Raw genomic sequence first — 288,358 nt, 5'->3', positions numbered from 1 at the left:
TCAAGTTTGTTAACCTCCGCCATCTTCGAAGATGGATGGAGGTTACTGTTTTCACCCCTTTCTGTTTGTTTGTTACTTACGAAATCTAAAGATTTCGTAAGTATATTGATGCCTTCCGTTTCTGTTTGTTTGTTTGTTTGTTTGTAGGCACGATAACTCGAGAACGGAAGAAGCTACCAATGTCAAATTACACCACGTGATTCAGGAGGCTGATGGCTAGTGCTGATTAGATTTTGGTCAAAATCGGTCAAAGGTCAAGGCCACAGTGAGGTCAAACATCCAAAAAATGATAACTCAAGAACGGAAGAAGCTTCCAATGTCAAATTACACCACGTGATTCAGGAGGGTGGTGTCTCGTGCTGATTAGATTTTGCGACCTTCCCTAGAGACAGCTTTTATGAGACAAGGTCAGAGGTCAAGTTGACGATTTCGTAAGGACCAGTCTATGACTGCTTGTTTGTTTGTTTGTTTGTTTGTGAACAGTATGACGGAAAAACTCCTCGATGGATTTCGACGAAACTTGGTTGGGGGGGGGGGGGTTAGGTATGGTCCAAGGATCATGCCATTAAATTTTGGACTTGGTCCCCCAAAAAAAAATTGTTGAATTTTTTTTTTTTAGCATTTCTACATGTTTTAAGTGACTTCCACCCTCCCAAAAAATTGCTACCCCCCCAAAAAAGGGAATTTTTTTTTTGCATTTCTACATGTTTTAAGTAATTTCCAACCCCCCTAAAAAATTTAGAGAAATTTTTTTTTTTTGCATTTCTACATGTTTTAAGTGATTTCCAACCGCCCCCCCCAAAAAATTGTTGGAGAAAATTTTTTTTTTGTATTTCTTTATGTTTTAAGTGATTTCCAACCCCCCCCCAAAATAATTGTTCGAGAAAAAAGAAATTTTTGCAACTTTTTTTTCAACAAAATTTAGATTTCTTTTTTTTGCATTTCTACATGTTTTAAGTGATTTCCAACCCCCCTCCCCCCAAAAAAAAAATGTTGGAGAAAAGAACTATAACTCTGTCAGCACTGTTGACATCATATTTCATGAATAAGATATAAGGTTCACTTGAGTGACCCAGCAGTATTGGCGGCAGAGGTTTTGAACTCTCCCGAGTGCTCCCCCTCTAGTTTTTACGCTGATTTCATCAAAGTATGGATAATCCGAGGAGTGCAAAATCCCATATAGCCTATATGACGTTATATTGTTCCTGGAATGTTCCAGAGGAAGTTTTGCACCAAATAATCCTTGACCTTTGACCTTCAAAGGTCACAAAGGTTAAATTTTCAAAGTTTTTGGAATCGAACCGGGTTTTCCACCTTCTTTGACGAACTAACTCCAATAAGCTATCGCACGTATCCTGTTTCCTTTCCACAACATTGTTTTGTGACCTTTAAAGGTTTTGCAAAGGTCAAATTTTGAAAGTTGTTGAACGAAACCGGGTTTTCGACACTTTGTTTTCGACTTTGATGGAAGGCCACGATAATTAATTATAACTTGGTCAAAAATTATCACTTTGTCTCATCCTTGACTTCTGAAACAATCTGCATTGTCAAATACCGATCGTGAACCATCGTCGTCTTCAAACTTGTTTTATAGTTCGGTTATTTCAATCTCCAGATCTCCTCCACTTGCGGCCACAGTGTCTTTCAGCGCTTGCGCCCTCGTCTCGCGGCCGGAGTATATGAGGAAAGGTCCTCACGTGCTTGGTTCGACTTCCTAGAATTGGTCTGAATTCCAACACATCGTCGTTTCTCCAGCAAGAGGGGAACAGACAGGCGTAGAGGGGGCGGGGTTTTCCCTGCTCGACCATAACCCCACCCAGAAAGGGCGGATCCATGGAGGTCCCTGTCCAATCAGGACGATCAGTGCGTCAGCCCCGCCCCACTCAGAGCCTCAGAGTGTGAGTGTTTGCAGAGTTGTCGAGTTCGGAGGGTTCATAATTCAGAGTTGGGAGTTCTTTGGAGGGAGCAGTTCTTGGAAGGCAGTTTGGGTTGGTTTTGTTGCTTCAATTTTTTATTTGTGCAGAGATCTCAGGATCGGAGTGGAATTTGCATCGCATTCACATACGTAACGAAGATTCAGTGTGTTTTAAAATGAGTGGAACTTTTAATGGAACCAACTTGCTTCCCGTTCTCTTCTTGGTTTAATGGAACCAACCAACACCAATGGAACCATAAGGTGTACAATTGTTTTCTCTTTTCTTTCCTTCAGGGATTTCAAGGAAAAACTGGGTCACCTGGTCCTCCAGGAGTCATTGGATCTCAGGTAAAGACAAGAGCAAGTTCATCAATAATATATTTTCCTGGAAGCCTTCATGCCACAGACAGTGATGGAATGATTTATTTCCCGTTGATAGACGATGATATATGAGTGTGTTCTGTGTGATTTCACAATTGGTGAATCTTCGAGATATTGGATGCAGCACTCACAACATCCTTCTGAGGACATGGGAAGTCTGCTTCCTTTCACCCTTCACTTGTATTATTGTCCTTTTATCCACAAGAGTGGAAGAATTAATGAGTGGCAGGAATCGAATCCTTGGTGTGTGTGTGTGTGTGTGTGTGTGTGTGTGTGTGTGTGTGTGTGTGTGTGTGTGTGTGTGTGTGTATGTGTGTGTGTGTGTGTGTGTGTGTGTGTTTGTTTACACAGTTGTTTCGATGTATGTGTGCACATTAAATGTGTGTAAATTTACAACTGTGTGTGTGCGGGTCATTGTGTACGCATGTGTATAATTGTTGGAGTGAAGTGTTGAAGTGACAATATAATTGGACTTGATCACAGGTGTTATTTGTGATCAGTGTTATCATTATGTTAATTAAATGACAGTTTTAGAGTTGTAATTGTATTTTTTGTAAGTTTTGTTTTTTTCTCATTGCTTTTCTGAGGGTTCAACAGGCCAGACTGGACCCATGGGAGAGCGGGGTCACCCTGGCCCTCCTGGCCCACCGGGTGAGCTGGGACTGCCAGGTTCAGATGGAAAAGAAGGCATGAAGGTCGGAAATCACAGTTTTATGTTTATACTGCAATACAATTTTGAGTTAAAGCAACAACAACCAACAACAACAACCAACAACAACAACAACAAACTAGGGGTTGGGAGTAATTTGGGTGTTGAAATGTGTTTCGATAAACAGTATGAGTAAAGGTGATAACTAGATTTTGCAATTTCAGATTGATAGTTGAGGGTATAAACTGAATTTTAATCTCACTCTCCAGGGATTGATGTTTTATTAAATTATTTTACACAGGTGTTTAAACTCTGACACAAATTCAGGTAAATTGGTCTCAATGTAAAGTGATGAGAACACACTTGTTCGATAAGAAAAGTATAATTCCTGGATGCTGTCCTTCGAATAACCCAAGTGGTTTTTAATGACCTTTGTTGAACCTTTCACCTCCGAAATCATCGTTTTTAATCTTACCGTTCATATTGACCCCCAGGATATCCATGGTAATCGTCATGGCCAATGAAATTTAGAGTTTATAATCTGTCCCTCACCTCTTGATCTCTCAAAATCTTGGAGTTACTCAGTGAGGACGAGAATATGGAATACCCACACTGTTGATGAGAGTGGAAAAATCACGACAACACTCTCAATGTCAAACTTCCAGGGTTATCGTATCCATAGACTCATGAATTACCCACCACAAGTGTGTGGATCAGGTGGTTCATTCTCATCACACCAAGCTCCTCGACGCACATTCGTGGAGCACCCAAAACCCCCACATTAACACGTCATCAACTTGGGGGAAAAACACAAGCTATGGTAAAGCAAGCTCAAGACACAGCTGCTTCTTCTACTGTCTGTGTAGCATCATTGGCTGGGGGTACAGCTGTGCAACTGATGCAATACCCTCTGCTGATTCTATCAGGAATTTTTAATTTGTACATGGTGCCAGCGATAGCTCGCCTACTCTTCAAAAAGGACACCGTGGGATCTTTAACGTCCACCAACTAATCCCAGGAGATGGGACGTGTATGTTTACGTCCAACAAAGCGACGGAACACACATTTATGAATCACCCTGCCTGTGAAACACTGGGATGACAGTTTAAAGCTGGGTTTGGATTCAAAGCTAGGCTGGACAGCTTAAAAGTGAGTGTACCAACCTGTGGGCCATTCTGCCAGCCCAAGACACCCACTGTCCCCTTTTAAAAACTTAACCAAACAGGTGTGGTAATCTTAATCCTGAATAAGCAGCACTTTATGGATGGAAAGAAGTAAATTAATATCGAGGTCTCATAATAATTAGCATTCTCAGGTCTCACACTCAGAGGTCTCAGGACTTATTTGTCTCGAAAAACAAATCATGAAAATCACAATGACTAAATTATGTTTTCCTTCCATCTCATCTGTTATGCGGTCGATGAAAGACTTCCCTGGAAAGAAATCACATCATATATATACCAGAGTTCATGACTGGGAAGTTTATCATTGAGCCGGGATAAAATAGTAGGATCAATATGTCACATGACCCCCAAAAAATTACAAGAAAACGTTTTATGGAATATTTTTGTTTTATTTGGTCTTCAGAACAACATATTAAAAGTTACCAAAAATGGACGACCACAAAGGGTCTAAATATGGCGTCAGTAAAAATAACTAAATGGACGATTGACATCCAAACAAAAACTGATTAAAATACTCTAAAATACCAAAAGTGTTACACAGTCTACCCTCGAGAAATTAGTTTTGATCTGTTGAGCGTATGTTCCAACGTTCCTTCCACCGAATATTTAGTCTTCATTTTCATCATCTGAAACTGGCTCAGTAACCACATAACCACAGCTGCCTTCTTGGCAAGGTCCGCAAGCTCTGGTCCATTCAAGGCCATGTTTGTTACAGCCACATTTCAGTATGCTGCATCCTGTAGTGCAGTTGCAATGGATCATTTTGAGCAGAATGTCTGGTGCAGGGCTCTTATGCATCATGAGTGGAATATTTTTGTCCTCTTGCACATCCAAGCCCCATTCAGTAGGGTTCATGCCGTCTTCCTTGCCCATCCAAACCATGACTTGTAGGTACGTCTGCCGAGAGTGAATGTTTGTGACCGAGGTTGTTGGACGCAGTCTTTTGGTTGTCACGAAGGTCTCTGCGGCCACTTTCATGCAAAGGAACTTGTAGCGTAATGATGCCAAAGAGTCAGATTGGGTTCCGATAAACAAGGACACCATTGCCTTGCAACCAGTGGTTTCAACAGTAAATTGATCTGCCATTGGTGTGCAAAAGACCTGTGAACAGGCACGCAAGACAGATTCACCCTTGATGACTTTTTGGAAAACCGATTTCTTCCCCATCCCAAAGATTCTCAAAGTAGTGTCACATCCAGAGAAAGTATGTGCAAACAATAGATCAGAGCAGACATCATCACCAAGTAACTGTTTCAGAATTTCGATTTTGTTAACATTTGGTTTCCCCTTGTCTGACCTGAAGTACAGGTACTTGCAGTTCTTAGAAGTTGCATGATACAGCAGCAATACCAGCAGATCCGTGTCTTCTCCGATCAGGGTTGTTGCGTTGGAGGATGTCATTGTGACGGATGCTTTCAGGATGTCCAAGTCTGCATCTCCTTCAGCTTGGATGACATGACAGCTTTTCTGCCGCAAGTGTTCAGAGATCAAGTGTATGAGGTCCTGTTTGTTCATAACATTTGAGAGGAAATCTTCCTTTCTCCCAACGAATGTTGTTGTATCCGATATGTTGACCTTTTTCTAAACCAGAGCTCGACTTTGTCGCTGATTCGTATTGTCCTTTGTTCTTGGTCCTCCATCATATCGATCAAAGACAACGGTGGCATTGCCGGACAGGTCTGATGTGAAAGATGCGTCGGCATCGGCAATTGAGCTGGAGGTGCTGCCTTCGGTCCATTTCAGTCGATGTAGAAGTGAACCACCATCTAGAACATAGCGATCAGTCTCTGGAATGGACTGAATAACTGCATCTTCTGATGAAGTAACTTGCCATTGTATGGCGTCCAGAAGTTGTGCTTTTTCTGGATTCTGCACACGATTCTTTGCTTCAAACAAGGATGGAGGATATGGGGAAAGTTCACATTTCATTCCCTCATCTAGGCACAGATTTTCCTGCTGAGAACCTCTGAAATAGAGAGAATAGAAATAGAGAGAAATAGAAAGTCAGAGAACAAGGAACCTCTGAAATAACAGTGCTGGATCAATGGCTCAATCCTCGTTGATCTTTTTTGGCCTGGGCTGATGTTAGTGTCCTCACTGTAGTGTTTCATTTGTTCGAATCCGAGAAGACAGATTGCAGCAATGCCAACCCTCCCGATTTCATCGGGAGGCTTCCGAAAATTCACCCAAACTCCCGCCCTTACGATCACTATCCTTATCCTCCCGAAATTTTGATATTTTTGCACTGTTCACTAATCAGAATGTACTAGTATGAGAATTGAATGAAAAGCATCGTCTGCTACGTATAGCATGTGGTAACTCCATAACGTTCGCTGCTACCAAATTGTACGTAAAAAATTGCAAATTCAAATGAGGAGCAGCGAAACATTGGGTCTGGATCTCGCTTATGCGATCATGCACTGAGATTTAGTGCATGCGGTATGTGTGCAATACAGTGCATGCGGTATGTATGCACAGTGTATATGCATGCGATACGCTCACTGCATGCAGCTGGGCCCCGTACCAGCCCGGCGGTCGCGACCACCGTGCGGTGTTTAATTTAACAGCCGCTACAGTTCTACGAGTCGCGCTGCAGCTGTGGAACATCGACTTCGAAGTTACCGATGCTTCAAGCCCTCGATGTTGATTACGAAATGGCAGAAAAGAAGCTTACGAAGACCAAGAAATGGTCTCAGAAGTACAAGACCGAATACAGTCTCCAATACCCGTGTATTCGAAAGTCTGAAAGAGGAATTCATCATGCGTATTGTACAGTATGCAGCGTTGATATTTCAGTTGAGCACGGAGGTCGCGATGATATTCGGAAGCACGTTGGAAGCAAACGGCACACAGACATTGCAAAGGAGAGATCTTCGAGCACGAGTACCGGTACACTTCTGAATTATTTCACCAAACAAGGGACAAGCGAGGAAGAGGATGTTACCCGAGCGGAACTTCTCTTTAGTGGAATTATTGTGGAACATAACTTGCCCATATCAGTCTCAGATCATGCTGGACCTCTATTTCAAAAGATGTTTCCAGATTCAAAAGTTGCTTCAAAGTATGGATGTGCAAGAACAAAAACTTGCAAGATGTGCAAGATGTGCAAGAACAAAAAAAAAAAAAAAAACAAGAACAAAAAGCAAGAAAGAAAAAAAAAAGAAAAAAAAAAAAGAACAAGAAAAAAGAACACTGGTCAACAATTTTTTACTTTCTGAATGTTGTCTAGATTTCTACAAGTGAATTAGGGTATTCTGGCACTGCTGAATCAGGAAATGGCATCCGTTTCTCTCCATCAGGTCAGGTTTTTGTGCTAAGTTGATTTGAAAAAATCAGATCTTGTGACAAAATCAATTACATTTTTGTGGCATTATCAGCTGATTTTTGTCAACACATATCATCCTAAACATGTTTTTAAGAAAAAAAAATGTTTTGCCAACAACATTTATTGATTACATGATAGAAACATCGATTACTGTCATCTGAATGGTGGGCATTGATAAAGGTAAGTACAAGAAATTGCATGTTGCGTCACCACTGTTCAAACTTCAGGGCTTGAACTTCCGTTTCTTCGAACTCCTGGAATGTTCAGCGGCAGGGAGGTCTCTCTTCAGATTCCAACAGTAGTCAGCCATCATGACTGCGTCCCAGCGACCCTGATACCTGGTCTCCATCTCCTTCATGTCCTGATGGAATCTCTCCCCCTGCTCGTCACTCATTGAACCCAGGTTCTCAGGAAACCGGTTCATATGTGAAAATAGGTAGTGCATCTTGATGCTCATGTTGCAGCCCAGGTTTCTGAAAGCAGTCAGCATGTTGTTGACAAGTTCTGCGTAGTTTCTGGCCTTATTGTTGCCAAGAAAGTTCTTCACCACCAAAACAAATGTCTTCCACGCTTCCAGTTCCACTTCGTTCATTGAGTTTTTGAACTCTGGATCTCTGATGAGCTGACGGATCTGAGAACCATCAAAGATGCCAACTTTCAACTTCTCCATGGTCAATCCTGGAAAAGCCTGGCACAAGTAAGTGAAGCAGTCACCATCTTTGTCCAGAGCCTTGGTGAACTGCTTGATTAAGCCGAGCTTGATATGCAGCGGTGGGAAGAGTATTCTGTCTCTGTCCACCAGAGGGTCGTTGATGACGTTCCTTTCTTTGCATGGCACCAATTCCTCCCGCACAGGCCAGTCCTTCTTCGTGTAATGCTGAGCACGGTCCCTACTATCCCACATGCACAGAAAACATGGGTACTTGGTGAAGCCAGACTGTTGTCCCAACAAAAGTTCACCATCTTCAGGTCAACACAAATAAACCACTTATGCTGATCATAACCAATTTTCTCCAGCACGTACTTCACCGCTTCATACTTCTCCTTCAGTGTAGTCGAGTGAGCGATGGGTACAGAGGCAAACTGGTTGCCGTTGTGTAGCAGAACACATTTCAGTGATCGCTTGCTGCTGTCAATGAACAGTCTCCAATCTTTGGGTTCGTACTGTGGCACTCCAAGCTTGAGCAGAAGCGCATGTCATAAATTGGCGCATGTAGGTATTGTACATTCTTCAGAGTTCGTTATTTCAAGAAATACAACTTTTTTGTATCACATTATTACAAAATCTGCCCCATTAACTTTAGTTTTGATCCACGAACTTTATGCTTTGCCTCACCAATTTTTGGAAGATTTTGAGGTTTTATGACTTCAAACTGATCCCTTTTCGACATAATCACCTAGAACTATCGTACCTGAATACTTCTTGTCATTAAAATAATTATTTCCAATTAAAACAATTATTTGACATGACATTTTACCCCCACCAACTTCTTCTAAAATGCTCCACACATGCGTACATGTGAACAAAAATGTAAAAAACGACATGTGGCCATATCTCAAAAACTTGACCTGATTGAACAAAACTAATGTGAGTTTTGGATTCAGCGCATCAGATTCGTCCTAAATCAGCTTAAAAAATGCAGACAACAAATTTGTTGTTGACCAGTGTAATTGGTGAGTTGTCAAATGTTACTGCTTCATCTATTGCCGATATTGCTAGACTAGCTCCATTTAGCCTAGCTACAGACGGTAGCAATGACAGTGGTGAGGCCCAGCTATATCCTGTCCTGATTTCGTACTATGACAACAGTGCTGGGATTGTGAAGCAAGGTTTGCTAAGTTTGCCTGCGTGCAAACAAGATTCCACTGGAGAAAACATTTTCAAACTGCTTGATCATGAGTTCAGTGACAGGAAAATTCCGTGGGGAAATTGTGTTTCCTTTTGTGCTGATAATGCCTCTGTCATGGTGGGCAAGCACAAAGGAGTCGCTGCTTATATCCACAAACAAAATCCAGAGTGCTACATCATGGGATGCCCTTGCCATATGATGCACAATACGGCCAAGAAGGCGGCTCAGGCCTTACCCATTGAATTAGATGACTTTCTCATCGATATTTACTACTACTTGGACAAAAGTAGTAAACGCGTCAAAGGAGTGAAAGCACTGCAAGAACTCTGTGATGCCCCGACACACAAGATTCTGAAGCATGTCGCAACAAGGTGGCTGTCCCTTGGTCAGTGCCTAGACAGGCTGATTGAACAGTGGGAGCCACTTCGCCTCTTCTTCAAAGAAGAAGTACGAAGAAAAATGCAACCAACTGTAGCCAAGACTCTAACAACGAGCAAGAAGGACGGCACTGTATCTACTGCCAGTACTGGCACTGCAGGATCAAGCACTAGTGGAGCAGCATTCACCACTACCACTGCAGTATCTGCTGCGAAGAAGACAGCAGGGACAGCACCAAAACCAATGCTGAGAGCAGGTAGCATCACCGGCCCTTCATCACGTTCATCTACAAAGCAGATCCCTTCAGAGTCGAGAAAGACTGTGATAGTCCCATCTACAGGCAAAGAAGGACCCAAGTTAAGTTCTGCTTTTGCCAAATCACTTGACAGAAGCTCAGCAAAACCTTCGAATCAGAGGTCTTCTTCCTTGGCTGCACCTACCTCAAGCTCTCTCCTCAAACGTAAAATTGGATCTGGTACTACGAGTCTGACCTCTTCTGCTGGCAGTAAACGCAAGTGTGATCTCCCTGCGGCTAAGTGTACTACGAGTTCTACAACTAAAAGCGCATCTTCCTCAAACACTGTGCAGGAATCTAGAGAAAAACGTGTCAACAGGATGTTCTTGTCTCCACAAACAAAACTCTATTGTTTCTTCCTTCGATATGCTAACAAGCTTTTTGAGAAGGGGAATCTTCTGCTCCAAAGAGACGAACCCTGTATTCATCTCCTGATCTTGGTCTTCTGGTCTTCTGAATTGAATGGTCTTCTGAAAGATATCTTCGTACGGTTTTTGAAACCATCGGTGTCATCGGTTGCTCTGGTAAATGTACCCTTCTCTGACAGAAATCATCAGAAGAATGATGAGGACCTCATGATTGGGAACGATGCCAAACTGTATATAAGGGAACAAAGGAGTCTCAAGAAATCCACCTTCACTCTGAGTGAGTCAGACATCCAAGGTTTCTTCAGTGCAGTTCGCTCATATTATGTGAAAGCCTGCAATTACATCTTCAAAACCTGGCCGCTAGGTGATGAATTAGCCAAGCATGCTCAGGTGCTGGATGTTAAGCTACACCAAGAAGTGGGGTTTGACTGTGTGGAGTTTTTCATCAAGAAATTCCCCTGTCTGTTCAGTGGCGGTGATAGTGACATAGACAGTCTTGAGAGTGAATTCGCTCACTACCAGGCAGACGCCTCCATAGCTACAATTGCTACTGAGACAGTGAGAGTGGATGAGCAGTGGCATCGGATTTCACAGCTCACAGATCCCTGCACTGGTGCCAAGAAGTATCCTAATTTGAGCAAAGTGATGAAGGGAATCTTGGTCATTCCTCATTCGAACGCATCATGTGAGCGGGCACTCAGTCTTGTACGGAAGAATCATACTGAATTTCGTCCCAATTTGAGTGTCAAAACCCTGGAAGCTCTCTTAATTGAAAAACTAGCTCATAGCACCCCTTGCTACCAGAGAGAATACAGCAAAGACATAATCAGAAGGGCTAAAAGAGCCACACAGCTGTCACTCAGCAAAGCTGCCATGGAAAAAGCAAGCAGCAGTAGTACCAGCCAGTAAGGTCAGAAAAATATTGCTTCTTTTGTGCTTTTTGTTAATCTTTGATTGTCCCCTAACTTACTAATATTAACATACATGTAACATTAAAAAGTGCACAATTTTCCCCTTTTTTTGTTCAAAAAGTGGGAATTCTTAACATGTTAAATGCTCCAAAATAGGGCTCAGAGGGCACTAGAGAGCGTCTAGAACCCCAGAGCTTCCAGGGCCCTAAGGCGGGCCATGGACCCCGGCGCAAGGGTCGAGCGCTCCGCGCTCGAGATGTGCGCTTGGCGCACATAATTTGGTGTCGGTTGAAAATCCTCCCTAATTCTGATTTCCAAAAGTTGGCATCTCTGTAAGTTTCCTTCTGTCCACATGTTTAATGGCTTGGTGTTGGCTTCATGGTTAAGACTGTTGGCTCAGGATTGTGTGGTGTTGAGTTCAAGCTCCTGTCACACCATTGAATCAACACCAGGTACTGTCATCCTTCCATAGCTGGTAAAATGAGCATCATCATGCCGGTATCAGGGTCACCGCATCAGCAGCACAGCTGTGCCCACAGAGAATGATGCAGCCAAGCAGCCACAGTCTCTGCAGTCAAATATATTAAATAACAAGTTTAAAATGTTGTTTTTATTGTCAGCAACAATCTTTGAAGCATTTTGGAACATTTAGTGCATTGGCTCGTGTCGAAGAGGAACACAGTGTCATCGTGATCAATAATGAAGATGTTTTGATTGCATTTTAAAATATTCGAACCAATCAATGTGAGTATAACTAAACCCTTGTGATAAAATGTTTGTTTTCAGGAAACCATTGTATCTCTCTTATTTTTAAACAGCGAAGCCGATTCAAAGTTTGGGTTCGTCCTTCCTTCCATCCTTCTGTCAAAAATGAGGAAGAACCTTTCTAACGCACCGTGTTTAATTGTCATTGGGTTCCAAAGGGTCATTCCAGAAGGTTCCAAAGGGTAGTCCGAACTGGTTTAGTTCGTTTCTTGGCTTTGCCTATTTTATATAAAAAAAAAAATGACAAACTGAACCTGCTTCCTTCATCCCTCGGGTGCGATGTTGAATGTATTAATTTATTTATGTATTTATTTTTTTTTTAGATCATCATGCGAGTGAAGCTTGCTTGCTGTGGGTTCCTGGAAAATGTTATTCTCGCTCAGAAGTTTTTTGTATTGTACAAGCTTTGTGAAGAACAACTTACAAAACAGGTCTGTTGTTTTTATTTATTTATTTATTTATTTATTTATTTATTTTACTGTGTGTTCACAATGACATTTCATAAATGTTTGAAGGCGAATTGTATTGTAATTTGACCCGGGATCATTTATAATTGTAATTTTGTATTTTGGTAATGAACTGCATTGTATCATAAAGTGCAAAATTTAAATTACAATGAATCACATGGCATATTGATAAATTAACTGTGTTTGTTATTATGTCGCATATCTCATGGAATTCATTGTTTGCTCTTCCTTTCAAATCTCAAGCAATTGAGATTGTTATCCACATGATGTGTAAGCATTTGCAAGATGTTGCATACTGTGCTTGTAAATGTCAACAGCACACCACTTGTGTGCACTCAACACTATACTTTCACTCGTGTGACACATTCCTTGATTACAGTCCAATTATGTTTGAAATCGGCATTATTATTCTCTTAATATAATAACATAATTATGGGCTTTTTGAAAAAGCCATTTTTCCAAGCTTCCATGGCAAGCAATGACTTTTTGTTTTTGTTTTGTGTTTCAATCAATTGTTGAATTGCCTGCACATTCTCATATTTTAGCCTCTTGTGAGTGTGAGGTCTCAGGGTCCACGAAAGTAAATTCAACTTTATCGCTGATGAAATTGAGATGCAGTTTGAGGAACAATGGCACATGAAATATGTTATCACAGGAATACCTGTGAGAGGTTGAAAGTTTGAGGATGATTATAAAGTTTGAACAAACGTTTGGTGCATTGCTTGTGACGAACGCTGCTGTTAACCAGTACTTGTATTGTGCAAGCTGTGGGGAACACTGCAGATTAAAAAAAAACAATCTATTGAAACACTGCAAATGTTAACACTTGTACCATGTCATTCATAGACCCCATAAAAATATCCATAACTGGAAGGGCAATCGGTAGAGCGAGTAACTGCCACGCAATGCCTGATTCACTGGAACACATCAGGCCCCCATAAATTTTTGATATATTACGCGACATTGAGAACACGGTCGGACCCCACTATTCGTCGGGGAGAGGTTCCTGGAAAATGCTGCGCATCCGCGAACAGCGAGGCATTGTTTCAATGGAAAAAGGGGGGATAGGTTCCCGGTGGTTCTTGAACCTCAAAAAAATACCGCGAATGTCGTAGCCACGAATGTCAACAATGCAAATGTGGCGCGTTGTTTCAATGGGGGAAAAGGGGGATAGGTTTCCGAGTCATGAAAAATGCCGCGAATGGCGAAGCCGTAATTGTCGCACATTGATTCATCGGAAAAAGGCAGATGGGTTCCTGGCGGTTCCTGATTTATTGGGGAAACTTTTACAAGTTTAAAATCTTTTCGACTTCGAATGCACATGATTACAGTTTCATAGAAAATGCTTACAATTATTTTTTTTAAGCACCAGGTACCATTTCCAATGTTTATTGAAGGAATGTGATTAACAATTCATGAAAATGGATTTACCATCCGAACCGTAAAAGTAAAATAAATGAAAAAAACAAGAGCAAATACCGTTTAAAATTTTAATTTGCACAAACAAACAACTTTTGATGTTGTTTGTGGTGAGGATGTTGTCACGAAGGGATTCTCTTGCATTGGCAGTGATATTCATGTCTGCGCTGGCTGTGAGCCAAGGGTCGTTAGATGTCTGGGTCGGGCCTGGGGAGTCATAGATTCACTGGATCATGGAGTGTGGCGATGTCGGTGCCTGTGCAGGTGGACGAAAGTCTCAGTCTTCAGTTCCTTGGTGCTTCCAGACTTGCTCTACAGATGAGACTTGGACTCTGACTCAGGATCTGAGACAGAGACTTCATTACTTTGGTTCCAGGTCTCTTCGGGGAATCCTAGGCTATCGCTGGTCAGACTTTGTGTCCAACGAGCGGTTGCTGAGAGAGACTCAAATGAGATTTGTTACCTACATCGTCTGTGAGTTTGAGCTGTGGCTGAATGGTCATGTGGCTCGTTTTCCTTACGTTGGTCATGTTCACCAGATTCTCACAGCGAGGGAGCCTCGTGAGTGGAGGAGCTCAATGGGCCGACCATGTGCCTCGTGCTTGCGGCAGATTGATCAGCATCTCAAGGAGATAAGGATGAGCCAGGCATCTGCCTGGAGGATGGCCAGACAGAGGCCCCTGGAATCCGGCGGAAAGTGGACGCAGCGCCGCACCGCTCCGGCACCTGTTCCCACACCTGACCTGCCCTGACCTGACTATACTGTGCTGTATGTACACACAGCTTGCTTGCAGCGAGCATGGCTGGTGGAAGACATGTTTTGGAACTGTGAGCGAGGCTTGTGGAATTATTTCTTTTTCTCCTGTGAAAAACCGCGAATACGCGAAGCACAGGGCTGTGAATGTCGAAGCATGTCGCAGTTTATTAACCATGAATATGGGGGGTCCACGAAGAGTGAATCATGGGTTCCAACAGTACATCGCTCTTTGCCCTATCTTTCAATGGTGAAGAATCACTCTCAATTCTGCTTTCTCTGACATCAACTCATCCTGGGAATTCGTTCAAAGAAATTTGCTCTCTCTCTCAGGCACAGATTTATCCAATCTCGTCTTCAGTTGTCCGACCCTTCCTCCCACCCATGGTACACTGAAGCTTGTGGTGAGGCTGTTTTCCTGAAACAACTTTCCTTCGCCTCATGGAAGGCAAATCCGACTGAAGGCAATCTCAATTCCTTCCACAAAGCTCGGCACAAGTGTGTGTCTACCCTGAGGAGAGCCAGAAAACATCTTTCTAACATCAAGGATGAACTTTCAAACCTCACGCTGGGCCAATCTTGCTGAAATTTTGCAGCAACGTTCCTTTCCGGACTGATCACAGGAATTGCAAAGCTCGTTCTGGTCACATGACTTTCAGTTGGTCTCAATGGTTGACTTAGTAAATTTATTCAAAAATCTTCTCCAGATGCACCAGTCAGAATGATTCCAAATTTAGGTTCAAACATTAGGCCAGGGCCCAGCTAAGCGACAGGTCCAGTGGTCCTGTGTTTTGAATGGAATTTTATATTTCGAACAATTGAATTCCATTGAATTTTATATAAAGTTGGTACAGAATCCCTTCCCGAGTGCGCATGCACACAGAGGAGTGAGGCAATTGTTTTACTCTACCTCTCAGGAAGTCAAACTATATTAAAAAATCATTCCGAACAGGAAACCTATTGCTTTGAGGGATGTTACAAAGGACACAAACAACGGGCACGAATAACTAATTTAACATGTTAAATATGGTGATGTAAAAGATGGTGGATCAATGGCTTTAAACTTCCAAAAAAAAGTTTTTTCTTTTCTTTCTTCAGGCTTTGAAACATTAATTTTATATCAATTGAATTATACACCTGAACGCGGAAGAACGCAAATCTCCACATTGGCACTTCCAAAAAATATCAGTTCAGTAATTGGGCAAAATGTAATGCCATTGTATGCCATCTCGACCAATCAAATTTGCCGCTCACCCTCTCATTGTTGGGCTACATCGAGATTCAGACAAAATCACAGCTCGTGGAAAATATTGATTGCGCTCAGAAACGCGAAGCAAGAATCGAAAAGACCCTTCCTATGTCCTTTTTCTCAAGACCGTGTTGGGTAAATGATGTTCTTTTGTGCCGTCCGTGTTTGGATTGATCGAATTAGTTTGGATTTGCTTCTTTGCTTTTATGCTTAATTTTTATGCTTCTTCTTGTCTATCTTGTTAAAATAAATAAATAAATAAATGTTCCATTTTAAGCGAGACTCTTGTTCTGTTTATTTTGCAGGTGCACTACGATTTTGGCCTGCGGAACATCTTGTCTGTGTTGCGTACACTTGGTTCCCAGAAGCGAGCTCGTCCAAAGGACAGCGAGTCCACCATCGTGATGCGGGTCTTATGAGACATGAATCTTTCAAAACTGGTTTGAAAGAGTTCGACGATAGAACATGAAAACTCAACAAACCAACGACAGATTGCCATGAAACAAATGGACAAGCAGAACACAGCCAAACTTTTACTGTTAGCATTGCAGGCTAGAGGAAAGGGTTGAGGATGCACATCCACACAAGTAGGTTGTTGTAGGTTGTTTTCTTCACAAAGTGACCACCGGTTCCACTGTTGGATCAGCTTTCCAGGTATAAAAGGTAAGTTGTTTGTTCGCTCTTGTTTCAATATATCAAGGATGCAATGCCAGGCATCAGAGCTGGAGGCACGGCGTGACACATTGATGGAGAAGATCGTGTCCTTGAGAATTGAGTCCCAGCCATTCTCTGCCTTCAGATGATAAATCTTTGGACAATCTTTGAGAGACAGTAGATTGCATGTTTACCTTGTTGAAGTGTTAGATATGACAACACATTGGTGGATTTGGTCAAAGATGGTCAATGATGTAGATACTGAGGAACAGATGAGCAGAAGGAAGGTCAGAAGGGAAGTTTTGACAAAATTATGTCCACCAGGGAATACGATCTGTTTGGCGAGATGTGAGTTGTTGAGCAAAAAAATATATATATATCAAATCAATTATTCAATCTTGTTGGATTATTTATTTACCTTCAACACCCTCACGAGTAATTAATGAACTTGCTACTGGCCAACTGGCTTGGTGATGGTTGAGATTTCTCCAGAGTCGGAAGAGATAGCTCAGAGGGGACAGCAAGGGAGTTTGCTGTTTCACATTCTCAATAGTCATCAACATTAGAGGAGCAGTCGGCCACAAATCGAAAGAAGAGGTGATTATAGAGAGGGAAAAGAGTAAGAAGTATGGATTAATGAAACGTCACACACATGCAGTGGAACATATAGTATGTTTCAAGAGAGAGGGAGAGGGTCTTATCAGAAGGGGTGTAAATGGAAGAAGGGAGAATGTCAGGGAGAAGAGAGATACTGGTGGAGCTGAAACATTAATGATAGGTTATTAGCCATCAGGTTTTAATAGTCAAGCTAATAATAGTGAAATAGTTAATAGTCAATAATCAAAAAGTGTGTTTCACACCTGTGAAGATGGGTGCTTCGCAGGTTCGGGATTGTATAAAAAAAGTGTACTTTCAGCTTCAATGAGATATTCAGCTGGGGACTTGTTTGCTCGCATTGATTGCGGAAGAATGTTAAAAAAATGAAACTCCACAACGTCTTTTGTTGAAGAGTTTGTGAGTTATCACCGATATCAGGGCCAAATTCCTGCCTTAGCTGCCATGAGGAAAGCAATGGCAAACCCCACAGTGAAACATTGTCAAGAAACTGCTTCAACATCATGGACCGACCCTTAAGCAGCGAACTGGATGGATGATGATGAAAAGGTTAGGTTCGGTATGGGAGCATGCGCCGGAGCAGCTCGGTGATGCGTCCACTTTCCGTCGGTACTCCAGGGGCCTCCATCTGGCCATCCCCCAGGCAGATGCCTGGCCCAACCCCATCTCCTTGAACTGCTGATCAACATGCTGCAACCACAAGGCACGTGGTCATCCCGTTGGCCTTCTTCACTCACGAGGCTCCTGCTTCGCAGGATCAACGTCAGGAAAACGAGCCGCATGTCCATACAGCTGCAGCTGACACTCACAGACTATCCAGGTAACAAATCTCATTTGAGTCTCTCTCAGCAACCGCTCGTTGGACACAAAGTCTGACCAGCGATAGCCAAGGATTCTCCGAACAGACCTGGTTCCGAAGGAGTTGTCTTCGTCTCGGATCCTTTGTCAGAGTCCAAGTCTCACATCCGTAGAGCAAGACTGGAAGCACCAAGGACCTCAAGACTTGGACTTTCGCCTTCCTGCATCGGAATCAACAGTTCCACACCCCATGATCCAGTGAATCCATGACTCCCCAGGCCCGACCAGTTTTCTATTGACCTATGGCTTACAATCTGTGGAGACATGAATATCACTGCCATGGTAAGTGAATCTCTCCGTGACCTCAACATCCTCACCACAAACAGGCACAGATAAGATATCAGCATCCAAGATGTCTATGAAAGCCTGGATCTTCGTTTTGATCCAGGAAACCCGTAGTCCCAGCGGCTCCGATTCCTGATCCAGGCCTTGAAGGCCCCTTCAGGAACATCCGGTGTTTCCGCAAGGATGACTGCATCATCTGCGAAATCAAGGTCAGAGATCTTGACATTCCCAAGCAACGAACCGCAGCCTGATCTCACTGGCTTCTTCCCCAAAATTTGGTTTGTGAACAAAAAGGTGTGGACAGATTTAGTTATAGCGCTTGAGTACGTGTTAAGGATGAAATAATTAGATCTTGGTGGAGATCCGAATCCGGATCTGGATCCAAGAATTTTTAAAGTGATTTTTCACCATTGAGTGATGGAGCAAAAACAATATACAGCACAATATCTCAAAAGAAAGGTATTCGGACAGATTGGGACGAAACCTGGTGGATGAGTTGGTTTAGTTCAGGTACGAATGCAGATCCGACCTATCAGTGGGATACGAAAAGTGAACGAACCAGCCTTGGGGAGCTATGTGCTCCACCGAGTGCCCTTCTCGTGTTCTTTTTATTTCATTTCAACACAACCTCGTGTTTAGGATAATGCAGGCAACATGAGACTGGCTCGAATTTCTAAAACACAGCTTTTGCTTGGCTCTCAGGTGGATGAAGATGAACAACTCTTCTTGAGTCTCATCAATGACCTATTTCCAAGCATACAGCTGGACAACAGCACTTACCAAGAGTTGCAAGCAGCGGTCACCAATCAAATAGAGCGAGCAGGCATTGTCAACCATCCTCCCTGGAACCTGAAACTCGTTCAGGTAACACAGCTTGCACATGTGAATACATTTCATGGTTTGATAAAACTCTGCTCACCTTTTTTTGTCAGTCAGTAGGTGGTGATTGGATACTTGCTTTGTTTGGAATTTATTTTGTTACCATAACTGAAAGTTATGCCTGAAGGGGTCTAAAGGATCTTAAAACGTCTAAAAAGGGTCTAAAGGCCAAAAAGGTCTAAATGGTATTAAATGGTCTGAAAGTTGTGAAGGTCTAAAGGGTAGAAAGTAATTGAAGAGTCTTTGGGATTATAAAGGGTCGAAAGGGTTCATCAGGTTCTATTGGGTCTTAATTGTCTTTGGTGTCTTTAAGGGTCTACGGGTTCGAAAGGGTCAAAGAGGTCTGAAAGGTCCTGAAGGTTCTTAAAGGGGTTAACCCTATGCAGCCATTTACCCTTTTTTTATTTTTTTTGAAAACGTCACAATCATGAATAATAAACCTGCGACCATAAATGGTAAAAAGGTGCAAATTGTGAATTAAAATACCTGGGCACTGTTATTGATAACAAGCGAACTTTTGATGAAAATACCAATTATGTGAATAATAAATTAATGTAAACATTGGACCTTCTCAGGAAGTTGAATTCATTTGGTGTTCGGTCACACGTAATGCGAATGTTAACTCATTCCTTGCTGATCAGAGTTTTGTCATTTAAGTTGGTTTCCTGGTATAATTATTATCTATGATACGGTGGACACAGGAACATGAAGGTCTCTGGAGATGGACTTGTGGCCTTGACATTGTCCATGTTTGACTACAATCTTGTGTCTGACCTCCTCAGACAATTCTCCGGTTTTCTTTCTTTTCTCCATGCTCTATCATAGAGGGACACACAGTGACACAAAACAGCAGAATGACTCCTTTTCTCCACTCAAACTGCTTGAATGAGTGATTTTTATTATTATTTTGCAGGCACCTGCAACTCAGCACAGGTGAGTTCAATTCCAAAGTAAAGGGGAATCACCTGCTTGAAATCAAATAATTTCGAACTCCGAAAAGATGCCAAAAATATTGTCCGGACCATTTTAGGATTTCTTTGTGGAATGAACTAAGATTTACTAATTTTTTCAGCTTTTTTATACGCCCGATATATATATATATATATATATATATATATATATATATATATATATATATATATATATATATATATATATATATATATATATCGGGGCGTATTATGTGATACCGGTCGTCCGTCCGTCTGTCTGTCTGTCCGTCCATCCATTCCTGTCCGCACTCTAACTCCCAAAGTTTTCAACTTTCACGTTTCATATTTGGTACATAGGTACAGACTGTGGAGACGGTGTGTCGCGACATTCGTTCGTCATCTAAAGTGGTTGCCATGGCAACCAGGTTGCTGTTTTCCATGCAGCAGCACAATTCTGCATATACCTTCTTGTTTGGGCGTACATTGTGCTCACTTGAGCTCTTGTTTGTTTTGTTCCACTGCAAACCAAAGAAATACATATGTGGAAACCAAAAGATTTTTTTTAATTTCAACAATTTTCTGGAAGAAATGGAGCATTATTTGAAAAAAGTGCAAGGGTGTCAATACTTTTGGCTTCGACAGTGCATTGCCAATGGGAAGTGCACAGTCCCTTTTCAAAATTTTCACCTTTTGTTGCCTTGCATCCTGGAATTAAATTCCATTAAATCAGACTTTTCCCACCTTTATTTACACATCTTAACCCACACCTTCTAAGAGAAAAATAAATTCCAAAAATTTCAGAAAATTTTGAATAACAACAAAACTAGAATATCTCGGTTGGATAAGTGTCCACCCCCCCCCCCCCGCCTGAGTTAATATTTGGTGGAAGCACCTTTGACAGCAATAACAGGTGTGAGTCTATTGGGATAGGTCACCACCAACTTTGCACACCTTGAATGGGAAATATTCGCCCATTCTTCTGCACAAAACTGTTCAAGCTCAGTGAAGTTGTGAGGGGAGCGTCGATGGACAGCAATCTCCAAGTCATGCCACAGATTTTCCATTTGATTTAGATCAGGGCTCTGACTGGGCAACTCAAGGACACTTCTCTCTTTGTTCCTTAACCACTCCAGTGTAGCTTTAGCTGTGTGCTTCGGGTCGTTGTCGTGCTGAAAGGTGAACTTCCGTCCCAATTTCAGCTTCCTTGCAGAGGGCAGAAGGTTTTCCTCGAGGATTTTTCTGTATTTTGCTCCATCCATTTTCCCTTCTATCTTGACAAATGCCCCAATCCCTGCTGATGTGAAACATTCCCATAACGTGATGCTGCCACCACCGTGCTTCACAGGAGGGATGGTGTTCTTTGGGTGAGGTGCTGTGCTGGGTTGCGCCAAACGTAACGTTTTGCATTTTGGCCAAAAAGTTCCATCTTCGTTTCGTCAGACCACAAAACGTTTTGCGACATGGCTTAAGAATCTCCAGAGTGGTTTTTGGCACGTCTTAAACAGGACTCAAGGTGGGTATTTTTGAGTAATGGCTTCCTTCTTGTCACCCGACCATACAGGTCACATTTGTTGAGTGCTTGGGATATTGTTGTCACATGCCCACAGTGCCAGTCTTTGCCATAAAAGCCTGTAGCTCTTTCAAAGTTGCCATTGGCCTCTTGGGATGATGCCTGTGTTCCAGGCAGAGCCCAGTACTGCATGCAACGACATGTGTACAGCATTTCCACCAGCCTTGAGAAGTTCAGCATGGATGCAACAGATCCCAAGAGCTTGACACCATTTCAACCGGTTCACCACAGCCTGTGTTTCCACAAACGAAGGTTGATCACAGTTGATTGCATGGTCAGCAGTGGGGATAGAAACACCCCTGACATCCAACTCAACATCTGGTGGTACAGCCCCTCAAAGTAACCGGTCCAGTGGGCCTTCACTTAAAACTCCTCTGTCAAGAGCCCACCACCCTCCACTCCAACTACAGCATACCAAAGGGTGGGCTTGGAGGAATGCAATGCGCAAATTCCCCCGAAAAGCAGGATGAGAATCACCAGACCACAGCTGATGCTCTCACCCCTCACAGATTCCTCGCACATAGGCCTCCTTGTCCACCCTTGGCGCACGTACAGTTTTTGCCTCGACTCCCTGAACAGCTCAGCTCTGCCATTCAGCCTGGCCCTGTGACTCTGGTCAATGGTATCCAGTGTAACTTGAGACACAAAATTATTCTTCGCCCAACGGTGAGTTCCAAGACATCCACCGGAAACATCAAGGAAGGTGGTCTTGAAAGCACACTACAACTCTTCAGGAGTCTCTAAAGTGTTCAAACCCCTCAAATCCCCACTCAGCCTGTTTTCAAATTCCTCAGCTACCATCTCATTCTTCAGTTTGCCAACATTCAGCCAAGGCTGGGATGTTACCATTCTCCTGGATTGAAGCTGAAACTGCAGTTGCGACCACAAGCTTGTTGTCGGTGTTGAGGAACTGAGCACTCTGGTAGACCCTGCAGTTCTGGATCATCCTCCAGCGACCATCACCGAGCATGTGGTCAATCTCCTTTTCCACACCACCAGCCGTGGAATACCAAGTCCAGCAATGAGCCTGTGGGCGCTGAAACCACCAGACCAGAAGAGTATCTCACCTGGGGCATTGATCAACCACAGACTTGAGAATGGCATGGAATGCGTCCCTCATGGTGAGATCACTCGCCTCATTCGAAGCAGAGACAGAGACCAGGCAACTGACACCCAAGGAGAGACAAATCCTTCATCCCATAATATGCTCGTTGACCGGCATTACCTCAATTATCATTGGAATCAGCTCATTGGACACAGCCAAAGAAACTCCAGACCAATAGTAGGTGTAACCACCCGCCATGATCTCGCCGCAATCCGGTCTCCGAACCTCATAGAGTGCTGCAATAGCGATGTTCAAATGCTTGAGCAGAGATGATAACAGAGACATGTGATCATCCTCTCTTCGGGATAGGACATTGCAGGCACCCACCTGAAGGGACAGCCTCAGGTTAACCCAAGGAGATCGCCGCCTGGTGGATGACACTTCAGCACCACCCCGACACACAGCACCACAATCTGACCCGGGAATGTTTCCCGGGTGGTTTTCCTCCATTCATCAAAGAGTGTGGGTGTCGAAGGCTTTGCCCTAATCCCATCATCCGGTGCTGCCCTGTGGAGGTAAAAAAAAAAGTAACCCAACTGCAGGAGGACGTCCGCAGAGTTGGGCACGAGATATGGATGGCCGTTGGCTCACAAGGTCAGGCTTTGGTCAGGTCAGGTCAGGCTTTGCCTGCTACTGGTACCATGTAAGCCAGTACTACCTGTATCATGGTGGAGTGGTCCGGGGACTAAACCGGCTCCTGCACTGGACTTGTCCAGTGAGGGTGGGTAGCTAGACACCCAGCAGGATTAAAAACAAGATCTGACAAAGGGAAAGATGAGCTTCTCTGTGAGCCAACGGCCATCTAGCAAATGGTCCCTAAGGCGGTCCACCGCTGTTTTCAGCGACGTTCCGGCAACTCCTGTGACGCTGTTGCTGCCAAACTGTCGCGGCATTTGCTGTTCCTTTGGATCCATCTTCAGTGTGGAGAGGGAGGACCTTCTACTTGGGCAACAGTTGGTTCTCCATATTATCTTGCCCTGGCTTGCACCCTGGAGAGGACACTCCAGCTTCGCCTCACAGCGTCGAAACAACACGGGAAGCAGCAGGTTACCGGTGATAAGCCACAGTGCTCGATTGGTGTAGAGCGTGGTGCCAGGAGTTGCTTCTGATGGTGGGAGAGATATTCGGATCTCACTGGACAGCTACCACCCGCCTTAAGCTGGGCAGCCCCCAGCCAGTTAGGTGTTGTCCCGCCACAGTCTGTCTCCCTCATTGGGTGCATGGGGATTAGGATAACACCAACAAGCAGACTGTAACCATCGCACCAGGCAACAAAGTAAAGAAATTAAATAAACGGATGAGACCAGTTTTCAAACTCGGATGTTGGAACGTCCGAACAATGACACCAGGACTCGCTGTGGACCTTCAAGACATCAGCGATGCGAGAAAGACAGCCGTCATCAATGATGAGCTGCAGAGATTACAGGTGGACATAGTTGCTCTGCAAGAAACACGTCCAGCTGGATCAGGCACACTCGAGGAGAAAGATTACACTTTCTTCTGGCAAGGAAAGAGTGCAGAGGAGCGCAGAGAACATGGAGTAGGATTTGCAGTCAGGAACTCCTTGTTGAAAATGGTTGAACCAGGTGACAAGGGGTCGGAACGCCGACTAACTCTCCGACTCCAAACCTCTGACAGTCCAGTCACCCTTATCAGTGCCTATGCTCCTACTCTGACATCCACACCTGAGGCAAAGGACGAGTTCTACACCAACCTCAGTGACATCATCAATAATATTCCCAGTAATAAACACCTCGTCCTTTTTGGTGACTTCAACGCCAGAGTGGGTGCCGCCCATGACTCTTGGCCTTCTTGCCTGGGACACTTTGGAGTTGGCAAGATCAATGAGAATGGGCAGTGCCTGTTAGAGCTTTGCTCCTATCACGGCCTCTGCCTGACCAACTCTTACTTCCAGACGAAGCCGCAACACAAAGTATCATGGAGACATCCACGCTCAAAGCATTGGCACCAGCTGGACGTGGTCATTGTCAGACGTACAAGCCTCAAGTTTGTGCTCCTCACTCACACATTCCATGGTGCAGATTGCGACACCGACCATTCACTAGTGTGCAGCAACATCAGGCTACACCCAAGGAAGATCCATCGCACCAAACAAGTGGGGAAGCCACGCATCGATACCGCCAAGATGCAGTATACAGAAAAAGTTGAGTTTGCCAAGTTCCTTGAAGATACCCTGTCTGTAGACCAACTGCCCAACTCTGCCTCTGAGAAATGGGACTACCTCCGGGAGACAATTCAGAAAACAGCCTTCGCAATCTTTGGGAGAAAGACCTCTAAGAACTGCGACTGGTTTGAAGCCAATTCCAGTGAGATGACTCCCGTCATCGAAGAGAAGCGTGCTGCTCTTGCTGAATACAAGTGCTCACCAAGTGAGAAGTCCCTCCAAGCACTCAGAGCCACCAGGAGCAAAGTGCAGCAGACAGCGAGAAGATGTGCCAATGAATACTGGAAGCAGGTCAGCGACGACATCCAGACTGCAGCTGTAACAGGCAACATCAGAGGGATGTATGAGGGGATCAAGAAAGCTCTAGGTCCAACTCAGAGCAAAACAGCCCCCCTCAAATCGTCCAGCGGGGAAGTGATCACCGACAAAGGCAAGCAGGCGGAGAGATGGGTAGAGTACTACCCAGAGCTATATTCCAGAGAGAACGTCGTTGTCACTTCAGCCCTTGACGCCATCGAACCTCTGCCCATCATGGAGGAGCTAGATGCCGAACCAACACTGGAGGAACTCCGTAAGGCTATTGACAGCATGGCCTGTGGCAAAGCACCTGGCAACGATGGCATCCTGCCGGATCTGATCAAGAGCTGCAAAAACACCTTCTTGCAGCCACTGTATGACGTCCTTCGCCAGTGCTGGAGAGAAGGAGCCATACCGCAAGACGTGAGAGATCCCAAGACTGTCACCCTGTATAGGAACAAGGGTGACAGAAGTGACTGCAACAACTATAGGGGCATTTCCCTCCTCAAACTCAACACCCGAGTCGTGCTTGTGCACCTTCAGAAACTAGCTGAGCGGGTCTACCCTGAGTCCCAGTGCGGCTTCCGAGCAGAACGCTCAACAGTGGACATGATCTTCTTCCTCCATCAACTACAGAAGTGCTGTGAACAGCAGAAGCCCCTATATGTTACCTTCATAGACCTCACTAAAGCTGTTTGCTCTGGTAAGCAGGGATGGGCTTTTTAACATCGTTTTGAAAATCGGATGCCCCCCGAAACTACATAGCATGATCAGGTCATTCCACGATGACATGAAGGCAACCATCCAGTATGAGGGCAGCATGTCCGAGCCCTTTGACATCAAGAGTGGTGTGAAACAAGGCTGTGTCCTCGCGCCCACCCTCTTTGGCGTGTTTTTCTCTCTGCTCTTGAAGCATGCATTTGGGACCTCAACCGAAGGAGTGTACCGACACACTAGATCAGATGAACGACTGTTAAATCCCGCAAGACTGAGAGCGAAGACCAAGGTACGCGAGGCCCTTATCAGAGACATGCTCTTCGCTGATGATGCTGCAGTCACCTCACACTCTGAACAACAACTCCAGTGTCTCATGGACAGATTCTCTCAAGCCTGCAAAGACTTCGGTCTCACCATCAGCCTGAAAAAGACCAATGTGCTGGGCCAAAATGTGGATACTCCCCCTGTTATCACCATCGACAGCTATGAACGAGACGTTGTCCACCAGTTCACCTATCTGGGGTCTACCATTGCGCTGGCTCGGCCACGTGTGCCGGATGGAGGACGGCCGCATCCCGAAGGATATCCTTTATGGCGAGCTCGCCTCTGGCAAGCGATCTGTTGGCCGTCCCCAGATGTGCTACAAGGATGTCTGCAAGGGCGAGATGAAAGCTCTGAATATCAACACTGAGAGCTGGGAGGACATAGCAGCTGACCGCAGCAGATGGCGCAGCGTGCTCCAAAGACAACTCAAGGCAGGAGAGGAAAAGATCCAGAACCTGGCTGAAGAAAAGAGAGCCAGACGGAAGGCGCGCTCCTGTGGAGACAACCTGTGCGACCACCCACACCTGCAGAGACTGCCACTCCCGAATCGGACTGATCAGCCACGGCCGATGCTGTTTCAGCCATGATGTCACCACGGCCTCAAACGACAACTTGGGCGCATCATCATCCATGGTCGACATCGACCGACGGAGGCCTACGACTGACTCAACAAGGAGCTACTCTGCCCTTTGACAGGTTTTGTTTTTAATCCTGCTTGGGTGTCCATATTATACACCCTTCTCACCAGAAAACCTGGTGAAGGAAATGGTTTAGTCGTCGACAACCCGACCATGAAACAGGTTAGTTTTGGTTTCCATGATACCTGTGACAGTTCACAGATCTGATCTGGCCTTACCTGACAGATCTGATCTGAAGGTACCATATCAGGGCTGGCCATAATAGCAGTGAGTCATCATTGTGGAGTGTTTAGCTAACGATGGTGTTTTTGTTCCGAATGAATGTGCGAGGTGAGACTAAGCGCTCTCCAAATGCCGTTTTACTTTTGTACGGTAATTGTTTAGTCTGTCTGCGTGTCTGTCAATCCGACAAAATTTAAAATCTTTCCAAATAGGAAAACTTACCGTTTTAGTGACGTCATGATGGACACAAGCAACAGGCATGAACAACGTATTTAACGTGTTAAATATTTTGTTGTGAAAGACACTGCGTCAACGGTGGTAAACTTCCAAAAACAAAAGTTTTTTTTTTTCCTCCAGCCTTTAAAAAACTTTTTATTTCATGTGAATTATCTACTTGAGCACTGGAGAACACAAATCACCTTGTTGGCGTTTCGAAAAACTGTCAGTTTAGCAGTATTTGGGCAAAATATTACACCATTTTACTCCATCGCCCTCTCAGTGTTGCCGACTATCGAGAATCAGACAAAATCCCGGCTCATAGGAAGTATCGATTGTGCTCAGAAACGCAAAGCAAAAAATTAAAAATACCTTTCCCATGTCCCTATTCCTCCAGACGGCACAGGGTAAGGTGTTCTACGTCCTCTCATTTTATATGATGTCTTTCTTTTCTTGTGTTCTCTCTCATGCACCATCTCGTTTTTTTTTTAATCACATCTTTCCCGCTGTTCCATCGTTTAGCTGTACGAGACAGCAAAGGTGCGACACGGCTTGATGATGTTGGGTCCGAGTGGATCCGGTAAGACGTCTGTGATACATACGTTGATGAAAGCTATGACGGAGAATGGAAGTCCACACCGTGAGATGAGAATGAACCCGAAGGCCATCACAGCACCACAAATGTTTGGTCGTCTAGACACAGCCACGAATGACTGGACCGACGGCATTTTCTCCACACTCTGGAGAAAGACCCTCAAATCGAAAAAGGGTAAGATTTGTGAAGGAATTTTCTTTGATTTGGGAGAGTATTTATGAATCGTTGATTATAGTTAATAGATTCCGGTGCATATTGAAAGTATTGACGTATTTCCTAATTTGTATGGGTCCACAGAATTCCATCTTGCTTATGAATCAGAACTCCCGATTCTGCTTTTTGACATGTTGACAAGTTTAGATTTTGTTTAGTGTTGGATGGTAATAAGTCTGGATGGGAGGGGAGTGGTTATATTGGAGTTGGTGGGGAAAATATATTTTGTGCCATGCTTCGTAATCCCACCCCTGTCGCCAAAATACTTTCACTGTGCCACGTGTACATGTGGATTTTGTCATGTTGACAAGTTTAGATTTTGTTTAATGCTGGATGGTAATAAGTCTGGATGGGAGGGGAGTGGTCATATTGTAGTTGGTGGGGAAAATATATTTTGTGCCATGCTTCGTAATCCCACTCCTGTCGCCAAACTACTTTCACTGTGCCACGTGTACATGTGGATTTTGTCATGTTGACGAGTTTAGATTTTGTTTAGTGCTGGATGGTAATAAGTCTGGATGGGAGGGAGTGGTCATATTGGAGTTGGTGGGGAAAATATATTTTGTGCCATGCTTCGTAATCCCACTCCTGTCGCCAAACTACTTTCACTGTGCCACGTGTACATGTGTATTTTGTCATGTTGACAAGTTTAGATTTTGTTTAGTGTTGGATGCTAATATAAATAAATCTGGATTGGAGGGGGTCAGGGGAGTGGTCATATTGGGGTTGATGGGGCAAATATATTTTGTGCCATGCTTCGTAATCCCACCCCTGTCGCCAAAATACTTTCACTGTGCCACGTGTACATGTGGATTTTGTCATGTTGATAAGTTTAGATTTTGTTTGGTGCTGGATGGTAATAAGTCTGGATGGGAGGGAGTGGTCATATTGGAGTTGGTGGGGAAAATATATTTTGTGCCATGCTTCGTAATCCCACTCCTGTCGCCAAACTACTTTCACTGTGCCACGTGTACATGTGGATTTTGTCATGTTGACAAGTTTAGATTTTGTTTAGTGTTGGATGGTAATAAATCTGGATGGGAGGGGGTCAGGGGAGTGGTCATATTGGGGTTGGTAGGGCAAATATATATTTGTGCCATGCTTCGTAATCCCACCCCTGTCGCCAAAATACTTTCACTGTGCCACGTGTTTCATGTGGAAATTGGAAGTTGTCTCTACCCCTCGGGGGAGGGCGGTTGTGCCCATGAGCTGGCACTGAGAACCTCCAGCACACATGAAACAAAGAATTGTGGAGATTGGCCCAGCCGTGCGGGCAAAAATCATCGGTGGGCTCTCCACCCTCACGGGGTTGAGGCAGGGAGAGGGGGGATTTTATGCCCATGAACTGACTCAGGTACCTCCAGCATGTATGCAAGTTTTTTTGAAGATTGGCCGAGCCATGTATTTTTCCACAAATGTGCAGATAATTGCCTTATTTTATACAGTCGGCTATCCTTGTATCCTGCTATTACATTCCCTCTGGGTACCCATCTATTCCAGTTAAAACGATCCAACATTTCTGCTGCCGCGACAAGCCTTTCCAGGAAGACGATTCCACGCGTTAACTGCACTCCGCGTGAAAGACCAGTTGCCTTAATGTCGTCATAACTCTCCTCTTCTCATTCTCGAGCTATGATACCTCGTCCTATCACTATTTGTTCTGCTGAACAACGTTCCCGCACTTATTTTGGCCATACACTTCATGATCTCATATGTCTCCTTCAGACACTCCTCATAGCTTCGTCCAGTTAAGCCGAGAATCAATTTAGCTCTCCTGACAGCTGCCTGGCACTGTGCTGTCTGATTACTCCCTATATCTACAACCACCACCAGATCCTTCTCCTGCGTCACCCACTCCAATGCCACTCCCTGCCTTTTGTTGTCCCTGTTTTCATTGTTCTTGCAGTGGCTCATTAATTTTTCTTTACTCATTAATTCATTAATTATTTTTCAATTTGCCAATATCTGCAATAAAGCAAACCCGTGAACTCCAGTAGCCAATCAGTCGCATCCTTCCAGAGAGCCAGTCAAGGCAGGGGGTGCTGGAAGGCCAAAGCAAACGAGAGCTCGTCATCACGACATGTTCGAAGCTCACGCGCCTTTACTTCCAAGCATTTTCTCATCCCTGTTCATGAGTCACTCAACACGTCAATATTTAAAAGTGACTTTTGTTCGACATTACCAAGACTATTGAGTGAAGTGGATTTCGTTTGTTTGGCTGAACAACCACGACGACAACGGACGAGTCTCTTCTGCTTTCCATCTTCGAGGCCATTTTAAAGCTGCAGCGGTTCAACACCAAATAGATCCTTCCTTCTTCAGCAGCCGCTGGAGAGACGACGAAGGAGAAATCAGCCGGACTTGATTTCCAACATGTCATTGCGTTTTCAATGTGAGTGAGATTTATTTTGTTCTGTTTTTAGCATCATCATCATATCCAGCATACTGAAAGGAGTGATCACAATTGGTGACCCCGACGTGATCAAGATCTGACAAACGTGATGTGATTCGACCTGACTGATGCATTACATATTCCGTCATGTCGAATGAAAGTCCTCCTCCAGTCGCAGCTGTGAACTTGAAACTACCTCCATTTTGGGAAAATGACCCCACCACATGGTTCGCTCAAGTCGATGCACAGTTTCTCACCCAAGGAACCACAGCACAGGATTCCAAATTTCCATACGTCTTGGCTTCTCTTCATCCAGAGAAAGCACAAGAGGTGCGGAGCATTGTCATTGAGCCACCCACCGAAAGGCCTTATGGCTCCGTCAGGGCAGATCCGCATCATTACAAAAACGCTTGCATCAACTTCTTTATTCGGAGGAGCTGGGGGGATTGTAAGTCTTCTCAATTTCTCCGAAGGATGTGACAATTGTTCGGTGATAATAATCTAGACCAAGTGGATAAAATACCCAAGCAGCTTTTTCTCCAACGATTGCCAATCAATGCTCAGCATATCCTTGGTTTCAACGAGCGATTCAGTGAATACTGAGCAACTCGCTGATATAGCTGATAAGATCATCCAAGTCGCTCCCCCACCCATTTCCTCCATCGGTGCGGTCACATCCCAGTTTGACTGTGACGTATCCTCACCAGCCACGTCCGACGTGCAACGGCTTAGAACCCAAACGGACCAGCTAACCGCCCAAGCGCAGGCTCGTTCATGTCATCTTAAGGAGGAGCGTGGTCATCGATGGACCCACAGCAACAAGCAGGAGACCGACACACAACAATGTCATCGTCCTGGTGTCAGGATTTGTTCAGAAGAAGATGTCTCGTCACCACGGGTTACCACACCCTCCTCATGGAGGAACACCGTACCAGACTGTTAACCTGCACCACACCTGCAAGATTTTACGTCTCGATTCCGGGGAGAGCAAGTTTTCTCCAAGCTTGACTTCGTGAGGATGTGTCATCAGATTCCAGCGGAGCCGACTGATGTACACAAGACAGCCATGACCACTCCTTTTGGCCTTTTCGAGTTTGTGCGCATGCCCTTTGGGTTATGCAATGTAGCACAAACTTTTCAGCCCTTCGTCGATAAGGTCATCCGGGGTTCACCTTTCGTTTGTGCTTTCATTGATGACCTGCTCATGGCCAGCGAGACGATGAAGGAGCATGGACAGCATTTGCAGTTCGTATTATGGGGTCGTCATAAATCCTGCCAAATGTCAGTCTGGTGTGTCCTCATTACAGTTTTTGGGCCACTTGATCGACGAGCATGGCATTCATCCACCGGCTGACAAGGTCAAGGTGATCCAGGATTATTTGCAGCCATCATCAGTGCGCAAGCTATGGGAGTTCCTGGGCATGGTGAATTTTTACAGGAGATTCGTCCCAAACTGTGCAGACACCTTTCATCCACGAACTGGCCTCCTGACGCGACGTGGGAAGGAGCCAAAAAGACTTCTTGTTTGGTCCGACGAATGTGCTGCTGCTTTTACCGCAGTGAGGTCTTCGCAAGCAGAGGCGACAATGCTTGTCCATCCTGAGTCAGACGCACCGCGATGTATCATGGTGGATGTGTTCGATGTGACATCGGCGGTGGAAGGGTTCCAACAGCATGTGGAAGGGAAGTGGGAGCCCATTTCCTTGTTTTCCAAAATGTTGCAGCCAGCAGAGACAAGGTGCAGCATCTTTAGTCGCGAGTTGCTGGCGGTGTACCTCGCAATCCTCAGTTTTCATCACGCGCTTGAGGGTCAGCAGGTTTGTGTTTGCACTGACCACAAGCCATTATCGCATACTTTCCAGGCAAAACGTGATCCCTGGTGTCAGGGCAACTCAGCACCTCGTGACTCAACATTTTGTCTGGTGTGCCATGAACCGTGACGTGAGAAATTGGTCCAGACCCTGTTTGCAAGGTCACTTGAGACCAGGGGGTACCAAGACGTCCTGCTTTAATGCAACCCTAATTTGATCGGACACCGGACCCTGAACCACGACGTTTATTATTATTATTCAATTGGATTCAGAATAGGATTAAAATGAATTAAATTCAAATCAGACGGAACACCAAATCGGGACATCACTGGAGTAATCGGAAGGAACCCGAACAAGCAAAAAGCAAAGATGAACCTGGATAGGATTCTCATTTTACCTGCTGCTCCTCTTCCCTCAAACCCATCCAGGTACAAGCAAGTTCGATTTTTTTCCAAAAAAGATATAAAAATAAACCAATGTCACCCACAGGGTGACCCGTATCTTGCCAAAAGGTGACCACGTGTGACTTCTTTAAGGTCACACTGAGGTGAACAGAGCTGCTATCCACCAGGAGCGACTCCTTGAGGAATATCTGCCGACGAGAGATTCCGATGAGAATCGTTCTACAGAGTAACCATGAAAAATATGCGTTTGCCTCATAACGTCACCAAATGACGTCATAATGTCTCAAGCTTGACATATCCAGAAAGCACTCATCGAGGTGTTCAATTTGAGGTATTACACGATATGGTTCCTAAAACTTGAAAATTTGACCTTGGGGTCAAATATGTTTGACCTCAGGCGCTAATCATGAAGGTCAAGGCCAATCGCCACCAAAAATTAATCAGCTGAGCGCCAGACCATGAACTATATTCCCATGAAGTTTGAAGACGATCCAATCAAAATAACTCAAAAAATAAGGGTTTCGTCGACTCCCCTGATTTGCGATAAAGTGACCTTGACCTTTGACCTTGACCTTCAAAATTTTATGCGCTGAAAGGGACCTCTACAGGCCTCTGATATGCGAAGTTACAAAAATTTCCAATGATAACTGTGCTCTGCAGAGTGATTTATACGTGATTACAGACCAAAAAAAAAAAAAAACACATGAAGGTCAAGGCCAGTCGCCACCAAAAATCAATCAGCTGAGCGCCAGACCATGAACTATATTCCCATGAAGTTTGAAGACGATCCGATCAAAATTACTCAAAAAATAAGGGTTTCGTCGACTCCCCTGATTTGCGCCAAAGTGACCTTGACCTTTGACCTTGACCTTCAAAATTTTATGCGCTGAAAGGGACCTCTATAGGCCTCTGATATGCAAAGTTACAAAAATTTCCAATGACAACTGTGCTCTGCAGAGTGATTTATACATGATTATAGACCAAAAAAACAAAAAAAAACACATGAAGGTCAAGGCCAATCGCCACCAAAAAATAATCAGCTGAGCGCCAGACCATGAACTATATTCCCATGAAGTTTGAAGACGATCCGATCAAAATTACTCAAAAAATAAGGGTTTCGTCGACTCCCCTGATTTGCGACAAAGTGACCTTGACCTTTGACCTTGACCTTCAAAATTTTATGCGCTGAAAGGGACCTCTATAGGCCTCTGATATGCGAAGTTACAAAAATTTTCAATGACAACTGTGCTCTGCAGAGTGATTTATATGTGATTATAGACCAAAAAAACAAAAAAAACACATGAAGGTCAAGGCCAATCGCCACCAAAAAATAATCAGCTGAGCGCCAGACCATGAACTATATTCCCATGAAGTTTGAAGACGATCCGATCAAAATTACTCAAAAAATAAGGGTTTCGTCGACTCCCCTGATTTGCGCCAAAGTGACCTTGACCTTTGACCTTGCTTGACCTTCAAAATTGTATGCGCTGAAAGGGACCTCCATAGGCCTCTGATATGCGAAGTTACAAAAATTTCCAATGATAACTGTGCTCTGCAGAATTTTTTATACGTTATTACAGACAAAAAAAAAATACAAGCTGACTAACATATCTTGCAAAAACTTCGTTTTGGCAAGATAATAACTACAGATCAATAAATATTAAATAATGCTGGCTGCCAGCCCATGCGTCCGTTGAGGTTGAAATTTAAAACCTGTATTCCCCAAAACTGCTCGATCATAATTGTGACGTTTCACATCGATCGATGAAGCAGTGAAAGAGAAAGAATTTTTAAAGAATTTTTCTCAATCCAAGTTTCGCCTCTAATCTGTTCAGCAGTTTCAGAGAATATTTTTTGAAGTTTTTTTTGTTTGTTTGTTTTTTTTAGCAATATGGCTGCCGAAGCATCTGACCGATGATGTCGTCATTTTTTTTTCTGTGGACCAATTTATCCCTCGATGACCCTCATTCATATTTCCATTCCACGTATGCGACTACGACGTCATAACGAAGGCACCTATGACGTCATAAACAAAAAAATCACTTATTCCCCCAAGTTGAGTGCTTGCCACGTGTAAAGTTTCAATTTTTTTTCCTTGTTGCGGTTTCGGAGATTCAGAGGTCCAAAGGTTTTCCTTTTTTTCTAACATGACTGCCGCACCATGTGACGTATGACGTCATAATTATCATTCCATCATTCTGCATCCTGTCGTGAAAATTTCCTGTCGATTCGACAAGCCGTTGCAGAGAAAAACACGTTCTGTGGACACAAACAAACAAACAAACAAACAGACAGATACACGAATCCAAATGGAATCCCCTTTCCTGCGGCGAGGGTAACAAATCACGAGCTCATATCATCGGGAAGTTTGAAGAACGGACTGCAAGATTTCAAAATTTTGGATGAGTTGATCAGTAAGTTCTCCAACTGTTTGGTTGTGCAGAGGCACACCCCTTTCTTTCAGTTTGAAAGTTTTTTTTTAGTTGTTTCATTCTACATTCCTTACCTGGCTGGCATGAAATATGTCCAGACCTCCCCGATTGAGCAATATATGGTGGATGATGTAATTTCAAAAATCCCTTATTGAAGTCAAACCAACAGGTCTTGTCTCTGGATCCTTTCTGAAATAATGGTGTTACATTTGCTTCTCTCCAATCCTCTGGTACCTGTCCGAACTCCAATGAGCTGTTGAAGATATCGGCTAACTTCACACTTGTCTGCTCTGCCACCTCCTTGAATATTATTTGAGGCATATTATTTCGCCCTGGATCTTTATCGTCTTTAAGCTCACCTCGTTTCTTATTCACATCCTCCTTTTGGTATTTGGATCTCCTCCGAAAACCCTTGCTCATCGACATGATCGATACATCCAGCTATTAGCAATTCCACTGACCTCTTGTGCAAATGATTCGCTTCCCAGTGAACTCATGGCCTTCTGCAGGTTGTCCTTCAAATGACGTGGCTACCCGTCCACGAGTTGCACAAGCTGCCCTCTTTCCACACATCAAATCAATGGGGGGGGGGGTCTGCCCCCCTGCCTGCCAATGTTTCCAACAAAGCAACAGGCCTGACCCAATCATTGCATTCTTAACCAACATTTTTTTTACTGTGGACTTGGCGATATTTGCGAACCCATCACGACTCCGTCGTCCCATTTGGCTCCAAGTACTTCGTTACCTCCATCGCCGACGGTGGAATGAGGTCATGCGTTCAGCCCTCTCTATCTGTTTGTTTGTTTGTGTGCAGGATATCTCAAAAACCTTGTGGACGGATTCAAATGAAATTTGGTGGACAGGTTCGGTTTGTGACGAGGACGAATTGATGAGGTTTTGGTGAATGTGTAGAATTGTTCAAAACAACTGACCTCCATATCAACCAGCAATATTTCCTCCGAAAATACAGAACCTTGAGTCGAGGGATTCACAATCCATCAGATTGCCTTCTCATCTTGGAAGGCAAGGCCGAGTGTGAACATCGTTTTGGGTCCTTCCACAAGCCTTGCTTCGGAAAGCCACAGTGGAATGTTCTGGCTTCCTGAAAACATTTTATACAAGAATTCTCGAGTGTCAGTAATTTCTGCATGCTGACTTGAGATTTTTTACAAGGGACTGTTTTCTCACCATCGTTTTGGAATTTGTCGACATTACTCAGATTTTGCAAGGCATCCTCTCCCCATGCTTGCAAATAGTTGGTTGTACTCTTAACTCTTTTAAAAATTAATAAAGACCCTAAACTTCTTATATAAGGCCAGGACAGTTTATCTGAACATTTGTACGGTGATCTCAGTCTCATGGAGGGGCTTGGACATCCAGTACATAATGTGGAGGATAAAGACATGAAGAATCAATTCTGAGCTCCTCACCACATGCAAAGCTTTCTTCTGCAGCCTGATGGAGTATTTCTCTCCCGTCTGGGCTGGTGCTCCTGCCTCTCACCTTTCTCAGCTTCATGATGTGGTAACCAAAGCATTTCGGATCATCGGTATCTCGGCATCGTCTCCTCTGCTCTGTCTGTGATCCCCCCCCTTCCCCCCATATTTCTGCAGGGCGATCAAGATCTGCCAACAACCCCCTTCTGGTGAAACTACCAAAATCACGAATCACTGCTCACCTTCACTCTTTCATTCCTCTTTTCCCCGCCTTTGGAACAAACTCCCACACTCTCTTCAATCCCACTCTTCCCTCCAAGTCTTCAAAACAGCCAATTCATCACCACCTCTTACCTTCCCCATCCAAAACCACGATCTTTTATACCCCCATTAATCCACCCCAAACCCACCTCCTTCAAATTCCCTGCCAATTTCTCTACACTTATGATCTAGTCGTACGTATTGATGTGAAAAAGTATGTATACGTGTTTTAAACACATCGATGTTTGTAAAAAACAAACTTTGTTTGAAGCAAACCAATTACTTTTGATGTCACTTCTGTACTTTCTCAGGCTTGGTTGAAAACACGCAACCTTAAAGAAGCCGACATTCTTTTTTCATTTTATGACGAGGTGTTTGAAGAAGCATTTACCTTCATGAACCTTGAACTTCATCCAAAAATGCAACTTTTAGAATGCAATTACATCACTCAGGTAATGATGCTCCATTGTTTTGTTTGTTTGTTTTTCTTGTGATTAAAAAGCTCTATTTAGAAGAGACTTCCTTTGTGTTTATAACTCTTCGTACACTTTCCCTTTTGCATTTTTGTTTTTGCAGCCCTACATGTATCCGTCAAACCATTTCAAACAATTCATTTATTTCTATTATATTATATTAATTATATTAATAAAAAAATTGTTTTTATTAATAAAAGAAAAGGGCCTAATAAAACGAATAATGAGTCGTTTGAGTATTAACAGTGAAATTCCGATCCCATTTCAGTCAACAGATCTTTTGGAGGGGCTTCTTCCAAAGAAAAATGACCCGATGGATTTTGAGGCATCGCACATCGAGCGGCTCTTCGTGTTCGCGCTGATGTGGAGTTTGGGAGCGTTGCTCGAGAGAGATGACCGGGCCAAACTGGAAAGATTCCTGCGAACGCACAAAAGAAAGCTTGACCTGCCAAGCATTCCGTCCGAAAGCCAAGACACTATTTTTGAGTTTTTGGTCAACCAGAATGGTAGGTTGATGTTCAGGTGTATGCTTTGATGAAGTTTGCCATATTTGAGGATGGTTTGTAAGTTCACAGACAAATGCCCTGTTTTTTTTTCTTGCATTCACAAATCATGGTCATCCACATCCTCATCATCACGTACAAATGGAAATTGCATTGCTGTAAAGTTATTTAATCACATCAACCACTCTTGAGTCAAAGAGAGACGATAAACAAGAAAATACGTGGAAAGAAAAAAAAAATGAACTCAATTGCTTTTAATTTATCTTTTTTTAATTTGTGGATAACTTTATACAAGCTATGTCAGGTTTTTTTATTTGTTTTACAGTATGTTGTATTTATCATGGTTCTTTTTAAGCTTTCATCTTTCCTGGTGAAAGGTTTAACAGGACCCCTTGTCGTGTTCACAGTTTAGTGTGTGCTGTGTGGACTCACAACAAAAACAAAAATATTCTCCAATTTCAAGAGGAATTTTTTTTTCTTTTTAATGGCAGGTACCTGGGAACATTGGAACTCCAGAATTCAAGAGTATGTATATCTCTCTGACTTCATTCCCGAGTATTCTTCTATTCTTGTGCCAAATGTAGACAATGTAAGGACCAACTTCCTTATTGGCACAATTGCAAAACAATCGAAGGTAAGTGGTTTTTTTTAATTGCAGTCCTTTTTCAGAAAAGGCATTCGATGTATCGGACTGATTTTTATAGCGATACAGGAGCTGGCAAAAAATATTCGCCCCCCACCAACAGGTCCTCATTTCGATGAATTATACAGAAACAATTTTTACAAATAAACCTTTTTGATTCACAACAGAAAAGACCAAACTAAATACTCATAGTTGAAGGAGGTTATATGCAAGGAAGAGCTCCAAAACACATGTACGAATCAAAATTTAATGGTTGCAAAAGTCTTCAGCCTCTGAGGTCAATACTTGCTGAAAGCAACTTTTGCAGCAATGACTGCAAATATTTTTATGATTATTTCATTTTTTACACGTATTACCACTGCTTGTATTTTATTTTATCTGTCTATAATTCCAGCAATCTCTGTCTGTTTGTCTGATTGAAACTTGCCAGGAATATTGACGGGGCCCAGCAGATGTGCCTTTTCAAGGTTTGATGTCAATCGGACGAGCGGTTCCCAAGTTACGGCCATTTATCTGTCAACCAATGACAAGATACGGTGCTTTGACGTCACGAATGACGTCACAATTAGTGTTTAATTAATTAATTTTTTTGCACGATTGACAGTCCAATATGATTGAAACTTGCCAGGGATATTGCTGGGGACCCGCGGATGTGCCTTTTTGAGGTTTGATATGAATCGGACGAGCGGTTCCCAAGTTCGGCCATTTATCTGTCGACCAATGACAGGACAAGGTGCTATGACGTCACGAATGACGTCACAATTAATGTTTATTTCTTTACTTATTATTTTTATTTTTTTACAGAGATTTACATTTACAGAGAGAGGGGCGAGAGAGGAGGGGGGAAGAGAGGGGGCGAGAGAGGGGCCATCACAATGCAAGAGAGTGGGAAAGAGGAGGAGGCGAGAGAGGGGGACGGGAGAGGGGGCGAGAGATGAGGGGGGAGAGAGGGGGTCAAGAGAGGAGGCGAGAGAGGGCTGCACGTACTGGCACTCACATCCGGGCATGCACCTATGGGCCCGTACTGGCATATATAATTCTCTTTATTCATTCCAATAATTGCTTTTTCTTCTCTTTCATCTCTATATTCCGATCTTCATGATCTGTCTCTCCAAGGATAAGTGAATTCTTGCAGAAATTTTTTTGTAAAGCTCACTTGGCTTCACCTGCCTGGGTTTGAGGGTTGTGGCATAGCGGTTGAAACCAAAGTCCGATCCAGCAGGTTCCTCCTGATGACTCCATCTTTGCTCTTCTTCGGGTTCCTTCTTGGTCTTCCGTTTCATCCTGAGTCTTTTTGAATGGGTCTCCACCAGTTTTGCACTGTGAGATGATGAAAACTTTGCCCATTCTTCACGTGAAAATTGCTCTCGTTCTGCAAAGTTTGATGGGGATCGTCAATGGACATTATATATATATATATATATATATATATATATATATATATATATATATATATATATATATATTTTTTTTTATTTTTTTTTTTTTATTTTTATTTTTTATATATATATACAGTGCCTCGAGAAAGTCTACACCCCCTTTCAAATTTTTCACCTTTTGTTGCCTTGAGGCCTGAAATAAAATTGCATTAAATCAGACTTTTTTCCATCTTTATTTTCACATCGGAACCCACAACTTCGAAGTGAAAAACAGCTTCTATATATTTTTTAAAAATTAATTAAAAATACAAAACTAGAATATCTTGGTTGGATAAGTGTCCATCCCCCTTATAATAGCAATGATAAATGAGCTCAGATGTAACCAATCACCTTCAAAATCACACACCAAGTTAATTGACCTCCACCTGTGCAAAATTCCAGTGATTCTGATTATTTCAGAATATAATCAGCTGTTCCTGAAGGTTTCCTTTAGCTGGGTAGAGCATTTCACAGCAAAGACTCAACCATGAGCACCAGGATGACGGAGCACTAGCCGCTCACTCAGAATGATGCAGCACAAACCGCTCGCTCACGATGACGTGACGCGGCAAAAGCGTCCGCAGTGAGTGAACGGTTCGCTCAGAATGACAAAGTTCAGTTGTCGTTATTCTTCTTGTTGTTGGTGGTGGTGTTGAATTAAATCCACTCTTTAGCGAAAACGCGTTATCAGAACACGCTCTACCTTGCAGTAACTGCTAACTGCAAATTCTGATCAGGACACAAACTGGACCGCCATCGAACATAGGGTGCTTGGCAAGCACTCCAATTAGATGTTTGATGAGGAAGGCTGGCTTGGCAAGTGATTGCTCTGTCTGAAATAGAAAAAAAATGAACACTTTTTAAGCAGTCGGAACTGCTGCTAAGTTCTGGAGCCGAAATTTTGTAATTCAGCTTAGTTTAAGAGATTCTCAAGGTTATGGCATGTGCGGAAATGAAATACAGCTGCAAACATTGGTGTCTCCGAGCGTTTATAAGCATAACAATGTGCCCAGCGATTCATAGCTATCATGAACAGGCATTCGATAACATGAGTGAGGAAAGTGAAGAAAAAAAATACGATATCGTTGTGAAATCGTCGTGCCCTGTTCCAAGTCAAGGCGTGGTTGAGCAGGACAAAAAATATGGTGGTTTCAGACCCAAGCAAGGTAACCCAGGATGCACCTTAAGACCACAGAGAGCAGGATGGCTGAGGATGGCACCTGGTAAAGGATATAATTAATTATGGTCGTTAATTATCTTCAAAAGGAGTGTTTTAATTCACCCAAACACCCAATTTTCACTCAGGCACTTCCTTGGAGTGACCATGGTGTGCATACAAAGTTTCAGGCTGCTAGGTTTCATGGTTTTGGAGTTATGGAGGAGACACACTGATATACATTGACATTTATTAGTGTTGAATGTATGTATGTATGTATATATATATATATATATATATATATATATATATATATATATATATATATATATATATATATATATATATTCACTGCGTTTGGCCAACGTGTAAGGGAACTCTCTGCTGGATCTACCCTTCTGTCTGGAACTGGACCTCGCTCGCTCGTGCTTGTTCTGCATGCACAAGCCAAGGAGCTTCCAAAGAAGTCAGCTATAAAGTGGTGGAGAAGCACCGTTCAGGAGAGGGTTCTCAGAAGATTTCAAAGTCACCCATAATCCCTTTGAGTGTGGTGAAATCCATCTTTAAGAAGTGGAAGACATATCACACCACCCAGACTCCACCAAGACCAGGTCGACCAACAAAACTCTGCAGCCGGGCAAGCAGGAAACGAGTTTGGGATGTCGCTGTAAATCCAACGATGACTTTGAAAGATCTGCAAGGCTCTATGTCTGAGATGGGGATTAGTGTTCATCAATCAACAATATGCCGTTCTCTTCACAAAGCTGGCCTCTTGACAGGAAGCAAGAAATAAGCCATTACAGAAAAAGACACATCTAAAAGCTTGTGTGAAGTTTGTGCAAAAACATCTTATTGATAATGCAGCCATGTGGAGAAAGGTTTTGCGGTCAAACTTGAACGTTTTGGTCTAAATTCAAAGCGTTGCATCTGACGCAAGCCTCACACTGCGCATAACAAAGTCAACACTATCCCTAATGTCAAGCATGTTGGTGGCAGCATCATGTTTTGGGGCTGCTTTTCCTCCGCAGGGATGGGCAAGCTTGTCAGGATATAAGTGACAATGGACAATGTGCAAAGTCCAGGAGAATCCTTGATTACAACTGGCTTGAGTCAGCCGTGAATCTGAAACTGAGAAGGAGATTCACATTTCAGCAGGACAATGATCCGAAGCACAAAACAATCACCGGAGTGGCTGTGTGAGAAGGAAATTAATGTTCTTGAGTGGCCCAGTCAAAGTCCTGACTTGAACCAAATTGAACATCAATGGTGAGATTTGAAGATTGCAGTCCATCGATGATCCCCATCAAACTTGGTTGAACCAGAGACATTTTCACCTGAAGAATGGGCAAATAATTCACCAGCTCACTGTGAAAAGTTGGTGGATGCCGATACCCAAAAAGACTCATAGCTGTCATTGCTGCAAAAGGTGCTTCCACCAAATACTGACCTCAGGGGCTACTGAACACTTTTACAACCAGTAAATGTTGATTTTCACATGTTTTTTGCAGGTATTCGTGACGTGTACAGTCGTAACCTCCTTCAACTGGAATGTTTAGTTTGATATTTTCAGTTATGAATCCAAAAAGTTAATTTTGGAAAATAGTTTCTCCAGTGTTTGTTGTGGTGGTCTTGCTTGTTTGTTGGTGGACATGTTATATTTTCGGTAAGATGTGAATGATTTAACGTGTTATCATATTATAGAATGCATGATGGGAGTTGTAACTATGTGATAACACATTAAATCCTCCAGCGAGTAGAGTATGATTGGTGATGTTGCATTGATGGGTTGACTGACTACCTGGACGCAACTGAGGTTGCGGATCTGCTGATGTCGGTAATCTACTGATGTGGATCCATGACCAAGGCTGTGGATCCGCCGTTTGGAGAGGTTCTGTGCTGAAAGCATTGAAACCTTGAGGAAGAGCGTTGCCAACCTGATGATCCACGCAGTCAGTGACGCAGAGAGGGAACATCCACGGACTTCGGCTCCACGCTGATGAGGCTTGCTGACCCTCATCAGCGTGGAGCGGAAGCTCATCCCCCAGAGTTAACTGGTCAAATTCACAAGCATAATCTGGGTTAGCCAATTAAAAATTTGCCAGACATCTCACTGACTTGCTAATTAATTTTTTCTTGTCCTGGTACATTTGTTTCTGTTCGTGCAGGCTGTACTACTCATCGGAGAGCAAGGCACTGGGAAGACAGTCATGATGAGAGCTTACACGGCAAAGTACAATCTTGAAACACACTTGTCAGAAAGTTTTAACTTCTCCTCTGCATCGGAGCCAATGATGTTCCAGGTGTTTCTTTCAATTTATTTTTATATAAACTAGCAGATCACCCGCCCGGTGAACCATCTTGTTCCAAGCATGTAACACATTCTTCTGACACATGCCTTTTTGTGTAGGTTAAAAAAAAACAACCCATGAAGTTATGTACATGAAACAAAAAGATACCTACTGCTTATAATTCAAAACACTTCACTGCACTGGAAAACGTGGCGACAGGAACACCGTTCTGTTTGGAATACCCTCCACACCTGGAGGCGGTGCTACAAGATACACATTTACATGGACAATTTGCGTCCTCACCCTCCCCCAAGACCACCGGAAAAGATAAAAACACCCCTATACATTAATTGGGGTCACACTGATCATGTGCAGCAAGTATGGATGGAATTGGTCCACAACAGTCGGAGGAGTAGCGCGACAAACACCGGTGTGTGAATTATATAGAAAGGTGATCACAAATTATAGTTTCGTAAGGTGAATCACAAATACACACAAACACAGGTGATCAAGAAAGAATGATCACCTGTCTCACATCGGTATCGCAGCACTCTCTGAGGTTCGGAGACCGGATAGTGGCAAGATCATGGCGGGTGGTTACACCGAGTATTGGATTGGTCGCTCTGATTGTGACCATGCCCAAAGAGTTGCTGGAGCTGTGTCCAATAAGCTGACTCCAATGATGATTGAGGTAACACCGGTCAACGAGCGTACCCTGGATTTGTCACTCCTTGGGTGTTGTTACCCTGGTCTCTGTATTTGCTACGAATGAGGCGAGTCACCTCACCGTGAAGGACGCATTCTGTGTCACGCTCGGGTCTGTGGTTGATCACCCCAGGCATGAGACATGTGTTGGTCCCCATGGGTCTGGAACTGTTCAACAGAATAGCACGAAGTTCCTTGACTTTGCAAGAAGTCATGGACTGAGGATGGCTGGTTCATGGTTTCCGCGCCCACAGGCTCATCGCTGGACTTGGTATTCCAATGCTGGTGATGTGGAATTGGAGATTGACTATGTGGTCATTGATGGTCGCTGGAGGATGATCCAGAACTGCAGGGTCCACCGGAGTGCTCAGTTCCTCAAGACCGACCACAGGCTTGTGGTAGCAACACTGAAGTTGCAGCTAAAATCCGAGAGAATGGTACCGTCCCAGCCTTGGCTGGATGTTGGCAAGTTCAAGGAGGAGAGGGTCGCTGAGGAGCTTGCGAACAGGCTGAGGGGATTTTGGGGGTCTGGGTGCTTTGAGAGATCCTGAAGAGTTGTGGATTGCCTTCAAGACCACCGTCCTGGATGTTGCTGGTGGATGTCTTGGAACTCACCGAAGGGCAAAGAAGAATTTTGTCTCTCAAGGGATACCGGATACCATTGACCAGAGTCGCAGGGCCAGGCTGAATGGCAGAGCTGAGCTGTTCAGGGAGTTGAGGCGTTTTGGGTATTTGAGGGTCTTTCAGGTCTTCGGGGTGTTTTAGATCTTTGGGGTCTTTAAGGGTCTTCGGGGTACATTGGGTTTTTTGAGTATTATCAGTATCTTGGGTCTTGGGGATATTTTCAGTCTTTTCGGGCCTTCGAGTCTTTTGGGTCTTTGAGGTATTTTGCGCTCTTTGGGGTCATTTAGGTCCTCATGATCGTTTGGGCGTTTCGGGTCCTCTTGGGTGGGGGGGGGGTCTGTTGGGTCCTCTGGGTACTTTAGGTTAAGTATTTCAGGTTACAATTGTGGGTGACGTCAGGTCAGATATACAAGCATACATCCGTACATACATAATCACATACGATACACTTGCCAGGCTTGGGTTCCTCAGGTCCTGAGTTCAAATCCCACTCGGCTGTTAAATTAATACCAGGTGGGGTTGACTCAACCTGTCATCCTTCCGAGGTCGGCAAAATGAGTACCAGCTCACTGGAATGATTGAGCCATTCGAGTATCCTGTGTCGGAGTGGTGAGCCATCCAGGATTGTGCCCAAGAGCCCAGGAGACTGCTGCGGCAACAACAACGTTCTGCACAGAGTGTGGTCCCAATGGAATGGAATACACTTGCTCCATTATATATGGATATACAATCAATTTGATCTTGTGGAGTCATAAATGAACCCAACTTTAAAAGCCTCGTTATCATCATTTACCTGTGATACCTTGAAGCGTTATATTTTATTCTAAATCTGCTTCTTATGAACCGCTTTCAACTTTATGGGCTTTATGGGCACAACATATGGACCAGCAGGTGGGCGCAGAATGACTGTTTTCATCGATGACATTAACATGCCATTCATCAATGCCTGGGGAGACCAGGTAAGCTTCTTTGATCTTTTATCTCATTTCTTCAGCCAAATATATAGAATGCTTTTTTTTACGATTGCACATTGAAAAAAAGCCAAATTGCTTGTGTGGTGTGCAGCAGGTACTCTGATGCTTGGCATACTCTTGCCAACATGATAGATGATATCATATTTCGAAGTTTGACAACCTCTCTTGACAGCCTGCTGACATTTGGCAGGATTTACAAAGATTTGTTTATCCCCAGAAATGAAATGCAACTGAACTTTTCCTGCTGTACTTTTAACTGCTGGACAATTACCTTCCTCGTGTTTACCCATTTGTCAAAGGCACAGACATGTCACGATGAAATAGAACATATTTCATTTATCCATGACACACTATACCGTACACCAGCCTCGGTACTGGGCATTGCCTGGTGCTGTTCATTTTTAATAAATCCTGTTGTTAAAAATCCTGTTGTTAAAAATCTGGTGTTAAAAATTCTGGTGTTAAAAATTCTGTTGCCATTTTTAAGAAATCAATTTTTTTTTTCTATTTTTTTGTTGTGTGAGCCGAAAACACTTCCCTCCACCCAGTAAGGAATGGGGTCGGTGATCATTTAATATTACCTTTCACACAACTACAAAGACTTAGGCATGATTGAGTAGTTAAAAAAAAATCCAATTGGCCGAACACACTCCCAGGCACTCACTGAGGAACCTCTGAAAGTATGACGAACCCAATGGTACGTGACTTTAGCGCCAACCTGTACTTTTTCCCACCTGCGTAACCAATCCTCATGCTCTTCCCTCCACTTATCCACTGCTGCAGCTGACCACAACCTTGACCATGAACTTGGATAAAGAGTTTTCGCAAAATTCTCACAAACCCAGCCGATCAAAACTCAGGACAGGGTGAAAAAATTTTGCATTAATGAAATTGTATTTTCATCTGAATTGTTCGATCAGAATAATTTTCAACCTTTTAACTGAGAATCACTCTTAATTGAATTATCTCTTTTTTATGTTTTTTTTTTATAATACAGACTTACTGATCAATCATCAATCAGCCTGGATTTGAAATGATCCACATTTGAAGATGTTATCCACACCTTTGTTTTTTACCTTTCAGATAACGAACGAGATCGTTCATCAAATGATGGAAATGCATGGAATGTACAGCCTGGGCAAACCTGGGGAATTTCTGACGATTGAAGATGTGCAGTTTGTAGCTGCCATGATTCATCCCGGTGGTGGCAGGAATGACATTCCGCAACGTCTAAAGAGACAATTCTGTGTCTTTAATTCTACCTTACCATCAAATGCATCAATTGACAAGATATTTGGCAACGAGTTTGGTGAAAGTTTGATTTTTCTTTTTCCATGAGAAAAAAAAAAACATTAAGTAATAATTTATTTGATAATTTACTTTGCGATATTCCAGAGTTAGAATTGAGGCTGAAGTGTCACAAGTGGTGTCACATTAAATCTGAACCCCATTAAATAGCTGTGTATTTTGAGTTTGTGGCCACATCATATGTTGAACACGTTGGGAGCGAGATGGATACTCAGTTGAGCGCGTACCTCCGCCACGTAATGCCTGATCCACGAGAACATATCGGGCCCAATACATTTTTTTGAAATATCATGCTATACATCGTTTCTGACCACATCTCTCAATTGTGAAGAATCACTTTGGAAATTAAATAATTCTCGTATCCAGATCCTCTGTGATCCGATTGACATGAAATATTTACCATAGGTGTGACTGCTCATGTAGAACGTTTTAATGATAATTATGACTTCAAAGGTCACGTGGTGTGGCAGCCAAGTTGTAAAAAAAGGAAAAACTTTGGATCTCTGTATCTCCGAAACCACTTCATGGGGGGAAAAAAATTGAAACTTCGGACATGTTTGTGCCCCTGGCGTCATTTGTGTTTATTAACCTCAATTATCACCTGTAATTGCCTGAAATTATTCATATTCCCATCATCTCATTTGAATATAACCTCATGATTATTTGTGCAAAAATTTCCTTCTAATTTCCTTGTGACAATCGTACCGGTCGGCGACCAATCAATTGGATCTTTGTCAGTTGGGGTCTGTGACTTGTGAGTGGCGTTGCAGTGATCACATCAACAGCGGGACGTTTTTGTAACTTGTATTTCAAATAAACAGATACAAAGTCGAACAAGAATGAGAGCAATCAGAGATTGCAGACCCTCGCCAGGACTTGTTTTGTTTTTTTTTTGCTGCGGTATAACTGTATCGGGCAGAGCTTGGATCAGAATTGCAATTGGAGAACCAAAGTTGAGCAACAAACAAAGATCCAAGAACGTGTTTGATCATCAGCACAATCACATACATTGCAACCAAGTTAATTTTCTTGAAATATGAAGTTAATTTTCACACGGAAAGTTGCCTTGTCAGGAATATTCAAAAAAATATATCAGTTCGGTGAAGGACAAACCAAACAGATTTAAAATAGAGTTCATATTGCAGATGTTAGTGTGTTTTTAACTTCGTTCAATTTGTTGTGATGATGTGCAAAAACAGGTACACAAGTTGTTGATTGGATATTGTGCTGCATTGACAACCTTCCTCTTGTCAGGAATCATTGGATGTGGTTACTTTGATCCATGTCGAGGTTTCAATCCTGACCTGAAGAATCACGTGATGAAGCTGGTCTCTGCAACGCGTATCCTGTGGCAGTGGACTAAGGTATATATCACCGCATGGCTCTCTCACCCCTCTCCCTCTCTCACCCCCTCTCCGTCTTTCACCCCTCTCTCTCTCTCGCACCCCCATGCCACCCCTCTCCCTCTCTCCCTCTCCAACTCCCCTCCGTCCTCTCTCCATCCTTTCTCTCCCTCCTCCCTCACTCCTCCTTCCCTCTTCTCCCCCTCCTATCTCGCTCCTCTCCCTCTTCATAATGTGATCTCATCAAAGTTGGCCGACTGGTATGCTGGTGGCCATTTTAGTTGTACATAACCATGGGCTAGCCCTTTAACCCCATCCAGCAAAATTACTAAAACAACGGGGGCTTTGACATTTTATGTCTTTTTTACTTATTTTTTTTTATTGAAAAGATTTGTCTTCTACCTTAATTAACATAAATATTTCCTGCAGGTGAAGATGCTCCCAACACCTTCGAATTTTCATTACATCTTCAATCTGCGGGACCTTTCACGCGTCTGGCAAGGCATGCTGTCCATTCATTCAAAGGAATGTCAATCAAACGCCGTACTCCTTGCTCTATTCAAGAATGAATGCTTTCGAGTCATTGCAGACCGGTGGGTTCATCTGCCGTCCATCTACATTAGATGAGTCAGAATACACTGTGTGGTTGAAAGCATGCATTTGAAGATTATATATGTTGTTTGGTCTTGTATTGAGCAAGAAAAATGAAACAACGACAATGGCACTCAGTGGAGAACATACCTCCACCAGGCTGAACAGTTTACATTTTGCCTTCCACCCATAGGCTGGATCTGTGTCCGGACCTGAACCAAACTCTAATTGGCTCGTTCTTGTCACCTAACCAACTCATCCACCTGGTTTTGTCATGGCTTGGCCCAAACTCTTTGAAATATCAGGCGATATATCGTTTTTTGGCCACATCTCTCTCACTGGTGAAGAATCACTTGTAAAATTAAAAAATAAATCTGTAATCCGGATTCAGATCTTCACCAAAATCGAATCAATTCGTCCTTGTCACACACCCAACCTGCCCACCAGATTTCATCCAAATCTGTCCGAAACTTTCTGAGATATCCTGCACACAAACAGACAAACAAACAGGCAGACAGGTGGGAAAACATACAACCTCCTTCCACCTTCAGCGGTGGAAGTAACAAGGCACGAACAACACAAAAAAGATATTGATTTTTGGAGATTTGGTCTTGATGTGAATTACATACAGGACGTGAGGATACACTTGCAAATCTCATTGTGCGGACTGTAGACCATTAAATGTTCAATGTTTTCCATCCCATCGTTTTATTGGACATGGTATGGCCAAAATAACAGATGGGACACGTTTGAAATGGAAACGTCTTTTAATTATACCAGCAGATACCCATCTACAACGGGTATGGGGGACAGGACGAATCACAACACTCGGTTACGGTCGTTTCTTTGGATGTTTTACACCACATTCAACAGCTCAGTTCATATTGGTGGTGTGTCTGGGTGCCCATGGTACGTTTGAGACCGGTCCCTTCAGATTGTTGGCCTTGACACATATTTCCAGATGAGTAACTCGAAGCATTTCACATTTTCATCCTTTCTATGTTACCTCCATCAACACATTAACAACATGGCAGGATAAAAGTCGAAAATGCTGAGTTGAACAAACGTCCTGAACTCACGGACTTAGTTAAGTAAAGCACGTCGTCCGGGACCCAGCCGTCAGTTTGCAGCCCAACGCTGCTGATTGTGACGTCATCGATTCCCTCTTTAAAAATTATATCTATATTCCATTTTTTGAATCCGCTATCACCTGCGTAAATAAATGGAACACATAATGTGAAGATTTCGGAAGTATGAACAGAATATGTTCAGAGAAAAGTGTGTTTGAAGTTCCAGGCTTACGCCCATTATATATTCTACGAACGATGTTAACATACGATACTAACAAATACCACCCGTCGCTTCGCCGACAGGAATACCATCTTCTGATCAGATATCACGTTCTACATATGCAATTATGACGTCATAACGAAAGCACGTATGACGTCATCAAAACATTACACTTATTCCGCATGAGGAGGACTTTCCGTGTGACAAGTTTCAATTTTTTTCCGTTTGTGCGGTTTCGGAGATGCAGAGGTCCAAAGTTTTTTTCCCCCGTTTTTCCAACATGGCTGCCACACCACGTGACCTATGACGTCATTTTTACGATTTTCACATCTACATGAGTAGTCGCACATATGGTGAAAATTTCTTCTCAATCCGTCAAGCGGTTGCGGAGACGGTCAGACAGACAAACGCACCCAAACGCATTACCCTCTCCTTCAACGAGGGTAACAAAAACAAGGACAAATGTGTCCAAGAGCAGCGTCCTCAAGGTTTTGTCGGCTAAAAAACAAAAAAAAAAAAAAAAAAACAACAACTTCCGATATTTCGTCACGTGCCTTGATTAAGCCAATAGCGAGACCCGTCATAGTGTATTTACGTATTTACGATATATCTTGCTTTTACGAAATAAATAATGTATTTACGAAATTACAATACGATAAATGGAATAATCTTTAAATAGTAACGTGAACTTTTCGAAACTTTAAAGCAAATGTCCGAATATATTTGAAAGTTCATGATAGACGCTCTCAAAAGGCACCCTCAATGCGAGGATGTGTACATGTGCTTAGTATTTAAGGAGATCCAGATCCTGTATATACAAGATCCGAGTTCTAGAGATAAAGGTTTTGTCTTCACAAGAAGAAGAACAAGAAGAAGAAGAAGAAGAAGAAGAAGAAGAAGAAGAAGAAGAAGAAGAAGAAGAAGAAGAAGAAGAAGAAGAAGAAGAAGAAGAAAAAGAAGAACAAGAAGAAGAAGAAGAAGAAGAAGAAGAAGAAGAAGAAGAAAAAGAAGAAGAAGAAGAAGAAGAAGAAGAAGAAGAAGAAGAAGAAGAAGAAGAAGAAGAAGAAGAAGAACAACAACAACAACAACAACAACAACAACAACGCCGAGAGCTCTCTATGAGCAGCGTTCGCTACGCGAGACGCTGCGAAAAACTGTAATTCCCTTCCATTGTCATGGAATTGTTCCACCCTGATATCTGTCCTATCTTTTTGCCACACCTGTATAATCTTCTTCCACTTTTCCCACCCACTTAGTTTTACAAATGCAGAAGATAAGAAACGGTTTGAGAAGTCGGTCACACGAGTGGTCCAGGAGCACGTTGACCCTGAACTGGCACAACAGTTGCACCCTGAGCCGTATTTTGTCGACTTTTTGCATGATGCACCAGAGGCCACAGGTGAAGAAGATGACGATGCTTGCCTGGTTGCTCCCAAGATATATGAACAGGTACTGCACCTTCATTTAGTTGAGATGTCATTCTCTGTAATTGATCGCAATGACTATGATATGTCATGCTGTCTGTTTCTCTATCACATTCCCAAAGCACCCCACAAGTAAAGGAAGACATATTACAGATTTCATGAAGAAACTTAACAGATGTAATGTTTAAAATTTTGGAATTCACCTCCTTGTATTTTAAAATACAGCACTGCATCAGGTCAGGTAAGGTGTGGGAGCACGCGCCGGTGCAGCGCATCACTTCGTCCACTTTCCAGCGGTATTCCAGGGGCCTCCGTCTGGCCATCCCCCAGGCAGATGCCTGACCCATCCCCATCTCCTTGAGATGCCGATCAACCTGCTGCAACCACGAGGCACGTGGTCGGCCCATTGGCCTCCTCCACTCACGAGACTCCCTCGCTGAGAGAATCTGGTGAGCAGGATCAGCGTCAGGAAAACGAGCCACATGTCCGTACAGCCGCAGCTGATGATCACGGACCATGCAGGTAACAAATCTCATCCGAGTCTCTCTCAGCAACCGCTCGTTGAACACAAAGTCTGACCAGCGATAGCCAAGGATTCTCCGAAGAGACCTGGTACCAAAGGAATTAAGTCTCAATCTCAGATCCCTGGTCAGAGTCCAAGTCTCTCATCCATAGAACAAGACTGGAAGCACCAAGGACCTGAAGACTCGGACTTTCGTCCTCCTGCAGAGGTACCGGCAGCGCCATACCCCATGATCCAATGAATCCGTGACTCCCCAGGCCAAACCCAGCTGTCTGTTGACCTCTGGCTCAGAGCCAGCAGAGACATGGATATCACTGCCAAGGTAAGGAAATCTCTCCGTGACCTCAACATCCTCCCCACAAATAGGTACACACAGGAAAGTAGTGTCCAACATGTCATTGAAAGCCCTGATCTTAGTTTTGACTCAGAAAACCCAGATTCCTCGCGGCTCCGACTCCTCATTCAGCATCTTGAGGGTCCCCACAAGGACATATACAGTCTCCGCAAAGATGACTGCATCATCTGTGACATCAAGGTCAGAGATCTTGACATTCCCAAACGACGGGTTTGGAGGAACGCAATGCACGAATTCCCCTGTAGGCAGGACGAGAATCACTTTTTCATGACGAGACGTATTTTTCATGAATCAGCAGGACGAGACGAGTCTCATCCTCCTCCAAAGTTTTCACATTTTGATGCCACCTGAGCTTATTTCATGATGCTTTCAAATGAACCTCAATATGTAGTCTTCACAAACCACTCCAAAGTGATAAAACCAAAAAAGAAATGCAGATAAAATGTGAATAAGTTTGATTATCAGAGAAAATCAGATGATTCTCAGTTGCATAATTAATCAACCCTTTTGCGAATTAACCCGACATCACTTCAGAAGCAAATTATTTGTTTGAAAGATTACAAAATAAGTGTCATTGGTTTCACCTGGATGTAATCAGTGGTTAATCTTCAGAATTAAGCTCCCACACTTATCTGAGGAGTTTTAAGGTGCATCTCACTTGGTTGACCAACAAAGGCAAACCTGAAGACCAAACAACTTTCCAAAGAAGTCAGACATAAAGTGGTGGAGAAGCACTGTTCAGGAGAGGGTTATCAGAAGATTTCAGAGAAACTCAATATCTCTTTTAGTGCGACGAAATCCATCATTAAGAAGTGGAAGACGTATCACACCACCCACAATCTACCAGATCAGGTCGCCCATCCAAAATCAGCAGCCGGGCAAGCAGGAAACTGGTTTGCGATGGCACTGGAAATCTAACGATGAGTTTGAAAGATCTGCAAGGCTCTATGTAAGAGATGGGGGGGGGGGGTCAGTGTTCATCAATCAACAACATCTCGTTCTCTTCACAAAGCTTGCCTCGATGGACTTGTGGCAAGAAAGAAGCCATTCCTGAAAAAAGATGCATCCAAAACTCACGTTGAGTTTGCAAAAACAATCATCTCAATGATACTGCAGAAATGTGGAGACAGGTTTTGTGGTCATACCAGACAAAAATTGAAAATTTTGGTCTAAATTCAAAGTGTTCCGTCTGGCGCAAGTCGAACACTGCACATCACCCAGTCAACACCATCCCTCCTGTCACGCATGATGGTGGCGGCATCATGTTATGGGGCTGTTTGCATCACCAGAGACTGGCAAGCTTGTCAGGACAGAGGGGACAATGGACGGTGCAAAGTGCAAGAGAATCCTTGATGAAAACCTGCTTGAGTCGGTCAAGAATCTGAAATCGGAGATTCATATTTCAGCAGGACAAGCACAAAGCTGAAGCCACACTGGAGTGGCTTAAAAAGGAGAAAATAAATGTTCTTGAGTGGCCCAGTGAAAGTCCTGACTTGAGCCAAAGTGAACATTTATGGCGAGTCTTGAAGATTGCAGTCCATCGACAATCCCCATCAAACGTGACAGAACTGGAGCAATTTTTGATGTGAAGAATGGAGAAAGGTTTCACCATCTCACTGTGCAAAGTTTCCAGAAGAGACCTCCCCAAAAAAGACTCAAAGCACTCATTGCAGCAAAATGTGCTTCCACCAAGTACTGACTTCAGGGGCTGAATCCTGCTGCAACCGGTGAATCTTGATTTCATTTGGTGTTTTTGAAGCTATTCCTGACATGTCCTCCTTCAAATACAACAGTGTTTGGTTTGATCTCTTCAGTTATGAATATAAAAGTTAGTTGTTTCTCCCTAATTTGTAATTCATCCATATATGGCATTATTGGTTGGGGGTGAATACCTTTGCAGGCCGCTGTATGCATCGTTGCACAAGTCATAAAAATGTGGTTCTGAAAAGACCAAGAATGCAAAAACGCCAAAACTTTTTAAATGCTTTTGTTTCAAAGAAAAATGTAAATGTTTGCCATGAAAACAGAGAAGACGATGGTGCTGGAGATTTGAGGAGCAATAATTTGTTGGTGTCTGAAAGGTTGATCTGAAGGAGAATTTCTTATTTTAATACCTGGTGTTTGACTGATTTGATTCAAAAAAATCCATCCATCCATCCATCGATCCATCCATCCATTGATCCATCCATTGATCCATCCATCGATCTATCCATCTAGCCATTGGAGAAGAGGAAGGATTTAATGTCTGAAGCGATGATGGATTCCATAACCTTGCTGATGGTTGGGAGAAGGCTGATTGGTCTGTAGTTGCAGGGATGTGTTTTGCACCTTTTTTATACAGGGCAGTAATGTTTGCAGATTTCCAAGCAGAGGGCAGATGACCTTGAGCAAATGAGAGGGTGAATAAAACAAAGAAAGGGTGAGCAAGAGCAGAGGAGCAGGTTTTTAGGACACGTGGGCTGATGCCGTCTGGACCGGTTACAGAATCTGAGTCGAGGTTTGAAAGCAAGCTCTCCACCTTGTCAGGAGAAAAGGACGCAGAGTCCAGGGACAGTTGGGTGCGACTGGGTAAGGTGGGTAGAGAAAGTGATGGGTTTTGGACACAAGATTTTGTTGCAAACACCGAGTTTAGGCATTCAGCCTTTTCATTATGCGGTATCAGCAGTGCGGCCATTTGAGGTAAGGGAGGGGATGGAGGAGGAACATACACCAGTAACAGATTTGATTAGACCCCACCAGGATTTTGAGGAGGGAGAGAGGTTTGAGAGTTCAGTCTTGAGATTCAAAAGATGTTTTCTGGCTCTCCTGAGGGTAGACACACACTTGGCCTGAGCTTAATAGAAGGAACTGAGATACTGAGATATGGAAGGAACTCATTTGGGTTTGCTTTCCTTGAGGCAGAGGCAAGTTGTTTTCCCTTCGGTATGTGCTTTTGCAAGAAAGATCGTGACAGTGAGACCCAGGAGTTTGAGTGACTGAATTTCCCAAAGAGGATTTTTAAGAAAGTAGATTGGGGTGGGGGGGGGTTGTTGCCAGGTGGCTCTTTCGGAGAAAGATGGGTGAGAGTGTGAGATTTGGCTGGATGAAAGACATATTCCAAGTGTTTGATCCACTTGTGATGCAGCTTGCCTGCTGAGTGCTGAGGGATGACGGGTGTCATGGCAGAGGGTTGAGTCATCAGCAAATCGATAAAGGGTATTTCCCAGTCATAAAAATCATGATTGAAGATTATAGAAAGGACTTGGCTGAAGACACTGCTGTGGAGCACTCCAGTCGGTAAGCCATGTGTGGAGTTGGCCTTGGATGCCATCGGCAGAGAGGATGGAGAGCAATGTGGGATGTCAGACAATCAAAAGCACGAGATATGTCCAGAGAGACGACACCGATCTCATGTCTGACATTGAGGCCTTCCATCCATTGTTGGGCGAGTAGAAGCAGCGTCAACACGGCAGAGTGACCTGGTCTGAATCCAAAAACGGTGATCCGAGATGAAGCTGTTTGAGAAAAGGAAGGATTTCATATCAAATGCAATGAGGGATTGCATGACCTTGCTGATGAGTGGAAGTAAAGGTGGATAAGTCTGCAGGTAAGAGGATCAGTTTTGCACCTTTTTATGTAATGCGGTGATGGCTCATTTCCATTCGGATCGAAGATGACCGAGGGCAAACAATCGGGTAAAAGGAGCAGGGAGAGGATTCACAAGAGCAGCGGAGCAGGTTTTTCGTACGTGTGGACTGATGCCATCCAGTCGAGGGTTGATAGAAACCTCTCTACCTTCTCAGGTGCAAAATATACAGAGTCCAGGAGCAGTTGGAAACGACTGTGGATGGTGGCTACAGGCAGTGAGCAGTTGGGAACTCAAGATTTGGAAGCGATTACTCAAATTGAGGAATTCGGTCTTATCGCCAGTGGAGTCAGAGGTGGTGCCATTTGAAGTGAAGGGATGGATGGAAGGAGAACATACACCAGATACCGACGCTAAAAGCCACCGCCATGTTTTATTAGAGGAGGGAGACAAGTTTGAATGTTCAATGTTGAGGTGGGACAGATGCTGTTTTACCGCTCTTCATGAGAGTGGACACACATTGGTTGCAGGCTTTTTGGAATGCACTGAGATTGCCTTCCGTCGGATTTTCCTTCCACGAAGAGAAGGCAAGTTGTTTCAGAGCAACTGCCTGGTGTTGCCTTCATGGTTAAAGTTGCTGGCTTGAGATCTTAGGGTCTTGATGAAGATGAGATGGGATGAATCTGTGCGAACGGATAGAGAGCAGGATTCTGTGGAACAATTCCCAGGGTGAGTTGATATCAAGGGCAGTAGAAATGGGAGACCAGTCCAGAAGAGGGATGGCCACTTGCGGTCCGTGCCAACCTGCTTGAGTGAAAAGCCAGACTCGTCAGCATTGAGGCAGCTCTTGGAGAATAGCCAGAGAGATGTCGTCTCTTCCAAGGATATTGTCAGATGATTCGATTGGAGCAGAAGAAAAGCAGGAGACATTTGTGTGGGAAGTTTGTCATCCCCCAAGTCCAGTGGTTGTTTCTCTTCCGGCCCGAGTGTGAAATCCCAGTCGTTCGCCGCGAGTGGTTCACATTCTCTGCTTTCTTTCGGGAAACTTTCAGACCGTATTTGTGGAGGAACTCGGTTAAAGAAGCAATATTTACCATTTCTTAACTGAGTTTCTTTTTTTGTGATATATCTTGATAATGTTCGTCTGGTTCAACTTTATTCTCCTAATTTAAATCTTCGATGATTTTCTTCCCAAACTCACATACAGAAGCAGTTCCTGCTTTCATACCTTTCCTCTTGACCAACGAGGTTGTTTGTTTCCTGTTTTTTTTTACATGTCGTGACAGATTCCAAGTTTTGAAGAATTGAACACAAAATTGCAGCAATATCAAGATATGCACAATGAACTTGTCCACGGCTCAGTGCTCGACTTGGTGTTCTTCGAAGATGCGATGACACATCTCATTAAGGTACGGATGAGGTGACATTGTGATGGGAAAACATTTTAATACAAGAAAAAGAGACATCATTAGAACTTCCACTTTATAACTGCCGGCGGTGATGAGCAGGTACCAAGACGTCCAGCTTTGAGCGGAAACCTGACCCTGACCCATGACATTTGTTATTATTCAAGTGAATTTGTAATGGGATTAAAATAAATTCAATTCGAATCAAATGGAAGACCAAATGGGAACTGTCCTGCATTGGAGTCATCAGAAGGAAACCGAACAAACAAAAAGTAAAGATGACGTCATCAGGAGGAACCTGGATGGGATTCGGGTTTCAGATGCTACTCCTTCACCCTCAAACACATCCAAGCGCAGCCAAGTGAGCCTTTTTCAAAATAAATAAATATATAAAACAACCCAGGTTCAAAGAATTAAATAATTCTGGCTGCCAGACCGTGTGACTTATCAATTATTCGTACATACCCTGGTATCGCCACGGCTTGGGGAACATTGGTGTGAAGTTTCCCCTTGATCTGTCCTGCGGTTTTGGAGAAGATCTTTTTGTGGGTTTTGGGGAAATCCTATAATATGGTTGCCAAATGATGTGACCTATGACGTCATATGTGTCAAAGTTTTGTTCCTCATGCAATGGCGGTGACACCTGCGCAATTTCATGTGTATTCATTTCAAAGTAAATAAAAATAGGACCGCACATCTTGAAGCTCACCTGGATCAGGAGTAACAGTCACTCAAACTCCCCGCATATTCCCTTCGACCCTGAATTGTTTTTTTTAATGCCGTGAACAAACTTTGGGACATCACGGGACCAAAGTACCGTGATGTAGGGTATTTCCTTTTTGTGTAATTGTGTGTGCAGATTCGGAGAAGAGAGCAAATACCTATATTGGAGACCCCCCCACAGACCACCCCCTCCCACAGACCCCCCTAAACCCTGATTTTTAAAAACTTTGGTACATCACGGGTGATGAAGGTTGTGGTCAGGTTTCATTGAGATTGTGTGTGTAGTTTCGGAATAGGAAACAAATACCTATTTTGGAGGGTCAACCCACTGCCTCCCCCTCCCACCCCACTCCCCCCCACTCCCCCACTGGTAGACCCCTTTAATGAATGCAGATTTTGATGTGGTCAATACCCTTTGGTACAGTTCCTATAGAAAGTCTCCATCCCCTTACAAAATTTTCACCTATTGTTGCCCGATAGCCTGAAATTAAATTACATTAAATCAGACATTTTCCACCATTATTTACACATCGTGACCCACAACTTCCACGTGAAATACAAATTCTACAAATTTAAAAAAATTTGTTAATAATACAAAACAAGAATTTCTCGGTTGAATAAGTGTGCTCTCCTCTTGTAATAACAAATGTAAATGAGCTCAGGTGTAACCAATCACGTTCAAAATCACCCACCAAGTTAATTAGCCTTCACCTGTGTTAAACTGCAGTGATTCTGATTATTTCAGAATAAAATCAGCTGTTCCTGGAGGTTTCCTCTCCTGGGTCGGTTAGGGTTTCACAGTGCATTTCACAGCAAAGACTCAACCATGAGCACCAAAGAGCTTTCAAAAGACCTCTGGGATGAAGTTGTTGAAAGGCACAGATCAGGAGATGGGTATAAAAAATATTTCAAAGTCCTTGAATATCCCTTGGAGCACAGTCAAGATAATCATTAAGAAGTGGAATGTGTATGGTACCACCAAGACCTTGCCTATATCAGGCCGTCCCTCCAAACTGTATGACCAAGCAAGGAGGAGACAGATCTGAGAGGTCACCAAGAGGCCAAAGACAACTTTGAAAGAGCTACATACCTTTATGTCAAAGACTTCACTGCGTGCATATGACAACATTATCCCAAGCACTCCACCCACAAGTCTGGCCTGTACGATAGGGTGGCAAGAATGAAGCGATTACTCAACAAAACACACCTTGAGTCCCGTTTGAGGGATGCAAAAACCACCCTGGAGATTCTTAAGCCATGTGGAAAAACGTTTTGTGGTCTGACGAAATCAAGATGGAACTTTTTTGTCAAAATGCAAAACGTTATGTTTGGCGCAAACCCAACACATCACATCATTCAAAGAATCCATCCCAACTGTGAAGCATGGTGGGGACAGCATCATGTTATGGAGATACTTCTGATCAGCAGGGACTGGAACACTTGTCAGGATAGAAGGGAAAAATGGAGCAAGATACAAAAAAATACATCATGAGTACATCATGATGACCGTACATTATGAGTGGTGAAGCTTGTGGTCCAGTTTCATCAAAATGGTGTGTGTAGTTTCAGAGAAGAGAGCAAATACCTATTTTGGGGGGGTCAAAAAGATTCCTGTAGACCGCTTTAATGAGCGCAGATTTTGATGTGGTTGATACACTTTGGTACGTCATGGGTGATGAAGGTTGTGGCCAAGTTTCATCAAAATCGTGTTTGTGGATCAAACTATAATGACCGAAGTGTTTACGGATTGACACCAACTCACTCACCTCCGGACGCTGCTCGATCGTATTAGCTCACCGGACTAAAAATGAAAAGTCTCGGTGAGCGAACAATGAAAGTAGGTGCAGGTTTACCTGGTAAGAGTTCAGTTTCAATGAACAGTATGCAGGTCATCTTGGGCCAAGTTGACTCTTCCTGCATTGTGCCCTGTTTTTACCCCCTGAATCATACTCGTAAACATTTAATTCTGTCAATAAAGATAAAATTATTTGGATTTTTGTTTCTGTCCCTCGTCCCCAAGATCTCACGAATCATCTGGACATCCCCGGGAAACGCCCTTCTTGTTGGGGTTGGCGGATCTGGCAAGCAGAGCTTGACACGACTTGCTTCCTTTATTGCTGGCAATGAGATATTTCAGATCGTATTGACAAGGTACGCACACCTTGGTGTTTATCTTTCCTACGTTTTGAAACTCACGGAACATTTTTGGGTTTTTTTTCTCCAATGAGAATTGGGAATTATCAACTCAGCTACAATGCAGCAATGTTTGACTTCAACTGGGTTACAAGACTTGTTTTCACAACACCAGCTGATGTAAATTACTGTATCATTATGGCTGTGTGACAGAGACTGTATCATTATGGCTGTGTGACAGAGACTGTATCATTATGGCTGTGTGACAGAGACTGTATCATTATGGCTGTGTGACAGAGACTGTATCATTATGGCTGTGTGACAGAGACTGTATCATTATGGCTGTGTGACAGAGACTGTATCATTATGGCCGTGTGACAGAGACTGTATCATTATGGCTGTGTGACAGAGACTGTATCATTATGGCCGTGTGACAGAGACTGTATCATTATGGCTGTGTGACAGAGACTGTATCATTATGGCTGTGTGACAGAGACTGTATCATTATGGCTGTGTGACAGAGACTGTATCATTATGGCTGTGTGACAGAGACTGTATCATTATGGCTGTGTGACAGAGACTGTATCATTATGGCTGTGTGACAGAGACTGTATCATTATGGCTGTGTGACAAACACTGTCATGGCCAAACATATTGTCACCCCTTGTGCATTTTTTTTTCAAATAATTCACAATTTTCTCCAAAAATAAGTTTAAATTGACAAAAGTATTTTGTCTCCACAATTCTTTATTTCACTGTTAATATTACAGAAGCTTTGTTTTTGATTCAGAACTTAATAAATCCTTTTAAATCAGAAAATAAAAATATGGCATTTACAAAATTATTTAAACCCTCGACTTACTGTTTGGTATCACACCCTTTGGACAAAATCACTGCAGCCAAGCAATTCCTGTAGCCATGAATGAGGGTCCTACTCCTCTCTGCTGGCAGGATGACCCACTCTTCTTGTACAAACCGCTCCAGTTCTCCCAGATTTGAAGGGGACCTTCTCCCAACTGCAATTTTCAGATCTCCCCACAGGTGTTCAATGGGATTTAGATCTGGACTCATTGCTGTCCACTTCAGAACAGTCAGGCACTTTGTGTTGAACCATTCCTGGGAGCTTTTTGAAGTGTGTTTGGGGTCGTTGTCCTGCTGCAAGACCCATGACCTTCCACGGAGACCCAGCTTTCTGACACTGGGTTGAACATTGCACTCCAAAATTCCTTGGTAATCGAACCAGCGGCAGCACACAAACCCAAAACATCGCTGAACCGCCTCCATGGTTGATTGTAGGGAAGGTGTTCTTTTCTTTGAAGAGTTCATTTTGTTTTCTGTAAACATAGAGATGATGTGCTTCACCACAAAGCTCTAATTTGGACTCATCTGTCCACAGGACATTCGCCTAGAAGGATTTTGGTTTGTTCAGGTGTGTTTTGACGAACTCCAGTCGGGCTTTCTTCTGGCGCTCTCTCTCACAAGTGGGGTCCTCCTGGGTCTCCTACCATAGAACCCCCTTTCATTGAGTTATTCCTTGTGTCTGAAGGTCAGCTTGAATCTGTTTGGCAGTTGATCGAGGTGCTTTCTCCACCATTCGAATAATCCTTCACTGAAATCTTCGATCAAGTTTTCTCTTGTGGCCACGTCCAGGGAGGTTGGCTCCAGTGCCATGGGCCTCAAACTTCCTGATAACATTGTATACATTGGACACAGGAACATCATGGTCTCTGGAGATGGACTTGTAGCCTTGAGATTGTCCATGCTTGGACACAATCTTGTGTCTGACCTCCTTAAATAATTCTCTGTTTTTCTTTCTTTTCTCTGTGCTCACACACAGTGACACAAAACATCAGAATGACTCCTTTTCTCCATTCAAACTGGTTGAATGAGTGATTTTTAAAAATATTATATTCACCTGCAGCTCACAACAGGTGAGTTCATTTCCAAAGTAAATGAGAATCACCTGCTTGAAATCTAATTATTTCAAACAACTCCTAAAATGTGCCAATAATGTCGTCCGGACCATTTTAGGATTTCTGTGCGGAATAATCGAGGATTTAGTCATTTTTTTTCAGATGTTTTTTGTTTTGTTCCACTGCAAACCAAATAAATACATCTGTGGACACCAAAAAGGTTCTTTAATTTCAACAGTTTTCTGGAACAAATGGTGCATTGTTTGTAAAAAGTGCACAAGGGTGCCAATATTTTTGGCCACGACAGTCGTGTGAAACTCTTTAATGTTGAAAACCTGTAAATGTCACTTTTTTTCGATTTATTAATGTTACCATTGCAAATGTTTACAGATTCTACAATGTTAGTAACCTGATGGACCATCTGAAATTGTTGTATCGGATTGCTGGTGGAGATGGAAAAGGAGTTACATTCGTCTTCACTGATAACGAAATCAAGGAGGAAGGCTTTCTGGAGTATATCAACAACATGTTGTCTTCTGGAGAGGTGCATGATTGTGGTTGTTTTTTGTTTTTTCTTCGTCATTGTCATAATCATCATCATTATCGTACGTTATTATCATCAACATTGCCATCTTTCCCATTTGATACGGCGTGAGCACCTCTGATTCCAACCTTGTAAATCCGGCATGGATAAAACAGCATGATAACATGTTATGCCTGGTGTCGGCTCAATGGTTCGGGTGGTGGGCTTGGGGTCTTAGGATCCTGAGTTGAAATCCCACTTGGCTGTTGAATTAATACCAGGTGGGGTTGACTCTGCCTGTTCATCCTTCCGAGGTTGGCAAAATGAGTGTCAGGTTTGCTGCTATCCTGTGTCGGAGTGGTGACCCATCCAGGACTCCACCCGATAGCCGAGGAGACTGCTTCGGCAGCACCAACGCTCTGCATAGAGTGTGGTCCCCATGGATGGATAAGATGTAACAATTATTTAAATATCCAGTGGATATTTACAAGTGTGAAGTCTTGTTGATGTGATCAAGAGACAAATGGGGCAAATCAAAAACAATGGGACAACAAAAAACCGACGCACCACAGGACGTGGAAAAATTCCAGAAAATGCTCATGTTTCATGGGGGTTTTGTGATGCTCAATTGTGGAAATGGGAGAGACAATGAGGGAGCTGTGGGAAACAGAGTTAAAATCTTGTGCAGAATATTTTGAAACATCGGACTCAGGAAGACAATTCCACATGGAAAAAAAATATATAAATACAGAGGGTTGTGAAAGATTGGACGTGGGCATTGAATTTAGACTTGGGAAGAATAACAAGGAAAGGCTTTTTGACTGAATGTGTGCAACCTGGAGAAGCAAGGGGTTGATAGAGGAATGAATGGGCAGGAGGTGAGAAATAATCAAGCTGATGTGAGATTCCATTGACATGGAAGGCCTTCGATTCCAGAGCCATGTCCTCAATGCCGGATCTGCTCACTGCAGATCTGGGTAAAACCACAAACTGGTCCACAACGTGGAACATGTCTTTCAATCCGGACAGATCTCACACTCTCACTATGTCTCTCCGAAAGGATCGTGTGGAAAACCCCCCCATCCACTTTCTCAACAATCCTCTGGACGAAGTCCTTTCTTTCAAGCTTTTGGGTCTCACTATCTGCCATGATCTTTCCTGGGAAAGCCACATCTCAAACCTCGCCTGCAAAGCCAGTCACCGACTAGGAATCCTCCATCGTGCAAAGTCCTTCCTCGGCCCACCTGAGCTCCTGACCACTCACAAAGCTTTAGCCCGCAGCCTGATGGAGTACTGCTCTCCCCTCTGGGCTGGTGCTCCTGCCTCCCACCTTTCTCGGATTCACGCTGTGGAAATCAAGGCATTTTGGATCATTGGCATCTCCCGCGATGAGGCTGAGTCTTTGGGCCTCTCACTCTCTCACCACAGGCAGGTCGGTGGTCTTTCTGTCTTGTACCGTCTCCTCTCCGGTCTCACCCCTCCCCCCCCTTGCTAGGTCTGCAATTTCTACCCACCATATTTCCGCAGGGCACTCAAGGTCCGCCAACAACCCCCTTCTGGTAAAACTACCAAAATCACGAATCACTGCTCACCTTCACTCTTTCATTCCTCTTTTTCCGCCTGTGGAATAAGCTTCCTCACTCTATTCAATCCCATTCTTCCCTCCAGGCCTTCAAAACAGCTTTTCACCACCACCTCTTATCATCCCCCATCCAAATCCTCGATCTTTTCTACCCCCGTTAGTCCACCCAAAACCCACCTCCTTCAAATTCCCTGCTTTCTCCTTCCTGAAAGTCCCTGTAATGTTCATCTTCTATTCCCCGTGTTCCCCTCCCATCCCTCTCCCTTCCACAGATCTCCTAATGTCTCTGTTCCCCATTGTTTTGTCCTTCCCACTCCCGCCCCTCTTGTCTCATGCCCCCCTTGCTGTGCATTGTGTGTTCGCTCTTATTCGAGCCTCAACAAGGTATACAAAAAAAGGCAATATCGCAAAGGTCCACAGTGGGGGGCTTCAGTGCAGAGAGAAAGTTCAAAATGTTCACCTTTTGTGAAACCACTCCAGTGTAGCTTCAGTGTAGCTTCCTTAACCACTCCAGTGTAGCTTCCTTAACCACTCCAGTGTAGCTTCCTTAACCACTCCAGTGTAGCTTCAGCTGTGTGCTTCAGGTCGTTCTCATGCTGAAAAGTGAACTTCCGTCCAAATTTCAGCTTCCTTGCAGAGGGCAGCAGGTTTTCCTCGAGGATTTTTCTGTATTTTGCTCCATTTCCCCTTCTTTCCTGACAAGTGCCCCAGTCCCTGCTGATGAGAACCATCCCCATAACGTGATGCTACCACCACCATGCTTCACAGTAGGGATGGTGTTCTTTGGATGATGTGATGTGTTGGGTTTGCGCCAAAATGTAACGTTTTGCATTTCCACCAAAACCTTCCATCTTGGTTTCGTCAGACAACAAAACTTTTTGTCACATGGCTTCAGAATCTCCGGAGTGGATTTTTTGCATTTCTCAAACGGGACTCAAGTTGGGTTTTTTTGAGTAATGGCTTCCTTCTTGCCACTGAACCTGACAGACCAGACTTGTGGAGTGCTTGGGATATTGTCACGTGCACACAGTGACCAGTCTTTGCCATAAAGGCACGTGGTAGCTCTTTCAAAGTTACCATTGGCCTCTCGGTGGCCTCTCTGATCAGTCTCCTCCTTGCTTGGTCATCCAGTTTGGATGGACGGCCTGACCTCGGCAAGGTCTTGGTGGTACCATACACATTCCACTTCTTAATGATTGTCTTGACTGTGCTTCAAAGGATATTCAAGGCCTTAAAAATATTTGAACGCCCATCCCCTGATCTGTGCCTTTCCACAACTTTATCCGGAAAGTCTTTTGAAAGCACCTTGGTGCTCGTGGTTGAGTCTTTTCTGTGAAATGCACCACCCAGCAGAGGAAACCTACAGGAACAGCTGATTACCTCTGCCACCGAAGGTGAAGGAGGTTATGTTTTTCACCCTCTTTCTGTCTGTTTGTTGTTGTTTTTTCTGAAATAGTCTGAATCACCACAATTTAACACAGCCGGAATCCAATTAACTTGGTGTGTGATTTTGAAGGTGATTGGCTACACCTGAGGGCTTTACAATTGCTGTTCTAAGGAGGGGCGAACACTTATCCAACCAAGATATTGTTGTGTGTCTGGCGGTTAAGGTTAAACCCCTGAGCCCAAATTGTGGTGACGGGCGGTTAACGCTGCCAGCCCAAATAGCTGAGCGGTTTTCCTTAGGAGGCGGACACGTTGATCCTCGGAGATTATGTCGGGAGGGGTAGGGCACGGCACTGGCGGAGCGACGGAGGCACGGGGAATTTTTTGTAATCGCGAATATCATTAATGTTTTAACGAGTCGGGCGCTCGGTAGAGCGCATACCTCTACCACTCAATGCCTGATCCAACAGAACATATCAACCCAACAAATTATTTAAATATCAGGTGATGTATCATTTCGTCCCATCTCTCAATGGTGAAGAATCACCTTCAAAATTCTCGTAGCCACATCTGGATCCAGATCTTCACCAAAATCTAATCCCTTCGTCCTTGTCACACACCTAACGTCCCCACCAAATTTCATCAGGATCCGTCCACAACGTTTTGAGATATCCTGCACACAAACAGACAGACAGACAGACAAGCATGAAAACAAAACCCCCTTCCACCTTTGGTGGCGGTGGTAACAATTATCTGTATAATTCCAGTAGTGTGTGTGTGTGTGTGTGTGTGTGTGTGTGTGTGTGTGTGTGTGTGTGTGTGTGTGTGTGTGTGTGTGTGTGTGTGTGTGTGTGTGTGTGTGTGTGTGTGTGTGTGTGTGTGTGTGTGTGTGTGTGTGTGACCGCTGTTTCTCGACAACCACTGGTCCGATCTAATTGAAACTTGCCAGGTTTTTGCTGGGGCCCTGAGTATGTGCCTTTTCAAGATTTGATATTAATCCGCCAAGTGGTTCCCAAGTTATGGCCATTTATTTACCAAACCAATGACAGGACACGTTGCTGCGAAGGCGTGGCCGTTGGGGAAGAGATCCTCAGCCACGTTCCCCATTACGGGTTAACGTACGCACTTCCGGATAGTGATGACACTGTATTCTAATAATTTCTCGATTTCTTTTGCGCATTTATAGATAAACACAATGCCCCAATCCAGTCGTCGTTTACGAGAGCGAAGGAACGGCCTGTGTGGTTGTTTGAAAGTTTTTTTGTTTGTTTTTTTTTCACGTACGGCCACGCATGGAAGGGCACGCAAGAGTGAAGGAACGGCCTGTGTGGTTGTTGTTTCTGGCACAAGGTTTGAAAGTTTTATTTATTTATTTTTGCACGTACGGCCACGCACGTACGGGCACGCACTAGTATGATTAAAGAAAGAAGAATGTCGATGTTCTCTTGCAAAATGATTGTCATCGTTATTATTCTTCCTGTTGTCATTATCTTTATGTTCTTTTTTTACAAAGATTTCAAATCTTTTTCCACGTGACGAACTCGATGAAATATGCCAAAATCTCATTCCTGTAATGAAGAAAGAACTACCCAGACAACCTCCAACTCAGGACAACCTGTACGACTACTTCATCTCAAGAGCGAAGAAAAACCTGCACGTTGTGTTGTGCTTCTCACCTGTGAGTTTCGCTGAACTACCTGGCTTTTTACATTTTATGTTGTACCTCGTTTTTGGTCTATTGTCTTTTTTAAAAAAAAATCAAATTTGAGTTTCCTTACAAGGAACTTCAACAAAGGAGGGGGTCATGAGGCTCATGAGGCCTGCACAATGGTTGCCAACCTTTTATTGTTTGTCCTAACATTGTTTATTTATCTGAAAACCTCTGAAAATGTTCTCGTCCAGAACGGTTCGACAGATCGAGGGGAAACCACAGAAATGTTCTGCAAGCCTTGGGTGTACAAGTTTGTGAAGGATTGATTACTTGATAGGTCACATGGTTCGGCAGCCATATTGGATTGAAGAAAATATTAAATAATGTTTTCTCTGGAACTGCTTAATCAATCGATGTGAAACTTCACAATTATGACCAAGAAGTGACGGGGGGTACATGTTATAAATTTTAACATGATTGGACACATGGTCTGGCAGCCAGAATTATTTAATATTTTTGATCTGGGTTTGTTTTTGTTTGTTTGTTTTTTTGAAAAGGCTCACTAGGCTGTGCCTGGATGGGTTTGAAGGTGGAGTAGTAGTGACTGAAATGTGAATCCTCTATCCAGGTCCCTCCTGATGACTTAATCTTTGCTTTTTGCTTGTTCGGGCTCCTTCTGATTACTCCAATGCAGTGCCGCACCTATTTGGTCTTCCATTTGATTTGAATTTAATTTATTTTAATCCCATTCTAAATTCAATTGAATGATAACATAAAACGTCATGGGTCAGAGTCAGGTGTCCGATCAAAGCGGGACATCTTGGGACCCGGGCATCACTGCCAGCAGTTTTAAGTGGCACTTCTAATGATGAGGCTCATAGAAGAGCAAGGTGGTGGAGGGAACAAATTGACAGCAGGCCAGTGGAGAAATTAATTATTAGAGATAATGAACAAATCGAAAATAAGAGAGGTCAGAGGGAAGGAAACTGCAAATTTCCAGTAAGAGGGTTGGGTTAGGAAAGGTTATTGGGGTATTAAAGATTGTGGGAAGAGTGGGATAGCACATTCCTGGAGGGAAGAGTGGGATAGCACAGCCTCTTGGATGTCGTTCAGCATATTCCACAATTGAGGAACAAAAGAGCTGAGGTGTGCAGTCAGCTTGGATTTTGAAAGTTTAATGAAGGGTTACCGGAAGAATCGGTACTTCCTGGAGTTAGTGGGGATGATCGGATGGCTGAGAAAGCAGAGGTAGCTCAAACAAGAGAGACCACCAACCTATAGAGATGGCAATCAATAGACATGGGCCACCAACATCCATGCAACATGAGAACAGCAGTCTATATTTTTTTTATTGTCTATTTGTCAACATCAGACAGTCAACATGTCTATTTTTTTTCACCTTTCTTGTTGACAGGAGTGATGTTTGCTGACATTCAGGCAGATGGGAGGCATCCGAAGGAGGACAGGCTGAATAGAGCAGAGAGGAGAGGCAAGAGCCACAGATCACGATTTGAGAACATGGGCACTGAGGCTCTCTGGGCCCATTGAGGAAGCAACGTCGAGACTGAACAGAAGGTTTTCTGCCTTCTTGGATGAGAATGCAAAATGCAGCAGACGGTGGTAGGAGGGGGGTAAGATTGGGACACAACGGGATGTGTTGGGTACACGGAATTTGGAGGCAAACAAAGAGTTCAGACATTCTGCCTCGTGTTGGACAGAATCTTCAGATATCCCATTTGGGGTAAAGAATCGAATGTTGAGGAAGCGCGCACGCGCGCACACACACACACACACACACACACACACACACACACACACACACACACACACACACACACACACACACACACACCAGAAAGGGACTCAACTCGGCAGCACCATGATTTTTTAGGACCAAGGAGACTGGTTGGAGAGTTCAACCTTGAGATTTGGAAGATGACGTTTCTCGCCTTGCGTCAGGTTGGACGCACACTTGTGGCGAGCCTCCCAGAGTGACCTAAAGTTACCCTCAGTCGGGTTTGCTCTCCATGTTGAAAAAAAGCATGCTGCCTGACCACAACTGCCTTCTTCCAGAATTCAGTGTGCCGGAGATTATAGGATGGATGGGATCTTCGGAGAGCCACAGATGAGATGACGTGAAGTAATGCATTGGAGAAAATTGGCTTTTGTAAAAGTATTCCTTGGCAGAATCGATATCAGATGCTGTGGCAGAGGGTAGATCGCAGTCTCTGCCAATTGGATTTTGCAAACAGCCATGTTCTGTGGCATTGAGGTTCCATCAATTGGGACCATACTCTGCGTGGAGCGTTGGTGCTGCTTAAGCAGTCTCCTTGGCTATGAGGGTACAATCCTGGACAGGTCACCACTCCGACACAGGATACCAGCAAGTTGGCACTCATTTTGCCACCCCACCTGGTGTTAATTCAACATTCCGAGGAGCCCAAGACCACCACCCTAACATATTGAGGTTGCTCACTTGTAATAGCCAGAAAGATATGGGTTTGGACAATAACACTGTCAGATAAGCAGAGGAAAAATAGGAGAGGTTGGACGGAAAGTTCTTCATAACCGGGTCCGGGAGGGAAGTTATTGCAGCTGCGGAAATCCGGGATGTGAAGTGCACCAGTTGTCAGGAACCCACAATCACACATCGCTGCAGATGAGTAACAACTGCGTTGGAACAGATCGTTCTGAGTTGATAAATGTAAGAGGAAATTGAGGTTTTTGGGTTTTCATCATCCGGTGGCCAGTACATCACACAGAGAAACTATGAGAGGATGCTGTGAATACAACGATGCAGCCAAAGGTATTTGAGAGGGCTGGAAGAGGATAGTGAAGACATTGGAGAATGAGGATTGGAGTTCTTGATATCCAGGTTGGGCAACACCATTTTCGGAACAAGCAGGGTCTGCAGGGGCAGCAGGAGTGAAGGAGGGGGTGGCAAGGTACGCGGTGGGGTGGGGAAGTGTGGGGAGCAGGGTGCACAGTGTAAACTGCAGGGCATGTGGTGGGGGCTGCAACAGATGTGATTTGGGCTATGGGGGATGTGGCAGGCATGGTGGGGGCAGCAGGTTTCACGGTGGGAGCTGCTGCGGATGTGGTGGTGGCTGTGGGGAATCAGGTGGAGTATGTGAGACGTGCTGGGGGGGGCGCTGTGAGCCCATTGGTCAATTCCTCCAAATTAACGAAGTAAATTCCTCCAAACCTCGGAATAAGCATTCCTCCTCTGTGCTTGGGAATTGACTGTTCATTCATGAACACAGCGCCCAGGTGCAATGTTCGAATCTTTTCTCAGTGCATTCTGTCACTGATGCAACGACCTTTTTTTGGTATGCCTTGTCGAGGCTCATATGAGAGCGAACACACAACGCACAGCAAGGGGGGCATGAGACAAGAGGGGAGGGAGTGGGAAGGACAAAACAGTGGGGAACAGAGACATTAGGAGATCTGTGGAAGGGAGAGGGATGGGGGCGGGGAACATGGGGAATACAAGATGGACATTACAGGGACTTTCAGGAAGGAAAGCAGACAATTTGAAGGAGGTGGGCTTGGGTGGATTAACGGGGGTAGAAAAGATCAAGGATTTCGATGGGGGATGATAAGAGGTGGTGGTGAGCAGCTGTTTTGAAGGCCTGGAGGGAAGAATGGGATTGAATAGAGTGAGGGAGTTTATTCCAAAGGTGGGAAAACAGAGGAATGAAAGAGTGAAGGTGAGCTCAGTGATTCGTGATTTTGGAAGTTTTACCAGAAGGGGGTTGTTGGCGGACCTTCAGCACCCTGCGGAAATATGGTGGGGACAAATCGCAGAGAGAGAGCAGGGGGGCGAGATCGGAGAGGAAATGGTAGAAGACAGAAAGACCACCGACCTGCCTGCGCTGTGAGAGTGAGAGGCCCGAAGACTCAGCCTCATGGCGGGAGATGCCAATGATCCTAAATGCCATGATTTCCACAGCGTGAAGCCGAGAAAGGTGTGAGGCAGGAGCACCAGCCCAGAGGGGAGAGCAGTTCTCCATCAGGCTGTGGACCAAAGCTTTGTTAGTGGTCAGGAGCTCAGGTGGGAGGACCTTGTCATTTAAAGCAGGAATTTTATAATCAAGCGATGTCTGAGCACATAATGGGCCACTGTTTTCAAAAGTTTCAAAAAGAAAGACTTAAAATTTTATTTTTTTGATATTCTGAGCACACAATGGTCACGATGTGAAGTTGGTGCATAAGATAACAACTTGTGCCATCCGAAGGAAGCACATCTTCCCTTCGCAGTTGATCAATTTAAAATCCTGTGATTTATATGTAAAATATGATTAATTGCAACATTTATTATCTCTCATTTCCACCTTGCTGAAGCTTTATTGCATTAAGTTAATCGACTGACCTGCTCTCGCCACCTTAGGTTGGAGAAAAGTTCCGCTCACGAGCTTTGAGATTCCCAGGACTTATTTCTGGTTGCACAGTGGACTGGTTCAGTCGGTGGCCAAGAGAGGCGCTGGTGGCCGTCGCCGACCATTTTTTGTCAGACTACTTCATCGTTTGCTCGCAAGATACAAAAGAACAACTCATCGAAACAACGGCCGAGTTTCACGATAAAGTTTCCCAAACATGTGAGGAATACTTCCAGAGGTAAGAATCTGTCTCGTGCCGCAAGTTTCATCCGTATGGAGAAAGGGCAATTGTGTGGCACGAACGACTACTTAATGTTTTCTTCCTTAGGTATCGCCGTCGCACACATGTCACACCTAAGTCTTACCTCGCCTTCATCAACAGCTACAAGACTGTGTACACAGAAAAATATTCACAAATCAATCACCTGGCAGATCATATGCTCATTGGTAGGTTTCATTCTCACTTCTGATAAAACACCAATAATTATTTTCCTTGATCATCGCCATAATCATAATTTAAGATTGTAAAGTGTAAGTTTTATGAGCCTGGTGTTGCTCAGTGGTTAAAGCGGTGGCTTGGGATCCTCGGGGTCCTGAGTTCGAGCCCCGCTGGCTGCTGAGTTCGCATCAGCGGGGTTGACTCAGCCTGTCATCCTTCCGAAGGTCGGCGAAATGAGCACCAGTATACTGGTAATTATCCCTGCAGGGTCGAAGGCGACTGAAGGGTTGGTGTCAGGAATGGTATCCGGCCATAAATAACATTGCCACAAGAAAGGGCACCATCATTGGAGCCACAAAAAAAGCTGACCCCTGCTCGGGGATAAAGGCTTTCAAATGATGTGATGTGAAGTGTAAGTTTGTGGAGCACCACTAACTGTAAGAGTAGCTGCATCACCTGTTCTGCATGTCATCACGGGTCAGCTTTAAGGATCCATATGATATGGCAGCATTCCCTAGAATGTGATGCGGAGCCATCACCTGCTTTAGCAGAAGACGTCAGTGGGTTGAGTTCAATCTTGTTCACGTCCAAAATGTCAAGCCCTGATGATGTGTGTGAATCCCACACCACAGACTTTCTGTTGAGCAGAATTTCTTGTCGACTGGGATTGGCAAAGCCATGGCGACATCACTTCCTGCTGCACCATTAATGGCTGCACCCACAACTATGCATGGCATATGCACTCTGTGTGTTGTTTACATTGTACTCGACTGTGTCTGACATGAAAGTCTGAGAAAGCCTGAAGCTTGTTGGGGGATTCGAGGCAGCGGCAAGCCACCCAAGTCGAACTGAACCCCTCCGAGAGATCAATGGGACACTGTGGCTGGAACAAATCATGAAGGATCTCACAATTGGGTGCGCGCTTCAGTCATGCTCGCTCACTCGTCTGCCGAGCAGTTTCACATTGCGACTCAACACGGTACGAGACGACACAGTGCAAGGGCTACCGCCATCGCTACTGCAATTGCCATCCATGCCAGCACCCCGAGTTCACTCAGACTGACCTTTCCATTTCTCATCTCGGCAGTGCAGCAATAACCCCAACCTTCCAGTGCCCCAAGGGGACACCATGGGGGGTTTTCCTTGATTGCTCACATGACAGATTGAGTGAGCCTGCGAGTTACAGACAGGGTGAGCAGCAGACGAGTTTATCTTATGTCGTGGTGAGGTGAACAGGGTGACATGCATCGGCATCTCGGTTTCAGCCCGATATTTTCTTGATCCTCACCGTTCGTCCATTCTGTTGTGCCACCGATACCAAGATCATCGTGCTTAAATGTTGCTTCCTGTATCTTTACATCTTGTGGTTAAGACAAAGTAGTTGTCTCCTCGGTTTGGGAGTATCTATAAGTCTGGAATTTAGGTTCCGTAATTCGTATAATTCCACTGGGAACCTGACTTCATCATCGAAGAAAGTTATTACCCTCACTGAAGGAGAGAGGAATGCATTTGGAAACTCTTTGGAACAATAGGAAAGCTGAATTCCTTTGTGTATCCGTTTGTTTGTTTGTCTGTCTGTTTGTTTGTTTGTCCGCACAGAACTTAAGTGTTTTTCTCCGCAACCGCTTGTAATATTGAGACGACATTTTCACCACAGGAGCAACTACTCATGTGGAATGTTTTAATGATAATTACGACATCATGGGTCACGTGATGTGGCAGCCATTTTGGAAAAAATAAATTTTGGACGTTTGTATCTTTACCGCATCACGGAAAAAAATTGAGACTTGGCACATGGCAAGTACACCTCATGAGGAGTAATTGTGATTTGTTATGACGTCATAATTTCAAATGTAGAACGCTCCGTCTGATCACCATGAAATTTTTGAAGGTCATTCATGAATATAATGGTCCACAGAAAAAAAAAATTGATGACGTCATCGGTCACGTGATTCAGCAGCCACATTGTTTGACCAAAAAAAAAAAAACCTTCAAAAATCTTAAAAGTTGCCTGAACAGATCAATGTGAAACTTTACACTTGTGCCCACCTGTCCATGAGGAACAAAAGGTTCACACATGTGATGCCATAGGTCACATGGTTTGGCAGCCATATTGGATTTACCCTGAAAGTGGTTCTGGAGAAAAACACTCACGTTCTGTGCGGACAAACAGACAGACAAATGAAAAAATCACTCATGGAGTGACAACTTGACGAAACAGAACAGCACTCTGGAGAGCACGTACCTCCGCCAGGCTGGATAGTTCACACTTTGTATGCCACTGATAGGTCAGATCTGAATCCAGACCTTAACCCAAATCGAATCGGCTTGTTCTTGTAACCTCACCAACTCATCCACCGAGTTTTGTAATAACTCGTCCACAACTTTTTGAGACATCATGCTATTACATAGTTTTTGGCCCCATCTCTCAATGGTGAAGAATCACTAGAAAGATCCTCAGATCCGGATCCACATTCGGATCTTCACCAAAGTTAATCGTTGCTGTCCTTGGCCGGTCCCCTTCACACACAAACAAAAATTCAGAAGGATTGCTTGAAAACTGTGGCCAAAAATCGTGTGACGAACAGACAAACACCGCAGACCAACAAACTTGGCAAAAAAAGTTTTCGCCAAGTTACGAACACACGGACCCAAATGCAATACCCTCTCCTTCGGTGGGGGTAATAAAGCTAAAAGTCATAAACTATTGGAGGATTAAAGGGAAGATTTCGGATTATCAAACTCTGCTGAATAAACCAAGCTTGACATTTGGATTGGCAATGATTGTCATTTTTTCACAATACACGAGCACTGAAATACTTCTCATCAAACCTTCAGTGGAAGGACAGGAATACTTATGGAGGAAGAGTTTTTATTTCAGTGAACGAATCAGTGAACGAAACAGAGCACGATGACTTAGACAAGGCTCAGAAAGAATCTGAAAGTTGTCTCTCATTTTAAAAGTTTGGAAGATCCAGGACCAGACACAGTTCCTGCAAGAATTATGAAAGAAACTGCTTCGTGGGTTTTTTCAGCCAAACTGCAGTTCAGATATTTCTTTATTCTTGATATTTTTGAAGAATTTGTGTCGTTGGACAATTTAATTTTTTTCTTCTTCAAATTATGTCAAATTGTTTGTGAATGACCGCTGTTTTGTGCTCAGTGTACGTTGCTGTGTTCAGTGCATGGTTAACACATGTATACTTATGGAACTTTTAGGAACTGGTTCTTGTTATACAACCCTTTGATTCCAGCACAGTGAAAACTTAAACTTACTTGCTCAATTTTAAAGAGCATGGGCACTCATAAATTGCAGTAACAACAACAAATATAATGTAAAATAATCGTTTACACTTCCACAGGGGGGGGGGGGGTCTGGGTGTTTCAGGGAATCCTGAAGAGTTGCGGAGTGTCTTCAAGACGAGCATCCTTGATGTTGCCTGTGGATGTCTTGGAACCCTTCATCAGACGAAGAAGAACTTTGTCTCCCAAAAGACACTGGATACCATTGACCAGATCGCAGGGCCAGGCTGAGGTCTAAAACTGTATGTTCGCTGAGGGCAGACAAAGAGGCCTAATGTGTTTCCACCTTCGTTTGTGGAAATGCAGGATGCAGTGAACCGGATGAAAGAGGATAAAGCTCCTGGGATCTGTGGCATCCATGCTGAACTTCTCAAAGCTGGTGGAAATGCTGAACTCGTGTCATGACATGCAGTTCTGTGCTCTGGAGCACAGACATCATCCCGACTGACTGGAAGAGGGGCCTTGTTGTCCCTCTCTGGAAAGGGAAGGGTGGCCACCAGGACTGCAACAACTACTGAGGGGTGACACTGCTCTCGGTGCTGGACAAGACCTTTGCTCGGATAATTCTTGATCGGGTGCGTCACAATCTACTTGACCACCAGGTCCCAGAACAGTCGGGATTTACACCAAAGAGGTCAACGATTGACCATATCCTTGCTGCAATTCGGGTCATCACCAAAGGCAGGTGAGAGTTTGAACAGGGGCTGCTTGCAGCCTGTGTTGTTCTCCGCAAGGCATTCGAGTCAGTGAATTGGGATGCCCTCGAGAGGATTCTGGGTGTTTGTGGGATGCCACTAAAACTGGTTAATCTGATGATCTGAACTGTACTTTGGTATTGAGAGTGCTGTGACATGTGGTGGTTCTATCCCTGACTTATTTCCAGTTGTTGCTGGAGTTTGTCAGGGGTGTGTACTGTCCCCCACACTTTTCAGCGCTTGTTTGGACTGGATTCTCGAGAGGATGTCGGAGAGATCAAGCTCCAGTGGGTGCATCATTTGGGATTGTCAGGATCTCTGATCTTGATTTCACAGATGATGCAGTCATCTTTGCTGAGACATTGGATATCCTGAAGGGCACTCGCCAGCTGCTGAATGAGGAGTCAGAGCCGCTGGTATTTTGGGTTTCCTGGGTCATAACTGGGATCCAGGCTTTCAATGACATGTCGGATGCTGCTATCTTGTCTGTACCTGTCTGTGGTGAGGATGTTGAGGTCACGGAGAGATTCATTTCCCATGGCAGTAATATTTAGGTCTCCAGATGTTGTGAGCCAGAGGTTGATAGACGTCTGTGTCGGGCCTGTGGAGTCATGGATTTACTGGATCATGGGGTGTGCCGCTGTCGGTATCTTTGCAGGAGGACTAGAGTCTGAGTCTTTAAATCCTTTGTGATTCCTTTCTTCCTTTACGGATGTGACTTGGACTCTGAACAAGGATCTGAGATGGAGACTTAACTCATGCGGTGCTGCGTCTCTTCGGAGAATCCTTGACTACTGCTGGTCAGACTGTGTCCAGTTACTGAGAGAGATTCAGACGAGATTTCTTACATGTATTGTCTGCGAGCGCCAGCTGCGGCTATGTGAACATGTGTCTCATTTTCCTGATGCTGATCCTGCTCACCAGATTCTCCCAGAAAGGGAGCCTTATGGGTGGAGAAGGCCAACGGACCGACCACGTGCCTCGCGGTTGCGGCAGGTCGATCGGCATCTGATGGAGATTGGGATGGGCCAGGCATCTCCCTGAGGGATGGCCAGACGAAGGCCCATAGAGTACCGGCGGCGCATGCTCCCTTACCTGACCTGACCTGCAGATCCCTCGACTCCACATGGATGACTCATGATATGCAAGTTTTGGGATGGTCTTCGTAAAAAAAACCTTTCCTGGGATGTGAAGACCAGTGTTCAAAGAGAGGCTCCATCTTTGCCTCACAATATATCTTGATGTTTTGACATATAAAATGTGAAATGTATGGCGAGTACGGTGGAAACAGGCATCTGTAACAATGTTTTTAATTGTTGATAAATTTTCTCTGCCACGCGCCGGCCTGAACAAGCTCTTCGAAGCAAGTGAGTCCATCACTCAGCTCTCCAAAGATCTGGCAGAAAAAGAAAAAGACCTTGCAGTCGCCTCAGAGAAAACAGATAAGGTAGTTCATTTGAGTTGACCGTCGTCGTGGTTGGGTTCAGTGAAATAGTTCAGATTGTTTTGTCGAATTCTCACGGATTGTTTTGTCGAATTCTCACGGATTGTTTTGTCGAATTCTCACGGATTGTTTTGTCGAATTCTCACAGATTGTTTTGTCGAATTCTTACAGATTGTTTTGTTGAATTCTCATGGATTGTTTTGTCGAATTCTCACGGATTGTTTTGTCGAATTCTCACGGATTTTTTGTCGAATTCTCACCGATTGTTTTGTTCTAATTCTCACGGATTTTTTGCCGAATTCTCACGGATTGTTTTGTCGAATTCTCACCGATTGTTTTGTCGAATTCTCACGGATTGTTTTGTCGAATTCTCACCGATTGTTTTGTTGAATTCTCACGGATTGTTTTGTCTAATTCTCACGGATTGTTTTGTCGAATTCTCACCGATTTTTTGCCGAATTCTCACGGATTATTTTGTCGAATTCTTACGGATTGTTTTGTTGAATTCTCACAGATTGTTTTGTCGAATTCTCACGGATTGTTTTGTCGAATTCTCACCGATTGTTTTGTCGAATTCTCACCGATTGTTTTGTCGAATTCTTACCGATTGTTTTGTCGAATTCTCACGGATTGTTTTGTCGAATTCTCACGGATTGTTTTGTCGAATTCTCACCGATTGTTTTGTCGAATTCTCACCGATTGTTTTGTCGAATTCTCACGGATGGTTTTGTCGAATTCTCACGGATTGTTTTGTTGAATTCTCACCGATTGTTTTGTCGAATTCTCACCGATTGTTTTGTCGAATTCTTACCGATTGTTTTGTCGAATTCTCACGGATTGTTTTGTCGAATTCTCACGGATTGTTTTGTCGAATTCTCACCGATTGTTTTGTCGAATTCTCACCGATTGTTTTGTCGAATTCTCACGGATGGTTTTGTCGAATTCTCACGGATTGTTTTGTCGAATTCTCACCGATTGTTTTGTCGAATTCTCACCGATTGTTTTGTCGAATTCTTACCGATTGTTTTGTCGAATTCTCACGGATTGTTTTGTCGAATTCTCACGGATTGTTTTGTCGAATTCTCACCGATTGTTTTGTCGAATTCTCACCGATTGTTTTGTCGAATTCTCACGGATGGTTTTGTCGAATTCTCACGGATTGTTTTGTTGTGTCGTCGAGTCTTTAAGGGTCTACAGGAGATACAGTCTTGTTTGTCTGCACAGAACTTTCATGTTTTTCTCCGTAACCGCTTTTTGGAATGAGACAAAATTTTCACCATTATTGCGACTACACATGTGGCATGTTGGAGCGATAATGATGACGTCATCGGTCACGTGGTGTGGTAGCCATGTTGGTGAAAATGGAAAAACTTTGGACGTATCTCTGAAACTGCACCAAGGGAAAAATTGAAACTGGGCACATAGCAAGTACTCCTCATGGGGAATGAGAGATTTTTTAAATTACGTCATAATTGCATATGAAGAACGTGACATCCAATCAGTATGAAATTTTTTGAGGTTCATCGAGGGATAAAATAGTTCACAAAAAAATTAAATGAGATGTAATCGGTCACGTGATTCGGCAGCCACATTGTATTTTTTTATGTAAACCTTCAAAAAATCTTCTTCTCTGAAATGGCTGAACAGATCGAGGCGAACCCTAACACATACGAATGACCACCTATCCATGAGGAACAAAAGGTTCACACATTTAACATCATAGGTCGCATGGTTTGGCAGCCATATTGGATTGACCCGAAACATATAAAAACCTTCTCCAGAACGGCTGGATAGATCGAGGGGAAAGTTCACATAAATGTTCCACAAGGCATGCCTGTTCAAGGTCGTCAAGGAATAATTAATAAGTCACATGGTTTGGCAACCATATTGTATCGAAGAAAATATTAAATAATGTTTTCTCTGGAACCGCTTCATGAATCGATGCGAAGCTTCAAAATTGTGATTGAGTCGTGATGGGAAATAGATGTTTTAAATTTCAACTTGATCGGACACATGCTCTCGCAGGCAGAATTATTTAATTTTTTGATGTGGATTTTTTTTTTGATTTTTTTTTTTTGAATAAGGTTCATTTGGCTGTTCCTGAATGGGTTTGAGGGTGGAGGAGTCGCCTCTGAAATGTGAATCCTATCCAGGTTCCTCCTGATTACTTCATCTTTGTTTTTTCCTTGTTGGGGTTCCTTCTGATGAATCCAATGCAGGAATGTACCTGTCTGGTCTTCCATTTGATTTGAATTGAATTTATTTTCATCCCATTCAAAATTCAATTGAATAATAATTAAAAACCTCATGGGTCAGGGTCAGGCATCCGATCAAACCGGGGTTGCATCAAAGCAGGGCATCTTGGTACCCGGTCATCACTACCAGCAGTTATAAAGTGGTAGTTCCAATTCTAGGTAGTTAGTAGTTCTAACCCTAACAATAAGCATTAATTTAATGTGATTTTTTTTTTGCAATGAATGAGTACAATGAAATGTATGTCGTATTTATTGATCGTTTGTTTCAATTGAATGTCTTCTTTTCAGGTTGTGGAGGAAGTGAGAGTTAGTGTACTCGCGGCAGAGAAGGTTAAGGATTTTGTATTAATTAAGAAAGAGAAGTCACAGGGGCTTCTGGATGCTGTTGCCACAGAAACAGGTGTGGCAAAGGAAAAGCTCAAAGCTGCCGAGCCAGCTCTTGAAGCAGCAAACCAGGCATTAAAGGTCTGTTTTATTTGATATATATATATATATATATATATATATATATATATATATATATATATATATATATATATATACATACATTTTATCTTGACTTCTGTTTGATATTTCTCCGAATTATCCAAGAGCCATATAAAACTGGAGCAGGCACAATTTCAAAATGTTCTCGGGATATGGGATGCATTTGCACCTGAGAGCAACAGATCTTTTGCTCGTAAACTCACCTTTATGCTTTCAATATACCATTAAGTTTAATGAAAATGATGTTTTGTTTTTTTCACAGTATCATCCAAAAGCTTGCTACTTGATGCAATTTTTAATTTCATAAAAATTGAGCATCATGGTGTCATCAAATTTTTTCTGCAAAGAAGGTACCAGCTCCAATGAAATCCACGAACAAATGGAGGCCGTGTCGAGCGTATTTGTGCCCGTATTCTAGAGCAGTCAATTGAGAAGCTGACTTGATCTCCATACAACTCCTTCCCACCTGCAAGGCCTTCATCCGCAGCTTGATGGAGTTCAGCTCTCCCCTCCAGGCTGGCTCACCTGCCTCACACCTTGCTCAACTTTATGCCGTGGGAATCAAGGTCTTTAAGATCATTGGAATCTCCCGTGATGAAGCGGAGTCTGCAGGCCTGTCACTTTCACATCGCAGATAGGTCGGTGGTCTCTCTGTGTTCCACCACCTTTCAGTTCTTGCGCCCTCCACTCTTTCCATGCTCTGTCCCCCAGATATTTGTCGGGTCCGCACCGTCTGCCATCAACCCTCCTCTGGTGAAACTCCCAAAATCCAGAATCTATGCATTCATTCCTCTTTTTGTCCTGCCTGTTGAAACAACTTCCAAAATCGACAATCGTGGATACCCTTTCACGATGTTTGGACCCCCTCCCCCAATGCAAGATGGGGCCCAAATCATCCCCACTCTTACCTGCTACCCAGATTTGTCATGGTAGTGCAGCCACGATCAGAGTGTCGATCGGTCCCCATGGATCTGCCCACTCCCTCTCATCTTCCAAAAGAAACCCTCATACACAAACACTCAAATCACCATCTGTCACACTCACAAACACATCACATATCCACACCAAACAGTTTTTTCCCCTCTTTGGGGAGTGACCTCCTTCTGGCAGTCCTCCCCCTTTCTCTTCCTTCTTGCCATAAATATAGAAACTAATGTGGGGCCACCACAATATGCATTTGCCCAACAGGTAAAACTCACATCATCAGCTTCAGGGCCAGAGGGGGATTCCGTCCACTGCACAAGGTGCGGCTGATATGGCTTCATCGGGTCTTGATCTAACGACACAAATACATGGATGTGCAGAGCAGTTTTCTGGTAAATCCAAGCTCAGACCCACACAACGATGCACCGAGACAAGTCCCAAATGAATTACCACCACTGTAATCTCTTCCACCCCAAACACCACCACCTTCATCACTTCCACCTCATACACCACCACCATCACTTCCATTCCATACACCACCACCACCACCGGAACAGAACCAATCAGCTGAACTCCCAAAATGCACACATAACCTTGGAATCCGTCAATACAACACAGATGGCCTTATCAACAAGGCCTTGCAACTTACACTCACAAACATTTTACATTCACAAACAACAAACCAAATTACACCAGAAAAACAAAACACCAACTACAGTGCCCTGCAAAAGTATTCACCCCCCTTCCAAAATTTTCACATTTTGATGCCACCTGAGCTTATTTCATGACGTTTTCCAATCAAACTTAATATGTGGAGTCTTCACAAACTACTCCAAAGTGATAAAACTGTAAAATTCAGAAAATGCAGATGAAAAAATGAAAAATGCAGATTAAAAAAATGAACAATGCTGACCTTTGTTGGAGTCAACAGCAGAAAACTACCAAAACGCACGATTTTCACGACAACAGACATCAGCAAAGCATTTGACACCATCCCACAACTCCGACTCAAGAACAAAATACGAAGCACAAACATGCATAACAACACCAAACGTTGGCTGGCCAACCACCAGTCATGCACACAGTCATTGGTAACTTTTAAAGGCGAGTCATCACGCACACGATAATTTCCGAACAGAGTCCCTCAAGTCTCATTCCTCTATTTAATATTTTCATGCACAACATTCCACAACCACCTGAGAACATACAAAGAGCCTCCTGAGCGAACTACATAACAATTACCTCGACCCATAGCAACATCAACACTGCCACAGCAGAACTTTAATCCTTCCTCAGCACCAAAAAAAAACAAAAAAAACCTGGCTCACCATCAACAGACTAAAAGTAGCCCCTTTCAAAATCAACAGTCACTCTTTTTAACAAATGAAACTAAGGAACAAAGTTCTGCATCACACTGAACAACATTCCTATTCCACACACACACAAACACCCCAAAAAATACTTGGCATTACTTATTTATTTATATATTTTGTATACACTGTCGAGGTTCAAATGAGGGTCAGCACACAGAATGTACAAGGGGAACAGGAGACAAGAGGGGTGGGAGAGGGAAGGAAAAAACAATGTGGAACAGAGACATGAGATCTGTGGAAGGGAGAGGGATGGGGCAGGATACACAGGGAAAACAAGATGGACACTCCAGGGACTTTCCAGGAAGGAAATGAGGGAATTTGAAGGAGGTGGGTTTGGGGTGGATTATCGGGGGAAGAAACAAATCCATGTCATTCTTAGTCACATCACAATATCAGGAAAACACAAACAGTACTCGAGATCAATCATTGACTTCACCAGCTCGTCATCTTGGGCCTCCAACCGAACAATGACACATCTCAACACCTGACAGACCATACAAAATACAGCCCTTTCCATCATCTCAGGTTGCGTTAACAACACCCATCAAGCACCAACACACAGAGGGGAAAATGTTTCAAGAAATCAAAGATCACTTGGACATGAGAGTCGTCTCGTTACTTGGAGCTTGAAGTGCCAACCCTAATCACCCATCTCACTCCATGTCAAACACCCACAGACCTTCCCGGGTCACTTTGCGGTCGTGTTTGTTATCGTGATACTGAGGTGTCTCCATCAGATGGTGGTCTCCTTGGGTTAACCCGAGGTGGTCCCTTCTGGTGGTTGCCTGGAATGTCCTCTCCCCTAATAGAGGATGATCACCTGTCTCTGTTATCATCTGAGCTCAAGCGTTTGAACATCGGTATTGCAGCTCTCTCTGAGGTATAGAGACCGGATTGCGGCGAGATCATGAGCCAGGCATCTGCCTCTGGGTGGCCAGATGGCGGCCCCTGGAGTACCGGCGGAAATTGGACACAGCGACGTGCTGATCCGGTGCACGCTCCCATATACCGAACCTCACCTGACCTCTTTGTGATACCATTTATGATGAGCCGGAGTACCCGGCATTGCCTGGGGGGGGGGGATAGGAATAAGAAAGGAGTAAATTGTGGTGCTTAACATATATATCACATTTAGACATCACATTTATTTTTGGACATATTTCACATTTCTTTATTGTTGTCGTAGTTATCAGCAAATAAGTTATTTGTCCGGCGGATAAAGCCCAGTCTCTCTGTCTCGATCTTGCAGTCGACATCGATCAGAAACTGCTGAAAGATTCGTCGCATCTGCAGTATGTGGTTGCCCTCTCTCACCATGATGTGGTAGCTGTGGTACTGCAGCTGTATGAGTTTTCGTCCATCCTCTCCAGTAGCAGTCCTAGCCACCAGATGGATGCTGCAGCCATCTGTTCCATATGTAAATACTAAGGGATGCTGGAGTGCATCATAAGATGCATGCAGCTCACTGATCCTTTTAAATGCCCCATCGCGAAGTCTGAGGGCAATGTCTCTGGGTTCTGTTGGCCCATTGTCCATGAGGATGGCGACTTCTGGTGCAGACTGGGCGTTGTAGCGGCGTGCGTGCTCTTCTTGCGGTCACTTGTTCTCTCTGATGATGATCTGGCACTCTTCAGAGTTGCCTCCTTCTGCAAGTACATCTCTTGCACTCTTGAGCTCACGGACCAGATGGTTATTCTCGTGAAACCACTTTGTGAGCATCTCAAGGATGTGTGGTTCCTGGCAGCCAGCTCCTTGGTGTGTGAGTCCAGGAAGTAGACCTGTAGAAACTTTGGCTGGCCTTCTTCAGGCGGGAGGAAGCTGAACAATGCGGTTGAACACTTGACCTTGGATCCGGATGCTCGGGTTCCAGCCTCGGACTTCAGCTTCCTTGTGCCCAGAAGATCGTCATCGCAAAGCTGCCATCATACGTCCGAATGTTGTCAAGGAAGTGCTTGCTGAGGGGATATTCATTCAGAAAGGGAGGAAGGGCAGGAGAGGGCTCAAGGACGACCAACAAAACCGTACGGGCACGCACCACTTCCGGATAGTGATGACTTCATGCATTCTAATAATTTCTCGATTTCTTATGCACATTTATAGATAAACACAATGCCCCAATCCAGTCTTAGTTGACGAGAGCGAAGGAACGGCCTGTGTGGTTGTTTCTGGCTCGCGGTTTGAAAGTTTTTTGTTTTTTTGGGGTTTGCACGTACGGGCACGGGCACGTACTTGTATATATATATATATATATATATATATATATATATATATATATATATATATATATATATATATATATATATATATATAATCATAATAATAATAATATGATCTTGATTTTTTTTCCACCATCAGTATTTAGTGTTGTTAAATTTATATTATATTTATCTCTGCGAAATATTTCCTTGTTGTTGATTCATCGGCACGGACCACATTCCATAATTTGTTGGTGTTTGGATTTTTGCCATCGTTGCAGACAATGAAACCATCAGATATTTCAACAGTGAGGAAGCTCGCCAAACCTCCACATTTGATTATGACTATCATGGACTGTGTGCTGATCCTTTTTCAAAACCCTCTGGACCCACCTACTCTGGATCCGGAGAGACAATGCTTGAAGCCCTCTTGGCAAGAAGCCCTCAAAGTAAGGATATCTTCTGAAAGTCACCACTTTTTCCACCACATACCTTGCTCCTTTAAATTTTTATTTGTCTTCACTCTACTTTCTATCATCTTATTTTTTTCCTGCTGACCTACACTCCTTTGATATTTTCTCATCTTTTCCAAATATTTTGTTTCATTTCACTTCAATTGTTATTCACATTACGTTCTTGAAAATGAATATTTTTCATACAAAATTGAGGCTTGTTGAAATGCAAGAAAAAATATTGGAAGGAGTAAACACTGACAGTGGATTTGGTGGGAGACATTTGAATGAAAACAACGAATATGAGGACACTCAGTGGAGCACATACATCCACCACACAACGCTCATCCTGCTGCAGAACATATTGGAGCCAAGGAAGTTTTGAAATGTCATGCTAGAAATCGTTATTGGGACCCATCTCTCAATGTTGAAGAATCACCTTAAAAATGATAAATCTCTCGTATCTGGATCTGCATCCGGATCTTCACCAAAATCGAATCAATTCCTCCTTGTCCCACACCCAACCTCAATACTAAGTTTCGCCCGAATACGTCCACAACTTTTTGAGGTTATGAGACGAAGGATTCGTCACTCATTGTGTGTCCTTTCCCGAGACTCTGAAAATGCTCCGACTGGGGCGAGTGGTCTCACCGTGGAGGAAGCATTTTATGCCACACTCGAGACTGTGATTGATCAGTGCCCCGGGCGAGATACTCATCTAGTCCCCCATTTCAATGCAAGGGGGAATCTTGGGAGAGCAAGTTTCTTTGAAAGAATTCCCAGGACGAGTTGATGTTGGAGAAAGTAGTGATGGGAGACCAGTCTGGAAGAGATGTCTACTTTGACAAGCATATGGTCAGTTGAACCAATTCTAGTGGAGGAAGAACAGATATTTTCAGGGAAATTTGTCAAAATCATTCTGAAGAGATGGAGTATTGTTGGTTGAAATCTGGGTCGGGAAGTTGATCGGTTGAGTCAGTCCAATGTGTTTTGATGAAGTGCATTGACAGGTGAGAGAGGTACCCACACCCAGCCAACTGGCATGATGACAATTGAAGTCACCACTTATGAGGAAGAGAGAGTTCGGATGAGAGGATAGAAGTTGGCCCATGTTTTCAGATGGTGAGGTGTAAATGGAGTCATCACTGTATGGTGGACGGTACAATACACATTCAAATATGAGGTGGGAGTGGAGGGGAAGCCGGAGCCAGAGGCATTCCTGGGGGTCTGGGGGAGTGAGGGCAGTGCATGGAGAGTGAGGAATAGAGTTTTTGATGAAGAGAGTAATTCCTCCACCAGGACGAGGCTCAGGACTGTCATACCAGAGGAGGGAGTAACCAGGGACATATATAAGGGAGTCAGAGACGTCAGGGGGGAGAGAGGGCAGGGGAAGGAGGCAGCTTTGTGAATGTGAGGATGGGGGCAACTTTGAGAAGGGTGGGTGAGAGGGGTGAATGGTGGGAGAAGGGTGAGGTGGGAGTTTTTGAGAAAGGTGAGAGGGAAGCTTGGAGGGGAAGAGTGTGATGGTTGTTTTGAGAGTGACGGGTGTTAGGGGTGAGTTGGCACTGAAGTTGGAATAAAAGGATGATTGATGGAAAACGAGCATTCATTGCAAATGGTGGTTTTTTTAAATATTTCGTTCAGAAATGCGATGAAACACATTTCCTGAGGGATGTAATGAAGTCTAATTAAGAAAATGGAGAGAAGAAACGCTGTCACAGTTGGATTTTTTTGAGACAAGGTATGAAGGAAAGGTCGAATTGAGAGCAGTCTGTTGAAATAGAAAAAGAGCGGTGAATCATGATACAGTAATGAGAACCACCCGTGTGAAAGAGGAAGAGGAAGCATTGAGACCGTTTTTGTTATTTTTATTATTTTTATTTTTTGATAAAAATTGCATAAGATTAGGAAAAGGAAAGGTTGAAGTGAAGTCCTGGAGGTGTATGGTGAATTTGGATCGGTAAATGCAAAAATAAACAATTCAAAAATTTGGCCTATGTCGGGTTGACCACGTGGCCTATGTGGACCTTTTGAACAATATTAACCTCAAAAATTCATTATTAACCTCAAACACCTTCGGGGGCTGAGGTCGTGAAGCGATATGAGTTGAGTGAAGGGGATAGGGGGAGGAAATGAAGGTGGTTAACATTAATATATTATCCAACAATGATATTGTCAGATCAATGAAAGCATAGGGGAGTCCACCTGTGCTGACTGTATGTAGTCAGCTCGACAATATACATTGGCTGATGATATGCAGCACTGCAGACACATTTTTCTGGAATTGGTTCCATAATTGTCCGCACACCTGATTCCATATAACGTGCAAATGCAATCAGTTTAATAATAAAACCATTTTAAATCATCAGCATACCTGCACACCTCCCGAACCACCTCCTTCCCCCCCAAAACCCCCCTCACACCTCTACCTCTTCAACACGTCATCAGAAGAAAAAAAATGTTTCATTCCAAGTGCAGTGTTATATTTATCCTGCAGGTGATGAGTGGTGGAGGTTTCTTGCAATCTCTCCAGACTTTTTCCAAAGATTCAATCAACGCAGAGACCGTGGATCTGCTGGGACCGTACTTCAATCAAGATGATTACACACTCGAAGAAGCCACAAAAGTCTGCAGCAATGTTACAGGCTTGCTTTCATGGACTAAGGCAACGGTGCTTTGTTATTGCATCAACAAAGAAGTTCTTCCTTTACAGGTAAACCATTGTACAAAATCTTGTCTTTTTATATTTCCATTGCAAAAAGTTTTATTTGTCTGAGCATTGTTGTGAAGCTCATGGAGGAGGTTGATGTACGAAGGACAAAGACAAAGGTAGATATCATTGTAATGTTGTGCTGATTTCATGGACACGAGTCGTCATCAGTTTGATGAGAACAACAGTAATAATTATAATCATTGACTGAACATTTCGGGATCATTTTTCTTCCACGAATGTTAACCAGACGAATACGTCTCGTGAAAAGTTTTGCGCAGGCCAACCTGTTAATACAACAGAATCGTCTTGACAAAGCTCAGATTGAGCTTGATGAGCTCGAAAAAAAATTACAACGAGAAACTCGCAGAGATGGACATTGTGAAGGACAAACTGAATGCTGCAAAGAAAGAGAAGCAGGTGAGATGCTTCCATTGCTGTGATCCGGATGTCATGACGTTGCGCCTTTGTGATCACGAGGTTCATCAAAAAGTTGTGTGAACCCCTTTGTGGGTTTGTAATTAAAAATTAACGATGATAAGGATGGTTTGTTGTATTTCTTGATGAAAATACCGATTCTGTGTGCTCACGAGTGATGCGGATGTAAACTAATTCCTTGCTGATTAGTGTTTTGTTAGTGTAGTTATCTAAATGTTGAGAATAAGTCAAGACTGAGAAAGGTCATTCCACTGGCATTTAAACTTGGTGAGCCTTCAACCAGCATGGAGTCTCTAAAGTTACAAGCATTGAACAAGGAAGACGATACATGAATGTACCGATGAAAGTCACTTCTTGAATGGACTCTTTGAAAAACTGCCATCAGGGAGACCCTTTTCATGCTCGACCGATGAAGAACATTTTCAAAAAGTTGTTTGTCCCAGGTACAATTCAAGTGTCAAATTCAAATTCTTCGACACTTTGATGTTTACTCCATCTTGCACATTTTTTTACCCTGTTTCAAGGAGCAAATGTGTAGTGTACAGGATCAGTCTTCTTCCAATGAGGTGTAAAGCCAGAGGCAGTACAGAAAGAGACCAGGGTGGTTGAACAGGGAAATATGGGATGCTATCAAGGATTAGTCGAAGCAATTCTCAGTTACAAAGTAAAATGACTTTGACTCGGACTTCAACTGGAACGGCACTCGGAAGAGCGCACACCTCCATCAGGTGAACAGTTTACGTTTTACATCCCCAATGATAGGCCGGATCTGCATCCAGACCCGAACCAAAATCGAATCAGCACGTTCCTGTCACCGACCCCACTCATCCACCAAGTTTTGTCATAACTCGTCTCCAACTTTTTGAGGTGTCGTTTTGGACCCCATCTCTCAATGGTAAAGAATCACTTGAAAAATAAATAAAAAAAATTCTCGTTTCCAGATCCGGATGTTCATAAAAATATTATTAATTCTTCCTTGCCATCCACCCAACCTGTCCACCAAGTTTTAGTTACTCGTGTTCATGGTAATAGAAAAGATCATGAGTAGTGATGCAGGATGACGTCATGAGATGGTGGTGTCCGAACTTGCTTTTGAAGCCCTCTCGGGAAAAAGTACATTCAACCTTCTCAGGAAGGCTGAACGACACTTTTCGCTTTTCAACAGGAGAAAAGATCACAAAAGATACTTTTCAACAGGAGAAAAGAGGAGTCCTGGAACATCGGGAGTGAACAGCAAGCCTGGGTTTTTGGAGAGGACCAAGGAAGGGGTTCCTGGAAGAATAGGTGCATCTTGGAGGAGATGAGGAGGGTCGGTGACCCGAGAAAGCAGAAGGAGCCAAACCAGAGGAGAGGTGGTAAAATTATAGGTTATGCGATGTTAGAGCAACAGCCATTGTGTTTTGGCTTCATCGCAAGAGAGTGCAATAAGGTAAAGAGCTTTAGATTCCACAGGTGTGGGTGTGTTGCTGGGGTACCACCGGTTGAGGAAAGCAGTTCAATTTTACGATGACCTTGAAAGGCTGAGATTAGCTCTGATTTTTCGAGAAATTGCTTGGAACAACAGAGGGTCCCCAGTCTGGGGCTGGCTTTGGAAAGCCAGCTTTGCTCTATGTTTGACCCAGGAGAGGTCTTCGCTGGTGATGAGGCCGAGTAGTTCAGGAGACCGACCCTCTTCGAGTGGCTGACGATGGTAATAGGTGAGTTCATTTGATGACCCTTTCGGATAAATCGGGTGAAACTATGAGATTCGACTGTACTAAAGGATTTGTTCCATTCATCACATGAGCATTTAATCATTTCCAGATCAGCAGAGAGTGACGCAACTGCTTTCTCTCTGTCAGTTAGGGTACTTTATGGGGTAAGTTTCAATACTCAATGTGGAGTCATGTGATCAAAGGAAAATAAGTTTTTCCAGAGCATCAGAGGTCATCTATGTTTATGAGGAACAAGTCGGCTCACTGCACTAATTTGGGGGGCGCACTGAAGTATGATGTAATCCTTTATCAAATATGATATCGGTATTTTATTTGGACGATGACGGATGTGATGATGGTGGCCATTGCTTTCAGGACCTGCTGGATGTTGCCGAAAGTTGTCGGAAGAAGATGCGGACTGCATCGGTACTGATTGATGGCCTTGGCGGAGAGAAGGTGCGATGGACGCAGCAAAGCAAGATTTACAAAGAACAGATAGAGAGGTAAGAAAAGCATGGAATGTCAAAATGAGATGTTTCTGCAAAATCAACTAAAAGTTACCTGCAGGTTAATTATGGCAAATATTCAAACTCGTTTCTAATCAAATCGACTCTGCAACTGATGAGGACGGAGTTGAAGTTGCGTTCAGGATTCAAAGTGCTCAACATTTTTCACAATAGACTGTTTTATTGAGTCGACTGTAAGAAGCATAATATACTTGGTCTTTGTGGTTGATACTTTAAAAATAACTAATTCACTTCATTGTCATGAACAAAGCTTTCTCATTGTGAAAATAAATAAATAAATAAATAAAATGTATAACCTCAGCATGGTCCGTGTGCTCGTGTAGGATAGATCATTTTGATGTGTGCAAGGGAATTTGTGTTTCGGATAAGTTGTCCTCTGCAGACTTCCGAGGACAACTTGAATGCAGCACATTCGCCTTTGGAAAGCTGTTCTTTGCTTTGTTGGTTAGTTTGGTTAAGGATGTCACGTGATCTGTCCTTCCTGTCCAAACCGATGAGGTGGAGTGACGAGACCCCCGAGAGGGTCAGTTTTACGAGGTCGCCACCAGCACGTCATTCATTATGCCGCTCCCTTCTCTCCCTCCTTCCGGCGGATGAGCAGGCTCAAGACCGTGACGTTACCATCGGTGTCGTAAACATCATCACCCGGGACCACAGCAATCCAGCTCTCCATTGGCAAGACGCCATCTCCGGCAAGACGCAGTGCCACTTTTGGCCAGAATGCTTCGGTGGCCTCCTTTGGGCTGCTGTCATAAAGACTATTCTTCAGTGTCCACACCAAGTCATGTTGAGAAGGGGGGACAGGAGGGTGGGGTGGGAGAAAATGAGAGGGTGGGAAGGAGAGAAGTGAATATCAGTGCCTCCTCAGTGTCATTCACTTTTTCCGAGAACGCTCCTTGGTTCCAGACTACTGTGGTTTTGCTGGGATCCCTGGTTGGTATCGACCTACTCTGCCCCTCTCTGTGTTGTTCCATTGAAGTGAATGAACTCCAAGAAAAGCCTCACCTGGTTATGTATGTGTGTGTGTCTGCATGTTATAAGTGTGGACCCACAGCGGATTTATGTTTTCTTTCATTGAAAGTCTTTATTTATTATCGTTGCCACTCATCGTGTTTTTTTTCCCGCCAATTCTGTCTGTTTGTGTCTTGTACCTGTGTCCTGTTCATTTGATAAACCCATATTACGTAACACTGTGCGAGCCTTATCTGCAATCCACCTCCCCCTTGTCGCTCATTTCAGAATAATTGGACATCACTAGTTGAATCATTTCATTAATTTTGGTGAATGATGTGGGCCCTCCAATATTTATAACCCTTAAATTGGCATTAAGCCTGCCATTCGCGGAAATCCGAGGAGAAGGAACCTCCGAATCCAAACATATAGCTTGGAGATCAGGAGAAAAGAACAGAGAGTCCAGGAAGAGCTGGGTGTCGATATTCCGAAGACCACACGTGATGTTGACCACTGCGTTCAACATGGAATTGATTTGTCCCATTGAGATTGTTCCCGTGGTGGATACTTGATGATTAACGAAGTACCGGAATCACCTGTCATCGGAGATGCTTAATTTCCCCGAATCATTCATGAACCAAGAAGTGGAATGATCCGTGTCTGGGGTCCATCAGTGAGATATAACATTGAAACTGTTCAGCCTGGCAGAGGTATGTTCTCTACCGAGTGCTGTTTAGTTTACTGATTTTATTTCAGAATGATGCACCAGAAAGCGACTGACAACTTGGAGGAGGGTGTCTACAATCGTTTTCAGCCATGGCAACCTCTTCAAACCTCAGACGACTACAGGCTTACACAAACACTACACAATTGCTCATCAGGAGTCCCTCTTTGCAGATGACTGTGCTCTGGTGGCTCATGCACAGTCTGATCTGTAGCACATGACGACCTACTTTTCTTATGCAGCACAACTGTTTGGGCTTATCCTTATCCTGAAGACAACTGAAGTCTTCAACCAGCGAGCTCCATGCCAAGTCTGTTCACCACCAAGGATAGCTATTGAGGGAACTGAGCTGAACGCCATCCAACAGTTCATTTACCTGGGTCATGTCATCTCGTCTGATGCCACAATCAATATGGAAATTCACAACAGGCTCTCTAAAGCCAGCAGTGCATTTTGGAGACTCTTTAAACGTGTCTGGATTAACAACAACCGACGAACGCAAACCAAAGTCGAGGTTTACAGAGCTGTTGCCATTCCTACCCTGCTTTATTGCACTGAGTCATGGGTCACATATCGCCGGCATGTGTGCCTCCTTGAGCTCTTCCATCAATGATGCCTCTTCCGCATTCTCAAAACAAAATGGATGCAACATCACCAGCATTGAGGCCATTCTGCTGCAGACTCTGCTGAGATGGACAGGCCATGTGGTCCGGATGAATGATAACCGCCTGCCCAAGGCTGCGACGGATGAGGAGTTGAGCACCAGAAAACGTGACAGAGGGGTTCCAGAGAAACGTTTCAAGGATTCGATAAAGAAGTCCCTCTCAATCTGCAATTTCAATCATCAACAATGGGAAACAGGCTGCAGACCATGCTGCCTGGCGACTTCATATCAAAAGTGCAACAAGCCATTTTGAAAACCAGTGAATGGTCAGCATCAAGGAGAAGAGGAGGAGAAGAAAAGACCAACCTCCACCCATCAACAATCAAACATATCGATGCAGACATCGCATGCAGTGGGGGCCTGTTTCTCAAGAATGGGTCTCGACAGCTCCCTTCAGGACCGACATCGTCGAACACCTTCCAAATAATTATCTTCATCTGGAAAGAACTGCCAACAAGCCAGCCACAATCAGTACCTCCCTCCCAGTGTGGATGTGGATTCCAAGTGGGATTTGAACTCAGGATCCGAAGATCCCAAGCCCAGCACCCGAACCATTAAAGCCAACACCAGGCAGGTTAAGCCATAAGTTATGTGATTGTCGTGATGTGTGTGGTTTTTTTAGGCTTGTCGGTGATGTCCTGTTGGCCACAGGGTTCCTTTCTTATTGTGGGCCATTCAACCAGGCGTTCCGCAATCTGCTTCTCAAGGACATATGGGAGCAAGAGTTGAGAAAGAGAAGAATTCCATTTACTGATGATATCAGTCTAATCACGATGCTCACTGACCAACCAACGGTAACTCCATGAAATGGGGTCGTGCTTATCTATCAATGATTTGGCTCATTATATGAGGGTCTCAATTCAGTGGCCACTTTGGATATAAGTGGAGTAATATTTTTACTTGTGGCATATGGATTGCTTAATTATTACAGGATTGTGAATAATATGAAACAACACGAATATATATTGTAAAAAATGTTTTTTTTTACAATCAATGGAGAAAACAGATCATTGATTGAGGTGACTTGTCAGGTCAAGCTCAAGTCAGAATAGATCTGTGACTTGCTGCAGGTACCATGTACACCTGTACTCACCTGTTTCATCTTGGTGAGGAGGGTGTATGGATATGGACACTGAGCAGGACGAAAAACAAAACCTGTCAAAGGGTGAAGGAGCTCCTTGTGAGCCAACGGCCATCCATATCTAGTGCCCAACTGTGTCTGCGGACGTCCTCCTGCAGTTAGATTACTTTTTTTTTAGGAGGTTGCTGGCAGGATTTGCACTCTGACCACCGTAAAACCCTTCATTCCGCAAAACCCATGAATTGCAAAGAAAACTGAAAACTCACTCCGTGTAAGTACCTCCTGCGCTGATGCCCTTCGCAGGGCAGCTCACCGGACGGTGGTCTCCTTGGGTTAACTTGGGGCGGTCCCTTTGATTGGATGCCTGGAATATCCCATCCCAAAGTGAAGATGATCACTTGTCTGTGTTATCATCTGAGCTTAAGCATTTGACCGTGGGTATTGCAGCACTCTCTGAGGTTCGGAGACCGGATTTCGGCGAGATCATGGCAGGTGGTTACACCCACAATTCGTCTGGTCGCTCTGATGGTTACCATGCCCATGGAGTTTCTGCAGCTGTGTCCAATAAGCTGACTCCAATGATAATTGCAGTAACACCGGTCAACGAGAGTATGATGAAATTTATGATCCATCACTCCTTGGGTGTCATTCCCCTGGTCTCTGCATCTGCTCCCACTGAGCCGAGTGATTTCACTCTGAAACTCTTGAGTCTGTGGTTGATGAGTACCCCAGGCGAGATACTCTTCCAGTCTTGGGGGATGTCATGCACCTACAGGCTCATTGCTGGATTTGGTATTCCAATGCTGGTGGTGTGGTGAAGGTGATTGACCACGTGCTCGTTGATCGTCGCTGGAGGATGATCCAGAACTGCCGGGTCTACTGGAGCGCTCAGTTCCTCAATAATGACCACAGGCTTGTTGTCGCAACTCTGAAGTTTCAGCTTAAATCCAAGAGAGTGGGACCATCCCAGCCTAGATGTTGGCAAGGTCAACGACATGAGGGTAGCTGAGGGGTTTGTGGACAGGTGGAGTGAGGACTTGGGGGGGGGTGGGGTGGGCGTCTGGGTGCTTTGGGGAATCCTGAAGAGTTGTAGAATGCTTTCAAGACCACCATCTGTGATGTTGCCGGGAGATGTCTTGGAACTCATCAAAGGGCGAAGAAGAATTTTGTCTCTCAAGGTACTCTGGATACCATTGACCAGAGTCGCAGGGCCAGGCTTAAGGGCAGAACTGAGCTGTTCGGGGAGCTGTGGCGTAAAACTGTATGTACGCTGAGGGTGAACAAGGAGGCGTACGTGCGGGGAATCTGTGAGGGGGTAGAGCATCACCTGTGGTCAAGTGATTCTCGTCCCGCTTCCAGGGGAATTTGTGCATTGCCTTCCTCAAAGCCCATCCTTCAGTGTACTACAGGTAGAGGGAGGATGGTGGGATCTTGACAGTGGAGTCCGAAGTGAAGACCCCCTGTGCCGGTTACTTTGAGCGGTTGTACCAGGCTGATCCCCCAGCTGTCGAGTTGGACGTCAAGGGTGTTACAATCCCTGCTGCTGACCCTCGAATCAACTGTGGTCCACCTTCCCTTGTGGAAACACGGGCTGCGGTGAAGCGGTTGAAATGGGGCAAAGCTCCTGGGATCTGTGGCATCCATGCCGAACTTCTCAAGGCTGGTGGAAATGCTGCACTCGTGTCGTTGCATGCAGTTTTGTGCTCTGCCTGGAACACAGGCATCATTTCAACTGACTGGAAGAGGGGCCTTGTTGTCCCTCTCTGGAAAGGGAAGGGTGATCGCCAAGACTGCAACAACTACCGAGGGGTGACGCTGCTCTCAGTGCCGGGCAAGGTCTTTGCTCGGATAATTCTCGATAGGGTTCGCCACCATCTGCTTGAGCACCAGCGTCCAGCGCAGTCAGGCTTTACACCAAAGAGGTCAACGATTGACCGTATCCTTGCACTTCGTGTCCTCACCGAACGCAGTCGAGAGTTTCGTCAGGGGCTGCTTGCAGCTTATGTTGATCTCTGTAAATTGCTTGATTCAGGAAAGCAGGATGTCATCTGCAGGATTCTTGATCTTCGTGAGGTGACACCAAAACTGATCGATCTGATGTCTGAACTCTACTCTGGTACTGAGAGTGCTGTGAAGTGTGGTGGTACCATCTCTGACTTATTTCCAGTTGTTACTGGAGTTCGTCATGGTTCTGTGGTGGCCCCCACACTTTTCAGCACTTGTATGGACCGGATTCTAGGGAGGATGTCGGAGAGATCAATCTGCGGTGCATCGTTTGGGAATGTCAACCTCTCTGACCTGATTTCGTAGATGATGCAGTCATCTTTGTGTAGTTTGGATATCCTTTTGGGGGCCCTCGTGGTGCTGAACGAGGAGTCGGAGCCGCTGGGATTACGGGTTTCCTGTGTAAAAACTAAGATTCAAGCTTTCAATGATATCTTGCGTGCTGTTATCTTATCTGTACGTGTTTTTGGTGAGGATGTTGAGGTCACAAGGAGATTTACTTCCCTTGGTGGTGATATTCATGTCTTTGCTGGTTGTGAACCAGAGGTCATCAGATGTCCTGGTCGGGCCTGTGGAGTCATGGATTCACTGGATCATGGGGTGTGCTGCTGTCGGTTCCTGTGCAGGAGATCGGAAATCCAAGTCTTCAGGTCTTTGGTGCTTCCAGTCATGCTCAACGGATGTGACACTTGGACTCTGACCAGGGATCTGAGACGAAGACTTTATTACTTTGGGAACAGATATCTTCGGAGAATCCTTGGTTATCGCTGGTCGGACTTTGTGCCCAACGAGCGGTTACTGAGAGAGACTCAAATGAGATTTGTTACCTGCATAGTCTGTGATCATCAGCTGCAGCTGTATGGACATGTGGCTCGTTTTCCTGATGCTGATCCTGCTCACCAGATTCTCTCAGTGAGGGAGTCTCGTGAGTGGAGGCCAATGGGCTGACCACGTGCCTCGTGGTTGCACCAGGTTGATTGGCATCTCAAGGAAATGGGGACGGGCCAGGCATCTGCCTGGGGGATGGCCAGACAGAGGCCGCTGGAGTTCCAGGGGAAAGTGTACGCAGCGACTCGCTGCTCCGGCCCATGCTCCCATTCCTGACCTGACCTGATTGAGGCATGTCAATTCCTGTGGGAAGAAGCAAGAAGCTGACGTTTCGGCTATAAGCCTTTTGAAGTAGCAAATTACACATTATCCTTCACGAACAAGACTCGTTTGTCTGTTTTGTTTGCCCTCGCCGAAGGATTCCGAGAGGGCATTGCATTTGGCTCCATTTGTTTGCTGCTTTGTCCTCACAGAACTTTCATGTTTTTTCTCTGCAACCGCTTGTCGGATTGAGACGAAATTTTTGCCATTGGTGCAACTCCTCATGTGGAATGTTTTACTAATAAGTTTTCTCTAACCTTCCCAATGCAGATAAATGAATGGAATTTACAAGGACTTCCAAGTGATGACCTTTCCATACAAAATGGCATAATTGTGGTGAAGGCATCAAGATTTCCACTCCTAATTGATCCACAGACACAAGGAAAGAATTGGATCAAGAAAAAGGAGGAGGCAAACAATCTGCAAGTACGCAATTGTGACACATTTGTTCGTTACCAGACCAACATTATATATTTACTTTTGGATGTATATACACATGTATATATGTCAGTGTGTGTGTGTGTGTGTGTGTGTGTGTGTGTGTGTGTGTGTGTGTGTGTGTGTGTGTGTGTGTGTGTGTGTGTGTGTGTGTGTGTGTGTGTGTGTGTGTCATTTTTACACCTTCAGTGTACCCATTCCATTTCAGAACGTTGCTAAAACCGACTTTGGAAAAACAATTTTCTATTTGGAATTAATTATCATTTTAAAAATCTCATTCATTATTTTATGCTTTGCTTTTTTTGTCTTTTCTGGGTTTTTTTTTGTCCTCTCATGAACAGGTGACAGCACTGAACCACAAGAACTTTCGCACCCACTTGGAGAACTGTTTGACTTTGGGGCGTCCCTTGCTTATCGAGGACATCAGAGAAGAGCTTGATCCAGCACCGGACAATGTCCTGGAAAAGAATTTTATCAAGTCGGGCTCCATCTATACGGTGGGCTGAAGTTTAATTTTGCAGTTTATGAATCAGCTTTAGATGTTTTGTTTTCTTAATGCAACCTTTTAGTGTTATCCCTCCTTTCACGAACCTGCTGCCCTTTTTGTTTCGCTACTCCATGAGCCGAGACTCTTGCATCGAAAAAAAAAAACCTGCTATTCTGCGCAGAACTGAAAAGCAGGAAAGAAGGAGGGGCGTGGGGGAAGGAAACTGAAACGATCAAGTTGAAATGGTTGAGTTACGAAAGGCGAATGGGGGTAATGGAGATCATGGTTGAGGATGGTGGATGGATGGTATGAGGTGGAGGTGCATTGCCTGCTTGAAGACCTGGAGGGAAGAGTGAGACAGAACAGCCCCTGGAATATGTTTCCATAGCTGGGAGAACCAAGGAATTAAAGATTTGAGGGATGCGCTGAGCTTGGATTTTGGAAATTTTAAGCAGGAGGGTGTTACTGGAAGAACACGTGCATCCTGGAGTTGCTGGGAGGGTCAGAGGACTGACAGAGCAGAGGGAGCAATATTGGAGCACAGACAGGAGAAAACAGAGACCATAAACCTTCCCTGTCACGTGAGAATAATACACCTTCTGCTTTGGCCGAATCCTGGGAGATTACAATAATTTTGAGAGCTTTAGATTCTGCAGAATCCAGAAAAGATGGATATGATGCTCGGGTGCAAGTCCACATGGAGAGACCAGTATTCCATTGACCTATGGAGAAAGGCCTTGGAGACTATGAATGGCTTTGATTTTCCAAGGAAAGACTTGGAGTGATGGAGGATGCCCCGTCTGCAGCTGAATTTTACGTGAACCCAACTCACTTCATGTCCTTGGTCGTCTCACCTCAAGTACCCAGGTCCTAACTGATGGGGGAGTGCTTTTTTAAAATGGCATCCCAAAACCAATGGCTTGTCACTCATTGTGCGATTGAATGAAATCGAATATGTATTCCGCCATTGGTGGAGCCAGTTTGTGCTCCGTCTGCGATATGTCCCCTCCAAATATTTCCCCCACATTTCGATATTTCCCCCCGTTAAAAAGAGCCTCCATGACTGTTAAAAGGTGCCATTGCAAAACGACCATTGAAAGGAGCTTTAAATGACCGCTCGGGCAAACGCTCCGGATTTCGCGCTGACCCATCTCAAGGTAAGGGACGATTCAAACATTTATTACGGAAATAACTACACTCAAGGACCGACATGTTGTGAGTGCACATATATCATTACAGTTTCTCAAAACCTCAACAACATATATTCTTATATATAGATATATATGTATATATAACAAAAACTACAGATGTTTCATAGTTACGATGAATGAGTGATTAGTGTTATGAAGTGTACAGAAGCTCGCAAAAAGCAAGAGCTGGACTTTCCACACGAGATGATGGTTCATTGCTATGATGGTTTAAAAGACTATTTACAGCCATTATTTTTTTTTTACCTTTTAAAAAACATGTCTGTGCATGATTCTTATAAAACAGTTTTTCTCGTAATGTTGTCGTGAAAAAAATATTGAATCAGATACAAAATTAAATAATAATTATACCCAAATGCTGTCCTTAAATGGGGGAAAAGAATGGCTGCTGTATTAATACACTTTTATCTTTGTAAATGATTACAGAAGAATGGTTGTCCCAATCACATCTTCATTGACATTCCATATAATGTTGTATTTCACACAATGCAGGTAAAAGTTGGGGACAAAGAGGTGGATGTCATGGCAGGTTTCAGACTGTACATTACGACAAAGCTGCCAAATCCAGAGTACACACCAGAGATCAGTGCAAAGACTTCCATTATCGATTTCACGGTCACAATGCAGGGTTTGGAAGACCAGCTCCTGGGTAGAGTCATCCTAAATGAGAAGAAGGTGATTTCTGGAACCCTTAAGACAATATTGAGGTTGTGTGTCTGTAAAAAGGTAAAAACTGAACTGAAATTTAATAATGAACTGTAAATTATTGGGTCTGATTTTTATCAATTCTGCATTTACATCTTTCTCACAAATACCCACCATTCGGCAGTAAATGCAACTTCATTGATGAACTTTGAAGGAGTCAAGTCTTCCACTTGTTAGACTCTTGTTGAGTGCACATTATTTAAATGTTTTACGATCAATCAGGTAACCACAAAGGCAAGAAATACCTGCCTCCAGAAAAAAAATAATTTCATGCATTGGTTACTTTATTTGAGGACTGTATTGCTGATGTAACACCCATTTTAAGGTTCTGGCAGGTATCTCTAAGTTGAGCATGGTGCTCGCAATCTCTCCATCCTTGCTTTTTATGAAAGACACAATAGGATATTTAACTCCCACAATCACATGCTGGCAGACAGTTGCCCTAGCTTTACTTCCCATCTCATAGAAGGCACACTCATTGATGCACAGTGCCCTGCCTGCCTGCCTGTGAAACTTCAGGGTGATTGATAGTTTGTTGTTAGATTGGGAGTAAAACATGGACTCGACCTCTCATAGTTTGCACGCTACTCCCTGAGCTGTATCCTGTAAGCCCAGATGTAGTAGTGTGAAGTTCAATGAAGTGCATTTACAGATTCATGGTGAATTTTTTAATTCCAGGATTTTCGTGAAAATTGTTGTGATCACCTCTAATAATTCTGAGTTGTTGAAATTAAACATGAGCTCACAAAAAAGACACTTGATACGATTTAGATTCTGAACATCCCAATGAAAATAACACAAGAAGCTCATGAACACTTAAAAGTGAGAGATTTATTTTTTTTTGACGTGTGGATTTTATATCTCTCCATGTTTTGAACTCCCCACATTTGTTCATCCTCGAGGAACTGGAGGCAGAGCGGGTTATGTTGATTGAAGATGTGATATCCAACAAAAGGAAGATTAACCAGCTGGAAGATAATCTCCTTTTTAAGCTCAGCAGCACCAAAGGTAAACTTTATATTGATTTGCTTCGTTCGTACTACTTTCTTGGTTCCGCCATTTGATTTGTCTCTTTTAAATAGTGTTCAGGAATGTTTACTTTGTCTTCATATGGCAAAGACACGTATTAACAATGGTGTATTTTACATGGATTCCCAGGACTGTAACCGACGATGCACAAAATCCGATGGAATGTGGGATTGCAACCTCGGCTCTCTGTATCCTGAACCACAAGTTCAAATGAGACACACGAACACACAAGTTTACTGTAGAACTTGCGATTGGCAGGAAATTTTTTTAGGAGTTAACTTGTTTTGTAAATTCTACCTTGGGTGTGTGTGTGTGTGTGTGTGTGTGTGTGTGTGTGTGTGTGTGTGTGTGTGTGTGTGTGTGTGTGTGTGTGTGTGTGTGTGTGTGTGTGTGTGTGTGTGTGTGTGTGTGTGTGTGTGTGTGTGTGTGTGTTGCAGACCCTCCACGAACCTTAGACCTGGAGAAAGAAGGGTGAGAGGGCGGCACGATGCCAGTAGTGAAAACTCGAAAGACTCCCTCCTACTTCCAATGTGTATTCAAAACGAACCTGTCATCTCGAACACTGTAGTTCAGCGAGTAAACAAATATGAGACCACGATGTCAATCCATGATGGTCCAGGTGTCAATGACACCTGGACCAGCAAAAGTTGGCACGATTTTGATGCCTTTAAGCCAGATGCAGATGTCGCTTTCCACACTATTTGCTAAACACAGGCAAAATTATCACAAAGCTTTGAGTGTTTAGAACATGTCGGTAAATAAATGAACAGACAATCATGTGAGGATGTGCAATATCATGTCCTCCACATAACGTCTGTGCAAGCTCCTTCGTTTAGTAACCTTCAAGAAATGTAACAAAAGATCCATTTCTCTTATCAAATTCATCCTCCTGAGCATGCTTTGTGAAAGTTACACTCATCTTTTAAAGTATTCATCTTGAGAGTCTGCTTCAAGCATTTTAGTGCAAGGATATCAGATGCCTGGTATTGGCTTAATGATTCGGGTAGTGAGCTTGGGATCCTTGGATCCTGAGTTCTAAATCCCACTTGGCTGTTGAATTAATACCAGGTAGGGTTCACTCTGCCTGTTATCCTTCTGAGGTTGGCAAAATGAGTGCCAGCTTGCTGGTTTCCTGTGTTGGAGTGGTTACCCATCCGGGATTGTGCCCAATATCCAAGGAGACTGCAAAGACAGCGCCAATGCTCTGCACAGAGTATGGTCCCGATGGATAGATGGATATCATGGTTTTTTGTTTTTTTTTTTGCACATTTTAAAACTTCAAGACAATTGAAATTTGAGAAGTTTGATTCAGTTACGGAACTTTATATTTTAGGCATGATGCCAGTTAATCCAGAGGCTGAGTTTCTTATTTTTTTTTTTTCTGCAGGTTCTCTTGTGGATGATGACTCTGATTGGGGTTTTGAAGACCACAAAGGCAACAGCAAGTGAAGTAACTGAGAAGCTGAACGTGGCTGCTAAAACAGAGATCAAGATAAACGAGGCCCGCGAGGAGTTTCGACCAGCCGCTACGCGTGGTAGCACCCTCTATTTCCTCATTACGGAGATGAATATGGTCAACGTGATGTACCAGACGTCTTTAGCGCAGTTCCTCAAAATTTTCGATTCGTCAATGGACAAGTAAGCAATTGTTATTACCTTTAACTTTTGATTTTCGTTCTTATACAACTGTGAGAGTGCGATGTTTGTTAACCTCCGCCATCGAAGATGGATGGAGGTTACTGTTTTCACTTCTTTCTGTTTGTTTGTTTGTTTGTTTGTTTGTGAACAGTATTCCGGAAAAACTCCTCGACGGATTTCGACGAAACTTGGTGGGGGGGTTAGGTATGGTCCAAGGATCATGCCATTAAATTTTGGACTTGGTCCCCGCCCCCTCCCCCAAAAAAAGTTAGAGAAAAATTTTTTTTTTGGATTTCTACATGTTTTAAGTGATTTCCAACTCCCCCCCCAAAAAAAATGGTTACCCCCCAAAAAAAAGGAATTTTTATTTGCATTTCTACATGTTTTAAGTGATTTCCAACCCCCGCCAAAAAAATTGTTACCCCCCCCCCAAAAAAAAAATTGTTGGAGAAAAAAAATTTTGCAACTTTTTTCAACAAAATTTCGATTTTTTTGGGCATTTCTACTTCTTTTAAGTGATTTCCAACTCCCCCCCCCCCAAAAAAAAAATTGTTGGAGAAAAAACTTTTTGCAACTTTTTTTCAACAAAATTTCGAATTTTTTTTTGCATTTATACATCTTTTAAGTGATTTCCAACCCCCCCCCCCAAAAAAAAACTGTTAGAGAAAAAATTTTATGCAAATTCTTTTTCAACAAAATTTAGATTTCTTTTTTTTTTTGCATTTCTGCATGTTTTAAGTGATTTCCAACCCCCCCCCCAAAAAAAAAAAATGGAGAAAAGAACTATAAATCTGTCAGCACTGTTGACATCATATTTAATGAATAAGATATAAGGTTCACTTGAGTGACCCAGCAGTATTGGCGGTGGAGGTTTTGCACTCTACCGAGTGCTCCCCCTCCGGTTATAGTTGTAGTAATCATTCATAGGGGATAATTATCAACTGACACAAAAAGGTCATTGAGCCTCGTGTTATGGAAAATGGCCACCCAACTTCCTTAATTGCCGGTTTTTTTAGTGTGTAATGTGTAGTTTGCCTGTCCATACATGTTTGAGTGAGTTATCTCTTATTTTACTTTCTGCATACGGTATGTGCTGCATTTTTCAGGAGTGTCGAGTTCCAAATCGACACAGGCATGTTCAGCTTCATGGCCTTTACCGACTTGGCAGCAGTGTTGCTTTTCCTTTGTTATACTTATTCATATTATACATACTGGAGAAGCTTGTGGGGGAATACATGCTTCCTCATGCATACCCTGGAGCACAACAACTACCACTTTTCGCTCATAAGAGGAAGGAGACACAATTGTCATTCTGCTCAAGTAATTTGTTGAAATACTGATTGCAGATAGTGAGCTCCAAGTACTCAAGAACAGCAACCAGAGAGAATAAAGAAAGCAGCTGCACTCTTCATTTTACACTTGCATGGGGGACCATCAACTTAGTGTGCACACACATGCCCCCTCAGTGCGTATCGCAACCATCATGAACTCGTCTTCTTCACTTCCTCAATCTCAATATCACCAACATCCTTTTCATGGATGAAAGGGTCGTGGGAATGGCGTTACTCGAACATGTGATTTAGCAAAGCTGTCCGATTGCCTGAGCAGAGCCAAGAGTCGACCAGACGATTCCTTCGGAAAAGCAAACTTTTAATAACGCGTTAACAATTCTGTGCAACATGAAAATTTCGGACATCTCCTGAGCTCTCCGTATTTTTTGCTGCAGATCTGAGAAATCTCCACTGCCTCCAAAGAGGAATTTGAATATCATGGAGTTTTTAACTTACGGAGTGTTCTCGTACACAGTACGCGGCTTGTATGAGACGCACAAATTCCTTTTCACTTTACTCTTGGCACTCAAGATTGACCTGCAACGAGGAACTATCAAGCACAATGAATTTGAAGTTTTTTATCAAAGGTATCATTTGTTTCGAATTCCTGGAATTCCAGCAACTTTACCCATTTTTTTTTTAATTTATCTCATTCAAAGAACTGCGGTGTTTCGTTAGGTGGTGCTGCACTGGATTTAAAGACCTGCACTCCGAAACCTTTCCGTTGGATCATCGATATGACTTGGCTGAACCTGGTGGAGATCTCCAAGCTGCCTCATTTTGGGAAAATCCTGAACCAGGTCTGTTCTTGCGCACAAGTACAGTTTTGAGAGTTTTTTCTTTTTTGTGCAAATATTTCGTGATGGCCAAGATTATATCATTCGGTCAAATGTAAAATGTGAACAGTATGTTGAACATGAGACGGTGGAAGGCAGTAAAACAAGTGAACAAATGACTGAGGTTAAAAAAGAGAGCTCGGATTTAAAATCAGAAAATAGTGGATTATAAATGAATGATAAACTTGTTGAGACAAATTATGTAGGGACCTTAAATTGAAAAATACAAAACTGTTTTTTTTTATTTTTTTGTTTTCATTGTCGAGGCTCGGATGAGAGCGAACACACAACGCACAACAAGGAGGACAGGAGACAAGAGGCGAGGGAGAGGGAAGGACAAAACAGTGGGGAACAGAGACATTAGGAGGTCTGTGGAAGGGAGAGGGATGGGGTGGGAAACATGGGGAATACAAGATGGACAAGCTTGAAAGAAAGGACTTCTTCAAGAGGATTGTTGAGAACGTAGGAGGGGGGGGGGGGTTCCAGACAGTCCTTTTGGAGAGACATAGGGTGTGAGATTTGATACGATTGAAAGACATATTTGATCAGCTTGTGATTTTATCCAGATCTGCAGAGTGTAGAATCTACTGCTTGCCGGTCTGAAGGATGACAGATGGTCCGGCAGAGGGTGAAGTCATCAGCAAAGAGATAAAGAGGATTTTCCAGAGAGTCGGAGAGATCATTGATGAAAACCAGAAAAAGAACAGGACCCAGAACGCTACCTTGAGGAACTCCAGCCTGGATAGGAAGAGGGGATGAGAGAACTCCATTTAGGTCCACACGTTGGCTGCGACAGGAGAGGAAGTCTGCGAGCCATGAGTGGAGATGGCCTTGGATACCATGGGAAGAGAGTTTGGTGAGCAGGGCAGGGTACCAGACAGTGTCAAAAGCACGTGATATTGTCAAGGGATATGGCTCTGATTTCATGTCTGACATTGAGGACCTCCATCCATTGTTGGGAGAGCAGAATCTGCATATCCAGGGAAGAGTGACCTGGTCTGAATCCAAATTGATGCTCAGAAATCAAGCCATTGGAGAAGAGAATGGATTTAATGTGTGAAGCGATGATGGATTCCATAACCTTGCTGATGATTCGGAGATGGCTGATTGGTCTGTGGTTGCAGGGATCTGTTTTTGCACCTTTTTATGCAGGACGATAATGTTTGCTGATTTCCAAGCAGGTGGCAGATGACTTTGAGGAAATGAGAGCGTGGGAGTGGAGGTGAAGCCGTAGCCAGAGGTATTCCTGGGGGAGTGAGGGCAGTGCGTGGAGAGGGAGGAATTGAGTGTTTGATGAAGAGAGCAACTCCTCCACCAGGACGAGGCTCAGGTCTGTCATGCCGGAGGAGGGAGTAACCAGGGAGAGATACTTGGGAGTCAGAGACTTCTTGAAGGAGGAAGGTTTCTCTTCATATCAACAGATTATGTCTGGTTTGTCAGTGGCAACCTGAATGGAAAGATCTGTCAGGTTTGAGCAAAGGCCCCGGATGTTAGAGGTCCACACTGTTAAGGAAGAGGGAGGGGAGGAGGTTTTGAGTGCAGTGGAGGGTAGGACCATGGAGGAGGGGGGTTGTTGAGTTAAGGAGAGTTATTGAAAGAGTTGAGGTACAATGGGGAGTAATACGAGAGGTGACACAGGGCAGTTGAAGATCGGAGGAGGTGGAGTGATGAGATGGAAGAGAGAGGGTGGGGGAAGGAGGCACCTTTGTGGATGTGAGGGAGTGCAACTTTGGGAAGAGGGGAGTGATTGAGGGGAGAAGGATGCGAGGGGAATGTTGAGGGAGAAGGGTGAGGGGGGATAGTTGGGGGAGACAGGTGAGGGGGGAGTTTTTGAGAAAGGTGAGAGGGAAGCTTGGAGGGGAAAGAGTGTCACTGTCATGAGAGCAGTCACTGTCAAGGTGCAGGAGGGCGATGGGAGAAGGGAAGGATGAGACTCGGAGGAGGTATGGTGAAGAAGGGGGCGGCGGGGGGAGGTACAAGATTTGAGGGGTTGGGAAAAGGGGGAGGTGTGCTGAGAGGAAGGAAGGAGCATGTTTGTGCTGATGAGTGTACTGCTTGAGAGAGTGATATTTCTGTTAATTTAGAATTGAGCCCACAGATGTTAGAACACCACACAGTTTGGGACAACAGAGAAGGAGCTGACACTGTCAAAGCAGAAGACGGTGAAAAGGTACCAAAAGCGGAGGTGAGATGGGAGGGATGAGGGGCAAGATGGGAGGGGTACGGAGAGGAGATAACATGTGAGGGGTTGGTAGGAGGTAGATTTAAGGAGGTGGGGTGAATTAGCCCTGAAGTTGAAAAAAAAGGATGATTGATGGAAACACGATCTCCACTTCCTCATGCAAATGCTTTTTAATTTTCCAGGTTCAGAGACGAATTCCCACTTCCAAACAGAAATATCTTTCACATCCAGCAAAGTACTGATCAATGGGAATTTCAACGTTCATGTTGATTCACCATCTAAACTCGAAGTAACTACTTCTCTGGACTTGTTTCCTCGGCCAGTGTCCAACAACATGGAACATGACCAACGCATCAAATGGACCGTACTTTGGATTTCGTGGTCATTCGGATTGGATGCTCCGACTTTCTCATCGACAACTCCACGGCACATGAGGCCCTCATGTCACATCATGACGTTGACTTGTCATGAACTTTCCAAAGTCAAACCCATCACGTTTCCTCTTCCATAAGGAACTTTCGAAGCATTGACGAGCATCATCTTTCAGTGTTGCTGAAATAAATTGTTGAATCTTTTCGTTTTCAGGGTGATCATGACTCTGCCTTTCAACGGCACAACAAAGAGATCGGTCAGATTCTTAATTTTGTAGCCCCGATCACTCTCAAGCAGAATGTCATATAGTACAATGAAGATGTTCGTCATGGTGAAAGGGACGGAGAGCTGAACGCAACAGTCACAGTTCGTGAATGCACAGAAACATTGAGCAATCCCATCCATTCCTACTTGATGAACAACATCATGAAAGTTTCACTGGATGTGGATGCAAGTAAAACCCAGACAAGTTGTTGTGGTGATCCAGAATCCATGGTTTTGAGCCATTGTGCTGTTTTTATATCGGCGATGGAAGACGAGGTGTTGAAAGTCATCCACAGATTAACAGGCAAATCTTGTTGACTTGATGCGATTCCCGGCAAGTTCAGGTCAGGTCAGGTCAGGTATGGGAGCAGCGCGTCGCTGCGTCCACTTTCCACCGGTACTCCAAGGGATTCCGTCTGTCCATCCCACAGGCACATGCCTGGACCATCCCCATCTCCTTGAGATACTGATCAACCTGCTGCAACCACGAGGCATGTGGTTGGCCCATTGTCCTCCTCCACTCACGAGGCCCCCTCGCGATGGACTATGCACGTAACAAATCTCATTTGAGTCTCTCTCAGCAACCACTCGTTGGACACAAAGTCCGACCAACGATAGCCAAGGATTCTCTGATAGAGCAAAGAGCAAAGTTCCAAGAAATCCAAGTTTCAAGAGTTCCAAGGCAACATCAAGGACGGTGATCTTGAAGGCACGCCACAACTCTTCAGGATTCCCCAAATCCATACTCAGCCTGTCCACAAACTCCTCAGCTCCCCTGTCATCCTTGAGCTTGCCAACATCCAGCCTCGGCGAGGTCGGTACCATTTTCCCAGATTTCAGCTGCAACTTCAGAGTTGCTACGACAAGCCTTTTTTTCTCTGCATAGACGAACGGGGCACTCCAGTCGACCCTGCAGTTCTGGACCTTCCTCCAGCCACCATCAATGAGCACATGGTCAATCTCCTTTGCCACACTACTAGCGTTAGAAAACCAAGTCCAGCCATGAGCCTGTGGGTGCTGGAACCTTATACCAACCACTCTCAGTCCATGACTTCTTGCAAAGTCAAGGAACTTAGTGCTATTCTGGTTCATAGTTCCTGACCCATGGGGACCAACACACACCTCATAACCATCCCTATCAGTTCCAGTCGATGCATTAAAATCCCCCAACATTAGAAGAGTATCTTACCTGGGACATTGATCAACCACAGACTCGTTTTCAGATTTGTTTGTGGGACGTTTTGCGGAATGAAGGTCTTTATGGTGGCCGGAGTTGAAATCCTGTCACCAACCTCCTAAAAAAAAAAGTGATAATAAAGGACCATTGAGCAAGACCATTGGTCATGAGGAGATCGAATTTTCTGGCAAGACTATTGAGAAAATGGCTGGCTCGTGTCTGACGGCTCACAGGAAGACAAACAATCTCAGGGATCCTTTTCAGTTTGGAAATAAGACAAACCATAATCCAGAAACTGGTCTCATCGAAATGAAAAACGACATCATGAGGGCTCTTGACTCAAACCTAATAACTCTGTTGGTGCCACTGGATCTCTCGGTGGCGTTTGATATGATCGGTCATGATATTTTTTTATATTTTTCCAATTGGTCAACCAGTGTCAATGTTGGCAGCAAAACATTACATGCCACTCATGCTGGTGAACTGGGTTACCATGGGGTTGTGTATCCGGACCACTTGGCTGCTTTGTGTGCATCCTGCCTGCATCAGCCGTAGCTCATCACCATCGTGTATCTAACCCACAAAACACTGATGATCCACAACTCCATCGATGGTTTCATCCCAAAATGTCTCGTGATCAAAATCGAGCAGTGAACACCTTGTGTGCGCATGTACACGACGCATCAACTCTCGGATGGCGCGCGATAGATTGTTAGCAAATGAAGAAAAAAGAATTCCTTTTGAGAGATTCCCACCGCAAGCTGAAGAGTGTTTCTCACCAAAGTGATGGTGAGGTTTCAATGCAATAATTTCACAAGGAAGAAAATTAATTGTCTGGAATTCCCGTCCACCTTGCTGTTTACAGCCTCGTATTCTCACGCTTAGACTGTTGTAATGGACTACTCACACCTGTTCCACATGGTCATCAACAGGTGACAGCAAAGCTTTCAGAGGTGGGCAGCTCGTCTTGTGCATGCGGTAAACTGCACACATGATTCCGTTAATTCAGCAAATACCATCCCAGCATGCTTCGGGTCACGTGTAAAAATGCTGAACAGGCCTGGTTGCCTGTAATTATGGCTACCATGGCTGCAAGAGGAGACCTCAGTGACTTTGAAAGAGGGGTGATTTTGGGGGGGCGTTTGGCAGGAGCTTCAGTGACAAAGACAGCTCAACTTGCTGATGTTTAACGAGCAATGGCGTCTAACTAAGGTCATGTCGGAAAGGAACTCCGAGGAAAAGACATCATCAGCAAAGGGCAACAGTGGGCCGAAGCGCGTACTCCAGGATCGTGATGTCCGTGCAGTAATTTGAAGTGGAAGGCAAAGCAGGTGAGCAATTGCAGATCAATTGACTGCGATTTTCAGCATCAGGAGTGAGCAGCCAGTTTCATCCAAAACGGTCCACCAAGAAATCCACAGAGTTGCACCATCGTCCCTTTGTTGCACAGAGATACCATTGTCGAGTTGCAGCGCACAGACCACTCATCACACCTGGCAATGCATGTTGGCGATTCCAGTGGTGCAAAGAGCACAGGCAATGGACTACCGAGCAGTGGAGAAATGCGACATGGTCAGATGAATCATCCTTCAACGTGTCCTCACCAAATGGACGAGTGCACGTGTGGCGCCAACCTAAAGAACTCGACAACCCTGAGTCCCTGAGTGCTTGGTTCCAACAGTGAAGGGTTCTGGTGGTTCTGTGATGTTGTGGGGAACATTTTCCTGGCATGGTTTGAGTGCCGTCATTTCCTGAGAAGGCAAGGTCAATGCCAATCGCTACTTTATGGTGCTGAGTGATCATCTTCACCCCATGTTGCAGTTGCAGCATTGAAACCATATGCTTTCCCCCCATCGACTTTCTCAACAATCCTCTTGAAGAATTCCTTTCATTCAAGTTTTTGGGCCTCACGATCTGCCATGATCTTTCCTGGGAAAGCCACATTTCCAAGCTGGCCTCCAGGGTGCTCAAGGTCCGCCAGCAACCCCCTTCTGGTAAAACTACCAAAACCAAGAATCACTGCTCACTTTCATTCTTTCATTGCTCCCTTTTCCCCACCTTTGGAACAAACTCCCACACTCTCTTCAATCCTACTCTTCCCTCCAGGTCTTTGAAACAGCTGTTCACCACCATCTCATATCATTCCCCCTACAAAACCAAGATCTTTTCTACCCCCGTTTATCCACCCCAAAACCCACCTCTTTCAAATTCTCTGCTTTCCTTCCTGAAAGTCCTTGTAGTGTCCATCTTGTTTACCCTGTGTTCCCCATCCCTCTCCCTTCCACAAATCTAATGTCTCTGTTCTCCTCTGTTTTGTGCTTCCCTCTCCCGCCAGTCTTGTCTCCTGCTCCCCTTGTTTTACGTTCTCTGTGTTTGCTCTTACACGAGCCTCGACATTGTATATTATGTGTATTAAAAAGAAAAATTCCTTCCTGCCGGGAGGGGAGTCTTCCCGAATGACATTGGCCCCGTCCACAGAGCACGTGTGGTCAGTCACCCAATGGTTTCATGAGCATGACACTCATGTTGTCCATAGGTCATGGCCTCCTCAATCACCAGATCTTAACCCAATCGAGCATTTTTTGGGATATTCTGAAACGATGCACAAGATAGCATTTTCCACCTCCATCAAACAGGTGTGAGTTGATTGACTCTCTCTCGTGGGAAGAATGGCGCCGCATCCCTTCTACAGAATTCCAGATGCTGGTGGACTTGATGCCACAGCACGTCGAGGCGTGGTGGTGGTCACACAGTGCCCCACCGTTAACATCCACCAACTAATGCTGGCAGACAGGACACCCAGTTTCACATCCTTCTGATAGACGACACACACATAGACGTCTCCCTGACTGCAAAACACAAGGGTGACAGTTTTAACTTGTCCAACATTCAAACCGAGGCGAGACAGCTCAGAGACATGTGCACATGCCTCCAGGCCCTAGATTCTTAACCCGGGGGTCGTTTGGGGGTTTTTCCGGGGGTCATGAATGGGTCATAAATAACATATCAATTTGTTGAGCCCATTTTTAGGAACCGAACAAAGGTACAAACCACGCACAGGATTTTGTTGCGACGCAATTTCAGCCATCCCATTGACTGAGTATTGGCAGACATGTTTTAATAAATCGGGTTGGTTTTTTTTTCTTTTCAATTTTTGTTTTGGGGGTCACGGTACTGCCGAAGAATGTCTGATGGGGTCGTGGGACCAAAAAGGTGAAGAAGTACTGCTCTCGGCTATCCTGACAGCCATTGTGCAATATACAAGTCTTCATCGAAAATAGTTGAGACATATTATGCTTTCTTATAATGTTGCAAAAGTAAACTTATTTCTGCAATACCTCTGCAATCCTGAACTACTCCAGGTAACCAAGAATGACAAAAGTTGGAAAGCCTGGTTTGAGACAGATGCTCCTGAAGAGGAACCGATACCTGATGGGTATTCAGACTCCCTTGACACCTTCCGAAAACTTATCCTTATCAGGTGCAACTTTTACAAATTCCTAAAATAATTGTATTAAAATAAACTTTACTTTTAATCTTGGCACATTTGGTACCCTTACCTGCATGCCTGCTCTTCATGCTGTCGAAATTAATCAACTATAACTGTGGAACTCCATGCTTGTTTGTAGTACATCTTGCTGTGTTTGACATTCTTCCTTAGATCATGGTGTCCTGATCGCACTCTTTTCCAAGCTCACAAGTACATTGCAAATTCTTTGGGAGAGAGGTATGCAGAGCCTGTTATTCTTAATCTGGAAAAGACTTGGGAAGAAAGTAACACCAAGACACCACTCATCTGCTTTCTTTCCATGGGATCTGATCCAACGACTCAGATTGAAGCCCTTGCCAAAATGATATTAACAGGGTAACTCAAAAATATCACAGGGCTTAATTTTTGTCTGACCATTGTTTTTTTTTTTTTTGAACGAATGTTTAGTGCTATTTTTAAAGCAATTGCATCATGACATGTTTAAGAACTTTTGTCACAATTAGGCCAAAGCCAAAGATGAGGGACATATTCTGTCTTTCTTTCTTTCTTTCTTTCTTTCTTTCTTTTTTTTCTACAAAATGGAGACTCATGGAAGATATTTCATGGATACAGCTATGTTTGTGTTCTCCTTTTTGTTGCAAAGTGGTGACATTTGTAGAATCTTGATCTCAACTTTTCCCAGGTCGTCTTCTCCTGTTTGAGATCTATAACTAAAAACGTAGGGACAATACCCCTGGATGTTCACCTGGTTGTGGCTGGGTAAGATAACCAGTGAACCACTGGAAGGCATCCATTACCCACAACATATGTGATGGAGAAGAAAGTAAATATGGATGGATTGTTTTTTTTTAATGCCATGAACAAACTTTGGTACATCACGGATGACAAAGGTTATGGTTAAGTTTCATCAAAATTGTGTGTGTAGTTTTGTATAAGAGAGCAAATACATATTTTGGGGGGCAATCCCCTGTAAGACCCCATTAGATGTCAATTTTTTTTAATGTCATGAACAAACTTTGGAACAGCGTAGATGTTGAAGGTTGTGGTGAAGTTTCAGAGAAATTGTGCGCATAGTTTCAGATGTGGCTAATGGATATACGAACACGAATGGATGACTTGAATAATTTTTGGCTTATTTTGTATATCACTTGTCCTGTACACAAACTCATGTGACCTCCAGTCTGTTCACTTAAGCAACTTCACTGTTCAGTTGTAATGGCTCGAGTTGACTTGGAGCTTCAACTCGATGATGATGGGAACGTGAACAAAAAAAATCTCACGCAATAAAATAAAATAAACCTGATTTTATTACCTTCTATTCAAAAAAATGATGCCGAAAGGTTCAATGGAAATGGCAATCAAGCCATTTTGGATGATGCCAATGGATGTACACATCCACAGGGTACCACCCTCATAGAAGCCTCCATCACAGAGACTTTGTGTCCATTGAAAGAGATTCACCAAATCGCTTGAAGCAGTTTCAACACTTCCCATTACTGTGGACTCAAGTTCTATTCGATCTGGTGAAAGAAAGAAAGAGCGTTCGTGAGTAATTATGTCCCTGTTTCCCAACTGTTGTTGTGATTCCCTCTATCTCGCCCCTGCTGTTCTCCTCCTCCCTTTGTTGTATGTTCTGTGTTATTTCTTATGTGATCCTTGACTAAGTATGCAACAACAAAAAATCTGGAACGACTATAAAACGGGAAAAACCCATCTTCGAGTAGTTGTCATGGACCACAACCGTGACTTTTCGGTGCAGATTCTGCTGGAACTCAAACCAAACGACGGACCCAGACGCAAGGCATTTGTCTTGGGAATGCTCAGTTGCGTCGAGGATGACGAAGATCACCTGAGAAAGGTCATGTTCACAGACGAAGCTTGCTTTCACGTATCGGGGTCGTTGCCGTGACATCAACCAGTCTCGTGGTCTGAAAACCCCCCCACGTTGTCATTGAACACAGATGTGATAGTCCAAAGGTCAATGTGTGGTGTGGCCTTCTCAATGACCTCTTGGTGGGTCTGTTTTTCTTTGCGGACGACACAGTGACCTCAACAATTTACATGAACATGTTGGAAGCATTCGCCTTCCCACAGATTGAAGACCTTCAACCCCGATTTGATTTTTCAACAGGACGGCGCTCCTCCTCCTCATTGGGCCTCAGTCCTTTGAGCCGCTCTGAATGAAAATTTTCCTTGTCGCTGGATTGGCCGAGACGGACCAACCACCTGGCCCCCACGATCACCAAACATAACCCCCCCTTGATGTTTTACAGGATCGTCACCAAGGTGGAAAACCTGCAGGATCGTCATTCCCGGATCACAGCTGCGTGAATGAAAGGACTTCCTCCAGAGGATTGTTTTCTCAACAATCCCCTGGAACAAGTCCTTTCTGTGTCATTTCAACCAAAGGGTGTTGATAGATCATCTGTGGTCCTCAATATATTAACCACCAAAGTTTTCCAGGTCTTTATGGAGCACCCTGTCCAAACATTTCTTTTGTCCAAATGTATTTGTAATATTTGTGATGTTATGTTTGTTTGTAATTTATTTGTGACATTAAGAGGTCCAGGTGGTCTCAAAGCCTGGTGTTGGCTTCGCGGTTAGGTTGGCTGGCTTGGGATGTTAGGGTCATGAGTTAGAATTAACACCAGGTGGGGTTGACTCAACCCGTTGTCCTTCTGAACTTGGTGTAATGACAACTGGTGTACATCATCTGCAGAGCTTTTTGGCCTCAGACACGTGATTAAAAATGCTCTTGGACCATTACATTCTTCTTTCAGTTTGTATGACTCGAAGTTTGTTGTGTTGCAGAATGCAAAGCCATCTCGATGGGACAAGGCCAAGAGGTACATGCTCGAAGACTCCTCCAAATCTCAATGCAGGAGGTAAAATTGAAAAGTCCGAATTCCCTGACTTGGAGCCCTCAACGCAGGAGGAGGCTATTCAGCCAATCAAAGCCTGCGCTCGTGTTGCCCACCTCGAGTTTGCATAGGCACCTGTGAAAATGCAAACACACTTTGCATCTGTGCTCCCTTTTTAAATGCTCAGAGTCAAATAAGGAAGCAGCATGCGCCATTTTAAAAGTTTTTCGCATGACTCGGTTTGACCTGACCTGACTTTTATGAGACTTTATAAACTCTGGATGGAATGAACAGAACGTTGTCTTGCTCCAACAAAGGGTTAACGCCTGAAACATCAGCTTCTCCTTGCTTCCCAGGGTGGTGAGCATTCTTCGATCAAAGTTTTGTTGGTTCCATTCGTTGTTGCACCTGTCCACTTTTGTAAAACTACAGTGAACTTCACGATGAAGACGAGTTTTCTATTCTTCAATGAAAACTCCAATTTTTCTGGAATCTAAATTGGCAACGAACCAAGTTTTAATGGAGACCTCGATTTTATATCCACCTCCAGTCATTGATCTGTAGAGTTGTGAACAATGCCGTGCCAGGTGCATCACATTAATTCCACTCATGTCAATGTTCTCTTTTTGGTTGGTCTGCTGGTGTTCCCACCTGAACCCCTGATTCGCGATGCAGGTAACCCAGGTTAAAATCCCATGTGCCGTGTGTTTGGCCATTGTCTATGAATGTCCTCAGTTTCTTTGCAGACAATTGAACCCGCACGAGTGAGGGCGATGCTCACCACAGACCTTGCAAGGCAGTTGCTTTTTCATGTCAAAGTAAAAACTGATGTCGACTAATATATTTGGCTGGAATGTGGAATATGTACAAACTCGTGCATGAGCCTCTAACTTCATTGTAAAAAAATATTTTAAAAACCCATTCATATTTAGCTCATAGAAGTAAAATAATATCTCCAACCACATATGGAAACAGTCACTGATTCATGATTCTGTACATCTACCCATAGGGTGGATGGGTGCTACTGCAGAATTGTCATCTTGGGCTGGATTTCATGGACGAGCTGTCGAACACCATAAACATATGTGATAGCTCCCACAAGAAGAATCACCACCGAGGCTCACCCCAAGTTGGATCACCACCGAGGCTCACCCCAAGTTGGATCACCACCGAGGCTCACCCCAAGTTGGATCACCACCGAGGCTCACCCCAAGTTCTCCATTACCCTCTTGCGGGTGTGTCGCGCGTGCATCTTCGGTTGTCGAGTTTATCAGTGCGTGCTCTTTCTGTGTTTTATAAGTTGCATTGACAGAGTTAAATATGTAAGCACATTTCAAAATGTTGTCAGGGGAATGATAAAGTTTCCTCATGTGGATCATCTATTTTTTTTTTTAACAAAAAAACATATTTTGACACCCTGAACTCACTCCCTTCCACAATGCTATATAACAGTTGACCACAAAAAAGCAGCACCCATACAATCCTTCCCCAGACTTGTCTTCACCAAATGAGCACTTTCCTAACCTTCCATCTCTTTCATCGTCCTTCTGCCCTCTCTCCTTATTTCCTATCCCCCCACTGTGCGCATAAGGTCAACCTTTGTTGCAAAATTATATTTGTAGTAACTTTTAATATCATGCTAAACAATGATCTTCCCCTTTCGTTATTTTTTTTAAAAGAGATTTGAGGGTTTGCAAATCTGTCTTTCAGTCTTCTATCAAGTTTACCAATGAACCTCCTCAAGGAATGAAGGCTGGCTTGAAGCGAACCTTTGCTGGCATCAGTCAAGACCAACTTGAAGTCAGCAATCTGTCCGTGTGGAAGCCTTTGCTCTATGCTCTTGCCTTCTTGCACACCACTGTGCAGGTACTTTACTACCATACTACAGTTGTATGAGCCTGATCATTGCCCCCTTCAGCACAATTCCCAAAGTTATCTCATGTAACCCATTACAGTTGATATTGATTCAACCATTTGTTGATTTTGTACCGTGAATGAGAAATAGTGTCAAAGTTATCCGTACCCATTCCTGAGTGTGTTTCCTTGCACTGGCCATGTTTCGAGGTGCGGTGCAAGACCTACTGGCTCAACTCGTGTGCCCAACTGGACTTAGGCACGGTTCAACAAAGATTCCTGATCAAACCGCAACATTTTGATGCCTAATTTAACCATAAGTTGACATATTGTTTACAACGAATGTGCATTATGTCCAAGTGAGAGGAATTTAATCCTTTGTTTTATCACCTGCATTGTCTCCAATTAATTTAATTTATATACCTTCAAACCTCTTGAGACGTTCATTGAAATTGAATGATCGAGAATGTTGATTTAAATTGAAAATATTGAGAGATTGTGATGACAGGCGAGGGTGGTGGGTCCAGAAGGTGAGCCCAGGCAGCGCTGCTGATTGATGACCCGAGTGTCCCAAACTGATCAAGATGGCACTGGCTCTGCCATCAGATCTTTGATTCTATCTCTTGGCCTTCAGTCCAAATGAGCAACGAAGTTGTAAACCGGTGTCCTTCAAGACTCGGAAGCAGTTCATTCAGTCTTTCTCACCGACATCTTGATACGAATCACTTCCACTTGATTTTTCAATCTCCAGGTGTTTGACATTGGTTATACCATCTATACTTTCATCATCCCACACGCCAAAAGTATACTGATTCCGAAAAGGTGATGGTTCCAAACTTATAGATATTCTCTCTCTTCATCTGATAGCCCTTGGATTTTCTCATTTCTCACTTTGTACGTCCCCCTTTGGCTGTGACTTTCCAGGAGCGACGCAAGTTTGGGCCGTTAGGCTGGAACATCCCTTGTGAATTCAACTCTGCAGACTTTACCGCCAGTATGCAGTTTATTATCAACCATCTGGATGACTGCGGTTCCAAAAAGGTACGAGGTTTTTTTTTTGCCATCAGGATAGAATAACAGAGGTGAAAGATTTTTTTTTTCCCCTCCATAAGTCTTCAACAACATTTATTTAGTTAAAGCAGATATTTGCAAAGAAAAAAAAAAATTTAATATTTCGATTGAAAATATAACTCTGTAAATATGTCAACAAAATCACAAGATTATCTCATAATAATCTGGCCATTGGTCACAAAATCCTATTATAAGCTTTTTCATTGTTCTGTCATTTTGAGGCTGAATTGTCACGTGCCCCATGGGTTGTGCAGCTTGCGTAGATGTGGTAACGCTGATCAGATCATTCGTCTGGACCTCGATCTTGTAACCAGGAGGCGAGAAGGTTTTTGAAAACCCATCATCAAGTCGGGATGTCCCATGAACAAGTTTGAGACACGACTGATGATGCCCGCAGTATCAATACTCTGTGACTTGAATTCCTCCATCATACCCAGAAGGTCACCGTGGACCTGTACTGGGGTTTTGCTTGCAAATCACCGCTCCACCCGATGCAAGTCGGACAATGCATCTTCAACCTCGGAACGCTGGACTTGTCGCCCTTCCAAGAGTCCATTGTTTTCCTTTATTTCTTCCCTTTGTTCATCAATTTCACTTTCCATTCCATTAATTTGTTGATTCTTTCCGTTCTTCCTTCATTTGTTCATCAATTTCGCCCTCCATTCCACCAATCTGTCCTCCTGATGCCAAATTTCTTTCTCCGTTTTCCACATTTTACTCCGTTCATCAAAATTCCCCATTGTTAAGGTGCAGCAAGTCCAATTTAACTTCGTACGAGTCAGTCAGCCCAAACATGGTCTCAACAGGAATATTAACATCAACTTTGAGGTGAACAGAAACTTTTGGTCCTGTCTCCTCTCCCTTTATGGTATTGTCCCAAGTATCCCGTTGCTATGGTGATGCCTCATCCATCCTTTCCCCCATTTAATTGTGGCCTTTCCCACCACCCTGGCGTTTACAAAGTTCCAATTCCTCTTCTCCAGTTGCATTCTGGCATCCACACAGGCGCGATAGCCCTCCAGGTCCTCATCCTCTTCGTCAACTCTTTTGTTTGTTGACCCAATTTCTTCTTTCAACTTTTCTCTCTTTCCTTGAACCTTTTTCATCATTTCTTCGTCTCTCGCCTTACATTCCTTCTTTACGCCGCCCAATTCTTCCTTTGTTTCCTCCTGCCCTTTCTTTGATTCCTTCATTCCCTGTCCGAGTCTGGCTACTTCTCGCTTAACCGCTGCTATTTTGTTTGTTTGTCGCTTCTTCCTTATCCGTCTCCATCGCGGTCCAAACTCCTTCCACATTCCCCTTCACCCCATTTATTTCCTCACGTCCTGTCTTGATCTCATCTGCCATCTTCCGGTCCATCTTTTTCATCTCGTCCTTCACCTCCGCCAGCCCGACGTCCAGGCTTTGCTGCCCCACCTTTACCTTTTCCAGCTCCGCCCCCAGCTCCCATTGACCCGCTTTCATTTCCTCCCTGATTGCATGGCCCATCACTCACATATTCCCATCCATTTTTTGTTGGACTTTAATTGGAACGGGTGTGTGTGTGTGTGTGTGTGTGTGTGTGTGTGTGTGTGTGTGTGTGTGTGTGTGTGTGTGTGTGTGTGTGTGTGTGTGTGTGTGTGTGTGTGTGTGTGTGTGTGTGTGTGTGTGTGTGTGTGTGTGTGACAGAATGTATCATGGATAACTATCCACTACATGCTTGGTGAGGTACAATATGGTGGCAGAGTCACCGATGACTATGATCGACGCTTGCTCAATTGTTTGACCAGGGTGAGTGTCTCACTGGAAACTTCACAACATAATTACATAACATAAAATGATTTAATGTAGTTGGAGAACATGTTTCGAAGATGCTCGACAACTACATTTAATAGAACACTGGTTTTAAACAAAACATGGTATATTTCTGCTTTTATCTTCAAAATTGGTCAATAGAGTTGATTAGTGAATGTTCCGAACCCATCTCCCCTCGTTCCTCTTAATTATGCTTTGACACAAACTTCTATAGACAATGATGCTGCTGCATAACGATGTCTGGATACCATTCTGAGATTCTGAAATCACACTCAACCAAAATTGTTGTGGTGATTTGACATGTCGGGTCAATTTCTGTGACTTCCCCTCCATTCCCACCTCGTTCATTTTTGTGTTGTACCGTCCTCCAAAGAGTGACGACTCCGTCTACATCTCTCTCTCTCTCAGACAACATGAACAAACTTTAACCACTCATCTCAACTCTCTCTTCCTCATGTGTAGGAAATCGTCACCGAGCAACTTGGCTGGGTGTTGGTACCTCTCACCAGCCATGGCACTTCAGCAAAGGACTCCCTTCTCTAACTCCATGGGACTGACTCACTCTGCGAACTTTCTCACCCAGATTTCTCCAAAAGGCAAATCCTGCCTTCTGCACTTGGTGAAAACTAACTTTCCCGCAAATGTCTTCTCCCCTTCCTCTGCTCCGATTGGTTAATCTGATCATATGCTTGTGAAAGTCAACATCCCTCTGTCTATTCTCAGAGAGCTGCCAACAATTGGCAGGAGCTGCAAGCAGCCATCTCTCTTCAGGACCGGTCTCCCATATCTTCTGCCCCTGTTGTTAAATTAGCCTGGGAATTCTTTCACAGAATCATTCTCTCTCTCTCTCTCTCTCTCTCTCTCTCTCTCTCTCTCTCTCTCTCTCTCTCTCTCTCTCTCTCTCTCTCTCTCTCTCTCTCTCTCTCTCTCTCTCTCTCTCTCTCTCTCTCTCTCTCTCTCTCTCTCTCTCTCTCTCTCTCTCTCTCTCTCTCTCTCTCTCTCTCTCTCTCTCTCTCTCTCTCTCTCTCTCTCTCTCTCTCTCTCTCTCTCTCTCTCTCTCTCTCTCTCTCTCTCTCTCTCTCTCTCTCTCTCTCTCGCACAGATTTATCCCATCTTGTCTTCAATTATCCTTCCTTCTTCCCAACCATGATACAGTTGTGGTGAAGCAGTTGCTCTGAAACAACTTGCCTTCTCTTCCTGGAAGGCAAATCCGACCAAAGGCAATCTCAGTGCTTTCCAAAAAGTCCGCAATAAGTATGTGTCCACTCTCAGGAGAGCCAGAAAACAGCATCTCTCGAACCTCAAGAATGAACTTTCAAACTTGTCTCCCTCCTCGAAATACTGGTGATGTCTGAGGTCTGTCTCTGAAGTATGCTTCTCTTGCATCCCTTGTCTCTCTTCAAATGGCACCACGGCTAAATCCGCGAGTGATCAGGGTGAATGCCTCAATTCTGTGTTTGCTTCCAAATCTTGCGTCCCCATCCCCTCACTCTCGGTGCCCATCCTTCCCTGCCTTTGGCAGCAGTTACAGCTTCACGTCTTCATGCGTATGTCTGTATCAGCTTTGTACATCTGGATTTGGGGATTTTCTTCGATTCTTCCTTTTCAGATTTGCTCAAGCTCTGTCAATTTGGATGGGAAGCGTCGGTGAACAGCAATCCTCATCTTTCCACTGATAAAAATTATCAGTGGGATTCAAATTTGGGCTTTGGCTGGACCACTCAAGAACTTTGATGTTCTTATTTTGAAGCCAATTCAGTGTTGCTTTGTCTGTATGCTTGAGGTCATTGTCCTGTTGGAACGAAAATATTGAGCAGTCTCAAGTCTTTTGCACTCTGAAGCAGGTTCTCCTCAAGGATTTGTCTGTATTCTGCTCCATTCTGTGTTCCCTCTGTCCTTAGAAGTCTCCCAGTCTCTGCTGCTGAAAACCATCCCCGTACCACCATGCTTCACCGAAGGGATGGTGTGAGATGGATGATGAGCTGTGTTTGGTAGTGCTTTGCATTCAAACCAAAGAGTTCAGTTTTCGTCTCATCAGTCCACAGAATATTTTGCCTCGTGCTCTCAGAGTCTTTCATGTGCCTTTTTGCAAAGTCCAGGTGTGCTGTCAGGTGCCTTTTTCTCAGTAGTGGCTTCCGTCTGGCCACTCTCCCATAAAGCCTGGATTTGTGAAGTGCTCCAGAGACTGTTGTCTTTCCGGCAGGTTCTCCCATCTCAGCCAAGAAACTCTGTAGTTCCAGCAGAGTGGTCATTGGGTTCTTGGTCACCTCCCTGACTTAGGTCGTTCTTGCCCGGTTGCTCAGTTTGGTCGGATGGCCAGATCTAGGAAAGTCTGGATAGATCCATATTCTTTCCATTTGATTAAACGATGCATTTTATGAAGTATAATTTGCGAACAGGTTTTTTACACTGAATTTTTTTATGTTTTTGATAATTTTTAAAATGCCTTTTTCATTCTTTGCTTCATAGTGGGCAATGAAAATTCTTCGGTGTATTCTCAGGTTTGGTTTGGTGAAAAAATGTTGGATCCATCATTCTGCTTTTTCACTGGATACAAAATCCCCACATGCAAAACTACAGCACAGTACAACGACTACATCCAGACCCTGCCAATGGTGGACAGTCCAGAGGTGTTTGGACTGCACCCAAACGCTGACATCACGTACGTGTACACTTTTTTTTGTCGGACAAGAAATGTTGGTCAATTCAAGTATCATCAATTTACTGTTTTTGACACTGCAGAAAACATTTCATGAACCCAAGATGGCTTCTGCATTAGTTTTCTGAATCTCAACACTTATAGCTCTCATCAAGCTTTCAGATAACCGTGACATGGCTTTAGCTTTTTATCCATTGCTTGATATGTTCTCCTTGGACATATCGGATGTCTGACAATGAAGACAAAGTATACGACGAGTGCCAACCCAGCACACATGCACGCAGGGAAATCGTCGTGTTGCCAAGCCCATTTATTGACGCATGCGCAGACGCAACAGAGTCATGCCTCACACACGTCACACGTCTCCCCCCGAAGTTGATTAACACCTTTCACCCCCAAGAATACTTTGAACTTAACATTCGCAAGAAAAGTCCCTTAGTTAATTTTTCTTGAAACAAAATGGTAAACTCAGGATTCAGTGAACGTAATCATACTGAGCACGGAAACGACAAATGTGGTCATCATTGGTTAGATATCTATCGGTATGCCATCCTGATGAGGGTAAACAAGCCAGAAATCCAGATAGGCGGCTCCGTTTGATGTTTAACTGATGTTGACTATATTATCTTTGTCTGTTTGACACTCGCTGGGCCGAGGCCTCCGGGTTGAAGGCGACGCTTTGGTGTAGGATTATGTCTAATGGAGATCGGCAGAGTGCTCGTCACACGCCACATGTTTCGATTGCATTCTGGTTAACATAATATGCATTCTGGTTGAATGGTTTGCATTAGCGGGAGCAATTTTCGGTAGCAGACAGACAGTTGTTCTTTGCGGATTATGCAGTTTTACCGTGTGAGACATAATCCCAGGTGATGCTCACCATTACAGTCAGGAGGTGCGGAGGTACTTACATATATATATATATATATATATATATATATATATATATATATATATATATATATATATATATATATATATATATATATATATATATATATATATATATATATATATATATATATATATATATATATATGGTCTCTTATTACATAGAACAAGCCAATATTCCAAGTTCTGATTTTTGCATCCACATACCATCTCTGTGGTGTCCTCTCCTCCCCATGATTCTCCTCTTTATTTTCAGGTACCAGAGCAACTCGGCTTGTGAGGTGGTTGATACCATCATGAACATCCAGCCAAAAGATAGTGGAAGTGGTGAGGGTGACACACGCGAGTCACTCGTCTACAATCAAGCACTTGCGATGCTGGAAAAGCTACCGCCAAACTACGTAGCTCATGAGGTGTGCTGACACATGAGAACATTCTTTACCGTGTCCATCTTAATAAAAGTACAGAAATGACCTCTGTTCAAATATTAATTCTGGTTCCAGGTCTGAGTGACGTGAACATTGGTTTTACTGCGTCCTTGTAGCTCATCAAAGCTGAGATTGTGCCTGGTGTTGGCTTTACGATTTGGGTGGTGGGTTTGGCTTTCGAGGATCCTGAGTTCAAATCCCACTCGGCTGTTGAATTAATACCAGGTGGGGTTGACTCTGCCTGTCATCCTTCCGAGGTCGGCAAAACGAGTGCCAGCTTGCTGGTATCCTGTGTCAGAGTGGTGACCCGTCCAGGATTTTACCCAGTAACCAAGGAGACTGTTTCAGCAGCACCAACGCTCCGCACAGAGTATGGTCCCAATGGATGGATGGAAACCTAAGAGTTCCACAACGTATTTGTCCTGTCTTTCTGATGCTGTTTAATTCCTGTGATGCTAATTGAGTTATCAACCCATTCCTGTGTCTTATCCGTAACTTGTTGGTGTATATTGTCAAATTTGTGTTCAGGTGTCTGGCCTCACTCCCCAGGCTTCAGCTCGTAAACCTGTCCGACATGTGCCTCGTTTACCTCTGCACAATCACCGAACGCTTCACTGCATGGTATACCACCCTCCCAACGTTGACGACTCTCCATTTCCCTCTTTTTCCTCTAAACACCGTGAAACCACAAGAATACAGAACAACTGCTCACCTCCACTCATTCATTACTACTTTCTTCCCACCAGTAGAACCAATTTCCTGATTCTCTTCAATCTTATTCTTCGCTCCATGACTTCAAGACAGCTATTCACCACCATCTCAGACCCTCCCCCATCTACTACCATGACCTTTTCTACCCCCATCAACATCCTCCCCCAATCCCACCTCTTTCCAAGTCTCCTGTTTTTCATTCCTGAAAATATACTGCTGTATCCATGTTGTTCACCCCTGGTGTCCTCCCATTGCCCTCATTCTTCCAACACCCCTTATTTCTCCAATTTTCCCTATAGTTTGTCCCTAAACCTTGCTGTCGGTGTCACCACTCCCTCGTCCCCCTTTCTTTCTTCTGTTCTTTTTGTTCTCTTGCATCCTCGTTCATTGTATGTTCTCGCTCAGCATTGTATACAAAAATCCTCGACATTGGAGACAAAACAAACTCCAAATCTCCCATCCGAACTCTCTTTTTCTCATTTGTGGCATCTTCAACTGTCAGCCGGCTTGGTATTGGCTTGGCAACAACCAGTCATGGCATTGCAACAAAGGACTTCTGCAACTGTGTGGACTTGACCCGATCTGTAAACTTCCCAGCCTGGATTCTGGGATGTCTTCCCTCCTGAAACTCCAAATGATGAACTTTCCTTTCAATTTCTCTCGTTCCTGTTCTGTCCCTGTTGGCTCTTCTGATCACTTTCTTGTCAAGGCCCACATCCCTCGAGCTATTGTAAGGGACCAACCTCTGTGATACAGACTATGGTTATTCGCACAGTCCAACTGGCAGGGACTTCTCTCTCAAGGACTTTTCTCTTGATTCCACCTGGAAATATTTTCTCGAACGTACTGGTTTTATTTCCATCCTGTCTCTGGCTTTCCTTTTCATCCTCCAAACATTGGTACACTGTATCATGTGAGGAGGTGGTTGCAGTCAGGTCAAGGAGGTGTTTGCAGTTACCCAGCTGGTGGTGAGAGTGCACATTTCTCAAATCCGACTCTGCTTTTCTTCCAGCCCCATGTGTTTGATCTATTCAGTCTGTCCTCCTTTGGCCGCATGCCCTCCCGATGGAGGTCAGTAAACACCACTCCCATCCACAAAAAGGGTGCAGAAACAGACCCTACTCACGATGGGCTATTGAGCGTGTTTTCCTTTTTCCAGGAAAGTCATGAAATCCATCATTGCTTATGAGGTCAAGTCTTTCCTGTTATCAAAAATCCTGATCTCCGACCATCATTTTGGATTCAGTCCTGGGCACTCAACCCCTGGACATGCTTCTGCTCCTCTCTCAACAATGGTTGGAGGCTCTCAATCTCAAAAAGGAGGTTAGAACTGTCTCCCTCGACAAATCTCATGTATTCAACGAAGTCTAGCATCCTGCTTTGCTTGTATACAAAGCTGTCTCACTTTCACTCTCACTCACTCAGTATGTCTGCAGCTCAGTGGAGTCCTCCTCTCCACTGTGGGCTGGCACCTCTGCAGCACATGTCTCTCCTGGATTCTGTGGAATCTAAAGCCCTTTAAAATTATTGGAATCTCCCGTGATCAAGCCGAAGCACAAGATCTGTTCCTTTTACATTTCAGCAGGTCGGTGGTCTCTGTTTTTTGCCGCCTCTTCTCCTACATTGCTCTCTCTCTGCTTTCTCAGTTCCCCTGAACCTCCTGATGAACTCCAGGTTGACTGCACACCTCAACTTTTTTATTCCTCCCTTCTCCTGTCGATGGAACCACCTTCCAGAGGTGATTTTGTCTCAATCTTCCCTCCATGGTTTCAAGCAAGCAGTGCACAGCCATCTCTTGTCATCCCCAATTCTGTCCCATGATCTTTATTTCCCCCATTAACCTTTGTTAACCCGAATATCTTACTTGCCAGTTTCGGTGCTCCCTCCCCTCCTCTCTTTCCTCGAATGTTTGTCCATTCCCTTGATGTTTGTTCCTCTGTCAGTTCTTCCTTGCTCTTCCATGAGCCTCGCTCCTGCAATGAAAAATATTTTTTTACAGCCAACAACACACACAACCACCATGCACACAGATTGTAGTCACAGATAATTGGAGCTGGAAGCTTATCTACAGAGAGTGTCTCTGGGAAGAGACCAGGATGAAGTCTGGAAGGTTCTTCCATAGATGGGAGAAGCGAGGACTAAAAGAGTTGAGGTGTGCAGTCTACCTGGATTTTGGAAGTTTAACGAGAGGGGTCACCTGGAAGATTATTGAGTGCATCCTTGAGTTGTTGAGGAAGGTCAGAGGACTGAGGAAGTGGCCAAAGGAGATGTCCAGACTGAATAGTGCATATTCGGGGGCGGGCAAGAACGGCAGAGAAGAAGGACGAGTCTCGTAGACAATGGGAACTCCGCGTAAGATGAGGACAGACCAGGATGGGTTTGCTACATGAGATTTGGAGACAAAGACAGAGTTTGGACATCCTGCCTTATCTCGGACAGAGTCTGCAGGGCTGCCATTTGAGGTGAGGAACGAGATGGAAATGTGGGTTTGAAGGTCCACGGATTGATTCAGGTCCACGGACTCACAGAAGTCCTTTGCTGCAGCGTCGTAAATGGAGAATGAAGAACCAACACCCAGTCAATTGGTATGGTGACAATTGGAATCACCACATATGAGAAATAGGCAGTTGGAATGGGAGGTTAATACTTGATCCATGTTGACAGAGAGAGGGAGAGATTTAAATGGAGTCGTCACTGTTCGGAGGTGGGTAAAACACAAATGTACCCCTGGGGTGATTGGGGGTGTAAAAGCAGCAGCGCGCAGACATTGATATCAATGGAGTTCTTGATATAAACTGCAACTCCGCCACCAGGACAGGGTTCAGTCCTGCCGAACCACAAGAGACAATAGCAAGGGAGAGACGCAACGGGTCGGGACCATCCTTTGGGAGGAAGGATTCTGTTAAGCAGATAATGTCTGGTTTATCAGCAACAGCCTGTATTGAGAGATCTGTCAGATTGGAGCAGAGGCCTCTGATGTTGGAGGTCCACATAGTTAGGGGTCGTGGAGGAGGCACTGTTGGCATCTTGCATGAACTGGGAGAAGGGTTGGGAAACATGGAGAATGGGTGGGGAAGCATGGAGAGGGGGTGTGGGAGAAGGGATGTAGTGTGGTACAAGGAGGAAGCAGGGCGAGAGGGAAGCAGAGAGGGGTTAGAGTAGAGGAAAGCTGGAATGAGGCATGGAGAGCGGGAAGCTAGGAGGGGTGAGTCGAGGGGTAATATGGCAGAGGGTAGGCTCTGGAGGATGTAGGTAGCAGCAAGGGGACATGGGATGGAGGTACGCTGAATTGGGGGTCACCGAGTGGGGGTGAGTGGATGCAGGTGTGGAAGAGATGATGTACGGAGGGTATTTGAGTCAAGGGTTTAACACTGTAAATTCGAGGGGCAGGGAGCTCCGACCCTCTGATTTTTACTTTCAAACTTGGTCAAACAAATCGGTTTGAACTTCCACTTTGAGAAACTTGTGAAACGTGTTCCCAATGAACGTTCATGCTTTTTGATTTTGATTGATCGAACTTTCATCAACATGTGCTTGACAATCATAAATGTCGCACGACTGGTTTATGAAACTTAAAATAACCAACCTGAGTGTGAAACTCCCACCTTCCCTCTCCTCTTCCCACCGCATGACCAGTGAAACCATCACAGTGCATCCCGCATTGAATCGTGCTTTACCCATGAGGTCAACCTGAGATTCACATGAGAAAAAACATCTGGAAAGCACAGAATGATCTGGAGTTCTCACACCTGTTGCTTGTCGTCCTTGTACAGGTGAAGGCACGTCTGCAAAAGATGGGACCTCTCAACTCGATGAGCATTTTCCTGCGCCAGGAAATTGACCGCATGCAGAAGGTCATGTCACTGGTGTACTCCAGTCTTTCAGATCTGAACCTGGCTATTGATGGCACAATCATTATGAGTGAGGTTAGCACAAGTTGCACTTTAAAAAAAAAAAACATTATTTCAATAATATGTAGTTTATTTCAATCATTCAGTAGATGAACATTTATCCAAGCTGAAAATATTTCCCATGACTGAACTGCCATCCTGTTTGTGCAACACAGGACATTCATATGTTTCAAGTGTTGTAAGTAGTGGGAAACCTCAGGGATTAGTATTTGTGAGTTGGCACCAGAATTATGAATAACTTACATGAATGATTTGTACATTGGGATTTTAAAATGGGACTTTTCAAATGTGCAGATGATACCTCGGAGCTTCGAGGGAGGCAGAGGCCAGAGAGAGGGTCATCCGATTGAGGCGAGTCAAGATACCTTCATAGATTGGGCAAAAAGATTGGGAGATACAGTTTAAAAATTTGAAATGTCGGGTGCTGGGAATGGGTAAAAAAATAATGAGAAGAGAGAATGCAGGATGCAAGAAGCAGTCTTTGAACATGTGACACAGGAGAAGGATCTGGGGGCAGGTAATAGGTGCAGCACAGTGCGAGACAGCTATGGGGTTGAGCCAATAGGATTTCCAGGGGGATAAATTTTAAAATCAAAAGAGTTCGTTTGAACACGATACATACATTTAGTGAGACCTCACCCCAAATATTGTAAACAACTTTCATCACCACGTCTGAGGAAGGACATATCTGGTACAACAATAGTGGAACAATGGAGAGTAACAAGATTGATTCCAGGTCGAGCTACGATGAGGAGCGACTGAAGGAGACAGCACTTTATTCGTGAGAAAGGAGGTGATTACGAAGGGATCTGATGGAGATGTTTGAGATAATGAAGGGGAATAAACAAAATGAATGCAGAAGACTTTATTCAGTAAAATTCACAGTGACAGACCAGGGGGTCACAGAGTAAAGAACAGGTGGTAAGACAGGAGTCATGTGGGGTCCTTCACTCAGAGAATAGTTAATTAATGGGATTGTCTCCCTGGAAAGCTGATGGCAGAAAAAACAGGAGAAATATTTAAACTGGGATTGTATCCGGGTTCCTGGAAGCGTTGGAGGTGGAGGGGTACATGGATATTGGGAGTACTGGAAGAGAGAGAGCTTGTGTTCGAATGGGGGGATTGCATCCATGAGTGTCATGATTGTGATGTGTATGAAAGTCTTATTTTGATTTTAAGTCTTTTTCACAATTTAATCTTCTTTTTTTGGATTGTGACGTCATCCAAAGGTGAATGTGCTGATCATGCTTGTTCATTGTTCATCCAACGACCGTCCTCATCCCTCCACCCTCCACCCCAAAAAATTATAATTCCAAAAATAAGATAAATTGTAAAAAGGACAAAATCAGAATGATTTTTTTTATTTTTATTTTAAAAGGCAAAATATGAATAAAAATAGAACGACAACCTTTGACGTCACATGATAACATAATTATACAGACTTGTACCAAGTTTGATTAAAATTCCTGAACCTGAACACAGATTTGAAATATTAAATAATTCTGCCTGCCAGACAGAATGTCCGATCAAGTTGAAATTTAAAACATTTATTCCATCCGTATATCGGATCATAACTGTGACGTTTCACGTCGATTGATGATTTTGCGGTTTTTGACCGTCTAATTTTCCGTTTAACGAGAGGTCACGTGGCCTCCTGACCAGGGAACGCGCCCTCGGCGATGCACCAATCTTTTGTTGATTCGATCTTAACTAGGGCGTCCGAGCGTTTTCCACTTGTGCCTGCCGACTATGACAGGTAAATTAATTTGGGAATTACCTCCCAGTCTATCTAGGTTCGGACGATGCTGGATCAATGGAAGGAAAGGACGTGCACGGGCAGGTTGGAACGTGAACAATGAATTTATTATGAAGAAAAATAAATAAACTGAAAAACTTTTTCTGTCCTTGTGGTGTAAATGGATGAATTCAAATCAATCAAAATAATCTCAAACAAACAAAGAATTAAACAGGCATTGAGAGAAAAATAGACAAAGAGGAGATTTTTTTATCACGATGCCTTACTTAGCAATTAAACACTAGACATGGGTACCCAGCAGATCATTCGGGGGGGGGGGACAGAAATTTGGTCTCAGCTTACCGAAGCAGAAGTCGTCATGCGTCCAATAAAATGTCCCAAAATGTGTGAGCGTCCTTTGGTCCGCTGCCGGCCCCCTGCCTTGCTGTCGTGTCATGAAGAGGAAAAGGCCATTCCATAACAAAGGGAATCTGTTCTATACCCTTCTCCAACGCATCAAAGAGTTAGAATCCAACCAGACAAGGGGAAGGGTCCATTGTGAACATGCATTTATGGAAATACAGGAACTGTCTTGAGAGCCGAGATGTTGTGCGTGTGCATTCGTCGGATCTGATTCTGAAATCCATAACAACACATACATACATGTACCCACACACATGTTTGAAAACAGGTATCTCAAATCCTTGAAAGAATCATTTATACAATGCATTTTCTGATCATCACAGCAAAAGATACCCACACTTCAACATGTATCACTTGTAAGCCAGTCCACGACTTCGAATTGTAATTGTGCCCACTTCCCAGGTGGATGTTTATTCTTTATCTTTGCTCATATTTTTTTTTCCTGATAGAACCTTCGTGATGCCCTGGACAACATATACGATGCTCGAGTGCCCAGCCTGTGGCGAAAAATTTTCCTGGGAGTCATCTACTCTCGGGTTCTGGTTCACAGATCTGCTCGAGAGGAATGCCCAGTTCCACACATGGATATTTAGTGCGAGGTACAAGAAGTACAAGAAGTACAAGAATAAGCAGACACAGACAAAATCCCCCACCCAGTACAACAACACAATCACGGCTGCTTGTCCGCGCGCATGTTCATTCCATGAGCAGCCAAGGACAAGGACAGTCACACTCGATGCACAACAAAATATACCTGAGAATACGTTGACGAATCGTTTTTGTTCACATGACTTGCAGGGACATTTGTAAATGAGGGGCAAATCAACACTGTCAAATTTGTACCTTCGATCCCAACTTATTGAGGGACGTGCTTCGATTGGGACAAACATGTCAGATTCATGAACCATTTACACTGTGATGTCATTCAATGACTCCTGGTTATGGCTTAATGGTTCGGGTGGTGGGCTGGGGATCCTTGGATCCTGAGTTCAAATCCCACACTGCCGTTGAATTAATACCAGGTGGGGTTGACTCTGCATGTCATTCTTCTGAGGTCGGCAAAATGAGTGCCAGCTTGCTGGAATCCTGTGTCGGAGTGGTGACCCGTCCAGGATTGTGTCCGATAGTCAAGGAGACTACTAAGCAACACCAACCAACTAAGTTTCAAACAATGACAACGAATGACGAAAACCCCCAAGAGTGAAAACAATCACTCCTTCCAAGTTTTTTTTATTATTATTTTTCACTTTCAGGCAAATTCGAAACTTATTGTTGAACAAGAAGGAGAATAAACAGCCAATTCATCACGTGTGATAGTTTTGCTAAGTGTCACCTGTCTGAGCAAATAAAACTCGGTTTTGACAATGGTGGCGGCACACACATTGAAGATGCATTTATTATTGTTAAAAATGTTCAATTTCACACGAGGTCGAGGCTCGTGGAAGAGCACGGTGACAAGATGGAGAAGGTGACATTTGAACGAGGAAGTGGCGCGCGTGTGCAAATGAGGCTGCCGTGGTACTCGATGCCGATGCTCCTTTGGGAGCCTCACCGGCACATATACCCACTAAACATCACGGAAGGGCTAACTGATGGAATACTCATGAAATAACTATCTTGGGATCGCTTTACGTTGGGTGTCATTGCCTTGGAGGAATTCCGGCTTCGGAGGAACCGCGACAACATGCAAGGTAGAGGTTCCGCGTAACGTTGGAGTGCCACAGGGGCTCAGTGATTAATTGCACACCAGGCATCGTGATTTTAACATTATTTTCTGCTGAAACGAGCTCAGACAAGGATGAATCAACAGTCACCTGATCAACTTGTCAAGTGTGTCGGACAAACGCTGGACAACCCTGGAGTACAGGACATGTTTAGGAGACTTTAAAACAACTCTGTCGTTGGACTTACCTGGACGGCTCAGTCTGGGACCGGCGGAATTGCCGTCTCACGGAGTCGGTGCCCAAAGTTACCTTCACACAATTGCCTGTGGTCCATTTGTTTGCCATCAACTCGACATCACCAAAGGACCCGGGTCTTTATGTCTGCCCCGTGTACAAAAAGCCTTGCCGCACTGATCTCACCTACATCACGGCGATATATCTGCGCACAGCCCAATCACTGGACATTGCGTGGTGTTGCGCTGCTCGGTGACATCAAATAATAACTCAGGATCTCCTTTTACCTGTGAATTAACAAAGGTCATGGTCAACAATAGGGCCTTAGTTTTTTCAATATCTGTTGTTCTGATCATCTGAATATTAATTGTTATGTCGATGTTGTTTGATTGTCAGCATTAGTTTTGGTTACTGTTGCCATGATTGAATAAACTGCATACGTGTTGTTGTTTTTGCTTTTGTGAATTGTTGATTTGACGGAATATTTAATGATTGATGGGGACGAGCTGGACCTGTCGCTCAATCTTTGGGCGACAATGGTCAAATGATGTTTGGGACAACAAGAACAATTAATATTAACGCAAGATCAAGGACACCGTGTTAACAGCATCAACAAAATGGCAGGATTGAGTGGACAGTCAGACAGATATAAGAATCCTCATTTGATCCAAGTTTTTAACTCTGCTGTCTTCAGGGGCATTTCAACTTACAACCCCTGAAACACCAATCCAATGTCATCTCGAGGCCACCATCGTACCTGACGGCACGGCAATCCGATATGATCTGACCGTGGATACCATGAGTAACAGTCTTGAGAAACTGTGATGATGAAAACAACCTCGCAGATTACTTCAAATCGACGACTCCTTTAACCGCCTCAGTTACTCCAGCCTTGTGAGCTCAGCTTGGGGGGGAAAGTTTGGCACAAGTATTTCACGAAGTATTTCCTGACGCTCCCACGATACTTTGACGGCTTAAAGCGATACCTTAAAGTCCTTTCACACCGACACGCACTGAGACAGAATTAAAGGTGACGAGACTGAAATAAGCCTTCCCCACACCTTGAACCCCCGCCAGGATATAAGTGACAATGGACAATGTGCAAAGACCAGGAGAATCCTTGATTACAACGGGCTTGAGTCAGCCGTGAATCTGAAACTGAGAAGGAGATTCACATTTCAGCAGGACAATGATCCGAAGCACAAAACAATCACCGGAGTGGCTGTGTGAGAAGGAAATTAATGTTCTTGAGTGGCCCAGTCAAAGTCCTGACTTGAACCAAATTGAACATCAATGGTGAGATTTGAAGATTGCAGTCCATCGATGATCCCCATCAAACTTGGTTGAACCAGATACATTTTCACCTGAAGAATGGGTAAATGTTGCGGATCTGTTGATGCAGGTAATCTACTGATGTGGATCCATGACCAAGGCTGTGGATCCGCCGTTTGGAGAGGTTCTGTGCTGAAAGCATTGAAACCTTGAGGAAGAGCGTTGCCAACCTGATGATCCACGCAGTCAGTGACGCAGAGAGGGAACATCCACGGACTTCGGCTCCACGCTGATGAGGCTTGCTGACCCTCATCAGCATGGAGCAGAAGCTCATCCCCCAGAGTTAACTGGTCAAATTCACAAGCATAATCTGGGTTAGCCAATTAAAAATTTGCCAGACATCTCACTGACTTGCTAATTAATTGTTATGTACTACTCATCGGAGAGAAAGGCACTGGGAAGACAGTCATGATGAGAGCTGACATGGCAAAGTACAATCCTGAAGCACACTTGGCAAAAAGTTTTAACTTCCCCTCTGCATCGGAGAAGATATTTGAGAAATCTCATCTGCTCCGGATGAAACTGTTCTCGTTTTGTATCCACTTCCCTTATTATAACTAAACTTATCGTTTTCTCTGTGATATTAAACAAGGTATTATAAGTTTCCATGGACAATAAAGACGCCTCATATTCTTTTGTTGCATCTACTTGTAGTGGGTATGGGAATGAAGATGTGTGGTCGCTTGTTGTGAAATTAAAACTAAGGATTGTGCTTCTCATCTTATTTAATATGGAATAAAATATCTTTGTATTGAGATTTATTAATTATTTTCATGTTCATCAACTGGTCTAAAAAATGGCTGATGCTTCATGAAAACAATTGTTATTTTCAGCCTTCTTACGACCAAACAACAATAACAGTCGATTAACTAATTGTGATGGGTCATTTGGAAGTCAAATTTGGAAGATGGGTCAAAATTTGTCAGTTTTCAAGTAAAAAAAATCGAAGTGATAATAATTAATCAGTGCGGGTTACTGTGTGTTTGTCAAGCTCATCAGTTTGACTTGGTTGATGTTTTCGCAATGACCGTGTATTACTATCTATGTACTACGACTGTGTTTTTAACCATGACGTTCGAGTTACTAACCAATCGTACTTTCATGATGGTCGCGCTTTACCGATATAAGTTTCACCATTCCAAGAAATTGCGACTAATGCAATAAGTTAAAGGTGATAAATGTCACCTTCATCACCTTTGATTCTTAAGGTACTCAGGCTGACCTGATTGTGTTCTTAAGTGACATATTCTGAATTGTTATTCACTCGACTTTCATTTGCGACATGTTTCGTTTTTGTGCTCAAAAGTCTAATTAAAATGATAATTAGTGCTAATTAGTGGCGTTCTTAAGCTCATTAGGCTGACCTGAGCGCATTCTTAAGTTACGGATTCCGAGAAAGGGCCGCATAAGGATTCCATACACCTAAAATCACACTTGTGCTCAAAAGTCTAAACAAAAGTGAAATTTGGCGCCATTTCAAATGGGCGACAAAGGTCTTCGGCTGACCTAGAAAAACTTAACAATTTCTGGGTCAACACCGTTGGTCGTTTGCTTTCATATCGCTGAAGCTTTTGCGCTCAATGGTCTAATTAGATGTGGCCTGGCTCCGAGACCATTAAACCACCTGACCCTGAACCACGATCTTCACTGCTTGGGGACGAATGAGGAGTATGAAGGGGAAGGTTCTTACGACAATCGTTGACCCTGTAATGGTGGCCCGTACAGATGTAATGGTGGCCCGTACAGATGTAATGGTGGCCCGTACAGATGTAATGGTGGCCCGTACAGAGGTAATGGTGGCCCGTACAGATGTAATGGTGGCCCGTACAGATGTAATGGTGGCCCATACAGATGTAATGGTGGCCCGTACAGATGTAATGGTGGCCTGTACAGATGTAATGGTGGCCCGTACAGATGTAATGGTGGCCCATACAGAGGTAATGGTGGCCCGTAAAGATGTAATGGTGGCCCGTACAGATGTAATGGTGGCCCGTACAGATGTAATGGTGGCCCGTACAGATGTAATGGTGGCCCGTACAGATGTAATGGTGGCCCGTACAGATGCCGTATTTTCTCCTCGAACCAACCGATGTAACAATGGAAGAGATCCCCCGTGTTAAAGGGATACTTTGCGAAAAAAAAAAAAATTCTCAATGCCAAACCGGTATTTTAGAAAGATAGACCACTTCTGGAATCAGAAATATTGATCATTAATTTAATACCAATCAGAAAACAAAAGGTACACGAAACATTGCACAACGGGAAGGAATTCACGGTCAATCATCGAGCTGGCAAAGTGCTGCAACACCACGAGTGATCCAGTGCCTGGAGGGTCGGTCTGACGGCAGGTCCAAAGACAGGACAAAATTGGTGGAATGGCCCGTGGTGGAAAGTGTCCCTCGGCGAGCGCTGGTCTTGTACACGGGGCATGCGTACGTAGCATGTCGAACGAACGTCGAACGATCACCCGGTCGCAACCACAGCACAGGCAGTGGATCATGGAAGACCTTCAACAAGCACTCGCCGAGGACTGCGCGATCTCTGTCCCAGCGTGCACCCTCGAGGAACAAGCCCTTGATGTAGGCACCATCTTCTGGTTTCTCTGCCATTTCGGTTTCCTGTTGCGTCACCTACCAGGGTAGGATGAGTAAAACAGGTGAACGAGACAGGTATGGAGGCATTATGTGTGTGGACTAGAGAAAGGGATGGGGGGAAAACAAACATACCATCGAGAAAGTGCGCATAATGTTGCGACGACGACAGCAATAACAATAACAACAACCACCAGCAGGTGTGTCCACAGCAATTTTACCTGAAATTGGAAGGCGATATGGTCGATGGGGATGGAGTGCTTTCGAGCGTAATTCTGGGACACACCGGTCAGGAACGATTGTGTGAAGTAGAATCCTGAGATCCAGAAGACATTTGGTGGTCCATGGTCGATCCAGTCCTGCGGTGCACAAAATTCGACGAAGGCAATCATCGGATGTTGGCTCTCATGGTGGAGTCGATTGTCCTCATCCAAACTAAGTCCGAACTCCTCAACTACCCTCTCGTCCTAGAGCTTGCCAACATCCAGCCGAGGCTGGGACGGCACCGTTCTCCCAGATTTGAGCTGCAACTTCAGAGTTACTACAACAAGCCGGTGGTCAGGATTGAGGAACTGAGCACTCCGGTGGACCCTGCAGTTCTCGATAATCCTCCAGCGACCATCAACGAGCACATGGTCAATCTCCTTTGCCACACCGCCAGTGGTGGAATACCAAGTCCAGCGATGAGCCTGTGCACGCTGAAACCATAAACCACCCACCCGAAGGGACAGCCTCAGGTTAACCCAAGGAGATCACCGTCTGGTGGACGACACCTCAGCACCACCCTGACACACACTACCGCAATCTTACCTGGGAATGTTGCCTGGGTCCCGAAGGATTTGCCCCCATCCAGTCATCCGGTGAGCTGCCCTGCGAAGGGAAGCTGCACAGGAGGTTCTCCCATGGAGTGGGTTTTCAGATTTTTTTTTTTTGGTGCTTTTAGTACGTTTTGCGGAATGAAGGGTTTTCCGGTGGCCGGAGTGCAAATCCTGTCTCCAACCTCCTAATAAAAAGTAACACAACTGCAGGAGGACGTCCGCAGACACAGTTGGCCACGAGGTCTGGATGGCCGTTGGCTCACAAGGAGCTCCTCCGCCCTTTGGGTGAAGCCACAGAGTCTCGACTCAAATAAATAATTGCACGTTTCTGCTCTCGAGTGCTTTTTGGGACAGAAAGCAGACAGACAGAGACCTCGACTTCAACACGGAAACAGCATTTGGCGAAAATTATTGTCACGTGAACAAAACAATCTTGGAAAATGTCGGCGCTCTTCCCATATCTAAACCTTCCCATCACCATTCGGATCCCGTGACCATGAGGTGTGAGTACCTGGAAGAAAGAAAGCCTTGCCAGGAGATCAGCCACGTAGCCGCCAAGAGGTTTCAGCGAAGGGTAAGACCTCGCGGTCCACAATGCCGGTATCCTGCCGATGAGCATGCTGTTGAAGACGTTCTCCAGCTCGGCAGACATCACGACAAGACCCTTGATGGCTTTGCAGATATTGAGCAAACTGTCTCGAACTACAGCAGTCAACCTGGAAGGAAAGAAGTATACGCATCGTCGTAAAGACCTCTGAGCTTCCCGTACCCTGGAGACCCAAACAGGTCTTCGTACCGACTAAAGCGGATGAGTTCCTGCCGCAGGACGGTGTTCATGGATTCATTGTACACCATTGGGTAGACGGTCATCACCATCTCGAGGTCAAAGTTCGCAGGGAGCTTTGACAAGATGTCTGCCGCCATGTCCTCAACGACCGCCTGCAGAAGTCAAGGGTCAAAATTAATTCAAAAAGTGAATCTACTGCGTTCCCTCCCACATCCTCCACCTCCGTGTGCCTTGATCCTTCAAACACCTTCTTGCACGTCCTTGTGTCGGAACCAGTGTTCAAATTCCCACTTTAACCCCTTCTCCCACACCTGATCACCAGGCCTCGTGTCCCTCTGTCCGAACAAATCCATATATACCTATTTGCCTGTAGTGTGTGCTGCTGACTGTCTCCTTCCTGATGTGATAATTTTCAACACTTGCCATGACTATTATATGCTGTTACGCGGTTGTTGAGCGGTGTGGTTCAGGTGAAGGTGGTGATGATGTGGGTTCGAGCACCCGGTGTGACTAGGTGACCTGCGGGGATTTTCCATGAGCTCCAGATTGCCGTGGCAGGGTGAGCAGCACACTGTTGAACAAATGATTGGTCTCCTGGTTGTCCTTGGTGATGTCCGCGTTCTCGTGCAGACCAAACACCTCGGGTGGCGTGACATTCGGCAGACTGCGGATGTAGTCCACGTACGACTACATATCGAGGAAGGCAAAGAGGGGAAGGACGGGTTTTTCAAAAATCCAAGCAAAACGCTCAAGGACTGTCATGGAAACGTAAGGACAAAGACAAAAAGAAAGCAACACGAGAACAACAACCACTCAGGGGAGATATTCCAGCTCGAAATGGTTCACACGAGTTCAGACACTTGGGGGGGTCCAAGTTGCGAACCTCATAAGGTCCTCCGAGTGGAACGAAGTAGACCCCACTGAGCGTGAGTTTATAGATCCCCGAGGAAAGCAACTCTTCGTTGTAGAAGTTCGAGAGGAGTGAGTTGAGCAGCCGGCGGTCTTTGTCGTCCGTCACTCGGCCTCCATAATTGCATTCTCCTGTGGGAGCAGGACAGTCCACCGACGTGTTGGAGTAAGAGTTCGTAAAATGCTTTCCATGTTGATACCATCCAGACAGTTGTATGTGGCACGTGGGATATATCGGTTACGAAATGCACACCAGTCAGGTATCTCAAAGCTTCGAGAGGTACGCGCTCGTACTCGTTGAGGAACATCTGGATCTGCCGCATGCTGATACGCAGGTCCGACTCGTTGAACTCGTACGGGATGTTCCATCCTGGAAGATCAATCATGGGGGGGATTCGCATGCGATCATCATCATCATCATCATCATACCAACTGCTTATTGTTTATTGATTTTATAGTTCAAGAAAAAAAAACAACCAAAAACAAAACAATGTCCCCTAAAAATGATTCTCACCCAGAGGGCCAAATGTCCTTCTTTCCTGCACCAGAGCATGGAAGAAGCAAAGTCCAAACAGAAGTTTCTGCCAGGCCTCGGGCTTGCTGCAACCGCTGAAGAAATCCGAGTCGGAGATCGGGTCACCGAGATACGATCGCAGGAGGTTTGCACGCAAGCCCCTTGGCGGTTCGTTGGTCATCTTGACACCATCCTGCAGGACGCTCACCGGGAATTTATCCGAAGGATAACTCGTCAGCCAAAGTCTGTGGGCAGATGAGAAAAAGAGTCAAACATCACGTTCGGCACATGCGTGGTGACCGCCATTTTCAAGCGTTGGTCGCACCTGCGTTTTGAACCAACCATCCACAATGGGGGATCCCGCATTGGATCTGCAACAGGCACCTCTTCACATCTGAAGCCCGCCTCCTTATCTAAACGGACGAAGACGCGCGTTATTCAGCCCCAGCGGATGTGCCGCTGATGCAGTGCCCTCCGCGAGTTCGGGCGGGAATTTGGAACTTGGCCAGGGTGCTGGCGCAAAACTCGCCTACTCTTCGCGAACGACACCGTGGGATGTTTATTTGTCCGGCAGACGGAATTCTCGTTGAACGTCCATTTTAGGGACGGCGCGCCCATTGTTGAATCACCCTACCTGTGAAACACGAGGATGACAGTTAACGGCCGCGTCGGGATTCAAACCCAGGCTAGACGGCTTCGAGGTCAGCCCATGAGGGCCACTGCATCAGCATCACAGCCATGCTGGCACTGCATCGCGTATACGAACGGGTTCGTGATGAAAAAAGAGAGCCGAGCGGGTTGTCGAAACCTCGCGGTAAGGTGATTCGGACCGGTCCATACCTGAAGTTCTCGTCAGTATTTTCAGGTACGATGACATCGTCACAGATTTTCTCGAGCATCGGCATCCAGCTGGCGCAAAGGTGGCAGTTCTGCAGCACCACCCACGTCCCGGCACGTATCGCTTCGTCGATCACGCGTTCGGCGAACGGGCCCTGGCCCTGACCCAATGATATGATCCGTGTCCGGGAGCCGCCCATGCCGATGTCTTCGGCACACTTCAGCAAACCTTGTGGAAGAAATGGCGCACGAACAAAAGAATGGACAAATGCTAAAGATGAACCTCTCTTGGCCTCGATTCCCCATTAGGGTGAGGGTTAAGGTCAGGATTAGGGTTAGGGTCTGCCATTACGGGAGACAAACAAGCGTGACGGCAAAGCCGTCTCGGCAGACATACCAGCACATCAAGACGAAAGTACATTAATACTGAGTCGAGTATAGTGTTACATTCAGGGGGGGGGGGGTATTGTGTGGGTTGGGTTTCTGGGTTTCCTTCTTGCTGTTTTTTTTTCTTGATTTGTTTTCGCTCCTTCTGCTCTGCGGGGTCTTCGTTCCCCTTCTCTTTCTGTTCTCTTTTCGAGGCCTCGACATTATCTCATGCGGCGATACTGTGTGGATTTTGGAGAGGGTGAAAGTAGAATAAAGAGGAAGAACCGAGAGCCGTGGCAGCGGGTGGAAAGGCGAGCGTGAGGAGTTTGGGAGAGAAAAAGGCGGGAAAGGAACAGAGGACGCGCGTCTGGCCTGCGTGATGAGAGACCTAGCCTGTGCGATGAGACCTCGTTGAGGATTTGAGTGATCCCTCCGAGGGCCACCTGTTGGAGGCACTGTCTGTTTTGAAGACACTGAGGCGGAGGAAAGCCTCATTGGGACACGTTGGTCGGAAGGAGGAGCAGAAGCGTTTCCGCCTCCTGAGTGTCACCTGAGCCGACCTGAAGCAACGTGTGGCTTCAAGGTGTTGCAGGAATTGCTCCAGTTTGTTTGTTTGCGAAGTTTGAGAATCCTTCCAGAGAGAGGGAGAGGTGGCGGTGAAGTGTCAGCCTTGAGGCGTGTGGCTCGGGTAAGGCCGTTGGAACGTCAACTCAAACTGGCCTGAACTCTTCTTTCCCACCTTTCTCCTTTAGACATTATTTTCTTTACATATTGGCATTAACGTCACTCGGTCACATCTGACTGCTGAGACGGCGCGACCACACACAGGGTACGTATTGGTCTTGGTCGAGAACGTCAATCAGGACGTCCGGAGCAACAGGCGGTACCCCGAGCCCTCCACCCAAGGGCTAGGTCCTAAACTGACGGTCCAGAACTCCCATTTTCCTTGAACTCATGCTTCAGATAGAATGTTGAAATGGAAGTTATCAAGGCGAGGTGGAAATTGCGGAAATAAACAGGTAAACATCTCGAGGTTGTCCGGGCTGTGAGTTAATCAGCTTGAATCTGCGTGAACATGACAACTTATCCCTTTATGTATCCTTCGGGTGGATGAAGTACGTCAGTTATTCGTTGAATTAAGCACAATGATGCGTCGCAATAAAATCTGGCGGATGTTTGCGTGATGTCAATTTTCCATCCAAGATTCCATGTTTTTCCCAGTTTCCAAGATTGCAAGAGTTCCAAGAGTTGATGTCGGACGCAACTTTGAGCCTTTTGTCCACCTACAACAGGTGACAGACAGCGAGGACAGCAGCGTGGTTGATGACAAACAACCAGATATTATAATATTGATATTATGCTGTCATCATTCGTGTTGTTATTACTTTTGTTGTGAGAAGCAGCCTTGGAAAAATTCCACAATTAGCTCTCTTAACACAGATATACACCTCAACATGGATTTCGCCCAAGGCAGGAAACCCCCTTGGGGAGGGGGGCAAATGAAGTCACTGCAGCCTCCATCGTGTGACCCGAAGTCCTTCGGTCAGGTTTGGTTTCGATTGGATAAGTAACGACCGAATGCAGGGTGGTCAAAAATACACGCAGACAGAAAGCAAATGGCGTATCTTGGTATGATAGATCGGCCATTTATAAGGAAATAAGCAAACTCCAGTGCTGGGGGATTGTGGTGGGCTTGTGACATGGACGATGATGGACTTGCCTATCAGAGGTCGTCGGTTCAATTTGAACTGAACGAGGAAGTACGAAGGATTTGATTTCTCAGCTTTGGTAAGCAAAACGGATCACAGGACAATAGCCAAGATGCAATGCGACTTGTTCATTAAAAAAAACAAAAACCAAGCTGCTCAAAAATGATCTGGGAACGGAAGGAGTCATTTGCCTGCTCTGCCCGGACTGGTCGATATATGGTAGAGTCGGCTACAAGTTGCGGTTGATTTGTGACAGTCCTCCGTGATGAACACATTGCGTATTTTTTAAAACAGGAACGATGAAAACAGATGTAAAGAAAATTATGGGAATGAAATTTAATCTCACCCGCCATCGGATCTGCACCGGGAGACAGCACAAAGATGAGAGGCGTGCAGCAGCTGGAGTCAGCAAAACTCTTGACGAGGTCAAAGGTCGGAGGCTCGATGAACTCGCTGCCGATGCTCCTCGAGATGTAGTCCTGCACGGCGGGGATGATCTTGTCCGGGCGGAAGCACCGGAGAACGACGAGTCTCTGCAGACCGCCGAGAGAATCCCAAATCCCAGGAAGCCTCGCGGTGTGCGGAGTCGCTGAATCATAAATGGCCTTCCAGGAGGTAATGTTCTTGACCACGTGCTGATGCAGACCGGAGAGGCCCTCGACATTCGAAGCACGAACGATATCTGACCACGCCTTATCCGTAAGCCAATCGGGCGCTGGATTAATATGCGGGTTCTCCAAGGCCATGCCACCGGTGAGGAGGAAGCGCCAGACGTTGTCATCCAACCTTCCCTTTCCTTTCAGAAGAGCAATTGTTAGCAGCAGCGAGAAGAGCAACTTGTCCTTTTCAAAGAGCGAGCGGCAGACGCTGTTGTACACGCCGAGCGTGAAGTGACTGGTAATCATCTCAATCCTTTGCTGGAGGACATCGGATTTTCTACTGTGCAAAATTGAATGGACGAAGAGATTTATGTACCAGCTTAAGGAGTACTGGTACATCGGCTCAATGTTGGTGAGATCAGATATGCAGAAGAAGATGATGGACGAGTGCACCGCGACCGGTCTGTAACCGAAGCGAGTCTCGTCAATCTCTTTCTCGGTCGCCGTGGAAATCTTCTGCTTCGCCGATATCTCTTCGGAAAGAGTCTTGGAGGAGGACAACACTTGGATCGCAGTTTCATCCTCCAGGATATTTCCCTCAGATGAAGACAACACCTGCAGGATCTTGTCCTCGATTTCTTTGAGCTGTTTTCTGTTCGATGCCCCTTGCACTATCAACTGGTTTTTCATTTCATCCAACTGGGGTTTCTCCTTCGCTGCAACAATCCCGAGCAGCTGGTCCTCCAAACCCATCGGAGTGATCATGAAGTTGAGCAGACACACTTTGACCGCCACTTCCGGAAGGTAGTGCGGATTGCGCAGCGTGCTTGTCATGTAGAACCTGAATTCGTGTGAATACTCAATGATCTTCTCCCCAAGTCGAATGTAATCCCCACCTTGGTGTTTGAAGGTCTGTTTGAGGAGAACAGACTCCAACATGGGATCAAGGTCTTCACCGACGTTCTCCAGGAGGACCGGATGACCAAAATGGATGGCGTTTTCAAGGCTTCTTACAAACGTGGCATCTGACGGCTTCAGAATCACCAGTTTGTTGTCCTTCTCCATGTTTTTCACCCACTTGTTGGCCTGCTTTTGGGGGTCAATGATGAGTGGCCATCGACGGGAGTTCGAGATGATAATCCCATTATCCACTGAAAAAGCGTCAGAGGGCAATCCAGAGATCTGCCAAGCTCGGATCTCAACCGGGTCACCGAGGGTATGACTCAACGAGAAGGTATCAGAACAAGGTATGAGGCACCTCTTGCAGAAGCTGAGCCAATCATCTAAGCATTCGCGACGATAGTCAGTGGTGAAAGCTCCAAGGTAGGCCACGGTTCCGGCAGAGAGCAACACGTCACCTGTTAGGTTGGTGTACGTTACATCCAGAAGACGTGCTGCTTCGGTCCACCGGTCTTTTTCTCCCCCAAGACCCCCAATGAGCTTCTCAGCACGTTCGAGCTTGCAAGAACACAACTCGATGTTGGCTTCCAGTTTCAGCTTGTTGGTGTTCATCGCCTCAAACTCATCGTTCAGGGCCCCGAGCTTGTCTTCCAGAACCTTAAGTTCGGTCCGTTTCTCATTGAGCTTTGCATTTTGAACACACACCTCTGCTTCAGCATCATTCAGACACACCTTCTTCGGTGCCACGACCTGAAAATAAATCGGACTTCAGCTTTTTTAATCAATTCTCAGGATTATGTGTCATGTTGTTGTGCTCATCGGACCTTTGTCTCTTTTTGGCCACATATTGTCCAAATCCAATCTTTATAAACCATGCAGAACTCGAGGGGGAGCACTCAGGAGAGTGCAAAACCTCCGCCGCCAATACTGCTGGGTCACCCAAGTGAACCTTATATCTTATTCATGAAATATGATGTCAACAGTACTGACAGAGTTATAGTTCTTTTCTCCAACATTTTTTTTGGAGGGGGGGGGGGGTTGGAAATCACTTAAAACATGTAAAAATGCAAAAAAAAAAAAAATCGAAATTTTGTTGAAAAAAAAGTTGCAAAATTTTTTTTTTCTCTAATAATTTTTTGGGGGGGTTGGAAATCACTTAAAACATGTAGAAATGCAAAAAAAAAAATTTTTCTTTTTTTTGGGGGGAGGGGTTGGAAATCACTTCAAACATGTAAAAATGCAAAAAAAAAATTCTCAAACAATTTTTTGGGGAGAGGGAGGGTTGGAAATCACTTAAAATATGCAGAAATGCAAAAAAAAAAAATTTTTCTCCAACAATTTTTTTTGGGGGGGGTAACAAAATTTTTGGGGGGGGGTTGGAAATCACTTAAAACATGTAGAAATGCAAAAAAAAAATCTATTTTGGGGGGGGTAACAATTTTTTTTGGGGGGGGGTTGGAAATCACTTAAAACATGAAGAAATGCAAAAAAAAAATTTTTCTCTAACAATTTTTTTTGGGGGGGGTCCAAAATTTAATGGCATGATCCTTGGACCATACCTAACCCCCCCCACCAAGTTTCGTCGAAATCCGTCGAGGAGTTTTTCCGTAATACTGTTCACAAACAAACAAACAAACAAACAGACAGGGGTGAAAACAGTAACCTCCATCCATCTTCGAAGATGGCGGAGGTTAACAACAGGGGAGATCATGTGAAAAGCACTCATGTCCCCGACTGCTCAGTTTAGTGAGTAAGGACTATTAATTCCAGGTTTGTGAGTTCATGCCCCATGTTGGGCACAAACTTTTCCTAACTCCCCAAACATCTTCATCTCAACCCTTTTCCCCCCATTCACAACAACAACAAAAATATCATTTAAAAAGTTTTTTTTTCATTTTCTTAACGTCCATCCACTTATAAATCAGCCAACATCATCATTACATAAGGAGGTGTAAAAATGGATTCCATTAACTCCAGACCAATTCGTTAACTTCCAATGATCAGCAAGGTCATGAAATCCAACGTCCTCAAATTACCGACGTTTTCACCGTTCATTCCCCTGAAGACGCAAGAGGCCCCTCACCTTGGCCACTCGATCATAGACCTCCAAGGCACGGACCCACTTGCAGAGACCCTCGCACGCTGACGACACGTTCTTGATGACACCGGGTTGGAAGTCCGCATCGCCAATAAACTTCTCTCGAATACGTTTCATGATGCCCGACGGAATGTTGTCCTTGTCGAACACCTTCAGACTGCTCAAGAACTTCAGGTCTCCCAAAAGTTTCTTGGATGGCCCCCAGAAGTCTTCGACCATGTTTCCTGTGGAGAGTCGTTTAGAAAAATTGTGTTTTTTCTCTTTACTTGAAAAAAAAGCGCATTTGTGAGCAAGTAACAAACGGTTCCTATTATTGATGACTCCAACATCAAAGGCCACATGGTATGGCGGCCACTTTGGATGAAAGGAAAAGATTGGACATATTTTTCTCTGAAACTTCTCAACGAAAAAAATTCCCATGGGGGTACAGAGGGTGATAACGATGACGTCATCGATGTGGTGGTATCCCAGCCACAATCGGTTGAATCAAAGTCATCCAAAAAAATCCGCGCAGCCCAGCCACGGTGCCACTGCAGCTGGCCGAACCTCAACAGCAACATCAGTGGCGGTGACATTGATGCCCAATGCCGTGTTTGGTCACCGGCCGTGCCGCAGAACCTGAGCGCAGCCAATGGGCGTCAACTGGAGATATGATGGGTCAATGGGAAGGAAAAACCCTGACAGCGCCAACAGTGATGACATGGGCAAAATCACAGCGACGTCACAGGGCTTGCCAGGAGAAAAGAAGTAGCTCAGCCATGACGTCATGCCTCCCTATGCCTATAAAAACCTGGACTGGAGGCCACAACAAAGATAACGCATCCGGCGATGGACGCAAAATTAACTGGTAAACTTGTGAGGACGAACTGGTGACGGCAGAGTCGCAGAGGGGCTGGCAAAGGAACCGTGCAGGGGAACAGACCCAGCCAGCACAGAATTCCCAGGCACTATGGCCACTTACACACTGACTCGCGCTGTCTGTCTCTTGCTATCCCGACTCTGCTTTGTTCCCTCTGGATGCACTGAACCATCAACATGCACCAATTGTCCTTCTCAGGACACACTGTTGCACCTCATGCTATCACCTGCATGAAATCTAATTATTTCTAACTATTTGATTCGATTTTGGTGACGTCTTCCAGCAACACACTGGCCGTCGATTTCCATGTGCTTGCAGCAGCACGACGCGAGGACACAGAGCTCCACCGGCGACAGTCTGCAACCGGTACGCTTCCATTTCACTCCCAGGGACAAACACTACCATCGTGTGTGACACATCAACGGGACAGTCAGGCTCTTTCGTTCCTGCACCATTCTGGACTTCGACACTTTTCACTCACTTGCGTAACCAGGTGTTCAAGCAACCCGGTGATTCACCACCACACGCTCCGCCTGGCAATGCACGCTTCAACGCTGATGTGCGCCATTGGGCCAAACAACGTCATCGATGTCAACGTTCCAAGATCTAACGTCGTACTATGGCACCACGAGGTAGCTTTTCAATACCAGATAGGCGTTTCGACCTGGTCCATGTGGACCTTGTCGGTCCACGAACCGGCATTAACTGACTTGCGTTGACCGGAAGCTCCACCGATAACTGACATCACTGCACCTGCCATCGCCGGGGACTTTGTTCACACCTGGATCACACGTTATGGAGTTCCAGCAACTATCACTGAGGATCGGGGTAGCCAGTTCAAATCGGCTCGATTTCGCGAGTTGACTCGACTCCCGGGTACCGAACCACCGTTTACCATTCAGCAGCGAATGGCACGGTGGAGCGCTTCCAACGCCAACTCGTCTTTCCTGAAAGAGCATGACATCACATACCGGACGGATGTCGTCCCTCTCTGCGGTCCTGCTCGGGACGTGAGCTGCTCTGAGAGATTACTTTGGACGCTCCACTGCACAGTCTGGGAGGTCCACCGAGTCTGGGAGGTGGATGGTTCAAACCTCATCCGAGTCATACCAAAAGACTTTAAAAATGGTACGTGCTGCTTCCTCACTTGATACTCAGCAACGGAAAGGGACAGAGGAAGGACAAACTACTAAAGGTTGGCAATCAGAGTGCAGGCTGCGATGGACCTAACGACCTCCTCCGGTGTTGAAGTCCCTTGTGAGGGAACTCACCCTATTATCTTGCACATGACGCCATCACACCTTGGCCAAGCAACGCTCACCGGAGCCGCTGGGGTCAGGCTTCCTCTCCGGCTTGATGCCCTTCATGACGCAAATACTCTCCATGACGAGTTTCACGGGACCTGGTGGATTCTGCATCGCCTTCACCGTCGAGACATCTGCCGGCTTCAAGGTGTCCAGGGCTGAGAGTGCGGCTTCCAAAGCCGGCATCGCTTCGGCGAGATCGGCTTCACACTCTTCCTGCAATACCGGGGGGTAAGGATCAAGGCTGTTAAGTTGTTTGATTTACTATACAGATTGCAAGAGAAACTAATTATTCACAAGATAGATTATAATTATCCGGGTTGGTGAGCGAACAGCAGCATCTCCATCGTTTGCGTCCCCCGAGGTGCTTCGCAGGTCGCGTGTCGCATCAGCGACTGAGCTGCCCGTCCGTCCGATGGGACTCCAACCTGTGGACCCATGTGTTTGCACGAGATTCTCTCCAGCACCCTGGGCAAACTTCCGCATTCTGGTCCTAACCTCCAGGGAGGCTCTGCATTTGCCGTGGAGCAACACTCAGCAATGCTGCAACCAGCAAATCACCGAGGTGCTGCATCATCACCTTAAACTCCTTAAAGAATGACCACCTTGTTTGGAAGTAAATGCAGACTCCAGGAACTAAATATGGAAACATTAAAGGAAGGTTCTTCATCTTCAGAAGAAACAAAAAAAACTCGACGACTTCTCCACAATCATGGTGAAAAGAAACCTTGAGCACAAATGTCAGGAGAGGACTCACCTTGATGTATCTGGCCGCTGCAGCCGCTTCATTGGCCACAGCTTCATCGGCAGCCACCAAAGCCTTCTTGGCGTTCACCTCCACGGTGTCCCTGTCTATGTTTACCATCATGTTGTGCGTCTCTTCTGAAGTCTTTATCAGCTCCGGACGAAGATCCGTCAGCTCCGTTTGCATCACCGAAACCTTATGAGATAAGGAAATGGCACGAGGGACGTGACATTCGACTAGAATCGGACACATTCGCAAGGAAACACAACATGGCAAATGGATGAGTGGAACATTGTACGTCCATGACAAATTGGGAGAGGAATGTCGAGGAAATGAAGGAATGTTTGAGATTGCAATTGTTGGAAAGAAAGAAGGAAAGAAAGAAAGAAAGAAGGAAGACACCACGTCTTCTCTTAGTAGTCGGTTCGAGTTGAGTTCAGCAACACCCGCAGGTATTCCGAGCGCGTCTCGGGAGGTCATGGAAGATCTCACCTGCGACGCGGCAAATGCCAGTTTCTCGAGGCCAAGGGCATAACGATTCCTCTTCAGCGACACTTCCTCACGCTTCCCATTGAGGAGGCTCTTGTAGGTGAGGATGAGCTCCAGGTAAGACGTCGGGGTGACGTAATTGCGACGTCGCAGGATCGAGTGGTATTTCTCCGAGACTCGGATGGTACTCTGATGAAAGTACTTGCAGACCGAAACAACCCTGAGGGAAAGGACACCGAGTCAAACATGAATGACATACGATTGAGCGAGCACCAATACGTGGGCTTTATACGTGTATACGACGCTCGTTTCCACCGCTCACTCGCGGAGGATGGACGGGTCGATGTCCATGTCCTCCAGGAAGTTGTTTGCGACCATCTCGAGGGCATCCGAAGGCCACACGTGGAACCAGTCGATGGTGCAGCAGTTGATGAGAGAGGGGAACATGCGCAGACGGTTGCGGAAAGCATCACCGATCGGGCTCAATGCTGCGTGGGTACAAGGAGAGGAACAAGAAGAGGATGTGTCAGCGCAGGCCGGAGCGAAGGACGGGAGCACTTTGACAGCTTCACCTGCCGAAACCGGCTTTTCCACGTGCACTTTGACCCGGTTTATCTATGCTTTCCCCTCTCTTCAATTAGGCCGAGCAAGCCATGAGGTCACGTATGGTGGTCGAAGCGGTTTAAACTGCTCCCAAAGTGCCCTGTAACCAGCCGTAACCACCAAAACGAAGCAGCCAGGACAAGCGGAATTCACCCTGAGACCGATAACATCCATCAAGAGCAAATGGCTCTGGGGAAGGGAACAAGAATGAATGCAATGCACAACAAAAATAAATGATGCAACTGACGATAAAATAAATCGTTAACCCCCGCCGATATGCACCCTCAATGCTAACGAACTATCTTGAGATTCTTAATTATTTCACTTATCTGGAACCATCAGACACACCACAAGAGATAGACATTTGGAAATTCACAGGGCATTGAAGAATGTCGGGCAAACCCGGAGGTAGTATGCAATGATGTCAAGCCGTTCTGGGATACGAAACCCGTCCACCATTATGCAACTTCATTGTCACGGTAAAATTGATGCCAGCTGCACACTAACCTATCGATTAGGAAACTCTTTTCACAGTGTACCTCCTCTTTATCGATGTGTACATAACTCGTACCCAACACGATGTGCAGGTTGCTCCGCACGCGTTCAACGAAGAAATTGTACATCGATGTTGCCGTCTCATCTCTGCGACGACCGGTTGCCTTGGCCACCCCTTGCAGGCGTTCATCGATGTCGGCGCGTTCATCCGCAGCAAAGATGTTGGGCACGTCCCCTGTGTTTAGCAGCATGTTTATGTCCTCCACGAAGCTCTCGTCTTTGATCTGCATGTCACTGTGAGTAACACAATGAAAGTACGATTAATTTGCGGATCCATTGCGTGCACGGACACACACACACACACACACACACACACACACACACACACACACACACACACACACACACACACACACACACACACACACACATATACTGCATGTTCAATGGCTCTCAATGATCTCAATCTGGGATTCCTCCATGTTGCACATCCAGTTATTGAGTGGAGTATAATAATTCAACATGAGGACAGAATTTTGAACCTGGTACTTTCAGAAATGTCTATCTTGTCAAACAATTCAAGAAGGAACTGAGCTTTGTACTTGATACAAAAGGAGTCGGGCGTGGACTTGAGGTCTTGGACTCAATCCAGTTGAAAGTAATAGTAACTCCTAAGGTTTACGGGTAAGATATTGGAATATATATATATATATATATATATATATATATATATATATATATATATATATATATATATATATATGTATGAAGAATACACCCCTCCCACACTCCTCGAGCCAAAGAAGCTGAATAAAGCAACCCAAGAAGACCTACACAAGGTAAGTGCTACACTGTTTTGAACACTTCCTTGATGATTAGGTGAGAGCTGATTGGCTCTTCCCTCCATTCACAGGTGAGATATGTGGGTGAGTCTTTCTATATACATATATATGTCCTGATATACAAGTGGTGGTTCTCAGGAGCCCATCTCATGGAGGGACAATTTTGGGAGAGTAAAGAGTGAATTATTTAAACATATTTAATTGCAGTTTGGTGTCAAATCAACTCTGTTGAAGTTTGCACGATCTCCGCATTCACAACGATTGGCAGCGCCCGTACCTGTATCAGGTCTGATCTTTACCTGTTCGATTAGGTTTGACGTGTTCCTGAATTTGGTCAGACCTGTAGTTGAATGGAGGCTCGGAAGCCTTGATAGTCGCTATAGCAACTGGAGTTTATGATTACGTTAACCAGTTCTGGAGTATTTAACGCTGAGTCTTAATTATTTCAGCTCGAAGCACAGGATGTCCTTCGAGATGAAGGAACACAAGGCTGTTCATGAACCACCAACACCAGTTTGTTTTGTGCTTTGGATCCCCGGTTATTGCAGGATTACCATTGTGCTGCTCCCACTGCTTTATAGGACCTCTGAGGTCACATGGCACATGTTAGCAATCATGGCACATGATCACATGGAAATCAAAATGAGATCTTTCAATCGTCGTACAAAGCAAAGCAGGCGTGTACACTTTAGCCTCATACTCGAACAGGAAGACCGCCGGCTTGCCATGAACCCCCGTCTTGAGCATCACGCGCTTGAGGTCTTCACGCCAGTCATTCGCTGAATACCCCTTGGTGATTTCGATTTGAAAAAGGTCGTAGTCTGCCATGAAAGTGGCGAGACGCGTAGCACTGTGCCGCCCGCTTCCTCCGATACCCACAAGGAGGGCATGCCCACCATCCTGCTTCAGGACACGTGCGATTCGTGATATGTGCTCAATGGCGAACTGGAACATGACCAGCGACATGGGAGCCTTGCTCACATTGTTGTGTTCCTGATGTGCCAAGGAGACAATGGGAGAGTCAACAATTACTTGAGAAAACTCGATGGTATTCATAGAATACTTACCCGCGTGGTCTTGAGAAGGACTTCGGTGCGAGCCGACTCTTCTGGAGGCAAATTTGCAATGAAAAAAAAGTAAAATTCAAATCAAAAGGAAGAGCAAATGAAAATATTCAGTCATCAGAGTCATCACAAGGAACCCAAACAAGCAAAAAGCAAAGATGAAGCAATCAGGAGGAATCTGGATAGGACTTGGGTTTCAACTGCGACTCCTCGAGCCTCAAACCCATCCAGGCACAGCCAAGTGAGCCTATTCAAAAAACATAAAAAATCAAACAGAAGATAGATTCAAAAAATTAAATAATTCTGGCTGTCGGACCATACATCCAATCAGGGTTGAAATTTAAAACATCGATTCCCCACCACGACGTCATCATCATTTTGAAGCGTCACCTCGATTGATGTCGCAGTTGAAGAGAGAGAATTTTTAAAAATATTTTCTTTTAATCCAATATGGCTGCCAAACCGTGTGACCTATCAATAATTCATAAACCAACGCTTGGGGACCATGTGTGTGAAGTTTCCCCTCGATCCACCCAGCCGTTCTGGAGAGGAAAATTTTTGAAGGTTTAAAAACAAAATGATGGTTTGCGAACAATGTGACCGATGATGTGATCATTATAATGAAAAGATTCTACAAGAGTCGTCGCACCGATGTCGAAAATAAAATTTCACGTCAATCTGACAAGTGGTTACGGAGATAAGTGAATAACAAAGTGCAGGTACGCATGTACGTACCCACGTACGACACCGATCACTCAACCGGCTTTTCGCTTCGCGAGCGCGGGGTAACTGGAATGGCCCTCAGTGGAGCACACACATCCACCAGGCTGATTCGTTTACGTGTTGTGTCCCACTGATCGACCGGATCTGGATTAGGACCTCAACTAAAATTTAATCGGCTTGTTCTCGTCACCTTACTAACCTGTCCACGAAGTTTCGTCAGAATATGTCAACAACTTTTTGAGATATCCTGTTATATATAGTTTTATCCCAATTTCTCAATGGTGAGTAATCACTTAAAAAACTTCTCGGATACAGATCCGGATTCGATCTTCACCAAAATCGAATCAATTGTTCCATGCTACATACCCAACCTACCCACCAAGATTCATCCGAATCTGTCCACAATTTTTTGAGATATCCTGTTCTATATATCGTTTTCGCCCGATCTCTCAATGGTGAGGAATCACTTAAAAAACTTCTCGGATACAGATCCGGATTCGATCTTCACCAAAATCGAATCAATTGTTCCATGCTACATAGCCAACCTACCCACCAAGATTCATTCGAATCTGTCCCCAACTTTTTGAGATATCCTGTTATATATATATAGTTGTAGCCCGATCTCTCAATGGTGAGGAATGCACTGAAAAAACTTCTCGGATGCAGATCCGGATTCGATATTTACCAAAATCGAATGAATTGTTCCATGCTACATACCCAACCTACCCAACAACATTCATCCGAATCTGTCCCCAACTTTTTGAGCTATCCTGTTATATATATCGTTTTAGCACGTTCTCTCAACGGTAAGGAATCACTTTTTAAAATTCTCGGATACAGATCCGGATTCGATCTTCACCAAAATCGAATCAATTGTTCCTTGCTACATACCCAACCTACCCACCAAGATTCATTCGAATCTGTCAACAACTTTTGAGATATCCTGTTATACATCATTTTTGCCCGATCTCTCAATGGTGAGGAATCACTTAAAAAAATTCTCGGATCCAGATCCGGATTCGATCTTCACCAAAATCGAAGCGATTGTTCAATGCTACATACCCCACTTACCCACCAACATTCATCCGAATCTGTCCACAACTTTTTGAGATATCCTGTGATATATATCATTTCAGCCTGATCTCTCAATGGTGAGGAATCACTTAAAAAAATTCTCGGATCCAGATCCCGATTCGATCTTCACCAAAATCGAATCAATTGTTCCATGCTACATACCCAACCTACCCACCAAGATTCATTCGAATCTGTCGACAACTTTTTGAGATATCCTGTTATATATATTGTTTTAGCCCAATCTCTCAATGGTGAGGAATCACTTTAAAAAATTCTCGGATCCAGATCCGGATTCGATCTTCACCAAAATCGAATCAATTGTTCCTTGCTGCATACCCAATCTACCCACCAACATTCATCCGAATCTATCGACAACTTTTTGAGATATACTGTAATATATATATATATATATATATATATATATATATATATATATATATATATATATATATATATATATATATATATATATATATATATATATATATATATCCTTTTAGCCCGATCTCTCAATGGTAAGGAATCACTTTTAAAAATTCTCGGATACAGATCCGGATTCGATCTTCACCAAAATCGAATCAATTGTTCCTTGCTACATACCCAACCTACGCACCAACATTAATCCGAATCTGTCCCAAACTTTTTGAGATATCCTGTTATATATATATAATTTTAGCCTCATCTCTCAATGGTGAGGAATCACTTAAAAAAACATCTCGGATCCAGATCCGGATTCGATCTTCACCAAAATCGAATCAATTGTTCCTTGCTGCATACCCAACATACCCACCAACATTCATCCTAATCTGTGGACAACTTTTTGAGATATACTGTTTTATAAATAGTTTTAGCCCGATCTCTCAATGGTGAGGAATCACTTAAAAAACTTCTCGGATACAGATCCGGATTCGATCTTCACCAAAATCGAATCAATTGTTCCTTGCTGCATACCCAACCTACCCACCAAGATTCATCCGAATCTGTCGAAAACTTTTGAGATATCCTGTTATATATCGTTTTTGCACGATCTCTCAATGGTGAGGAATCACGTTTAAAATCGTCGGATCCAGATCCTGATTCGATCTTCACCAAAATCGAATCAATTGTTCCTTGCTAGATACCCAACCTACCCACCAACATTCATCCTAATCTGTCCCAAACTTTTTGAGATATCCTGTGTTATATATATATATATATATATATATATATATATATATATATATATATATATATATATATATATATATATATATATATATATATATATATATATATATATATAGTTTTATCCCAATTTCTCAATGGTGAGGAATCACGAAAAATTCTCGGATCCAGATCCAGATTCAATATTTACCAAAATCGAATCAATTGTTCCTTGCTACATACCCAACCTACCCACCAAGATTCATCCTAATCTGTCAAAAACTTTTTGAGATATCATGTTATATATCGTTTTTTCCCGATCTCTCAATGGTGAGGAATCACGTTAAAAATGGTCGGATCCAGATCCTGATTTGATCTTCACCAAAATCGAATCAATTGTTCCATGCCACATACCCAAACTACCCACCAATATTCATCCGAATCTGTCAACAACTTTTTGAGATATACTGTTATATATATCCTTTTATCCCAATTTCTCAATGGTGAGGAATCACTTAAAAAAATTATCGGATTGAGATCCGGATTCGATCTTCACCAAAATCGAATCAATTATTCCTTGCGGCATACCCAACCTACCCACCAACATTAATCCGAATCTGTCGACAACTTTTTCAGATATACTGTTATATATATGGTTTAGCCCGATCTCTCAATCGTGAGGAATCACTTTTAAAAATTCTCTGATCCAGATTCGATCTTCACCAAAATCGAATTACTTGTTCCTTGCTACATACCCAACCTACCCACCAAGATTCATTCGAATCTGCCAACAACTTTTTGAGATATCCTGTTATACATCATTTTTTCCTGATCTCTCAATGGTGAGGAATCACTTTAAAAAAATTCTCGGATCCAGATCCGGATTCGATCTTCACCAAAATCAAATTAATTGTTCCATGCTACATACCCCACCTACCCACCAACATTCATCCGAATCTGTCCACAACTTTTTGAGATGTCGTGTTATATATATCATTTTCGCCCGATCTCTCAATGGTGAGGAATCACTTTTAAAAAAATCTCGGATCCTGATCCGGATTTGATCATCACCAAAATCGAATCAATTGTTCCTTTCTACATACCCAACCTACCCACCAACATTCATCCTAATCTGTCGACAACTTTTTGAGATATACTGTTTTATATATAGTTTTAGCCCGATCACTCAATGGTGAGGAATCATTTAAAAAACTTCTCGGATACAGATCCGGATTCGATCCTCACCAAAATCGAATCAATTGTTCCTTGCTACATACCAAACCTACCCACCAACATTCATCCGAATCTTTCCACAACTTTTTGAGATATCCTGTTATATATCGTTTTTGCCCGATCTCTCAATGGTGAGGAATCACTTAAAAAAATTCTCTGATCCAGATTCGATTATCACCAAAATCGAAGAAATTGTTCCTTGCTAAATACCCAACCTACCCACCAAGATTCATCCGAATCTGTCGACAACTTTTTCAGATACACTGTTATATATATGGTTTTAGCCCAATCTCTCAATCGTGAGGAATCACTTTTTAAAATTCTCTGATCCAGATTCGATTATCACCAAAATCGAAGAAATTGTTCCTTGCTAAATACCCAACCTACCCACCAAGATTCATTCGAATCTGTCAACAACTTTTTGAGATATCCTGTTATACATCATTTTTGCCCGATCTCTCAATGGTGAGGAATCACTTAAAAAAATTCTCGGATCCAGATCGGATTCGATCTTCACCAAAATCGAAGCGATTGTTCAATGCTACATACCCCACTTACCCACCAACATTCATCCGAATCTGTCCACAACTTTTTGAGATATCCTGTGATATATATCATTTCAGCCTGATCTCTCAATGGTGAGGAATCACTTAAAAAATTTCTCGGATCCAGATCCCGATTCGATCTTCACCAAAATCGAATCAATTGTTCCATGCTACATACCCAACCTACCCACCAAGATTCATTCGAATCTGTCGACAACTTTTTGAGATATCCTGTTATATATATATTGTTTTAGCCCAATCTCTCAATGGTGAGGAATCACTTTAAAAAATTCTCGGATCCAGATCCGGATTCGATCTTCACCAAAATCGAATCAATTGTTCCTTGCTGCATACCCAATCTACCCACCAACATTCATCCGAATCTATCGACAACTTTTTGAGATATACTGTAATATATATATATATATATATATATATATATATATATATATATATATATATATATATATATATATATATATATATATATATATATATATATATATATATATATATATATATATATATATATATCCTTTTAGCCCGATCTCTCAATGGTAAGGAATCACTTTTAAAAATTCTCGGATACAGATCCGGATTCGATCTTCACCAAAATCGAATCAATTGTTCCTTGCTACATACCCAACCTACGCACCAACATTAATCCGAATCTGTCCCAAACTTTTTGAGATATCCTGTTATATATATATAATTTTAGCCTGATCTCTCAATGGTGAGGAATCACTTAAAAAAACATCTCGGATCCAGATCCGGATTCGATCTTCACCAAAATCGAATCAATTGTTCCTTGCTGCATACCCAACATACCCACCAACATTCATCCTAATCTGTGGACAACTTTTTGAGATATACTGTCTTATAAATAGTTTTAGCCCGATCTCTCAATGGTGAGGAATCACTTTAAAAAATTCTCGGATCCAGATCCGGATTCGATCTTCACCAAAATCGAATCAATTGTTCCTTGCTGCATACCCAATCTACCCACCAACATTCATCCGAATCTATCGACAACTTTTTGAGATATACTGTAATATATATATATATATATATATATATATATATATATATATATATATATATATATATATATATATATATATATATATATATATATATATATATATATATATATATATATATCCTTTTAGCCCGATCTCTCAATGGTAAGGAATCACTTTTAAAAATTCTCGGATACAGATCCGGATTCGATCTCCACCAAAATCGAATCAATTGTTCCTTGCTACATACCCAACCTACGCACCAACATTAATCCGAATCTGTCCCAAACTTTTTGAGATATCCTGTTATATATATATAATTTTAGCCTGATCTCTCAATGGTGAGGAATCACTTAAAAAAACATCTCGGATCCAGATCCGGATTCGATCTTCACCAAAATCGAATCAATTGTTCCTTGCTGCATACCCAACATACCCACCAACATTCATCCTAATCTGTGGACAACTTTTTGAGATATACTGTTTTATAAATAGTTTTAGCCCGATCTCTCAATGGTGAGGAATCACTTAAAAAACTTCTCGGATACAGATCCGGATTCGATCTTCACCAAAATCGAATCAATTGTTCCTTGCTGCATACCCAACCTACCCACCAAGATTCATCCGAATCTGTCGAAAACTTTTGAGATATCCTGTTATATATCGTTTTTGCACGATCTCTCAATGGTGAGGAATCACGTTTAAAATCGTCGGATCCAGATCCTGATTCGATCTTCACCAAAATCGAATCAATTGTTCCTTGCTAGATACCCAACCTACCCACCAACATTCATCCTAATCTGTCCCAAACTTTTTGAGATATCCTGTGTTATATATATATATATATATATATATATATATATATATATATATATATATATATATATATATATATATATATATATATATATATATATATATATATATATATATATATATATAGTTTTATCCCAATTTCTCAATGGTGAGGAATCACGAAAAAATTCTCGGATCCAGATCCAGATTCAATATTTACCAAAATCGAATCAATTGTTCCTTGCTACATACCCAACCTACCCACCAAGATTCATCCTAATCTGTCAAAAACTTTTTGAGATATCATGTTATATATCGTTTTTTCCCGATCTCTCAATGGTGAGGAATCACGTTAAAAATGGTCGGATCCAGATCCTGATTTGATCTTCACCAAAATCGAATCAATTGTTCCATGCCACATACCCAAACTACCCACCAATATTCATCCGAATCTGTCAACAACTTTTTGAGATATACTGTTATATATATCCTTTTATCCCAATTTCTCAATGGTGAGGAATCACTTAAAAAAATTATCGGATTGAGATCCGGATTCGATCTTCACCAAAATCGAATCAATTATTCCTTGCGGCATACCCAACCTACCCACCAACATTAATCCGAATCTGTCGACAACTTTTTCAGATATACTGTTATATATATGGTTTAGCCCGATCTCTCAATCGTGAGGAATCACTTTTAAAAATTCTCTGATCCAGATTCGATCTTCACCAAAATCGAATTACTTGTTCCTTGCTACATACCCAACCTACCCACCAAGATTCATTCGAATCTGCCAACAACTTTTTGAGATATCCTGTTATACATCATTTTTTCCTGATCTCTCAATGGTGAGGAATCACTTTAAAAAAATTCTCGGATCCAGATCCGGATTCGATCTTCACCAAAATCAAATTAATTGTTCCATGCTACATACCCCACCTACCCACCAACATTCATCCGAATCTGTCCACAACTTTTTGAGATGACGTGTTATATATATCATTTTCGCCCGATCTCTCAATGGTGAGGAATCACTTTTAAAAAAAATCTCGGATCCTGATCCGGATTCGATCATCACCAAAATCGAATCAATTGTTCCTTTCTACATACCCAACCTACCCACCAACATTCATCCTAATCTGTCGACAACTTTTTGAGATATACTGTTTTATATATAGTTTTAGCCCGATCACTCAATGGTGAGGAATCATTTAAAAAACTTCTCGGATACAGATCCGGATTCGATCCTCACCAAAATCGAATCAATTGTTCCTTGCTACATACCAAACCTACCCACCAACATTCATCCGAATCTTTCCACAACTTTTTGAGATATCCTGTTATATATCGTTTTTGCCCGATCTCTCAATGGTGAGGAATCACTTAAAAAAATTCTCGGATCCAGATCCGGATTCGATATTTACCAAAATCGAATCAATTGTTCCTTGCTACATAACCAACATACCTACCAAAGATTCATCCTAATCTGTCGACAACTTTTTGAGATATCCTGTTATATCTATATCGTTTTATCCCAATTTCTCAATGGTGAGGAATCACTTAAAAAGTTCTCGGATCCAGATCCGGATTCGATCTTCACCAAAATCGAATCAATTGTTCCTTGCTACATACCCAACCTACCCACCAAGATTCATCCGAATCTGTCGACAACTTTTTCAGATACACTGTTATATATATGGTTTTAGCCCAATCTCTCAATCGTGAGGAATCACTTTTTAAAATTCTCTGATCCAGATTCGATTATCACCAAAATCGAAGAAATTGTTCCTTGCTAAATACCCAACCTACCCACCAAGATTCATTCGAATCTGTCAACAACTTTTTGAGATATCCTGTTATACATCATTTTTTCCCGATCTCTCAATGGTGAGGAATCACTTAAAAAAATTCTCGGATCCAGATCGGATTCGATCTTCACCAAAATCGAAGCGATTGTTCAATGCTACATACCCCACTTACCCACCAACATTCATCCGAATCTGTCCACAACTTTTTGAGATATCCTGTGATATATATCATTTCAGCCTGATCTCTCAATGGTGAGGAATCACTTAAAAAATTTCTCGGATCCAGATCCCGATTCGATCTTCACCAAAATCGAATCAATTGTTCCATGCTACATACCCAACCTACCCACCAAGATTCATTCGAATCTGTCGACAACTTTTTGAGATATCCTGTTATATATATTGTTTTAGCCCAATCTCTCAATGGTGAGGAATCACTTTAAAAAATTCTCGGATCCAGATCCGGATTCGATCTTCACCAAAATCGAATCAATTGTTCCTTGCTGCATACCCAATCTACCCACCAACATTCATCCGAATCTATCGACAACTTTTTGAGATATACTGTAATATATATATATATATATATATATATATATATATATATATATATATATATATATATATATATATATATATATATATATATATCCTTTAGCCCGATCTCTCAATGGTAAGGAATCACTTTTAAAAATTCTCGGATACAGATCCGGATTCGATCTTCACCAAAATCGAATCAATTGTTCCTTGCTACATACCCAACCTACGCACCAACATTAATCCGAATCTGTCCCAAACTTTTTGAGATATCCTGTTATATATATATAATTTTAGCCTGATCTCTCAATGGTGAGGAATCACTTAAAAAAACATCTCGGATCCAGATCCGGATTCGATCTTCACCAAAATCGAATCAATTGTTCCTTGCTGCATACCCAACATACCCACCAACATTCATCCTAATCTGTGGACAACTTTTTGAGATATACTGTTTTATAAATAGTTTTAGCCCGATCTCTCAATGGTGAGGAATCACTTTAAGAAACTTCTCGGATACAGATCCGGATTCGATCTTCACCAAAATCGAATCAATTGTTCCTTGCTGCATACCCAACCTACCCACCAAGATTCATCCGAATCTGTCGAAAACTTTTGAGATATCCTGTTATATATCGTTTTTGCCCGATCTCTCAATGGTGAGGAATCACGTTTAAAATCGTCGGATCCAGATCCTGATTCGATCTTCACCAAAATCGAATCAATTGTTCCTTGCTAGATACCCAACCTACCCACCAACATTCATCCTAATCTGTCCCAAACTTTTTGAGATATCCTGTGTTATATATATATATATATATATATATATATATATATATATATATATATATATATATATATATATATGTATATATATATATATATATGTATATACATATATATATATAAATATATATATATATATATATATATATATATATATTGTTGTGGTTACCAAATTCGCAAACCACCATTCAGGTCCCTTAGGTGAGGTATCTCGGTAAGTGCATGTGTAGTTAGGCCCAAACCCGTTGTCTAGTGGGAATACATGTCATTTTTGCGAGCTGCGACTCTTCAGGATAGCCGTTTTTCTTTTACTATCTTTATTTTGGACCAACCGCCATGATTACCACCACAACCACAACATCAACCACCAACCACAACACCGCTTCACCACAACCGCCACGACCTTCACGTCACACCTCGCAACCGTAGCATCGCCACCGTTCTTGCCCCGCTGTGGGTACCGGTGTTGGACTCGCGCAGGGCGCACGTTGAACAGCGTGTACAAAATCACGGATTTTGTGCTTCAAAAACGGATCAAAAACGACACACGCCCACTTTTTGCCGTCCAATCGGTGAGCGAGGGGCGATTTGGCCCCGCCTCCAGAACGATCGATATATGCAAATTTGTGGATCAAAAAGCCTTCACGCCCACTTTTTCTCGGGCCAATGGGGAGCGAGGTGAAAGGTCAAAGGGAGGGGGTCAAAGGCAAAGCTACGGGGGGATAAAAGGACGGTGTTCGTCAGTCAGGGGAGGGAGAAAGAGTCAGAGAAGAGTGTGGAAGTCTGGAGCCCGAAGCCTGCAGTAGCTGGAGAAGCTGAAGAGAGTCGAACGAGGGGAGCCCAAAGAAGAGTCCAGGGTGGAGAGTCCAGAGGCGGAGAGGCGGCAGCGGCGAAGGCAGACGAGGGGGTGCTCGCGTCGGTGCCAGGAGCTGCACGCCCGAGGGAGGCAGGCAGCGCGACCTGGCCGAGGTGGAGACGCACACCAGGGATAATAAAGATCCTCTATACCCCGAGCATCAGCAACCCCCTCCTGTTTCCCCCCGCGCTGAGATAGTGCGACCAAGGGGGCCCCTTTTTCCCACCCCTGCCAGGCACTGTCCGCGAGGCCCGCGGAGTGCGGCGCCATCGCCGCTCCGCGTCTCATCACCAGACGGGTAGGCGCGACCCGGTCTCGGCCTCAGGCCCGCCTCATTCTTGAGGATATTCTTTTCCTTGGTTTTGGGTATGTGTTGTCGGCGCCGTCTGTGAAGTAGAATTGTATAAGTGTTGCCGTGTGCTCGGTAGTCGGTATTAGCTCTGCACTGTGTTTTCACTTTTATATTTGCTTTTTGTGTAAATGGAAGTGTGTTTTCTTTTTTTTGTGTGCATTTGGTGGAATTGTATTTGTGTGCTTCCCGTGTGCCGCGAATAAATGTGCTTTATTGTTGAACTGTCTCCCGCTTCGCTTCGTCTTTTCCTCCATTGAATCCCCATCTTGCTTCACGTAAAGGGTTGGTAGTGGGCTGAATAGCCCGATAATTAATCGAACCGTCGAGGTCGACGATAACACCGCTCGGTTATTCTGATAGTACGGAACGGGTCGCTTAAGTGGCCTGTGTCCGAAGTCGACCTGCGGCGAGGTGCGATCGCCCGGTCTACCCTCCGCGTGGGTACTTAGGTAGGTCGGGTCGGCGAGCAACCCTATCCCACGCGGGGGCTGATTGGCTCGATCGCGGTGAGACCGAAAGGTCCACCCGTGACTGGTTCCCGGCGTTAGTCCGAGAGGGTCACGACTGGATTGTCCGTCCGGTGGGCGACGTGCCGCGAGTCGAGTTACGTGGCCGTCAGCACGCCGGCGGGCGCGAAAACCGCAACAATATATATATATATATATATATATATATATATATATATATATATATATATATATATATATATATATATATATATATATATATAGTTTTATCCCAATTTCTCAATGGTGAGGAATCACGAAAAAATTCTCGGATCCAGATCCAGATTCAATATTTACTAAAATTGAATCAATTGTTCCTTGCTACATACCCAACCTACCCACCAAGATTCATCCTAATCTGTCAAAAACTTTTTGAGATATCATGTTATATATCGTTTTTTCCCGATCTCTCAATGGTGAGGAATCACGTTAAAAATGGTCGGATCCAGATCCTGATTTGATCTTCACCAAAATCGAATCAATTGTTCCATGCCACATACCCAAACTTCCCACCAATATTCATCCGAATCTGTCAACAACTTTTTGAGATATACTGTTATATATATCCTTTTATCCCAATTTCTCAATGGTGAGGAATCACTTAAAAAATTATCGGATTGAGATCCGGATTCGATCTTCACCAAAATCGAATCAATTATTCTTTGCGGCATACCAACCTACCCACCAACATTAATCCGAATCTGTCGACAACTTTTTCAGATATACTGTTATATATATGGTTTAGCCCGATCTCTCAATCGTGAGGAATCACTTTTAAAAATTCTCTGATCCAGATTCGATCTTCACCAAAATCGAATTACTTGTTCCTTGCTGCATACCCAACCTACCCACCAAGATTCATTCGAATCTGCCAACAACTTTTTGAGATATCCTGTTATACATCATTTTTTCCTGATCTCTCAATGGTGAGGAATCACTTTAAAAAAATTCTCGGATCCAGATCCGGATTCGATCTTCACCAAAATCAAATTAATTGTTCCATGCTACATACCCCACCTACCCACCAACATTCATCCGAATCTGTCCACAACTTTTTGAGATGTCATGTTATATATATCATTTTCGCCCGATCTCTCAATGGTGAGGAATCACTTTTAAAAAAATCTCGGATCCTGATCCGGATTCGATCATCACCAAAATCGAATCAATTGTTCCTTTCTACATACCCAACCTACCCACCAACATTCATCCTAATCTGTCGACAACTTTTTGAGATATACTGTTTTATATATAGTTTTAGCCCGATCACTCAATGGTGAGGAATCATTTAAAAAACTTCTCGGATACAGATCCGGATTCGATCCTCACCAAAATCGAATCAATTGTTCCTTGCTACATACCCAACCTACCCACCAACATTCATCCGAATCTTTCCACAACTTTTTGAGATATCCTGTTATATATATCATTTTATCCCGATCTCTCAATGGTGAGGAATCACTTTAAAAAATTCTCGGATCCAGATCCGGATTCGATATTTACCAAAATCGAATCAATTGTTCCTTGCTACATAACCAACATACCTACCAAAGATTCATCCTAATCTGTCGACAACTTTTTGAGATATCCTGTTATATCTATATCGTTTTATCCCAATTTCTCAATGGTGAGGAATCACTTAAAAAGTTCTCGGATCCAGATCCGGATTCGATATTTACCAAAATCGAATCAATTGTTCCTTGCTACATACCCAACCTACCCACCAAGATTCATCCGAATCTGTCGACAACTTTTTCAGATACACTGTTATATATATGGTTTTAGCCCAATCTCTCAATCGTGAGGAATCACTTTTTAAAATTCTCTGATCCAGATTCGATCTTCACCAAAATCGAAGAAATTGTTCCTTGCTACATACCCAACCTACTCCCCAAGATTCATCCGAATCTCTCAACAACTTTTTGAGATATCCTGTTATATATATCATTTTCGCCCGATCTCTCAATGGTGAGGAATCACTTAAAAAAATTATCGGATCCAGATCCGGATTCGATCTTCACCAAAATCGAATCAATTGTTCCTTGCTACATACCCAACCTACTCCCTAAGATTCATCCGAATCTGTCAACAACTTTTTGAGATATCCTGTTATATATATATATATATATATATATATATATATATATATATATATATATATATATATATATATCGTTTTATCCCAATTTCTCAATGGTGAGGAATCACTTTTAAAAATTCTCGGATCCAGATCCTGATTCAATCTTCACAAAAATCGAATCAATTGTCCCATGCTACATACCCAACCTACTCACCAAGATTCATCCGAATCTGTCAACAACTTTTTGAGATATCCTGTTATATATATATCGTTTTATCCCAATTTCTCAATGGTGAGGAATCACTTTTAAAAAATTCTCGGATCCAGATCCTGATTCAATCTTCACAAAAATCGAATCAATTGTCCCATGCTACATACCCAACCTTCTCACCAAGATTCAACCGAATCTGTCAACAACTTTTTGAGATATCCTGTTATATATCGTTTTTTCCTGATCTCTCAATGGTGAGGAATCACTTTAAAAAAATTCTCGGATCCAGATCCGGATTCGATCTTCACCAAAATCAAATTAATTGTTCCATGCTACATACCCCACCTACCCACCAACATTCATCCGAATCTGTCCACAACTTTTTGAGATGTCGTGTTACATATATCATTTTCGCTCGATCTCTCAATGGTGAGGAATCACTTTTAAAAAAATCTCGGATCCTGATCCGGATTCGATCATCACCAAAATCGAATCAATTGTTCCTTTCTACATACCCAACCTACCCACCAACATTCATCCTAATCTGTCGACAACTTTTTGAGATATACTGTTTTATATATAGTTTTAGCCCGATCACTCAATGGTGAGGAATCATTTAAAAAACTTCTCGGATACAGATCCGGATTCGATCCTCACCAAAATCGAATCAATTGTTCCTTGCTACATACCCAACCTACCCACCAACATTCATCCGAATCTTTCCACAACTTTTTGAGATATCCTGTTATATATCGTTTTTGCCCGATCTCTCAATGGTGAGGAATCACTTAAAAAAATTCTCGGATCCAGATCCGGATTCGATATTTACCAAAATCGAATCAATTGTTCCTTGCTACATAACCAACATACCTACCAAAGATTCATCCTAATCTGTCGACAACTTTTTGAGATATCCTGTTATATCTATATCGTTTTATCCCAATTTCTCAATGGTGAGGAATCACTTAAAAAGTTCTCGGATCCAGATCCGGATTCGATATTTACCAAAATCGAATCAATTGTTCCTTGCTACATACCCAACCTACCCACCAAGATTCATCCGAATCTGTCGACAACTTTTTCAGATACACTGTTATATATATGGTTTTAGCCCAATCTCTCAATCGTGAGGAATCACTTTTTAAAATTCTCTGATCCAGATTCGATCTTCACCAAAATCGAAGAAATTGTTCCTTGCTACATACCCAACCTACTCCCCAAGATTCATCCGAATCTGTCAACAACTTTTTGAGATATCCTGTTATATATATCATTTTATCCCGATCTCTCAATGGTGAGGAATCACTTTAAAAAATTCTCGGATCCAGATCCGGATTCGATCTTCACCAAAATCGAATCAATTGTTCCTTGCTACATACCCAACCTACTCCCCAAGATTCATCCGAATCTGTCAACAACTTTTTGAGATATCCTGTTATATATATATATATATATATATATATATATATATATATATATATATATATATATATATATATATATATATATATATATATATATATATATATATATATATATATATATATCGTTTTATCCCAATTTCTCAATGGTGAGGAATCACTTTTAAAAATTCTCGGATCCAGATCCTGATTCAATCTTCACAAAAATCGAATCAATTGTCCCATGCTACATACCCAACCTACTCACCAAGATTCATCCGAATCTGTCAACAACTTTTTGAGATATCCTGTTATATATATATCGTTTTATCCCAATTTCTCAATGGTGAGGAATCACTTTTAAAAATTCTCGGATCCAGATCCTGATTCAATCTTCACAAAAATCGAATCAATTGTCCCATGCTACATACCCAACCTTCTCACCAAGATTCAACCGAATCTGTCAACAACTTTTTGAGATATCCTGTTATATATCGTTTTTTTCCGATCTCTCAATGGTGAGGAATCACTTTTAAAAATTCTGGGATCCACATCCCGATTCGATCTTCACCAAAATCGAATCAATTGTTCCTTGCTGCATACCCAACCTACCCACCAAGATTCATCCGAATCTGTCGAAAACTTTTGAGATATCCTGTTATATATATAGTTTTAGCCCGATCACTCAATGGTGAGGAATCATTTAAAAAACTTCTCGGATACAGATCCGGATTCGATCCTCACCAAAATCGAATCAATTGTTCCTTGCTACATACCCAACCTACCCACCAACATTCATCCGAATCTTTCCACAACTTTTTGAGATATCCTGTTATATATCGTTTTTGCCCGATCTCTCAATGGTGAGGAATCACTTAAAAAAATTCTCGGATCCAGATCCGGATTCGATATTTACCAAAATCGAATCAATTGTTCCTTGCTACATAACCAACATACCTACCAAAGATTCATCCTAATCTGTCGACAACTTTTTGAGATATCCTGTTATATCTATATCGTTTTATCCCAATTTCTCAATGGTGAGGAATCACTTAAAAAGTTCTCGGATCCAGATCCGGATTCGATATTTACCAAAATCGAATCAATTGTTCCTTGCTACATACCCAACCTACCCACCAAGATTCATCCGAATCTGTCGACAACTTTTTCAGATACACTGTTATATATATGGTTTTAGCCCAATCTCTCAATCGTGAGGAATCACTTTTTAAAATTCTCTGATCCAGATTCGATCTTCACCAAAATCGAAGAAATTGTTCCTTGCTACATACCCAACCTACTCCCCAAGATTCATCCGAATCTGTCAACAACTTTTTGAGATATCCTGTTATATATATCATTTTCGCCCGATCTCTCAATGGTGAGGAATCACTTAAAAAAAATTATCGGATCCAGATCCGGATTCGATCTTCACCAAAATCGAATCAATTGTTCCTTGCTACATACCCAACCTACTCCCTAAGATTCATCCGAATCTGTCAACAACTTTTTGAGATATCCTGTTATATATATATATATATATATATATATATATATATATATATATATATATATATATATATATATATATATATATATATATATCGTTTAATCCCAATTTCTCAATGGTGAGGAATCACTTTTAAAAATTCTCGGATCCAGATCCTGATTCAATCTTCACAAAAATCGAATCAATTGTCCCATGCTACATACCCAACCTACTCACCAAGATTCATCCGAATCTGTCAACAACTTTTTGAGATATCCTGTTATATATATATCGTTTTATCCCAATTTCTCAATGGTGAGGAATCACTTTTAAAAATTCTCGGATCCAGATCCTGATTCAATCTTCACAAAAATCGAATCAATTGTCCCATGCTACATACCCAACCTTCTCACCAAGATTCAACCGAATCTGTCAACAACTTTTTGAGATATCCTGTTATATATCGTTTTTTTCCGATCTCTCAATGGTGAGGAATCACTTTTAAAAATTCTGGGATCCACATCCCGATTCGATCTTCACCAAAATCGAATCAATTGTTCTCTGCTACATACCCAACCTACCCACCAAGATTCATTCGAATCTGTCAACAACTTTTTGAGATATCCTGTTATATATCGTTTTTGCCCGATCTCTCAATGGTGAGGAATCACGTTTAAAATCGTCGGATCCAGATCCTGATTCGATCTTCACCAAAATCGAATCAATTGTTCCTTGCTACATACCCAACACACCTCCCAAAGATTCATCCTAATCTGTCGAAAACTTTTTGAGATATCCTGTTAGAAATATCCTTTTATCCCGATCTCTCAATGGTGAGGAATCACTTAAAAAAATTCTCGGATCCAGATCCGGATTCGATCTTCACCAAAATCGAATCAATTGTTCCTTGCTACATACCCAACCTACTCCCCAAGATTCATCCGAATCTGTCAACAACTTTTTGAGATATCCTATTATATATATAATTTTAGCCCGATCTCTCAATGGTGAGGAATCACTTAAAAAAATTCTCGGATCCAGATCCGGATTCGATATTTACCAAAATCGAATCAATTGTTCCTTGCTACATAATCAACATACCTACCAAAGATTCATCCTAATCTGTCGACAACTTTTTGAGATATCCTGTTATATCTATATCGTTTTATCCCAATTTCTCAATGGTGAGGAATCACTTAAAAAGTTCTCGGATCCACATCCCGATTCGATATTTACCAAAATCGAATCAATTGTTCCTTGCTACATACCCAACCTACCCACCAAGATTCATCCGAATCTGTCGACAACTTTTTCAGATACACTGTTATATATATGGTTTTAGCCCAATCTCTCAATCGTGAGGAATCACTTTTTAAAATTCTCTGATCCAGATTCGATCTTCACCAAAATCGAAGAAATTGTTCCTTGCTACATACCCAACCTACTCCCCAAGATTCATCCGAATCTGTCAACAACTTTTTGAGATATCCTGTTATATATATCATTTTCGCCCGATCTCTCAATGGTGAGGAATCACTTAAAAAAATTATCGGATCCAGATCCGGATTCGATCTTCACCAAAATCGAATCAATTGTTCCTTGCTACATACCCAACCTACTCCCTAAGATTCATCCGAATCTGTCAACAACTTTTTGAGATATCCTGTTATATATATATCGTTTTATCCCAATTTCTCAATGGTGAGGAATCACTTTTAAAAATTCTCGGATCCAGATCCTGATTCAATCTTCACAAAAATCGAATCAATTGTCCCATGCTACATACCCAACCTACTCACCAAGATTCATCTGAATCTGTCAACAACTTTTTGAGATATCCTGTTATATATCGTTTTTTTCCGATCTCTCAATGGTGAGAAATCACTTTTAAAAATTCTGGGATCCACATCCCGATTCGATCTTCACCAAAATCGAATCAATTTTCTCTGCTACATACCCAACCTACCCACCAAGATTCATTCGAATCTGTCAACAACTTTTTGAGATATCCTGTTATATATCGTTTTTTCCCGATCTCTCCATGTTGAAAAATCACTTTTAAAATTCTCGAATCCAGATCCGGATCGTCATCAAATCTAACTGTTTCGGCAGTGTCACATCACCAAGATCTGCGCCAAATTTCGTCCGAATCCAAGCACAACCTTTTGAGATATTTTGTTCACAAACAGACAAACAAATAAGAAAGATGCCGTGCGAAGCACGATCCTTGTGAAATCCATCAAACTAATTTGACTTTCAAAATAATTGGTGGTTGAAGTCAATGACCAAAAGTGCAAATCCTCTTCAAACTTCAAGTCAATTGGATGAAAATTGCCAATTTTAGAAATTTGGTCCATGTTGACTTTTCGACCGATGTTGACCTTTTGGCCTATGTTGACTTTTCGGCCGTTGTTGACCTCAAATATATTTTTTCATTTAATTCAGTGACTGATGTGGAAGTGTGAGCTGAATTCTTCGACGCCTGAAATGCAAATCCTCTTCAAATTTCCAGTAAATGGGAGGAAAATTGAGGCATTTAGAAATTCCACAGGAGTTGTTGACCTTTTGGTCCATGTTGACCTCAAAAATGATTGGTTGGTCGAATTCAGTGACCTAAAACATAAATCCTCTTAAAATTTCAAGTCAGATGAAAATTGAAGATTTTAGAAATCTCACCTAAGTTGTTGATCTTTTGACCAATGATGACCTCAAAAACAATTAGTGGTTGAATTCATCGACCAATTATGCAACTCAGATTCAAATGTTTGGGTCAATAGAATGAAAATTGAGGATTTTAGAAAAGTTGTTGATCTTTGGTGTGTTCTTGTGTATAAAGTTCTGTAATAAGTAACGCGATCCCGACAAACTCCTGAAAGGTAAAGAAAGGCATTTTTCATTTTCCATCCGTGGCTCAAAACTGCACCAGTTGGCAGCAAATGCAACTTCCCTAAATTTTCCAGGTGAGAGTCAGCCGCGTCATATCCCATGATCGGTCAAAATGCGTGTGACGTCACAGTCAATGTTGCGATGAAACACACCTGCCTCCACGAAATAGAGTGAAACGTTCACTGAACAGTGAACTGGGGACATACCTGCAAATAATGATTGGAATATATATATATATATATATATATATATATATATATATATATATATATATATATATATATATATATATATATATATATATATATATATATATATATATATATATATATATATGTATATATGCACATATATACAGTGGGGAAAACAAGTATTTGATACACTGCCGATTTTGCAGGTTTTCCCACTTACAAAGCACGTAGAGATCTGTAATTTTTATTATAGGTACACTTCAACTGTGAAAGACGGAATCTAAAACAAAATCCTGAAAATCACATCGTATGATTTTTAAATAATTAATTTGCATCTCATTGCATGAAATAAGTATTTGATAAATCAGGAAAACAGAACTTAATATTTGGTACAGAAACCTTTGTTTGCAATTACAGAGATCAGACGTTTCCTGTAGTTCTTAACCAGGTTTGCACAGACTGCAGCAAGGATTTTGGCCCAGTCCTCCATACAGATCTTCTCCAGATCCTTCAGGTTTCGGGGCTGTCGCTGGGCAACACAGACTTTCAGCTCCCTCCAAAGATTTTCTATTGGTTCAGGTCTGGAGACTGGCTCGGCCACTCTAGGACCTTGAGATGCTTCTTTCGGAGTTGCCCTGGCTGTATGTTTCGGGTCGTTGTCATGCTGGAAGACCCAGCCACGCCCCATCTTCAATGCTCTTGTTGAGGGAAGGAGGTTGTTGGCCAAGATCTCGCGATACATGGCCCCATCCATCCTCCCCTCAATACGGTGCAGTCGTCCTGCCCCCTTTGCAGAAAAGCATCCCCAAAGAATGATGTTTCCACCTCCATGCTTCACGGTTGGGATGGTGTTCTTGAGGTTGTACTCATCCTTCTTCTTCCTCCAAACACGGCGAGTGGCGTTTAAACCAAAAAGCTCTATTTTGGTCTCATCAGACCACATGACCTTCTCCCATTCCTCCTCTGGATCATCCAGATGGTCATTGGCAAACTTCAGACGGGCCTGGACATGCGCTGGCTTGAGCAGAGGGACCTTGCGTGCGCTGCAGGATTTTAATCCATGACGGCGTAGTGTGTTACTTATGGTTTACTTTGATACTGTGGTCCCTGCTCTTTTCAGGTCATTGACCAGGTCCTGCCGTGTAGTTCTGGGCTGATCCCTCACCTTTCTCATGATCATTGAGGCTCCACGAGGTGAGATCTTGCATGGAGCCCAAGACCAAGGGAGATTGACTGTTATCTTGAACTTCTTCCATTTTCTAATAATTGCGCCAACAGTTGTTGCCTTCGCACCAAGCTGCTTGCCTATTGTCCTGCAGCCCATCCCAGCCTTGTGCAAGTCCACAATTTTGTCCCTGATGTCCTTAAACAGCTCTCTGGTCTTGCCCATTGTGGAGAGGTTGGAGTCTGATTGATTGAGTGTGGACAGCTGCCTTTTATGCAGATAACGAGTTCAAACAGGTGCAGTTAATACAGGTAATGAGTGGAGAATGGGAGGGCTTATTAAAGACAAAACTAACAGGTCTGTGAGAGCCGGAATTCTTACTGGTTGGTCGGTGATCAAATACTTATTTCATGCAATAAAATGCAAATTAATTATTTAAAAATCATACAATGTGATTTTCAGGATTTTTGTTTTCGATTCCGTCTTTCACAGTTGAAGTGTATCTATGATAAAAATTACAGACCTCTACGTGCTTTGTCAGTGGGAAAACCTGCAAAATTGGCAGTGTATCAAATCACTTTTAAAAATTCTCTGATCCAGATTCGATCTTCACCAAAATCGAATCAATTGTTCCTTGCTACATACCCAATCTACCCACCAACATTCATTCGAATCTGTCAACAACTTTTTGAGATATCCTGTTATACATGATTTTTTTCCTGATCTCTCAATGGTGAGGAATCACTTTAAAAAAATAATCGGATCCAGATCCGGATTCGATATTTACCAAAATCCAATCAATTGTTCGATGCTACATACCCCACCTACCCAACAACATTCATCCGAATCTGTCCCCAACTTTTTGAGATATCCTGTTATATATCGTTTTCGCCCGATCTCTCAATGGTGAGGAATCACTTTTAAAAATTCTCTGATCCAGATTCGATCTTCACCAAAATCGAATCAATTGTTCCTTGCTGCATACCCAACCTACCCACTAACATTCATCCGAATTTATCGACAACCTTTTTCAGATATACTGTTATATATATGGTTTTAGCCCGATCTCTCAATCGTGAGGAATCACTTTTAAAAATTCTCTGATCCAGATTCGATCTTCACCAACATCGAATTAATTGTTCCTTTCTACATACCCAACCTACCCACTAAGATTCATTCAAATCTGTCAACAACTTTTTGATATCCTGTTATACATCATTTTTTCCTGATCTCTCAATGGTGAGGAATCACTTAAAAAAATTATCGGATCCAGATCCGGATTCGATCTCACCAAAATCGAAGAAATTGTTCTTTGCAACATACCCAACCTACCCACCAATATTCATCCGAATCTGTCCTCAACTTTTTGAGATATCCTGTTATATATATCATTTTAGCCCGATCTCTCAATGGTGAGGAATCACTTTAAAAAATTATCGGATCCAGATCCGGATTCGATCTTCACCAAAATCGAATCAATTGTTCCTTGCTGCATACCCAACCTACCCACCAACATTCATCCGAATATTTCCCCAACTTTTTGAGATATCCTGTTATATATATTGTTTTAGCCCGATCTCTCAATGGTGAGGTATCACTTAAAAAACTTCTCGGGTCCAGATCCGGATTCGATCTTCACCAAAATCGAATCAATTGTTCCTTGCTACATACCGAACCTACCCACCCACATTCATCCTAATCTGTCGACAACTTTTTGAGATATCCTGTAATATCTATATCGTTTTATCCCAATTTCTCAATGGTGAGGCATCACTTAAAAAATTCTCGGATCCAGATCCGGATTCGATATTTACCAAAATCGAATCAATTGTTCCTTGCTACATACCCAACCTACCCACCAAGATTCATCCGAATCTGTCGAAAACTTTTGAGATATCCTGTTATATATCATTTTTTCCCGATCTCTCAATGGTGAGGAATCACTTAAAAAACTTCTCGGATACAGTTCCGGATTCGATCTTCACCAAAATCGAAGAAATTGTTCCTTGCTGCATACCCAACCTCCCATCAACATTCATCCGAATCTGTCCCCAACTTTTTGAGATATCATGTTATATATATATATATATATATATATATATATATATATATATATATATATATATATATATATATATATATATATATATATATATATATATATATATATATATATTGTTTTAGCCCGATCTATCAATGGCGAGGAATCACTTAAAAAAATTATCGGATTGAGATTCGGATTCGATCTTCACCAAAATCGAATCAATTGTTCCTTGCTGCATACCCAACCTACCCACCAACATTCATTCGAATCTGTCAACAACTTTTTGAGATATACTGTTATACATCATTTTTTCCTGATCTTTCAATGGTGAGGAATCACTTTAAAAAAATCTTGGATCCAGATCCGGATTCGATCTTCACCAAAATCGAATCAATTGTTCCTTGCTGCATACCCAACCTCCCCACCAACATTCATCCGAATCTGTCCACAACTTTTTGAGATATTCTGTTATATATATTGTTTTAGCCCGATCTCTCAATGGTGAGGAATCACTTAAAAAACTTCTCGGATTCAGATCCAGATTCGATCTTCACCAAAATCGAATCAATTGTTCCTTGCTACATACCCAACCTACCCATCAACATTCATCCTAATCTGTCGACAACTTTTTGAGATATCCTGTTATATCTATATCGTTTTATCCCAATTTCTCAATGGTGAGGAATCACTGAAAAAGTTCTCGGATCCAGATCCGGATTCGATATTTACCAAAATCGAATCAATTGTTCCTTGCTACATACCCAACCTACCCACCAAGATTCATCCGAATCTGTCGAAAACTTTTGAGATATCCTGTTATTTATCGTTTTTGCCCGATCTCTCAATGGTGAGGAATCACGTTTAAAATTGTCAGATCCAGATCCTGATTCGATCTTCACCAAAATCGAAGAAATTGTTCTTTGCTACATACCCAACCTACCCACCAAGATTCATTCGAATCTGTCAACAACTTTTTGAGATATCCTGTTCTATATATTGTTTTAGCCCGATCTCTCAATGGTGAGGAATCACTTAAAAAACTTCTCGGATCCAGATCCGGATTCGATCTTCACCAAAATCGAATCAATTGTTGCTTGCTACATACCCAACCTACCCACCAACATTTATCCGAATCTGTCGAAAAATTTTGAGATATCCTGTTATATATCGTTTTTTCCCGATCTCTCAATGGTGAGGAATCACGTTTGAAATCGTCGGATCCAGATCCTGATTCGATCTTCACCAAAATCGAATCAATTGTTCCTTGCTACATACCCAACCTACCCACCAAGATTCATCCGAATCTGTCAACAACTTTTGAGATATACTGTTATATATATATATATATCGTTTTATCCCAATTTCTCAATTTTGAGGAATCACTTTTAATAATTCTTGGATCCAGATCCCGATTTGATCTTCACCAAAATCGAATCAATTGTTCATTGCTACATACCCCACCTACCCACCAACATTCATCTTAATCTGTTAACAACTTTTTGAGATATACTGTTATATATACATATATATATATATATATATATATATATATATATATATATATATACATATATATATATATATATATATATTTATACAGATATATATATAGATATAAATATATATATATATATAGCGTTTCAGCACGATCTCTCAATATTGAAAAATCACTTTAAAAATTTTAGAATCCAGATCCGGATCTTCATCAAAATCTAACTGTTTCGGCGGTGTCACATCACCAAGATCTGCGCCAAATTTCGTCCGAATCCAAGCACAACCTTTTGAGATATTTTGTTCACAAACAGACAAACAAATAAGAAAGATGCCGTGCGAGGCACGATCCTTGTGAAATCCATCAAACTCATTTGACTTTCAAAATAATTGATGGTTGAAGTCAACGACCAAAAGTGCAAATGCTCTTCAAACTTCAAGTCAATTGGATGAAAATTGCCAATTTTAGAAATTTGGTCTATGTTGACTTTTCGACCGATGTTGACCTTTTGGCCTATGTTGACTTTTCGGCCGATGTTAACCTCAAATATATTTTTTTCATTTAATTCAGTGACCGATGTGGAAGTGTGAACTGAATTCTTCGACGCCTGAAATGCAAATCCTCTTCAAATTTCCAGTCAATGGGAGGAAAATTGAGGCATTTAGAAATTCCACAGGAGTTGTTGACTTTTTGGTCCATGTTGACCTCAAAAATGATTGGTTGGTCGAATTCAGTGACCTCAAACATAAATCCTCTTAAAATTTCAAGTCAGATGAAAATTGAAGATTTTAGAAATATCACCTAAGTTGTTGATCTTTTGGTCAATGATGACCTCAAAAACAATCGGTGGTTGAATTCATCGACCAAATATGCAACTCAGATTCAAATGTTTGGGTCAATAGAATGAAAATTGAGGATTTTAGAAAAGTTGTTGATCTTTGGTGTGTTCTTGTGTATAAAGTTCTGTAATAAGTAACACGATCCCGACAAACTCCTTAAAGGTAAAGAAAGTCATTTTTAATTTTCCATCCGTGGCTCAAAACTGCACCAGTTGGCAGCAAATGCAACTTCCCTAAATTTTCCAGGTGGGAGTCAGCCGCGTCATATCCCATGATCGGTCAAAATTCGTGTGACGTCACAGTCAATGTTGCGATTAAACACACCTGCCTCCACGAAATGGAGTGAAACGTTCACTGAACAGTGAACTTGGAACATACCTGTAAATAATGATTGGATTACATATATCGGAATTCCCAGTTCTTGAAATGTGACTGTTGTTCCATCGTAGGGCGTGCGGTCGTAATCATATTAAACCGGATGGAAGTTCCGTACCTCGAGATAACACTGCATGACGGAGGTGAGCTCCTCCAGGTCACGAACTTCATCGTAGACACGGGGGTGTCCACCTGGCTTGAGATAGTCACCGAAGAACAAGGCACGGACGTCCTCGTCCGTGACCTTACCAATGGGAGTGAGATGTCCGAGAACCTGAGGTCACAGCAAGTTAAAAGAATCTTGTAAAACTCCAACTGCACTTCATCATTGGTGGTATTTATCGGGTGTCCATCAACGTCGTCGAACCTTGTGCACACTTTGGTCGAGGTATCCAGTGGTCGTTTCACAGACGATGTTGAAGAAAGCCTGCTGGTCCTCACGGTCAACGAGGCGGTCGTAGAAAACCCGGTACACCTCATGGATCCATAGGCGAATCAGTTTGTCACCATCCTGGGGGTAAAAACAAGATGCTTGGGGTTTGATTCGGGCTCAACATCCGTTCCGAAGCTTGGTCGGTCAGAGAGACGTTCAACATCCACAACTAGCGGTTCCATCCCTCGAGGAGGACGGTGAGGCAAAGCCGTTTCCTTCCCAACAGGATGTGAACCTGTAATCTCCGGATTATAAAACAGAAGCTCAGCCAATTCGACAAACCCAGAACCCTGCAGGCTTGTGGCAAGGATCTGATTGGACAAGCAAAGACCAAAAATGAGGCCACATCCTCTTCAATCTCGTTCTTCCTTCAATCCAGCTGTTCACCACCATCTCAGATCGTCCACAACCTAAAACCATGATCTTTTCTCGCCCCGTTAACCTCCACCCCTCCCCAATCCAATCTCCTTCCAAATTTTCCAGTTTTTCCTTCCTGAGAGTTTGGCTTCTGTATCCATCTTGTCCACCACACACTTCCCCCCTCTCCTCCGCACTTCCCTTATTTGGCCAGGTCTCCCTAGATTTTATCCTTCACCCCCGCTGGTAGTGTTTGTTCTGCTGGTCCTTCTGTTCTGCTGCGTCCTCATCCGTCCACTGTGCCAGCTCTTCGACGAGCCTTGACTCCGTCTCCAATTTTTTTATTTTTTTTTAAACAACTTCGCCGCAATCAGGAACCACTTGTTGAGCTCCATCGGGTGGACAACAATGGGTTACATGTTGAGCATCGTTCAAGGGGTCATGCACATGGAGCCTCAACCGAGTGGACCCTGATTCGGGTCCAAAGCCTGCGCACACGTGATATCATCCTCCTTGGGTGGACACGGAGCACACGAGGCGTTCCTCAAGGTCACCTGTAAGTGCGAGGCCGGGCAGAGCAACACCCCGTGGACGACGCGTGCGAAGTCTCTCAAATTGAAGATGTAGTGGGACTTTGACGGTGTCGGGAGAAAGGTTTCCATCGTTGCCTTGTAAACGGCCAACGTGGCCTGGATCATCATTTTTCCAAACCTGGACAAATGCATTGTCAATCAAACTATTCATTATTTACACCGACTTGTCAGGAAAACCCATCGGGTCTCATTTCCTCCCATCCCCTGACTGCTCATACCTCCTCACCTCCACATCACCCCCCAAGTTTTCCCTCTTATTATCTTCCTTCTGATCTCAATATCAATTTTATCCATTTACACATTCTTCCCAACGTACGTAACTACGTCGCCACTCCGTCGAACAACGAAGGGTCGGAGCACAAAGTGCAAGCCGTCCCTCCTCGACATCTGATCCATGATATTCATGAAAAACAAATTGTGAAAACGTGCAAGTAAATAAATAAATAAATAAACCAACCAACCAAGAAACTGCACCTTAAAAAGGAACCGCCAAAACCTTTGCTGAAGTGCCGGTCAGCGATGCTGCCAAAGATCTTGGTCATCGTGTCGTCGTCAAACGAGTCGATGGAGATAATGTTGAGGTGGCGGACAAAGCGTCCTGCAGGTGCAAACATTAAAAAAAACTTCCTGATTCAGACGATACATTTGCCCAAAGTTCTGCAGATTTCCACTAAGACGCATCCAGGACGGGCCGGTCCACGCAAAACGCCATCCTCTCGCGTACCCGTGATGTTGCTGCGGCCTCCTCCAGGAGGTCCCATTGCCGACACGAGGACGACGTCCTCGATATCGAGGCGTGATGTGTCTTTTAGGTCGTACCAGTGACCGTGGTCCACCCACTGGCGGAGCAGCTCAATGGGTGGCTGGGCTCCATACACCTCTTTGGCTGGCATATTCAAGTCATCTGACACACGACAATCCCGGTATCCATGGTGAATGCAGTATTTAACAAAACAAGGACAAATGTGTCCAAGAGCCGCGTCCTAAAGGTTTTGTCTTCACCAGAAGAAGAACAAGAACAAGGAAGAAAAAAAACAAACAAAAAAACCCCCAAAAAACAACAACAACTTCCGATATTTCGTCACGTGCCTTGATTAAGCCAATAGCGAGACCCGTCATAGTGTATTTACGTATTTACGAAATAAATAATGTATTTACGAAATTACAATGCATTAAATGGAATAATCTTTAAATAGTAACGTGAACTTTTTGAAACTTTAAAGCAAATGTCCGAATATATTTAAAAGTTCATGATAGACGCTCTCAAAAGGCACCGTCAATGTGAGGATGTGCACAAGTGTTTAATATTTAATGAGATCCGGATCCTGTATATAAAAGAGCCGAGTCATAAAGGTTTTGTCTTCACCAGAAGAAGAAGAACAACGCCGAGCTCTCTTAGAGCCACCACGTTCGCGACGCGAGACGCGGCTGAAAAATGAAACCATTATTCGCGTTATTATAATATTATAAGGGGTTCGTTATAGTTAGTCAGTCATTGAGTTGTGTGTGATGTCCGTGTTTCGATTGATTAGAAACCCACCGACGAACAGGACAGCCTTGCGGCCCGTCGGTGGCCCGTACACATCCTTGCGCCGCCTGTCCAGGCGCGACACCACGACATCCTGCGTCTGCGCGGCTGATGTGCGAGCTGAGAAGTTGAGGGTGCTCGCGGCGTAGCGATCTCGGGGAAGACGCAGGAGAAGGCTGTTCACGAGCGCTGACTTGCCTGTGCCGGTGGGGCCGACGAACAGGAGGGGCACGGAGCTCGAGATGAGCGAGTTCAGGAAGAACGCTTGTCGCGCCGTCTCCAACGTCGGGACGATCACATCTGAAACCTGCCAACCGAGGCGCATGCTTCGGTTCACTGTTGGAGGATTCATGGGGAAGGAAACTTCGCTGGATTTCAAAATAGTGCTCTACCTTGGCACTTGCTGCAATCACAGCCTCCTCGTTGCCGATGGAGCTCGTCCAGTGGTTCCACCGGCCGTCGCCGCGTCTCATGAAGTAGTAATCGTACACCGTGCCTGCGGACGTGACGTGACAAAAAGGTGAAATTGTTTCTCTTACCTTTTCGATCAGGACAATTTAGGTGAGACCATTAAAAAAATAAAAATTCCCCAAAAATGATATTCCACACTAAACATGCTTCTAATTCTAAAAACAGGCAAAACAAAATTAACGGCAGGGTTGAAGGACAAAATAATGGGAGTAGGGGATAAATAGGGGACAGGAAAGGATGCATGGAGTGCACAAGACTCTCATGAAGGAAAAACAGGAAACTTCGAAGTAGATGGGGGAGGGTTTACTAACAGAGGTAGAAAAGATCAAGGTTTTGGATTGGGGACGATCTGAGATGGTGATGAACAGCTGCCATCTTGAAGACCTGGAGAGAGGAACGAGGTTGAGGAGGATGTGGAAGTTTGCTCCACAGGCGGGGGAAAAAAAACAGAAAACGAATGAGTGGAGGTGATCGGTGAGCCGGGATTGAGGTAGTTTTTATGAGAGGATGGTGGACCGTGTGCACCATGTAGAAACCTGGAGGAGAAAAAACACAGTTAGAACAGAGGGTACAAGACCAGAAAGGAGGCGGAAGAAGACGGAGAAACCACTGACATGTCTTGTGATGGTGAAGCGACGGGTTCATCGACTCAACTTCATCGCAGTAGATTCTAATGACCGAGAAGGCCTTGGTTTCCACGGCGTCAAGGTGAGCAAGGTGTGAGGCAGGAGCACCAGCTCAAAGGAGGAGAGCAGTACTCCATCAAGCTGTGGATGAAGGCCTTGTCGGTGGATAAATAAAACCTAATTATTTTGAGAATGCACAAGTACAATTAAGTCTTGTACTAATTGAGGAGCACACGGACTGGGTGAACGACATGCACAACCTGGACTGGGTGCATGGCATTGACTACCTGGATTGGGTGCATGGCATTGACTACCTGGACTGGGTGCATGGCATTAACTACTTGGACCGGGTGCATGGCATTGACTACCTGGACAGGGTGCATGGCATTGACTACCTGGATTGGGTGCATGGCATTGACTACCTGGACTGGGTGCATGGCATTAACTACTTGGACCGGGTGCATGGCATTGACTACCTGGACAGGGTGCATGGCATTGACTACCTGGACCGGGTGCATGGCATTGACTACCTGGACCGGGTGCATGGCATTGACTACCTGGACCGGGTGCATGGCATTGACTACCTGGACCGGGTGCATGGCATTGACTACCTGGACCGGGTGCATGGCATTGACTACCTCGAACGGGTGCATGGCATTGACTACCAAGACCCGGTGCATGGCATTGACTACCTGGACCGGGTGCATGGCATTGACTACCTGGACCAGGTGCATGGCATTGACTACCTGGACTGGGTGTATGGCATTGACTACCTGGACTGGGTGTATGGCATTGACTACCTGGACCGGGTGCATAGCATTGACTACCTGGACCGGGTGCATGGCATTGACAACCTGGACCGGGTGCATAGCATTGACTACCTGGACTGGGTGCATGGCATTGACTACCTGGACAGGGTGCATGGCATTGACTACCTGGACCGGGTGCATGGCATTGACTACCTGGACCGGGTGAATGGCATTGACTACCTCGAACGGGTGCATGGCATTGACTACCTGGACCGGGTGCATGGCATTGACTACCTCGAACGGGTGCATGGCATTGACTACCTGGACCGGGTGCATGGCATTGACTACCTGGACCGGGTTCATCACATCGACTGCATGGAATGGGACGAATGAAGAATAAGTACGATCACAATTGAGGTGTAATCGTGCAAATAAACGACTCGTGCACTCTTCATAAAATCTGGAGCATGTTCGAGATTTCCGGAACTCTGTAGCGCATGTGACGTATCTCTTGATATGAGTTGTGGTCAACCGTCGTGGATCGTTAACCGGGGATGTTGAGTTTTGCAAAGACACCATGAGGACCGGATCGTTCAACATCGTTACAATGATGGTTGGGATGATTCGACATGGAATCAGCATCTTGAACACCCACAACTCTTCGCTCCGTAGTTCCTGTTGAGCCGTCTGTGCTTGAGCAAAGAAACAATGGGTACCAATCACCAAGAGTGGACCATGGTGCAACACCGGGAGGTTGTTGTTTTTTTAAATTTAATTATCCTTTCTGGTTTTTTTTGTCAAGGCTTGTGGTTCCATGTACAAGGTATTCAAAAACAAAACGATACTCGTTTCATGGAAACAACAACAGCCGGAACCGAAGAAACCCGTCAAACGTCACGTTTCGGGTCGTGGAGCCATCAAACGTAAAAGGTACGAGATTCACACTGTGACGGCCATCTTTACCGCTTTCAGGAAAGGTGTTGCCCTTTGAGATGTTCACGCTACTTGGCCTGGGGTTGTTGTTGTCCTGGTTGAGCAGCAGACTGCGGTAGAACACATCGAACCTTTTGCGACTCTCAGCGGTGATGGTGGCTCCGACACTCCAAACGAGGCTGAACAGGAACGCGCCCTGCAACCACATGGCTACCTGCTGCACCGGTAAGGCCGGCCGTCCGTCCGACCCGGCCGTCGCTATTTCACCTGCACACACGCGCACACAGGTAAACTCACACACGGTCACGTGAACGACAGCGGAGGCGGCTTGCGGACCATTGGGGGTCGAAGTCAAAACTTCCGGAGGAGAACAGCCAAGCTCTGCCTCCTCGACCAATGTTACACCACTGAGCAGGTAACCAAACAGTGACTCAAATAAACCAAGCAATTTAGAGGGCAGACTAAAACAGGTGGACAACACCTGAGCACAAAAAATAAATGTGTTCATTACAACAACAAAAATATCTCAAATAACAACCCAGAAACACATTGACCGTGAAAGCTTTAAAGGTCTCAAGGCCTCAGGTGAGACCTTACACAGTCAAATCAAATAAATAAACCAATGGGTACCCCTTTTTCCTCTGTTTTCACCCCCTTAATAATAATGTCTCTTATGATGATCCCCCTTCCAAAGAGATGGCTATTGGGGTAAGTTGAACCTCAAATCTTGTACCAATCGATGAAACGGTCTTGCATCCAGCTTGGCCTCAACACCCGAGCTGAGAAATGTTCACAGAACAGGACAGCACTCCATGCACAGGTACATTCGTCTTCCTTTCCTTTCTCCTCAACTAAAAAATTTGGCAAATAAGACGACTAATTGGTCCATCAGCGAAGCGACGGATGGGCTCTGCGAGTGAATCAATTACTCGCAATAAGAATGAATCAAAAAGGTATTTATACAAAAACACAACTCGTAATAATAATAATAATAATAATAATAATAACAGTAAAACACTTAAAATAAAATTAAATGGTAAAGACAGATGTGGACACAAAATAATTCAACACATGCACGGACGGACGCACGCACACACGAAGGTGGATACTTCGAGACCCGATGAAGGTGGATGATTCTCACCGAGCTGGGAGGTGAACAGACGCATGTGTGAGTGTACCAGGTGGATTGAGGACGTCACCACCAGTGACCGACACTCCGTGAGGACAAACTTGAGACACGGATCCATGAGCCAGAAGAATAGGTCATCCACCTGTCACGCGTGAGACGGTGTACACACACGTACCGAGTCAGGAATAACGAGAAAGATCAATCAGGGATTGCAGATAATTTCCACAACTTGTTTTGTGTGGAGTATTTTGTTTGCCATTTGTTTACTGGTGTGTTACGTAATTAATAAGAGACATAATTACAACTGCCACTTTATAACTGCTGGCAGTGATGAGCGGGTAACAAGACATGTCCCGCTTTGATCGGACACCTGATCCCTTTGATCCGAATCCGTCCACAACTTCTTGAGATATCTTTCTCACAAACAAACAAACAAACAAACAGACGGATAGGGATGAAAACTTAACCGAAGGTGAACGGAGGTAATTACACGAGATGTTTGCATTGCCTCCCAAAAACGGAGGTAATTATACTCGATTTTTGCATCTATTGACGAAAGGAGAAGCGCCCGTTCGTGTGCGTGTGTTTTCACCGAGGCGGCCACGAGCTCAAGAGAAACGAGTGTTGAGAGAATTTTCATATCAAGTACCAACTCGAGATGTTCTGACGCCAAAGTGCTGGGCAGAGTATCGACGTAGGATTCCTTGAGCGGTCTCCAGCCCAGCTGATGAGGTTCCATGTAGATCATTCCACATCTGCAAAATGGCTGAGAATACTTACACCGAAACGAAACTGCAACGGTGTCTTGAACATCAGTTCGTAACTAAAAGAGAAAAACATCTGCGAAGGAAGGATAAAGTACCGGACGAGGGGGCCACACTGGAGATGGGCCAACGCAGCCGTACCTGCTAACGGTCGCTGGAGAGGCTTGCTCGAGGTCGGCTGGCTCGAAGATCAAGCTCATCGTGCTGCTCATCTGAATGATCTCGCCACTCATCAGGCATAGCTACAAAGAAAACAAGCAGCGGAAGAGGAGGACGCGACGGCTAAGGACAATGAGTACCAAAACCATTCATTCGCACACGACTTGCGTCCGACGTTCTTCGTGTACTGTCCGTATAAATGGTTCTCAAGACTAAAAGGGCAGACGATTGATTGTTTAAAAATGGCACAGCAAGGAAAGCCGGAAGAATTGCAAGCCAACATCTCTGTTCCTGGGTCTGAATCCCGACCGAAGCTGCTTCAACTTCGCTTCCATTTTGGGAGGCAATGCATTGTGGAGCACAAGATCATTTACGTGGGGCTAAGAGAGCCTTTTTGCACAACGAGATGTTCACAACAGGAGTCACTGGAGAGTGGGACGACAAATGCTGAGCGAGAGTCTCAAAATTATCCAGAAGAAATGATCAGAGTGTGCGGAAAGAAGGGAAAAGGAAGAATCTGCATCAAGAGAGCAGGATAACACTTGGAATGGGTATGGTGGATGAGGAAACAGCTGAACAGCCGTCATGGGCTGTGAAAACGTTCAGACAATTTTCACGACTACTTCATGTAGTCTGACACCCCCAGCTCGATCTCCAACCTCTCTGTTGGTGGCTTCTATGGCCACCTCCTCTCATGCATCACCGACTTCTTCAACTTTCGCATTCAGCCTGCAGCTTTCAACGGGATCCTCTCGCCAGCTGCCGACTAGGCATCCTCCGTCGTACATAGTCCTTCTTGGCACACCTGAAATCCTTCCTATCCACCGACAAGGCCTTCATCCGCAGCTTGATGGAGAACTGCTCTCCCCTCTGACCTGGCTCTCCTGCCTCACATCTTGCTCGGCTTGACAACTGAGAAACCAAGGCCTTCAATATTAATTGAATCTCCCGTGATGAAGCTGAGTCTCTGGACCTATCGCTTCGCCATCACAGTCACGTCGGTGGTTTCACTATCTTCTACGTATGGTCTTCCATGCTTTCTCCCCCCGCCCCCCAGGTTTCTGCAGGGACTACGCACACAAAAAAAAAACCTTCTCGCTCAATCACCCACACGGACTAAAGACTGGGATAGAGGCCACAACACCGAGAGAACTCCGTCCCCACGCGATGCTTGCGCCGGGTGGTGATGCGTCGACGAGAGAGATGACAGGTTCAAGTCCTTGAGACTGCCAGTCTCGGCACGGCTCGAACCCGACACAGGGCCGGAGGGTTTTGCACGGTTTTCAGGATCCATGTTTTTATTGTGTTCCTCCAGTTACCCCCTTCAGCCCTTCCTTCAACACCATCATGCACATTCCTTATCCCATCATCCAAATGCCAAACAAAACTACCTTCTTGTTGTCATCCAAAACAGTGTTGAGGTTTTCAATCCAGACGGCATCCACAGGCCCATCGAAGATGATCCAACGGCGAAACCGACCCGTGGAAGCCGCCTGCTCTCGGAAGGTGTTCGAGAGGACGCCGTTCTTCCATTCATAACTGACCGGATCAAAGCAGCCGTACAGTTGGCCCAAGGTGATGGCCTTGGGGTTGATGATACGATACTCAACGGCGAGTTCATCCATCGTTTGTGCTGCACCGTCCGGGGGGTGGAAGAGAAAACAGACGGTGGCAACATTTCAAGGAGTCCACATTTAAAGGTGATCTCCACGTGGGATGACACTATGGTACCCAAAACCGGCACCGATGGGTCCACACGAGCCTTGGACAACACCGCTTCAAACTTTATGCCTTCGGAAGAAATTATAAAGCGCACAAGCACATCCACACTATCTGTGCAGTACATCTATATTTATATGCATATGGCAGTCAATGCACATCGGAGTACCTGTCGGAAAAGAAAACAGAAGCACACCCAACCGATGAATTGAACTGATCTCCACTCTCCGAGTTCGTCCGACCAGGAGCGAGTCGGGTCAGCCTCAGGTGACGTTTCACTTCCGACCCACAAGCTTTATCAAGCCAAAGGAGAACGAGCGAGCACACCGATCCGCTTTCTATGCACCACCATCGCCCCCACTTCTGATCGCGTGCGGAAGCACAAAACCCTTATTTTTGTGTTTCAACAAGGAAGGTCGTGCCGTCGCCATTGGGTGACTGTTCGTTCCGTTCCAGCACTGTGATGATGTGCTCGAGTAGTAAAGCCAGTATTCATGTTTGCCCTGTCATGTGCATGCTCGAATGGTTGGGTGGTGAACGGGTGAGCTTTCCTTGTCCGTCAGCTTGGTTTTAACCCGTCCCCTTGTTGATGTCTGTTCATGCGTTGTACTAGGTTCGGAGATCAATTGTTTCACCGGTTAAACCATGTCCCTCTTCTTTTGTTCATGTTCGGTCCATTGGATCAAATTTTCATTGGTCTTCACAGCCTTGTAGCATCCCCGCCTGCTCAACTGCTTGAGGATTAGCTTGCCCTTCTTGCCGAGACAAATGGTGTGCTTTGGGGCAAGGGCGGGGGATTAAATGTTCGTCATTATTTTTTGCCAAATGACACTGCTGTTATTATTGTTGTCAATATTATCAGTATTAATCAATACATGCTTTGCTACAATGTTATCGTAGTTGTGGATCCCAGTAGAAGTGGTCCAATTTGTGCCGCTTTGTATACGGTGCCGTGCAATGTCTGACTGTTCTGCCGTACCTCTCGGCATGACCCTTTTGGGCTCATCCAACGTGAATTTCGATTCGTCACAGTTTCCCCGACATATTCCTCACCACGGTCATTGTGGATGACCGGTAGGGGAGTATGGGTTTGCCGTCCGTCCGTCTGTCCATCCCACCTGTGTTTTTTTTTCAGACTTTTTCCCCCATAACCCTTGAACGTATTCAACTTAAACTTGGTACGTGACAATATTATGATAAGTTACAGAACAAGTTCGAGTTTCAGTGCTTTTCGTACATTTTTCAGTGATGCCCTTTTTGGATTTGTATCACATCGGTACGGGGCACGTACTGCAAATCGATTTGTGCTCTTGTTCCTCTTTACTTCCAATTGTGTACAGTACCCCCCTTCCAGGGGCGCTTGGATCCCACTCTTCTCCAGGGGCTCCAAAGGTTGGTGTTGCACCACAATATCATGCGGTCCTTCATCATGTCGACCCAGGATATTTTCTACCCCCAATAGCCCCACATCGTTCATGAAGCCCTCTTACTTGCAGGTTACTGTATTTCCTTCCCTGTTCGTTCCCTCCGCTCTCTCCTTTTCCTGTTCGTTCACTCCCTTATCGCACGTCTCCATCTGTTGTACCCGCTGCAACCGCGTCTGTACATCGTCTCTTTTGCCCTTCCTCACCTCGCTCGTGGCTGTGAACCACTAACAAGCACACTGCACTTCCTTTGCGGTTTTAAGACGACACAAGACCATGCATGGGGGGGGGGGGGTTGGTGGGATATGTCAAACAGGAGATTCATACCGGCAGAAAGATCTCCCAATGTAGCAGCCAGCGCTTTGTATGCACACGTCTTGCCTCCCATTGGGTCTCCAACGATCATGAAACCATGGCGCACGAGCATCATCTCGTAGATCTGCACGGGCACTCTCGTGTCACGCGAAAGCATTTTCGGTGGATCGTGGTAAATCATCAAGATTGTCGTGAATAAGCAAAGTCATCAATATGCGTGAACACAGTGGGATAGAGGACACAGCGAAGGGACACTTGGAGGAAGAATGGACGACGGGAAGAAACATTGCGATGACCTCTGACCACCACCTCTGACCTGAATGACCTTCTCAATAAACCAAGGAACTGGCTGCAGCTTCATTTTCTTGATATTCTCCCGCAGAGTGCGCAGGAAGAGTTCATAGTCCGGCTTGGGAAGAACGACACCAGGAAAGAGATCGGAGATGATTCCCTGCGTGGAGACAATGTGCAGCCATATTTGCTCCATCCACAGCTCTTCTTGCTGGGAGGGGCACAATAAGGTGATAGGATAGAAAACCCCAGAACAGCAGAGATAACAGAAACAGGTGCAGGTGGATCTCGGGATCTGAAGGTACGCTCCGCTCCGCAGCCAACATCTGAAGGGGGAGAACATTCATGACCCTGTCCCACACAGGCAGACAGTGACAGGTTCAGACAAGACTCTGTAAGAGGTCCACCCTTGGGGTGCCATAAACCGGTCACCCAGTGGTGAGTGTCGATATAATATTAGCTCTTCGTGGGTTCATCGGTTCCTCTTTTTGTGGCCAGTACTGCATCCATAATCTGATACAAAACAAAAACATTTGGCTAATTAAATAAAACGAGGTGACAAAATCTTTCGAGGACCGGTTGCAGTTTCGCTCGTTTTGATTCCCTGTATAATCGGAGCATCCATCGTCCCGTTCCCATGAGGTACGTGAAGGTACCTGAAAGAGCGGAACGTCTTGCGCGAGAAACTTTGCCAGGTTCACATCCATGATGGCACGAAGGAGCAAAACGCTCTCATCCTCCTGCGGAAAGCGCAGCTTCAGGTTCCCGGCAGCAGTCAGCACGGACTTGACGGCGCGCATCCCGTAGTCGTAGTGATGCTGCGATGAGAGCTGCTCGGAACACAGCCGGTACGTTGCCACGATCTTTTGGGCGAGGCTACCAGGAGGCATCACCACAATCACACTGATCAGTGGAAATCGATAAATGTCCTCGAATACGAAGCGGTACAATCACAGGTAAAGCACAGGTGGTACTTCAATGTGCCTCAAGCTCAATTCAATAATGACACACTCAGTCGATCAGGTCACTGTACCTTCTCGAGTCGATGAAGCCCATCGAGTAGAGGGATATTTCTCCAATGAGACCATAATCTGGCACCATCATGGCCACCGTTCGGAAGAGAACCTGAAAAAGAAGGAAGCGCAGTCGATCCTTCCTTCCGCGAACATAAAACTGCTTGTTCTGTTTGAAGACCATAATTTTTTTTTTATAAATATTTCTCATTTTGAGTCAATCGTGGTGGAACACGTGCTCGTGCAGGATGAACATTTTGATGACTATGGCAGACAAACACAACTCGTCCATCTACAGTAGATGCCAGGCTTCAAGAACCGACCGTTAGTTTTTGGTAGTTGTGGAGCCCAGTGTAGGAGGTCCAATTCGTGCTGGTTTGTATGTGGTGCCGTGCAATGTCTGACTGTTCTTCTGGACATATCTACATTACCCTTCTGAACATCCAGGTGAATTTAGATTCCTCCAAGTTTTGTTGAAGCCGGAAAAAAACTTTGTGATGCGCTAACTGAGATACACAGATAGACAGTCATCTGCACTGTCATCCGAACTTAATCTCCACTTAAGTACGTATCAGAGACGAAAAAAATTAAACAAATCAATCCGTCCATGCGGTCAGCATCTGCGCAAGTGCTGACCTTGAGGTTGTCCGGGAGCTCGGCTCGACCGGCGTATCCAGGGTTCATCGTGATGAAGACCGCACACGTCCGATCGAGCAGCAGTTCCGTCCCCTCGAAGACGAAGCATCTCAGGTTGCGCGCGATCGCCTGCTGGATGCTCAAGATCTGCTGCGCGATGACCGACAACACCTCGACCTGCAACGCCGTTGGAGAACCTTGTGACCCCCACCGACTTCACTCTCTGCAGGACGGATTGAAATTGGCCGGACGGACCGATGTTGGCGTTTCTCACTCACGTACCTCAATGCGGTTGAACTCATCGAAGCAGGCCCAGGCACCAGCTTGTGCGAGGCCTTTGAAGAATTTCCCCATTGCTTTGTAGTCGAGACCATCGGAGCAATTGAAAACGACGCACTGCGAAACAATTAAGTTTGTGATGTGCGATGGGGGGTGGGGGGGTTACAAACACATGGTGATGACAAACTGTGTGGATGTGGATGTTTGTGTGGATGATTGTGTGGATGTGGATGATTGTGTGGATGTGGATGATTGTGTGGATGGTTGTGTGGATGATTGTGTGGATGTGGATGATTGTGTGGATGATTGTGTGGATGGTTGTGTGGATGATTGTGTGGATGTGGATGATTGTGTGGATGTGGATGATTGTGTGGATGATTGTGTGGATGATTGTGTGGATGTGGATGATTGTGTGGATGTGGATGATTGTGTGGATGTGGATGATTGTGTGGATGTGGATGGTTGTGTGGATGTGGATGATTGTGTGGATGGTTGTGTGGATGTGGATGATTGTGTGGATGGTTGTGTGGATGATTGTGTGGATGTGGATGTGGATGATTGTGTGGATGGTTGTGTGGATGATTGAAACTCCAGATAGCTCAGGAATTCGAAGGTCACAGTATGACTTTGAAAGGCCATCTATCAATTATTACTAATCGATATATTACTACAAGGACAAGCGCCTGTCCATACGTGTCCATCACACTTTATTCAAAAGGGTTCCTGCTGTCATAGAATAATATAAATGGCACCGCTGAAAAGTTAACGAGAAAGAGCAATCGGAGATTGCAGACCATCGCCATAACTTAATTTGTGCGGTTTTTGTGTGGTGTACTTTGGGTGGCGTTTGTGTACTGGTGTGTTCGGTCATCAATTTACTGCCACTTTATAACTGCTGGTAGTGATGACCGGGTGCCAAGCCTGGGCATCCTGGGAATTCTTTCAAAGAAACTTGCTCTCCCTCATGCACAGATTTATCCCCTCTCGTGTTCAGTTGTCCTACCCTTCCTGCCGCCCTTGGTTTACTGAAGCTTGTGGCGAGGCAGTTGTCCTGAAACAACTTGCCTTTGCCTCATGGAAAGCAAACCCAACTGAGGGCAATCTCAGTTCTTTCCACAAAGCTCGGAACAAGTGTGTATCTACCCTCAGGAGAGCCAGAAAACAACATCTTTCTCATCTCAAGTCTGAACTCTCAAACCTCTCTCCCTCCTCAAAATCCTGGTGGCATTTAATCAAATCTGTTTCTGGTGTATGTTCCCCCTCCATCCCCTCCCTTACCTCAAATGGCCGCACTGCTGATTCCACACGTGATAAAGCTGAATGTCTAAACTCGGTGTTTGCAGCTAAATCTTGTGTCCTAAACCCATCACTATCTCTACCCACTTTACCCAGTCGCACCCAACTGTCCCTGGACTCTGTATCCTTTTCTCCTGACAAGGTGGAGAGCTTGCTTTCAAACCTCGAGTCAGATTCTGCAACCGGTCCAGACGGCATCAGCCCACGTGTCCTCAAAGCCTGCTCTTCAGCTCTTGCTCACCCTCTCTCTGTTATATTCACCCTCTCATTTGCCCAAGGTCATCTGCCATCTGCTTGGAAATCTGCTAACATCACTGCCCTGCATAAAAAAGGTGCAAAAACAGATCCCTATAACTACAGACCAATCAGCCTTCTCCCAATCATCAGCAAGGTTATGGAATCCATCATCGCTTCAGACATGAAATCCTTCCTCTTCTCCAATGGCTTGATTTCCAATCATCAATTTGGTTTCAGACCAGGTCACTCTACCCTGGATATGCTGCTACTGCTCTCCCATCAATGGATGGAGGTCCTCAATGCCAGACAGGAAATCCGAGCCGTATCCCTGGACATATCACGTGCTTTTGACACAGTCTGGCACCCTGCCCTACTCACCAAACTCTCTTCCCATGGTATTCAAGGCCATCTCCACTCATGGCTCGCAGACTTCCTCTCCTGTCGCAGTCAACGTGTGGCCCTAAATGGAGTTCTTTCATCCCTTCTTCCTGTGCAGGCTGGAGTTCCTCAAGGTAGCGTTCTGGGCCCTGTTCTTTTTCTGGTTTTCATCAATGATCTCTCGGACTCTCTGGAAAATCCTCTATTTCTCTTTGCCGATGACTCCACCCTCTGCCGTACCATCTGTCATCCCTCAGACCGGCAAGCAGCAGCTTTTTCGCTCACTGCAGATCTGGATAAAATCACAAACTGGTCCAACACGTGGAACATGTCTTTCAATCCAGACAAATCTCACACTCTCACTATGTCTCTTCGAAAGGACCGTTTACAAAACCCCCCCATCCACTTTCTCAACAATCCTCTGGAAGAAGTCTTTTCTTTCAAGCTTCTAGGTCTCACTATCTGCCATGACCTTTCCTGGGAAAGTCACATTTCCAACCTCGCCTCAAAAGCCAGTCGCAGACTGGGAATCCTCCGTCGTGCTAAGTCCTTCCTCGGCCCTCTTGAGCTCCTGACCACTTACAAAGCTTTTGTCCGTAGCCTGATGGAGTACTGCTCTCCCCTCTGGGCTGGTGCTCCTGCCTCCCACCTTTCTCGGCTTAACGCTGTCGAAACCAGGGCATTTAAGATCATCGGCATCTCCCGCAATGAAGCTGAGTCTTTGGGCCTCTCACTCAATCACCGCAGGTTGGTCGGTGGTCTTTCTGTCTTCTTCCGACTCCTCTCCAGCCTTGCCCCCCCTGTTCTCTCTGCGATTTGTCCCCACCACATTTCCACAGGGCGCTCAAGGTCCGCCAACAACCCCCTTCTGGTAAAACTACCAAAATCACGAATCACTGCTCATCTTCACTCTTTCATTCCTCTTTTTTCCCGCCTTTGGAATAAACTTCTTCACTCTATTCTTTCCCATTCTTCCCTCCAGGCTTTCAAAACAGCTGTTCACCACCACCTCTTATCTTCCCCCATCCAAATCCTCGATCTTTTCTACCCCCGATAATCCACCCAAGCCCACTTCCTTCATTTCTCCTGCTTTCCTTCCTGAAAGTCCCTGAAATGTCCATCTTCTCTTCGCCATGTTCCCCGTCCCATCCCCATCCCTCTCCCTTCCACAGTTCACCTAATGTGTCTGTTCCCCACTGTTTTGTCCCTTCCACTCCCGCCCATCTTGTCTCATGCCTCCTTGCTGTGAGTTGTGTGTTTGCTCTCATACGAGCCTCGACCAAGGTATACAAAAAAAATAATAATAATAAATAAAAAAGCCACGTCCCGCTTTGATCGGACTCCTGACCTTGACCCATGATGCTTGTTATTATTCAATTAAATTTAGAATGGGATTAAAATAAATTAAATTCAAATCAAATGGAAGACCAAATAGGTGCGGCACTGCATTGGAGTCATCAGAAGGGGCCCAAACAAGCAAAAAGCAAAGATTAAGTCATTAGGAGGAACCTGGATAAAGGATTCGCATTTCAGCTGCTGCTCCTCAACCCTCAAACCCTTCCAGGCACAGCCAAGTGAGCCTTTAAAATAAATAAATAAATAAAGAAAAAAGCCCCAGATCAAATAAATAATTAAATAATTCTGCCTGCCAGACCATGTGTCAGATCAAGTTGAAATTTAAAACCTGTTCCTCCCATCACTACGAGATCATAATTGTGAAGTTTCATGTCGATTGATTAAGCGGTTCCAGAGAAAACATTATTTAATATTTATCTTCACTCCAACGTGGCAGCCAATCCGTGTGACCTATCAATTATATTCCTTCACAAACTTGCATCTGGATCCGGATCGAACCTGGGAACCTGTCGGGGGAGCTTAAGGCAAGACTTCCACAGGTGTAAAAAAAATCGAGGTTAAATGTACTCATGCACCTGCTTGGCCAATGCTTTAGCCAAGTCCTTCGTCGTCTCGGTTTTTCCGGTACCAGCTGGGCCTTCCGGGGCTCCACCGAGGTTCAATTTCAAAGCCCCCATCAGAGTCCTGAGTGCACAGACGCAGGTGTGAAAAGATGAGTGGTATTTATAAACCGAGGTCACAAAGAGAAACGTCACGCGATACCTGTAGCAGCGATCCGTGAGGGGGGTGATGACGAGCCGGGGAGAGTTCCCCAAGTACTCGTAGCCGTATTTGAGCTCCGTCGTGATCATACGGACCGTTATGTCTCCGGCTTCCCAGTAGTAGCGCAACTGCGACATCCACTGGAAGTCGTTGATGTTGGAGATTCCGTCCTCCGTCAACTTGGCAACGACGTCACGGGCTGCGGTGAAATGATAACAGATGCGTTGCACCAAACCTTCCGGTGTATAAACCGCAGCCGTGTTTTTCACCCTCGAGGGAAATGAATCGATTGATCTTTTTATTTTCTGATCGAGATCTCAATACGTTTAAGTACATTAACTTTGTACGGAACAAAGTGACGGAGGAATCAACGTGCGAACTTCCACGTCCCCTTAATTTCGTCTCACAGTCTTATTCTCATTTTCAAGAAGTTGAAGAGAGAGAGGAGAGGACACCAAGAAGTTTATATTTTTTTAATATTATAAAGAGGATTTTTTTTTTGTTCCGAGAAAAAGGAAGAAAAGGGATTCATCCCGGAATGATACTCCTATGTCTTGTGGATTTGTGGCCCTGAAAAAGGGCTGTTTGGGTTTGATGAAGCTTTCCGGTCAATGCGAGTAATCCACGGGAAACAAGTTAGGAGGGAGAAACGAGGTAATAAAATGCTGTACAGACTATTAACCTGAACGGATTTTCAAAATTTAAACGGAGCTTGAGCTTAACAGCAGTTCCGACTGCAAAAAAGTGTTCATTAGGAATATCATTGAAATTGAGCGTTCATCAATTTTAAGACTGATTTATTTCACTAAACCCGCATATTAACCGCACCTCCAACTTTTACCTCTTTTTGCCGATAAAAAAGTGCGGTTTATACACCGGTAAATACACACATTGATCCCTCGGCCGACCGGCGAGACACCAGCATGGCAGTCAGTGGCGAGGCCGAAATTCTAACCTAGGCGAGACAGCTTCGAGGCGAGTGTGCGTACCCGTAGACCCGTAGGCCTTCCGACAAATATAATGACGATACGTCACAAGCAAGATATTTTACTGAAAATCGCATTACCAGTATAAATGTGAAAAAAGCATACAAACAAAGGAAATGCATCATCATCATCATCATCATCACTTCTTGATTAAAATGAAACAAAATAGTGATGTGAGAAGAGAGACGAACAGGTACAAGGTTTCTGAATTCCATGTGATGAGGTCTTAACGACAACAGGTGTACTTCTCGGATGGCGGATTACAGAACAAGCCAGGTGGTAGAAAGTTTCGGCATTGCTTTGAGGTCATGAGATGAGTTAAAGATCGACGGTCACAGTCGGGATTTCCTTTCAAAGTGGTGACGTTGATTTCCTGATATAATTGAAAGTGCTTTGCTGATGTTGTAAATAAAGGAATCCCGAAACTGCCGAGAGATTGCATAAGAGGGCACCGTGTCTCCTCCTGGTGTTAACTGTCTCACCACGTGAGGGCCTCGTCTTACCGTGAACATCGATGACCGTGAGCGCGCCCAACGTCAAACGTGCTCCTCCGGACAGTTTTCCTCTCACCAGCTGCACTATGTCTCCAATCTGATCGTTGCTCCGCTGTAAGTAGGCCTACAGGGGAACAGTTGCACAATTTTCACAATTCGATGAGTGAACATGAGAAGCAGCAAAAGTGCTGTAATGTGGAATGCGGAAACTTCGACAGATCGCATTAAGAATAACATGGTCTGTGTGATTGAGGAGGTTTGATTTGCTGTTGTATAGCTACTTGTCTCAAAGTCATCTTTTAAAACGTGCACTGAGGTTTTTTTGCGTACATAAGTGAGGCTCGTGGAAGGGCTGGTGGAGTGAATGGATCGGAACGTAACAGGACGAAAGGAACAATGGAGTGAGGGTGGAGGGGGGAGTGAGCAGAGTAAGAATTTGCTGCCATTACAAAGCAGGTAGAGTAAGATTGGTATGTGTGAAACCTGTGTAGGTGAGGCCAGGTGAGGACTTGCGGCAATAAAAGGCACAGAAAGCGTTATGTGGTTAAAGCCGCAGCATCACAAACTGTTTGGCCAGCGTACCACAAGCCATGGCAGTGAGGTCAGCTTCCGAACTTTGGAGAACACTTTTTATTGGGGCCAGTGGGGCACGGGCACGGAATATGGTTCTTGTAATCTCTAAAGTCCCCTGATGAGTTCCTGTGGGGTGAGATGGCCACACCCACGGAGGCGGCAGCCAATGACAGGACCCACCGCCCACAAATGCGGTCCCAGAGTTGACGAGGGCCGTGATCGCGCGGGACTTGCCAGTTGGAGCTGCACCACGGGGAGAACAACATCTCTCTCCTTTCCTCTGTTTGGCCATCTTCCTCACAATCCCTCATTTCTACTGCATCGATCCTTCCACCCACACGGGCTCTGTGCTTCAGAAATCTGCACGCCAAAATCTTCGTGCCTGCTTAAAGTCCTCTTCTGTTGCCCTTCGTTGTACGAGTCCTGTAATCAGTGCCAGTCGGGGGTTCGGCCTTATTTCTCTCCTTGTACATAAGCTTGCATGTCCCTCATCCTAACTTCTGTCTGTCAACCACTTGGTTGGTCCCATATCACTCATCGTGTCTTGTCGACCCTCATCCCTGTATTCACTTTTAATAAACCCCATTTTAACTATAAGAAGCATCCTCCCACTCGTTTGTCTCCCGCATGTTTCACTGCCACTGCCAGGTTTGGGAATATTGAGTGATCCTTTGGGAACCGTAGTTGGTATTAATTGAACACGGTGTCATAAATATCATCACTGTTTGAGTCCTTCGTGGGGGTCGTACACCACCAGCGCAGGCAGTCTGTGTTGACGGAAGTTGTCAATCGTGAAAATGGGAACGAGGAAGTGCGTGAGAAATGCCCAACAGTAGCATGCCCTTCCCAAATAATTATTTATTTATCGGTTTGTGATGACTTGGAGATAAATAATTATTTATTTATTGTGCTGTTTACCAATAAATTAATTAATTAATAATAAAAAAGTGTCATAAACGGTGCACCTCCTTAATCCACCTTAACCCTTTCTCCCTCCTTCCCCCAAACCTCCCCAGCTACATGTTCTCTTCATGACCTTTTCCTATCCTAACTTAAGTTCCCTTATGTTCCCACTTCCTTCACACTCCTCCACCAATCTGTGCATCATAAATGTATGGCCTATTGCGTAAAAGGTAAACGCCGTAGATGACACCGCAACCTGTTACCTGGTTCCTTATAGATAGACAGAGGCACAGAGGAAATGACAGCAAACTCGAACCTTGAGAGTTCCATTCGCAATGGCTTCTGAGACCTCCGCAGTCCAGTACACCATGGAAGTGCAAATGACCACCTGACCGGACCACTCCAGGACCCACCGCTTCCGTGATACCTATGAGGAGCACAGAGAACCTCAGCATGAAGGAAGTGTGACACCTTCGGTTTGAAAAACACAAATCTTCGGAATCTATCCAACGTCATAAGCACGAGACATCGATTTCTACATGAGAATGTCATCGCGCTGACCACTTTACACCAAGTGTTGATGGATATCAGGCGATTGTCCCCCATTTCCAAAGGAAATGACCCGCAGTCGTCAGTGGAAAGGGCCGAATGCAAAAAGGCTAAATCGGTGGTGGGGGGTGAAAGGTCAAAAGGGACGGAATCAAAAATAAAGGATCAAAATTTCAAGGAACAGTCATTGCAAGGGGAGAATCTATGGGGAGGAGGAAATCCCTCCTGAGGGTATTCCCCACTGAGTGCAATGAGAAAAGAGGTGCCATTGTTGTGACGTCACTGGTGCCCAGGGTACCCCAGGAAGTGGTTGCACTTCTCCCAAGCTCAGTGGCTTTTTGTCTCGTCCAACAGTTTTGTGTTGTGTCACGGACGTTCGTGTGTGTGTATGTGTATCAGCTCAGGTCATGTATGTTGTTTTTTAAATGTCAAATGAAAGGCATTTTGTGACAGGCGAAAAAAGAAGAGACAAAGGAATAAAACGAAAAAAGGAAAGAAAGAAGGAAACAGAGAAGGATGGGTGTCACTAATCAAACTGTATCCCGGTCAGAGTCAGAGAACTCTGTAAATGAAAAGTTCTTTGTTTGAAAATAATCACATTTGGTGCTGAAGTACCAAGTTTGAAAATAAAGAATTGGTCTTTACACCATTGAGGCATCTGCAGTGTCAAGTGGAAGGAGAATACGAAGAGCGGTCGAATGGTCGGGGGAATGGCCGGGAGGATCGCGGTGTGGCCGAGCGATTGGCCGAGAGAGAAGTGACTTGTGAGATTTTACATCATGTAAATGTTCGTGTGTGCAACCGCTGTGTTCACCCTTTCTCCCTGATGTACAGTTTGTTGCAGTGTACATCCGGCATCACGTATCACCGTGAGTGGCGGTTTGGCCGTGCTCAATTCTCGAAATGCTGAGCATCGACCGAGGAAGTGGTCCGTACCTCCATAAGCTCCTCCATGAGCCTCGACTTTGTACTGTATAGAAAAAAGAAAAAAAACCCAGAGGGCCCTGACCTCTGCAGATTGTGCAACGGCTTGACCGATAACAATGCGAATGCTTTCGAGCATAACCTGCTCCACTTGCAAAAGCCACTTCTCCACCATGCCCTGTGAGCAGGACAAACGACAACCCATGTGGATGAGATCCAAAGATTTGAGTGAAACGTGTTCTGACAATGGACACACGTCGTGCGCACACACAACCTACCTGAGCTTTCGCCGGATGGATCACGTGGACAAACGGAACCATCTCGTTCTCGGAACTGACCATACCGGTTATCTCCAAGTTCTGTGTGAATTCCAGACGGTCAATCCCCTCAAAGCACTTCTTCAGGTGTTGTTGAACCCGCAGAGGGTCCTTCGTTTCTGACAGAATTCCCAGGAGCTCATCATTTGAGAGGAAGAAAAACCTGCGCAGAAACAACCAACTTCCATGGAGTTTCTGTTCATGGGAAAACTGGACATCTCAATAATTCATCTCAACACCAATGTGCATTCTCAAGGAACCATGAAACTGAATGCGCCATCAACTCGCAAAGCCGCCCGGCTTCATCCGAGTAGTCTTCATCCGGGAATGTGCAGGCGCGGTGTCAGAACCCTCCGAAGGAAGGTTCCACACCAGCAGAGTACCCGCCCGACATGTGATCTTGTTCCAAGCACGCAACACTCTTTTTGGCACATCCTTTTATTTGGGCAGTGTATAGGCAACAGACCGCTGCCTCGATTGCTCCGAAAAAAGAAATAACCTGGGTTACATGCATGAAACAAAAGCATGCGCACTGCTTACGTGCATATGTAATACATTGTGGTTATATCGCTCGGATAATTCCAATTGTACCGGGACAAAGGCTGACAACAGAGGCCTGAAGCCTGAGACCTTTCACACCGTCGCCTCAACATGCCGCCGATCGGCTCCAACCTTTCAATGGGCCTCACCATCAACCTCACACCTGGCCTGAGATACCTGCACATGAAGACCACTCGGTGGTGGAAAAAAAATGAACCTGAGCCTTGTCTGCCAAACTGCTACACTAGGTGGTGGTGCCCTTAAAGGTGGTGTGAATGTGGATCTTCCCAACTACCTCGACATGGAATCAGATGATATGACAAAATACCTTGGAAAAAAGAGACGCTTTTTCTCAAGGTAATTATTGAGGCCTTTCTGGATGTCTTCCAGGAAGAGTGTGGATTCCTGCAGACGTTTAAGCATGTTTTCCTGCCCGGTCGCCACAAGCACCCGCGTGTCCTTTTCCTGAATGAGAACGAGGAAGGGCATGAATAACTAAACGGTTCTCATTTAGCAGCCATTGGCATTCAAAACACTGATTACGGTTGAAGCGCATTGTCCATGAGGTCAGACTACCGCATGTTGAGGATATATTTTTCTATCCTTATGTGGAGGCTGGAACCACACCTTTTCATTTTGACGCTTTACTTTTGTTGTAGTATTGTGATGGATGAAGAAGGATAACAAGAACAAAGAAGAAGAATAACAATGAAGAATGACACCTCATTATGATGCCACAACACGACAACAATCCTCTTCTGGTTTAGCATCACAATATCATTTGACTTTGTTCCATCACAACCCCACAACAAAAGTAAAATGAACTGAATGTATGGAGGAGCAATTGTGAATGTATGGAGGAGCTATTGTGAATGTATGGAGGAGCAATTGTGAATGTATGGAGGAGCTATTGTGAATGTATGGAGGAGCTATTGTGAATGTATGGAGGAGCCATTGTGAATGTCTGGAGGAGCTATTGTGAATGTATGCAGGAGCTATTGTGAATGTATGGAGGAGCCATTGTGAATGTCTGGAGGAGCTATTGTGAATGTATAGAGGAGCTATTGTGAATGTATGGAGGAGCTATTGTGAATGTATGGAGGAGCTATTGTGAATGTATGGAGGAGCAATTGTGAATGTATGGAGGAGCTATTGTGAATGTATGGAGGAGCAATTGTGAATGTATGGAGGAGCTATTGTGAATGTATGGAGGAGCTATTGTGAATGTATGGAGGAGCCATTGTGAATGTCTGGAGGAGCTATTGTGAATGTATGCAGGAGCTATTGTGAATGTATGGAGGAGCCATTGTGAATGTCTGGAGGAGCTATTGTGAATGTATAGAGGAGCTATTGTGAATGTATGGAGGAGCTATTGTGAATGTATGGAGGAGCTATTGTGAATGTATGGAGGAGCAATTGTGAATGTATGGAGGAGCTATTGTGAATGTATGGAGGAGCAATTGTGAATGTATGGAGGAGCTATTGTGAATGTATGGAGGAGCCATTGTGAATGTCTGGAGGAGCTATTGTGAATGTATGCAGGAGCTATTGTGAATGTATGGAGGAGCTATTGTGAATGTCTGGAGGAGCTATTGTGAATGTATAGAGGAGCTATTGTGAATGTATGGAGGAGCTATTGTGAATGTCTGGAGGAGCTATTGTGAATGTATAGAGGAGCTATTGTGAATGTATGGAGGAGCTATTGTGAATGTCTGGAGGAGCTATTGTGAATGTATGGAGGAGCCATTGTGAATGTCTGGAGGAGCTATTGTGAATGTATAGAGGAGCTATTGTGAATGTATGGAGGAGCCATTGTGAATGTCTGGAGGAGCTATTGTGAATGTATAGAGGAGCTATTGTGAATGTATGGAGGAGCTATTGTGAATGTATGGAGGAGCTATTGTGAATGTATGGAGGAGCTATTGTGAATGTATGGAGGAGCTATTGTGAATGTATGGAGGAGCTATTGTGAATGTATGGAGGAGCTATTGTGAATGCATGGAGGAGCTATTGTGAATGTATGGAGGAGCTATTGTGAATGGATGGAGGGGTTATTGTGAATATATGGAGGAGCTATTGTGAATGTATGGAGGAACGATTGTGAATGCATGGAGGAGCCATTGTGAATGTATGGAGGAGCTATTGTGAATGGATGGAGGGGTTATTGTGAATGTATGGAGGAGCTATTGTGAATGTATGGAGGGGTTATTGTGAATGTATGGAGGAGCTATTGTGAATGTATGGAGGGGTTATTGTGAATGCATGGAGGAGCCATTGTGAATGTATGGAGGAGCTATTGTGAATGGATGGAGGGGTTATTGTGAATGTATGGAGGAGCTCTTGTGAATGTATGGAGGAGCTATTGTGAATGGATGGAGGGGTTATTGTGAATGTATGGAGGAGCTATTGTGAATGGATGGAGGGGTTATTGTGAATGTATGGAGGAGCTATTGTGAATGTATGGAGGGGTTATTGTGAATGTATGGAGGAGCTATTGTGAATGTATGGAGGAGCTATTGTGAATGGATGGAGGGGTTATTGTGAATGTATGGAGGAGCTATTGTGAATGTATGGAGGAGCTATTGTGAATGGATGGAGGGGTTATTGTGAATGTATGGAGGAGCTATTGTGAATGGATGGAGGGGTTATTGTGAATGTATGGAGGAGCTATTGTGAATGTATGGAGGGGTTATTGTGAATGTATGGAGGAGCTATTGTGAATGTATGGAGGGGTTATTGTGAATGGATGGAGGAGCTATTGTGAATGTATGGAGGAGCTATTGTGAATGGATGGAGGGGTTATTGTGAATGTATGGAGGAGCTATTGTGAATGTATGGAGGAGCTATTGTGAATGGATGGAGGGGTTATTGTGAATGTATGGAGGAGCTATTGTGAATGTATGGAGGGGTTATTGTGAATGTATGGAGGAGCTATTGTGAATGTATGGAGGGGTTATTGTGAATGCATGGAGGAGCCATTGTGAATGTATGGAGGAGCTATTGTGAATGGATGGAGGGGTTATTGTGAATGTATGGAGGAGCTCTTGTGAATGTATGGAGGAGCTATTGTGAATGGATGGAGGGGTTATTGTGAATGTATGGAGGAGCTATTGTGAATGTATGGAGGGGTTATTGTGAATGTATGGAGGGGTTATTGTGAATGGATGGAGGAGCTATTGTGAATGTATGGAGGAGCTATTGTGAATGGATGGAGGGGTTATTGTGAATGTATGGAGGAGCTCTTGTGAATGTATGGAGGAGCTATTGTGAATGGATGGAAGGGTTATTGTGAATATATGGAGGAGCGATTGTGAATGTATGGAGGAGCTATTGTGAATGTATGGAGGAGCTATTGTGAATGTATGGAGGGGTAATTGTGAATGTATGGAGGAGCTATTGTGAATGTATGGAGGAGCTTTTGTGAATGTATTGTTACTATACCCATGTGCTTTGTTAATATACCTGTGTGCTTTGTTACCATAACTGTGTGTTTTGTTTATATACCTGTGTGCTTTGTTAATATACCTGTGTGCTTTGCTCCCATAACTGTGTGTTTTGTTAATATACCTGTGTGCTTTGTTACCATAACTGTGTGCTTTGTTAATATACCTGTGTGATTTGTTACCATAACTGTGTGTTTTGTTAATATACCTGTGTGCTTTGTTACCATAACTGTGTGCTTTGTTAATATACCTGTGTGATTTGTTACCATAACTGTGTGCTTTGTTAATATACCTGTGTGCTTTGTTAATATAACTGTGTGCTTTGTTAATATACCTGTGTGCTTTGTTAATATACCTGTGTGCTTTGTTACCATAACTGTGTGCTTTGTTAATATACCTGTGTGCTTTGTTAATATAACTGTGTGCTTTGTTAATATACCTGTGTGCTTTGTTAATATAACTGTGTGCTTTGTTAATATACCTGTGTGCTTTGTTAATATAACTGTGTGCTTTGTTAATATACCTGTGTGCTTTGTTACCATAACTGTGTGCTTTGTTAATATACTTGTGTGCTTTGTTACCATAACTGTGTGTTTTGTTAATATACCTGTGTGCTTTGTTAATATACCTGTGTGCTTTGCTACCATAACTGTGTGTTTTGTTAATATACCTGTGTGCTTTGTTACCATAACTGTGTGTTTTGTGAATATACCTGTGTGCTTTGTTACCGTAACTGTGTGCTTTGTTACCATAACTGTGTGTTTTGTTAATATACCTGTGTGCTTTGTTACCATAACTGTGTGTTTTGTTCATATACCTGTGTGCTTTGTTACCATAACTGTGTGTTTTGTGAATATACCTGTGTGCTTTGTTACCATAACTGTGTGCTTTGTTAATATACCTGTGTGCTTTGTTACCATAACTGTGTGTTTTGTGAATATACCTGTGTGCTTTGTTACCATAACTGTGTGTTTTGTGAATATACCTGTGTGCTTTGTTACCATAACTGTGTGTTTTGTGAATATACCCATGTGCATTGTTAATATACCTGAGTGATCTGTGACTGTAACTGTGTGCATTGTTAATCCACCTGTGTCCTTTGTTAATACCTCCGAGTGCTTCACCATTATACCTGCGTGTGCTTCGTACAAAAGGTGGACGGTCAGAAACCCATAATCCAAAGCAAATACGTACCACTGCGATCATAATATCTCTCCAGTATTGATCAACAACAGCAAACTTGCGGCCTTCTTCAGGCATCTGCGCAATGATGTCCTCAGAAACGAAGATGGGTTCCAGGTAGAGCCACGTAGCCTGGCAAATGAGCCAATAATTTAGGATCTCCTGCATTTCCAACAGCTTCTCTTCCCATTCCTGTGAAGCACAACCACTCAATGAGAGAGACACACACACACACTGATTGGCGAGCAGGAGTTACCACGTGATGTAATTTGGGTTCTGTGTTGTCCTGCTCAGTGGTGTGGTGGCTGGAAACCTTCGGGTCATTAAATCCATTGGTGCAAAGTTTTCAACCTACTCCATGAGAAATGAACACTCATCATTGTTTCAATACAACATCCGATGAGAAAGGTTCAGCGCAAGGATCACTCAGCGCAAGGGTGAGATGTGTTGGATCGTTTGGTGTTCTCATCTGAACACATCGTCACATGGCCTGAGATCACAGGTTCAAATCCCACATGCTGTGAAATTTGTATCTTCTGCACCAACACCTCTCTGTACTTCATGTTAAAGTACAATGATGTCCCTTCATGTCCTTATATACAGTGTGGGATGGATGAATGTAATGACGGTCTCCGTGGTACCCTGCAATCTGCCTCCAGGGGCTTGATGTGCGGTGAGTTCCTCATCGTCTGTATCTTCACCACGTGATCATCCAAGAGGATCTGAATATCATCGACAGCCGCAAGCACGCATACTCCCTGCACACACGTAATGGCAACACGGAGTGATGACAAAACTAGATTCGCAGCTCATGAGGGATCAAACAGGTGGTGTGTGGTGTGTGTGTGTGTGTGTGTGTGTGTGTGTGTGTGTGTGTGTGTGTGTGTGTGTGTGTGTGTGTGTGTGTGTGTGTGTGTGTGTGTGTGGTGTGTGTGTGTGGGTGTGTGTGTGTCTCATTGAGTGATACTCACAGTTTCTCTGTAGGGAGTTGTAGCAAAATGCATTGCCGTCCACTCACGCTGGATCTTCTCCAAAGCCTTCTCCAGTGAATACTCCTTGCTGGCGGCCGTTCCAATTTCCTCCAGCCTAAAACAAAAGAGAGCAAACGTCACCTCAACCAGTCAACCATCCCTGATAAAGGAACCCATTGTTCGGTTCCGAAACCATGGCGACGGGGTCGTCGGACACCAAGTCTTACTTTTCAATATGCTCGGAGAGTCCCAGGTTCAGCATTTCCATCAAAGATGTCTCGGGCTCGGGCATTACGCTCTTCCCAATAATATCGCTCACCTGTGGATCGATAATCATGATTGCTGTTTCATAATTCTTCAAGTTATGAATCAAAATCTCACGATTTGTGACGCGGTTGCTGTCACGGCGTGGTACCCACATCCCCAAAATGATGAAAACTTTCCGGTCACGGTGTCAAGATGGTGAGCGAGACAAAGGTTTCTAGTCACGGTGTCTATATGGTGAGCCAGACAAAGGTTTACTTTCCCTCCATACCGCCAATGATAGGCAGCGGAGTGTGACGCGCCTCGTGGTGGAACGTACCTGCTGCCAATGGTGTGCTTTCATGCCGGGGTTACAAATGGTCTGCAGAACAGGTAAGTGTTGCTTGAAATTTTCGATGGCCGATTTCATGTTCAAGGCCACCTGTCGTGGGCTCGGGAACTCCAGGAAAGTTTTGCTGAGCTTGTACATGAGCTGCCACATGTTCTCCACGTCATCGTTCACTTCCTCCACGTTGATCTCCCAAAAGGAATCTGCAAAGCAAGTGAGACGATTACGGCACTCGGAAGAGTGCAAACCTCCGCCAGGCTGAACAGGTTATTTTTTTTTTTGGTGTGTGCAGAGTCGAGGCTCATGGAAGAGCGAGAAATGCTGGTTTGAAACCGTAAATGCTTCTTTGTTGTTGTTGTTGTTCTTTTTGACATTGAAAATCGAGCTATTATTAGAGTAAATAGAGTAAATAGAGATCTCTCCGACATCCTCCGAAAATCCAGTCCATACAAGTGCTGAAAAGTGTGGGGGCCAGAACACACCCCTGACGAACTCCAGTAACAACTGGAAATAAGTCAGAGATGATACCACTACACTTCACAGCACTCTCAGTACCAGAGTAGAGTTCAGACATCAGATCGATCAGTTTTGATGGTACCCCACGAAGGCCAGGAATCCTCCAGAGGACATCCCGATTCACTGAATCGAACGCTTTACAGAGATCAACATAGGCTGCAAGCAGCCCCTGCCGAAACTCTCGTCTGCGTTCGGTGAGGACACGAAGAGCAAGGATACGGTCAATCGTTGACCTCTTTGGTGTAAAGCCTGACTGCTCTGGACGCTGGTGCTCAAGCAGATGGTGGCGAACCCTATCAAGAATTATCCGAGCAAAGACCTTGCCCGGCACTGAGAGCAGCGTCACCCCTCGGTAGTTGTTGCAGTCTTGGCGATCACCCTTCCCTTTCCAGAGAGGGACAACAAGGCCCCTCTTCCAATCAGTTGGGATGATGCCTGTGTTCCAGGCAGAGCACAAAACCGCATGCAACGACACGAGTGCAGCATTTCCACCAGCCTTGAGAAGTTCAGCATGGATGCCACAGATCCCTGGAGCTTTGCCCCGTTTCAACCGGTTCACCGCAGCCCGTGTTTCCACAAGTGAAGGTGGACCACAGTTGATTGGAGGGTCAGCAACAGTTATTGTAACACCCTTGACGTCCAACTTGACAGCTGGTGGATCAGCCTGGTACAACTGCTCAAAGTAACCAGCCCAGCGGACCTTCACTTCAGACTCCTCTGTTAAGAGCCTACCACTCTCTGCTCTAACTGCAGTACTCCGAGGGATGGGTTTGGATGAATGCAATGCGCGAATTCCCCTGTAAGCAAGACGAGAATCCCTTGACCACAGGTGATGCTCTACCCCCTCATAGATTCCTCGCACATAGGCCTCCTTGTCCACCCTCAGTGCACGTACAGTTTTGTACCTCAGCTCCCTGAACAGCTCAGCTCTGCTATTCAGCCTGGCTCTGCAACTCTGGTCAATGGGTATCCAGTGTCCCTTGAGAGCCAAAAAATTATTTGCCCCACGGTGAGTTCCAAGACATCCACCGGCAACATCAAGGACGGTGGTCTTGAAGGCACTCCACAACTCTTCAGGACCCCCCAAAACACCCAGACCCCCCAAATGTCCACTCAGTCTGTTCGCAAACTCCTCAGCTACTCTCTCATCCTTGAGCTTACCAACATCCAGCCAAGGCTGGGATGGTACCATTCTCCAGGATTTCAGGTGCAACTTTCGAGTTGCGACAACAAGCCGGTGGTCAGTATTGAGGAACTGAGCACTCCGGTAGACCCTGCAGTTCTGGATCGTCCTCCAGACCATAAACGAGGACATGGTCAATCTCCTTTGCCACACCGCCAGCGTTGGAATACCAAGTCCAGCAATGACCTTGTGGGCGCTGAAACCATGAACCAGCCACCCTAAGTCCATGACTTATTGCAAAGTCAAGGAACTTAGTGCTATTCTGGTTCATAGTTCCTGACCCATGGGGACCAACACATGCCTCATAACCATCCCTATCAGTTCCAGTCAATGCATTGAAATCCCCCAAGACTAGAAGTGTATCTCGTCTGGGGCACTGATCAACCACAGACTCGAGTGTGGCGTAGAATGCGTCCTTCACGGTGAGGTCACTCGCCTCAGTCGGAGCATAAACAGAGACTAGGGAAATGACACCTCAGGAGTGACGAATCCTTAGTCTCATAATACGCTCGTTGACCGGTGTTACCTCAATTATCATTGGGGTCAGCTTATTGGACACAGCTACAGTAACTCCTTGGGTATGGTAACCATCAGAGCGACCAGACCAATAGTAGTTGTAACCACCCACCATGATCTCGCCGCAATCCGGTCTCCAAACCTCAGAGAGCTGCAATACCGATGTCCAAACGATTGAGCTCAGATGATAACAGAGACAGGTGATCATCCTCTCTTTGGGATAGGACATTCCAGGCACCCACCCGAAGGGACCGCCTCAGGTTAACCCAAGGAAACCGCCGTCCAGTGAACGACACCTCAGCACCACTCCGACACACTCTCCTGCAATCTGACCCAGGGATGTTACCCCGTGGTTTCCCTCCTGTCATCAAAGATTGGGGGTCCCGAAGGCTTTGCCCCAATCCCGTCATCCAGTGAGCTGCCCTGCGAAGAGAAGCTGCACAGGAGGTACTCCCACGGAGTGGGTTTTCAGGTTTTTTTGCGTTTTTGTGTTGTGCAGAATGAAGGGTTTTACGGTGGCCGGAGTGCAAATCCTGCCACCAACCTCCGAATACAAAGTAACCCAACTGTGGGAGGACATCTGCAGACACAGTTTGGCACTAGATATGGATGGCCGTTGGCTCGCAAGGAGCTCCTCCGCCCTTTGACAGGTTTTGTTTTTAATCCTGCTGGGTGTCCATATCCAAACACCCTCCTCACCAAAAAACCTGGTGGGGGAGACGGTTCAGTCGCCGACAACCCGACCATGGAACAGGTTAGTATATGTGTACATGGTACCTGTAGCAAGTCACAGATCTAATCTAGCCTGACCTCACAAAAAGTGGGGAGCGTTGGGAAAGTTGGGAAAGTGGGGAAAATAGGAATTGAAGGTAATCGGGAGAGAATACAAATAAACACGATCGTACACCGAGAGGGGAACGATGGGTAGGCGTTGAGGAACCCGGTAAGACAAGGTCGACGAGAACTCACAAAAAGCACGATTTTTGAAGCAAAACCGAACCAGGAATACACAGAAACACGTGAGTGAGGAAATATAGAGTTAAAACGGGACAGAAAACAACCGGAATCTTAACTTTGAGAAAGTCGACAGAGAGTCCTGAGTCGAGAGAGACCTGCCAACGCTCCAAACCCAGAATTGGAAGTTTTTCAGTTTACGTGTTGTCTCCCACTGAAAGGCCAGATCTGCATCCGGACCAAAACCAAAATCGAGTCGGTGGTCTCTTTGTCTTCTGCCATCTGTCTTCTTTCTGGTCTTGCACCCTCTGGTCTTTTCGTGCTTTCTTTCTCCCAGGTTTCTGCAGGGCTTACATGGTTCACCATCAACCTTTTGGTGAAACTACCAAAATCCAGGATTGTTGCTCACCTCCACTCATTTGTTCCTCTTTTTTTTTCCAGTCTGTGGAACCAACTTCCACATTCTCTTCAATCTCATTCTTCCCTCCAAGCTCCAGATCTTCAAGCCAACAGCTGTTCACCACCATCTCAGATCATCCATGATCCAAAACCATATTTTCTACCCTCGTCACTCCCCTCCCCACCTTCCCCCAAACCCTCCCCCTTCCAGGTTTTCAGTATATCCATCCTGTTTGTTTCCTATCTGTATCCATCTTGTCCATCCCATGCAGCCTTTCTGGCCTGCCATTCTTCCAGTGTTCATTCCAGTCACCCCCTTGAACTCTGCTGTTGGAGAGTTGGAGAGTCAAAGTTGTCAGGTGCGGAGGCTGCCTCACCACAGAAAGAAACACACAATTGAGTCCGATGCATGACTCCGAAATAGGTGATGGGCTTGGTGTGATGAAAATGTGGTCCGGAGGTGGGGAGCGTATGTCGATAGATGTGATGGATGGTACAGTACAACAATGTCCAGGAAGTGAACGAGCGACCAGGAAGTAAAGGGCAGACGTCTCCCTTCCAGATATTCTGATGATTAAACATGCATTTCCCAACTAGTCACACGAAAAGTATGTATTTTAAGGCATCACAATCACGTGACGTGGCTTATCTCTGAGAGTACATCAGAGGGCAAACCTGCGAGCCACTTCTCAGACTTCTGCTGGAAGGCCAGGGCAGTGCACCAAAGTTGTTCAAAAGGTGCCTTGGCTGAGATGATTTCCTGCAGCTTCGGGAACTTGCTGGACTGCCATTTCATCATCTCTTCCTCCTTGTTAATTGCCTGGGGGGGAGGGGGTGGGGGGAACACAAACCGCGTCGGACTTTCGTCATCAAACACCACCGCATGATGGACCACACTTGTTGGAAATATCTCAAATAAGCTCTCGACTGACCTCCAGCTCATCCAGAGCAGCATTGAGGTTGGAGTCCACCTCTTCCAGCGTGTCCACATTGTGTCTCATTTCCTGAATATTCAGCTGCTCATATTCAGCCACATTCCGGAAGCCCTCCACGACTTGGCCATACTCCAGGAGCTTTTTCTCAAACTCTTGGATTCTGTCAGCCACACGACAACCATTATTGCTCGAGATCCTGTTATTAAAGGTCATGACCGAACATAGAATAATGTCGCCAAACATGATGCTTGAGGGGAGTGGAGGGGGAAGGGTGGAGATGAGAGACGGATCGAGATTGGGGGGGGAGTGCCTCGGTAGGTCATGGAAGACCACTTGGAAAGGAGACACTTTCATGGGACACAATCTGATGTAGCATGGAAGGTAGAGGAAGAATTGATGAGGTTGGAGGGAAATTTGGACATGATCAAGTCAAGCATAGAGAGGCAGTCGTTTCAGGAAACAAGGGAATTAGGAATCGACATGAGACGTACTTGTTTTTCAGCTCTTCCTCTGCACTCTGATGCCACGAGTACAGTTGTTTGTCTGTGTTATTGAGCAGCGATTCGATGTACTCAGGCCAATGGAATGCCAGCAAACTCAGCTTGACGTCATCCTCTGCATGCCACGTCATCAGCACAGATCGACAGGTTGTTCATCGAAGCATCGGTGGCACAGATCAGTACAGGAGAACATTTTCAGAAAGGAAGATCTACACCAAACATTAAACAATTCAATACAAACGATATAAGTTCCCCCTCCACACCCCACAGACAAAATGTCAGCCATAAAACAAGACCATGTGTTTGGGTACAATTGCAGTTTCAGGATGGTTATAACCAAGCTGTTGTGGTTATCGTTGGTGAAAATTAGTGACAGGTGGAAAATTTTCTCTCGTGGGATTTCTTGATAGGAAAGCAATATCGATGTGAAAGCGATGATGATATGAAAGCGATATCGGTATGAAAGCAATATCGATGTGAAAGCAAGGATGATATGAAAGCGATATCGGTATGAAAGCAATCTCGATATGAAAGCGATATCAGTATGAAAACGAGAATGGTATGAAAGCGATATCGATATGAAAGTGATAACGGTATGAAAGCGATATCAGTATGAAATTGATGTTGATATGAAAGCGATATCAGTATGAAAGCGATATTCATATGAAAGCAATATCGGTATGAAAGCGAAAACGGTATGAAAGCGATATCGGTATGAAAGCGATCACAATATGAAAGCTATAACGGTATGAAAGTGATAACGGTGTGAAAGCGATAACGATATGAAAGTGATATCAGTGTGAAAGCGATAACGATATGAAAGCGATATCGGTATGAAAGCGATAACGATATTAAAGCGATATCGGTATGAAAGCGATAAAGGTATGAAAGCGATAACGGTATGAAAGCGATAACAGTATGAAAGCGATTACGGTATGAAAGCGATAACGGTATGAAAGCGATAACGGTATGAAAGCGATAACGGTATGAAAGCGATATCGGTATGGAAGTGATAACGGTATGAAAGCGATATCGGTATGAAAGCGATATCGGTATGAAAGCGATGTCGATATGAAAGCGATATCAGTGTGAAAGCGATATCAGTCTGAAAGCGATATCGGTATGAAAGCGATATCAGTATGAAAGCGATAACGGTATGAAAGCGATAACGGTATGAAAGCGATAACGACATTAAAGCGATATAGGTATGAAAGCGATATCGGTATGAAAGCGATATCGGTATGAAAGCGATGTCGATATGAAAGCGATATCAGTGTGAAAGCGATATCGATCTGAAAGCGATATCGATATGAAAGCGATATCAGGATGAAAGTGATATCGGTATGAAAGCGACATCAGTATGAAAGTGATGTCGAACTGAAAGTGATATCGAACTGAAAGCGATATCGATATGAAAGCGATATCAGTATGAAAGCGATATCGGTATGAAAGCGACATCAGTATGAAAGTGATATCGAACTGAAAGCAATATCGATATGAAAGCGACATCAGTATGAAAGCGATGTCGATCTGAAAGCGATATCGATTTGAAAGCGATATCAGTATGAAAGCGATATCGGTATGAAAGCGATATCAGTATGAAAGCGATATTGCTCTGAAAGTGATATCGATATGAAAGCGATATCAGTATGAAAGCGATATCGATCTGAAAGCGATTTCGATATGAAAGCGATATCAGGATGAAAGCGATATCGGTATGAAAGCGACATCAGTATGAAAGCGACATCAGTATGAAAGTGATATCGAACTGAAAGCGATATCAGTATGAAAGCGATATCGGTATGAAAGCGACATCAGTATGAAAGTGATATCGAACTGAAAGTGATATCGAACTGAAAGCGATATCGATATGAAAGCGATATCAGTATGAAAGCGATATTGGTATGAAAGCGACATCAGTATGAAAGTGATATCGAACTGAAAGCGATATCGATATGAAAGCGACATCAGTATGAAAGCGATGTCGATCTGAAAGCGATATCGATATGAAAGCGATATCGATATGAAAGCGATATCAGTATGAAAGCGATATCGATCTGAAAGCGATATCGATATGAAAGCGATATCAGGATGAAAGCGATGTCGGTATGAAAGCGACATCAGTATGAAAGTGATATCGAACTGAAAGCGATATCGATATGAAAGCAATATCAGTATGAAAGTGATATCGGTATGAAAGCGACATCAGTATGAAAGTGATATCGAACTGAAAGCGATATTGATATGAAAGCGACATCAGTATGAAAGCGATATCGGTATGGAAGCGATAACGGTATGAAAGTGATTACAGTTTGAATGCGATACCAGTACAGCGTTCCGTGATAGTCATACCAGTCTGGTGATAGCGATGGATGTTGATTCTCGACCAGTGCCATTATCAATACTGATCCCGCTTGAAAACAAAATCACTTTTAAAACAAGTTGAAGTTGGAAGTAAAATAACCCTTCTCGTTCTCATAATGGGGTGGGGGGGCAAGGGGGGGAGCCTCATGTGGAAATAGTTGGGAAAATGACTGTGTCAATGATGTATACGTCATATATGAATACGTAATGGACATTGCATATTTTTGTAACCTGCGTAATTTTTTTTTTCAATAATATCGATATACCGGCATATACCGGTATCGCCATCGAAGAAAAATCGATATCAACAGAGCCTAGGTATGAGAAAGCTTGGCATTGATTGAAGTGTACTCAGACATTTGGACGCCACTGTATACAGACATGACAGAAGTAAATAGACACCATGATTTTTAAAGAATTTATTTTTTGAACATTTGAAGTATATTTGATCCATTTTAATGCAAACACTCGTATTTTGCAAACTTGCCATTTGCAGATTTCAATTCTTTTACTCTTTCAGGCATGGAACTAACGAGTTCTGAAATTTTCTCTTGTGGGATTTCTGCCCAGGCTTCATGCAAACAGGTTTGGCAATTCTGCCCATGATGTTGGTTTCCTGGACTTTTTCCACACAGCTCGATCCAACATGGCCCAGAGGTGTTCAATGGGATTCATCTCAAGAGACTGACTTGGCCATGAAAGTCGCTTGATTTCATTTCTGTCCTGCCATTTTTCGGTCTTTTTTGCAGTGCGGCATGGATCTCCATCTTCCATGAACAGAGTGTTGTTTTTGACCATGTCACCAGTGGAGAAGACGTGGAGACGTCCATCCTCAAGGATAGAAATGTGCATCATAGAGTTGATGTTCTCAACACACTCCACAAGCTCTGACCGACCAGCGCTCCAGATTTCTCCCCACACCATCACTGAAAAACCACCGTGTTTGACAGTTGGCTGGAATCGGTTCGAAGAGAACTCTTGACTGGGAAGTCTCCAGACCCATACGCATCCACTGCAAGAAAATTGAGTAAATTGGGACTCATCTGAAAAAAATGACAGTTTGCCAAAGCTCCAAGGGTCTGTTGGCCATCTCGTCAGCACACTTCTTTCTCCTTTGAATGTTGGCTGGTCAAACAAGAGGTTTTCTCCTCGCTGCTCTCCCATCGAAGCCCAGTTGATGAAGGTACCGCACAGCAGTTCTTGAGCTAACTTGGACCTCCTCTGCAACATCCGCTGCCTTGCAATGGGGAGTTTTCTCAATGGACCGCTTGACAGTATGAAGACACCTTTCTGATGGCCCAGATCGACCAGAACGGGAAGCTGTGGATTCCTTGCCTTTGCTGGTGAATTGCACAATCACCCGATTGACCGCAGAAAGCGGAATGCCAATGTCCTGGGCCATCTGATGCTGGCTGTCTCCACCTTCCGATTGGCCAATAATTGGTTCTCTTTGAAAATCGGAAAGTTTGTGTGCTCCCTGGGTTCGAGGCAGAGTTAATTGTCATACAAGACCCAGGAACTCGTTTCTGCAAATAAATAGTCGAATATTCGGAACAATCACTGAGTAAAACTGCGTAAAACATAAAATGAAGAAATTTACGGTGTCCATTTACTTCTGTCATGTCTCTGCACATAGAGGGGTCCTCTGGCTTAATGGACGTTAAGCCGGAAGATCCCTTTAATTGTGTGAGTCGTTGGTAGACGTTCTCGATCCGAAGGTGTATTTCACAAAGGGTAAGCGAGTTTTCACTGACAATGAACAAATTACAAATTCCTGCCGCTTTCACTGAAGTATCAGAGAAGTAAGACAGAAGGAAAGTGGAATGGCAGGTATGTGTTTCAGGCATGCAGTCAGTGAAGCTCACCAGGTAGTGAGGCGTTTTCAAGCAGAAAGGGAAGTCGACATAAACCATCAGCCATCTCAAGCTTCATTTGCGGCGCTGTCACGTCGCTGGATATCTGCACAAATTCAGCCAAAGCGACTAACTGTGCTGTCGTTTGTGGCACCTCGATAAGCCTCTCCGCCAAACTGGAGTATCGGTTGCATAAGCTGTCAGGAAAAGGTCAAAAGAATGGTTCAGTGGAGCAGAAAGCTTTAAAGAGGCAAAACACAACTGGTGTAATTTCAACTTACCCATCTCCAGGCCGCACTCAATGTGATAGAAAACACAAACATCTGAGTTCCAGGAACCCGACACCCCAACTCCATCATCCTGGTGACACCACCTCATATATTTGCCTCGAAGCACCACAATAGCATCCTGATCGACCTGCATAAGGTTATGGGATCTCCAGCACCACCCTTCCTCCCTTGGGCCTGTTGCACCCCCACGTCCCACCCCTTAAGGTAGAAGAGTACAGTGCCAGAACTCATAAATACTGTACTATGGTTTCTGTGACAGCAAAATGAGTCAGAGGTTGCACATAATATGGAGTAAAGAATGCAAGATGTTTTTAGGACACAGCCGAGCTCTCAGTCGGGTTATGTTGAAGTGGGATGGTGCTTGACAATGTATCGGAATGGCGCGGCAAGTGGAGGCAGCTCAAATTTGGTAAATGTCACGGAAACGACATCCCCGCCACGTCAGCAACAAATGGGAAGCATTTGAAGGTTGGTCAGCCCAGTTTACACAGACGTGATTGGAATTGGATTTCAACACTTGGAACGAGATCACCTTTGTGCAGGGATTGAAAGTGGACCTATACTTTCAAGTTAGACCAAACCGCCCAAAATAATTGTATGTCACAGCAGAAATAACAATCGATTTTGCTGAAATTAAGGCACAAGTGCGAGTGCGAGCTTCACACCGACAGAGACCCATCATAATATGGAGTACAGCAAGCGTGAGGATCACACAGAGAAGGTGTGTCATTACGAAGACGTGTTGCACCAGGTGTGAGGAAATCAGTGTGGAAGCCCAATATAAATTGTTACCTGGAAAGGGAGGGGGGGCACTGGGATTCACAGCGACATCGGGTTAATACTGTGGTTTGGACAGTGTGAATCGTGTAAGTTATATTTCCTCTTGGATCAGGATATTTGTACGCAGAGAAGTCCTGTTATCAAGCGTGCACTGAGGAGGCATTGAGGGCCCACTTTAGAACAGCATTGAGTCAGGTTGTATTGTGTAAAACCTCCTGTCTTCAGACGCGGCCAGGTGAGGACTTGTGGGCACGAAAGGCACAGAAAGCACAACGCGCTTTTGAAGGAAACCATCATGGACTGTTTGCCCGGCACACCGAAAGCCATGGATTGGTGGTGAAGTCAGCTCTGGAGCCCGAGAGAGGGATACAAGACTTTCTATTGGGGCCAGATGGCCTGTAAGATGGTGCCACACACAAGAAGTATATGGGCGGTCAATGAAGTATACTCACCGTGCATGAAGGTGGCTCCAGAGAGTACGAGGGCCATCGCCATGCTTGCGCCTGTTGGAATATTGTACCCCTGGCTCAGTCTGTCCATATTAACGGCCTGTCTGATGGGACAATACATTGGATATAGGCTTCACCAAGTAAGAGGATCATACAGAGAGGGTGTGTCAGGACAGAGACCCCGCATATAGGCTACACCAGATGTGAAGATCACTCAGATAGGGAGTGGTAGTACAGAGGCATTATATGTACTGTGCATGCTCCACCAGGTGCAAGGAAGTGAGTGTCAGAATGAATAACCTTCCAAAAAATTGGAAATTGGAAGTGATGAGAAATTCTGAGAGTAATGGAAATTGATGGATGCAATCGAGATTTGAATGTTGATGCATGCATCCACAGCAACAGCTGGATGAAAGTAGGATGCTCCTGGGTGACTGAAGGACCGGGCGTAGGTGTTGGGAAAGTGGAAAATTGGACAAATTTAGCCAAAGTGTAACTCGTATCACCATAAGTAGCAAAGGTCAATAGAGGAAGCGGTGCCAATAGGATGAGCAACAGCTCCCATGGTCATAAGGAGAGAGGGCCAGATCAATCGAGGAAGCGGTGCCAAGAGGATGAGCAACAGCTCCCATAGTCATCGGTTCAATAGTTAAAGCCTGGTCAGAATGAACACAACAGTGCCACAAGTGCATAACTCTCAAACAGGAAATATAAATTACCCGAGCTCATGAGGAAGGACTTTCGCTCTGGAGACATTGTCTTGGTGAGCAATCTCAAAAGGCAAATATTCGTTTTCCCAGAGTTTGTAAATTGTGAAAGGTCCTTGTCTCAATATAATGGAAAGGCAGTAACATTCAGGCAGTCTTCCCAGAGGGAGACACAGTATCTGGTTTGGTTGCTTCTTAACACCGGTGGGAAGGTCCTATCTGGGACTTGTCAATGCACAGGGTAAGTTTCAAATGATATTTACTGTTAATCATGTTCGGGAGGAGTGGTGTGTGAGTGGGAGCTGAACAGACGTGAGTACCATTGTAAATAAATATTTCCTTAATAAGTGTGTGTCCTGATCAATTGAGACATAAAAATTGCACTGTTGTGAGGACCTCGTTTGTGGAGCCTTTTGAACGATCCTCATCGAAAACTCACGTACGTGGGTGCTTACCATCAACCTTCCTGCCTCCAATCGTTCTCAAGTCGAATCTATTTGCGAGATATCATACAACAAGTGCAAATATGTAATCGGACAGCACACGTGCGCAGGTGGTTATGTAGTAAGAGGACCTGTTGTTGAGGTTCCGCATCTCATCCATCTGGAAGTTGATAAGAAGGTCTCTCAGTTGCCCTATCTGGTGGCTGATATCTTCAGTGAGAGTGCAGATGTTCAGGAAAAACAGGAAGAGTGGAATTGTCAGTGGCATACTGTTCAATTCATCTTGTCGGGTCTTCAGAGAAATCAGCTCCTGCAGGTAAAGGATGTAAGAATAATGGGAGGTGTCCCGTCATCGGGCAGTGATTGCTACTGTTTATCCTAATAAATATGTGCAACCAAGCCTGCACCTCATTAATATGATGGAATAACATAATGCAGATACGATTATCATGAAGTCGAACAAATATTTTCGGGGGGATAGAAGTTTCTTTCTGTATTCATCCTGTCCACCCCATTCCTCCTGACACCCATTGTTTGTCCAAGTGTCCAAGTCTTTAAAGTTTAAAGAGTCAACCACAAGTTGCTCACTTAACTTGAGTTGTGGCTCCTGATATTTTGCAAGTCATGATGAGCTTGACAGCCTCTGTATGCTGGACTTCGATCAGTCCTTAATTAATTTGAACAACTGCACCTTGTCATCTGACAACTGATGTTGTGAGGCCCGGTTCCTCCACCGTTCCTCCTCTTCCACACTCGGCCCATCAGACCATGTCCTAAGTAAAGTCTCAATCTCTCTGGCTGTTGTAAATGAACAACTATGACTGATGAGATAGAGCTGACTGACAGGGACTGCAACCTACCCCCTCTACATTTGATATTGAGTTCACCGAGGAACACCATCACAAAAACCTGTCTCTCTGTCTCTATCTGTCTGTCTGTCTGTCTCTGTCTGTGTCTCTCTCTCTCTCTCCCCATCTCTCGCATTCAAGGTTTATCCCATTTCGTCTGCATCTGTAATATCCATCTTCCCGACTCTGGGACACTTAATACTGTGCAGTTAAGGATACAATCAAGCAACTTGGGGTGAGGAGGGACAAAGGGGGGGGGTGGGGTGGGGACAGGTTTACCCACTTTACTCTAATAGTCAAGTCAATGAGCATCACACATGCCAAAGAATAAAACAAATGAATAAATATAGCAACTACAGACAAAGGATAACAGTGAGCACATCTCAAGGACAGCGGAAGGACAACTTGTGGACAATTCGTTGTGCTTGTGTATTTAACATCCTTTGATTAACCTTTGTGAAGTCCTCCAAAGATTTCCCTTCATCGAGAAACCCAAGCAACGCCTGCTCCATGTTCCCATTCACCAGGTCTTCATACTTCTTGTACTCTGATAGATACCTAAAGGAGAGCGAAAAATCAACTTTGACGTCATGCATACGTGTTCAAAGTAAAATACAAATGCATCCAAAAAGATAAAATATTTCAACAAAAATAATCAAAGATTGCATACCCGAGGCCAGGCTTGTTTTGCGTGGTTTTATAACACGTTTTTTTACAGATTAACTCACATTGTAATTGTACATAATTTATAGACGTACTCACATTGTAATTGCACATACTTTATAGACGTACTCACATTCAAATTGTACGTGAAGTACTTTATAGAGGTCCTGGTTGAAAAAAAATAGAGAACATGTACTACTGGCTCCCACTAAGTCTACGTTAACTCATTCTGTGCGGACAAACAGACAAACAAACAAACAAACAATCGGAACCAAATGCAACACACTTTCCTTTGGCGAGGGTAATTAAAAATTAATTAATTTTTTTAATCTACAAGGCCCTTCCACTTCTCAAAGGAAGCACAAAAACTTTTCCTTCGGAAGAGTTCTCAATAGTGCACGCGGCTGTGGTCGCGTGCTGTAAATGAGAGGAAGTTTAAAGTGACGTGGACTTTGTTTTTTGAACACATTGATCGAGGCTCGTGGAAGAGCATGACGAGGCAAATGAAATGAGAAAAATTTAACACCTATCAACACTTCAGCGCATCATCTATCTATAATTCCAGCAATGTGTGTGTGTGTGTGTGTGTGTGTGTGTGTGTGTGTGTGTGTGTGTGTGTGTGTGTGTGTGTGTGTGTGTGTGTGTGTGTGTGTGTGTGTGTGTGTGTGTGTGTGTGTGTGTGTGTGTGTGTGTGTGTGTGTGTGTGTGTGTGTGTGTGTGTGTGTGTGTGTGTGTGTGTGTGTGTGTGTGTGTGTGTGTGTGACCGCTGTTTCTTGACAACCACTGGTCCGATCTAATTGAAACTTGCCAGGTATATTGCTGGGGACCTGAGGATATGCCTTTTCATGGTTTGATATTAATCGGACAAGTGCTTCCCAAGTTATTGCCATTTATTTACCAACCAATGACATGACACGTTGTTGTGGCCATTTATTTACCAACCAATGACATGACACGTTGTTGTGGCCATTTATTTACCAACCAATGACATGACACGTTGTTGTGGCCATTTATTTACCAACCAATGACATGACACGTTGTTGTGGCCATTTATTTACCAACCAATGACATGACACGTTGTTGTGGCCATTTATTTACCAACCAATGACATGACACGTTGTTGTGGCCATTTATTTACCAACCAATGACATGACACGTTGTTGTGGCCATTTATTTACCAACCAATGACATGACACGTTGTTGTGGCCATTTATTCACCAACCAATGACATGACACGTTGTTGTGGCCATTTATTTACCAACCAATGACATGACACGTTGTTGTGGCCATTTATTTACCAACCAATGACATGACACGTTGCTGCGTAGGCGTGGCTGCGGAGGCCGGTGCGCGGCCGGCCGACGATGACGTCAGGGGCCGTGCCGGTTACATGGCAGCGAATGTCATGGCAAGCAAAGACAGGGAGGTAAACTTGATTTTAATTTGGATTTTAATTAACTCTATGTGTGGTTGTCGCGAGAGCGAAGGAACGGCCTGTGTGGTTGTCGTTTGTGGCTCGTTGTTTGAAAGTTTCTTTTATTTTTTTGTTTGCACGTACGGCCACGCACGTACGGAGATGCACTAGTACATCAAACACATCGACATCGGAATCAGTTGTAATTGCCTCCTTTGAAATGTGCAACGTCCAGTCTCCTTGGACTGTTGCGAAAGCCCATTGTGGTTGCATTCTGCAAACGGCGAAGTATTTCGGAGCCAGCTGGGACTTTCGGAATGAAATTTCACATCAATCATGGTAAATACAAAATACCCCGGATTGGCATAATTTTTTGGACCTTGACCGAATTATGTTCAGGTCTTGACACAATTATAGGCATTTTCACATTTTTCAACAAAACTTCACTGAGGTTTGTCCTATCAGAACGAAATTGCCCTCTCCAGATAGCATAAAGCAAGGCACATCTACACTTGGTTGACATCAGACCCCTCCGGGTTAAAGGTCAAATTCAAATGGTGGTCTTAAAAAAAAAAAAAGCATTTTTGGCATCACTCAATCTCAAACACCGCTTGGCTTTCCGATATGTTCTTGCGTCATAATGGTGGACCTACATTGAAGTGATGCACCTCGTATTTGATTTGTGTCCTGGACCGAATTTTTGCTCTCGCCCCGAAGGAATTGCGAGATGATTGTGACGCTCGTGTCTGTCTGTCTGTATCTTTATGTGTGCACGTCTATATATTTTTTTCGTTTTAATTTCGTTTTCTCTCTGGAACCGCTTGTCCGATCAATGCGAAACTTTAAAATGTCGGAGAGACTCCACATGGAAAACGTTTTATTGATAACTCTGACGTCATAGGTCACGAAGTATGGCAGCCAAATTGGATGAATGGGGGAAAAAATTGACATCTTCTCTGAAACTGCTCATTGAAAAAAACTTGAGACGTGGCATGTTATAAACTAACTCCCAATGGGGGTATATAGGGTGATAACGATGACGTCACTGTTGAAGTGGTATTCCAGTCATAATCGGTTGAATCAAAATCCTTGTCCGAAAAATATGAAAATTCATATGTTTGTTCTGTGGCCCAATGCGAGTGAAGAGTTTGTAAAAAAAAAAGTGGAAGGTGCATGGTACTACCAATACCCTGCTTCGATCAGGCCGTCCCTCCAAACTGTATGACCAACAAGGAGGTCACTGATCAAAGGGGCCACCAAGAGGCCAATGGTAACTTTGAAAGAGCTACCACGTGCCTTTGTGGCAAAGACTGTTCATTGTGGGTATGTGACAACAATATCCCAAGCACTCCACAAGACTGGCCTGTATGGTATGGTGGCAAGAAGGAAGCCATGACTCAAAAAGTCCACCTTTAGTCCTGTTTGAGGTATGCAAAAATACACTCCAGAGATTTTGAAGCCACGTGGCAAAACGTTTTGTGGTCTGACGAAACCAAGATGGAACTTTTTGACGTAAATGCAAAACGTTAATCTGCTGTCACACCTTGACGTTTTAGCCAGCGTATGGCAACGTATCAAAATGTAGGTAAAACGCTGGCGTACGCTGAACTATTGATGTTTTTTTAAGTTTTTGGCGTATTCATAACGAGTTGGACGTATGCATAACGTATTAGTAACGTACACAGAACGTTTCGATAACATATAGAAAACTTATACCAACGAATGCTTAGCGTGTTGTTGGCGTTCACAACCTATGCCCAACGATAGTCTAACGTATGCATAGCGCGCGGCAGCGTATCGCCGACGATCACGTGGCGTAGCCTATTAAAAGGCTGCCGCCCGACGATTCAAATCATAACCGCACTAGACATCCAAGTGTCAAGGCCCTGTCACACCTTGACGTTTTAGCCAGCGTATGCCGACGTATGAAAAATTTGCCGAATACGCTGGCACACGTCAAATACGTTATGGGTAAGTTTTGTATACGTTAAGAGCACGTCGACAAATTTTAAGCATGCTCAAAATTTTTCGATGTATGCCAGCGTATGACTCACACGTTCCGCATACGCTGGCCATAAGTTGTAGGCACGTTATGCGATCACTGACACACGTCGACACACGTTACTTGTAAGTGACTCATAAGTAACATAAGTAAGTGTGAAGGTGACCACCTGGAGCCAAATGGGATTGAAAAAGGGAAAAATCTCACTTCTGAAGCCCAATTGCATTGTTGTCTACAATCGCCATGGCTTTCTCCATCAGCTCGAGCACCAAGGGCTCATCGGCGCTCACGGTTTGCAAGAACTGTTGGTCCCTGAGATCCGGGAAGAGCTCGTGTTCTACCTGCAAGCAGGGAGAAATCGCTAAATCCGAAATGCTTCTTCGGAGAAAAATTTCATCGGATAAAACATTGGCATTTTCAAAAAGGGCTGAGGAGGGACATGAACATATCACAATGAATACAAATCACTACTTACTCCATGAAATAACAAACGAGTGCTTGATAGATGCTCCCAACAGATGAAACTCCACATGTAGGTTAATTGTCAGATGCAATTGAAGGAAAACTACGAGGAAAGAGATCAAGTGGAAGACCGAGACGAAGAATGCTGGGCAGACTGAGAGAAGGAAACCCTCGTAGTGGAGGATTAAGGAGACAGTCAAGGACCTTCCGCAAGGCAGAACACAAAGAAGATGAAGACAGAGATTAAGAATAAGAGGGAAGTGAAAGGTACAGACAATAAAAGTGAACAAATCATTTTCATCTCACAAGTTCTGCGTTTGGTCGAAGCAAACCCAGCAGTGGCAAACCAGCTCATTTCACGACATACAAGACGTTGGGTTCTTGAGACTGGATTCGAACCTCCCAGCATACAGAATTCTGCAGCTGAGAGCAGGTTGTTTGTTTTAAGACTTACATGAGGCTCTCGTAGAAGAGCTCACAGAACATAAGAGGTCCGTCTAAAAAGTAACAGAACTGACTTCACAGAAATTTTATTCCAAAAAATATGTTGAAATCACAGCTTGTCTCCTTCAAAATAGTTTCCCTCCAGTCGCACACACTTGTCCATCCTCTTCTTCCACGCTTCCATGAACCAGCGGAAGGCTTCTTCTGGAATCCTCCGGAGCTCCGTCGTCACGTCGTCAGATTGGCTCTCTGCTCACGACTCATCGCACAAAGACTCAGACTAGACAACGTGTAAAGCAAGACTTGTAAAAAAAATCACACAATGAGCGCAGTCAAGCATCACCAATCATATATATTGCTGGAATGGTGCGAAAGACTGAGACGCAACCAGTTCATTCAAGTTGTGCAAGTGGAGCACACAGCAGGCTCAGTCCCGTTACTTTTTACACGGACCTCGTATAACAAAGGGAGCAGGAGACAAGAGGGGGTGAGAGAGGAAAGCACAACAACAGCAGGGAACAAGGACATCACATCTGTGGAAGAGAGAGGGAAGGGGCAGGGTACACGGTGTAAACAATATGGACACTACAGGGACTTTCAGGAAGGAAATCAGCGAATTTGAAGGAGGTGGGTTTGTGGTGGATTAACAGGGAGGAGAAAAGATCATTGTTTTGGATGGTGTAAGACATGAGATGGTGGTGAACAGCTGTTTTAAACACCTGGAGGAAAGAATGGGATTGAAGACAGTGTGGGAGGTTGTTCCAGAGGTGGGAAAAAAAAGGAATGAAAGAGTGTAGGTGAGCAGTGATTCTTGATTTTGGGAGTTTTACGAAAAGGGGATTGCTGGCGGACCTTGAGCGCCCTGCAGAAATATTCGGGGGACAAAGCACAGACAGAGCAGGGGGTGCAAGACCAGAGATGAGACGGTAGAAGATAGAAAGACCGCCGACCTTTCTCTGGTGAGAGAGTGAAAGACCCAAAGACTCAGCTTCATCGTGGGAGATCCCAATGATCCAAAATGCCTCGGTTTCCACCATCCCAACAGCTTGTGGCAGGAGACCATCCCAGATGTGAGATCAGGCTGCATCAGGCTGGCTACATCCATCAGGCTACATCCATCATCAGGCTACATCGATCAGGCTGCAGATGAAAGCTTTATAAGTGGTTATGAGCTCGGGTGTGCCAAGGAAGGACATTGTACGATGGAGGATGCCCAGTCGGCGACTGGCTTTGGAGACCAGCTTGGAAATGTGGCTTCCCCAGGAAAGATCATGGCAGATAGTGGATTGTATATAATCGTTGGATTGTAGGCATGCGGTGAGCTGTGTAACTATCACTACCTCATCAGGATTTGTGATATAAGCTTCATCATCATCTCCCAAACAAGGCTCTCTGAGAACGACGTGGCACCAAGAATAGAGGTTGAATATGTGAAGACATATCTTCTTTCTCAACGACGTTTCATTAACCTCGTTAACCTTTTAATGGATGCCGAAAACATGATGCATGTGTGGCAGGTTCCCCAAGTTGGTCAGGACCCCTTCAGCAAGTGCTGGTGTCAAGCAGGGGTCCATGGCTCCATCACAGTTGAAGAGTGGATATTGAGATGTCATGCGACGTGGGACGAGTTACCAGCTCGACTTTTGCCACTTGCCAGAATTAACCCCGTGTTGATGACGACCAGTACACCAAAAACGCGTCCGTGGATTGATTCATTTCCCAAATGTGGGGGTTTTCCCCAAAACAAAGGCTTTTATCGTTTGCAGGGGGATGGAGAACTAATCTTCTCCGTGCTAGTTCTTCATTCTTCTTTGCGTCTCCTGCGAAAAACACCTCCGACGAACACCTACCCTCTATAAACCCTCGACCCCATCCCTCTCTTGCTAAGACGGAGGGTTTACACCAGAAACATCAGCTTCATGTGACCCATGGCAGTTTGCAGAGCTTGATCAACGTTCCAGTTGATTCGTCGATTTTTCAGCAATGGATGCCACAATAATGTCCGTAATTCCCCAAAAAGTTGTGTCGATTATCTCGGCCTGACAGGTAGATATGGCAGGGAGGTAATAACAGCACAGGTACACAACTACAGATTCCCAGGAGAGTTATTGCAGCATGGAATGGCATTGCATCGAAAGCCTGGTGTTGATGCAGTGGTTAGGGCAGCGGCTTGGGATCCAAAAGGTCCTGAGTTCAAGCCCCGTTGGGCCACTGAATTAATACACCAGGGGCTTGACTCAGCCTGTCATCCTTCCGAGGTCGGCGAAATGAGTACCAGTGTACTGGGCCGGTGTATACCTCGGTTAAAATAGGTGTACCATATCCCTGTGTCGTAAGAGGCGACCAGGGTTGCGTCAGGAAGGGCATCCGGCATAAAACATGTGCCAAATCACGATGTGGATCATACGGATAATCCACTGTGGCGACCCCGAACGGGAGCAGCCGAAAGAAGAAGAAGAAGAAGAAGAAGAGGAATGGCATTGCTATTTGACGAGCTTTGTGAGCATATCTCACCGACTCTTCTCTAAAAAATATCTGATTGGAAAGGTGAGTATTTAAGCAATCCCCATTGTTTCCACAAACCCGCAAAATGCCAGTGGCGTGATCGATGATGGTGAGGATGCAATTTTTCAGAAGCTGTTTGCAGGCATCGAAGGGAGGTTCGAACACGATGTCCTTCCCATGCAAACACAGTTCCAGTGAGAAGAGGGCAAGGCGTGGGACGTGGGGTCGCTGGGGATCAAGGTGAACGTCATCGTCGGCCTGCGGAACACGAATGTCTGGATGGTCTCTGCGGCCCGGGCTCACACGATAAGCGACTTGTTCGGACATTTAATCATCCTCGCCAGAGGAGAGGGAATTGCATTTGGGTCCTTTGTACGTTCGTCTGTCTGTCCGCGTATGTACTATTTAAATGTTAGTACGTCTATTAATTACGTACCATTGTAACAAAAGTACATTTACCAATTCCGTGCTTTTGAAATATGGGTACGTGAGTACATATATTAATGATATACTAATGGAACGTGAGTTCATGTATTAATTATATACCAATGGAGATGCGTACATATATGAATTATATACTAATGGAACGTGAGTACATATATGAATTATATACTAATGGAACATGAGTACATATATGAATTATATACGAATGGAACGTGAGTACATATATTAATTATATACTAATGGACGTGCGTACATATATTAATTATATACGAATGGAACGCGAGTACATATTGTTACGGATTCGCGCCCGCCGGCGTGCTGACGGCCACGTAACTCGAATCACGGCACGTCGCCCACCGGACGGACAATCCAGTCGTGACCCTCTCGGACTAACGCCGGGAACCAGTCACGGGTGGACCTTTCGGTCTCACAGCGATCGAGCCAATCGGCCCCCGCGTGGGATAGGGTTGCTCGCCAAATTCGACCTACCTAAGTACCCACACGGAGGGCAGACCGGGCGATCGCACCTCGCCGCAGGTCGACTTCGGACACGGGCCACTTAAGCGACCCGTTCCGTACTATCGGGATAACCGAGCGGTGTTATCGTCGGCCTCGACGGTTCGATTAATTATCGGGCGTATTCAGCCCACTACCAACCCTTGACGTGAAGCAAGATGGGGATTCAATGAAGGAAATGACGAAGCGAAGCGGGAAAACAGTTCAACATAAAGCACATTTATTCGCGATGAACGGAAAACACACATATACAATTGCACCAAAAGCACATAGAAAAGAAGAAGACAAAAAGCAAATGCGACAATGCAGATCTAATACCGATTACGCGAGCACACGGCAACACTTATACAATTTTACTTCACAGACGGCGCCGACAACACACATTCCCAAAGCAAAAGAAAAGAGAACCACCCTCCAGGATGAGGGGGTAGGCGGGCCTGGGGCCGAGACCGTGTCGGGCCTACCCGTCTGGTGATGAGACGGGGAGCGGCGGTGGTGCCTCAACTCCGCGGGCCTCGCGGACAGTGTCTGGTAGGGGGTGGGAAGGGGGCCCCCTTTTGTCGCACTATCTCAGTGCGGGGGGAAACAGGAGGGGGTTGCTGATGCTCGGGGAAAGGAGGATTTAACCCTGTCTCGGGTCCCGCGGCGAGCGTCTCCTCCTCCACCTCGGTCGCGTTGCTGGCCTCTCTGGTGTGCAGCTCCCGGCACCGACGCGAGCACCCCCTCGTCTGCCTTCGCCGCCGCCGCCTCTCCACAGCTCCGTCCTCTTCGCTCCGACTCCGCGAACTCCCAACTGCACTCCTTCCAACGCACACCTACTGCTTCTTCTTCCCAACTCCACCGACTGCGAAGTCTTAACTCGACTGACGAACGCGGTCGCTTATATAAGCCCCGTGGCTTCGCCTTTGACCCCCTGCCTTCGACCTTTCACCTCGCTCCCCATTGGCCCGAGAAAAAGTGGGCGTGAATGCTTTTTGATCCATGAATTTGCATATAGCGACCGCCCTCCAACGCCCTGGAGGCGGGGCTAAATCGCCCCTCGCTCACCGATTGGACGGAACAAAAGTGGGCGTGTGTCGTTTTTGATCCGTTTTTGGAGCTGAAAATCCGTGGTTTTGTACACGCTGTTCGGCGCGCGCCCTGCACGAGTCCAACACCGGTACCCACAAGCGGCGCAAGAACGGTGGCGATGCGACGGTTGCGAGGTGTGACGGTAAAGGTCGTGGCTGTTGTGGTGAAGCGGCGTTGTGGTGGGTGGTTGATGTTGTGATGACTGTTGAGACGTGGTTGGTGGTGGTAGAGATGGTGGCTGGTCCAAAATAAAGATAGTAAAAGAAAAACGGCTATCCTGAAGAGTCGCAGCACGCATGAATGACATTTATTCCCTCTAGACAACGGGTTTGGGCCTAACTACACATATACTTACCGAGATACCTCACCTAAGGGACCTGAATGGTGGTTTGCGAATTTGGTCAACCACAACACTACCCCTTCCCCTTTTTACAGACTCGTCCCGAGTCGTCAAATTTTCGTGTGCCATCATGTGTAGTTTTCCCCTAGTACATTTTACCTACGGATCCCTGAGTGCGACATTCATGGTATTCGTGTCCCCAAAATAAATAACCTGAGGGCTGCGTAACTACCTAAACAAACTCACTCACACGGACGACTTAAATAAAATTGCCGGCGCTAGGACAGACATGCCGGGGGCGCACTCATATTTACAGTACATCTTAACCTTAACTTACAAATTTTACACTAAACCATGGCCCAGGATCAATGAACTCTGCAAAAGAAAAGCAGTTAGCAGGGAGCCAGGCTGCTCGCATGCAGTCTCTGGCTCAAAACAATGCAGGTGACAGGGAACGTGGCTGGCTGCTCACACGCAGTCCAAGGCCTTCCTTTTTGAACTGAACGCAGTGAACCACAACGGTGCATGGGCTGCACAAATGCAGTCTCCGTGCCAGCTCAAGTGGCACACGCAATTAACACAACGAATGGATGGATGGACACAAACACGGTGCACGGGCCGCCACTGCAGGCCCGTGTTGTAGCTGCCAACAGGGCAGTTCTTGCAGCTTGCAAACTGTTGCCTTGATCCTGGCGCACATGGCAATGAACGGGGGGGGGGGGCAAAGCAAAATTGAACGGGGCTGGTGAACATGGGCAGTGGGCATGGCATGGCAAAGGTGAGCAGGCAAACACAGCCCGCAGAAGAAGGCCGCTGCAGGCAAACACAGCCGGCAGATGAACTGGCCGGCACAGGCCTTGCAGAAAAACAGCCAGCCGGCAGATGAACTGGCCGGCACAGGCCTTGAAGTACCACAGCTGCAGATGAACTGGCCGGCACAGGCCTTGCAGCACAGCAGCTGCAGACGATCCAGCCGGCACAGGCCTTGCAGCACAGCAGCTGCAGATGAAGTTGGCCAGCCTTTGCCGTTCAGTGGAGGTTGGTGGAGGGAGTGCGGTGGTGCTGGCCACTTGGAAGGCGGGCTCGGACCTACCGACCTGTCTCCCTCCCAACCTATCGCCTTTGCCTGTCACTGTACATACCCACTCCCTTAATTTGTGAAAAACCAATTTAGCCCCCACTTATTTTATTTTTTTTTTGTTTTTATTTTTACTTCCCCACTATAAATCGTCCCCTAACCCCCTTTATCGTCTTTTGTTCGGCTAACCTATCCTGTCACCTAGCCTACTCCCAACCCCTACGTTCCCTTCCCGGAGGGGAACAAGGGAGAGCTAACGTCCTGTGCCGAGGCCCAACGAAGCCTCAGAATGGCCTCCCCAGAGTTCGGCGATCTATAACCAAAGTGGGTCCAGCGGCCCACAACGAGAGCGAGGGGATGGATGGTGCGGAGGGGTACACTTCCTAATCTACCCTAACCATTAACTGTTAAACTACCCCGGGGCTTTCAACAAGCGCCTCTCGCTTAAACTATTGGTTCCAACAACCCAGATTCCCGTCGCCTGTGTTGGTGTCCTCACAATTTCGGGCCTCGCCCCCCAAATTTTCTCTCCGTGCCCTCACACGGTCTCATGGCTGGGACACGTGGCTCCCTTTCGCAGGCACGACCCTCTGCCGAATCTCCCGCTATGGCACCCCCGGGCACTACACTGCCTCCGAGCCTACCAGCTCCCTAACACCGGGGAGTGCCCCCCCATGGCACCTCCCCTGAAACGCACACGTGGCAGGCTGGCTTCCCAGGCCCCTTTCCGAGGGTCACCCGTGCCCACAACACTGCCCACGCGGCTAATGGCGCCCCGGGCCCCCGCACCAAGCAGGCGCACCCGTGCCCACTACGCTATCCCGGCCCCCCATGGGCCCTTGGCCTACCACGGCCGACGAGCCTGGTGCCCGGGGTACCCACTCAGCGATACTCACTTTTCGCAGCCACGCTCCCAGCCTGTCAACAGGGCTCCTGCACCCCTCCAAACGGGTTTCGAGCCTACACTCCCACCAACAACAAAACAACCTCCATTTTTCAATTTGGCTAACCCAGCTAACTCACTTTACTCTGACCCCGGGGTCCCTTGGGCGGGAGTCACTCCTCCCCCCAATCACTCATCGCACCATGCATTCCCCATTCGCTCCACTCACACAGACCCGCTGGCCTCACTCACTCAACAAGCACATGCTTCCACTTCACTCACCAACTCTTCAACACACTCACCGCTGAACTCTGCCATCCTTCTAACTACCTCCCCTAACTAACTCGTGCTCCCACGTCGTCCCTTAAACTACAGCACGTTCCTTTTAACCTACGTAGCTAAACTACGTCCCCTCTACACATCCACAAGTCTGTCACTGTCTCAAATCATCAAAAATCATTTCCCAACCTAAAGCTCACTAAATCCCTCTAACTAATCCATTCCACGGACTCCATGAGGACTTACCCCTGCCCCATGAAGTCGGTCTAACTAAGCTAACCCTTCCCCCTAACTAGTTTCCATCCTGTGCCCCGGTAAGGGGGTCTTCCACCCCTTGCCCAGGAATCCTGTGCACCCGAAAGTGAGGCTTGCTTTTTTTTTTTTCTTTTTTTTTTTTTCTTTTTTTTTTTTCATGCGCAGCACCAGCGCGGCAACTCGCGCACTTTACACCTGCCCGTGACGTCATGCAGCTGCACGTGTTCCTCGTCCCTTCTTGGACGGTACTATCCGGCAGGGATACCCCTCCTGCCGGATTCCAACCCCACGTGCAGCCATGACGTCACCGTGCGCATAAAAAAAAACACAAGCCCCACGTCTCGAGGGGTTCCCCACGCGAACACATGTGCTTTGCCCGTTGGAGCCGAACACACACGATCGCGTGGAGAACCCGTCCGGTCCAAATCCGTTTACCTGCCTAAACTTTGTCCGTCCACGGGATCGGCAAATCCACCGCATGCGTTTCCGGACCGGGACTTCACTCTCGCAAGCGAGCACGTGGTGGCCTCGTGCGTTGCACAGCACGGACCTCGTGCTCACTGCTGGGTGAACCCGGCACGGTCCCCGAAACAACTACAGCCGCTACTCGGCTTTCTTTCCTTACATGTCGCCGTCGTCGCCATTCGACCCACGCACACCTGCGTGTTACGACGCACACACTCCACTCCATCACATTCACACCGGGAGACGCGGCTGCATGCTCCCGCATGCCAACCGACATCTCCCTCACATACCGCTCTCTCACACACACGGTCTCCCTTGCATAACCCATACCACTCACACGTGGTGCTCCATTCACTAGCGCGGGGGCACTCACCCGCGGTGCCTCACTCACACACGCGGGGGCACTCACCCGCGGTGCTTCACTCACACTGGCCGTTTCATCCACACACACGGCATCACTCACACACGGTGCCTCACCCACACACGCGGGGGCACTCACCAGCGGTGCCTCATCCACACACCGTCCCTCACTCACACACGCGGGGGCACTCAACCGCAGTGCCTCATCCACACTGGCCGTTTCATCCACACACACGGCCTCTTCCACACACGGTGCCTCATCCACACACGGCGTGCTGGGAAGCACGTACTCCGGCACCATCGCCACCACACCACTCACACACGGGGTTGCTTCCACACACGGGGACGCACTCACACCTTGCACCACACACACAGGGACAACCACACTGGGGATTAGTGTCCCCACAAGGGTCTCCGGGGCCTCTATACCCCCCAAGCTCTCCAAGCACCCGTTCGCAGCACTCCTCCCCTCGACCTCACAAAGCACGACCGAACTCACCTGGTCGTGACTCGCCTCAAGGGGGCATACTCCCCCCCCCCCTCGTTCCTGGAGGAGGCTATGGCTATCCAGGTGCTCGCACTGGGTCTCTACCCAGTCCGCCAGCTCACCCCCATTATCCTCCACTACCTCCGTGTGTGTGTGCGCGTCACTTACCCCGTCTTCATCGTGCAGTCTCTCCTCTATTTTTTCTGTCTCCCGTGTCTCTATACATTTATAAGTTTCTGTTGTCGTCACCTCGTGTCTCGTCTCACACGTTTTGGTCTCCCCATTTAATTTTTCCCTTTTGGTCATCGTCGATTCTTCTGTCACGACCCTCGCCCAACACGCCCCCCGAATTATTTTTTTACCCGCCTCCACCGCGGGCCTTTCAGCCGTTGCACCCCCTTCCAGCTCGTTCGCTCCCACACGTGGAGTCGCCATTCCTATCTCCCTGGTCACGGCCTTCATGCCCGCCTGCAGGCGTGTTCTGCGTCTCACCCCGTAGCTCTTTCATTTCTTCCTTCATGTTTGCTTCCATTCCGTTTATTTGCTTGTTCATTTCGTTTTTCATTTCATTTGTATTTGTATCCATCTTTTCGTTCATTCCTTTCATTCCGTTTTTCATTTCATTTGTGTATGTATCCATCTTCGCTGTCATTTCCGCCAGCATGGTGCATAGCTGGGCTATGTCGGATGCACTCAGCTGAGCCGTTTCGGCAAGGGTTGGGGAAGGGTTTTGGTGGAGAGGGGGGGGGAGGTGTCATACACCGCGGCCGCTGCCGCACCCATTTCGGGCTCTGGGTTCAGTTGGGCGAGTTCGTTTTCCTGTACAACCAACATTTCCTGCACGGGGATTTCATCCTGAGCCATGGATTCTACACATTCTACATCCATTTCTAATACCCCCGGCTCCCGCTCGCCTTGAGACGCCTTCTTGCTTCTCGTGAAGGGTTAATTTCGCTCGCTCGTAATTTGGAGGGAATCGGGGGTCGCTTCTCTCACCCCTGGACCGATTCCCGTGAATTTAGCTGGAGACAGGAGAGCCCGTTTTCCTGTTCTCCGATACCAGTGCCGCGAGGAGGGCGATGGATTTGTATCCCACTCCTGACACCAGTGTTACGGATTCGCGTCCGCCGGCGTGCTGACGGCCACGTAACTCGAATCGCGGCACGTCGCCCACCGGACGGACAATCCAGTCGTGACCCTCTCGGACTAACGCCGGGAACCAGTCACGGGTGGACCTTTCGGTCTCACCGCGATCGAGCCAATCAGCCCTCGCGTGGGATAGGGTTGCTCGCCAAATTCGACCTACCTAAGTACCCACGCGGAGGGTAGACCGGGCGATCGCACCTCGCCGCAGGTCGACTTCGGACACGGACCACTTAAGCGACCCGTTCCGTACTATCAGAATAACCGAGCGGTGTTATCGTCGACCTCGACGGTTCGATTAATTATCGGGCGTATTCAGCCCACTACCAACCCTTGACGTGAAGCAAGATGGGGATTCAATGAAGGAAATGACGAAGCGAAGCGGGAAAACAGTTCAACATAAAGCACATTTATTCGCGATGAACGGAAAACACACATATACAATTCCACCAAAAGCACATAGAAAAGAAGAAGACAAAAAGCAAATGCGACAATGCAGATCTAATACCGATTACGCGAGCACACGGCAACACTTATACAATTTTACTTCACAGACGGCGCCGACAACACACATTCCCAAAGCAAAAGAAAAGAGAACCACCCTCCAGGATGAGGTGGTAGGCGGGCCTGGGGCCGAGACCGTGTCGGGCCTACCCGTCTGGTGATGAGACGCGGAGCGGCGGTGGTGCCTCAACTCCGCGGGCCTCGCGGACAGTGTCTGGTAGGGGGTGGGAAGGGGGCCCCCTTTTGTTGCACTATCTCAGCGCGGGGGGGAAACAGGAGGGGGTTGCTGATGCTCGGGGAAAGGAGGATTTAACCCTGTCTCGGGTCCCGCGGCGAGCGTCTCCTCCTCCACCTCGGTCGCGTTGCTGGCCTCTCTGGTGTGCAGCTCCCGGCACCGACGCGAGCACCCCCTCGTCTGCCTTCGCCGCCGCCGCCTCTCCACAGCTCCGTCCTCTTCGCTCCGACTCCGCGAACTCCCAACTGCACTCCTTCCAACGCACACCTACTGCTTCTTCTTCCCAACTCCACCGACTGCGAAGTCTTAACTCGACTGACGAACGCGGTCGCTTATATAAGCCCCGCGGCTTCGCCTTTGACCCCCTGCCTTCGACCTTTCACCTCACTCCCCATTGGCCCGAGAAAAAGTGGGCGTGAATGCTTTTTGATCCATGAATTTGCATATAGCGACCGCCCTCCAACGCCCTGGAGGCGGGGCCAAATCGCCCCTCGCTCACCGATTGGACGGAACAAAAGTGGGCGTGAGTCGTTTTTGATCCGTTTTTCTGCGGAAAGTCCGTGATGTTTTGTACACGCTGTTCGGTGCGCGCCCTGCACGAGTCCAGTACCGGTACCCACAAGCGGCGCAAGAACGGTGGCGATGCGACGGTTGCGAGGTGTGACGGTAAAGGTCGTGGCTGTTGTGGTGAAGCGGCGTTGTGGTGGGTGGTTGATGTTGTGATGACTGTTGAGACGTGGTTGGTGGTGGTAGAGATGGTGGCTGGTCCAAAATAAAGATAGTAAAAGAAAAACGGCTATCCTGAAGAGTCGCAGCACGCATGAATGACATTTATTCCCTCTAGACAACGGGTTTGGGCCTAACTACACATATACTTACCGAGATACCTCACCTAAGGGACCTGAATGGTGGTTTGCGAATTTGGTCAACCACAACAATATATTAATTATCTACTAATGGAACGTGAGTACATATATTAATTATATACTAATGGATGTGAGTACATATATTAATTATATACTAATGGAACGTGAGTACATATATTAATTATATACTAATGGAACGTGAGTACATATATTAATTATATTCTAATGGAACGTGAGTACATATATTAATTATATACTAATGGAACGTGAGTACATATATTAATTATATACTAATGGAACGTGAGTACATATATTAATTATATACTAATGGAACGTGAGTACATATATGAATTATATTCTAATGGAACATGAGTACATATATGAATTATATACGAATGGAACGTGAGTACATATATGAATTATATACTAATGGACGTGCGTACATATATTAATTATATACTAATGGAACGTGAGTACATATATTAATTATATACGAATGGAACGTGAGTACATATATTAATTATATACTAATGGACGTGCGTACATATATTAATTATATACGAATGGAACGCGAGTACATATATTAATTATCTACTAATGGAACGTGAGTACATATATTAATTATATACTTATAGAACGTGAGTACATATATTAATTATATACTAATGGAACGTGAGTACATATATTAATTATATACTAATATAACGTGAGTACATATATTAATTATATACTAATGGAACGTGAGTACATATATTAATTTTATACTAATGGAACGTGAGTACATATATTAATTATATACTAATATAACGTGAGTACATATATTAATTATATACTAATGGAACGTGAGTACATATATTAATTATATACTAATGGAACGTGAGTACATATATTAATTATATACTAATGGAACGTGAGTACATATATTAATTATATACTAATGGAACGTGAGTACATATATTAATTATATACTAATGGAACGTGAGTACATATATTAATTATATACTAATGGAACGTGAGTACATATATTAATTATATACTAATATAACATGAGTACATATATTAATTATATACCAATATAACGTGAGTACATTTATGAATTATATACTAATGGAACGTGAGTACATATATTAATTATATACTAATGGAACGTGAGTACATATATTAATTATATACTAATGGAACGTGAGTACATATATTAATTATATACTAATATAACGTGAGCACATTTATGAATTATATACTAATGGAACGTGAGTACATATATTAATTATATACTAATGGAATGTGAGTACATATATTAATTACATACTTATGGAACGTGAGTACATATATTAATTACATACTAATGGACGTGAGTACATATATTAATTACATTTAATTCTAATGGACGTGAGTACATATATTAATTAGGTACTAATTGAACGTGAGTACATATATTAAAATGGATTCACGAATGGAGGAGTAGTTAAGGTGTGTATTTGTGAAGGTAAAGTGTCATATAGCCCATCGTGCCTGTTCCATATCCACATCGGTACACCCCCACATGTCACACGAAGTATTACTTATTTAAGAGAAAACCGCAAGGAGGAAATTTGTCCGGGATACCTGCACGAAAAGGACAACTCTTCTTGAAAGATACTGTGGAGTGTTTCATCTGAAGGGCCCCCTGATGGTAACTCACTTGAACAGCAGATATCAATTGTTTGAGAACGAAAGGAAATGGATGAAATGATCGATTAAAATGCAAGTCCATCACCTGATGTTCCTGCAGGAAGTGAAGCAGACTCTGGAGTGACTCCGTGACAACCTGCCTCAGTTGCTGAGACATCAAGGCAGCAACACAAGAGAAGAAGGCCTGACCAGTGCACCCAAGACGTGCCTGGTGGCTTTGCGGTACAAGTCCCAGCCAGGTATCCTGATGTTGCTTGAAAAGAGAAGAGCATCGGAAGATCCACCTGGTGCAAATGAAGAAGATCGGGGGTGTGTCTACTTAATTGCTTATTTATTTATTTATTTATTTTGTCTCATTCACATCCAGTTTCAAGGTGTGTGGCAGGGTGGGGTGATATATCGATATACGGGTTATATCGGTATTATTTTTCACATCCATATACCGATATTGGAAATTTGAATATACCGATATACCGAAAAATTCTGTATGAAAATAAAAAAATGATACTTGTCTGGTGGTGTGGAAATAAATGGGGGCTACTCACCTGGTGATTTTAACAAGCTCAGAATAATCAAAATTAAATCAGAATAATCATGTCTTCCTGATTCATTTTAGTTGGTTTATTTTTTTACACGTAACTCCTGAACATGTTTTGGACTTTACATTGTTTAACCTTAACATATGCTGTAATGAGTAAAATATAAACTCAAATTTGAGGGTCGACTATAAATTGGGCACGCTCTCCTCTCCAAAACAGACTTCAGGTAGATCTACTGCAATTACCTCAAGTCACTGGGATGCTTGTGACCACCGACCGAGCACTACGGTTTTGATAGGTCACTGTCTTTACCTTGGCCAACAGCTTCTGTGTCTGTGTGTGTACTCGTGCATGCAGCCACAGTGCAGGCACGGTTCTCATTGGCACAATGGTTTGCTCGGAGTTACATTATGTCAGTCAACCAATGAGAAACATCCTACGTTTTGTGGATCAATCATGCCTGTGCAAACTAAAAGGTGTGCGTGCGTGTGTGTGTGCGTCCGTCCGCCCGCCCGTCGCTTTATTTATTTATGGGCCCATCACTTTATAAAGGGTTCCTGCTGTCGTAGAGTAATGAAAATGGTACCATTGGAAAACTAATGATCAATTTACTTGGAACAACATTTTTGAAGTTGTAAAACGTCGTATCCTTTTCAACACAAAAACGCCTTTCAGCGGGACTTTAAAAATAAAAAAATAATAAATCAGCGGTTCTCGCGGTGCCATTATATTATCTACAGCAGCAGGAACCCTTTATAGAAGTAAAGTAAATGAACACAGGAGGAGCACACAAACTACAATAACCACAGCCACGAGGACTGTACCAACGAGAGAGTTCGTGGAACACGCTACCCCACGCAGTATTCAAGTCTACAGAGGACTTGGGTCCGAAGGCTCGTGGAAGCATTATGACAGGCGAGTTGTGCTCCACAGTGTTCAAGTGTATGATTAAACTTAAATAAAATAAAGATTGTAGAAGTTGTATAAATAAATAAATTACTGGTTTTACCGCCATTTTCCCCAGTGTCGATTACACCACCCCACCGAACCATTACATTCGTTATTCGTGCCTGTTGTTTGTGTCCTTTATAACTTCCTTAACAACAGTAAGTTTCCTGTTTGGAATTATTTAAATTTTGGTTGACTGCATCCTCATTGAGACTAACAGACAGAGACATGCAATATGTAGGTGACGTCTGACTTGCTTCTTTTGATAAATCTTGTAATTGAAGCGACGGGTAGGCCCTGCTAGTCCTCACAAATGGGACAGAATTTGTCATTTGCTGTCGGTGTTCTTTGGAGAGGAGCGCCAATCAGAGATTATGGATATGATTTTTCAAGCAGCATCGAGGTAAACCTCCCAGAAGTGAACAGAAACCTCGCCACAACATAAAAATCCATTAAAAACTTTGATGAGACATGATCACACACTGACATTCTTTCAGGAGGTACTATATACTACATGTGGTGTGTGTACGTTTGGGTGTTTGATTATACATACACGCGTGCTCATGTGGATGAGTTTCGTAACTTACTCGGTTTGGAGGACATCCCGAGTCTCTCGGCACTGCAGTTTGACGAGCTGTGCAAAAGCTTCCAGGGTCAGAGGTTGGTTTGCTGAATCAAGGTCCAGTAAGTGCACAAGACGTAGCTCGCTGAACCTGAGTGAACAAGCACTCATCGGCTCGCATTGCTCAATCACAATATACTCACGGGTTTACAATACTCCCGACAGAGTGAATGTGCAGGCTTATCGCCCGCTCCTGCTTACAAACATCCACTGCACACCTCACGAGCACGTGTTCAAGTCCTGGAACTGACAAATCCTCCGCAGCAACAATCTCCTCCACCCTTTGTCTAAAATCCCCCAAAATGATATCAAACCAAATATCGCGCTCACAAAACTAAACAAACGGGAACCTTAATTATTTAATCTTCAGGCGTCAGTCATTCCACCTGAGATAGACCACAGATAAGAGGCGGAGGAGACAGAAATACCCTGGCTGTACCTGGCGGGACATTGCAGCAACTGGTGGAAAGAGTAAAAGAAGCTGGTCATGTCCTTCCTGCAGATCACGAGCTTCATGTGCAGCAGATAGGCACGGTTGGCTGGGTGGGGGAGTAGTGCAGGGAGGTAGGTTTGCGGACTTGACATGGCTTCTCCAAAGGGTCGGTCCCAGAATCTGCTGGCGCTCCCACGCTGCGTGCGTTTTTATGATGTCGGCCCCCACCTCGAGACGTGACATACTTCGCATCTGCCCCTGAGGGTTCGTTTGATGGGGGAGAAGACCAACCCCCTCCTACTTGTCACCTGGACAACCCTCCCCTTTTCCTTGGACAGGACTGGCATGCTGTTTCCAGCCTAAACTGGCATTTCAAGGCCTATTAAGAGACTAAAGAGAACATAATAGAGCATTACACACAATATTGTATCCCCAAATTCCAGAGTGCCAATGGAGAGGCAGAAAGAGCAATCCAGACAGTTAAAAAAACTCTACAAGAAATCAACAGAGAAGCACTTCGCCCTGATCGACTATCGCACCACTCCACTTGAAGGAATAAACTTGTCCCCAGCTCAGCTCCTCATGGGGAGACTCCCCAGAAATACACTGCCCTGCAACCATGCCCTTCTCAAGCCTGTCCAGTATGACCACCACATGGTAAAATCACGCTCAGCTGCACAGAAAGAGAAACAAAAGCACCAACTGACTGTGTGGACCCAACTTTGAGGTTGTGGGTCCTTTGATGTTGAGTAATCTACTGATGTGGACCTGCGATCGGGGTTGTGGACCCGCCGTTTGGAGGGGTTCTGGGCTGAAAGGATCGAAACCTCGATGAAAAACGACGCCCGGCTGATGATCCGGGCAGTTAGGAAATCAGTAAATTGTTTATAAGTGAAGGTTATAACTTCAAATAAAATAGATTTTGCAAGTACTTACCAGTACATAATATATCCGTGTGTGTGTGTGTGTGTGTGTGTGTGTGTGTGTGTGTGTGTGTGTGTGTGTGTGTGTGTGTGTGTGTGTCGTTGTGTCTGGCTTCCTTATTGGAACTATGGTGCAGTAAGGTCTCTATTTTGATGATATGCACATGTGCAGACACATGCACTGTTGTGGCCAAACGTATTGGCACCCTTGCACTTTTTTCAAACAATGTCCCATCTCTTCCAGAAAATTGTTAAAAGTAAAGAATCTTTTGGTGTCCACATGTACATTTCTTTGGTTTGCAGTGGAACAAACCAAAGAAAGCTGAAAAAATGACTAAATCTCAGCTTATTCCACTCACACACACACACACACACATAGAGATGGATACTTTGATACCGAGGAGGGCTCCGTTCCACCTTCTGAAACACGAATATGACCAACCAACAACAACAAGGAGATTACAAAAATCAGACATCCTTCATCATTCAATAACTCATCGTCAGTACATGCTTGGATTTTCCCCTGATTACTCGTCTGCAACCATTCAAGGTGTGGAGTATGATGGTGGTTCGTGTAATTGGTACGTAGTTTTTCTGCCCCTTTAGATATTTGTTAGTCTTTGTCCCTAGGATTCAAAAGCAGGACTCACTGTGCGAGCCAGAGCTCCTGAAGATGGAGCATCATGGGATGAAGATTAAAGAGGTTCACCTCTGCCCACTGACGACCTTGCTGCGTTGAGGTTCTCCAAGGCACAGGTGCACGGATAACATACGTCATAAATGGACGAGGAACACAGACAATATCCAAGCGCCGTCGTTCGCCTGGATCCAGAAGGATGTAATCCACTGGAGAACAGGTTGGAAATGGGTCACATGATGAGTCACAGGACAATGAACGACATCTCGTGAAACCTCATCGGTTTCACACCTTGAAAGACAGGGAAGTGAAACAATATATTCTGACCTTTCATTACAAAAACCTATTACGTGATGACTGTCTCAAACTCGTATGTAAAGAGCTTTTCAATAGAGTATTCACAAGAAGTTTCATCAATCACTTATTATCAAAGCTGAAAGATTATTTTGGAGTTATTGTAAACTCCCACCAACTTTATCAATGACGTAGAGTTGTGGGAATCGACAGTGGGCAATAGACGTCACTTCCAACAATAGACGTGTTTGCAACGAGAGGAATATCCAAGCTGGTCCAAGTGTCTATTAACCATTTCATCAGTGGCATTTCCCCCATGCCAGACTCAGCATCAAATATAATTAATGTATTTTAGTCTCGATCTGCAAGTGTGTCTGGCAAGATGGCTTTGCCATCACCATTGTTTGTCAATACTATACTATAAAATGAGACGTGTCCATCAACTCCAGCTCACCTGACTCCACACACAATTTCTACACAACGGCCGCCACGTTGGTGGAGGAAGTCAAAGACATCTTCACCATACCCTCCCTATAAGTTTTCCTTCAGTGTAAAACATGCTGCTTCCACTCACCGGACATTGGATGCAGGCCCTCAATGTCAGACATGAGTTCAGGACGGTCTCTCTGGACATGTCCCTCACTTTTGATACAGTCTGGCATTTTGCCTTGTTCTCCAAACTCTTCCATAGCTTGATAAAGTACTGCTCTCCCCTGGCTCACATCTTGCTCAGCTTGAAAGCATGGAAACCAAGGTCTTCAAGATTAATGGAATCTCCGGTGCTGAAGCTGTCTATGGGTTTAGCACTTCGCCATCGGAGACAGGTTGGTGGTCCCTGTCTTTCATCGCCTCCTTTCTAGTCTGGCACCCTCTGCTCTCTTTCGCTATGCTTTGTCCCGTCCAGGTTTATGCAGGGCACGTACAATCCACCATCAACCCTCCTCTGGTGGAACTACCTAAATGCAGGATCACTGCTTACCTCCACTCATTCGTTCCTCTTTTTTCCAAGCTGTGTAACAAACTTCCACAGCCACTTTATTTTATTTTTTTGGGGATACACAGTCGAGGCATCTCATTCTTCCCTTTAGGTCTTCAAGACAGCTGTTCACAACCATCTCAGATTGTCCCAAAATCCAAAACCATGATCTTTTCTACCCTCATCAAGAGGTGAGGAGGGGTGGTTTGTACTTTTGGTGGGGGGAGGGTGAGGAGTTGTAGTGAAGGGGGATGGGCAGGGGGTTTCAAGCCTTGAAGTGGGGAGGGGATTGGTGCCTTTGGGTTGGAAGGGAGAGGTGAAGTCTTGGGGGTTGGGGGGAGGAGAGCAAAGATGGGACAGAGTTGGGAGCGGGAGGGCGAGGATTTGGGGGGAGAGGACTTTGGGTGGGGAGGGGGGGTTGAGGAGTTGTCAGAATTGCATGCCACAGCTCTGTGGATGTGTGTTTGTGTATCACTGTTGGGGAGGGGGGGTGACGCACTCACCCCACAGGTAAATTGCCCGTCTCCCATAATGGTGGATGGACTTCATATTTTGGAGTGGCGTGATGTCATTGCATACGGCCGAACGTTGGGATGAGGAGTTGCAGGTGAAAAAGGGGACAGAGACTCGGATGCAGGATCTTTCGAACAGGAACAGATGCTACATTTTTATTCTTCATCGCCTGATGATGGTTCAGTCTGGCACTCAAATGCTCCTCAGTATCTCTAAACAGGAAAGTTGAGGCACAGGACCTCCTCCTCTCTCACAGCAGATGGTATGGTGACGTTGTCCTCTTGCCACCTGCAACCCACTCTGCCCTTTACCGATTTCCAGCGTCACCAGGTCAGTCAGATGTATTCATCCAGAAACACAACCCTCGTTACCCTCAAGTCGAACCTGTTGCTCACCTCCAATACTTTGATCTCCTTTTTCGATAACCTGCAGACTTGCATCCCAACATCTGTCTCTTCAGACTCTTCCCTCAACTCCCCAAAGAATGCAGACCGTCACCATCTCATGCTGTAGCATGCACCAACCAATGAAATATTCTCTGCTCATGAAGGGAACATCTACATACTACGTACACAAAGGTGGGAAGGGGACAGAGTAAACTGAGTAAAGGATGAGAAAAAGAGAGGATAAGGAAGAAAATGGTGGATGAGAGGGTTGGAAAAGTTCATGAACATATGAAGAAGTTTGTGAGAAGATTGGATTAAGAGGAAGGGAATGAAGGGAGTAGTAAATGCATGGAATAGTCTCACTGGAAAGGTCATGGCAGCAGCACGTTCCTTGCGCATCCTTGTGTGAGGAGAATTTAATGAGCACACAGGAGGAGGTGGAGGAGTGGGAGGATGAGTTGGAGGAGAGAAAATATTTGGTGGTTTTTTTTTTCCAAATGACCCTTAAACTTCTCCTTCTGTCTTCAGTTTTGCACCAACTCGTACGGACGTTGGTTGTTCGTACATCCGCAAGTTCCACTGCAAGTGGCTGTCAGTTTCTGGACCTCTCACCCTGTTCACCAGTTCTTCAATGAGTCATAAGGTCTACATAATATAAACAGTCGATAATTATTGGACCGGTACAAAAGCTACTGGGAAAACACAACATGATGTGAAAGGTTATGCGATAGGATTGTCGGGATTAAACGACATTGGTGTATTTGAGGACACGCAGAGTATGAACAACAGCAATCAATTGGTCAAGAGACGTGTCAAAAACAGACAAATGAAAGAAAGAACTGACAATGTAATGCCTGTGGTGGTGCGGTGCACACCAATGGTCTTGCGCAAGGCCAATGCATAGTCCTGCTGGATCTCCTGGTGCAATGAGTTCAGCAAAGGTTCGGCGAAAGGTCCACGCTGGAAACGGCCTGAGATCAACCCAACAATGCGTGGCCACTGGGCCTCTTCCTGAGGCTCCAACATGTCCGTGGAGATACCTTGGTGCACGTAGTAGCAGTAGCGCTGAGGAAAGAAAAAGTCAGTTAGTTTAATAAGGTGGGTGTCCAACCAAGCTGTTGGAGTTCGAGTTCGGGTTCAGGTTATCTTTGGGGTTCATGACATTTCCTGTGTTTCTTCCGCATCCTTGGAGCCCAGAGGCGGTGGGACGAGTTTGGGGGTTCACAAGGAAATCAGACACAGGTGGAGGTCGTTCAGCCCATCATGCCTGCGCGAACACCATACTAATTTATCAACACAAGATCCAAGGAAGAAATACAAAAAAAAGTTTTGTTTTTAATTTATGAAATTAATATTTTTGTTTTTTGTTTGTTTTGGGTTTTTTTTTTTTGCAGCAACCAAAATCCTGAGAGTTTCTGATGAGAAAAAAAAAATCTGCATCAAAAAAGGTAAACCAAAACCCAACCGCCTTGTTCTTGTCACCTGCCCAACTCGTCCACCTAGTTTTGTCAAAACTCGTCCACAACTTTTTGACGTCTCATGCCGCATCTCGTTTTTGGCCCCCCCATCTCTCAATGGTGAAGAATCACTTTAAAAATACATTTTAAAAAATTCTCGAATCCGGATCCGGATACCAAATAGTAAGTCGAGGGTGTCAATAATTTTTTGTCAATGCAATTTATTTTTATTTTCTGATTTTAAAAGGATTTATTAAGTTCTGAATCAAAAAAACAAAAGGTTTTGTGATATTAAAAGTGAAATGAAGAATTGTGGAGACAAAACACTTTTGTCAATTTAAACTTATTTTTGGAGAAAATTGTGAGATGTTTGAAAAAAAGTGCACAAGGGTGACAATATGTTTGGCCATGACTGTCGGAAAGGCACCTTACTGTTCCCTCTGAAGTACGGTGTCCTGCATATCAACCAGAACGGTAGTTTACACGTGAGGTGTTACTTTGTTGGGAAATCAGACTCAATGTAGACAAGTCAGATGTGAGTGCAATGTCACCGAGCTCTCCTACGATCCCAAGGTAATTGGATGCCGGGTCATTCGAACGTACAGGTTACCTGCAAGTCTTTCTCAGTCGAAATATTCTGTGTACATTCAGGGCTAATCTGCTGATCAATGATGATGCAAAGCTGCTCTTCCGGGGTTAGAGTCGCATCTTGAAGCAGTGAGCTTTTACTTCCGCCGGACTCCGACTCCGCGGAGGACCTGCAAAGACATACTGCAGGTGATGATTCGCCATGGTGGTGAAACTCCAGGTTGTTGAGAAAAACGAAGGTGGCTTACAAAGTTTGAACACCACCTCGAACTCACCGGCACGCTGGAGTGATCTTGCTCTGCATCACTTGTCTCCATGGTAACGTCTGAGCACATCGTGCGGACATCGGGGATGGAGATCCTGATGGAGCTAAGGATATTGAAACCTAAGATATAATTAACTCGAACTGCACTCGTAGAGCATATTTATAGTCTCACCTCGAGCTTTCATTCTGAACAAAAAGCACCCCCGTTAACAACTGAACGCGTGACCATAACGGTCCACTGCTGTCCATCAATTTTTTCAGCGAGCGGTTTCGGAGAAAATGATGTCCAAATACAAACCTGAAAAAGTATCCCAACTCACCTTGCAAGGAATTCACAAAAACAGGTGTGAATTGAAGATTCTGCACAGGAAAATGAAACAGCAACAAATACAGCCCCAACAATTGCAAAAAAAACACAAAATAAATATATAAAACGAAATATTATGAACAAATGTACACCGACAACTGGGAGAACAACAAAAGAGCAGGAAAACACCAAAAAAATAATTTGACAGAGTGGGGAAAAACAAAGAAGGCTCATTGGAACGGTGAAGATGAGGTCGGCACAACTGGGACGGAGAACGAATCATAATAAATGGACAAGATGAAGGACACGACACCAATGGATTTTACAAAGATGGCGGGACTGAGCCAGAAGGACAAGCGTAGGTTCTGCGACACAGAAACAGAAAGCACGTCGTCACCTGCTTTCGGGGTGCAAAACACTATTATCAGAACAACTTTACACACAACGGCACAACAAAATATGCACAGTGATTTCATCACCAAATCTGCAAAATATTTCAACATCCTGGTTCCAGAAGCAAGGGCAATCATTGAAAATAAGGACGTCGTGCTCACGTACGACCTGACGATCCCATCGAGCGTGAACATGGAAAATAGAGGCTTACGGCCGGGTGACGTTCTCGGGAACAAAAAGGAAAGGACAGCATTGCTGGACAGTAAGGACAGCAAAAAGGAAAGGACAGCAAAAAGGAAAGGACAGACGACGACCCTGAAAAGAGCCCTCGGAACAAAACTCTGAAAACAACAAAGTTGAACAGCTTGGTCCATGAACCGTGATCCCTTACCGAACCGGAGGTGGATACTTTTGAGTCCTGGGAGGACTTCGTTGCACCTCCTCAAACCCGCAAATAGAGTCAACAAACCAACGACACACACACACAAAAACAGACAGGGGCGCTGCAACAGTCTCGCATCTCCTTGGGAGCGAGACAAATGCATCGATTCGAATTGAACTATCATTTATCTCGGTTTTTGGGTTCATGTTATGAAGTACATCGTGCGCGTTCGTGACGGGTCTTCGCGTTTCCTCCGCATCATTGGAGTCCAGAGACGGATCTGGGATCGGGAGTTTGGTTCGGTGGATCCGCAATGCATGCGATCACGCGTCAAGTCGTACAAAATCCGAAGTGAGTTTGCCCCATGGCTTTCGGCTCCGATTCCAAAAATCATTTGACGTGCCTCTTGTCCATATATTACTGCTATTGTACGTGTCGAATGTGGAAGAAATATGTCCGGTCACTTTCGAGGATAAGCGCTGGAAGGACGGACAGACAGAACCCCTCCTCTCTCCACTCACCTCTCTCCGTCCACCTTCATCTCGCACCCCCACTCTCCTCTTCAAGACATTCAGGACAACATACAGTGACCGTCCCAAGAGTTGGACATGATAGCTAACTCCGTGCGACGCGCACGCACAAACACACAATCTGATGGAGCGCTCATGTTTGGTGCAGGAACCTTTAACAGTGGAAGGATACGTGTTGGAGGAGATTTCCGGGAGGAAGTGGAGCCGACCCGAGGCTGCCAGGTGTTCGGGACAGGTGCACGTAAAGCTCGAAGGGTCACGTGTCGTGTTGCCGGGGAGTAGTTGTTGGCGATGGACTCGCTGGGTGTGTGGCACGAAGAGATATCCTTGTACGGCACGGCTCTAGTCCAAGTGTAGCGCAGCATCATCGGGGGATACTCGCTGTCCACGTGATGCATCTGTGACAACAGTACACGGGTTTGTGACGTCAGCTGTCCAAAAAAAGTCGACACAACGGCGCAAGACGCGGGAAATAAAACATAAAATGTAACAAGAAAGAGCAGAGATCGCAGACCCTCACCAGGACTTGTGTGTGCGTTTTGTGCGCAAGATAAAGGGGAAGTAAAGTTACTCCCTTATCCAGTTACACAACGTTCCTGTGGATCACTCAAGGTTTGACCACATTCATTATCTCTTTACACAATGTTCCTTTGGAACAGCAAGCAGGAATACATTTTAATGAACTGCAAGTGAGTGAATTTTGAATTGGGAAGAAACAAAAAGGTACGAATCCCAACATATATACCTCCAAGGGTACCCGAGGGGCGGAGAAGATGAGGAACCTCCAAGGATAACGACTTGGAACGTCGACCGAACATGAGAGTACTTGCTGTTGTGGTGGAGAATTCAAGACCGACAGGAATGAAGATAAACTGCACAAAGAACGAGTTGCTCGCAGAGGGAACAACACGTTCCATCCTTCAAGGATGGTGGAAAGACGGTCGAGAACCAAGCCCAGGAGTCGAACCACAGTGCCAGGGTTCACCAAGCTCATACTCGACAGACACAGTCCTGGGATTGTTGAGATAAAGGACAAAATCAAATGGTCTCCATCAAATAATGCGTCTTATTGGAGACAGCTTGATGAAGATTTGTCCGCAGTCCGAACACAGAAGGGTCCAGTTTGGAAGAAGCTCGATGCTGTGAGTAGTGTTGCACATAATGCTTGGAGCAGTTTGGCACAAGGAAGAAGGGAGACCAGAAACCACAAAAGCAGAAACTCCAACGGGAGACATGTTGAAATTGGATCCTTGAGGTGGCAACAGCATCGGCTCAGGAAGCAAAGGAAGCATGCCACAGAAGAACAAAAACCAGGGTTACGATTGTTGTATGAGGAGTTCAGGAAGGCTGTTAGGAGAGCAGAAGCAGAGGAGAAGAGAAAGAGGGAAAGGAGTCACAAAAGGGAGGCTTTTCTCGAAAAAAAAAAAACCCATTATGTATTGACCAAGACTCTTTTTGAGCACAGTAAGAGTGGAGCACTTGTTGTGCCAAGGGAAGAATTGGAGAAGCGTCTCAGGGAGACCTGGAGCATCCCAAACTGCCAAACACTCCTTCCTGAAATGAATAGTTTTCCCAATCCCACACAGCCTGGAATACCCTTTGACTTGAGTGATATGAAATTGAAAGAAAGTCAAAGATTTTGACCAGAAAGCAAGAGCCAAGAGGGCACCAGGAATAAAATGGAGTATCATACCGTCTCGAGAAGAAGTGCCAAAAGTGTTGAAAATTCTGTGGAAATTGTTGAGCGTTGCACGGAAGAACTCTGTTGTTGCATAAGGAGTGGTGTGTGTTACAAAGGAGTGGTGTGTAGCAGATGGAATATATATATATATATATATATATATATATATATATATATATATATATATATATATATATATATATATATATTGTTGTGGTTACCAAATTCGCAAACCACCATTCAGGTCCCTTAGGTGAGGTATCTCGGTAAGTGCATGTGTAGTTAGGCCCAAACCCGTTGTCTAGTGGGAATACATGTCATTTATGCGTGCTGCGACTCTTCAGGATAGCCGTTTTTCTTTTACTATCTTTATTTTGGACCAACCGCCATGATCACAACCACAACATCAACCACCGACCACAACCACCGCTTCACCACAACCGCCACGACCTTCACTTTTTACCGTCACAACTCGCCACCATCGCATCACCGTCATCTCGCGCCACTCATGGGCACCGATGCTGGACTCGTGTAGGGCGCACGTTGAACAGCGTGTACAAAATCACGGATTTTGTGCTTCAAAAACGGATCAAAAACGACACACGCCCACTTTTTGCCGTCCAATCGGTGAGCGAGGGGCGATTTGGCCCCGCCTCCAGAACGATCGATATATGCAAATTTGTGGATCAAAAAGCCTTCACGCCCACTTTTTCTCGGGCCAATGGGGAGCGAGGTGAAAGGTCAAAGGGAGGGGGTCAAAGGCGAAGCTACGGGGGATAAAAGGACGGTGTTCGTCAGTCAGCAGAGTCAGAAGGGTGTGGAAGTGTGGAAGTGTGGAAGTGTGGAAGTGTGGAAGTGTGGAAGTCTGGAGCCCGAAGCCTGCAGTAGCTGGAGAAGCTGAAGAGAGTCGAACGAGGAGAGCCCAAAGAAGAGTCCAGGGTGGAGAGTCCAGAGGCGGAGAGGCGGCAGCGGCGAAGGCAGACGAGGGGGTGCTCGCGTCGGTGCCAGGAGCTGCACGCCCGAGGGAGGCCGGCAGCGCGTCCTGGCCGAGGTGGAGACGCACACCAGGGGTAATAAAGATCCTCTATACCCCGAGCATCAACAACCCCCTCCTGTTTCCCCCCCGCGCTGAGATAGTGCGACCAAGGGGGCCCCTTTTCCCACCCCCTGCCAGGCACTGTCCGCGAGGCCCGCGGAGTGAGGCGCCATCGCCGCTCCGCGTCTCATCACCAGACGGGTAGGCGCGACCCGGTCTCGGCCTCAGGCCCGCCTGATTCTTGGGGGTATTTCTTTTCCTTGGTTTTGGGTATGTGTTGTCGGCGCCAACTGTGAAGTAGAATTGTATAAGTGTTGCCGTGTGCTCGGTAGTCGGTATTAGCTCTGCATTGTTTTCGCTTTTACATTTGCTTTTTGTGTAAATGGAATTGTGTTTTCTTTTTTTTGTGTGCTTTTGGTGGAATTGTATTTGTGTGCTTCCCGTGTGCCGCGAATAAATGTGCTTTATTGTTGAACTGTTCTCCCGCTTCGCTTCGTCTTTTCCCCCATTGAACCCTCATCTTGCTTCACGTAAAGGGTTGGTAGTGGGCTGAGTACGCCCGATAATTAATCGAACCGTCGAGGTCGACGATAACACCGCTCGGTTATTCTGATAGTACGGAACGGGTCGCTTAAGTGGCCCGTGTCCGAAGTCGACCTGCGGCGAGGTGCGATCGCCCGGTCTACCCTCCGCGTGGGTACTTAGGTAGGTCGAATTTGGCGAGCAACCCTATCCCACGCGGGGGCTGATTGGCTCGATCGCGGTGAGACCAAAAGGTCCACCCGTGACTGGTTCCCGGCGTTAGTCCGAGAGGGTCACGACTGGATTGTCCGTCCGGTGGGCGACGTGCCGCGATTCGAGTTACGTGGCCGTTCGCACGTGGGGTTGGAATACCGCAACACTGGTGTCAGGTCGTGCGATACAAATTCATCGCCCTCCTCGCGGCACTGGTATCGGAGAACAGGAAAACAGGCTCTCCTGTCTCCGGCTAAATTCACGGGAATCGGTCCAGGGGTGAGAGAAGCGACCCCCGATTCCCTCCAAATTACGAGCGAGCAAATTAACCCTTCACGAGAAGCAAGATGGCGTCTCAAGGCGAGCGGGAGCCGGGGGTATTAGAAATGGATGTAGAATGTGTAGAATCCATGGCTCAGGATGGAATCCCCGTGCAGGAAATGTTGATTGCGCAGGAACACGGACTCGCCCAACTGAACCCAGGGCCCGAGGTGGGTGCGGCAGCGGCCGCGGTGTATGACACCTCCCCCCCCCTCTCCACCAAAACCCTTCCCCAACCCTTGCCGAAACGGCTCAGCTGAGTGCATCCAACATGGCCCAGCTATGCGCCATGCTGGCGGCAATGAACGAAAGATGAATGCGAAAATGATCGAAAAGATGGATGCGAATACACAACAAATGAACAAAAAGATGGATACAAATACAAATGAAATGAAAAACGAAATGAACAAGCAAATGAATGAAGTGAAAACGACGATGGATGCGAATACACAGCAAATAAACGGAATGGAAGCAAACATGAAGGAAGAAATGAAAAAGTTCCGGGGTGAGACGCAGAACATGGGCCGATGCCTGCAGGCGGGCATGAAGGCCGTGACAAAGGAAATAATAGTTGAGACACGGGAGGTAAAGGGTGAAGAGTTGGCAGAGACACGGGAGATAGAAAAAATAGAGGAAAGACTACACGAGGAAGACGGGGTAAGTGACGCACACACACACACGGAGGTAGTGGAGGATATTAGGGGTGAGCTGGCGGACTGGGTAGAGACCCAGTGCGAGCACCTGGATGGCCTCCTCCAGGAACGAGGGGAGGGAGTATGCCCCCTTGAGGCGAGTCACGACCAGGTGAGTTCGGTCGTGCTTTGCGAGGTAGAGGGGACGGGTGCTGTGGACGGGTGCACGGAGAGCTTGGGGGGTGTAGAGGCCCCGGAGACCCTTGTGGGGACACGAATCCCCAGTGTGGTTGTCCCTGTGTGTGTGGTGCAAGGTGTGAGTGCGTCCCCGTGTGTGGAAGCGACCCCGTGTGTGAGTGGTGTGGTGGCGATGGTGCCAGAGTGCGTGCTTCCCAGCACGCCGGGTGTGGATGGGGCACCGTGTGTGAGTGAGGCCGTGTGTGTGAGTGAAACGGCCAGTATGAGTGAGGCACCACGTGTGAGTGGTGTGGTGGCGATGGTGCCGGAGTACGTGCTTCCCAGCACGCCGTGTGTGGATGAGGCACGGAGTATGGATGAGACACCGCGGTTGAGTGCCCCCGCGTGTGTGGATGAGGAACCGTGTATGAGTGCCCCCGCGTGTGTGAGTGAGGCACGGAGTGTGGATGAGGCACCGCGGGTGAGTGCCCCCGCGTGTGTAAGTAGTATGGTTTGTGTGAGTAGTGAGGCACGCGTGAGTGAACGGCCGTGTGCAAGGTCGCTGTGTGCAAGGGAGACCGTGTGTGTGAGAGAGCGGTATGAAAGGGAGATGTCGGTTGGCATGCGGGAGCACGCAGCCGCGTCTCCCGGTGTGAATGTGATGGAGTGGACTGTGTGCGTCGTAACACGCAGGTATGCGTGGGTCGAATGGCGACGACGGCGACATGGGAGAAACGAAAGCCGAGTAGCGGCTGTAGCTATTTCGGGGACCGTGCCGGGTTCACCCAGCAGTGAGCACGAGGTTCGTGCTGTGCAACGCACGAGACCGCCACGTGCTCGCTTGCGAGAGTGAAGTCCCGGTCCGGAAACGCACGCGGTGGATTTGCCGATCCCGCGGACGGACAAAGTTTAGGCAGGTAAACGGATTTGAACCGACGGGTTCTCCACGCGATCGTGTGTGTTAAGCTCCAACGGGCAAAGCACATGTGTTCGCGTGGAGAACCCCTCGAAACGTGGGGCTTGTGTTTTTTTTATGCGCACGGTGACGTCATGGCTGCACGTGTGGTTGGAATCCGGCAGGAGGGGTATCTCTGCCGGATGGTAGCGTCCAAGGAGGGACGAGGAACACGTGCAGCTGCATGACGTCACGGGCAGGTGCAAAGTGCGCGAGCTCTGAGTTGCCGCGCTGGCGCTGCGCATGTAGAAAAAAAAATAAATAAATAAAGAACAAGCCTCACTTTCGGGTGCAAAGGATTCCTGGGCAAGGGGTGAAAGACCCCCTTGACCTGGGCACAGGATGGAAACTAGTTAGGGGGAAGGGTTAGCTTAGTTAGACCGACTTCATGGGGCAGGGTAAGTCCTCATGGAGTCCGTGGAATGGATTAGTTAGAGGGATTGTAGCCAGATTTAGGTTGGGAAATAAAATGGGATTATTTGAGGACAGAGACAGACCTGTGAATGTGTAGAGGGGACGTAGCTTAGCTACGTAGTGTTAAAAGGAACGTGCTGTAGTTTAAGGGACGACGTGGGAGCACGAGTTAGTTAGGGGAGGTAGTTAGGAGGATGGCAGAGTTCAGCGGTGTGTGTGTTGAAGAGTTGGTGAGTGAAGTGGAAGCATGTGCTTGGTGAGTGAGTGAGGCCAGCGGGTCTGTGTGAATGGAGCGAATGGGGAATGCATGGTGCGATGAGTGATTGGGGGGAGGAGTGACTCCCGCCCAAGGGACCCCGGGGTCAGTGTAGAGTGAGTTAGCTGGGTTAGTTAAATTGAAAAATGGAGGTCGTTTTGTTGTTGGTGGGAAAGTAGGCTCGAGACCCATTTTGGAGGGGGTGCAGGAGCCCTGTTGACGGGCTTGGGAGCGTGGCTGCGAAAGGTGAGTATCGCTGAGTGGGTACCCCGGGCACCAGGCTAGTCGGCCGCGGTAGGCCATGGGCCCATGGGGGGCCGGGATAGAGTAGTGGGCACGGGTGCGCCTGCTTGGTGCGGGGGGCCCGGGCGCCGTGGCAGCGTGGGCAGTGTTGTGGGCACGGGTGACCCTCGGAAAGGGGCCCGGGAGGCCGGCCTGCCACGTGTGCATTTCAGGGGAGGTGCCATGGGCGGCACTCCCCGGTGTTAGGGAGCTGGTAGGCTCGGAGGCAGTGTAGTGCCCGGGGGTGCCATAGCGGGAGAATCGGCAGAGGGTCGTGCCTGCCAAAGGGAGCCACGTGTCCCAGCCAGGAGACCGTGTGAGGGCACGGAGAGAAAATTGGGGGGGCGAGGCCCGAAATTGTGAGGACACCAACACAGGCGACGGGAATCTGGGTTTATAGAACCAATAGTTTAAGCGAGAGGCGCTTGTTGAAAGCCCCGGGGTAGTTTAGCAGTTAAATGGTTAGGGTAGATTAGGAAATGTACCCCTCCGCACCATCCATCCCCTCGCTGTCGTTGTGGGCCGCTGGACCCACTTTGGGTTAGATCGCCGAACTCTGGGGAGGCCATTCTGAGGCTTGAGTTGGGCCTCGGCACAGGACGCTAGCTCTCCCTTATTCCCCTCCGGGAAGGGAACGTAGGGGTTGGGAGTAGGCTAGGTGACAGGATAGGTTAGCCGAACAAGGACGATAAAGGGGGTTAGGGGACGATTTATAGTGGGGAAGTAAAAATAAAAACAACAGAAAAAAAAGAAGTTGGGGCTAAATTGGGGTTTGACAAATTAAGGGAGTGGGTATGTACAGTGACAGGCAAAGGCGATAGGTTGGGAGGGAGACAGGTAGGTAGGTCCGAGCCCGCCTTCCAAGTGGCCAGCACCACCGCACTCCCTCCACCAACCTCCATTGAACGGCAAAGGCTGGCCAACTTCATCGGCTGGCCGTGTTTTGCTTCAAGGCGGAGGCCGGCCAAGTTCATCGGCAGCTGTGTGCTGCAAGGCCTGTGCCGGCCAGTTCATCTGCTGGCTGTTTTTCTTCGAGGCCTGTGCCGGCCAGTTCATCTGCTGGCTGTTTTTCTTCGAGGCCTGTGCCGGCCAGTTCATCTGCCGGCTGTGTTTGCCTGCAACGGTCTTCTTCTGCGGGCTGTGTTTGCCTGCAGCGGTCTTCTTCTGCGGGCTGTGTTTGCCTGCAGCGGCCTTCTTCTGCGGGCTGTGTTTGCCTGCAGCGGCCTTCTTCTGCGGGCTGTGTGTTGCCTGCACCTTTGCCATGCCATGCCCACTGCCCATGTTCACCAGCCCCGTTCAATTTTTGCTTTGCCCCCCCCCCTGTTCATTTCCATGTGCGCCAGGATCCGAAAAGCAACAGTTTGCAAGCTGCAAGAACTGCCCTGTTGGCAGCTACAACACGGGCCTGCAGTGGCAGCCCATGCACCGTTGTGGTTCACTGCATTCAGTTCAAACCGTTCATGCATCCATTCGTTGTGCTCATTGCGTGTGCCACTTGAGCTGGCATGGAGACTACGTTTGTGCGGCCCATGCACCGTTGTGGTTCACTGCGTTCAGCTCAAAAGGGAAGGCCTTGGACTGCGTGTGAGCAGCCAGCCACGTTCCCTGTCGCCTGCATTGTTTGAGCCAGAGACTGCATGTGGGCAGCCTGGCTCCCTGCTAACTGCTTTCTTTTGCAGAGTTCAATGATCCTGGGCCATGGTTTAGTGTAAAATTTGTAAGTTAAGGTTAAGATGTACTGTAAATATGAGTGCGCCCCCGGCATGTATGTCTTAGCGCCGGCAATTTTATTTAAGTCGTCCGTGTGAGTGAGTTTGTTTAGATAGTTACGCAGCCCTCAGGTTATTTATTTTGGGGACACGAATACCATGAATGTCGCACTCAGGGATCCGTAGGTAAAATGTACTAGGGGAAAACTACACATGATGGCACACGAAAATTTGATGACTCGGGACGAGTCTGTAAAAAGGGGAGGGGGTAGTGTTGTGGTTACCAAATTCGCAAACCACCATTCAGGTCCCTTAGGTGAGGTATCTCGGTAAGTGCATGTGTAGTTAGGCCCAAACCCGTTGTCTAGTGGGAATACATGTCATTTATGCGTGCTGCGACTCTTCAGGATAGCCGTTTTTCTTTTACTATCTTTATTTTGGACCAACCGCCATGATCACAACCACAACATCAACCACCGACCACAACCACCGCTTCACCACAACCGCCACGACCTTCACTTTTTACCGTCACAACTCGCCACCATCGCATCACCGTCATCTCGCGCCACTCATGGGCACCGATGCTGGACTCGTGTAGGGCGCACGTTGAACAGCGTGTACAAAATCACGGATTTTGTGCTTCAAAAACGGATCAAAAACGACACACGCCCACTTTTTGCCGTCCAATCGGTGAGCGAGGGGCGATTTGGCCCCGCCTCCAGAACGATCGATATATGCAAATTTGTGGATCAAAAAGCCTTCACGCCCACTTTTTCTCGGGCCAATGGGGAGCGAGGTGAAAGGTCAAAGGGAGGGGGTCAAAGGCGAAGCTACGGGGGGATAAAAGGACGGTGTTCGTCAGTCAGCAGAGTGAGAAGGGTGTGGAAGTGTGGAAGTGTGGAAGTGTGGAAGTGTGGAAGTGTGGAAGTCTGGAGCCCGAAGCCTGCAGTAGCTGTAGAAGCTGAAGAGAGTCGAACGAGGAGAGCCCAAAGAAGAGTCCAGGGTGGAGAGTCCAGAGGCGGAGAGGCGGCAGCAGCGAAGGCAGACGAGGGGGTGCTCGCGTCGGTGCCAGGAGCTGCACGCCCGAGGGAGGCCGGCAGCGCGTCCTGGCCGAGGTGGAGACGCACACCAGGGGTAATAAAGATCCTCTATACCCCGAGCATCAACAACCCCCTCCTGTTTCCCCCCCGCGCTGAGATAGTGCGACCAAGGGGGCCCCTTTTCCCACCCCCTGCCAGGCACTGTCCGCGAGGCCCGCGGAGTGAGGCGCCATCGCCGCTCCGCGTCTCATCACCAGACGGGTAGGCGCGACCCGGTCTCGGCCTCAGGCCCGCCTCATTCTTGGGGGTATTTCTTTTCCTTGGTTTTGGGTATGTGTTGTCGGCGCCGTCTGTGAAGTAGAATTGTATAAGTGTTGCCGTGTGCTCGTGTAATCGGTATTAGATCTGCATTGTCGCATTTGCTTTTTGTGTAAATTGAATTGTGTTTTTCTTTTCTGTGTGCTTTTGGTGGAATTGAATATGTGTGCTTTCCGTTCATCGCGAATAAATGTGCTTTGTGTTGAACTGTTTCCCGCTTCGCTTCGTCATTTCTTTCATTGAATCCTCATCTTGCTTCACGTAAAGGGTTGGTAGTGGGCTGAATACGCCCGATAATTAATCGAACCGTCGAGGTCGACGATAACACCGCTCGGTTATCCCGATAGTACGGAACGGGTCGGCTTAAGTGGCCCGTGTCCGAAGTCGACCTGCGGCGAGGTGCGATCGCCCGGTCTACCCTCCGCGTGGGTACTTAGGTAGGTCGAATTTGGCGAGCAACCCTATCCCACGCGGGGGCTGATTGGCTCGATCGCGGTGAGACCGAAAGGTCCACCCGTGACTGGTTCCCGGCGTTAGTCCGAGAGGGTCACGACTGGATTGTCCGTCCGGTGGGCGACGTGCCGCGATTCGAGTTACGTGGCCGTCAGCACGCCGGCGGGCGCGAATCCGTAACAATATATATATATATTCGCAAAAGAGAATTCAGAAAGTGATGAGCAGTTTCCGCTCATATCACTCTTGAATGTGGAGGGAAAGATATTGTGACGTCCACGGGACTTGAACAGTCCCGCCAACATAGAATGAGCCGAAACGATGGAGGCGGTTTATTTATTTATAACCCAAACATGGCGGTTCTAATCGATCCACCGCAAACGGGACAAGGAAGGTGGCACGAGTCACTTTTCACTGAGTTGATGATGTTTACTTGTTTTTATTATTACCAGAAATAACGAGACTCGGCAAGAAGAGGGATCCGGGGCGATTCGACGGGATGGTGTGGGATCGAGCGTGGGGAAAAACACAGACAATTCCAATGAATATATAGATCTCAATCCCTCTAAGGCGCCAAGCACACACACACACACACACACACACACACACACACACACACACACACACAAAACGTAGCTATTTCTGGTGGTCAGGCTGGACCGTGGTGTGGACGCAACCGTCCCTGGATCGGCGTCGGACGAGCTGGCCTTGCTCTCGTCAGGGGGGCAGGAGAAACCACGGTGCTGTCGACCTCCTGGTCCTGGCCCAAGTCCGCCCACAGCCGCCAGGGAACCAGCTCCGGCGCCAAGCCGCGAGCAGGAGAGGGAGGCAGGTCCGCCCGCCGCCCGACCCCGCACTCCGAGTCAGCAGAACCCCAGAGCCAACCAAAGCGAGGCACGAGGCTCGGCAAGGCTCCCAGACACGATCAAGAACACGATCGATTCAGCACAACAACCAGGACGCTCTCTGCCGCCACAGCTTCCACACCAAAAAAAAAACCACGATCTTTTGGTTGTAATCTTCTTCCTCTTCGACCCCGAACAGAACCTTTTTATCCTTCGTCCTCGTCACTCCCAATCGAGCCGTTTATTGGCCCACCGCCATCGCCTTCCGCCAATCGTGATCACGGGGCGGAGCCATCCGCTGCACTGTCCTGTGACGTCACGGCCAGTCTTCAGAGAATACCAAAAGGGGTTTACGCAGACACACTTACCCTATCCCGTGTCCCTATCTAATTACGTGACATTTATCATTTCCCCCTTGAAGAAATGAACATTTACTAGACAACTTATCACCACTGAATTGCTACTTATTACATCGAGATCCTGGTAAACTCGAACAGCATGGCATACCTCATTAAACATCCTAATTACCCTTTGAATGCATACCCCCCCCCCTCAAACGTAACAATATTCTTCAGCATTGTCAAAAAGGATGATCGAACATGTGCTGGAAAATGGATACATGAACACATTGTGTGTGCCGAAAGCAGGAGTTCCAGGCTTTCCAGGATACCTGGAGCATGCTGCCAACATTTGGAATACTGTTCAGGGTGCAAGGAACGAGAAGAGAGAGCTTCATGTAATATGGCTTGATTTTGGCCAATGCATTTATAGTTCTGTCCCACATATTCTCATTTCGAAGGCGATGAGGGTGTTTTGGATTCTTCAGGTCAGAAACCTCATCAGGATGTATTATGAGCGGTTCTTCATGAGGTTCACAACCCCTTCATGCACCACTAACTGGCAAATCCCAAGATGTTGGTATTTCCATGGGGATGTGTTGCGTCACCTTTATTGTTTGTCACAGCCATGGAGTCGATCGATTGGGCAGCAGAAGGTTGCGGAAGAGGAATAGAGCTCCTATCAGGCCAACTTCTTTCCCGAATGTGATTTCCCTAAAGTCAGGGAAATAGGTTTCGGTATCTGGGAGAAACAGTGACCGGGAATGGTGAGTCGGAGGCAGAGGTGCGGACGAGGATCCAGGTGGGTGTGAGTGCATGGAGGAGGGTGGAGGGAGTAATGGTGGACAGAAGGATATCAAGAAAATTGAAAGGGAAGGTTCTGGTGGGTGTGTAACACAGGCCTACCATTGCGGTCTGGAGGCGGTGACACTGACAGAGACACAACAACAGAAGCTGCAGCTTTGTGAGAAAAAGTGGGTCAGGAGGATTGCGGGAGTGAAGAGTTGGTGTCCAGAAGGAGGATGGATGAACCGAGGGAGGAGATGTGTGTTCAGATGAGCTTGAGGGGGAGATCGATGAAATGTCGGCTGAGATGGGCCGGACACTTGGTGCGGATGGGGGAAAGAGAGAATGGCAAAGAGAGCGGATAGGTTGAGGAAGCAAGGTCAGAGGGATAGAGGGAACCGCGGTTGAGATGGGACGATTGTGTGAGGAGGGATATCAGTGAGGTCGGGGTGATTGGAGAGTGGAGAGAGTTGGCTGAGGACAGAGTGAGGTGAAGGAGTGTCGTGGTCGAGGCAAGGCAGAAGCTTGGTGCCATCGGAACTCATCCCTCATTCAGGGCAGAGGAGGAGGAGAAGAAAACGTGGGAAAATGATTTGTTCGTTTGTAAATTGTTGCGCGGATAAGTCCGGCTCTTCGGTTATTTTATCTGTTTCGCATTTTTCAAATAAAAAACCTGTGTCGTGTCATTGAATAAATCCACGTAATGAAAAGGTTCGAGTCTGAGGGAGATGGTACAATAAAATGGGGGAAGGGAGATGGTGAAAATAAAATGGGGAAGGGAGATGGTGAAAATAAAATGTTCAACAAAAAAATAAAATGGGGAAATGAGTCAAAAATAACCGATACACCTTGTACAATGACACACACACACACACACACACACACACACACACACACACACACACACACACACACACACACACACACACACACACACACACGGTGATATAGTTCTGAGGGAGATGGTGAAAATAAAATGGGGGAAAGGAGAAGATAAAAAATAAAATGGGGAGAAGGGAGATGGTGAAAATAAAATGGGGGAAAGGAGAAGATAAAAAATAAAATGGGGAGAAGGGAGATGGTGAAAATAAAAGGGGGGAAAGGAGAAGATAAAAAATAAAATGGGGAGAAGGGAGATGGTGAAAATAAAATGGGGGAAAGGAGATGGTGAAAATAAAATGGGGGGAAGGGAGATGGTAAAAATAAAATGGGGGGAAGGGAGATGGTAAAAATAAAATGGGGGGAAGGGAGATGGTGAAAATAAAATGGGGGAAGGGAGATGGTGAAAATAAAATGGGGGAAGGGAGATGGTAAAAATAAAATGGGGGAAGGGAGATGGTAAAAATAAAATGGGGGGAAGGGAGATGGTAAAAATAAAATGGGGGAAGGGAGATGGTAAAAATAAAATGGGGGGAAGGGAGATGGTAAAAATAAAATGGGGGAAGGGAGATGGTGAAAATAAAATGGGGAAAGGAGATGGTGAAAATAAAATGGGGGGAAGGAGATGGTGAAAATAAAATGGGGGAAGGGAGATGGTAAAAATAAAATGGGGGGAAGGGAGATGGTAAAAATAAAATGGGGGAAGGGAGATGGTAAAAATAAAATGGGGGAAGGGAGATGGTGAAAATAAAATGGGGGGAAGGAGATGGTGAAAATAAAATGGGGGAAGGGAGATGGTGAAAATAAAATGGGGGAAAGGAGAAGATAAAAAATAAAATGGGGAGAAGGGAAATGGTGAAAAAAAAATGAGGGAAAGAAAAAAAAAAAAAATAAAATGGGGAGAAGGGAGATGGTGAAAATAAAATAGGGGAAAGGAGATGGTGAAAATAAAATGGGGGGAAGGGAGGTGGTGAAAATAAAATGGGGGAAGGGAGATGGTAAAAATAAAATGGGGGAAGGGAGATGGTGAAAATAAAATGGGGGAAGGGAGATGGTGAAAATAAAATGGGGGAAGGGAGATGGTGAAAATAAAATGGGGGGAAGGGAGATGGTGAAAATAAAATGGGGGAAGGGAGATGGTGAAAATAAAATGGGGGAAGGGAGATGGTGAAAATAAAATGGGGGGAAGGGAGATGGTGAAAATAAAATGGCGGGAAAAGAGATGGTGAAAATAAAATGGGGGGAAGGGAGATGGTGAAAATAAAATGGGGGGAAGGAGATGGTGAAAATAAAATGGTGGGAAGGGAGATGGTGAAAATAAAATGGGGGAAAGGAGAAGATAAAAAATAAAATGGGGAGAAGGGAGATGGTGAAAATAAAATGGGGGAAAGGAGAAGATAAAAAATAAAATGGGGAGAAGGGAGATGGTGAAAATAAAATGGGGCAAAGGAGATGGTGAAAATAAAATGGGGGAAGGGAGGTGGTGAAAATAAAATGGGGGAAGGGAGATGGTAAAAATAAAATGGGGGAAGGGAGATGGTGAAAATAAAATGGGGGAAGGGAGATGGTGAAAAAAAAATGGGGGGAAGGGAGATGGTGAAAATAAAATGGGGCAAGGGAGATGGTGAAAATAAAATGGGGGAAGGGAGGTGGTGAAAATAAAATGGGGGGAAGGGAGGTGGTGAAAATAAAATGGGGGGAAGGGAGGTGGTGAAAATAAAATGGCGGGAAAAGAGATGGTGAAAATAAAATGGGGGGAAGGGAGATGGTGAAAATAAAATGGCGGGAAGGGAGATGGTGAAAATAAAATGGGGGAAAGGGAGATGGTGAAAATAAAATGGCGGTTTGTGACGCTCCTCACCGTCATACAGAATCGATCTTTGATACAGGGGGACGTTTGATCCATCGTGCCTGCACTATAACAATACCACGTGAATTCAATCGATCATTTTATCGGTTTAATCTGACCGTCTGGAGAGGTAACGGAGGGAGCTCGAACACCAACATGGCGACAGGCACAGAGACATCGGTTTCGGACAAGTCTGACCGTAACGAGCCCTCTCAGCACCCCCACCATCTTCACAAGGACGTCCCAGGTGCTCTGACGGTTCGTCGACGCCGCCTGCAGGAGATCTCTGGACTGCGGTGCCGGTTCCATCGCACACGTCTTGTGGACCCTTCTCGACGACGTGCACAACCTCACCAGTCACCACACACAGTTCCGTTGGCCAATTCACCTCGCCTCTTATCACGTTCTGATATCAATCCGCGACGGAGAACCCCTCGTCCCCCCTCCCCGCGTACTGATATCAATCGGCGACGAGGACTACTTATAAGATTTTGAAATATTTAACGATGGTATTATTATTATTATTATTATTATTATTATTATTTTTATTATTATTACTAGTGCTGGCCCGTACGTGCAAAAAAATATATATTAATTTAAAATAATAATAATAATGAAAAATAAGAAATGTGCCGTTTATTGTGACGTCATAGCACCGTGTCCTGTCATTGGTTTGGTAAATAAATGGCCACAACTTGGGAACCACTTGGCCGATTAATATCAAACCTTGAAAAGGCAAATCCTCAGGTCCCCAGGAATATATCTGGCAAGTTTCAATTAGATTGGACCAGAGGTTGTCGAGAAACAGCGGTCACAGACACACACACACACACACACACACACACACACACACACACATTGCTGGATTATAGATTATTATAGTTTACCTCTCGACGGTGACGTCACAACTCTTGTATTTCCCTGATCAGAGTCGCCCATTTGATTTATGTTCAAACTGAAATGTTAAGTTGAACATTTAACGTTCCTTGTTATAATCACCACGTGATGTTAAATTGATGATATTAACGGACGAAGAGGATTTCTTGTGCCAATGAACGAAAAAGTAAAATAGATCCATTTTATGTTTGACCAAACAGCGGATTGCGGCAATACACCGCCTGATATGTCGTTCTCACCTTGTTCTTTTGTTTTTTTTGTCTACATTGTTGAGGCTCGTATGGATGGATTTATGGATGGATTGACAAGTGGATAGATGGATGGATGGATGGATGAGGACCGTTTTATGTTGTTATTTTAATTTAATTAATTCCAAATAATTTTTTATTTTAAGTCGGAGCTCTCTCAAATGTGAACACGTGATACAGGACCTCCTTCTGAACCGAGAAAGTGTTCACTCATTCTTTTAGCTGCTTTAATTCTCAAGATATAAGGGGAAATGTGTCCATTTTCGGGGTCTGAACACCATCATTTTTGCCCATCCATGCCAGGAGCCCGTTTCCAAATTAAAAGACCAATCCTTGAGGCCTTCATACATTTTGAACTACCCCTCCATTTGGATGTGCATGCAAAATTTTCAGCTTCCCACACCCTTTCACACACACACCCACACACACTCACACACGTTGTGTGGTAAATCTAGATGTTCGTAGATCTAGGAAAGCATTCAACGAGTAAAATGTGCTGTGATAAAATTGAAGGTTTTTGAGCGATACCACGTGAGAACGTGATGACGTCATCCGAACGGATCAAGCCGCCATTTCCGTGCGTGAGGGGCGGAGTCAACGGCAACGTCCTTCTCAGCGCCAGTTCCTGGTCACGGAGTTTGCTGGAGAAGATGGTCGGACTTGATACAGGAGGCCTCAAATCGTGCGAGTCTTTGCTCCCTTCACCCGAACCTTCCAGGTCGTTGACCATTCCCTCGGTTTCCCTTCTCAATCCACAATGAACCCAACTGGAGGAGGACGGCGGCGAAGTCGTTCGTCACAGTAAGTACAGGGGCTTCTTCAGGGTGGGACATCGAAATATCGGGTTTCCCGTCAAATTACTCGTCGCTTCGCTGACGTATTTCATCAAATGACGTCATGTTGTTCTTCATGAACATTCTGCTCCACTCACTCCATCGTTACTCATGATATTTATGTCCGAGAAAATACAACCCGTTGTTTACTGAGAAAAACATGAAGTGGGAGGGGGGGTATTGGAGGGAGGGGGGGTATTGGAGGGAGGGGGGAAGAAGAGGAGGGAGGGAGGGGGAGAAGAGGAGGGAGGGGGAGAAGAGGAGGGAGGGGGGAGAAGAGGAGGGAGGGGGGAGAAGAGGAGGGAGGGGGTAGAGAGAGGAGGGAGGGAGAGATAGGAGAGGGGGGGGGAAGAAGAGGAGGGTTTCTCAGTGTGCTTTTTATGAAGTTCATCGTTGAGATCACTTGCTCGCACAGGCAAGTCGATCCGAAGATGGACGGAATGCCATATCCATATCTCATCACGTTACTGTCGGTTTCCCGTGAAGAATTCCAAACTTCAAACACTATTTGGTCTTGTTTTTTTATGAAGATCATCCATTTCGGTCCATCTGTGTTGAACTGCCAGGGTAGATCTGTTCCTTTCTAGATTTTCGAGTTTGGTCACTAAGCCTCTGAGTTTAGAACTCCACACGTCCTTGTCCTGCAAATCTGGAAGTTCAAGTTCTGCTCGGTCTCCTCCTGTAAATGCTGAAAAGTTGAGGCAGAAGTGTCTGCTTCAAGGGATTTCAACACAAATGATAAAGTTTTTTTCAACACAAATGATCAACATAAATGAGAGTAGGTTTTTGAGTGATACAATGTGGGGGAAAAGTGATGACATCATCTGAGTTCCTGATAACAAGTGCAATAAATAAATGATCACGTGATCTACGTGTGCTGGATCACGATTGTGGATTTTAATCCAACGACTGCGTGTAAGACACTTGTATGTTCATCCTGCTCTGCACTTCCTGTTCAACAGGACCAGGAGAAACCAACGGCGTGGAAATGCACCAGGACTGCAGGAAGAAGGTTTCTTCACACAGCCGTCTCTTCCCGAGATGTCTCAACACGTGAGCCACATTCTGGACCTGAGCTCCCAGTGTGAAGGATACAATTCCATCAGCGACCTGGTGGGTCCACTTCGCATATATTCCCCATCCGGGTCCTTCATGCACGTGACCGTGCCGAGAACATACGGGGCATGGTGTGACCGCTTGTCCCGATGTACACCCCGACGTTGTCCCAAGAATCCCGAGTGGTTTAAAAGCCAGGATTTCATCGAGTTACTTTTCGATGAGCCAGTCTTCCCGACCAGGGTCTCGATCTTGGAGTTGTTCCCCCCTGGATACGTGGTTCGGATTCTGGCCAGGTCCTGGGATGAAGGTGAAGAGTCTGCTGTGTACAGGTACCAATGACCCTTTTGGTTTAAATCTCCAACGACTTTTAAAGTGTTTATGCTCATGAGTCCAAAAGGGACGAAATGACCAATTATCATTTGTTTTGGGAGTATGTTGAGCCTCTGACTGGTCTTACATGATGGTAACGGGATTTCAAAAACATCTTCGTTATATAAATGGAGTAGTTACCTTTTTGTAACCAGGTTTTTGTAACCAGATTAGTTACCTGGTATTGTATGACATCAGCCACACCCTAATACACAATGTCTACTTCATGGTAAAATCAAAAGGACACTCCTCATAAGTTTTACTTTGGTGATGTACGATGCAGGTGGCGGACGCTGTGGTCCGGCCCTGTGGACCCCAATCTTCCACCGAACGACCCATTCACGTTTTCCCCAACGATACAACCACCGGGTTTTGCAACGAACGTCCTCCGTCTGGAGTTCAATTGCTCCCTGAGCGCTTTCCCCATGGAACTGGCCGCTGTTGTTCTGTGCGGTGTCCCGGTGTACATTATGCAACCGAAGAAGAGCAAAAATGAAGATGATGCTGGGTCAGATAGACTTCGGCAGAAGCAAAACAGGATGGAAAGAAAGAGGAGATGAGATCTGGTCAAACAGATGGAGGAAGAAAGGAGGGCAAACAAAGAGGAAGGGAAGATTTCCTCATTCACAAAAAATGGATATTTTGACATTTTACCTTTTGAGGTGAGTATGTGAACCCCTACTATGTGTGTTTGATGAGTGTGAGTATGTGAACCCCTACTATGTGTGTTTGATGAGTGTGAGTATGTGAACCCCTACTATGTATGTTTGATGAGTGTGAGTCTGTGAACCCCTACTATGTGTGTTTGATGAGTGTGAGTATGTGAACCCCTACTATGTGTGTTTGATGAGTGTGAGTATGTGAACCCCTACTATGTATGTTTGATGAGTGTGAGTATGTGAACCCCCACTATGTATGTTTGATGAGTGTGAGTATGTGCACCCCTACTATGTATGTTTGATGAGTGTGAGTGTGAGTGTGTGAACCCCTACTATGTGTGTTTGATGAGTGTGAGTCTGTGAACCCCTACTATGTATGTTTGATGAGTGTGAGTCTGTGAACCCCTACTATGTATGTTTGATGAGTGTGAGTCTGTGAACCCCCACTATGTATGTTTGATGAGTGTGAGAATGTGAACCCCTACAATGTATGTTTGATTAGTGTGAGTATGTGCACCCCTACTATGTATGTTTGATGAGTGTGAGTATGTGAACCCCCACTATGTATGTTTGATGAGTGTGAGTATGTGCACCCCTACTATGTATGTTTGATGAGTGTGAGTATGTGAACCCCCACTATGTATGTTTGATGAGTGTATGTGCACCCCTACTATGTATGTTTGATGAGTGTGAGTATGTGAACCCCTACTATGTGTGTTTGATGAGTGTAAGTATGTGAACCCCCACTATGTATGTTTGATGAGTGTATGTGCACCCCTACTATGTATGTTTGATGAGTGTGAGTATGTGAACCCCCACTATGTATGTTTGATGAGTGTAAGTATGTGAACCCCTACTATGTGTGTTTGATGAGTGTGAGTCTGTGAACCCCTACTATGTATGTTTGATGAGTGTATGTGAACCCCTACTATGTATGTTTGATGAGTGTGAGTATGTGAACCCCTACTATGTATGTTTGATGAGTGTGAGTATGTGAACCCCTACTATGTATGTTTGATGAGTGTGAGTATGTGAACCCCTGCTATGTATGTTTCATGAGTGTGAGTATGTGAACCCCCGCTATGTATGTTTCATGAGTGTGAGTATGTGAACCCCTACTACATATGTTTGATGAGTGTGAGTATGTGAACCCCTACTATGTATTGTTGTGGTTGACGAAATTCGCACACCACCATTCAGGTCCCTTAGGTGAGATATCTCCGTAAGTATATGTGTAGTTAGGCCCAAACCCGTTGTTTAGAGGGAATACATGTCATTCACTCGGGCTGCGACTCTTCAGGATAGCCGTTTTTCTTTTCCTATCTTTATTTTGGACCAGCCGCCATTTCTACAACCACCAACCACAACGCCGCTTCACAACCACAGCCACGACACCAACCGTCACCGTCACAACTCGCCACCGTCGCATCACCACCATTCCCGCGCCACTTGTGGGCACCGATACTGGACTCGTGCAGGACGCGCACCGAGCAGCGTGTTCAAAAACATCACAGACTTTCCGCAGAGAACGGATCAAAAACGACTCACACCCACTTTTGTTCCGTCCTATCGGAGAGCGTGGGCGATTTGGCTCCGCCTCCAGGGCGTTGGAGTGAGGTCGCTATATGCAAATTCATGGATCAAAAAGCATTCACGCCCACTTTTCCTCGGTCCAATGGGGAGCCAGTTAGAGAGGTGAAGTGTCGGAGGCAGAGGGTCAAAGGTGAAGGAGCGAAGCCACGGGGCTTATATAAACGGCTGCGTTCGTCAGTCAAGGAGTGGTGCGTTGGAACGAGTTGTCGGTGGAGCTGGGAAGAAGAGTCAGAGTTCGGAGGGGAGAAGTCAAGAGTGAAGAGTTGGGACGAGCCAAGAGAGGAGACGGAGAGAGCGAGTAGACGGGGCTGTGGAGAGGGGGCGGCGGCGAAGGCGGACGAGGGGGTGCTCGCGTCGGTGCCGGGAGCTGCAGAGGGAGAGGCCAGCAACGCGACCGAGGTCGAGGAGGAGACGCTCGCCGCGGGACCCGAGACAGGGTGATATCCTCCTTCCCCCGAGCATCAGCAACCCCCTCCTGTTTCCCCCCGTGCTGAGATAGTGCGACAAAGGGGGCCCCTTTCCCACCCCCTACCAGACACTGTCCGCGAGACCCGCGGAGTTGAGGCACCGCCGCCACTTCGCGTCTCATCATCAGACGGGTAGGCCCGACCCGGTCTCGGCCCCAGGCCCGCCTCATCCTTGAGGGTGGTTCTTTTTCTTTTGTTTTGGGTACATGTGTTGTCGGCGCCGTCTGTGAAGTAAAATTGTATAAGTGTTGCCGTGTGCTCGGTAGTCGGATAGATCTGCATTGTTGCATTTGCTTTTTGTGTAATATTGCATTGTCTTCTTCTTTTACATGTGCTTTTGGTGGAATTGTATACGTGTGCTTTCCGTTCATCGCGAAATAAATGTGCTTCATGTTGAACTGTTTTCCCGCTTCGCTTCGTCTTTTCCTCTATTGAATCTCCATCTTGCTTCACGTAAAGGGTTGGCCGTGGGCTGAAACGCCCGATAATTAATCGAACCGTCGAGGCCGACGAATAACACCGCTCGGTTATCCCGATAGTACGGAACGGGTCACTTAAAGTGGCCCGTGTCCGAAGTCGACCTGCGGCGAGGTGCGATCGCCCGGTCTACCCTCCGTGTGGGTACTTAGGCAGGTCGAATTTGGCGAGCAACCCTATCCCACGCGGGGGCCGATTGGCACGATCGCGGTGAGACCGAAAGGTCCACCCGTGACTAGTTCCCGGCGTTAGTCCGAGAGGGTCACGACTGGATTGTCCGTCCGGTGGGCGACGTGCCGCGATTCGAGTTACGTGGCCGTCCGCACGCCGGCGGGCGCGAATCCGCAACAGTATGTTTGATGAGTGTGAGTATGTGCACCCCTACTATGTATGTTTGATGAGTGTGAGTATGCGAACCCCCACTATGTATGTTTGATGAGTGTGAGTATGTGCACCCCTACTATGTATGTTTGATGAGTGTGAGTCTGTGAACCCCTACTATGTGTGTTTGATGAGTGTGAGTCTGTGAACCCCTACTATGTATGTTTGATGAGTGTATGTGAACCCCTACTATGTATGTTTGATGAGTGTGAGTATGTGAACCCCTACTATGTATGTTTGATGAGTGTGAGTATGTGAACCCCTACTATGTATGTTTGATGAGTGTGAGTATGTGAACCCCTACTATGTATGTTTGATGAGTGTGAGTATGTGAACCCCCACTATGTATGTTTGATGAGTGTGAGTATGTGCACCCCTACTATGTATGTTTGATGAGTGTGAGTGTGAGTGTGTGAACCCCTACTATGTGTGTTTGATGAGTGTGAGTCTGTGAACCCCTACTATGTATGTTTGATGAGTGTGAGTCTGTGAACCCCTACTATGTATGTTTGACGAGTGTGAGTATGTGAACCCCTACTATGTATGTTTGATGAGTGTGAGTATGTGCACCCCTACTATGTATGTTTGATGAGTGTGAGTATGTGAACCCCTACTATGTATGTTTGATGAGTGTGAGTATTTGCACCCCTCCTATATATGTTTGATGAGTGTGAGTATGTGAACCCCTACTATGTATGTTTGATGAGTGTGAGTATGTGCACCCCTACTATGTATGTTTGATGAGTGTGAGTATGTGAACCCCTACTATGTATGTTTGATGAGTGTGAGTATGTGAACCCCTACTATGTATGTTTGATGAGTGTGAGTATGTGAACCCCTACTATGTATGTTTGATGAGTGTGAGTATGTGAACCCCCACTATGTATGTTTGATTAGTGTGAGTATGTGAACCCCTACTATGTATGTTTGATTAGTGTGAGTATGTGCACCCCTACTATGTATGTTTGATGAGTGTGAGTATGTGAACCCCCACTATGTATGTTTGATGAGTGTGAGTATGTGCACCCCTACTATGTATGTTTGATGAGTGTGAGTATGTGAACCCCCACTATGTATGTTTGATGAGTGTATGTGCACCCCTACTATGTATGTTTGATGAGTGTGAGTATGTGAACCCCTACTATGTGTGTTTGATGAGTGTAAGTATGTGAACCCCCACTATGTATGTTTGATGAGTGTATGTGCACCCCTACTATGTATGTTTGATGAGTGTGAGTATGTGAACCCCCACTATGTATGTTTGATGAGTGTAAGTATGTGAACCCCTACTATGTGTGTTTGATGAGTGTGAGTCTGTGAACCCCTACTATGTATGTTTGATGAGTGTATGTGAACCCCTACTATGTATGTTTGATGAGTGTGAGTATGTGAACCCCTACTATGTATGTTTGATGAGTGTGAGTATGTGAACCCCTACTATGTATGTTTGATGAGTGTGAGTATGTGAACCCCTGCTATGTATGTTTGATGAGTGTGAGTATGTGAACCCCCGCTATGTATGTTTCATGAGTGTGAGTATGTGAACCCCTACTACATATGTTTGATGAGTGTGAGTATGTGAACCCCTACTATGTATTGTTGTGGTTGACGAAATTCGCACACCACCATTCAGGTCCCTTAGGTGAGATATCTCCGTAAGTATATGTGTAGTTAGGCCCAAACCCGTTGTTTAGAGGGAATACATGTCATTCACTCGGGCTGCGACTCTTCAGGATAGCCGTTTTTCTTTTCCTATCTTTATTTTGGACCAGCCGCCATTTCTACAACCACCAACCACAACGCCGCTTCACAACCACAGCCACGACACCAACCGTCACCGTCACAACTCGCCACCGTCGCATCACCACCATTCCCGCGCCACTTGTGGGCACCGATACTGGACTCGTGCAGGACGCGCACCAAGCAGCGTGTTCAAAAACATCACAGACTTTCCGCAGAGAACGGATCAAAAACGACTCACACCCACTTTTGTTCCGTCCTATCGGAGAGCGTGGGCGATTTGGCTCCGCCTCCAGGGCGTTGGAGTGAGGTCGCTATATGCAAATTCATGGATCAAAAAGCATTCACGCCCACTTTTCCTCGGTCCAATGGGGAGCCAGTTAGAGAGTTGAAGTGTCGGAGGCAGAGGGTCAAAGGTGAAGGAGCGAAGCCACGGGGCTTATATAAACGGCTGCGTTCGTCAGTCAAGGAGTGGTGCGTTGGAACGAGTTGTCGGTGGAGCTGGGAAGAAGAGTCAGAGTTCGGAGGGGAGAAGTCAAGAGTGAAGAGTTGGGACGAGCCAAGAGAGGAGACGGAGAGAGCGAGTAGACGGGGCTGTGGAGAGGGGGCGGCGGCGAAGGCGGACGAGGGGGTGCTCGCGTCGGTGCCGGGAGCTGCAGAGGGAGAGGCCAGCAACGCGACCGAGGTCGAGGAGGAGACGCTCGCCGCGGGACCCGAGACAGGGTGATATCCTCCTTCCCCCGAGCATCAGCAACCCCCTCCTGTTTCCCCCCGTGCTGAGATAGTGCGACAAAGGGGGCCCCTTTCCCACCCCCTACCAGACACTGTCCGCGAGACCCGCGGAGTTGAGGCACCGCCGCCCGCCGCGTCACATCATCAGACGGGTAGGCCCGACCCGGTCTCGGCCCCAGGCCCGCCTCATCCTTGAGGGTGGTTCTTTTTCTTTTGTTTTGGGTACATGTGTTGTCGGCGCCGTCTGTGAAGTAAAATTGTATAAGTGTTGCCGTGTGCTCGGTAGGTCGGATAGATCTGCATTGTTGCATTTGCTTTTTGTGTAATATTGCATTGTCTTCTTCTTTTACATGTGCTTTTGGTGGAATTGTATACGTGTGCTTTCCGTTCATCGCGAAATAAATGTGCTTCATGTTGAACTGTTTTCCCGCTTCGCTTCGTCTTTTCCTCTATTGAATCTCCATCTTGCTTCACGTAAAGGGTTGGCCGTGGGCTGAAACGCCCGATAATTAATCGAACCGTCGAGGCCGACGAATAACACCGCTCGGTTATCCCGATAGTACGGAACGGGTCACTTAAAGTGGCCCGCGTCCGACGTCGACCTCCGCCGAGGTGCGATCGCCCGGTCTACCCTCCGTGTGGGTACTTAGGCAGGTCGAATTTGGCAGGCAACCCTATCCCACGCGAGGGCCGATTGGCACGATCGCGGTGAGACCGAAAGGTCCACCCGTGACTAGTTCCCGGCGTTAGTCCGAGAGGGTCACGACTGGATTGTCCGTCCGGTGGGCGACGTGCCGCGATTCGAGTTACGTGGCCGTCCGCACGCCGGCGGCGCGAATCCGCAACAGTATGTTTGATGAGTGTGAGTATGTGCACCCCTACTATGTATGTTTGATGAGTGTGAGTATGCGAACCCCCACTATGTATGTTTGATGAGTGTGAGTATGTGCACCCCTACTATGTATGTTTGATGAGTGTGAGTCTGTGAACCCCTACTATGTGTGTTTGATGAGTGTGAGTCTGTGAACCCCTACTATGTATGTTTGATGAGTGTATGTGAACCCCTACTATGTATGTTTGATGAGTGTGAGTATGTGAACCCCTTCTATGTATGTTTGATGAGTGTGAGTATGTGAACCCCTACTATGTATGTTTGATGAGTGTGAGTATGTGAACCCCTACTATGTATGTTTGATGAGTGTGAGTATGTGAACCCCCACTATGTATGTTTGATGAGTGTGAGTATGTGCACCCCTACTATGTATGTTTGATGAGTGTGAGTGTGAGTGTGTGAACCCCTACTATGTGTGTTTGATGAGTGTGAGTCTGTGAACCCCTACTATGTATGTTTGATGAGTGTGAGTCTGTGAACCCCTACTATGTATGTTTGACGAGTGTGAGTATGTGAACCCCTACTATGTATGTTTGATGAGTGTGAGTATGTGCACCCCTACTATGTATGTTTGATGAGTGTGAGTATGTGAACCCCTACTATGTATGTTTGATGAGTGTGAGTATTTGCACCCCTACTATATATGTTTGATGAGTGTGAGTATGTGAACCCCTACTATGTATGTTTGATGAGTGTGAGTATGTGCACCCCTACTATGTATGTTTGATGAGTGTGAGTATGTGAACCCCTACTATGTATGTTTGATGAGTGTGAGTATGTGAACCCCTACTATGTATGTTTGATGAGTGTGAGTATGTGAACCCCTACTATGTATGTTTGATGAGTGTGAGTATGTGAACCCCCACTATGTATGTTTGATTAGTGTGAGTATGTGAACCCCTACTATGTATGTTTGATTAGTGTGAGTATGTGCACCCCTACTATGTATGTTTGATGAGTGTGAGTATGTGAACCCCCACTATGTATGTTTGATGAGTGTGAGTATGTGCACCCCTACTATGTATGTTTGATGAGTGTGAGTATGTGAACCCCCACTATGTATGTTTGATGAGTGTATGTGCACCCCTACTATGTATGTTTGATGAGTGTGAGTATGTGAACCCCTACTATGTGTGTTTGATGAGTGTAAGTATGTGAACCCCCACTATGTATGTTTGATGAGTGTATGTGCACCCCTACTATGTATGTTTGATGAGTGTGAGTATGTGAACCCCCACTATGTATGTTTGATGAGTGTAAGTATGTGAACCCCTACTATGTGTGTTTGATGAGTGTGAGTCTGTGAACCCCTACTATGTATGTTTGATGAGTGTATGTGAACCCCTACTATGTATGTTTGATGAGTGTGAGTATGTGAACCCCTACTATGTATGTTTGATGAGTGTGAGTATGTGAACCCCTACTATGTATGTTTGATGAGTGTGAGTATGTGAACCCCTGCTATGTATGTTTGATGAGTGTGAGTATGTGAACCCCCGCTATGTATGTTTCATGAGTGTGAGTATGTGAACCCCTACTACATATGTTTGATGAGTGTGAGTATGTGAACCCCTACTATGTATTGTTGTGGTTGACGAAATTCGCACACCACCATTCAGGTCCCTTAGGTGAGATATCTCCGTAAGTATATGTGTAGTTAGGCCCAAACCCGTTGTTTAGAGGGAATACATGTCATTCACTCGGGCTGCGACTCTTCAGGATAGCCGTTTTTCTTTTCCTATCTTTATTTTGGACCAGCCGCCATTTCTACAACCACCAACCACAACGCCGCTTCACAACCACAGCCACGACACCAACCGTCACCGTCACAACTCGCCACCGTCGCATCACCACCATTCCCGCGCCACTTGTGGGCACCGATACTGGACTCGTGCAGGACGCGCACCGAGCAGCGTGTTCAAAAACATCACAGACTTTCCGCAGAGAACGGATCAAAAACGACTCACACCCACTTTTGTTCCGTCCTATCGGAGAGCGTGGGCGATTTGGCTCCGCCTCCAGGGCGTTGGAGTGAGGTCGCTATATGCAAATTCATGGATCAAAAAGCATTCACGCCCACTTTTCCTCGGTCCAATGGGGAGCCAGTTAGAGAGGTGAAGTGTCGGAGGCAGAGGGTCAAAGGTGAAGGAGCGAAGCCACGGGGCTTATAGAAACGTCTGCGTTCGCCAGTCAAGGAGTGGTGCGTTGGAACGAGTTGTCGGTGGAGCTGGGAAGAAGAGTCAGAGTTCGGAGGGGAGAAGTCAAGAGTGAAGAGTTGGGACGAGCCAAGAGAGGAGACGGAGAGAGCGAGTAGACGGGGCTGTGGAGAGGGGGCGGCGGCGAAGGCGGACGAGGGGGTGCTCGCGTCGGTGCCGGGAGCTGCAGAGGGAGAGGCCAGCAACGCGACCGAGGTCGAGGAGGAGACGCTCGCCGCGGGACCCGAGACAGGGTGATATCCTCCTTCCCCGAGCATCAGCAACCCCTCCTGTTTCCCCCCGTGCTGAGATAGTGCGACAAAGGGGCCCCTTTCCCACCCCCTACCAGACACTGTCCGCGAGACCCGCGGAGTTGAGGCACCGCCGCCACTTCGCGTCTCATCATCAGACGGGCAGGCCCGACCCGGTCTCGGCCCCAGGCCCGCCTCATCCTTGAGGGTGGTTCTTTTTCTTTTGTTTTGGGTACATGTGTTGTCGGCGCCGTCTGTGAAGTAAAATTGTATAAGTGTTGCCGTGTGCTCGGTAGTCGGATAGATCTGCATTGTTGCATTTGCTTTTTGTGTAATATTGCATTGTCTTCTTCTTTTACATGTGCTTTTGGTGGAATTGTATACGTGTGCTTTCCGTTCATCGCGAAATAAATGTGCTTCATGTTGAACTGTTTTTCCCGCTTCGCTTCGTCTTTTCCTCTATTGAATCTCCATCTTGCTTCACGTAAAGGGTTGGCCGTGGGCTGAAACGCCCGATAATTAATCGAACCGTCGAGGCCGACGAATAACACCGCTCGGTTATCCCGATAGTACGGAACGGGTCACTTAAAGTGGCCCGTGTCCGAAGTCGACCTGCGGCGAGGTGCGATCGCCCGGTCTACCCTCCGTGTGGGTACTTAGGCAGGTCGAATTTGGCGAGCAACCCTATCCCACGCGGGGGCCGATTGGCACGATCGCGGTGAGACCGAAAGGTCCACCCGTGACTAGTTCCCGGCGTTAGTCCGAGAGGGTCACGACTGGATTGTCCGTCCGGTGGGCGACGTGCCGCGATTCGAGTTACGTGGCCGTCCGCACGCCGGCGGGCGCGAATCCGCAACAGTATGTTTGATGAGTGTGAGTATGTGCACCCCTACTATGTATGTTTGATGAGTGTGAGTATGTGAACCCCCACTATGTATGTTTGATGAGTGTGAGTATGTGCACCCCTACTATGTATGTTTGATGAGTGTGAGTCTGTGAACCCCTACTATGTGTGTTTGATGAGTGTGAGTCTGTGAACCCCTACTATGTATGTTTGATGAGTGTATGTGAACCCCTACTATGTATGTTTGATGAGTGTGAGTATGTGAACCCCTACTATGTATGTTTGATGAGTGTGAGTATGTGAACCCCTACTATGTATGTTTGATGAGTGTGAGTATGTGAACCCCTACTATGTATGTTTGATGAGTGTGAGTATGTGAACCCCTACTATGTATGTTTGATGAGTGTGAGTATGTGCACCCCTACTATGTATGTTTGATGAGTGTGAGTGTGAGTGTGTGAACCCCTACTATGTGTGTTTGATGAGTGTGAGTCTGTGAACCCCTACTATGTATGTTTGATGAGTGTGAGTCTGTGAACCCCTACTATGTATGTTTGATGAGTGTGAGTATGTGAACCCCTACTATGTATGTTTGATGAGTGTGAGTATGTGCACCCCTACTATGTATGTTTGATGAGTGTGAGTATGTGAACCCCTACTATGTATGTTTGATGAGTGTGAGTATTTGCACCCCTACTATATATGTTTGATGAGTGTGAGTATGTGAACCCCTACTATGTATGTTTGATGAGTGTGAGTATGTGCACCCCTACTATGTATGTTTGATGAGTGTGAGTATGTGAACCCCTACTATGTATGTTTGATGAGTGTGAGTATGTGAACCCCTACTATGTATGTTTGATGAGTGTGAGTATGTGAACCCCTACTATGTATGTTTGATGAGTGTGAGTATGTGAACCCCTACTATGTATGTTTGATTAGTGTGAGTATGTGAACCCCTACTATGTATGTTTGATTAGTGTGAGTATGTGCACCCCTACTATGTATGTTTGATGAGTGTGAGTATGTGAACCCCCACTATGTATGTTTGATGAGTGTGAGTATGTGCACCCCTACTATGTATGTTTGATGAGTGTGAGTATGTGAACCCCCACTATGTATGTTTGATGAGTGTATATGCACCCCTACTATGTATGTTTGATGAGTGTGAGTATGTGAACCCCCACTATGTATGTTTCATGAGTGTAAGTATGTGAACCCCTACTATGTGTGTTTGATGAGTGCAAGTATGTGAACCCCTACTATGTGTGTTTGATGAGTGTAAGTATGTGAACCCCTGCTATGTATGTTTGATTCGTGTGAGTATGTGAACCCCTACTATGTATGTTTCATGAGTGTGAGTATGTGAACCCCTACTATGTATGTTTGATGAGTGTGAGTATGTGAACCCCTACTATGTATGTTTGATGAGTGTGAGTATGTGAACCCCGACCATGTATGTTTGATGAGTGTGAGTATGTGAACCCCTACTATGTATGTTTCATGAGTGTGAGTATGTGCACGCCTACTATGTGTGTTTGATGAGTCTAAGTATGTGAACCCCCACTATGTATGTTTGATGAGTGTGAGTATGTGCACCCCTACTATGTATGTTTGATGAGTGTGAGTATGTGAACCCCTACTATGTGTGTTTGATGAGTGTAAGTATGTGAACCCCTACTATGTGTGTTTGATGAGTGTGAGTCTGTGAACCCCTACTATGTATGTTTGATGAGTGTATGTGAACCCCTACTATGTATGTTTGATGAGTGTGAGTATGTGAACCCCTACTATGTATGTTTGATGAGTGTGAGTATGTGAACCCCTACTATGTATGTTTGATGAGTGTGAGTATGTGAACCCCTACTATGTATGTTTGATGAGTGTGAGTATGTGAACCCCCACTATGTATGTTTCATGAGTGTGAGTATGTGAACCCCTACTATGTATGTTTGATGAGTGTGAGTATGTGAACCCCTACTATGTATGTTTGATGAGTGTGAGTATGTGCACCCCTACTATGTATGTTTGATGAGTGTGAGTATGTGAACCCCCACTATGTATGTTTGATGAGTGTGAGTATGTGCACCCCTACTATGTATGTTTGATGAGTGTGAGTATGTGAACCCCCACTATGTATGTTTGATGAGTGTGAGTATGTGCACCCCTACTATGTATGTTTGATGAGTGTGAGTGTGAGTGTGTGAACCCCTACTATGTGTGTTTGATGAGTGTGAGTCTGTGAACCCCTACTATGTATGTTTGATGAGTGTGAGTATGTGCACCCCTACTATATATGTTTGATGAGTGTGAGTATGTGAACCCCTACTATGTATGTTTGATGAGTGTGAGTATGTGAACCCCTACTATGTATGTTTGATGAGTGTGAGTATGTGCACCCCTACTATGTATGTTTGATGAGTGTGAGTATGTGAACCCCCACTATGTATGTTTGATGAGTGTGAGTATGTGCACCCCTACTATGTATGTTTGATGAGTGTGAGTATGTGAACCCCCACTATGTATGTTTGATGAGTGTGAGTATGTGCACCCCTACTATGTATGTTTGATGAGTGTGAGTGTGAGTGTGTGAACCCCTACTATGTGTGTTTGATGAGTGTGAGTCTGTGAACCCCTACTATGTATGTTTGATGAGTGTGAGTATGTGCACCCCGACTATATATGTTTGATGAGTGTGAGTATGTGAACCCCTACTATGTATGTTTGATGAGTGTGAGTATGTGCACCCCTACTATGTATGTTTGATGAGTGTGAGTATGTGAACCCCTACTATGTATGTTTGATGAGTGCGAGTATGTGCACCCCTACTATGTATGTTTGATGAGTGTGAGTATGTGAACCCCTACTATGTATGTTTGATGAGTGTGAGTATGTGAACCCCTACTATGTATGTTTGATGAGTGTGAGTATGTGAACCCCTACTATGTATGTTTGATTAGTGTGAGTATGTGAACCCCTACTATGTATGTTTGATGAGTGTGAGTATGTGAACCCCTACTATGTATGTTTGATGAGTGTGAGTATGTGAACCCCTACTATGTATGTTTGATGAGTGTGAGTATGTGAACCCCTACTATGTATGTTTGATTAGTGTGAGTATGTGAACCCCTACTATGTATGTTTGATGAGTGTGAGTATGTGAACCCCTACTATGTATGTTTGATGAGTGTGAGTATGTGAACCCCTACTATGTATGTTTGATGTGTGTGAGTATGTGAATCTTTTTTTCTTCTTTTCTAACTTGGTTTCCCAGATCACGTCATCTCATTGTTTGGCTTCAGAATGGTTTCAGACGATGGCATTAACAATGAAATGGCTGTCCAAGTCTGTTTATGTTTGGAAGTCCTTAATGGCTTCACTCGTGGTTACCTGGGTTGTTTTGAGGGTTACTGGTGTTTCATTTGATGGACATCCTTGACTATCTGAACAGTGACAGCGAGTCAGGTTGATGCACTGATAATTCAATCGATGTTTTTTTTTGTTACATCCTTACTTCCACGACAGATTATAGAAATTATTTTATCTCACCTGACGCTCCCTGAGCTGTGCTGTCTCGCTCAAAGCAGCCGTACCCTGCGCGACCACTGCTACAACTCTTCCCTGGATAAACACTTGGACCTCAAACCTTACTGGCCATCTCTCTGCGAGGAGGACCTTCTATCTTTGAAGCCTCGTCTCACCTACACATGCTCGCTCAGTCTCTCGTGGACCGGAAACAATGGTGGCTTCAGTCCTACACTCCTCACAAAGTGAGTAATTCGATGCAAAGTTAGTAATCCACGGCCTGGGTTTCGGTGAACCCTCTCCACTTCTCTGTCTCCACCACAGCAAACGTGGGTTGATGGAAGTTGGTTTTGAACTTGGTCTCGTCTCTCACTGCTTTGTTTAAAACACCGTCCCAATGTCTTCCTACGGTACCTTTTCAGTTTCCTCGGTGGGTTTGCTGAGCACCTACTGCACCTGGAGCTGGCAAATTGCCATTGGATGACGTACGGATGCTTGGACTCTATCACCATGCTCTGCCAAAATCTTCGTCACCTGGACCTGTCGTCGTGTGACCAAATACCACCCGAGGAATTCAAACAGCTCTCGTCCTTGCGGAGGCTGCAACGCCTCGTCCTGTACCGAACGCGGATCAGTGTGAGCTGTTCACCGAGTTTATGTTCGTTTACTCTCTCGCAATTGTGTCATTTAGAAAACCATTGAAAGTAAATCTTGATTTTCCTCTCTCGTTGTGTGTGCTCCGTGGATGGGAAGGGGATTATTTTAACCAGTGTTAAAGGATGACATTGTACTTCCATCTTGTTTCAGACGGAGAGTCTCCTGTGGATCAGTTCCAAGTGCACAGAGTTGAGGCATCTCAACCTCGTGGACTGTTCTCAGGTATGTACACCTCTATGTGCAACCGCAGAGGTGTTTTACAGTCAAATGATTGTCCTGTACGATTGTGAAGACAAACTGATTCACTTCCTGCTTGGGATGAGTTCATCTGATTTGTTTGATATTTCCTTTCCTCGTCACATAAACATAAACACGGTCGATGTGTGGTTATGATTCATGACGATGAGCTCCAGGCGCTGCTCATCCCTACATCGAATCCATGGTTGCAATTCACACAGTAAAAAAATCCCTTTTGAATCTTAATCGCTGCAAAAAGATAGGAAACTAGAGCGAGGTCGATGGCTCGCTATCTCAACCCCCCCCCGCCCCAAGCAAAGCAGAAAGATTTTGCAAAGTTCCACCACGAATGACCCAAAATCAAATTTTGATTTAAATATTTTTCCATTTTGATCTCTGTGACTCAAAGTTCCCATCCCGAGGCACGAATTGGGGAACAAATCCAAAGGAATTTGTTTCGTATTTCACGCGTCCCCCCAATGTTGATTGCATGTCCCAAGCTTCATCGAAACGTTAAAATTTGTATTTACTTGTACGGGCCCGGAGGTGAGTGCTAGTATGTGCAGCCCTCTCTCGCTCTCTCTCTCTCGCCTCCCCCTCTCTTGCCCCCCTCTCTCCCCCCTTGTCTCGCCCTTCCTCTCTCCCCCCTCCTCTCTCGCCCCCACTCTCATCCCCCCTCTCCCGTCCCCCTCTCTCGCCTCCTCCTCTCTCCACCTCTCTTGCATTGTGACACCCCCTCTCTCTCACCCCCTCTCTCCCTCTCCTCTCTTGCCCCCCTCTCTCCCCTCCTCTCTCGCCCCTCTCTCTGTAAATGTATTCACAAATGTCTACCAAGCACAACAATTAATTCAAACCTTTGGAAAAAAACAGCTTTCAAACCCTTGGGAAACAGTTGTTTCCCTTGGGTAAATTCAAACCTTTGGATAAATTAATAATTTGAACAATTTATTCGAACCTTGGGAAAAAAATAGCTTTCAAACCTTGGGAAACACTTGGGAAACAGCTGAAACGGATAAATAACGACATCAAACCTTGAAAAGGCACATACTCAGGTCCCCAGCGTCGATTGTGACGTCATACCAAACGAAGAAGAAGACGTGTGACGTCATTCGTGACGTCATAGCACCGTGTCCTGTCATTGGTCGACAGATAAATGGCCGTAACTTGGGAACCGCTCGTCCGATTGATGTCAAACCTTGAAAAGGCACATCTGCGGGGCCCCGGCAATATTCCTGGCAAGTTTCAATCAGATCGGACCGTCAATCGTGCAGAAATAAATAAATAAATAAATAAATAAACATTAATTGTGACGTCATTCGTGATGTCATAGCACCGTGTCTTGTCATTGATTGACAGCTAAATGGTCGTAACTTGGGAGCCGCTTATCCAATTAATATTGTTACGGTTGTGGAAATTCGCAAATCACCATTCAGGTCCCATAGGTGAGATATCTCTGTAAATACATGTGTAGTTAGCCCCAAACGCGTTGTTTAGAGGGAATAAATGTGACTCATTCGGGCTGCGACGCTTTGAGATCGCCGTTTTTCTGTTCTGTCTTTATTTTGAACCAACCGCCATCACACAACAACCACCAACCACAACGCCGCTTCACAACAACAACAACGCCAACAGCCACGACCTTTACCTTCACAACTCGCTCCCGCAAACATCGCATCACCGCCATTCCAAACGGCACCATGGCCATCGGCCACAGCCGGAAACCCTCCACCACCCTCACCTCCCTCCTTCTACCGCCATTCCGCCAAGCACATCCGCGGGTCCCCAGCAATATTCCTGGCAAGTTTCAATCAGATCGGACCGGCGGTCGTCGAGAAACGGCGGTCGCAGACAAACAGACGGACAGACAGACAGACAGACACACAGAAATTGCTGGAACTATAGATAGACGAGTTTGGGCCCGTAGGTGCGTGCTCGTAGGTGAGTGCCAGTATGTGTAGCCCTCTCTCGCCCCTCTCTCTCACCCCCTCTCTCGCCCCCCTCTCTCCTCCCTAGTCTCGCCCTTCCTCGCTCACCCCAAGTCTCGCCCTTCCTCTCTCCCCCTCCTCTCTCGCCCCTCTCTCTCATCCCCCCCTCTCCCGTCCCCCTCTCTTCCAGATATTGGTCTACAGATAAATGACCGTAACCTGGGAACCGCTCGTCCGATTAATATCAAACCTCGAAAAGGCACATCCGTGGGTCCCCAGCAATATTCCTGGCAAGTTTCAATCAGATCAGACCGTCAATCGTGCAAAAAAAATAAAAATAATAAAAAATAAACATTAATTGTGACGTCATCCGTGACGTCATAACACCGTGTCTTGTCATTGGTCGACAGATAAATGGCCAAAACTTGGGAACCGCTCGTCCGATTGACATCAAACCTCGAAAGGCACATCCGCGGAGCCCCGGCAATATTCCTGGCAAGTTTCAATCCGATCGGACCGGCGGTCGTCGAGAAACTGCAGTCGCAGACAGACAAACAGACAGACACACACACACACACACACACACACACACACACACACACACACAGATTGCTGGAATTTTCGATAGATGTTAAATGTTAAAAAGGGTGTGTGGCGAAAAATGATTGTGTTCTTGCACCTTCTTGCCAAGTGCTGATCACAACTACCAAGTTTGGTGAATTTCTGCCCATCCCTTGAGGAGGACAAAGTGTGACGGACGGAGGGACACACACACAGAGCCGATTACAATACCCGCCTGTGTTTTTCAAAAAGCTTCGGGATAATGTAGTTTGGAAATAATTCAGAAAAAAGTTTTGATAATAATTGCTGAGATAAAAAAAAATATTTTAAGCTTAGGGATAATAAAGGAATTAAATTTCAATCAAAGCTCGTGCCTGAAATATGAAAAGAGACAAGGACTGTATGTTTGTCGGACACTGCCGCTGATGACATCTTTGTTGGAGATTTGTTTGCGTTTGCATATCCTTTGTGTTTTCGGATCCGCAGAAGCATTTCCTTCCCCTGCAGCTCTGGGTGTCACGATGCACGTTCCTCATCTTTCCAACCTCAGGTGAAACGTCCTGACACGGTCTTACTCAGTCTGGCCTCAAACTGCCCACAGCTTCACTCGCTCAACATGTGGAGATCCGCCAGGCTGATGGAGGTCGGATTGGCACACCTGACATCCCGTTGTCAGGATATTGAGGTATATGTGTTGAATAAGGAGAAAGCGGTGTGTTTGGGACAATATTTCGTTCCATATAGAAAATTTAAGTTTCTTTTAAGAAGCGATTATACTTTCTTTCCACGTGGACAGTCAATCAAACATGTAACGCTTCACATCGATCTGTTAAGCAGTTTCAGAGAAGATTTTTTTTACCTCCGCCACCGAAGATGGATGGAAGTAATGTTTTCACCCACGTCTGTCTGTTTCTTTGTGAACAAAATATCTCAAAAAGTTGTGGATGGATGTGGATGAAATTTAGTGGAGAGCTTGTGTATGTGACAAGAACGAAATGGTTAGATTTTGTTGAAGATACGAATCCAGATCCGGATCTGAGAAATTTAAAAGTGATTCTTCACCATTGAGAGATCGGGCCGAAAACGACATGTTGCAGGATATCTCAAAAAGTTATGGACGGATTCGGACGAAACATGTCCGAATCCACATCCGGCCGATCAGTGGGAGGCAAAACGTAAACTGATCAGCATGGTGGAGGTACGAGCTCCACCGAGTGCCCTTCTAGTTTATACAGCATTTATATTGTGACTTTCAACAACCAACTCTCCTCCTCTCATCACACCCCCTTCCCTCCCCTTTCCTCATCGTTTTAAATCCTCTTTTTTTCTTCCTTCCAGTATCTTGATAAATCAGAACACTGAATAGTTTTGTTGAGCTGGTTAGTTTGTCAAGTTATATTTTTTCGGAAACACTGGTGGCTATAATGCCTCTCTAATTGTACAATGCAGTTCTTGAATAAATGGGAATTTAAAAACTGCGTGCAACACTGATGCTGATTTTCTTGTTCCACACTTAAACTGTTCCACACAAGACCTGGACCTTGGCTGGTGTACGCGTGTGCGGGCAGGCGGTGGCGCTCTCATTGAGATGGCGCGAGAGCTGCCCAGACTACGCCGACTGGTGTTAACGGCTCACCCCTCCATCAGCGACACTGACCTCGAATCGCTCGCCACTCACTGCCCTTTACTGGAGCACCTGGACGTACTGAGTACGGGAATTCAGGGGATCATTGGAACTGGCGTGTCTGGATCCAAGAGGGTCACAGAGGTTGCTTGAAGTGGAAGGAAAATAAAAATTGCAAGTAGAAATAAGAACGACACTCGGTGGAGTGCGTACCTCCTCCAGGCTGAACAGTTTACGTTTTGTCGTCCACTGATCGGCCGGATCTGCATTGGGACCTGAACCAAAATCTAATCGGCTTGTTCTTGTCACCTACACTACTCATCCACCAAGTTTCTTCCGAATCCGTCCATACAACGTTTTCAGATATCGGTTTTGACCCCCTATCTATCAATGGTGAAGAATCGCTGAAAGAATTACAGTCTCCGATTCTAGATCTTCACCAAAATTGAATCATTTCGTCCTGATCGTCCTGGTGGATGTATACGCTCCACTGAGTGCTGTTGTACTGCAGTTTCGTACCTTGTTAACTGTACACCAAAGCCCCAGACGACTGAGCTATTTTCTCCCTTGTTTGTCATTCATCGGAGCGATTATATCTCTGTGCGTGTGGCAGGAGCTCCGCTGGTGACCGCAAGAGGGGTGTTTCACCTGCTTGATACCTCTCAGCAAATCTGCTTCCTTAACATTTCCTTCTGCTTCTGGGTGGACGAGGAGATGGCCTTTCAACTTGCACATCGCTATCCACACGTTTCCATCAAGTATACCAACTGCCGGTGAGATCACATGACCCGTTCAGAGTTGCAAACACCTGAGGAGCACTCTGATCCATGCATGAGAATCCGATTGTATTTTTACCACATGGAAATGAAAAGTTCCTTTTATTTATTTTTTCCTTTTTAAAAAATTCCTTTGTTGACGTTACAACCTGTCCGTGCTTGTTCTTTCCTTCCATTGATCCAACATTGTCCGAACCTAGATAGACTGGGAGGTAATTATCAAACGAATTGACCTGTAATATTCGGCACGCACCAGCGGTTAAACGCTCAGCCGCCCTAATGAAGATCTAATCAAGATAAGATTGGTGTTTTGCCGAGGGCGCGCTCCCCGTTCAGGAATCCACGGGACTTCAAGTTGAACGTCACAATTAGATGGTGGACACTGGAACTCGTGGTTAACTGGGTGGTGTTCGTGGTTCTAAAGCAACCCACCGCACCACAAAGTTAATTGTGAGCGGTGGCCTCAGGTCCGGCTCTTCTGAGGACAAACGAGGATTAACACCCTCATCATACACTCCCTACCCTTGGCCGTAACAATATGTCGATATTTACATGGATATATATATATATATATATATATATATATATATATATATATATATATATATATATATATTATATATAATCATTTAATATTGTTGTTTGAATATTTTTTTAAATGCTGCTCGGATTTTAAAATAATTGTTGTCATGTGTGATTGTTTTTTCAATTTGTGAATTGATGGTAGCAAACCGAAGGTGCACACCGAGGAAGGGTCCACACTTTTTCAAAAAGTTTTCAAAAAGGTTTTCCAAAAGTAATTTTTTTTCCGTTTTTTTGCGTGTGTTCAAATTGTTTTGTTTGGTTTTTTTCAAATTGTTTTGTTGTGTTTGTTTTGTAAATTGCTTGGATAAATAATTTTTTTCAATCAAAATGTGTCCTGCATTCATTTTACAACAATATATTGGTGTTCGTTGATATTATTGCTGTTATTATTGAACCAAGTGAGTGTTCATGGAAACGATCGCCTAATTTTTACCCTGATTCCCTCATGTATAGTTTGTTTCAAAACGAACACCCAATACTATATATATAATTGTATATACATAGGTTAAAGTGCAATCAAAGTGGTCAGTAACTTTGAGAGAGCTTTTCTGCCCTAAAATTGTCGTGGTAATTGATTTGACACCCCCCCCCCTCACCTTTTTTGCTTATCTTATTACAATATGTTGTCCTTATGAAAGTCAAATTTGAAAGTAAGTTCTTAATGGAATCGCCTTAATTTTGTTCAACCAAAAACTTTGAACATGACTCAAGTGGAATGAAGTTGTTTGTCAACTGTGGTGTAAATAGGTGAAAAACAGTGGGGTACAGTCAGGGGAGATGAACACTGACACATGTATAATATGTGATATTTTCTAAGTTTAAAAGGGCATAAGTGGGAAAAATTGACGAAATGACGTGAAACTCAAACTTTTTTTGCAACTTATCGTACTATAATTCACCGCCTGTCCGTCCGTCTATTCCCAGGTACCGCAACAAACAGCTGAACCGATCGCAACCATTTTTGGGTGTGTAATCCTGCGACCCCTTGGAGTAAAATGGCAAAAATATAATAACATGATCCCCTTGACTGCTCCCAGAGGGAGCGGATGCTTCCAGTTATAATAAAGCCATTTACCATGTTTCAGTTGAATGCGTTAAAGAGTATCGGGAAAAAGTTGGAAAAACACCACAGGTTGGACAGACAGATGGACAGACTGGCGGAGAGCAAACCGATACTCCCCTCCAGTGAAACCAGGTAGGGACTGATACCTGTAGTTGTAGGCAACTATCAAGGAGTTAAAAGCATCACAGCAAGATTTGAAAGAAGGAACTATGACAGAAGATAGTATTATAACAATAGTAATAACAATTATTAATATTATTGTGATGAATATATTTGCTATTTTTCGAATGAGCCAAGAGGGAGAGACAGATGATGGACAAAGAAGTAGAAGTAGAAGAAGAGGCGGAGGAGGCGTGAAAGGCAGTGTTTTGGTGATGAGTAGTTGGTGGTCACAATTTTTTTTTAATTCACACGCTTCGCAACGTTCATCAACGATGCAATGTGACAAATGACGTCAGAATAAGAGTTGTGAGAAAAGGAAGAAGGAGAGTACAAAACAACAGCTTAAAAACAAAACAAAAACACCTTAATTGGCGAACCCATAAATATGAAAAATAATTAAACAGACAATTTGGAATCATCGCGATCCTCATATAGAGCAGACACACTCACCACACACCTTCAACACCTTAATTAATTTGATGGAATTCAAACCAGAAACGTCAGCTTAGCTTAATGCACTTAACTTACCACTTAACCACAAACCTAACTACAATTATGAACTGTCTGGAAGTGATTAATTTATAGTCCTATGATGTCAACAACAGTAAGAAGAAGAGGAAATAGGAGGAGGAGGCGTTTTTGGGACAGTCCAGAGGTCGTCACGATAATAAATTATTTTTTTTTTCTTTCTTTCCAAGCTTTGCTGCACCGTCTGGACCGGTTGCAGAATCTGAGTCGAGGTTTAAGAGTAAGTTCTCCACCTTGTTGGTAGAAAAGGACACAGAGTCGTGGAACAGCTGGGTACTACTGGGTC

The 288,358-nt window shown here is 44.9% G+C and overlaps 3 protein-coding genes across 24 annotated transcripts in view; 2 read left to right on the top strand and 1 right to left on the bottom strand.

Annotated features, from left to right (window-relative positions):
• The window catches only part of LOC147006576 (dynein axonemal heavy chain 8-like), a gene marked incomplete at its 5' end in the record, with an annotated part of 164,610 nt that extends 31,430 nt beyond the window's left edge, over nucleotides 1-133,180 (top strand). The window contains 59 exon segments of the mRNA XM_085868499.1: nucleotides 2,210-2,263; nucleotides 2,884-3,139; nucleotides 5,433-5,629; nucleotides 5,784-5,849; nucleotides 12,345-12,452; nucleotides 16,216-16,350; nucleotides 19,025-19,186; nucleotides 27,930-28,176; nucleotides 30,924-30,985; nucleotides 31,638-31,763; nucleotides 31,915-32,424; nucleotides 37,263-37,403; nucleotides 37,693-37,930; nucleotides 38,419-38,561; nucleotides 43,310-43,444; nucleotides 45,571-45,720; nucleotides 46,819-47,070; nucleotides 48,213-48,407; nucleotides 48,816-48,979; nucleotides 51,524-51,716; nucleotides 57,421-57,543; nucleotides 60,284-60,414; nucleotides 62,700-62,853; nucleotides 67,314-67,478; nucleotides 71,842-72,068; nucleotides 72,159-72,270; nucleotides 77,604-77,714; nucleotides 80,255-80,431; nucleotides 85,226-85,393; nucleotides 87,894-88,109; nucleotides 88,388-88,459; nucleotides 88,461-88,526; nucleotides 90,614-90,741; nucleotides 93,727-93,898; nucleotides 97,609-97,764; nucleotides 98,118-98,273; nucleotides 99,964-100,146; nucleotides 101,079-101,184; nucleotides 102,593-102,611; nucleotides 102,613-102,843; nucleotides 104,570-104,747; nucleotides 104,834-104,974; nucleotides 112,368-112,486; nucleotides 112,667-112,859; nucleotides 113,382-113,391; nucleotides 115,307-115,380; nucleotides 116,366-116,462; nucleotides 116,527-116,591; nucleotides 117,067-117,222; nucleotides 118,135-118,251; nucleotides 119,950-120,051; nucleotides 122,577-122,737; nucleotides 123,882-124,038; nucleotides 128,538-128,690; nucleotides 131,283-131,345; nucleotides 131,347-131,639; nucleotides 132,262-132,301; nucleotides 132,712-132,944; nucleotides 132,946-133,180. Coding sequence (XP_085724625.1) covers nucleotides 2,210-2,263; nucleotides 2,884-3,139; nucleotides 5,433-5,629; nucleotides 5,784-5,849; nucleotides 12,345-12,452; nucleotides 16,216-16,350; nucleotides 19,025-19,186; nucleotides 27,930-28,176; nucleotides 30,924-30,985; nucleotides 31,638-31,763; nucleotides 31,915-32,424; nucleotides 37,263-37,403; nucleotides 37,693-37,930; nucleotides 38,419-38,561; nucleotides 43,310-43,444; nucleotides 45,571-45,720; nucleotides 46,819-47,070; nucleotides 48,213-48,407; nucleotides 48,816-48,979; nucleotides 51,524-51,716; nucleotides 57,421-57,543; nucleotides 60,284-60,414; nucleotides 62,700-62,853; nucleotides 67,314-67,478; nucleotides 71,842-72,068; nucleotides 72,159-72,270; nucleotides 77,604-77,714; nucleotides 80,255-80,431; nucleotides 85,226-85,393; nucleotides 87,894-88,109; nucleotides 88,388-88,459; nucleotides 88,461-88,526; nucleotides 90,614-90,741; nucleotides 93,727-93,898; nucleotides 97,609-97,764; nucleotides 98,118-98,273; nucleotides 99,964-100,146; nucleotides 101,079-101,184; nucleotides 102,593-102,611; nucleotides 102,613-102,843; nucleotides 104,570-104,747; nucleotides 104,834-104,974; nucleotides 112,368-112,486; nucleotides 112,667-112,859; nucleotides 113,382-113,391; nucleotides 115,307-115,380; nucleotides 116,366-116,462; nucleotides 116,527-116,591; nucleotides 117,067-117,222; nucleotides 118,135-118,251; nucleotides 119,950-120,051; nucleotides 122,577-122,737; nucleotides 123,882-124,038; nucleotides 128,538-128,690; nucleotides 131,283-131,345; nucleotides 131,347-131,639; nucleotides 132,262-132,301; nucleotides 132,712-132,944; nucleotides 132,946-132,997 — 8,811 coding nt within the window.
• A 3,077-nt stretch (nucleotides 133,181-136,257) lies between these two features.
• DNAH3 (dynein axonemal heavy chain 3) lies at nucleotides 136,258-263,239 on the bottom strand. Of its 18 annotated transcripts, none has more exons than XM_085868513.1 (63): nucleotides 262,991-263,234; nucleotides 248,259-248,484; nucleotides 246,485-246,569; nucleotides 246,232-246,379; nucleotides 245,040-245,229; nucleotides 242,009-242,204; nucleotides 239,968-240,093; nucleotides 237,979-238,177; nucleotides 227,375-227,554; nucleotides 224,093-224,226; nucleotides 220,259-220,364; nucleotides 219,090-219,268; nucleotides 216,302-216,486; nucleotides 212,064-212,187; nucleotides 211,570-211,732; nucleotides 211,313-211,457; nucleotides 207,061-207,272; nucleotides 206,705-206,796; nucleotides 206,478-206,592; nucleotides 206,148-206,264; nucleotides 205,519-205,698; nucleotides 201,210-201,346; nucleotides 200,303-200,504; nucleotides 200,110-200,202; nucleotides 198,868-198,978; nucleotides 197,085-197,199; nucleotides 195,596-195,794; nucleotides 195,409-195,517; nucleotides 191,570-191,683; nucleotides 191,288-191,464; nucleotides 190,672-190,763; nucleotides 190,295-190,514; nucleotides 189,664-189,849; nucleotides 189,360-189,471; nucleotides 187,281-187,522; nucleotides 185,872-185,972; nucleotides 185,616-185,721; nucleotides 184,979-185,108; nucleotides 183,868-184,104; nucleotides 181,451-181,554; nucleotides 181,071-181,365; nucleotides 180,255-180,434; nucleotides 180,005-180,128; nucleotides 179,492-179,648; nucleotides 178,515-178,658; nucleotides 178,266-178,421; nucleotides 152,599-152,639; nucleotides 150,766-150,983; nucleotides 149,914-150,079; nucleotides 149,595-149,811; nucleotides 149,115-149,297; nucleotides 148,375-148,573; nucleotides 146,180-146,418; nucleotides 142,944-144,846; nucleotides 140,523-140,748; nucleotides 139,683-139,927; nucleotides 139,422-139,538; nucleotides 139,143-139,300; nucleotides 138,779-138,946; nucleotides 138,269-138,411; nucleotides 137,984-138,188; nucleotides 136,876-137,013; nucleotides 136,258-136,693 (listed from the first exon to the last, which is right to left on the bottom strand). In XM_085868513.1, exons 1-63 carry the CDS (start codon nucleotides 263,099-263,101, stop codon nucleotides 136,340-136,342), a joined length of 11,976 nt encoding a protein of 3,991 aa, XP_085724639.1. In that variant the 5' UTR covers nucleotides 263,102-263,234; the 3' UTR covers nucleotides 136,258-136,339. The 18 variants fall into 18 exon arrangements, with proteins under 18 accessions (XP_085724639.1, XP_085724631.1, XP_085724633.1 ...); XM_085868505.1 differs by lacking the exon at nucleotides 152,599-152,639 and adding an exon at nucleotides 152,232-152,524; XM_085868507.1 differs by lacking the exon at nucleotides 152,599-152,639 and adding an exon at nucleotides 152,232-152,524 and having other exon boundaries at nucleotides 189,664-189,798.
• A 1,038-nt stretch (nucleotides 263,240-264,277) lies between these two features.
• On the top strand, nucleotides 264,278-286,647 carry LOC147006574 (F-box/LRR-repeat protein 4-like). 5 transcript variants are annotated; one of them, XR_015054746.1, is made up of 9 exons: nucleotides 264,282-264,738; nucleotides 265,733-266,158; nucleotides 266,482-266,860; nucleotides 279,955-280,199; nucleotides 280,377-280,590; nucleotides 280,762-280,833; nucleotides 283,885-284,019; nucleotides 284,903-285,043; nucleotides 285,572-286,647. XR_015054746.1 is itself a non-coding variant. In XM_085868504.1 (8 exons), exons 3-8 carry the CDS (start codon nucleotides 266,774-266,776, stop codon nucleotides 285,584-285,586), a joined length of 768 nt encoding a protein of 255 aa, XP_085724630.1. In that variant the 5' UTR covers nucleotides 264,282-264,738; nucleotides 265,733-266,158; nucleotides 266,482-266,773; the 3' UTR covers nucleotides 285,587-286,647. The 5 variants fall into 5 exon arrangements, 4 of the variants coding, with proteins under 4 accessions (XP_085724627.1, XP_085724629.1, XP_085724630.1 ...); XM_085868504.1 differs by lacking the exon at nucleotides 284,903-285,043; XM_085868502.1 differs by having other exon boundaries at nucleotides 284,903-286,647.
• The last annotated feature ends 1,711 nt before the right edge of the window (nucleotides 286,648-288,358 follow it).

The sequence above is a fragment of the Eptatretus burgeri genome, unplaced genomic scaffold, assembly GCF_056783735.1.
Source record: "Eptatretus burgeri isolate ZD-2024b unplaced genomic scaffold, Ebu_testis_v1 Ebu_testis_scaffold_3164, whole genome shotgun sequence".
NCBI classification, from domain to species: Eukaryota; Metazoa; Chordata; class Myxini; order Myxiniformes; family Myxinidae; genus Eptatretus; species Eptatretus burgeri.
Note: the sequence above shows the minus strand (reverse complement) of the source record. Positions and strands in the feature narration are given on the sequence as shown.

Excerpts from the sequence above, each read along its gene's own strand:
- DNAH3 (XM_085868505.1), bottom strand. The coding sequence starts at position 263,101 with ATGGAACCGGCACCGCAGTCCAGAGATCTCCTGCAGGCGGCGTCGACG. Across the intron at positions 206,797-207,060 it reads AAGCACACCATTGGCAGCAG|GTGAGCGATATTATTGGGAA; the intron begins GTACGTTCCACC and ends ATCGATCCACAG. Across the intron at positions 201,347-205,518 it reads GAGATATTATGATCGCAGTG|GAAAAGGACACGCGGGTGCT; the intron begins GTACGTATTTGC and ends GTTCTCATTCAG.
- LOC147006574 (XM_085868501.1), top strand. The coding sequence starts at position 266,774 with ATGGAGGAAGAAAGGAGGGCAAACAAAGAGGAAGGGAAGATTTCCTCA. Across the intron at positions 280,200-280,376 it reads AGTCCTACACTCCTCACAAA|TTTCCTCGGTGGGTTTGCTG; the intron begins GTGAGTAATTCG and ends GTACCTTTTCAG. Across the intron at positions 280,834-283,884 it reads ACCTCGTGGACTGTTCTCAG|GTGAAACGTCCTGACACGGT; the intron begins GTATGTACACCT and ends TTCCAACCTCAG.